Source organism: Neofelis nebulosa, chromosome 15, assembly GCF_028018385.1.
Source record: "Neofelis nebulosa isolate mNeoNeb1 chromosome 15, mNeoNeb1.pri, whole genome shotgun sequence".
NCBI classification, from domain to species: Eukaryota; Metazoa; Chordata; class Mammalia; order Carnivora; family Felidae; genus Neofelis; species Neofelis nebulosa.
Genome location: NC_080796.1, coordinates 33,647,023 through 33,890,815, shown reverse-complemented (window position 1 = coordinate 33,890,815; position 243,793 = coordinate 33,647,023). Strand labels below are relative to the sequence as shown.

Here is a 243,793-nt window from a genome sequence, read left to right as displayed (position 1 = left end):
GGGTTATCTAAATAGAACACTTATTGTTTTTATAGATTTGATAAATGCACTTTGTAAAAATTGAAAGCCATACAGAATAATACAAGGAGTAAACATCCCTTGAAATCTCTAACCCAGAGGTAACCACTCTGAACATCCTTCTTGATCCTGTCTCACTATTCAAACACGTGTATTTTATGTCAAGTTTTACATAGAGAAAATTTACATCCCCTTTCTTTCCTGTATAGTCAGTTTTCCTTTCTACACTGAATCATTTCCATCAGGATATATACATACTGTATTTCTCTGATCTTTAAAAAAAAAACCTCCATTATCCCATTCCAATTTACCTATCATCTTATTACTCCATTCCTATTTACAGAAATATTTCCTGAAATGATGACCATTTCTCACTGTATTGGCTTCCTTTCATCATAAACTCTTCTTCGTCTTTGCGGATTCTTCCCCATCTTCTGAACCTTTAAGTACTGGAATACCCCAGGGATCTGTCTTCAAACCTCTTCTCTTTTCTATCTACACTCACTTCCTGGGCAATCCCATGGAATCTCATGGCTTCAAACATCATCTTTATTTTGTTGACTCACAAATTTGTATCTCCATCCAGTGCCCCTCTGATGATCTTCAAATTCTAAGTTGCCTATTGGACATCTGACAGGCATCTTCAACATCTTACACTCAAACTCAACTCTTGAGTTTCACCCTGCACCTCAAACTTGCTCCTTCTGTAACATTCCCCAATCCCGTTCTTGTAATTGCTCAGGGAAAAGACCTTGGAGTCATCCTTGATACCTCTCTTTTGCTCGCATCTCACATCTAATCCACTAGTAAATCCTGTTGATTCTATTTTCAAAATATAGCCAATTTCCAGATTTCCTGCTCCAAACTACCATCATTTCTCTCTTGGATTATTCCAATATTGTCTTTCCAGTGTTCCCGTGTTGTGGGTTGGCTTGTGTCTCCCCATCTAATAATATCCCGCCAAAAGGCATGTTTAAATTCTAGCCCCCAGTACATATGAATGTGATCTTATTTGGAAGTTGGGTCTTTGCAGATGTGATCAAGTTATGATGAGGTCATACTCAATTAGGGTGGGCCCTAATCCAGTAAGACTGTTGTTCTTATAAGAAAACAGACACGAGGGAGGGAGACAGCCCTGCAAAGATTCAGACACACAGGAAGAACATCATTTGATGATGGAGGCACAGATTGGAGTCAAGCAGCTGCAAGCCAAGAAGTGAAAAGGATTGCCAGCCACAATAGAAGCCACTAGAAAGGCAAGGAACAGATCATCTGCTGGAGACTTTGGGAGAACGTAAACCTGCTGAAACCTTGACTTTGGACTTCAAGTCTCCCAAGCTGTGAGAGAATAAATTTCTGTTGCTTTAAGCCACGTAGTTTGTGGTACTTCCTTACGAAAGGGTAAACAAAATGTAGTATATTTTGTTGGCCACTAATGAATGGCATAAATGATTATTGTTTACCACTAACAAATGGTGTATTTATGTCTAGCAAGTGGTAGCAATGGAATATTACTCAGAATTAAAAGGAAATGCTGACATATACTACAACAGGGGTAAAGTTGAAAACATTTTGCTAAGTGAAATAAACCGAACACAAAAGGACAAATATTTTATGGTTCCACATATATGAGTTACCTAGAATAAACAAATTCATAAAGACAGAATGTAAAGTAGAGGTTATCAAGGACTGTCAGGGAGGGAGGACTGTTGGGGAGGGAGGAATGGGTATAGAATTTCTAGCTGGGATTATGATAAAGCTCTGGAAATACATGGTGATGATGGTTGTACAACACTGTGAATGTACTTAATGCCACTGAATTGTACCCTTAAAATATGGTTAAAATAAAAATTTTTATGTTCTGTGTATTTTACTACAGTTGTTAGAAATGCATAGAAAAAAAAAGGTGGTTATTCCCACATGTGAAGGGAAAAGGAAATACCAAAACCCAACACAAACCAAACCAAACAAAAACCAAAAACAAAACCCAAAAAACATAAAATCTCCAAAGCTTCAATTCACTCAGAGCCCAAGTCTTTACCGTGGCCTACAAGACCCTAAGGGATTTGGCTCCCAACTATCTGTTTGACCTGATGCTCCTCCCTGAAACATTCCTTCATCACACTGGCATCCTTCTATTTCTCCAACACACAGAACATTCTAGTCTCAGGGCCTTTGCACTTGCTGATACCTCTCCTTTGAATCTTACTTCCCCACCCGACTTCCATCTTCAACCCCTATCTACGTAGTTCTCTCTTTCCCTTCCTTCAGATCTCTGATTAAAAATTACCTTATCAGTAAGTCCCTTCCTGACTACTCTATATAAAATCATACAACAGTCTTTCTATACTTTACTCTGTTTTATTTTTCTCCCTAAATCTATCCTCATCTAACCTACTGCACACTGGTTAATTTGTTTATTGTCTATATCCTCCCATATGATAGCACATTCCATTAGGCGAAGGACTTTGTTTTATTCACTGCTCTATTTAGAACAGTGCCTAGAACAATGCCCAGTAAGTAGTAGCTGTTCAATAAATATTTTGCTGAATGAATGAATGAACATTTTATTTATTTTTTATTTTTTTATTTAAAATTTTTTTAATTATTTATTTGAGAGAGAGAGAGAGAGAGAGAGGGAATGTGAGCAGGGGAGGGGCAGAGAGAGAGGAGACACAGAATCTGAATCAGGTTCCAGGCTCTGAGCTATCAGCACAGAGCCCAACGCGGGGCTCAAACCCAGAAACTGTGAGATCATGACCTGAGCTGATGTCAGATGCTTAACCGACTGAGCCACCCAGGTGCCCCTATTTATTTTTTAAGTTTACTTATTTATTTATTTTGAGACAGAGAGAGAGAATGAATGGGGAAGGGGCAGAGAGAGAGGGAGAGAGAGGATCCCAAACAGTCTCTGCACCGTCAGTGCAGTGCCTGATGTGGGGCTCGAACTTACAAACCATGAGATCATGACCTGAGCTGAAACCAAGAGTCAAATGCTTAACTGACTGAGCCACACAGGCACCCCATGAATGAAAGAATATTTTAAATGCTCTTTTGTAACTTGTAAAATACCCTTCTTGCTCCTTAAAAAAATATTCATGGTGTATTTAACCAAAATTGTGTTAAAATAAAGTATTTCTAGAAATTACTGAGTCATTTGAAACTTCGTTTGTAAATTCTTTATGTTAGTTTTTTGTTTGTTTGTTTGTTTGTTTTGGTTTTTGTTTTTGATTTCTTGAGAGGGGTGTTTAGTACCTTGGCACTCATGTTCTAAATAAATATTTTTGAGGTGTAGAAACTTTTGGGAAATGATGTGGACCCTTCAGAAAAATATTCAAAAAACACGCCAGGTTTTACTTGTGATTTTATGGGGGTCATGAACCATCTGAAGTCCATCTATTGAACCCACAGTAGGTCTATAAGTCTATCATATTTTAAAAGTGCAATGGGTCACATATAATTTAGGGTCTGGGTTGTACTAAGAACATGGCCTTTATTCCTGTGACACCTTTGTTCATTCAGCTTCAATGGGAGGTGTAGCTCAAGATTTGATCCCTCTTCAGGTCAGATCCTTACCTTTCAGCATGATCACCAGTCTCCTTTGCTCAAGCAACAGTTTGACTTTATATTTATCACACATAATTCTAAGTTTTAGAACAGTTACTTTGTGGTAAGTATAACTGTTCCCAAACTTAGAATTAGATGTGATAAATATAAAGTGTTCAGACTCAGCACTTATGAATTTCTAGATAAATTGCTGAGTATACTATTAAGTTCTCACTCCAGGTTTTTCTATAACATGTACACAGAATAAATGCAACTTAAGATATATGAAAACAAAATGCTGTTCGCTGCTCAGACTTCTGCAGCCCTTCATGTCATCAGAGTCACTTTTTCTGAGGTTACCAGTGACTCTTTAATTGCTAAACCCAATTGGACTAGAAGTCGTTCTACTCAACTTCTCTGTAACATTGGACATTGTTGATCACTGCTGCCCTTATGAGACTTTCATCTTCTTTATGGCTTCTTTGATTATGGTGCTGCCCACTCTGGCCACACCCCAGCCTCCTTCTTTGTTTCATCTTCTTTATCAGACTAATATCAGGATGCTCCCTTGGACCCCTTTCCATTTCAGCGTATGCTCCCTCCATAGGCAGATTTATCAGGACTTACTTTTCACTTAAATATGAATGGCTCCCCCTAGTCTTCAGCTCTTCTGTTTCTTTTCAGAGCCCTAGATCATATTGCCAATTGGAGTACTGCATGTCTCATAGACTCCTAACTATTTAACACAACCAGGAATCCCCCAAACGCGCCCACCACTTCCATTCCTTATCTCAGTTCATGGCAACATCATCCATTTACTCATTAGAGTTAGAATCCCATGTTATACCTCCTTCTGTCCATTACTATGACGGGCAACAATAGCATAATGTAGTGGTCAAGAACAAGGACTCTGGAGCTGGATTGCCAGGGTTCAAACCCAGCTCTACCATTTACTAGCTAGGTGATTTTGAGCAAGATTCTTTTTTTTTTTTTTAATGCTTATTTATTTATTTTGAAAGAGAGAGAGAGAATCCCAAGCAAGCCCCAACGTGGGGCTCGAACTCACGAACCATTGAGATCAAAACCTGAACCAAAGTCGAGAATTGGAGCCCAACTGACTGAGCTACCTCGGCGCCCCTGAGCAAGATTCTTAAGTATTCTGTCTCAGTTTACTCATCTGTAAAATGAGTATAATGACAGTGGTTACCTCCTGGGGTCCTTGTGAGGACTAAATACCTTTGTATTTGTAAAGTATTTAAAATAGCATCTGGCACAGAGAAAGTGCTATATAGGTCCTTGTTAGTATATTGGTTTCTGATTTGTCCTCATTCTAGTCCACCCTTCATACTGCTGACCGAGGCTTTTTAGGGGCTGCTGATTATCGAATGGTCAACCAGTCATTGTGCTAAGCCCTTTATATGCAGATCTCATTTAATTCCCATAACCTGAGGTGTTATTATCCCCATTTGAGAGATGAAGAAACTGAGGCATTAGGAGCTAGTGTACTTTGCCTAAGGTCACACCTATTAAAAATGCCAGAGTTGGGGTGCCTGGGTGTCTCAGTTAAGTGTCTGACTCTTGGTTTCAGCTCAGGTCATGATCTCATGGTTAGTGAGGGCTCTGTGCAGACAGCACGGGGCCTGCTTGGGATTCTCTCTCAAAATAAATAAATAAACATCAAAAAAATACCAGAGTTGGTATTTTGATTTAGGTCTATTTCCTGATCTAGTGTTCTAAACTAGGAATCTACTACTGCTTTCCTAAGCCACAGCTAGTCACTTAACTGCTTCAGTATCTTCAAAGACCCACATCATGCCTCTGTGGTCATCATGTATTCCTTCACAGTCTTGTTCCAACTTAATTTTATTTCCTGCAACTTCCTTCCATGAAAATTGCCCTTTCATTCCTCTTCTGCCTCTCTCTTCCTTATTACCTCCCTTCTTTCTTTTCTTTGTTCCTCTAACATTTATGGAATACTTAAATGCTAGGTGCCGTGCTAAACTGGAGAAAACAAGAGAAATGAACAATTTGTCTTCAAGGAGCTCATAGTCTGACACAAATTACCATTGACTACACAGTGAGGGGATTGCTCCAGGGCGATGTGGGAGCCAGACTGTGGAAAGAAGGGAAGGGACCAGGGAGAGTTTCTCTGAAGCGTGGACATTTAGCTGCCTTAAAGGATATTCCAGTCAGACAACTTTTTGACCTTTTTTAACAATCTTGACTTCTCTTTGCTTTCTGCCTTTGAGATCTTTGGAGTGTCTTTCTCTCTGTCATAGTTGTTTGAATATATTTCAAACGCACCTTCTCTGGAATGTCATCCTTTCCTTCCCAGTCAGTTGCATGTTTGTTTCCTTGTACATACCTCAAATTCAGCATGTATCACACTAGAGTCTAGCTCTTGGTCTGTTTGCTTCTCTCTCTGACCAGACTGTGATGTCCTTGAAAAAAAAAAAAAAAGACAGTCTTACTAAATTTTTTTTGTTGTTGTTTTTCAGTGGGTTCCATTCCCATTGTAAGACTTGAATTCATGACCCCAAGATCAAGAGTTGCATGCTCTATCAACTGAGCCAGCCAGGCGCCCCTAGTTTTGAACTGTCCTTCATTCCCAAAGTGGCATGACCAGCATATCATAGTACTCAGTATAGTTTTGTTAAATGAAGACTTATTTGCCTATTTACAAAAGAAAGTGTAAGTGAGGGGCCCTTCTGATTCAGAATAAAGTTACTCAGGCTATTATTTATAGAATCTAGCACAGAGCTCTGCAGAAGGTACCTGTTCAATAAATATTAAGAATTTGATGTTTCTGGCGGTGAAACACCTGAAGAAATGCAGAATAAGGAAACATTAAATCTACTTCTGTAATAAATGAAGATTTTCATATCTAACTGAGTGCCGGAGCTCTGGATCAGGCATGAGAAATACTAACAATTGTTGGTTATAGAGCTAGTATTGAGGATTTCCATTCTTTCCTGGGTCAGGCCCTGGATCCAGAATCTTATGCACAGTGAAGACAACAAAGTATGGCGCTGTTGAGAGCAGGATGCATGGTCAACGGGAGTTGCTGCCAAGAATGTAGCATTCTAGTTCATACCGGGCTAAGAGCCCAGCATTCTATTTTGTACTTGCTCCTGGTTCCATCTTGCTAGGTGCATCATGCAGCCATTTTCTCTCTGTGGTTCTGTCTCTTTACTGGGGTCATAGTCTTCTCTTTACCTATCTGTTTCTCCTAGGAATGTTAACCTCCAGTAGAAGGGGATTGTTATGGTGGGGAGAGGAGTATGATGTTGAGGTGGGAGGAGTCTTCGCTCCTTTTTTTTTTTTTCCTTCTTAGCATGACTACCCTTTTACCAGTGGTTGAAACTTTTGTACTATAGTTAGAAAGACTCATAGCCTATGCCCATTTTGCATCATGTCTAATCTCTCTCCAGAGGAAATGATTGCAGAACGCCTACTGGCATGAGTCAAGAGGAAGGGAAAGGGGAAAGGAGAGAGAAACAAACAAACAAACAAACAAACAACCCAACAGCAAAGATTGATATCTTGGAATACTGTCCTGGTCACCGTAGTCCCTGGTCTCTTTGGGTCTCATCAAAATCGTGGGAATTAAAGGACAGCAGAGTACATGTAAGGGGTTTAGAACAGTGTTTGGAATGTACACAGTGAGTGCTTCATTAATGCTAGCTGTTATTATCCAAGGCTTCTTCACTCAGGGAAGAACTTTGGTTTCTGTCCCAAATCAGATCCTCTAGGACAAGCACTCCCACACTCAAAAGGAGCTCCAAACTCTGTGAGCGTTATATTCCCTATGCTTCCTTAGGACAGTTCAGGCTCCATGCTGATTGATTTTTGGTCTTCCTGGGGGTGAGGTTGCCACGGTACCCCTAGGGGATTCTCTTTCCTCCCAATATTGGTTTCCCTCTCAACCTCACTCGGAATCCCGAGTCACAGGGAAGTACAGGTAGTACTCCCAGGAAGTCACAGGTCCAGGTAGTACTCTTCTCTGGCTACATCCCTCCCCAGTAGTGGTTTGGGTTCAGGTGTTGTTATTGACCTTTCTGGTAGCCCTGGGACTAGATAATTGCATTGCAATTCATAAGCAGCGTGCAATTTTTGGCACTGACGTCTGTAATTAAATTCAACAAGCATTTATTGAGCACCTAGAGCATGTAAAATACAGTTCTTTTAAATACATTTGGTCCTTAACTATTTAGCCTGTTTTACTCACTCAATTTGGATTAATGTTGATCCATCCTTAAGAGTTTTATGAAGAACAAATATTAAAATGAAAAACTGCACAATTCTTTGCAAATACAAACGTCTTGTGTGAATTATTTTTTCTACGTGTTAATATTAATTGCAATAACAAAACTACCGCTTTCCAGGCAGGCGGTAGAGAGCAGCTGTAAGGCCAACGGGAGTCAGACGGAAGAGGTCAGGGGAGGTGCCTCCAGCACGTCCGGCCCAGAAGGGGAGGCGCCTCGAGGAATGTTCCCCCCCAAACCCCGCCCCCTATCCCTCCCTCTTCGTTGGTGCGGCGTAGGCGGTTACCATGGCGATGACGTCTAGAGGGCGGGACGGGGCGGGGCTATGGAGAGGAGGAGGAAGATGGCGGGAGGGCGGCTCTGAGGAGACCTCGGCGGCGGCGGAGGAGGAGAGAAGCGCAGCGCCGTGCCGCGCCGGGGCCCATGTGGGGAGGAGTCGGAGTCGCTGTTGCCGCCGCCGCCGCCGCCGCCGCCAGTAACTGCTGGACCGGAGTGGGAGTGAGGGGGAAACGGCAGGATGAAGTTCGCCGAGCACCTCTCCGCGCACATCACTCCCGAGTGGAGGAAGCAGTACATCCAGTATGAGGTACCGGCAGCAGCTGGGGTGTGGGAGGACTCGGAGGGGCCACCATCTCGCCAGTGCAGACCTCCGCTGCCGCCTTCCGCTCCTGCTGCCTCCCCGCGCCTGGGCGGACTTTGACCTGGTGCCGCGGGGAGCCACTGCGGCATCCCCGCCGCGGCTGCCCCGCTCTGGGCCCCGCTGACCTTCCCCTCCCCCGCAGCCCCGCTGCCGCCGGGGTAACGGATATGCAGGCGGCGGGCCGGGAGGGAGGGCACAGCTCCGCCGGGGCTGGGGAATAGTGGTGGGAGGGCGAGCCGCAGGTGGGGGAGTAGTGGTGGGAGGGCAGCCCGGGGTCGCGGCGGTTCCGCGCTAATCCCCTCCTCCCCACTCACTCTGACCTCTCGTCCCCACCCTGGGCGAGCGCCCCCTCGCCAAGGTTAGGTTTTGTTTCTCTCTGCTCACCTCTCACCAAGGAATCCTCTTCCGAGATAAGCCCCGTTAGCGATTTTCTTCATTCCACAGAGCCCTTCCGCTTTTCCCCACTTGCCCACTGTTGACAAAGGCTTTGTAACAGGGTTGAAATTTGATTTAAATGTATATCACATATGCAGTGGTTACTGTATGCAAACGTATTGTAATCATCTATTCTGTTTTGATAATAAGACGGTGACGGTCTTTTTACTGATTGCATGAAGTATACAAAGTAATCACATCTCTGGTTTTGACTGTCCTGTTGTTTTGGAATGGAGTGAAGGAGGAAGAGGAAGAAGGGAAGAGAAGAGAATAATTAAATTTTTCAGGTTTTCTTTTCTAAAATTTTGTTAGCCAGGGAGAAAAGTACTGTATTGTAAACAATGTACTTTTAAAACATACCTGTGTATTGTAGATATCATGGCCCCCTTCCCCCCTAATTGCTGTGATAACAGCTTGGAGGGTATTCAGTAGGTACTGATGAGGAACCTTACATTAATATAGGAACGAGTAAGGATAATGAACCCATGTATATTTTCAGAAGGCAAGATACCTAAAGAGCTTTTAAGCACTGCAATAGGTTATTCTCAGTAACTGGCAATTCAGCTCCTGGATAGAGAAAGAAAGACTTATCTGTAACCTCCAGGAATTCACATCTATGTATGTGCGGGAACAAAGAGTATAAAATCAATACGAACTCAAATATGTTAGCTACATTTTATGAATTAAAATGTTTTAGTTGTCTATGTCTATTTAAGTTCAGTGATAGGGTGTTTAGGCAATAGCACAAGTTTATTTTTCATAAAGCAGTTGTAATAATTGGGGAAGACAGGGAAAGAGGTGTAAGTAAACAGAACCTTGAAGATTGTAAAATAAATTCACCTTGTAACATACAGTATTTGATTATTGCCAGAAATGAAACACCCAGAATTATTAATGCTTTCTTTCACTTAATTTTCTTTAGTGTTTTGTGGCTACATTTTGTAAGAATAAAATAAGGGACTAGCTTTTCAGCCTGTGGAGTTTTTGATTTATTGTTTCCAATAACACTCGGTCAGTTTTAAAACCTTGGCTAGAGTCCAGATGATGGTTTTTATTGAAAGGAGGGCATTGGTCTTTCATCTTGTAGTAGTAATTTTCAGCACCACTGCCAGTTCTTCACAGAGGCATAGGAAAAGCATGCTGAAGCAACATCTTATACTTGTCATATAGTATGTATGGAATGCTCGATTTGGGCAAAAGTAATAGTGGCTAGTTGTATGCTGTGATTAATTTTAAGTATTACAGCACTTTCATAGAATTGTATTAATTTGGAGTAGCTGAGGCTGGAAGGGGAAACATAAGATTTAGTTTGAAAATGCAATTACCTCTTGATTTGTAATGTCAGCTTTGTGGCTGGAGTGACCACAGTAATTCTGGGACTCCTCATTCATATACTCCCTTTGGACACTAACCCCAATTGGGTTACTCTAGGTTGGTTACAGAGGGACAGAATTCCTGAGCACATGTGTGACTGAATTATCTTTCCTGGGGCAATTATAAGGTGTTAAAAAAATTTCATTTATTGTGGCTAATTGAAATTTTATTCTGCAGAGTCCCTACTACCTAACTCCTGTCCCAGATGAACTCATTGTTTGGTAGGCACAATTAAATAAGGGGCACTTTTCTTTGTGAATTGGAGCCATTAAAAAGATTTCTTTATAGGGTTGGGATTTGTGTTGCTATATTGTTTCTCAAGAGCTGGTGTTGTTCCTTCGAAAATATTTAAAGAGGCATAAATAAGAGTTTTCAGAGTCTGGGCATTTTGGCAACTTAAAAACTTTGGGGGAAAATGACATCCTAAAAGATGTTAGCTGTTGCTGGAGAAAAGAATCTTCTTATAATGCAGTAACACATAGTTTCTGATATATGAAGATTATGCTCATGAAACACTGTTCATGCAATAGACACTTGAATTTGTTTTTCAAGCACTAGTGGTGAAATTCTAGGGTATTACCCCTGATGTCTAGACTAGGGTGCTTTCTAGTGCTGTGGACCATGATGAACTGTTGAGCTTCTTTGGTTTTTATGTCATTTCACTACATTAAATTTTATTTGAGATAAGCAGAGCATTAGATAGAAACTGAAAATTTTGTTTTACATCTATAATTATGTGTATTATTGTGTACACAATAAATGCTAGTTATTGTATATGTTAGCTATGAGACCCTGGGGACAATCTTTTTATCTTTCCAGGGCTCTTTCCTTTTCCATAAGATAAGAATATATAGGGCCAGAGAGCTTTTCAAGGTCCATTGTGATTCATAGGTTTTTGTTTGTTTAAGAGAGACAGTGTGCCAGTGGGGAGGGGGGTAGAGGAAGAGGGACAGGGAGAGAGAGAGAGAGAAAATCTTAAGCTTAGAAAATCTCCATTCTTAGCACGGAACCTAATGCTGGATCATGACCTGAGCCAAAATCAAGAATGGGACCCTCAACTGACTGAGCCACTCAGGCACCCTGTTCATAGGTTTTTTTTTTTTTTAAGTTTATTTATTTTGAGAGAGAGAGAGAGAGAGAGAGAGGATCGCAGGCAGGCTCCCTGCTGCCAGCGCAGAGCCCAGTGTGGGGCTCGAACTCACAACCGTGAGATCATGACCTGAGTCAAGATCAAGAGTCAGATGCTTAATCAACTGAGCCGCTCAGGCGCCCCCATAGTTTTTTATTTAACTTTTAATGGTTTTTGCTTTTTGGAATGTTAAAATTGTTATTAGTGTTATTACTCATAAATAACCTAAAAATTATTAGAATTTCTAATTCAGAAATAAATTGTGGAGTTCATAAACTCAATCTTCGTAGGCAGAATAATAAAGCATAAAAGAGAGCAATAAGAAGAAACCATATAAAGAAAATCTGTTTGATCCACTTGTGAATAGCTTTTACAGAGAATAAACCACAAATGAGCAGAAACCATCCCTGTTTCCAGTAATCTATTTGAGTGTAAATCTTGGCATAGAAAATAGAACATCAATAAATCTTTATAAGAGCACTTTAAAAAAAATTTAGAATCAGTGATTGCAATTTTAGAGCTCTGTAATTGATTAATCAAAATTAACAGACCAGTTTCAACCACATAGACTAGTATGGCCATGTTAATATTTTACAGAATATTAGCAAAAGAAGCAAATATATTTCGTGCCTTCGGCTGCTGACTTGTGTTTTCATCCCTAGGGTCCTGTGCTGCTTTGGTTTCTCAGGAATTAGGAATGGTTTTTTCAGTGTATACTGGAATTGAGTAGGTTCCTAAAATAATGAGGTATCTAAATTTCAGGATTTTAGAGTTTCAGGGGAATTTGAACACTATCTACTTCCTCTTTTTTTCAGACAAAGAAACAAAGGTCCAGAGAGGTTAAGTCATCTGTCTAGGATCACATATAGATAGCTAGCCTCTTGAGCATAGATGTGTAAGCATTGGGAGTCAGGTCACCCTAGATGTGTGACCCTGATGAAATTACTTCCTCTTTCTGGGCTTTAGGTTCTTTGTAAGGTGAGAGAACTGGTCTTAATGGTTTCTAAACTCGCAGGGCTATATTTTCTGAGGACCCATCTAGCTTTAAATTTCTATTTTTTTTAATGGCTTAATTATATTTGATATATGAAGAAGATAGAACTTAAATTTAGGACTATTATTAAATTAAAGTTCTTTCAGAAAATTTTGATGAGATTTTAATTTGGGAGTGGAAAACTGACCCACTGAAACTTTTATTTAACTTAAATAAATAAAAGGGATAGTCATTGATTAATTTTTTTGCAGGATTTGGAAAAGGAAAGATTCTGCATAAACGGTACATCCCTATCTTCAATTGTAAGGAAACATTGCCCTGACATTATTGTGATTTTCATTTATAGAACTATCCCATGAGAACACTTGTGTTGCAGGCTTCAATTTCCCAAAGGTATTATGTTGATTAGTTAGGGTTAACTTGTCTTGCTAGAACTTGTTTGAAATTTCCAGTTTGGCCACCCGATGGGGCACAAACCACTTTTTCTTTCGGGCACTTCTGCAAATGAAAGTACGGTATAGTGTATTTAAGATAACACTTGTAAATGATTGTGTCCATAAGATGCCTGGCATTTACCAATGTTTCTTAAATGAGTGAATGAATGTTGTATAAGAGAGGAACCTATTACTATTCTTTATTATATTTGTATAATAAAGTGTGTTAGGATGAGTATCCTGGAAAGATTATACTTGTCCATCCATCCCTCAAGGTTGGTTTTGGATCAGCTTTTGGATGAAGGCCCAGATCATAAGAACCTAAGAATCTTATTTGACCTGGGGTGACCATGGAAAATTAGTCCTGGCTTCAAATCCAGTCCTAATCTGGAAAGTATTTGAGAGACTGACTGAGTTGTGCTGGCTAGGGGTTTTAAGTATATTCGTGCCATGGCCCCCAAAGGAGACTACCCAAAACTCCCATTGAGTAAGAGAAGATAATACTAGAACTGTTAGTTATATTCATTTTTATGCATAAGACAAAATTTTACTAATATTTAATAAATGGGTGAGTTTGATGGCCTTGTTTGGAGGTGTTCTGAGAAAAAGAGAAGGATTGCTAATAGGTTTCTTACTTGTGTGTTCACTTTAAGCAAATAGCAATTATTCTAGTTTATGGTTGTGTAGAATTTACAGATGTTACCTAGTTTCGACTAAACTAACTCTTATAAAATGGATAGGACTTAAAAAGACTCCTGTAGGGGTGCCTGGGTAGCTCAGTTGGTTAAGCCTCTGACTCTTGATTTTGGCTCAGATCGTGATCTCATGGTTCATGAGTTTAAGCTCCGCATCTGGCTCTGTGCTGAGAGCCTGGAGCCTGCTTGGGATCCTCTTTCTTCCTCTTCTTTCTGCCCCTACCTTACTTGCACTCTCTCTCTCTCTCTGTCTCTCTCTCTCTCTCTCTCAAAGTTAATAAATAAACTTGAAAAAAAAAAAAAGACTTCCGTAAAGAACCTCAACAGTAATACCACTAAAGCAAGCACATGTGAACAAAAAAGTGGCAGAGCTGACAATTCTACTTCTAGTACTAGCTTTTGGTAAGCCAAATTACAGACAAAAACAATCATACTTCTAATAGATCTGACAAGAAGTTTGCCCCCCCCCCCCAATTCAAAATAATTAGGATAATTCTTTGAAATAAGATTTTTTTCAAAACTTTATTTAGAGAGAGAGAGCACAGGAAGGACAGAGAGAGAGGGAGAGAAAGAGAATCCCAAGCAGGCTCCACACTATCAGTCCAGGGCCTGACTCAGGGCTCAATCTCACAAACTCTGAGATCATGACCTGAGCTGAAACCAGGAGTCCAACACTTGATCAGCTGAGCCACACAAGCACACGTGAAGTAAGTTCACTGTCTTCCATAGTGAACTTCACCATAAACATATATTATGTGTTAAGAATATTGAGCCTTTGTGGTTTGTTTTTCAATTTATAACCATTATAATTAAGTTTCATAATCAACTAATTCCTGAAGTTTAAGCTAGACCTTTGAAATACCATATCACAAAATGTTAAGCTTAGATTTTTAAAAATAATGAAGCTTTTCAGGTATGTTGTTTTCTAAAAGTATTGCTATTGATAATCTCTTAGGTTGAAAATATTTTTGTACTATTTATAAATGAAAGATAAAAATTGTTTATCATTATCTCATCTTTTAGAAACTATTTAGGGGCACCTGGGTGGCTCGGTGGATTGAGTGTCTGCCTTCAGCTCAGGTCATGATCTTGCCATTCCCGAGATTGAGCCCTGCGTCAGGCTCTTTGCTGACAGCTCAGAGCCTGGAGCCTGTTTCAGATTCTGTGTCTCCCTCTCTCTCTGCCCCTCCCTTGCTCACACTCTGTCTCTCTTTCTCTCAAAAATAAATGAATATTTAAAAAAATTTTTTTAAAGAAACTATTTAAAAAATTCTGTTTTATTATGTACACAGTTGTAGAAGGATATAATTTATCAATAAATATACATATACTGGAGGAGGTACATAGTAAGCTATTGTTTTTGTTTTTGATAGTGATATGATATTTAAAAAAGGTTTGGAAGACTTTGTTCAAGTTGTGCAGCTTAACCAAAGCTGGTTTGCGGATTGCCTGGTATTGAACTAGTCTTTGCAATTGAGAGCAGTGTCAAAATTCACTAGGGTTCTTACCCAGTTGTATTTGCCTTTTCACGTATTCCTTTTACCTAGTAAATGCTGAAAGAAGCCAAGTAGACAAAGCTCATGAACAAATGCCTTAAATTATCCATTCATTCCAACAGCTGTTTATAGGGGTTCTACTATTTGCTGTAGGCTGATAGATTTGTCCTGAAACTCAAGCTCTTTCATTATCTTAAAAATAGAAAAGATGGGGTGCCTGTGTGGCTCTGTTGTTAAACATCTCCCTCTTGATTTTGGCTTAGGTCACAATCTGACAGTTCATGAGATCGAGCTCCAAGTTAGGCTCTGTGCTGGCAGTGTGGAGCCTGCTTGGGTTTCTCTTTCTGCCTCTCTCTCTGCACCTCCCCCCCTCCCCCAGTAGATAAATATTTAAAAAAAAAATAGAAAAAACAATAGTATTTTTTGTTTTTGTTTCATTTTTAAATGTTTATTATTATTTTTTTTTTTTTGAGAGAGGGCATGTGCAAATGTGAGCAAATGGGAGCAGGGGGGCAGAGAGAGAGGGAGACACAGACTCTGAAGTAGGCTCCAGTCTCAGTGCTGTCATGACAGCACAGAGCCTGATGTGGGGCTTGAACTCAGGGACCATGTGATTATGACCTAGATAAAGTCAGATGCTTAACTGAACCACCCAGGCACCTCTTGTTTTGGCTTTGTATTTCAGTCAGCGCAGTGTTTCAGAATTAAAAATGGTATAGAAAGGAAAGATTGCAGATTGAGGACTTGGAACATTGTTATAAATTTGGGTCACTTGTAAATGGCTAAGAGACTTTCTCCTTAGCTTTTTGAACTTTTAAACTTTTTTTGTTATACCTTTCCATCTAATTTGTTTCTAGGAACAGATTTAGTTACCCATTCCCATCATCATGCAGGTATGGTGTCTATAGGGGCTGATCAGAAAATTCTTAAAAAGTTGTTCATTTATTAGAGGTCAAGGGAAAGTATAATTAACCTGCTGTAAGCATAACTTACAACTTCATCGTCTCTGTAACAAGAGGACAATATGTTAATTAAGCAAATATAGTCTCTTATTCATTGAGGGTGGCCTGCAATATTTACAAAGACTGAGGACTAAGAATGTGGAGATATAAGTCCTTAGACATAGTTCTGTCTGTTCATAAATGATGAGAGAACAAGAGATTGTTTTGAAAATTGAAGGGCTGTAATGTAATCATTCAGTAAAGTGGGACGTTTTTAGATTATTGTGCGACTTAGGCTAAATTGGTCAAGTTGTAATTCACAGAGTAATGCATGTGCTTTGTAGGCTTTTTCTGTACTTTAGAGCAGTGGTTCTTAAACTTTTTGGTCTTGGAACCATTTGAAACTCCTAAAAATTATTGAGGATTCTAGTGTCTACTGATACATGTTGTATTAGAAATTAAAACTGAGAAATGCTTAAAACACAGGAGTGTAACAAGCACACCTTCTACTAGAGACATGTTATCACACTTCATGCAGCCTCTGGGAAACTCCACTGTTCACTTGTGAAAGAACGAGAATGAAAAAAACAAGTGAAGTTTTGTAGTGTTATTAAAAAAAGAATTTGGATCTTTTGAGCTTCCTGAAAGGGTTCCTTCCTTCCTTCCTTCCTTCCTTCCTTCCTTCCTTCCTTCCTTCCTTTATTTCTTTCTCTCTCTCTTTCTCTCTCTTTCTTCCTCATTTTCTTTCTCTTTGCTTTTTTTTTTCTTTTCTTTTTTCCTTTTTAGAGAGAGAGAATGCATGTGTGCAAGCATACGAGCAGGGGAGGGGCATGGGAGAGGGAGAGAGAGAATCTTAAGCAGGCTCCACGCCCAGTGCGGAGCTGATCTTACCAGTGTGAGATCATGACCTGAGCTGAAATCAAAAGTTGGACGCTTAGCTGATGGAGCCACCTAGGCACCCCCCCCCTTTTTTTTTTTAAATTTTTTTCTAAGTTTATTTACTTAAGCAATCTCTACACCTAATAATGGGGCTCAAACTCATGACCCCAAGGCAAGAGTTGCATGGTCTTCTGAATGAGCCAGCCAGGCACCCCTCCCTGAAAGGGTTTCTGAGAGTTACTGCCTTAGAACACAGGACTCCTTTCAGAAGGTTCAAAGATGGCCTGAGAAAAAGTTCTCCCATTTTAGGAAGCACATAGGGGAATAGGGAATCTCTTGGGTGAGAATTCTCAGGTATTTCCCCCACTGCAAAGGATGTAAGGGGGGAAAAAGTTGGCTTCTTGGGGATTCCCAATTCCGTTCTCTTTTCTTTGAATTGAATTAGGTGATATGTGGTCTGCTTGTCATTAAGGAGAATGGAATTGACATTTATCGAGCAGTTAGGAACCCAGTGTCAGCTGCTTCACATAGAATAATCTCATTTAATCTTCACAATTTTGCAAGGTAGATGATTTATTATTTTTATTTTAGATTAATCATTTGTTCATGGCTACATACCTAGCAAGTAGCAGACCAAGTAGGATTTGAAATTGAATCTGTCATACATTAGAACTCTTGCTTTTTAAAAAAATTTTATTTGAGAGAGAGAGAGAGAGAGAGAGGGAGGGAGAGGGGCTAAGGGAGAGAGAGAGAGAAAATTTTAAGCATGGTGGAGTCTGACACAGGGCCTGATCCCATGACCCTTGGATCACGTCCTGAGCCGAAATCAAGAGTGGGACACTCAACTGACTGAGCCCCTCAGGCCCTCCTAGAGCTCTTGCTTTTATACAGGAATTGTAAGTAACAACAGATGTTATTTTTTGAGTGCTTACTGTATTAGGCACTATGTTAAGTACTTTAAAAACATTTTCTCTTTATTAGCAAGCCATTAAGGTAGGTTGTCAGCTCTGTTTATAGATTGGGGAAATTGAGTCTTAGAGCCATTGAGTAATTGATTATGTTGATACTGCTAATTGTGGATAGCCTTCTTTTAATTCTTATTACTACCTTTGGAAAAATAAATGAGTTCCTTTATTTATACATATATAGAGTTTGATGTGGTCTGACCTATTCTTTTTAACGTTTATTTATTTTTGAGACAGAGAGAGGACAGAGTATGAACGGGGGAGGGTCAGAGAGAGGGAGACACAGAATCGGAAGCAGGCTCCAGGCTCTGAGCTGTCAGCACAGAGCCCGACGCGGGGCTTGAACTCACGGACCGCAAGATCATGACCTGAGCTGAAGTCGGCCGTTTAACCGACTGAGCCACCCAGGCGCTCCTGGTCTGACCTATTCTTGAGCATCTGCTAAAGTAATGGCTGGTCTATTTTCAGTCCTAGGTCTCAGTCTGCATGTTTTGGAGGTAGTAGAGTGTGGTCTGGAGGCCAGAGTTAATTTATATTTTCCTCAAGATTATCAGGGTAACTATTATTAGATAGGCAGCTGGTAAATAGAGGACCTTATGAAGATGAGGCCATAAGAAAAAGATAAGATATTAGTAATAAGAGTAAAAAGAGGAAGATAAAGTGGGCATAGCTGTTGTATGCTGCAGTTGTGGCATTTGGCTTCCAGATGATAGATCATGGAATGTTATTATCCCCGTAACGAATTTCTGATATTATTTAGCCCAATTCCCTTTTTTACTTAATGGGAAATGAGGTTTAGAGAGGTTAAGTGATTCAGGGTTACATGACTTGGTTAGTGGCTGAGTTAACACAATTACCCTGATTCACTTTATTGCTTCTTATTTTGCCTTGTATGCTAGTATGTTCAAAATGCGTAGAGAACAAACTCTAAACCATACTGCCTAGCTCATATTCCAGCTCCACAGTTTACTAGATGAGAGACCTCAGGCAAGTCACTTAACCACTCTGTGCTTCAGTTTCCTCATCTGTAAAATAGGGATAATAATAGTAGTTCTAGGTCTTTGGGAGGATTAAAGGAGTTAAAATATAGAAAGTGCTTAGAACAATGCCTGGCACGTAGTAAGAGCTATATATTTGTTATAAAAATTATTTCTCCTCTAGAGAGCTCAGTGGTATTAATGTTGTATAAACTGAGCCTTAAAATTTGTCACTCTGGGCTTGCCCAATTCAAGTTTTCTTGGAAAATGGCTTTGTTGATTTTAGCCATTACTCCTGTATCTGTGATATTTATATCAATAATTAATGAATGAATTAATGTTAAATATTAATATTTATATTAAAAATGGTCCTTAACCTTTTTATATATAGTAAGAAAACCACCTAACAACAATTATGTGGTTTTGAAATAAATTCCCTGTTCACTTGTAAATTAGACATTATTTAAGCTATAGGCTGTATTTTTTTTTTTTTTTTAGTTGAGGTGAAATTCACATGTGTATTCTTAAGTATAACCAAATAGCTTGAGTGAATTGTTGGGAGTTTTTAGAGGATATCTACTTTTAGTTCTTTTCAGTTTTTTAATGAAAATTTAATTTCTAATACTAGAATTGGTTTTAGAGTTGAGAAAGACCTTCTCAACCTCTCTGTTTTATAGATGAATAAATTGAGGTAGAGAGGCCAAGATTATGTGGTCAGAGTCTTGAAACTAGCTGATAGGAGAGCCTGGGATAAGAACATTGGCTTCCTGCTCACCAATGTACATTGCTGAGGTGTATCACTGCTGTGTAAACATTTAATTTTTTTTTTAATTTTTGAGAGAGAGCATGAGCAGGGGAGGGGCAGAGGAAAAGGGAGAGAGAATCTCAAGCAGGCTTCACATGGGGGGTAATCTAGGCAGACAGAATAATACTAGGCAAAGGCATAAATTGGTGGAAGTATCTAAGCATATTAATGAAATCTGGTTTAGTGGCTATGTTGGAGAACTAATGGAGTGAGGTTGGAAGGGTGGACTGGGAGGGATCAAGGGGTGAAGGGATGAGTACCTTGCTGAGTTTAAACACTTCCTGGGTGTGAAACATCAAGGATTTTAAAGAAGAGGTTAGTGGAGAGGGATCAGTGCAAAGTGAAATGTATAATTTAGATCTTGGAAGATGTATTGGAGAGAATAAGACCAAAGACAGGAAAACCAAACAGTATAGCTGAAAATATTGAGGGCTTGAATAGTAGCTTAATTAATCAATTTTAGTGTGTATTTTTCCCATATTTTAATACCAAAATCAGGATATGTCTTATAATTAATGTTGTGTTATAGGTTAATTTGCAGATACATTTTTCATTTTTAGAAGCACATAAAATAATGGTGTATATTACTATTAATTACTATTAATGGTGTATATTACATCTTAGATTTGATAAAATTTGATAGTAATGATATATAATTTTACTTAATGCTTACTGTGTATATGTCAGGCAGAGTAATAGATACCTGTCAACATCAAGCATCTGGCAGTGTCTACCATGTTTAGCAACTTTTTAATTTTTTTAATTTTTGTTTTTAAGGGAGACAGTAAGCAAGTGTGGGAGGGGCAGAGAGAGGGAGAGAGAGAATTCTAAGCGGGCTCTGTGCATGAAGCTTGATCTCATGACCCTAAGATCATGACCTGAGCTGAAATCAAGAGTCAGATGCCTAACTGAATGAGCCACCCAAGCGCCCCTAGCAACTTCTTTTTTAAATTACTGAAAGTGACCAAAAGGCCATGGGATCTATCTGGGATGTCATTAAAGGTTGAGAAAGAAATTTATAAGAGCATGGTTGAAGAATGAATGCAGAAAATAAGAAAAGTTCATGTTTGTCCCCACAGAATGTGGCTAGAGCTCTAGAAATAAATTACTTTGATATCAATTTAGTGTTTTCTTATTCTTTTGTTTAGTCAGTGAATGCAGATTTAGTTCTTTTTTTAGTTTTAGGTAATAAACTCAAATGTGATCAGTGAGATATATTGAGATATATCTTTCTGTTGTTTTTCAAATGTTTTTATAATAGTAGATAACAAAAGTGTTAATAAGCAGGTTAGTTACCACTTCTAATCACAGATTTCATACATCTTTTTATAAACCTTTCTTTTTGAGTTGAATATATTTGTTTGAAATAGTTTTGAAATATAAGTACTTCAAATTATACTGCCATTAGATATTTGCTAGAGAGGGCTGCAAAATGTTTTCTCTAGAATTTGTTTGGTTAGTATCATGGACTTTGAACAGTTCTGTTCTTGATAGATGGAGAAATTAGAAAGTACATTGCTTTAGAGACCACTGAAATTGAAGTTATTATAATAATCCTGTGAGCTTGGGCAAGTCATTTAGCCTTTCCGTGTTACAGTATTCTCATCCTTAAATTGGACATGATAATAGTGCCTACTTTAGAGGATCATATGAAATTAACTGAATTAATAATTGGAAAGCACTTAGTACATATGTGTGGTAAGTAATAATACTACGTGTAGTAAGTGTTGTATGTATATTAGCCATTATTACATATCTATCTCTAGTGGTTTGAAACTAACAGTTGAGTAGTTTACTAGTTGATTTTATTCCTTTAATTTTTATGTATTTATTTATGTATTTATGTATTTATTTATGTATTTATGTATTTATTTGTGGGGGGGGGGCAGAGGGAGAGGGAGAGAAAGAATCTTAAGCAGGCTCCATGTCCAGTGCGGAGTCCCACCTGGGGTTCAATCTCACAACGATGAGATCATGACCTGAGCCGAAATCAAGAGCAGGTCACTCAACTGACTGGGCCATCCAAGTGCCCTCTAATTTATTTATTCTTGAGACAACTTGGGGAAGGGAATCAGTGAAACTCTAACTGGGAAAAAACAACTTAGATATTGCTTATTCATTTATTGGATAAATGGAAGATGAAAGAAGTTTACCTTTTTAAAAAAGCCTGATATTTCACAGAACACAAAGTTTTTGTTGTTACTTGTTGATGGTTATTGCTGAGATAAAAAGATTAATTTAAACATTTTTGACAGTTTCTTTAGTTTTTGGGATAGAAGAAAAACTGGGAAGAAAGCTGGTAACTTTTTTTTCTTTCACTCTTTTGTTATGAAGCCTTAGTAGAATTGATTTATAAACATACAGTATTAGAGAAAAAAAATATTTTAGGGAAAGAAATGATCAAATGCAGTATTTTGAAATTCTCCTTTAACCTTTGTTTCATTTTAGAGACTATTATTTAACATGGTGGGTTTTATGTAAGGAACACTTATTAATAAACCATTATTTAACCAGCTTTAATTACAATGATTTAAAATTTTTAATGATATCAGTGATTATTAATAATAATTTAATGCATATTTTGTGAACCTGCCATGCTAAACACAGAATATCCCATTAAAGTAACAACCTCCTTACAAATGGTGAAATTTGCAAACATACACAATATTTTAGTAGTTGGATCATTTTATTATCATTAATATTTGAAATTAAATAAAAATATCATTGGTAGGCATAAAGTAATACTATTAAACATTTTTTATTTTTTTCAACGTTTTTTTTTTTTTTTTTTTTTTTTTTTATTTTATTTTTGGGACAGACAGAGACAGAGCATGAACGGGGGAGGGGCAGAGAGAGAGGGAGACACAGAATCGGAAACAGGCTCCAGGCTCTGAGCCATCAGCCCAGAGCCTGATGCGGGGCTCGAACTCACGGACCGCGAGATCGTGACCTGGCTGAAGTCGGACGCTTAACCGACTGCGCCACCCAGGCGCCCCTATTAAACATTTTTTAATGCATCACTTTCTAGTGCTTAGCACAGTGATTTATTGTGTAGGTGCCTCAATATTCATTTTATAAGGAGTGAAGGAGGGAAGAATTCAATATAAAGTTTTAAACCTAGGGAAACTGGTAGAGGATAGCTACCTTTCGGAATGGTAAACTCATGAAATTAGATCTTAAATATGCTGATTTCATGTGTGAGATGTCTGTGTGTAGAGAAGGAGCTAGGATTTGAAAAATGGTATTAAGAGATAAGATTATTATAATTGAGATAGTAATTAAAGAATTCACTAAGGGAAAGTATGTAAGGCAAAAAAGTAAAGATGCAAACAGACGAAGTCTTGGAAAATACATTGTTACAAGACTGGAGATGTAGAGATAAATGGGTTATTAGCAGTGATATGCTCTGTGGACAGGTCAGTAAGAATGAGAATTAAGAATAGGCCTTGGGGGGGGGGTGCCTGGGTGGCTGAGTCAGTTAAAGTGCCCGACTTCTGCTCAGGTCAGGATCTTGTGGTTCAAGAGATTGAGCCCTGCGTCAGGCTCTGTGCTGACAGCTCAGAGCCTGGAGCCTGCTTCAGATTCTTATCTCCCTCTCTATCTGCCCCTCCCCTGCTCTCTTCCTCTCTCAAAAATAAATAAACATTAAAAAAGAAAAAGAATAGGCTTTGGATGTGACAAAGGGAGCTTATTGGTGGATTCTGAATATAAATTGTGTTTTGCAAACTATCTTCCAGGTTTTAAGAGGTTAAAGTCATTGAGACAACCTGTATATACTTACCATTTGAGAAATTTGGCTACTAAATTATGGAAAGAGCCTAAATGTCCATCAACTGACAAATAGGTAAAGAAGATGTGGTTTATATATACAATAGAATACTACTTGGCAATGAGAAAGAATGAAATTTGGCCATTTGTAGCAATGTAGACAGAACTGGAGGGTATTATGCTAAGTGAATAAGTGAAGTAAGTCAGTCAGAGAAAGACATACCATATGTTTTCACTCATATGTGGATCCTGAGAAACTTAACAGAAGACCGTGGGGGAGAGGAAGGGGGAAAAAGTTACAGAGAGGGAGGGAGGAAAACCATAAGAGACTCTTAAATACTGAGAACAAACTGAGGATTGATGGGGGGTGGGGAAGAGGGGAAAGTAGGTGATGGGCATTGAGGAGGGCACCTGTTGTGATGAGCACTGGGTGTTGTATGGAAACCAATTTGACAATAGATTATAATTAATATTAAAAAAAAAAAAGAAATTTGGCTACTAACAGAGTGAGGAAAATAACTTTGAGGACCAAGTAGGATAAAGCAAAATGTTCTTTGAGGATTTATGAAATCTGTTCATATATGAAGACAGTAGAGAAAGTAGCTTTAATTTTATCTAAATTTTTGGCTTAATTGCATTTCCCTCATTTATTGTCTGTGAGGCCTTTACAAAGTTTTTTCTCTGAACCTCAGTTTTCTTGTGTGTAATATGAGGATAGTACCTACCTTTCAAGGTTATTGTGAGAATTATATGTAATAATATATGAAAGTACCAGCAAGAGCCTGATCTATAGAAGATACTCTTCAGTAAAGTAGAGCTGTTAATTTCTATCATTATTAAAAATAAGCCACTGAAGTAACTTTTACTCATTTATTCAACGGACATTTTAGGGTGTTAGTACTTAATTTAAGAAGACTCTCTTTAAGTGTCATGAAATTTCTTGGAAACCAAATGATGGTAGCTGGACTTGTAGAATCCATTGCTTGATGGGGTGCCTGGGTAGCTCACTTGGTTAGGTTTCTGGCTTTTGTCAGTCAGGTCATGATCTCAGGGTTTGTGAGATTGAACCCTGCATGGGGCTCTGCGCTGACAGCACGGAGCCAGCTTGGGATTCTCTCTCTCTCTTTTTTTGCCCTGCCCCCCTTGCCCTCTCTCTCCTTCTCTCTCAAAATAAATAAATAAACTTAAAAATAAAAAAGAATTCGTTGCTTGAGAAACTACCTTTTGACAAAATGAATTACTGTGTTTCATAGATTCTAGGATGTACACTGCCTTGTTCACTATCCAACACCTTTGAAATTGGGATTCATCTTACAGATGTCATAGTTTAATTGGTAATGCTTTTCTTTCTTAATGATTCATAAAATAATGGTGTGTTTTAACAATTGATAATGTCTTAGACTCAATGAAATATGGTAGTATTTTATTAAGTACAAATGTATTTTGATTAGTAGTATTTTTTTTGTGGGAAATGTTATTCAGCCTCCAGAGAATACCCAATTTATTAAGGTTTTGTGGTACTGAAATTGAAGCTGTGAAGTGGTCTGAGACCGATAGATTAGAAACCATTTTGGGGGCACCTAGCTGGCTCACTTAGAAGAACATGCTACCCTTGATCTTGGGGTTTTGAGTTCAAGCCCCACATTGGGTGTAGAGATTACTTAAAAAAAAAGAAAGAAAGAAACCATGTTTATAATTTTTATAGACATTGGAAACAGTATTGCAGTATTGCAGAGCTTTTGGATTCCTTTTTGTTTTTGTTCAGTTAAACTGGCAAACTGTTACTAACAGCAAACGTGAGAATTTTATGTTGTGATAACTATTATTTTTGGGCAGAAATCTAACATGTTTTACCAACCTGTATAAAACTTACATGTTAAAGAGAGCTGGAAGCCAAAAGCATTAAGAACTTTTCTTGTGTCTAGTAAATAAAAATGGTTTGAATTTTGTGTAGAGATAAAAGATAATGAAAATTGAGAAAACTAAGGAAGGACTTTGCATTTTGATAGTTCATGAAACTAGAACTGCTATAAAAGCTCAAAAAAATAATAGCTAACACTTAAAAAAATTAACTGATGTGCTGCTTCGGACACTTAGGTTTTGTGTTACAAAGTCTGTGAAGTTTACCAGTATATTTTAAATTTGTACTGTGCTAGATGCTGTGGCCTATAAAAATTGAGGTGAGGTTGCTCTCTGCCCTCAGAATTTACAGCTGTTACCACAATAAATGTAAGAATGAGACATATAGATTTAATTAGTTAGAAGAGAGCATTTGTTATCAGCTTTATTTTATCATCAGAATAGCATCCTTAGACAAGGAAGATGCTGATTTATTCTGTCAGACCTGCTTCAGGTTAAAAGTGTGGCTGTATGCCTTCTCAAGGGTATTCAGTGTGAGTTAAATTACAATGTTGGTGGCTTTGATATATGGGAATGCAATTTTGCTTATTATTGCTAAATAAATCACTTGCTTGAAATTGTCATAAGTTTTCTTTCCATTATTTGGTATATGTATAGGGATAAGCATCTTAGCTACTTTGATCAAGATGAGCAGAAGATGTTGGTTATGATCTAATAACATGTACATTCTGTGATATAAAAATGTTTTTTGAATCTACCTCATGTATTGATTATCTATATAGCCCAAAACTTAGTAGCTTAAAACAATAATAAACATTTATCTCATGTTGTTTCTGTGTGTCCGGAGTTTGGAAGCAGGTTAACTGGGTTGTTCTGGCTCAGGGTATTGTGTGAAGTTGCAGTCAAGATGTCAGCTGGGGTTGCAGTTATCTCAAGGCTGGATTGGGGCTGGGGGATCCAATTCTAGGATAGCTAACTCTGGTGATTTGCAAATTTGTGCTTTTTTTCAGAAGGCCTCAGTTCTTTACCATTCAGAACTCACCATAGGGCAGCCTTTTTTTTTTTTTTTCTTTTTTTTTTAAAGTCTGGCTTCCCTCAGAGTAGATAATCCAAGAGAGAGTAAAATGAAAACCACATAGTCTTTTATGACTTAGCCCTGGAAACAGTATTCTGTCATTTATGCGATATTCTATTGTTTATATAGGTCAGCTGTATTTTGTATGGGAGGAGTTGCACAAGAACATTACTACCGGGAGGAAAGAATCCTTTGGAAGATTCATCTTTGGAAGAATCATCTCAGAGGCTAGGTCCCTCACTTGATATAAAAATCTAATGGTAGTAAAGTTTTAGAAATAAAAGAATATCAGAAAATTGAGTTGCCAAAATTGGAAGTAAATCTTAGAAAATAAGGTTTCATTTGAAATAGCGGGCTGTGTGTCTTTTTCTCAAGCATGGATTATAGAATGTACAAAACTTGGGTGGGATACTTTAGTAACCTGAGTTTCAGATCTCAGTGGTAAAATGAGAATCACGTTTACATTAAGGAGTTAAAGCTCTGTGTTTCATAAAATTAGAGTTAAAGTAGTGTGTTTAAAATATTCAAAATGATATGTGATAGTAGGCATTTAAATGTAACTATGATTGCTTTTATTATTGATCGATATTTGTGGCCATCATTTCCTCAGCTCTCATGTGTACTCAACCCAATCTAATCTAGCTTCTGCCTGATCACTCTTCTGAAACCATTGATTGATGGTCACAGGTGAGCTCCTGATCCTCAGATCTAATAACCTCCTCTTAGTCTTCTCTTTCTTTTTGATCTCTAAGCAGCTTTTTATTTTTCTTTCCTTTAACTTAAGGTTATATTTTTTTAAATCTTACCTATGGATAGTTTCAGATATAGGCTCTGAAGTAGAAAGAGTGTAGGCATTCCAGCATTAGCTATTTTTCTTTATAATTCAGTTGCAGCATTCCAATTAGATAGGTAGATGGATAGATAACATTCCAATTAGACAGAATAGACATCTATATTCACCATCCTGCTCAAGATACAGAAAAATTATGAGTATTATGCACCCTTCCTTGATTGTTGTTTTGCTTAGCTCAGATGTTTGTTTTCTTTTTAAGTTATTTTTCAGCTTTATTGAGACATAATCGACATAACACTGTGTAAGTTTAAGGTGTACAACATAATGATTTAATACATTGATATATTGTAAAATGATTATTTCCATAGCATTAACTAACACCTCTATCCCATCACATAATTACCATTTCTTTTTTGTGGTGAGAACATTTAAGGTCTACTCTCTTCACAACTTTCAAGTATCCAATAAAATATTATTAGCTATAATCACCATGCTGTACATTAGATCCTCAGAATTTATTAACCTTATAACTGGTAGTTTGTGCCTTTAACTGATATCCTCTCACCCTCCCCCCCCCCCCCCCCCGTCATAACCACTACTCTATTTGCTGTTTTTCTTTTTTTTTTTATCCATTCATCTGTTAACCCTTAGGTTGTTTCCATGCCTTATATTGTGAATAAGCATATATATTCATATATATATATATATATGATTTTTTTCTCACTGTCTTGTCTGCTGCTTTGTATTCCAAAAGATTATGTCCTTGGCCCACTTCTCACTTTCTGAGAAATTATATTTACCTACAGTTTAGGCAGTTTCTTTTTTATTTTAAGTAGGTTCCATGCCCAGCGTGGGGCTCAGACTCATGACCAAGAGTAGCATACTCTACCTCTACCGACTGAGCCAGCCAGGCACCCCAAGCTTAGGTAGTTTCCTGTCACCTTTATGTAGGTGATTCCCAGTTCTTAACCACTAGCTCTGACCTGTCTTTTAAATTGTATATCTCTGAGGTGCCTGGGTGGCTCAGTCAGTTAAGTGTCTGGCTCTTGATTTTGGCTCAGGTCATGATCTCAGGGTTTGTGGGATTGAGTCCTATGTCAGGCTCTGTGCTGACAGTGTGGAGCCTATTTGGGATTCTCTGTCTCCTCTTTCTCTACCCTTCCCCCCACTTGCTCTCTCTCTCTCTCTCTCTCTCTCTCTCTCTCAAAACAAATGAATAAACATTAAAAAAATAAACTGTAGATCTCTGTTTTCATCTGTCTGCTAACTATCTCAGTTTTTCTGTAGATACCAAAGTGGTTTGTCATCCAATCTCTTTTATCTTTTTTTGCTCATGGTTTTTTCTTTGGTGTTTTTCCAGGTCAGTTAATAGTGTCACTAATCATCCTTCTTTTTACCTGGGCTCAAAATCTTGAAGATCTTTAATTCCCTTAGTTCATGTTTAATGTTTCTTTTTTGCTTCTTGATTTTTGCTTCTTGGTGTCCTCCTCTTTCCCATATTTCACCTATTTTTTCGGCCCCCTATTGCGACTGCCTTAGACTTTCAATATGCTTTGCTCATTTTTTAAAACGTATTTAATATATTGTGTTATAATTTATTTATGTGACTTCTTGTTTGAGTCATCATTATTTTCTTTATGGCATAATGTACAGAGTAGACATCCAATAAACATTGAATGAATAAAGCATGGTAACTTCCTTAATGATGATATTAATAATCTATAAATATGGTGCACCTCTTTTATACAAGTACAAGCACGGTGGCTAATACCCATACTTTATAGTCATATGGGGACCAAGTGACACAGATAAATAATTAAAATATAAGGTGGAAATATTAAGTGCTATAAATGGTTTCAAATAGAGTACTACAGGATTTCAGAGGAGAGAGTGATGATTTCCAGCTGGAAAAATCAGGACAATGAATAAAAGAGGTTAAATTTGATCTAGACCTTGAAAAATGGTTAAGATTTGGAAGTTAGGTTTAGAAGATGTGGGTAGGGTGGGGGATTGTAGTAGAGAGAGTAGTTGTAAACAAAGGCAAAGATGGAAGAAATATTGAAGTTCCTAAAATGAGTAATAAGTAATTCATTTTGGCTTTAGGGTTAGATTGTGAAAGTGAAAGTGATTTTCTTCAGTTTGGAATATAAGCCTAGAAAGATAGTTTGAACCATCCTGGGTGCCTTAGAGGCCAGCAGAGGATTGTGGGCTTTATTTTATAACCATTGGGAAATCCTTGTAAGTTTTTAAGCAGGAGAATCAGACTGGTGCTTTGGGAATATTGATAAGGAAGCAGGAGTTGTAAGATGTTTTAGAGAGATGGAAATCTCTAAGTTGGTAAACCAGGTCAGAGTTCACTGTAATAGTGTAGGTAAAAGGATACAGGAGATATGTAAATGAGGTTGTGGTAGTGGCATTGAATGAACCAGATCATTAAACTCACGGGTGAAAAGAAGGAGAATATAGGAATGTTAACTCCACTAGGACAGGGATTTTTATTTTCCTCATGATGTATTCTAAGTGTTTAGAGCAGTGCCTGGCACATAGCAGGTACTCAATAAGTATTTGTTGAATGAGTGATAACTGAGATTGTGAATCTCTGTGATTTGGATACTGGCAATGACATTAAAAGAAATACAGAACATGAGAAGAGCATGTTTTGGGAAGAAATGAATTGAACTTTGGACATTCTGAGTTTGTGTTAGCAGACATGTGACTGAAGATACAGATTTGGGAGATATCTACATAGAAATAGTAAAAGCCATGTCAGTGAATATCAGAATATATTAGTGCAGTAACTTATAAATGTGAATATTCCAAATTAGTTCTTCCTATTTTATAATATATATTTTATACATTTAATAATTGAAATTATAATTTAATGTAACAACTTTTGCATAGTGAACTGCCTTTTGCTGATGGGGTGCTTTTAAATTCCATGAAAATTATGAGTCGTGCATAATCCTAATATACTGTAGATTTTGGATTAAGTATGTACAAAAGTACATTAATTTTAAACTTTAATATATTAGATTATAAGAATTTGTGTAAGTTTTTGTTGACTTTACAGATTATTTTTATCATCAAAAACAGAGTTAGGTTAGTTTATTTCTATTTGAGGATAGAAATGAAGATTCATTAGATGGTGATTCTTTGTATAGGACATATGAGAATGTTGGATGCCCTCTTGAGGTATATAACGTGATTTACAGAACTGTCCTTAACACTTTAATATCATGAAAACATGACTGACTTCTAGATGATGAGACAAAGAAACCATGTCATATGTACCTGACTTGCACATTACTCACAGACTACCCAGTATTTCTGGTGAAAAAAACTAAAAAGGGAATGCAAAAAGAGGAAGCAGAAACTGAAAAAGAAATCATTGTAGAATATTTCTGGGGTGCTATAAATCAGCTCATGATGTCTGTGTTTGTTTGTTTTTAAAGTAGGCTTCATGCCCAGCACAGAGTCCAACGTGGGGCTTGAACTCACCACCGGGATCAAGACCTGAGTTGAGATCAAGATTCCGATGCTTAACTGATTGGGCCAATTGGGCGCCCCTCATGATGTACATATTTTGAAGAATATATGAAAATTTTGTTATTCAGGAATTCCATTTAGAAAAATTTTTGGATTAAAAAAGTCTGATGTAAATTTTATCTAATTATTAAACACTGTTAACAGGGAATATGACTGTTTTAAAGGTTTATAACAAATAATCCCTTTCCCTTCCTCTTTAAATGCCTGTGTTTATTTTATTGCTTATTAATCAATAATTAAATTCCAATGTGCTGACTTTGAGTGAATATTGAAGCCAATGAGAACAACATAGGTTATTTAATTGATGGAGTTGATAATATTTGTAGTATATATTTGCGGTTAATGGTGAGTTGATAGGAAGTAGAAATTTTTCTAGTTTCTGATCTGAGTTTGTGGAAAGGCCTGTGAGATTGCCTGTGCTTTGGAGAGGAGATTAATGATGATCTACGGGTTATTAAAAATTAACAACATAAGAAATTTGTATTGGCAGTATTATTGAACACACGTTAGGTTTGAACTATACCCTATTTTGTGCAATAGATATATATCTTACAGAAAGTTTAAGTAATATAATTAGACCTTGTTTAAAGCTATGCAAACTGGGATTTCCATGTATTTTCTTAGGAGTCTGTAGGTTATGAGAATTAAAAATATAGTATGTTTATGACAGTGATTTTCTAAAAATATAATAGTATAGTTTAGATCATCTAGATGACCATCTTATAAACTGGTAAATGCCGGGAGTTGCAGTGCCTGTGTTTATGCTTGTTTGGTCATGTTGGCTCCAGGTAGAATACTGTACTACTACTACAAGACTGAGGCATATCTCAATACATAAATGATGTATTCATGTCCAAATAGTAGATGGCCAAATGATGCTACAGCCCACTGTATGATGTAAGTTTTGCAGTAGTTTGCAAAGGATTAACTAACATTGTTTCAGTATCTTTTATGTTCTAAGTGTTCTTCATTTATAATCATGAATTATAATTAATATAAGGATTTGTGTTTTAAGAGTTTTTAATTCTCATAATAGACCTGTGAGGTATGTGAGATTACTCTGTTTTGCAGATGAAGACACTGATATACAGAGAGGTTAATTTTCCCAAGGTTACACACCTCTTAAGTGATAGAGTTGGTTTTCATATGTTTCGTCTGACTCCATAGCTCCTAGTCACTGTATTATGCTCCCTCATAGTAGAGAGAGGTACTAGGAGCATTATATCACATCTAATAGTCGTATGGGTATTCCAAATTCAGAAGGACAGGTATAATGACAGCATTGTATTCATGTTGCCAGTTGAGATTTTGTTTTAGCAAACATATTTTTTTCCTGTCACATTAATGTTGTTGGTTGAATAGTATTGGTTTTGTTGTTGTGTTTGGATTTAATTTGTAAGATTTTACTGTTATATGAGTTCTTATAAGCACTAACAGAGTTTGGTTTTAATATATTTTATAACCTAACAAAAATAATTTAACAGATGACCTTAGAGATGCTGATATAAAAGATTGTTTTGAATCCTTTGGAAATCAAAGAAATCTCTTGTAATGCACATGAATGTGTATTGATTTTAGTGTACAAATTCGGAGTTGTATATAAAGTACTGGATTTCTTTAAAGTAAAACAGCATAAATTGAGGAAACTCTTTGAATATGTTGTTTTGTGTATTTGGATTCTGCTCCTAACCTAGGCAAATGCTCTCATATCATAGATAACAATCTATAGTTATAATTAATATAGACATTACTTTGTAGGCTCTTCCCCCTCGTAGTTCCTAATTGGGGCTATTCTCCTGTCACAGGAATAGAAAGGTATCCTGGTTTTTTTTAACGTTTATTTATTTTTGAGACAGAGAGAGACACAGAGTGTGAACAGGGGAGGGGCAGAGAGAGAGGGAGACACAGAATCTGAAACAGGCTCCAGGCTCCGAGCTGTCAGCACAGAGCCCGACGCGGGGCTCGAACTCACAGACCGTGAGATCATGACCTGAGCCGAAGTCGGACGCTTAACCGACTGAGCCACCCAGGCGCCCCAAAGGTATCCTGTTTATGGAGTTCTCTAGAGACTTATTACAATAAAAAACTTAGAAGGTCTCTTATTCAAGGGAAAACTGAAGTAGTAAGAAGCAAAAATAATTGTCTCTGATTTTACCCAGAATTGTTTTGATTGAAATGAAATTGTGACTCAGATTTACAATCAAAATGAAAGCTATCATCATTTTTCTCTTTATAAAATTTTAATTGTCTTTTAAAAACTTAATTTGGTAAGCTTTCCTTTTGCAAATTTAATTCATTTTCGTCACTAAGGTACTACTTGGTATGCATTTTCAGTGTGCTTTGTTCATGTTTAAAGTAATTTTCTCCAAAGAAGAAATACTTTTGAGTTCAAGAACTATTTATTGAACTTCTATGGTGTAGTAGCCACTATGCTAGTCGTTAATGGTTTATTTGCTTCCTGATAGCATCATTTAATTTTGGTATATATGCCTGTTATACTCCAGAAGTAGAAAAACTTCATTCAGATATTTGAGTCTCTAGTATTACCTGCTGTTATGATAGATTTAATTCCATAAGTATTCTCTGGCTGGATGTGTGTTCCTTACATTTTTCTAGTTAGAGAGTTACTTTGCTCTAAGCAATATATTAATTTACTCTCTTAAAATATCTGATGGAAGACTGTAACATAACCACCACTCTGCACTTGTGTAAGACTTTAATATAAAATTCTAATCCAAACTGGGGCACTTGGGTGGCTCAGTCGGTTAAGTGACTGACTTCGGCTCAGGTCTTGATCTCATAGTTTGTGAATTCGAGTCCTCCATCAGGCTCTGTGCTGACAGCTCAGAGCCTAGAGCCTGCTTCGGATTCTGTGTCTCCATCTCTGTCTATCCCTCCCCCACTCACGCTCTGTCTCTCCTTCAAAAATAAATAAGCATTAAAAAAAAATTAAAAAATCCTAGTCCACACTGACATAAAGTCTTTCTGATGTTTTTATTTTATTTTTTTTATTAAATTTTTTTTTCAACGTTTTTTATTTATTTTTGGGACAGAGAGAGACAGAGCATGAACGGGGGAGGGGCAGAGAGAGAGGGAGACACAGAATCGGAAACAGGCTCCAGGCTCCGAGCCATCAGCCCAGAGCCCGACGCGGGGCTCGAACTCACGGACCGCGAGATCGTGACCTGGCTGAAGTCGGACGCTCAACCGACTGCGCCACCCAGGCGCCCCTCTGATGTTTGATAAAATCTTCTGGACTAACTTCTTTTTTTAGGTTAGAAGTTAGTGGTTCCTGAGACATCTGAAATTGTAAAGAATATAATGAATTGATACAAATTTTTCTTAAAAGAAATTCCATACCTTTGTCATACTCAGGGCTTTTGTACACAAATAAGTTTAAGAATTAGTGGTCAGTAAAGATGAGGCTGAGCTTCAAATGCAATTTTAGAAAAGTTGTGGCCCAGTAATGAAGATTTTGTAAAAAAGGTTTTTGTTTACATGTTTTCTGTCACTACTTCTGACCAGTTCTTTCTTCTGACACCAACTGGGTATCTAGTAACTTAGTTCAATTCTGACACTAAATATCCAGACCCCATGGGCAAAGCCATAGTCCCACAAAACTACTCTCACTTGAGATACCAGCTATAAGTGGGGTACCCAGGATACCCATACTTCTGTCTGGCTGACTACAAATCTTTGGCCATTGGTGATTGAACTCAATCCCCAGCCATTCTCTCTTTCTCAGAGATTTGGGGGTGGTGCTGAAAGTTTTTGCCCTCTAATCACATTAATCAGGCTGTTGGCTTTTCTGGGGACCAGCCCCCATCCTGAAGCTATATCAGAGCCATTCCCCATTCCTCCCCCACCCCCCATGAGCTATCTCATTAGTACACAAAAGAATAGATTCCAAAGGTTTTCAGAGCTTTATGCCAGGAACCTGAAACAAACAGCAAATATTTTTTATTATACCACAATTACATTACTATTGTAACTCAAATTTTATATAGTAAATCTTACTGAATATTACAGATTTAAACATGTATGATGTTAAAATTTTTAAGTATAGGGGTGCCTGGGTGGCTCAGTCAGTTAAGTGTTCCAGTTTGGTTCAGGTCATAATCTCATAAACCCTGTGTCGGGCTCTGTGCTGACAGCTCAGAGCCTGGAGCCTGTTTCAGATTCTGTCTCCCTCTCTCTCTGCCTCTCCCCTGCTCATGCTTTGTCTCTCTGTCTCTTCCAAAAATAAGCATTAAAAAATTAAAAATTTGTAAGTATAATTTCCCTACAAAAATTTTTATAAAACATAGGTTAAAATTAACAAAAATGAATTAAAGTTGTTAATTTTCCTTGCTTCACTGGAAATCTTTTTTGCTGTATCTTGTCAGGCTTGGTTAGTAATAGAACTAACAGGTTGGTGACTGGTATAAAGCATATGGTAAATTCACCTGGGAAGAATACAATTTACTAGACTTGAATACAGAATGGGTCACCCTCAAGGTTTATTTCTTCTTTTGGGGGGGTTTATATGCTTTAGTGACTCTAGGGCAGTGGTTCTGGGCAGGGGGTCAAGGCATGTTGATTTTGTGTCCCATGGGACATTTGGCAGTGTCTGGAGACATTTTTGGTTGTCACAAAGCTTTGATGGAGACATTGCTATTGGTATCTAGATGAGTCTAATGGGTCTCTAGATGGCAGGGATAGTACTAAAAATCTTGTGCACAGAACTGTCTCCCTGCCCCCAACAAATTATCTGACTCCAAATGTCAATTGTTGAGGAATGCTGGAGGCCACTTTGGGTGACCACCAAAAGTTAGATTGCATTTGAAGCTTTGAAGCTTTGGAACTGGATAAAGCCACCTGTTTATGAATGGCTCGTCAGCACTGGAGCTTTATCCACTTGATTGATTCTACTATTTTGATAGTTATAGTGAAGTACTTTTCAGTCCTGGCCCAGACCACTGATTGGGAGACCAAACTGCAACTATCCAAATTACCTAAATATGGTTGGTAGTTAATTCACTGGTTTGGGAAAAAAAAATAAACCTGTAACTGATATGGAGGACTTTCCAAACCTCCACTGAAGAATATTTGTATCTAAGATAAAAAGAATTCTGGAGATTGTCTACATAGCAGTATGAATGTACTTGACACTAGTGAATTGTTCACTTGAAAATGATGCTGAATTTTATGTTACATTTATGTTACTATAATTTTAAAAAATTGTATCTAGTATTTTATATTTTCTTAAGCAGTGTTCCATGTATTTCTCAAGGACCATTGTTCTATCACCATTTTCTTGAAGTCAAGAGAGTTTATGATCTCTCAGGAGATTTTTCATTCTTTTCCAAATGGCCTTTAATTTTTAAAATGTATATATTAGCCATTTTCTTAAAGATTGGACAATACTGGATTAATATGAAAGTATAATATTTGGGTTTTAACTTTATTAAAGTTAATTGAAGTATTTTATTAAATTTTCAATTTAGGGAATCATGTAGTCATTATCTGGATATTGAAAAAGAGGTAACTGTTTAGCTTCAAATGCTTTTAGTGTAAAGATTACTTGTGATTTCATGAACTTTTCTTTTTTCTAATAGGCTTTCAAGGATATGCTGTATTCAGCTCAGGATCAGGCACCTTCTGTGGAGGGTAAGATGCATTAATCCCTGTTATAGTCACATAAAACCCCTTTTAAAGGGAAGATATTTTAAACTGAATAGTATAAAACTAATATATCCAGCCCTATTATATAGATCTTTTATGCTTTTTAAAAATGTATTTTATGATTACTTTATATTTCAATCAAACCTTTTTGTTTGTTTAGCTTACATTTATCCTATGATGGATCTCTTAGTATCTTCTTAAATCACCTTAGCATTGTGAATCACAGATACACAATCTGTTTGGTTTAAAGTCAAAATTTTTATTTGTGTCATTCCTGCTCCCTCCAGTGTATTTTATAGCAGCCTTTATGAGTCCTTAATCCGTAATTAGTCTGAGCAACATAGTTTTTACTTTCTATTTATGCCATGTCTTTAGATGTGGATTAGTAGAAAAAAACTACATATATGTGTGTGTAAGTGATATAAGAATGTATATGTATGCATGTGCGCAGCTCGGCTGCCATAAAATCACTGACCTAAGGACAATAGTTATCTCTCTCCAATTATCTTTATTGATCTTTTCTGTTACTTCAGCTTCTGCTCACCAGCTCATTCTTTATGGGTTTAACCTTTGATAGGTTTGGAGAGTTGTAATTTAAAGTTGTAAGAGTTCTTGTGTCATTAAATAACTGAACTAATTCAACAGTTTCTTGAGGGAGTGTTCCCTCTGAGGCTGAGTAATCTTTTAAGATTTTATACCACATTTTTCAGAAGAGATGTATGTAAAAAAGTATATGGCAAGCAATGAGAAAGAATGAGATCTGTCCATTTGTAGCAGCATGGATGGAACTGGAGAGTGTTATGCTAAGTGAAATAAGTCAGTCAGAGAAAGACAGATACCATATGTTTTCACTCATACGTGGATCCTCAGAAACTTAACAGAAGACCATGGGGAGGGGAAGGGGGAAAAAAGTTACAGACAGGGAAGGAGGCAAACCATAAGAGACTCTTAAATACTGAGAACAAACTGAGGGTTGATGGGAGGGTGGGGGAGAGGGGAAAGTGGGTGATGGGCATTGAGGAGGGCACCTGTTGGATGAGCACTTGGTGTTGTATGGAAACCAATTTGACAATAAATTATATATATAAAAACATAAGTAAATAAATATTTGAAAAAAAAGTATATGCCAAGAATAATCTAGAGTGTGTACAGATTAATATGTTTTATGAGATACCAAACTGAAATTCTATGAAGTCATTCTAGTGACAAACTTTTGGAGGCTCATTTTTACAACATGTGACAGATGCTGAAGTTGTTTAATAAAACTATAGATCTATAATTAAAAATCTCATTTCTTTAATGACATAGAAATTCACATCTTTCATCTCTAGCCATTCTGAATTCAAAATGTGCTTCCTTTTAACATCTTGAAATCTTACCAGGGTATTGGCACTTAGGTATTATTAGTTTTATAATATGTCACTGAATTTTGGATTATAATATATTTAATATATTTAATTTTCTAATGTTTAATGGAAAACACTGAAGATTTATCACAATGTTTAGTTCTCTATTGGGTTATTATTTCCTATTTTATGTGTCTTAAAGAGTACATCTCAAAGTATTTTAAGAATGTAATAAAAATGAAATTACATGGAAGTTTAACTGATTTCTTCATTCTGTTTAATTTGCTTTACTATTGGTTCTTTTAATTTTATTCCCAAGGTCATGCTACTTATCTTTAGTTCGCCTTTTCTTTTCTTTTCTTTTGTTTTCCTTTTCTTTTTAAGTTTTACCATCCATTTTGTAACAAACATATTTTGACAGGTATTGGAAGTTCTGGTGATCTTTATTTATCCCTTCATGGTGGCTCATGTTGCTCGTAATCTTCATACACTTTTAGCTGTTATTAGAGAAAAACTGAATTCTATGAAAGTATGCTAAAATGACAAATACTTACAGTTAAAAGAACTTTTTTTAATATCATCATCCAGAGGCATTAACTTCTTTGGATCCTGTTTTAAAGGGAGTATTGTAGGCTGATCATGCAGATGTCTGTGCTACTTTCACAAGGGAAATATTCCATACTGGTTTATTCTTTCTACTCACATTGAAACCATGTAATTTTTATTTTCTTAAAATGAATTTTTCTGTTTTGAGATACTTGAGAATTGAAGATATTGAAAAGTGGTTTAAAGAAATGCTGTTCTGTGTGGTATTGAGGTTAGAAAATGTTATTAAAGTTACTATCATTTTGTCTAATTTGATTCCAGTACTATATTAATTTACTATATTTATATGGTATTAATTTGAATGTTTGTTTTGTTGTTTGTTTATTTATTTAGAGAGAGAGAGCACATGCATGGCAGAGAGAGAATCCCAAGCTGTCAGTATGGAGCCCCATGTGAGGCTCAAATCTCACCAACCGTGAGATTATGACCTGAGCCAAAATCAAGGGTCAGACAAACCACCCAGGCACCTTCTTTGTTTTTTTTTTTTTTTCCTTTCCTTTTCCTTTTATTTTCCTTTTCCTTTTCCTTTTCCTTTCTCTTTCTCTTTCTCTTTCTCTTTCTCTTTCTCTTTCTCTTTCTCTTTCTCTTTCTCTTTTTTGAGAGAGAGAGAGAGAGAGAGAGAATGCAAGCAGGGGAGAGGGGCAGAGGGAGAGAGAGAGAATCTTAAGCAGGCTTCATGCTCAGTTTAGAGCCTGATGTGGAGCTCTATCCCACAACTCTGGGATCATGACCTGAGCTGAAATCTAGAGTTGGATGCTCAACTGACTGAGCCAACCAGGTACCCCCCAAATTTTAACATTTTTAAAGGCAAAAATGTTTGCTAGGACTTGATTATCTTTTTGAACATTGTCTTTTTCTTTTCATTCTCTTTGTTTTCTACACCTTAAGTTTTTAGTAGGCTTAAAACTTTTGGTACCAGTGAGCAAGTTTTTTTTGTTTTTTTTAATCTTAAAACTGAAGAATACAATAGTATACCATAAGTTGGTACTTCTCAAATCTGCTATATGTGTAATTCAGTTTACCACTGTTTGTTTGTCTTGTTTTATGAGTACTGATACTTGGTTCCCATCTCAGACCAATTAAAATAGGATCTGGTAGTGAAGCCCAGGCATTGGTGGTTTTACACTCTCCCGAGTGATTCTAATAATAACCAAAGTTGAGAACCCCTGCCATAAATCTTAAATAATTTTTGATCAATACTGTTAATGCTAATTTCTTTTAAATAGTAAGTAGGTTTATAGACTTCTTAAGTTCATTGATATTTTGATTATTCTATGAGAATATGGGAGTATTTTTTTGTTTAAAGCATCCAGAGGACATTGATATTTTTAAAAATGTTTATTGAATTGAATCTAAGTAATAGCTGTACTGATTACATATATGTTAAGTGGTAAAACATAACATCATTATTAAAATTAAACATTTTTGTTGACTTGTTATATTAGATGAGGTATAGTAAAATAAGTAGCTTCCTCACATTTCATGTTACTTTTGTTTAAGGTAGAATGGATTTATAATTATAGTCAAAGAACAGTGACTTGAATGGATTTTGTAAGAGTGAAGTGGTTTATTTGATGAAATGCTTAGAATATGAAAGTGTTAATAAGAAGTTGACCACAGACGCAGTTTTTTGTACTAGTGAATTATTTTCTTCCAACTTTGTAAGACATTTCAAGATAGTGCCTTTACTTTTCATTAATAAAGTGGGCTTTTTCCTCATTTAAAAATAAACCAACCAAACAAAATAATTTCTTTTTTTTTCATATTTTTAAGTAATTTTTTAAAAATTTACATCCAAGTTAGTTAGTATATAGTACAACAGTGATTTCAGGAGTAGATTCCTTAATGCCCCTTACCTATTTAGCCCATCCCCCCTCCCACAACCCCTCCAGTAAACCTCTGTTTATTCTACATATTTAAGAGTCTCTTATGTTTTGTCCCCTTCCCTGTTTTTATATTATTTTTGCTTCCCTTCCCTTATGTTCATCTGTTTTGTATCTTAATGTCCCCATATGGTGAACTCATATATTTTTGTCTTTCTCTGACTAATTTTGCTTAGCATAATACCCTCTAGCTCCATCCACATAGTTGCAAATGGCAAGATTTCATTCTTTTTGATTGCCAAGTAATACTCCATTGTGTGTGTGTGTGTGTGTGTGTGTGTGTGTGTGTGTGTGTGTGTGTGTATGCTACATCTTCTTTATCCATTCATCATCTATTGATGGACACTTGGGCTCTTTCCATACTTTGGCTGTTGTTGATAGTGCTACTATAAACATTGGGGTGCATGAGCCCCTTTGAAATAGCATACCTGTATCCCTTGGATAAATACCTAGCAGTGCAATTGCTGGGTCATAGGGTAGTTATATTTTTAATTTTTTGAGGAACCTCCATACTGTTTTCCAGAGTGGCTGCAACAGTTTGCATTCCCACCAGCAGTGCAAAAGAGATCCTCTTTCTCTGCATCCTTGCCAATATCTGTTGTTGCCTGAGTTGTTAATGTTAGCCATTCTGACAAGTGTGAGGTGGTATCTCATTGTGGTTTTGATTTGTATTTCCCTGATGATGAGTGATGTGGAGCATTTTTCATGTGTCGGTTGGCCATCTGGATGTCTTCTTTGGAGAAGTGTCTATTCATGTCTTTTGCCCATTTCTTCACTGGATTATTTGTTTTTTGGGTGTTGAGTTTGATAAGTTCTTTATAGACTTTCGATACTAACCCTTTAACTGATATTTTATTTGAAAATATCTTCTCCCTTTCTGTCCATTGTCATTTAGTTTTGCTGATTGTTTCCTTTGCTGTGCAGAAGCTTTTTATTTTGATGAGGTCCCAATGTTCATTTTTGCTTTTGTTTCCCTTGCTGCAGCCAAGGTCAGAGAGGTTTTTGCCTGCTTTCTCCTCGAGGATTTTGATGGCTTCCTGTCTTACATTTAGGTCTTTTATCCATTTTGAGTTTATTTTTCTGTATGGTGTAAGAAAGTGGTCCAGGTTCATTCTTCTGCATGTTGCTGTCCAGTTTTCCCAGCACCACTTGCTGAAGAGACTGTCTGTTCCATTGGATATTGTTTCCTGCTTTGTCAAAGATTAGTTGGCCATACATTTGTGGATCCATTTCTGGGTTCTCTATTCTGTCCCACTGATTTGAGTGTCTGTTTTTGTGCCAGTACCATACCGTCTTGATGATTACAGCTTTGTAATACAACTTGGAAGTCCGGGATTTTGATGCCTCCTGCTTTGGTTTTCTTTTTCAAGATTGCTTTGGCTATTCGGGGTCTTTCCTGGTTCCATACAAATTTTAAGATTGTTCTAGCTCTGTTAAGAATGCTGGTGTAATTTTGATACCGATTGCATTGAATATGTAGATTGCTTTGGGTAGTATTGACATTTTCATAAAAATATTTGTTCTTCCTGTGCAAGAACATGGAATATTTTCCCATTTTTTGTGTGTTTTCTTCAATTTCTTTCATAAGCTTTCTATAGTTTTCAGTTTATAGATTTTTCACCTCTTTGGTTAGATTTATTCCTAGGTATTTTATGGCTTTTGATGCAATTGTAAATGGGATTGATTCCTTGATTTCTCTTTCTGTTGCTTCATTATTGGTGTATAGGAATGCAACTGATTTCTGTGTGTTGATTTTATATCCTGCAACTTTGCTGAATTCATGGATCAGTCCTAGCAGTTTTTTGTTGGAATCTTTTGAGTTTTCCATGTAGAGTATCATGTCATCTGCGAAGAATTAAAGTTTGACCTCCTCATGGCTGATTTGGATGCCTTTTATTTCTTTGTGTTGTCTGATTGCTGAGGCTAAGACTTCTAACACTATGTTGAATAATAGTGGTGAGAGTGGACATCCCTGCCTTCTTCCTGACCTTAGGGAAAAAGATCTCAGTTTAACCCCCAAAATAATTTCAATGCATTAAGAAATCAAGACATGTTCACTTAAAGTTATTTTTTTTTACTCAAATAAGTAGATATGCAGATTTATGGTATTTTGCTTCATTCATCTTTTGAGAGTGAATTTCATGGATGATATATACATTGATTTTTGGAAAATAAAGGGTCTCTTTTTATTTAAAATAGATTTCTTATTGGGGCACCTGGGTGGCTCATTTGGTTAAGCATCTGACTCTTGGTTTCAGTTCAGGTCATGATCTAGCAGTTCATGAATTTGAGCCCCCCGTTGAGCTCTGTGCTGACAGTGTGGAGCCTGCTTGAGATTCTCTCTCTCCCTCCCTCTCTGCCCCTCCCCTGCTCTCTCTCTCTCTCTCTCTCTCTCTCTCTGTCTCTCTCTCTCTCTCTCTCAAAATAAATAAATAAAACAAGTTTTAAAATAGATGTCATGTAATTAGGAAATGCTCATATTCTGAAGTAATATACATTAAGAAAGCTTAAGGACTTATTTTCAAGCATTCCTTATCAACTTGTATTTAATCTACTCTTCTGTGTATTATTATCTACTCTTCTGTGTAATCTCTATTATTTTGATAAATATTTACATTTGGAAATATTATATGACTGAAAAAGTGACGAAATTCTATGTTAAAGTTTATGCATTTTATTGGTTTTTATTTTTTTTAATGTTTATTTTTGAGAGAGAAAGAGAGCATGAGCAGGGAAGGGGCAGAGAGAGAGGGGAACAGAGGATCCAAAGTGGGCCCTGCACTGACAACGGAGAGCCTAGTGTGGGGCTCAAAGTCACAAACCATTGAGATCATGACCTGAGCTGAAGTCAGACGCTTAATCGACTGAGCCATCTAGGCGCCCCTTATTGGTTTTTAAATAATGGCATAAATAATTAGAGGATTTTACTATTTAAAATTTTTTTTCTGCAGAAAGACTTGTAGAGCAGCATCGCGTGACAGTAGAATGAGAATATTAAAGTTATAGAATTGTGGATTTTTTTTAGTGTAGAGAACAGATACTCCGAATCCTTGGGATTAATCTTTAATGGAGTAGTATTTTAGGAATGTTTGGAAAGTGATGATAAAAACCTTTAAACTGTATTGTATTTTTACAGTTCCTGCTGCCAGTGAGGTTTTGGGTATTTGGGACAGATTAAATGAAACTGCCAACTCATGGTTCCCCATCAGTGAATTAGTGACACCTTCATAATCGGGATTGTTTTGAGACAAAATAATTTAGTATACATGTGAAAATCGACCTCTTAATTGCAATACCCATCTGACATAGTCAGATTTTCAATGATAGAGAACAAGTAGTAAATATAAATTGATACATTTTTTACTTTTTCTCTCATGCTCCCCCCCCCCCCCCCCAATTTGGTATCTCAGTGACTTTATGGAATTAATCTACTTGGGTAAATATTTATACCTTTTTTGGGGGAAACTTCCCTCTTCTCCAGGGCACATTAAAAATTCTTTCTTTCTTTCTTTCTTTCTTTCTTTCTTTCTTTCTTTCTTTCTTTCTTTGTTTATTTATTTATTTATTTTGAGAGAGAGCATGCCAGCGGTGGAGGGGCAGAGAGAGAGAGGAAGAGAGAGAGAATCCTGAGCAGGCTCCGCACTGTCAGTGCAGAGCCCAGTGTGGGGCTCAAACTCAGGAACTGTAAGATCATGACCTGAGCTGAAGTCAAGAGTCAAACACTTATTCAGTTGAGCCACCTAGGCATCCCCAGGGTACTTTTGATTTATATAATTTATATATGTACAAATTTATATACTGTTCATATAACTTATATGCCATATTAATCTGTTTTTACTCTGAATTAATTTCAAGTACAGTTTCAGACTTTGACATTCTCTTTTTAAAATTACTGTCTTTCCTTTAGAAGCATTAATGTTTTCTACTTTTTAATTGTGATGGCAAAATATGAAAACCTGATGGTAAACCTAGGTCACAGAAATAACAGATCATTGACATTTCTAACTGAAAGGGACTTTAAAATATCATTTTGCCTCACCCCCATTTTAGATTTGTGTGATCTGAGACCTGCTAATGTTGCATGGCTCAATAAGGACAATCAGGATTACAGATGCTGTATGTGCCGACAAAGGGAGAATTCCAGAGATTAAACTAATATTGAATATAAAAATGATTTTTTATATTCTTTTCATTTTTATTTAAAAGATGTCTTTGAATAAAATTTTTAATTGGATATTATTTTGATCCTCTGTATTTTAAAAGGTGTATGAAGTGTTGCCTTGAATAATACTGAACTGTTTGACTTGTTGGGAAAAAGCTATTTGTATCTTTCAAGAAATGTCTCTTTACTCATTTTTATTGTTGTTGTTACTCCACATGGTTCCCAGAAGTACTGGGGAAGATTTATAGAATTAGATGAAATATATTAGATAACAGTAGTTATAGAGGTTAGAATAAGGGGAGAATTAAGATAGAATAGTGAGGAGCACCTAGGTGGATCAGTTGGTTAAGCATCCAACTCTTGATTTTGGTCATGATTTCACATTTTGTGAATTCAAGCCCCATGTCAGGCTTGGGGCAGCATGGAGCCTGCTTAGGATTCTCTCTCTCTCTCTCTCTCTCTCTCTCTCTCTCTCTCTCTCTGTCTCTGTCTCTGTCTCTCTCTCTCCCCCTCTCTCCCTCTCTCTCTCTCTCCCTCTCTCCCTCTCTCCCCTTCTCCCCCTCTCCTCTCCCCCTCTCCCCCTCTCTCTCCCCCTCTCTCTCCCCCTCTCTCTCCCCCTCTCTCTCCCCCTCCCCCTCCCCCTCTCCCTCTCCCTCTCCCTTTCTCCCTCCCTCCCTCCCCCCTCCCTTGCTCATGCTCTCTCTGTCTCAAAATAAATAAACATTAAGAAAAAAAAGAATAGTGAGATAAAGCTCTAGTAAATTTAGTGTATAAACTAGATATTGTAAAGATCCTGGGATAGGAAAAGAACATCAGGTAAAAACTAAGGAAATCTGTGTACATTATAGATCTTAGTTTGTAATAATGTATCAGTAGTGGTTTATTAATTGTAACAAATGTACCATAGGCATGTAAGATATTAATGATGAAACTTGTGGGGTATATATGAGAACTTTCTGGACTATCTTTGTAACTTTTTTGTAAATCTGAAACTATTCTAAAAGCAAACATTATTTTAAAAAATAGATGGCATTAAGGTTTTATACAATTGCTAGAAGCTAATTCTTATCAGGGAATAGATGAGAGCATGATTAACTTCAGAATTCACATAAGTTAAATTTATATTAGTTTCTTAGAAAAAGTTCAGCTGTTACTGAACATGAGATTTGAGAGAAATTCTTTCTTTGGACCTTCATGAAGAGCATTTGGTGTATGTGATGAATAGTATCCCCAACAATAATTTTATAAAAAGTACGACAGTGGAGTTTCATAAGGCTCCTTCATACAGTGTGACAGTATAATGGAAACATTTATTACTTTAACCTACAAGGCCCTAAATAATCTGGTTCTGTGTTCATGACCTCACATTCTACCATTTTCCCCCTTGTTCACTAGGCTCTAGTCACATTGCCTTTCTTTCTGTACCTGAATCAGGCCAAGCTTTCTCTTTGAGTAAGGCTTTATTAGCTCTTGCCATGATGAGAATCATTTGATCATTCTGTAGCTGTGTTCTTTGAAGGACCTTCTGAATATTCAGTCTTATGTATCCACTCAGTCACTTAAATTATGTCAACCATTTTATTTATTTCTTTGCATAGTATTTGTCACTGGTTTTTTTCTTTTTAATTTTTTAATGTTTATTTTTGAGAGAGAGAGAGGGAGACACAGAACCCGAAGCAGGCTCCAGGCTCTGAGCTGTCAGCACACAGCCTGATGTGGGGCTTGAATTCACAAGCCATGAAATCATGACCTGAGCCTAAGTCTGATGCTTAACTGGCTGAGCCACCCAGGTGCCCCTCAGTTTCTGGTATCTTATGGCTCCCCCCCCCCCCCCCCCCCCGCAATGATTTATTAGCTTTTTTGAGACCAGTATAAGTCCCTTAACATCAGAGATTTTTTCTTTTTTTCCTGTTTTATACCAAGTATCTTAAATACCTTACATATTTATTGAGCACGTTAATGAGTAGGAATAAAAATGAATCCTTTTGCTCAATCTTCCTTGAAGCTAGAGTACTGTTTGTGGGGAAAAAAGGAGCAAAATAACGTAGCTTGCTTCTTGTTCTTATTTTTGTTTTTTAATTTTTAAACTTGATCTTTAGATGCAGAATTTTACCTCCTGGTTAGATGGCTAAGCATATTATTTATTGTTATTGTTTTATAATGCTAACACTGTAATTTCATAAGGTATAGTCTCAGGTGACAATGTAGCATTTCTTCAGAACCGGTAGAGAAGCAGATGATACAAGATCTTAGTTTAAACATTTTGTGTTTTTGTGGCATCTTGTTGTCTTGATGCCAAATGTAGAGTTTCATTTGATTGCTGAAAAATCATATTTTAAATTTTTTTTTTTTTTCAACGTTTATTTATTTTTGGGACAGAGAGAGACAGAGCATGAACGGGGGAGGGACAGAGAGAGAGGGAGACACAGAATCTGAAACAGGCTCCAGGCTCTGAGCCATCAGCCCAGAGCCTGACGCGGGGCTCGAACTCACGGACCGTGAGATCGTGACCTGGCTGAAGTCGGACGCTTAACCGACTGCGCCACCCAGGCGCCCCTGAAAAATCATATTTTATAAGCTGTTGAGTGACTGTGTATTTTTTTAAGACATTAAATTACTTTTTATGTTTTTACATGTTTGATATGCTTCCTTTGAAAAATACATGAAGTAGGCATAAATTTGAAAAATCATATATAAATTGTTGGAGATTTTTTTTTTCATATATGTTTACTAGGTAGAATATTTTATTTATTTATTAAATATAATTTGTTGTCAAGTTAGCTAATATATATTGTGTATAGTGTGCTCTTGGCTTTGGGAGTAGATTCCCGTGATTCATCGCTTGCATACAATATCCAATGCTCATCCCAACAAGTGCCCTCCTCAGTGCCTATCCCCTCTCCCCTCTCCCTTCTCCCCTGCCCCCCTCCCCATCAACCCTCAGTTTGTTCTCCGTGGAATACACTTTTTAGACTATTTGAATTAAAATGGAAAGACCTACTGAAAAAAATCTTTGTAAACAAAGGTTTCCCTTTTACATTTTGCCTGTTATATTCTTCTTGATGGGAAGAAGATATAGCTAATGTTAGCCTAATATAGCTCTCTCATTCAGTTGGCTTAATACAGCTATTGGATTTTCTGAGGTGGAATGAATAGATATAGTTAAGGACACAGGTCCCTGACCATTATTACACTAGTCTCTGCTATTCTGCCATTTCTTTAGTCTCCCCACCGCCTCCCCAATCTTGTAAACAGGTTTTGTTGGATCATTTTTGCTTAGGTTCCCTCTGCTTATTGAACTTGGTTAGCAGATGTGTTACAGTCTCCCTAAGCTCCTTAGAATTCAGCTCTTCGTGGCATTGAAGATGAAAGTATGCTTGTCAATTATTCATTCCGATTATATGCTTGAATGGACAGAGTCCACTTAGGCATCTTCTTCTACCTCACCTCTGTCCCAGGTCTTTGTTGTTTTAACAGATGTGAGCTTGCTTTTTAGTCCTAGAGGATGGAAGATTGAATTGCATTTCTAAAATTCATGAAGTAGTTTTTGCATGTATATAATTACTGTCAAATCTATGCATTCATAATATATTACTTTTCTCATGATATTTATAATCTTATATCTCCCCTCCCCCCAGTTTTCATTTTGTTATCCTGTATCATTATCTTCTTAAAAATTATTTACATGACTCTTCTGAACTAGAAATAAAATGATTTGATATTCATAATAGGGAGAGCTATATCTAATTTGCTACACTTTCAGGTGAGCAATGGCAGGAGAGTGTCCTTTCTAAGTTCCACTTGTCTATTAGTGTCGTTTAATCATTTATTATCAATTTTCAAAAATCTTTCTGCTTTTAGTGGGTTAATATTGCATGAGAGGACAGTATACCAGGGACTAGTAGAGAGTTTAACCCTAAAAATGAGACACTAGATTCATTTGTAGTCACTGCAACCTTGTTTTGAGAGCCATTGAGAAATACAGATGGCTAAGAGTGAAAGTTGAGACAAGAGTCAAGCCAACAAGATAATTGTCATCTCTTTAAGAGTAATGTATATTGGGGGGTACCTGGTGGCTCAGTCAATTAAGCGTCCAACTTTGGCTCAGGTTATGATTTCTCAGTTTTTGAGTTTGAGGCCTGTGTTGGGCTCTGTGCTGACAGCTCAAAGCTTGGAGCCTACTTCAGATTCTCTGTCTCCCTCTCTGTCTCTGCCACACACCCCCCCCCCCAACCCCCTAGGCCCTCTTGCACTCTGTCTCTCTCTCTCTCAAGAATAAACATTTAAAAAATGATAACAATTTTAATTCTCCATTAGCTTCTTTAAGAAAGGATGAAAAGATCTGATTGATATTCAAGCCATGTATTGAAGTTTGTTTGTTTCTTTCTTTCTTATTAAAAAAATTGATGTACAGTTGACACACACTACATTAGTTTCAGGTGTATAATGAAGTTATTTCTGAAGGGTGTTATTTCATGTTTGCAGTGGAAAATAATTTCATATTCATTTATATTGTGGAAATGGTAGCTTCTAGATAGTAAGTATTATTACCTTCAGAAATAATATTGTGTGTTCTTTAAAGGTGCCACTAACCTTAAACCAGTTCACTAATTGGAAAGATATGCTTCTGAATAGTAAACAGCATTATTCTTCAAGTTAATGAAATTCCTTCTTTTCTTTCACAGAAGGAGAATTAAATGTAGTTGGATGCTCATTGCTAGAAGATAAGATAATGATATAAGTAGGTGGTAAAATTACATGGCAAAAATGAGTATCAGCTTTGAGTAGCATACAGGTAGGAAGCTAGAAGAAATGAAGAAATGCTTGGGATGCAGGTTTATTATCCTTTCCACACCACAGAATAGAGTATTTTCAGTGTTTCAATTTTTCCTTTCCTTATAAAAATCAGTAACTTATAAAGATACTGTGTCATTTACTACACAGTGCTGTTTCTTTTTTTTTATGGTAAGTTTGAGGGAGGGTCATGAAGTAGAGAGGGGATAATTACAAAACATTAAATTATGAAACAAAAAAGCTCTGGGACTTCTTGGTATATACTCTCCATTAGAGAGGAGAAGGTAACACACCAGATGCATGAAACTGGTGATTTCAGATGGAGTTTCCACACTAGCTATTAGACATCTGGAACATTGTTAAAGCTTTCAGATGGCAGAGTTTAAAGTAAGATAAATTCTTCTTCATGCCTTTTTTTTCCTTTGGGCAGAGCCACTTTAACTGTTAAATGAAAGAATGCTACTGAGAAAGGTAGAAAGAAACATAAAGTTATCATCAGTGAGCAGTTTGCAGCAGTAGGTATACATCGTTGAATAAAAGAAACAAAAATTCCTGCCTTCAAAATGGAAAAGATGCTCAAACGTTATTTAGATTCACAATAACTTGCAATTATTGAGTCGGTATGAGGAAGGACTAGGTAGTCAATATTTGAAAGAGTAGATAATTCCTTGTATTAGTTTTCGGTGGTTGTTTTAACCACCACAAACTTATTGTGGCTTAAAATAAGAGAAATTTATTCTCTCACGGTTCTGGAGGTCAGAGTCTGAAATCAGGGTGTTGACAGAGCTACACTCCTAGAACTTTGGTGGGGAGAGTCTGCCTCTTCTAGCCTCTAGCGGTTGCCGGCTTCCTTGGCTGTGGCCACTTCACTCCAATCTCTGACTCTTCACTTTGTCTTCAACGTTGTCTCTTTATTCTCCTGGTATCTAAGGATATTTGTCATTGGATTTAAGGCTGCCTGGATAATTCAGGATGATTTCATCTCAGGATTATTAATTATATCTTAACCTTTTCCCAAATAAGATAACATCCCAGGTTCCAGGGATTTGACATGGATATCTTTTGGCTGGGGTTGGTGACGGTGGTACATCTTTGTCCTACTATACATATCCCCAAGTCTAAAATGAAAAAAATACATTGTAATGTCCTTACCAAATCGTGAACCATATCTGTAGGTCCAGATGAGGCATTTGCTTTTACATTCTGCTCTAACCACTTTGAAAGGAACTGTCGAATGATGTCAAAGAAAAATTCAGGTATGACATCCAGAAAGTGAAAAACTGGGCAATAGATAGATAGTTAGGCTTGAGTGTATAAAATAAAGAGTTTATCTGCCCTGTAACCAGAGTTACCTGCAAAGTATTCCAAACCATCCCTCCTAGGGATTTCTTTTATATTTCTAGTATCTGTCTTGGGGAAAACAAACAAGAAAAAAACCAAACGTCTTCCTAGCATACTAGTTAACAGTCCTCTTTTCCCTCCAAAATTTCTATTACAACAATTTTACAAGACATACAGATATAGGAATGTATACAGAATCCCATTTACCCATCACCCAGCTTTAGCCATTATCGATACAATGTCTAATCTTCTTTCATTCCCTTCTAATTAGTTCGAAGCAAATTTCAGAAATTATATCATTTTATCTGTAAATATTTTTAAAGGATAATCTCTGCCCCATTACCAAAATACAATTACCACATAAAAGTAGTAATAGTCATTTCTTAACGTTATTAAATATCTGACAGGATTTACATTTCCCTCATTATTTTATACCTTTTTTTTTTCTTTTCTTTTAAAGACTCATTTGTGGAATGTCTGGGTGGCTCAGTTTGTTAAGCATCAGATTCTTGATTTCAGCTTGGTCATGATCTCATGGTTCATGGAATTGGGCCCGCCTGGGGCTCATGCTGACAGCATGGAGCCTGTTTGGGATTCTTTCTCTCCTCTTCCACATCCCCTTCCCCCACCCCCCCCCCCCAACCCCCGCCCCCGTGTGCACGCATGCTCTCTCTCAAAATAAGTAAACATTTAAAAAAAGATTCACTTGTTTGAATAGTGACTCACATAAGATCCATCATATGATGCATTACAGATTGATTAATAAGTCCCTTAATTCTTCATTGTTTATGACAGCACCATCTGATATGGTAGACACATGTGGCTATTTAAATTTAAATTAAATTGGGAATGCAGACTGGTGTGGCCACCTTAGAAAACAATATGGAGGTACCTAAAAAAAATTAAACATAGCACTACCTTATGACCCAGCAATTGCACTACTAGGTATTTATCCAAAGGATACAAAAATGCTGATTCAAAGGGACATATGAATCCCAATGTTTATAGAAACACTGTCAACAATAGCCAAGTTATGGAAAGAGCCCAAATGTCCATCAGCTGATGAATGGATAAAGAAGATGTGGTGTATACACACACACACACACACATATACATGCAATGTATACAATACTATATACATATAATACACTAATATATACTATATATTATATACATACAGTATATATACTATATAATAATATAAAATATACATACTATATATATGTAATATACTAACATACAGTATACATACTGTATACTATAACACAATGTATATGAATACGGGCACTTGTTGGGATGAGCACTGGGTGTCATATGGAAACTGATTTGACAATAAGTTATATTTAAATAAATAAATAATTAATTAATTTAAATTAAAATTTAAATGGAATATTCTGATCCTTAATCACACTACCACCATATCAAGTACTCAGTAGCCCCATGAAGTTAGGGGCAACCTTACAGGACAGAATATTTGTCTCATTGAAGAAAGTTCTTTTGGTCAGAGTTGATCTATAGGTTTCCTCTCCACCTCTTTTATTTATCTTATATTTTCTGTTCTTCTTTAAAAATTTTTATTATTATTGTTATTGGCAGGACAAACTGGCTAGTTTGGTTTTCTTTGTCTCCCAGAGTCTGGATTTTACTGATTACATTCCTGTAGTGTACTTTAACATAGTTTCTATTCTTGTATCTCCTGCAAATTTATAGTTAAATCTAGAAGCTTGATTTAATTCAGATTAAAGGTTATGCATATATATTTTTTCCCAAGAACACTTTATAGGTGCTGGTGTGTACTTCTATTAGGGGGCACATCTAATATCAGATTGTTTCTGTCTTTGTAATGTTACAAGCTATTGATGGTCAATGCCTAGTCCTAGATTCATGAGTTCATTAAGGTTCATAAAATGGTGATATTCCAGCTTTCCTGTGTTTATTAGCCAGAATTCTGTAAAGGGAAACTTTCCTTTGTAAACTGGTTATCTTTAGCTATAGATACAGGAAAGGTAGGTCAATTGCCTAATTCTCATCCTTTATTTTCTAGTTTTGAAAATAATATTGGCTTTCTAACATTTTCCAAAGATGACCAGTGAAAAATTTTTAAGTGTGTTAATGAATTATTTTATTTAAACATACTTGGTGTGTTTTTGTCCAGTATAGTTTTTATCCTTATTATTGATCAGATTTTCAACTTTGGCCCAATGGGAGCCTCTTTAGGTGGTTTCCTCATTTATTTTGATATGACTGTCACAATCTTTGATAGCTTCTTTTCTATCTGATATGACAGAATTTTTCCACACTCATGATTTTCCAGCTTGGGACCTGGGATTATCTATTTTACAAAACCCTCTTATTAGTTCTTTTAGTGATAACCAAGGAGTCTTAATTTCTTTAGAAGCCACATACTGGGGCACTTCTTTCAAAGTGTCAATGCCATTGAGTTATTCATTGTTTTTAGGCTTTGTTTTTTAGCAGAAAGAAATACATGTAATGTTGCACATATATGTACATGCACATGTTTAAAATATATATATACGTGTATATATATACATATATATATACACACACACATATGTATGTATATAAGATAAAATACCTATTCTTTAAAGCTTAGATTCTTAGTATACTAAGAAAGTATCTACTCTAGCTGAAAAGGTGAAATGTGATGATTTTTTAGGAGTGAATAATACCGTTAGGCGTAGTAACCACATGTACAGCTCTTTGGGATTAGAGTGGAGTAGGGAATCTACCTATACTGATTAAATTTTCATTTTCTTCATTGAAGGTTAAGAGGTGAAACATAGTTTATCACCTATAAGGCGGAGTGCCAATTTGTGGTTCTTGATGAGAAATTGATCAGTTGTGATTGTTACAAGAGGTGTAATCAGTGAGATTAGAAAGGGAAATTGAATTTATATTGGTGTGTTATCATAATGCAATTAATTTTGCATGTACATATCTGAGGCACATAAATCTTGTTTGAGTTTGAAATGTCTACACTTTGAATCAGGCATTGCAAATGTAGTGTGATTAAATATATTTAAGAGTTTCTCTTGTTCCACAATTGCTGTGCAGTATGAAATATGTTCTTATTAGGCTGTTCACAGAGGAATCTTTTGGTTGCTATAATAAGAAGATGAAATAGCTAAATTTGTGCATTCCTTTTAGAAAGGATGGAACCAGGGGCGCCTGGGTGGCTCAGTCAGTTAAGCGTCTGACTTCAGCTCAGGTCACGATCTCGCGGTCCGTGAGTTCGAGCCCCGCGTCGGGCTCTGTGCTGACAGCTCAGAGCCAGGAGCCTGTTTCGGATTCTGTGTCTCCCTCTCTCTGACCCTCTCCCGTTCATGCTCTGTCTCTCTCTGTCTCAAAAATAAAACGTTAAAAAAAAAAATTATAGAAAGGATGGAACAGAATAAGAGGATTTATATTGTAAGATTTATTATTGTTATACTCTTATTTCTTCTGTATGGGATGTCTGTCATCTTGGTAGGAGGATGGATTGTTATCTTTTTAAAAGACTACAGCTAGTTTTTCTTCTTAAGGAAAAACATGATATAGTTCACTAATGACACAGTAACTAAATTAGGGTATTTACAGCGGAGAGAAATTTTTAACAGTATAAGAATAACACAGTATATTGGGTAGATATTCTCAGTAGCAGTTTATTCACAATGACCATAGCAGAATGTTCATAAATAATGTAGTAAAGAATGAGTAATGGAAGAGGTGAGATTTGAATTGGGTCTTGAAGCATAGTTACAGCTGCAGGAGAGGGCTGTTTAGGCACAGAGAAGCAACAGGACAAAACCAGAGGTGCAAGTACATAGGACATTCAGCGGAGATTCAGTAGAGCACTTTAAATGAAGCAAAGGTTATTAGAGGAGAATAGTGAGCTGTAAGGATGACACCAAATTTCTAAGGGGCTTAAATTTTTTTTAAAGTTGGACTCTAATTGGACCCAACATTGGGGCTATTAGTCTAATGCAGGTTAGAATTCAGAGGTCATTGTGAGTTCTTTGTTCCACGTGATCCACATTCAAAAACAGAGTCTTGGTGCTGTTCTGAATGGATTGCACAATTGGAAATACAGAGGAATGTTGGCTTTAAGTGGTACCATCCAATCTCCAGTTCTGCAAGTTTTATGTTTTTTGTGGTTGTGTCTTTCTTCATGTTGGGGTCCTCCAGCTGTCTGCCATTAACACTTAAGGCCACATGCTTGCTTCTTTAAGAGTATTGGGAAAAGCAGATTCATGATTTTTAGTTAGGTACATGACTCAGAATATGCACAGAAGCATTTTTTTTTTTTTTGGTGAAATTAACATAACATAAAATTAATGATTTTATTTTGTATTTTTTAATTTTTTTTTTTTTTTTTTAGTTTATTTTTTGAGAAAGAGAGCAAGGGAGAGGGGCAGAGAAAGGGAGAGAGAATCCCAAGCAGGCTCTGCACCGTCAGCACAGAGTCCAAGGTGGGGATTTTAAAGTATACTGAGATTAGTGGCATTTTGGTACATTCAGTTTTGTGCAACCATCACTTTTATCAAGACACAGCATTCTTTCTTTCTTTTTTTTTAAGTTTATTTATTGTGAGAAAGAGTGAGCAGGGGAGGGGCAGACAGGGAGAGAAAATTCCAAGCAGGCTGTCACTGTAAGCACAGAGCCAATATGGGGCTTGAACTTTTGAACTGTGAGATCATTACCTGAGCTGAAATCAAGAGTCAGAGGCTTAACTGAGGCACCCAGGAGTCCCCATTTTTTTTTATTTGTTTTTTTTAGTAATCTCTGAACCCAGCATGGGTTTTGAACTCATGTCCTGACAACAAGAGTTGTGTGCTCTTCGGACTGACCTAGCCAGGCACCCAAGACACAGAGAATTCTTAAGTGGAATTTACTTAAATGGAAAACCAGGTTTACAATAAAGTAATTTTTGGCATTATTTTGCTTGCTAATTTCTCAGTCTATGTCACTTGTAGAATTTTTTTTTTTTTTGAAACTTCCTTGCATTCATATTTAAGTTTCTAATCTTGGGAAATCTAAACAATTGCTAGAATGGTATTTTTCTTGTTTTGATAATAGTCAAAAAAAGAAGCAACAAGGTAAACACTTGAATAGATTTTTTTCGTTCACTTTTGACTAGAATGGAGTAGTAATTTAATTTATTTGTGGAATTCTTTTTTAGTTTAGAGCTGTCCATGGTGGTGTTTGGATTTGGGAGATTTATTTTTTTTTTTTAATTTTTTTTAATTTTTTTTTTTTTAATTTTTTTTCAACGTTTTTTATTTATTTTTGGGACAGAGAGAGACAGAGCATGAACGGGGGAGGGGCAGAGAGAGAGGGAGACACAGAATCGGAAACAGGCTCCAGGCTCCGAGCCATCAGCCCAGAGCCTGACGCGGGGCTCGAACTCACGGATCGCGAGATCGTGACCTGGCTGAAGTTGGACGCTTAACCGACTGCGCCACCCAGGCGCCCCTGGATTTGGGAGATTTAAACTTTTTAATGTGCCTACAGAACACTATCTGAATAAGGCCTGTGGGATACAGGAGGACCTCATTCTCTTCTCTTTAGGTTGTGTGTTACGACCCTAGAAGAGTGAGAGTTATGCTTCCTGATTTTAGTTATCTTTTTCTTCTTTTTACCTTAACTCTCCCAAAAATCTGCACAATGTTTATTTGTAATATCCCAGCAGAAGCAAAAGTTGTTTGTTGTAAACATAAATTCTAGACATTTGTAAAAAATATTTTAGAAGGATTTGAGCTTTTATTTCTTAGTAAGAAGAGATCTTTTGGGGTTCTGCTTTTGCTTGTGGATATCTTCAATCTATATACCAATTTTCTCTCAAAGAGGATGGCAGTGGTATCTCCAATTAGCATTTCTTATTTAGGTCCATAAGAACCCCTAGTGAGAAATTAGAATAAAACAATTATGTCAAATTAATTAGAAAAGCTAAGTAGACTGAGGTCACTATATTCAGTCAGTATTACACTGTTTTTAGATTAAGTAGACATGCAGCATAATTGAACACATATTACAAATATAAATTTTCTGAATTATCAGATGGATTTAATCACTAGCCAGTAATTTTTGTCTTCTGTTCTTGTGGACTTTCACATCATCTGTGATTTACAAGACTGGTTCTAAAGTATCTTCAATTTCCTGCTATTGTTTCATTTAATAAACACTTGGTGATTACTGTAGTATATGCATTTAAGGTAATGAAGAAGATTGGAAATAGTGGTGGTGGTTGTACAACATTGTAAGTGTACTTAATACTGCTAAATTGTACATGTAAAAATGGTTAAAATGGGAGATTTTATGTTATATAATTTTACTACCATAAAAATATAAGAAAAATCTTATCAGTAAATATACATGTCTGGAATGATTCTTTGTAGTTACGAATTTTTTTAGTTGAGATTTTATTACAGGGTAATTTTTCCTAGGATAATTGGCTACTTGAAGCCCAAGGTATTCAGAAGAACAGGAGAATGGAATTTGGTTATGAATTTTTTTTTTTAAGTTTATGTTTATTTTGAGAGAGAGAGAGAGAAAGTGCATGCATGGAGACACACACACACACACACACACACTACACACACACATTTGAGTGGGGGAAGCAGAGCGAGGGGGAAATTGAATTCTAAGCAGGCTTCACACTGTAAGCACAGAGTCCGACATGGGACTAAGCCAACCAAGCATGGTTATGAATTTTCTTAAATGTTTTTATGGATTATTATCATGCAATTAAAAATTATAAAGTTTCATAAATACAACATTTAATTTTCTGTGTTATAAAATTAAGCATTTTGTTGGTTTTTTCTAAAGATTATTAGTTACTTTGAAAGAGTGAGAACGAGTGGGGGAGGGGGAGAGAGAGAGAGAGAAAGAGAGAGAGAGAGAGAGAGAGAGAGAGAGAGAGAGAATCCCAAACAGGCTCTGCACTGTCAGCATGGAGCCTAATTCGGGGCTTGATTTCAGAAACCATGGGATCGTGACCTGAGCCAAAATCAAATAGTTGGACGCTCAACCAACAAAACCACCCATGCCACCCAAATATTTTGTTTTTATAAAAAATTTTTCTTCTAAATGAAATGAAGTCTACTCTGCATTTTTAAAAAGATACTCCTTGAATACCTATAGTCTTATAAGCATGTAAAATGATAAGAAAAGCAGTTTTTCTTTCTTATTCCTGATTAATATATATTTTTAACAGCTTTATTGAGGTATGACTGATACTTAAGAAACTGTATATATTTAAAATATACAATCTGATGTTATGGCATTTGTATACACTGATGAAATAATCACTATAATCAAGATAGTGAACATATCCATTACTCCCAAAAGTTTCGTCACATTTTTTCATAATCCCTCTTTCCCACCCCATCTAATTTTACTCTTCCTCCGTTAACTGGATCTTTCTTCCACCATTGATCAGTTTGCATTTCCTAACGTTTTATGTAAATATGTTTATTTATACAATGTCAACTGTCATTTATTAGGCTTTTTTCATTCCAAATTATTTTCAGATCCAAAGTGATTGTTCCATTTTACATTCCCACTTACAATGTATGAGCATTCCATTTTTCCCATGTCCTAACCAGTACTTGGTACTGTCAGTTTATTTAATGTTAGCCATTTTAGTAGGAATATAGTGATATCGCATTGTGGTTTTAATTTGCATTTCTCCAGTGACTGATGATAATTATTTTCCTTGTGTTTGTTTGCCATTTGTATAGCTTCTTTGGTGAAATGTCTGTTCAAATTTTTCACTCATTTAAAAAATTAGATTCCTTGTTTTCTTATTCCTGAGTTTTGAGAGTTCTTTTTATAGTCTGGATACCAGACCTTTATCAGAGGTAGACTTTGCAAAGATTTTCTCCCAGTCTGTAGCTTGTCTTTTCATGCCCTTAAACTTGTCTTCTCAAGAGTGGAAGTTTTAAAATTTCAATATAGTTTCATTTATAAATTTGTTTTTTATGATCATGCTTTTGGTCAGATCTAAGAATTCTTTGTGTAATTCATGGTGCTATGGTATGAATGTTTGTATTCCCCCTAAAGTCATATGTTGAAACCTAATCTTCAGTGTGATGGCTTTCGGAGGTGAGGCCTTTGAGAGGTATTAGTTTCTGAGAGTAGAGCCCTCATTAATGGAGTTAATGCCCTTATAAGAAAAGACTTAAGAGCGCTTGCTTTCTTTCTTTGTACTCTGCTGTGAAGATACATAAGAGGGCAGCTGACTGCTAGCCGGAAAGAATGTCTCCCCGGAACCTGAACACACTGGTACACTGATCTCAGACTTCCCAGCCTCCAGAACTATGAGAAATAAATTTTTGTTTAACACCTGGTCTATGGTGATTTGTTATAGCATTCTGAACTAAGACACAGGGGCACAAAGGTTTTCTTCTATGTTTTCATCTAAAGCATTGTTAGGTTTTGCATTTAGGTCTACAGTACATTTTGCATTAATTTTTTGTGTGTGATGTGATGTACGGAACAAAATTCACTTTTTGAGTACAGGTATCAGTTGTTTCAAAACCATCCTTTCTTTCTTTTTGTTCTTAATGTTTTTTCAGTTTTGAGAGCAGAGCATGAGTGGGAGAGGGGCACAGGAAGGGAGACACAGAATCCTAAGCAGGCTCCAGGCTCTGAGCTGTCAGCACAGAGCCTGATGCCGGACTCAAACTTCCAAATCGTGAGACCATGACTTGAGCTGAAGTTGGCCGCTTAACCGCTTAACCGACTGAGCCACCCAGGCGCCCCAACACCATCCTTTTCTTCACTGCATTGTTTTTGCGTATTTTAAAAAAGTCAGTTGTCTGTGTATGTATGGGTCTATTTTTTTATTACTGTAGGTTTTAATAAATTTGAAATCAGGTAGTGTTCTCTAGCTTTGTTCTTTTGCTTGTTTTGGCTATTGTAAGTCTTTTGCATTTCCATGTGAATTTTAGAATAAGGTATCCATTTCTACAAAAAGCCTACTGAGATTTTGATTGGGATTGTGTTGAATCTCTATACTGGGGACAATTGACATCTTAACTATAATCTTTAATCTTTAATTCTATAAATCTATAAAATTTAATCTTTAATTTTCAAGCCTATAGATAAGATATATCTTTTTATTTAGGTATTCTTCAGTTTCTTTCAACATGTTTTGTAGTTTTTAGTGTACAATTTTTTTTTTTCAACGTTTTTTTTTTTTTGTTTTTTTTTTATTTATTTTTGGGACAGAGAGAGACAGAGTATGAACGGGGGAGGGGCAGAGAGAGAGAGGGAGACACAGAATCGGAAACAGGCTCCAGGCTCTGAGCCATCAGCCCAGAGCCTGACGCGGGGCTCGAACTCACGGACCGCGAGATCGTGACCTGGCTGAAGTCGGACGCTTAACCGACTGCGCCACCCAGGCGCCCCACAATTTTTAACATCTTTAGTCAGATTTATTCTTAAGTATTTAACATTTTTTGACGCTGTTGTAATGGTATTTGCCTTTCCATTTCAATTTCCAATTATTCACCATTAGTAAATAGAAGTACAGTTGATTTTTGTATTTTGATCTTGTATTCTGCAACTTTGCTAAACTCACTTGTTCTGGGAACTTTTTTTGTAGATTCTGTCAGATTTTCTACACATACCGTCATGTCATCTTCTAATACAGTTTTACTTTTGCCTTTCCAATCTCGATATCTTTTATTTCTTTTTCTTGTCTGATTACACTGGACAGAATCTCTAACAGAATGTTGGATATAGAAGTGGTGAGAATGGACATCCTTTCTATCCTAATTTCCTAAGAGTTTTTATCAGGAGTAAGTAGTGTTGGATTTTTTGAGTGCTCTTTCCACATCTATTGATATGATCATATAGTTTTTCTGTTTTTAGTTTGTTAATATCATGAATTACATTGATTTTTAAATGTAAAATCAACTCTGTATTTTTGGCATAAATACTATTTCTAAGTTTGGGCTACTCTACCAGCATACTATAAACTGAGTGGTTTATACGTAATAGATACTTATTTCTCACAGTTCTGGAGGCTGGGAAGTCTAAGATCAATGAGCTGGCAGATTTGGTATCTGTTGAGGGTTCATTCCTTCACTAATACCCACCCTCTCACTGTAACTTTACATGGTAGGAGGTATGAGGGAATCTCTGTAGGGTCTCTTTTGTAAAGAACACTATTCTCATTAATGAGGGCTCAACTCTCAGGACCTGAGCAACCTTCCAAAAGCCCCATCTTGTAATAATACCACATAGAGCATTAGGATTCATATGAATTTTGGCAGGATACATATACTCCATATATAGCACTCTACTTTGTCATTGCATACTTTTAAAATATATTGCTGAATTAGATTTGCTAGAATTTTATTAAAATTTTTACATCTGTATTTGTTTATAGATGTCTTTTCTGGTAATATCTTTGCCTTGTTTTGGCATTACGGTAGTGTTGACCTCATAGGATGAATTGGGAAAAATTCTTTCCTCTTCAGTTTTCTGGAAGAGTTTGTATTAAATTGGTATTATTCTTCATTAAATGTTTGATAGAATTCAGCAATGAAGGCATCTAGGCCTAAAATTTTCTCTCTGGGAAGGTTTAAGTAGGGGTATTTAGATTATTTATTTCTTATTGAGTAAACTTTGGTAGCTGATGTCTTTCAAGTAATTTGTACATTTAATCTAAATTGTTGATTTACATAGTTGCCCATAATATTCTGTATTATTCTTTTACTAGCTGTAGCTATATTACTTCATTCATTACTGATATTTGCAATTGTGTCTTCCTTTTGTTACCTGATCAGTCTTGCCTAGAGGTTTGTTAATTTTATTGTTCTCAAAGAACCAGCTTTTATTTCAGTGATTTTTCTCTTCATTTGTTTCCTCTCTGACCTTTATTTCCTTTTTTATGCTTACTTTGAGTTTAATTTGCTCTTCTTTTTCTAGAATTTTGGGGTATAAGCTTTACTATTTTCTGTTGATCATCCATTTTAATTAGCGTTTTAATCAGTGTTTTTGTTAAGAACTACTGATAGTAGCATGCTATTGAAATCAACCACTTAATAAATTGGCAAGAATAGCTAGTCTTCTGGAGTATCAATTGAAATCCAAAGGACTGAGATGGTGACCTAAACATATCAAGATGGCTAATTAAGAAAAATCTCAAATCTTATACTCAGTACCAAAAAATCAGTTTGGAAAGTATGGGATAAGGGAGAGCAACTTTAGTGCGGTATTGGTTAAGAGTTGTTAGGATCCACGGTGCCTGGATACAAGGTATGGTTATTTGAATGTAATTTGGCTTCAGAAAATCTAATTTGATAAAAGCTTTTATTAATGTAAATTTAGTATTAAGAAAAAGGAAGATAATAATTGCACTCTTCTTTACTGAATAGACCATTTGTATTTAATTCTGAGCACCACACTGAAGGGTTTAGACACACTAGAACCTTTAGCCAGGGTAAACAGATTTATAGTGGATGAACCATGCCATAATGAATCTTGGAATTGTAGGATGTTAGAGTGTTTATGGATCTTAGAAATTGCCTTATTTTTCAATTTAGGAAACCAAAACCAGGGGCTATTGGTTTACTCAGTGTTACCCAGATAATCAGTGACAAGTGTTGAAGATTGGATTTTCAGTTTCTGGAGATCATTTCAGCATTGTTTCCACTGAACCATCTTGTCATCAAACTATAGTTCAGAAAGAAGAGGTCTTTGAAAGGTCTTGAAATCATCTATATGAGAAAAAAAAATCAGTGATCAACAAGAAAATGTTAGTGAGATTATTTTCATCTTAAAAGATTGAGCTATCCATGTGATTCCTAGTTCCTGGAGGTAGTCAGTGAAAGACTGGACTGGACGATCCTTCATGTGGAATGTTGTCAATGGATTCATGTATCAGATAAACTGGGCTGTATGAGCTCTAGAATTCTTTCTGTCTGAGTGTGTTTCTTCTTTTGGTGGTTGTCACAATCTCCATTATGAGCATTCATGCTACTCAAATTCCCCTAATACTAAGTATTACTGCCATCAGCTTGGAATTCCCAAGAGTGACTTGTAAAAGGCACTCTTTTCAGTTCTACTGCAGAAATACCTATTCCTGTCCACATTAGGGTCATTTTCTTCTTTTTTTTTTTTTCCTGGATGTCAGGAAGGATCTTTGGCTGGTTTCCCTACTTAGAGTTTTATAAGAAGAAACAGGTTTTCTCTGTTTAGAAGATGACTTCTTCTAGAGTATTTTTCTGCCCCAGCCCTGTTTCCCAAGTTGGAGCCTGAATTTCATTGTTCCTTATATGTATTTGTGTGCTAAAATGAGTACTCTCTAATGGTAATATGTCTAGTGGCATATATGAGAAATATAAACTTAGACTCATAGATGTAAGTAATAAGAGATTTCAGAGATTATTTGGTTCATGTTTCATAAAGAATATTCTGTGGTATGTTGAATGATTTATGAGCAAGTGTTCTGTGACCAAATAAGTTTGGGAAACAGTTTGTAAAACAAAAATAGGATTTTATACTATGGTTTATTAATATTATTATTATTGTTTTTAACTCTAGGGCATTCCCTACTTATTATTTATTATACATTGTGAATCTCAGAGCAAGGGGGATACAGTAGTTAATGTTTCACAAATTTATTTAAGTGGAACCATTTTTTCTTTTTAAGGACTAAAGTTCTGTGAAGCACTTTGGGAAAAGCTGACTTTGTCCATTCCCCTTAATTTAGAAGATGAGGCAACAGAAACCTAGAGAGACGAACCAAATTCATAGTGACCCCAGGGTCACTAGTTAGTGATTGAGTAAGAAATTACAGTTCTGGGGCGCCTGGGTGGCGCAGTCGGTTAAGCGTCCGACTTCAGCCAGGTCACGATCTCGCGGTCCGTGAGTTCGAGCCCCGCGTCGGGCTCTGGGCTGATGGCTCGGAGCCTGGAGCCTGTTTCCGATTCTGTGTCTCCCTCTCTCTCTGCCCCTCCCCCGTTCATGCTCTGTCTCTGTCTGTCCCAAAAATAAATAAAAAACATTAAAAAAATTAAAAAAAAAAAAAAAAAAAAAAAAAGAAATTACAGTTCTTCTGATCAGTTTTGGACCTCTTACAAGTAAAAAGATAATATACCTTCTTTTTATATTTGACATGTTTCTCATTCAATTACTTTTTCCTTAACTCTTACCCACTCTTTTTCTCTCTCCCCAACTTTTTTGTTCTTTTATTTGTCCTCTGTCATTCTTTTACATGGTTAAGACATTTGACATTGTGGTTTTAGGTGGCTTCTCAAATTATTTTTTTCCTCTTGGAATTAATCTTTCATTTCTGTTGGCTGGAACCTAAATATATTATTTTTCAAAAGCAGATTCCATTGTGCAATTTTTATAAAACATCCTGAGAATTGTAGAAATCTTCAAATGGGTGAGAACAATTATCATTTTCTTTCTTCTAACAGTACAGAATGATATGATTCTAAGGTTGCTTTCATTCTGACATCTAATGTAGGCTTACTGTGGAAGTTTTGGTTGATTACTAAGGTAAGTAGGAATATGAAGAATTTGGGAGCATGGATTGTTTTGAGGAGTTAAGGTTGGACTGGAGGGTTCACTTTACTGATGTGAAGGTAGCCCTGTTTAAAGTTAGTTACCTTGGGGGTGCCTAAGAGGTGCAGTCAGTTCAGTGTCCCCTGTCGATTTCGGCTTAGGTCATTATCTCACTGTTAGTGAGTTTAAGCCTCTTGTTGGGCTCTGCGCTGGCAGTGTGGAGCCTGCTTGCAATTCTCTCTCTCTCCCTCTCTCTTTGCCCTTCCCTCACTTGCTCACTCTCTCTCTCTCTGTCTGTTTCAAAAATAGGTAAGTAAACTTAAAAAAAAAGTTGGTGACCTCGGGAGGCTGTTTTTTCTCCTGGCCATTTGCAATGAGAAGGATGAAATAAAATGTACTTTGTTTTGCTAAGATATTATCACTGATGTATGTAGAAATAGTTTTGGTATGAATTATTGAAACAATTTTTATTTATGGGTATTCTAAATTTCACTTGTTTAGTTTTAACTTTGTGGTGAAATACAAGTACCTATACCCCTAAGAGTTCCAACTTTGTAGGTGTGGGACACTGGATAGGTTGAAATGCCTTTTGTAGTTACTTTTTAATGTAATTAAGTCTTTGACAAGTAATTAAAGTTTGGGGTGTATTTCATAATGCTCTATAGTAGTTTCTCAGTATCTTTAGCCTGCAGGCACTGTATGACTTGGTTTGTGTGAGAATTTTCCTAACAGTATTCAGTGAATGGTGTTAAATTCATAGGATATTGTTGAAGAGTGAGCCAGTGTTTGGAAGAAAACGAGTTAAAATTAGTTTGAATTGTGAGGCAGTACTGTTAGTGCTGTTAATGGATTAACAACTATTAAAGAGTAAAACACTTTGTTCCATAGGTCTGAATAAAAACTCTCTTGATAAAATTAAGTCAATTTGCAACTTTTTGCAGAACTTATTTTACCTTACAAATGAAGTTGCCAGTTATGATTTTATACCTCGTTCTTTTCTTTTTAAACAAGTTTTTATTTATTATTTATTATTTTTGTTTTTAAATTGTTATTTAAATTCTAGTCAGTGTAATATTAGTTTCAGGTGTACAGTATAGTGATTCTTATGCCTTGTTAACACATGTTTCTGTTTATATAAAAGTAATTGTACTGTACTTTAGCTTAGTTACCTCAACCCTTGCTTCTCTTCTGTCATTTAAACTGAATGTAGTTAATATCTCAGGGATTATAGAATAGGAATTCAGATTATTTGTTTACTTGCATAAATGTTTCATAGTGGTTGTAAGATTTGGGTAAATATTCTGTGTAGCACAAATTTTCTGTAACAAATGATTTCTTTTTTGTTTTTAAGTTTATTTATTTTGAGAGAGAGAGAGAGACAAATAGAGAGGGAGGAGGGGCAAAGAAAGAGGGAAAGAAAATCCCATACAGGCTGCGTGCTGTCATAGCAAAGCCTGACACAGGGCACAATCCTAGGAACTGTGAGATCATGACCCGAGCCAAAATCAAGAGTCGGATGCTTAACCTACTGAGCCACCCAGGCGCTCCTGTTACAAGTGATTTCTTAATAGTTTTTTCAAATTAAACCTCATTTTGTTTTATAGCATTGATTTTATGACAGTTTTTTAGTTTCTAAGACTTTTAAACCCTCCCTTCTCAATCACCTTTACTAGCTGCTGTTGGTTGCTATAGCTTGTTTTTTAAATAGTCTTTCTCTTTCTTCTACTTTTCTTCACTTGCTAATTGAATTCTAGTTTTTTTCAGGTTTTGAGTTGCTTTGTTCCAGGGAAATTGAACCCTTCCCAGCCTCAGGGGAATTGCATTTGGTTTAAGCCAGAGGTTCTTAAAATGTGGACCCTAGTGGGTCTTTGAGATCTTTTCTGGGAGTATGTGATGTATAAACTGTTTTCATCATTATTTGCTAAGATGTTACTAATTAAAAAGAAAATCTCATTCTATCATGAGTGCATAGTGGAATTTTTCCAGAGACTATATGATGTGAGATACTCAACGGACAAGAAAGAGAAGACAGGTATTAGAGAGATTTACAAAATTATAATAAAACACTGACATTTTTTTCATTAAGTTTTTTACCTTTTGGAAAAGTTATCTTTAGTTAATATGTTATTTTCATTTTAAGCAAATTGATAAATACATATTGTAAGCATTTCTCAAACTTCTTTCTATTATGGTAAATTGTGATACATATTATTCCTATAAACGAAGCTTTTTGAGGGTCTTTAATAATTTTTAAGAGTGTACAAGAGGTCATGAGATAAAAAGTTTTAAAATGACTGGTTTAGGACACTGTTTAGCAGTAAGCATGTGACTGCTTTGCCAAATAAAACCTGAGGTGAGGATTTCTGGAGTATGGATGTCTATGTAGATTTCCTTGCTTTTATAAGAAGAAACCCAAGAGAAGAAATAAATCCTTTCCTGCATAGACATTTGTTGTGTTGATATTATTCCTGAAACTGCTGCAGCCATCTTCTACAAGGGGAACAGCTGGCATGCTGAGGGTGGCTGAGCAAAAAGGTGGAAAGTCTGAATCTTTGATGTTGATCCAAAGTTAATGAACCCTGGAATTGCCCTATTTCCAGACTTCCTGTTATGTGAGATAATAAATTTCTTTCTTGTTTAAACCATTTTTATTTAGGTCTTATGTTATTTGCAGCTAAAAAAAAGACCATTTTAACTGAAACACCTTCATTCTGACCTCACAAATTCATGAATATTTTTATTTATAGTGATTGTTTTTACCTGAGACCTATTTATTTGTCTTCAAAGATAGGAATAGGGATGCTGATGTCTGGATAACAATTACTTTTGTTTTTTTGATTTTGTGCATCTTAGTTCTGTGGTTTTAGAATGCCCTTTGTCTTGAAATGTAACTAGCAAACTCATACTCCCAGCTGAATGTCATGTCCTTTTCTAATCTTTGTCTTCTCATGAAACTTTTATGTATGGTTTTCTTACAGTACTGATCCTATCATCATCATCATAATAATTGTTTTTTTTTTTTTTTTTTTAATTTTTTTTTCAACGTTTTTTATTTATTTTTGGGACAGAGAGAGACAGAGCATGAACGGGGGAGGGGCAGAGAGAGAGGGAGACACAGAATCGGAAACAGGCTCCAGGCTCCGAGCCATCGGCCCAGAGCCTGACGCGGGGCTCGAACTCACGGACCGCGAGATCGTGACCTGGCTGAAGTCGGACGCTTAACCGACTGCGCCACCCAGGCGCCCCTATAATAATTGTTATTTTTAAAGATTTTTAAAACTTGTCATTTGCAAATATTTTTCCCATTCAGGAGATTGCCTATTCATTTTGTTTATGGTTTTCTTTGCTGTGCAAAAGTTTTTTTTTTTATTTTAGTATAGTCCCAGTGGTTTATTTTTGCGTTTGTTTCCTTTGCCTGAGAAGACCTATCCATAAATTTGTTGTTAAGGTTCATGTCTAAGAGATTACTTCCTGTTTTCTGTTCGTTTTATGGTTTCTGGTTCGTATTTAGGTCTTTAATCCATTTTAGGTTTATTTTTGTGTATGGAGACAGAAAGTGGTCCAGTTTTATTCTTTTGCATGTAGCCCAGCACCATTTATTAAAGAGACTGTCTTTGCCCTATTCTGTATTCTTGCCCCCTTTGTCTTAGATTGATTGATCATATAAGTGTGGGTTTAATTCTAGGCTATCTTGTTCTGTTGATCTATGTGTCTTTTTATGTACCAATACTATACTATTTTAATTACTGTACCTTTGTAGTGTATCTTGTAATCTGGGATTGTGATACCTCTAGCTTTGTTCTTCTTTCTCAAGATTAATTTGGCTATTTGGGACCTTTTTTGATTCCATACAAATTTTTAGGATTATACTGTTTCTGTGAAAAATGCTGCTGGTATTTTGATAGGGATTGCATTGAATCTGTAGATTGCTTTGGGTAGTATGGACATTTTAACAATATTGATACTTCCAGTCCACGATCATGGAATATCTTTCTATTTGTGCCGTCTTCAGTTTCTTTCATCAGTGTTTATGGTTCTCCGAACACAGATCTTTCACCTCTTTGGTTAAGTTTATTCCTAAGAATTTTTGTGTGTATGTGTAATTATAAATGAGATTGTTTTCTTAATTTCTGGTTCTGCTGCTTTGTTGTTAGTGTATAGAAACACAACAGATTTCTGTGTATTCATTTTGTATCTTGCAACTTGGCTGAATTCATTTATTAGTTCTAGTAGTTTTTTGGTGGAGTCTTTAGGGCTTTCTATATACAATATCACATCATCTGCAAATAGTGACAGTTTTACTTCTTCCTTACCTATTTGGGTGTCTTTTATTTCTTTTTGTTGTATTACTGCTTTGGCTAGGGCTTCCAATAAAAGTGGTGGGAATGGATATCCTTGTCTTGTTCCTGATCTTAAAGAAAAAGCCATTGAGTATGTTGTTAGCTGTAGGTTTTTCACATAAGACCTTTATTATGTTGAGGTATGTTCCTTTTAAATGCACTTTATTGAGAGTTTTTATCGTGAATTGATGTTGAATTTTGTTAAATGCTTTTTTGCATCTGTTGCGACGATCACGTTTTTTATCCTTCATTTTGTTAATGTGATGTATCATGCTGATTGATTTACAGAGATGGAATCACCTTTGCATCCCTGGAATAAATCCCGCTTGATTATGGTGAATGATTCTTTTACTATATTACTGAATTTGGTTTATTAATATTTTGTTGAGGGTTTTAACATTTGTGTTCATTAGGGATATTGACCTGGAGTTTTCTTTTTTTGTAGTGTCTTCATCTAATTTTGGCATCAGGGTAAGGCTGGCCTTGTATAATGAATTTGGGGCTTTTCTTCCTCTTCTCTTTCTTGGAATAGTTTGAGGAGAATCAGTATTAACTCTTCTTTAAATGTTTGGTAAATTCATCTGTGAAATCATCTGGTCCTGGACTTCTGTTTATTTAAAGTTTTGTGATTACTGATTGAATTTCATTGTCTAGTAATTAGTTTATATAGATTTTCTATTTCTTCCTGATTCAGTTTTGGAAGATTGTATATTTCTGGGAATTTATCCATTTTTGCTAGGTTGTCTAATATAATTAATTTTTTTACTTGAAATTTTTTATTAATCATCTATGAATTTAAAGTAGGGCTTTATTTTATTCAACTTTATATTGCTTCATTATGTGGCTTCCAATGCACAGTAGATAGATCATTATAGAAAATATTTGAGGCAGAGATCCACTCATCTTGAGGCTACCCAAGAAAAGCCTGGTAAACCACAGCTTGATCTGCCTCAGAAGCCCATCAGGGTGCCCTACACCAGCTTCCTGGCTGGAAGGACTGTGGCTCAAAGGGAACCAGAGGCCTGGCCTTGCAGGTGTGAGAGCTTGATGGGGTAGTCTCAATATCAAACTTCAAAACAATTTCATCAAAACAGGTTATTCAAAACAAGTTCAAATCACAATTTGGTGCAAAACCACTTTCAAAACACTAGTTTGCAATAACAAGTTAGTACACAAGTGGAGACCAAATTAAATGGGTGGATTAAAAATGCATTTTGGAAGTAAACAAGACTGTTGGTGGGTTTTTTCTTGACTGTTGGACCAGAAATCAAGTATCATACACATCAAGTGAATGCTCCAGTTAGCTACCAGAGGGTTTTGATATCAAAATTGCAAGATTGCAAAGATCAAGATTGCAAAGATCACATACATGTTGAGTTTTTACTACAAATGGATTTTAAAGATGAAAATTCATTTCCGTTTTGGGTTTTGGATGGCCCTCAAGCATGTGAAGGGAAGCTCAATACCACAGAGGTCTATGGAGCTGCTCCCTCATAGAAATGAAGCTAATCTCTGCCTGCCTGCCTGCCTGCCTGCCTGCCTTCCTTCCTTCCTCTCCTTCCCTCTCTCTGTTTCTCTCTCCCTTTTTCTTTCTTTTCTTTCTTTTCTTTCTTTCTTTCTTTCTTTCTTTTCTTTCTTTTCTTTCTTTCTTTCTTTCTTTCTTTCTTTCTTTCTTTCTTTCTTTCTTTCTTTCTTTCTTTCTTTCTTTCCCTTTCAAGTTGGTTTACTTATTTTTGAGAGAGATAGAGTACACGTGGGCAGAGAGAAAGAGGAAGAGAGAGAGAATCCCAAGCAGGCTCTGCACTATCAGTGCAGAGCCCGACATGGGACTCGAACCCACAAACTGTGAGATCATGACCTGAGCCAAAATCAAGAGTCAGGTGCTTAACTGACTGAGACACCCCGGCACCCCTCTGACTTTATCCACTCTTGTTTATATACCCTTTTCCCTGTTTTCACAAAGCTTTGTACTCTGTGTTATATTCTGTCTTGTAAATGAACCTGAAGCTTCTTCACACTGAGTTGCAAATGACCTGAATGTAATTTAGATTTTAACACAAAACTCAGAGTTTAAAAAAAAGTCATGGAATTGTAACAGTGACATTTCAGATTTTATCTAAGAGTTAATTATCTTCTCCAGATCATATATCAATTTGCATATATAAAGTACAGTTTGATCATCTATAAGGCCAAGGTCAGAATTTGGTCTTCTGTTCCTCTATACCCTTTTCTCTATTGCATACTTTGGTTTGCTTGCTAATTAGGGAGGCCTTTATGACCAGTTACTATGGGCATTTCCCATATTGCTCCCAGACTGTAGAATCAGGAAAGATAATTAACCATGCAGCTCTGGAGCCAGGCTTCATACAGTCTTCTAGTCAGTGAGTTCAGCAGGTGGCCAGTCAACAGTTAGTTATTAAACACCTTTTAATGAGCTAGGTGCTGAACTGGTGCATTCCTGCTTCTGATAATAGTTATGAAGCAGGAGAGGACTGAAAAGGAAAGAAGGAATTTTGGTTTTTGCTGAACATGTCTTGCCATAATCCATAAAGTGGCCATTTTGTTTTGTTTTGTTTTAGCTGAGTTGACACTATGGACAACTCTAGACAGGGCTAACCTTGCTGAAATTAATAGATTTCCAGCCTCTAATAGTGACCAGTTAGTATATGCAGCTGTCTAACACCTGAATGTTTGAAATCATCACACGAGACTGGAAAATCTTTTCTTTGTTTCAGCAACTAGAAAGATCTGTGTAATGTGCATAGCTGTACGATAGTGATAACTCAGAATTCTATCAGAGAACTCACAAGCTTGTCTAATTACCATGCTATAGCTCATCAAAAGATGCTTTAAGATTAATGCAAGAGACAGTAATACATAATGCATCTTACAGGGCTGAGGGCTAGAAAGAATATGGGGATAGTGACCCTTTAAAGACTTTTAAAAAAATTTTAGAGAGTGAGCACGTGATTGGGGATGAGGGGCAGAGGGGGAGAGAGAGAATCTTAAGCAAGCTCCACACTCAATGCAGAGCCCAATGCAGGGCCTGATCTATGGCCCTGGGATGGAGGCTGATGCAGGGCTCGATCCCATGACCCTAGGTCATGACCTGAGCCAAAATCAAGAGTCAGATGCTCAACCGACTGAGCCATCAAGGTGCCCCAACCTTTTAAAGACTTTGAATGTCTAAAATATCTTTTAGTTCACCACTCTCGAGTTTGATTGGTTTGATTAGGCATTAAATTCTTTTTTGGAAATTATTTACACCTTAGAATTCTGCTGCTAAAAGTCAGATGTTTTCTTTCCTATTCCAGTGAATATGAATTTTCTCTTAGTTTGTCAGTCTCACTCTGCCCCTCTCTCATCGTCATCATTTTTCTAGCTCTGGTGTTATGAAAATTAATGATAATGTATCTCAATGTATTTTTCCCCCATTTTTAAATTGAGGTATAGTTGGCACACAATGTTGTATTAGTTTCAGGTGTACTAAGTAGTGATTCAGAAACTCTGTACATTACTGTGTACACTCCAAGTATAACTACCATGTGTCACCATACAATGCTGTTGCAGTACCAAACAAACAAACAAAAAAGGACATGTTTGAATAAAATTGTAGGGTACTGTTGGGCAGCTGACTTGGTTACATCTCACTGAACCAATTAGGTTAATCCTTAAAAACGGAGAAGGAGATGTGAGTGGTTAGCCAGTGATAGACCAACATTATAGAGGAAGATGTAGGGAGATCTGGGCAGATGTGAGCACACATAATTTTATAAACATAATCAAAATTATGAAAGAGGATAAAATGGCATGGAGAAAATTTGTGGACTGGTAGATGAGAGAATAGTAGGAGGGAGGCACTAAGTGAAATGAGCAGTATTAACAGTTTTGTTTAAGCAATAGGAATAAAGAGAATGAGTCAGTTTTGGGAAAAGTCAAATAAATTTGGCTTTATCATGTATATAACTGATAGTTCTTTATTTGTTAAATTTTAAAATAGTTTAGGGATCTTGGGTGGCTTAGTTGGTGGAACATGCAACTCTTGATCTCCAAGTTGTGAGTTCAAGCCCCACATTGGGTATAGAGCTTACCTGAAAAAAAAAATAGTTGAAAGTTAAACAATCTCATTTTTAAAATGTTTATTTTTCTCCTCTGATAGATTGGGTCTGGCAGCAGTGGAACTTAAACTTCATTATGTCTCCTTTGCTTTGAGGATTTAATAAATTTATCAATTGGTTAATTTCGTTGATCAGCAAAGCCCCTGATGGATGTAGAAGGCCTTTCATTCAGAGGCTAGTATTACACTTGACCTCCCAAAGTTTTTGTTAAGAGTAGAATCAGATTCTGTTTAGCCTCAGAAGCTCGGAATGTCTTTAAAAAGAGATGTGAGGGGGCGCCTGGGTAGCTCAGTCAGGTAAGCGTCCGACTTCGGCTCAGGTCATGATCTCATGGTTCATGAGTTCGAGCCCCGCATCGACAGCCCAGAGCGTGGAGCCTGCTTCGGATTCTGTGTCTCCCTCTCTCTGCCCCTCCCGAGCTCACACTCTGTCTGTCTGTCTGTCTGTCTGTCTGTCTCTCTCACAAAGATAAATAAATATTTAAAAAATAAGTAAATAAAAAGATGTGAGACAATAAGGTGCAAAAGACGAAATTTATAAGGAGACTTACCTGTTATTAGGTAATGAGGTTGCTCCACAAATAAGATAAGGATGCAAAGGAGAACACTACAGTTCTAATTTATTGTTAGAGTTACTTCTATGGTCATTAATCCTATTTTTAGATCTGTTATATATCTCCTGAATATCACACTGAAGAAGTAATTCTCTTTTTTTTTTAATGTTTATTTTTGAGAGAGAGTGTGTGAATGGGGGAGATGCAGAGAGAAGGGGGACAGAGGCTCCAAAGTGGCCTCTCTACTGACAGTAGCAAGCCCAGTGTAGGGCTTGACTTCACAAACCCTGAGAGCATGACCTGAGCTGAAGTCTGACGCTCAACTGACTGAGCTACCCAGGCGCTTCAAGAAGTAATTCTTTTCAATAAAGTCTCAGAAATAAGTATGGAGACACTGGTGGAATCAGTAGCTGTAGGTGTTTGTTGATCCTCTATCTATTGAGAAAGTTACCTTTTCTGTTCCTATTTTACTGAGAGATTTTATGAACAATGGATGTTGGTGTTTGTCAAATGCTTTTTCTGCCTCCATTGAGATAACTGTATATTTTTTCTTCTTTATTTTGTTAATATGGTAAATTACATTGACTCATTTATTTATTTATTTATTTATTTATTTTTTTTTTTTTTTCTTCAACGTTTTTTATTTATTTTTGGGACAGAGAGAGACAGAGCATGAACGGGGGAGGGGCAGAGAGAGGGAGACACAGAATTGGAAACAGGCTCCAGGCTCCGAGCTGTCAGCACAGAGCCCGACGCGGGGCTCGAACTCACGGACCGCGAGATCGTGACCTGGCTGAAGTCGGCCGCTTAACCGACTGCGCCACCCAGGCGCCCCAAGACTCATTTTTTGAATGTCAAACCTAACCTCGTATTCCTGGGATAAATCCCACTTGGTCATGACACTATTATTATTATTATTATTATTATTATTATTATTAATTATTTTATATATTCCTGATTAGAGTTGCTAAAATTTAGTGAAGGATTTTTGTGTCTTTGTTCATGAGGTATATTGGTCAGCAGTTTTCCTTTTTTGGAATGTAATGATGGTCTCATAGAATGAGTTGAGACTTATGTTCCTCTATTTGATAAAAAGTGCTATAGTTTTATGAGAAGGTTTTCTTTTTTTTTCTTTTTTCTTTTTTTTTTTTACTAGAAGTTTAATATACTTCATGAGTAAGGTTTGGTAATTTTTGTCTTTCAAGGAATTTGAATATTACCTCTAAAATTGTCAGGTTTATTTGCAAAAGGCATTTGTGATACTCCCTTCTTATTTTTTGATGATTCCAAGATCTGTAACATAGGTTGTCTTTCATTTCAGTTTTGGAAAATTGTATATTATCTTTTTTTCTGATCAGTATGAATGAAAGTCAATTTTATTGATCTCTTCAAAGCACTGTTTTGGTTTCATTTCTTTATTGTTTGCCTTGAGTTGTATTTTATTGATTTCTGCTTTTTAAAAATTATTATTTTTTATTTCCTTTTCCCTCTTTGGGTTAACTTACTATTCTTTTTTTCATTTTTAATGTTTATTTATTTTTGAGAGAGATAGAGTGTAAGCCGGGGAGGGGCAGAGAGAGAGGGAGACACAGAATCCAAAGCAGGCTCCAGGCTCTGAGCTGTCAGCACAGAACCTGACATGGGGCTTGAACTCACAAACTGAGAGATCATGACCTGAGCCGAAGTCAGATGCTTAACTCACTGAGCCACCGAGGTGCCACCCCTTTTATATTTTTATTTTTTTGTTTGTTTCTTTTCTTCATTTCTTAAAGTGCAAGCATTTGTCACTGTTAAAAACCTTATTGCTTTATTTGGCTCCCAGCTGCAGTTCTTTGCACAGGCAAAGTCCAGATTCTTGGCTTCATGCCACAGCATCAAATAAGCCAGTGTGCAAGGCTCAACAGCTACAGAAGGTCAATTCACCTCTCTAAGGTTCTTCTCTCTCTGGAATTGAGTCTTTTACCTCTAGTGTATGTTCTTTCAGCAGCTACTTGCTACTTTCAAACAGATCACTTAGGTATATTATTCAGTATTCCAGTTGTTGAATGTGTGTGCTATTTGGCTTCTAGTTACTCCCTGTTTCCTGGAACTGGACCTTATTTAAATGTATTATTTTTGAGTGTTCAGTAATTTGCTCATCTTCTAGGAGTGCATATTGGTTCACAAAAGCAAGTCATGCTAAATTCACCTAATTTTCTTTTAAAGTTGGTTTTCCTAATTGGTTAGGAGAATGACATAGGCAAAACATTTCAGGAAGACAGTTTTTTAACTTGTCATGCCACACGAGTGGACAGGAGGAAAAATGTGAGATGGATGGTAATATAGTTAGGGGGATTTGTGGCTGATTAAACAACTTCTAACAGAGTATTGACAGATTTGTGCCAGCTGAAAGGGAAAGTTTTAGTTTATTATTTTTAGTAATTATTTTAATGAAGACAAGGCATGGTTTAAATTTTTTTCATGAAGCAATTAAAAAAATTTGTCTCTTTTGACAGAAGACACATTAAAAAAAAAGATCTTGATGAGTTAAAAAAATTTTTTTTATGGGGGTGTGTCATTCAGAACCACCTGGAGATTGTTAAAAATATACAAATGCTTGGATTCCAGTCTGTACACTCTGCATCAGAATCTTTGGGGTAGGAAGGGCTGAAAAATGTATTTTCAGAACAGGATTCTAAAGATTGTGATGGAAACTTCCAGTTAAGAGTGATGAGTTGCAATTAGTGGTGTGCTGGAGCTGCCTCATGTGGCCTTATGATAAATGTCTGCATCTTTTCCCAGTCCCTTGTTTGGTGTTAGTTAGTAGCTTGAAATTGACCGTGATGGGTGTATTTATATTATAGATATTGGTAAAAGCTACAAAATCAGCCTGCCATATTAGAGAACATTTATCAGCACACCACTGTTAGATATATTAGGATGGGATAAATGATAACTTTAAAAAACCTGTAGAATGGGAGAATGATAACATGATTATAGTTAATATAAAAAATATCTAGGGACTTACCTGTTTCTTTGGTCTGAACCAGTAGTAAGATACAGCTTTCAAAAAAGGTTAATGCTCTGTATTAAGTTGTATAGAACAAGAAAGGTGATAATACTGTGTGAAGCACTAATCAGATCTTTTTCTGGAGTAATGTGAATGGTCATAGGTACCATGTTCTTAAAAGGATATTGAATTTTTCTTCATAGCTCTGATAATGAAGAAGAATAAGAATTTTATATGACTACATAAGGTAAAAATTTGGTAGGTAGGTATGGAGCAGCAAATTTTGCTTGTTAGAACTTTCAAATAATCAAAATTGCCCTAAAATTTGTTTCACAAATTCAAACAAATAAATTTAAAAATCTAATTGGCTTCATTAAATGATTTATGAATTGGGCGGTACTCCATCTACTCCATATAGCAAGTAGAGAGTCATTCTAAGGAGTTGTATAAAATGGAAGATTTTTAAAGATGGAGGGTGGGGGGTGAAGAAAGTGATTAGCAAAAGAAAATAATTGTTTCAGGGGAGATTAGGGTAAAAGCAGTATCTTATTCAGATTACCTCATTTTTCTTTGGGGGACAGAGAGTATCCAGGTAACATTGATGAGGATCCATTGGCACTGATGGAAAGAATAATTTCCTGACTGACCTTTTAAGTCCTCTTATCTAGGGAGGTTGAAACTGCAATTAGATGGAGTATTAAGCCCTGGTTTGGGAACTTGGTCTAAGTGACAACACCTTGGGCTTGTGGTTTTCCCCTCCTTCCCTCCCTCCCTCCCTCCCTCCCTCCCTTCCTTCCTTCCTTCCTTCCTTCCTTCCTTCCTTCCTTCTGAGAGAGAGAGCGAGTGTGTGCATGCACAAGTGGGAGAAGCAGAGAGAGAAAGGGAGAGAGAATCCCAAGCAGACTTTGCACTATCATTGGGGAGCCAGATGCAGGGCTTGATCCCAGGAACCCTGAGATCATGACCCGAGCCAAAATCAAGAGTTGGATGCTTAACTGACTGAGCCACCCAGGGCACCCCTGGCTTTCTTTGTTTAACAAGTTAAATTGATTGAGATATAGTAAATACTGGAATTGGTTGTCAGATGGTTACTACACAGGGATATTGGAGGGAAATTTTGTATTTGAGAGGAAGCTGGACTAGATCAGTGATTCCTAACCCTGGTTGTACATTAGAACCATCTGGAGGAACATTCAAAACAAAAACAAAAGCATTTCAATGTACAGGATGAATCTTAAACTGACTAAATCAGAATCTTGGAACTTGGGCATCTGTATATTTTAAAGCCCTTTGGCTTACTATACTGTACAGCTAAGTGTGAGAATCACTGGATTATATAAACTATAATATATTTTCCAAATTAATTTTATAAACATAATTCTGATCATTGGATGGTAACACTTTGTTTTCCTGGAACAGATTTTGAATAATCTGCATTTGTAAAATACTTAGAAAACCTGGCATATATAGCTACCAAGGAAATGCATAGACATTGCTTTATTGAATCTAAGAACAGAGGTTCTAATTCTGGAAATCCAAATTAAACATTTGTATGATAATTTCATAATAATTAGCAGTATAGTAATTGATTTAAAGTCCCAATATGTTTAAATCAAAATGCATTAAAAATTTTTTAAACAATAAAAAATTTACAAATATATTTATAGTTTTATTTTTTGTGGTTAAAATGTGATGATGATATTGGCAAAGTGTTAATAATTGTTGAAGCTGAACATTAGACATATTGGGGCTTATTCTTCTGTCTACTTTCTGTTTCATTAATTTTGAAATTTCAATAAATTGTTTTAAAAAAACCCCAGCTTATGTAGTCTTTTAACACATTGAAAAGCAATGTGTTGCTGGTGTGTCCTGAAAACATAATGAATTAGAATGTAATATTTTCCTCTTTTGAAATTGGTTCTTTATTTTAGTGGCTTTAGTCTTTTTAGGAAAAAAGAAATTATTGGTAAATTATATTGGATGCTTGGAGCAGAGACCCTTGGAAGCTCACGAAACTCTACAAAATTCTGTCAATGAGGATATTAGTATCTGAAGTAAGAGTGTAGATTATATTTTCTAATACTGTGCAGAGTGAGACATTTTCCCCTATGGCCAGAAAGACCCCTGGTGTTCAGAGCTGTGCCATTGATACTAATATATGATTAATAATCATTGTGCTGGGGCGCCTGGGTGGCTCAGTCAGTTGAGCGACCGACTTCGGCTCAGGTCATGATCTCACGGTTTGTGAGTTCGAGCCCCCCCCGCCCCCCCGTCAGGCTCTGTGCTGACAGCTCAGAGCCTGGAGCCTGCTTCAGATTCTGTGTCTCCCTCTCTCTCTGCCCCTGCCCCACTCATGCTCTCTCTCTGTCTCAGAAATAAATAAACATTAAAAAAAAATTTTTTTTTAAATCGTGCTAATTCCTGGTTCTTTTTCATGTATTATTCAACTGTAGGGATCATGCCTTTAAGTAATGAGTTGATGATACAATCTTTGTTCCCCTGGGTAGAGGTGGTGTGAGGGGAAGCTTCCTTCCCTTCTGTCTTCCCTGAGTTCCTTTCTTTCTTCCTTCCTGCTCTCCTTTCTCCTTTTCTCTTGTGTGCCCACTGCCTCTCTGTCTCTCTTAGTCTTTTCTCCTTTCACTTGTCCCTTCCTGGTCCTGATAGCCATGTCCTTCTTGCCTTTTTCTCACCAACAGTTTCTCCTTGTGTCTCTGATTCACTCTTTCCCTTTTTATCTCTCCCTGCCTTTCTTCTTATTTTAGGGAGAGAGCATATGTGTGTGTATGCATGAGTCGAGTGGGGAGGGGCAGAGAGAGAGAATCTTAAGCAGGCTTCATGCTTAGTGTGGAGCCCTACATGGGGCTTGATCCCATGACCCTGAAATCATGATCTGAGCTGAAATCAAGAGTTGGCCACTCAACCGACTGAGCCACCCAGGCGCTCTCCCTGTCTTTCTAATGGTGTCTCACCCTTGTCTGACCCTCTCTCCTTGTAATTGTTCATCTGTTTCTGTGTGTCTCTCTCTCCCTACTTCACTGTGTCTCTGTTCCTGACCACCAGTCAACCTGTTTCTCCCCCTTTGCCTTTTTTTTTTTCTCTCTCCCTGTCTGTCCATTTGTCTCCTTCATTTTGTCTCTCCTTCTTTGTCTTTCTGTCTCTCCTTGACCATCTGTCTCTGTTTCTTCCTGTCTTTGTCTTTTTCTTGTTCTCTAGGTAATATTCTGTTAAAAACTCTCTTTGCCGCTCACTCTTCCTCTCTCATACCTTGTGTCTGTACCCTACTCCCTTTTCTCTCCCTTACTAATTGTCTGTTATGTGTTCAGTCTCTGTTAGTAACCTTTTACTCATTCTTTCACAGAGTTATTGCTGATTTCTACTGTACTTGAGATGCCCAAACTGTGCACAAGAGATGCTCGGGAGTGCCGTAGGAAACCAACAGGATTTACATTACATTTTTGAGGGAAATGTATCCGTTGGAAAGTGCTTAAACCACCAGTTACAGTTACTTCACAATTTTACTACATTCCTTTTGATGTTATATATTTGTGAAGGTGGATTTTCAGTGGTTTTGAGGTAACATACAAGTACTGTATGAAAATCACTGAAATCAGGAATTGCCCATGGTGGTGTCCAGTGTGATTTCAGTGATTTTAGAATTTACATGGTGCTCAAGAGGACCTAAATACTTAAGTTATTTGGATCTAACTATTTAGTAAATGGAAGTATTAGGTATTTCTTCTGGCCTGGAGTCACCATGAAAAAACTACTGGGACAAATTGTGGTGTGATTCAGGTAGATTCTGAAACTATGTCCCCAAGTGGATACAAACTGAGGTATATTATGTGACCCATGGTAATGTTAGGGGTGAGATGGAGTCTGTATTGTGTGAATGAAGGTCTTGGTCTTTGGATTCTCCACTACAACATTTTTGTGGGGATCTGTGCTCAAATAAAGATAAACCAGAAGGAAAGTAGCAAGCACAAAGCAGTTTATTACAGCCAAGGTACACTCTTAAGGTGGTAGAGCAGGCAGGTTTCTCAAGGTCAAAGTGGCCCCTAGGTTGTTTTCGAATTGGATGTTATTGGGTCTCTCTGGTCTAGGAGGAGCTGTGGAGTACAGTAGGGTGGTCTCTAATGGAGGCTGCTTCCAATCGTTTGGGCAGCTTCTCCCACAGGTTGGGAGGGGGAAATTTTGAGTACAAAGTTTGTACTGGAACTATCATGGCAGCCTTTCTCAATGTGGGAATCTGGGGGTGTGGGGTGGGCTGTATCCCATAAAGCAAATGCACTGTAATGACTCTAGTGGTTACCCTGTGGCAAAGGTAGGAGAGGAGAGTGTATGTTCTATACCTGTGGCTCTTGATCTGTCAGACCCAAAGTCTTAGAAGCCATAAGGTCAGGATGTTGAGCTCCTGGGCTTATATCCTGTAGCTTTTTATATCATAGTCCTTGCCTCTAGCTCATGTCTGTATCATTCCCCTTCAAGGACTTGGGACTCTACCTCGGGGCATTCCTTCCACTGCTCTTGTCTAGCTTCTACCTAACAGTTATAATGGGAACTTGGTAAAAGCATAAATTCCTTGTGTGAGGAACACTTCAAGTTAGAGGTGAGTATAATTTCTGAATATAGTTCCTGAGTAGGAAAAATTCATTTCTTCTGTATGTCTTTCCTTTACTACTCACTTAGAACACTTCATTTCTTTCTTTTTTTTTTTTTTTTATGTTTATTATTTGAGAGAGAGAGAGAGACAGACAGACAGACAGAGAGCAAGCAGGGGAGGGGCAGAGAGAGAGGGAGACACAGAATCAGAAGCAGGCTCCAGGCTCTGAGCTGTCAGCACAGAGCCTGATGTGGGGCTTGAACCCACAGACTGCGAGATCATGACCTGAGCTGAAGTCGGCCGCCCAACTGACTAAGCCACCAAGGCGCCCCAGAACACTTCATTTCTGACTCTTCTTCTGGTTACCAAATGTGTAAGTTTTCTTCTTCCACCAAGCAATTCTCTGTGACACCATCTGGGTGTCCCATAATTTCATTCAATTTTGACACTACTACCTGGAGTTAATGTTAGATCCCACAAGTTAAGCGCTAAGGCCCACTTCAGATGCCAGTCACAAGTCCCAGGTTGTCACCTGCACTTCTGACTGACTGGCTATAAATCAAGTTTCCCATGACCTGTTTCTTGGGTTCAGTAATTTGCTAGAATGGCTTACAGAACTGAAGGAAATGCTCACTTAATGTTTATTGGTTTATTATAAAAGAATATGATAAAGGATATAGATCGCCATCCAGATGAAAGATACACACAGGACAAAGTATGTGGGAAGGGCTATAGAGCTTCCATGCCCTCTCCAGGCACATTACTCTCCCAGCAACCTGGAAGCTCCCTGAACCTTGTACCTTGGGATTTTTATGGAAGCCTCATTACATAGGTGTGATCAGTCATTAACTCAATTTCTGACCCCTCTCTTCTTCCTGGAGGATAGGGGATAGAGCCGAAAGTTCCAAGCTTCTAATTATGGCTTGGTCTTTCTGGTGACCAGCCCCCTTCTAGGAGCCCACTAAACATTTTCTCACCAGAACAAAAGATGCTCCTATCACCCAGGAGACTCCATGGGATTTAGGAGCTCTGTATCAGGAACCAGGGTCAAAGACCAAACAATTGAACAAAAGATCTTCCTAGCGTTTTTATTACTTAGGTTTAGGAGATTAGAAGGGTTTTAGGAACTCAGAATTTTGTGCTAGGAATTGGGGACAGGGACTGAAATGTGTATTTTATCTATTATTTCACAGTTCCCTAAATGTATCCTTTAAAATTTTTTCTATTGACTTAGAACTTTATTGTTTTGTTTTATTTTATTTTATTTTATTTTATTTTATTTTATTTTATTTATATTTTAGAGAGAGAGAGGGAGAGAGAGTGTGAGCAGGGGAGAGGGGCAGAGGGAGAGAGAAAATCTCAGGCAGGCTCTACACTCAGCACAGAGCCTGATCCCACAACCCCAAGACCATGAGCCTGAATCAAGAGTTGGATGTTCAACCAACTGAGCCAGCCAGATGCCCCTTAGAGTAGAACTTTAATAATTCTATGACCTTAAACACTCTTGGTTCTTACAGTATATCTTTTTTGCGTTGTATATGTGATTTATTACATTCTATGTCCACAGATTTACAGCCGCTTTTCCCCGGTAAATGTCCTGGTATATAAACCATCAGGTGTAGGTCTCCTTGGATTAGCTCTAATCAGACCCAAATCTAGGGATGCCGAGTGCCTGGGTAAATATGGAATACGTATGTTGTAATACCTTCTATCTTCTTGATTATATTGTTAGACTCATTCTTCAGGTGACTCTACCAACTTACATAATTTGCTTTTATGGCTGTCAGCCTGAGCATATCTGTATTGTATTTATAACAGATTTTTTAGTTTTATACCTGAAATATTTGTATAAGGATAAAAGGTTTCTAGTGGAAATCTACTCTGTCAGGTTTTGTTAAGTTTTTGTAAATTCACATCAATAATCATTTGTTTGGCTTTACAATGGCTTTCTGTGTCTAATTAACTATATAATTTTTATATAATTTGTGCTTTTATAATGGCAGATATTTAATATTTGCATTTTTCTAGAGACTGATAAATATTACACTTTTTAACACTGAAGATTATAAAATGCATTCTTGAATTATTAACTCAAATGCAAATTGCTTTTATCACATCCTCAGCAGAACTTTAGAACCTTTAACTTCATCCTTTGCCCTCCACTTTTTATATATTGTTGCACATTTTAGTACTACATATATTACATGTATTTTAAATTCTGCAAATAATTACAAATATTTTTACAGTTAATAGTCATTAACCCCACATTTATTTACTCCATATTTGCCCTTTCTGGTATTCTTCATCCTTATCTGCATTTCTGTTTTTCCATTTGAGATCATTTTCCTTTCCCTTTTTTTAAATGTTTTTTTTTTTTTTTATTTTGAGAGAGAGAGAGAGAGAGAGAGAGAGAGAGAGAGAGAGAATGTGTGAGTATGAACAGGGAAGGGGCAGAGAGAGGGAGAGAGAGTCTGAGTCAGGCTCTGCACTGTCAGCACAGAGCCTTACATGGGGTTTTGTCCCACATACTGTGAGATCATGACCTGTGCTGAAATCAAGAGTCAGTGCTTAACCGAGTTAGTCACTGGCACCCCTGATTTTCTTTTTTGTAAAAGACTGCCTTTAGTATTTCTTTTACTGCAGATCTATCTGCTGGCAGAGAATTCTGCCACAGTTTGTTTGTCAAAAAACTTCATTTCACCATTCTTTTTCAAGGATTTTTTTTTCCCTGGGAATATACTGCCAGGTTGACAGTTTTTCTTTCAGCACTTAAAAGATTCCATTCCATTGCTTTCTGGCTTCAGTATTTTCTAATGGAAAGGCAGCTGCCTTTTTGAAGTAATATATTTTGAAGGTAATATTAGCCTCTTTTCCTATGGATGCTTTTAAGTTTTTCCCCCCTCTGTTGTTGATTTCCAGCAGTTCTACTGGAATGAGCTTAGGTGTGGTTTTCTTTGTGTTTATTCAGCTTGAAGTTTGCTGAACTTATTGAATCTGTGAATTTTTTTGTTGGTTTGTGAAGCGTCCTCAGCCACTATCTGTTCAAATATTGTTTCTCCCCATTCTCTCCATCTCCAGTCTCTGAAGCAGAGACTCTAACTACATGTGTACATGTATACTAGCCCTTCTGCATCCCTCACACATCTCTAGCACTTTTTTCTGTATTTCCATTTTCTCTTAACATGTTTTGATGCTTTCTATTGAACTGTCTTCCAGTATACTTATCTTAGCTTCTGCCTTATCTAATCTGCTATTAAATCCACCTTCTGAATTCTTAATTTCATTTTCATTATTGTATTTTTCAGTTGTGTAATATCGATTTCATTTGTTTCTATATTTTTTCTCATGATTTTTTATCTTTTTATCTATTATATCCATTTCTTCCAATATTTTCTTAAAATATTAGTCATAGAGGGGCGCCTGGGTGGCGCAGTCGGTTAAGCGTCCGACTTCAGCCAGGTCACGATCTCGCGGTCCGTGAGTTCGAGCCCCGCGTCAGGCTCTGGGCTGATGGCTCAGAGCCTGGAGCCTGTTTCCGATTCTGTGTCTCCCTCTCTCTCTGCCCCTCCCCCGTTCATGCTCTGTCTCTCTCTGTCCCAAAAATAAATAAAAAAACGTTGAAAAAAAAATTAAAAAAAAAATATTAGTCATAGATATTTTTCAAGTCCTTTTTTTTTTTTTTAAATCCAATAATCTGAATGATCTGTGAGTCTCCTCTATTGCCTGGCTTTTTTCCTCTTGGTTACCATGTTTTCTTGCCTATTTTCATTGTATGTAGAACGCTATATTAAAAAAGCTCAGAGACTTCAGATGATGTCTTCCTTGACTAGAGATGATTTCCTCTTTTCTCTTAGGCTGATAGGTCAGTGGCTGAGTATTTCAGTCCAGTCAGAGATTGAGCTTGGCTGGGGCTTCAATACAGTTTTAGTAGTTTCATTAAAACTCTTGTTGTCCTTGCTCCTAAATTCTGGCTTTTAGGTGGTTTGATTGAGAGCCTGGCAGATCTCTGTCACTTCAGTGCTGAAATGCTACAGGAAATCAGTTCTGTTTTTCAGTGGTTCTCAGCCCATTTTCCAGCCTCTTGCCCTATGTACCTTCAAAACCTGGCAAATGTCTTGAGAAGGAAGCATACTGATCAGTTGTGTACTTGAGGCAGAGCCCCTTTCTGCCAGGTTTTTGTGTATGCTCAAGTTTGTGAGCTCATATAACCACTAAAAGCTAGTGGGTTCTGCTCCCCACCCCACCTTCAGAGATTCTCTATCTAGGCCAAGCCCAGTCCATAGCCCATGCCCTGAATCAGAAATTGACTCAGTCTGGAAACAAAAAAGCAACTGGTGATGGATGATTAACTCTACTCTGAATAGTTCTCCTCTGTCTCGAAGTCTTTGTGGCTTCCGTAGTGCTCTGATACTTCTATAAACAAGATTTTAAAATTTATCCAGCCTTTTTTAGTTGTTGCAGTATGTTTGCATTGACCGACTTCATTCTTCTCAAAAGTAGAAGTCTGTAAGCATTTTTATTAAATTAAAAGGGTGCTGTAATAACCATTAAAAAATAAGCTCCTTTCCTGGATATAATTTAGATGAACCATTTCTTCTCACAAGGAATACTTTTTGACCTTACTCCGACAATATCACTTTTATTCCTCCAGCTATAGAATACATTTTGAAGGAAATTTCCTTTGTTTACTGATAGCAGAGGTAACGTAGGCAGAAAAAGCAACAGAAGCAACATAAGACATTTTACAAAAGAGCTGTTGGACAGATCTGATGAGAGAAGACAAGTAAGAGGGAGTTGAAGATTGTGGTCACTATAAAGTAAATATTTTTGAAGTCAAAATACTCTACAGGATCAAAAGTTCCTAGTAAGGCACATAGTATCTATCCTTTAGATGTTTATATTTTAATTGGGAGATATAAGATTAGGACCGTGTACATTTTAAGTGCCATTTAAGAAAAGGATATGCAACAAGGAAGTTTATTGTTAGAGAAGGTGATAGGGAGAAACAATAAACTCGTCTGACTGAAAGGTTAGAAAATTGTATTTTTTAATACTAGTACTTTCTTAATAGTTAAACCATTTTATTAATCTTTGATTTTTTTCAGCAATATTGATTGAGTACCTGTACTGTGCAAGAGGGTAAAGTTGTAAACAAGATAGATATAGACCCTGTGATTGTAGAGTTTATAGTCTAATAATATAGAGAAGCATCATGCAAGTTCTCAACCTTGTTTTTAACAAGTAATCTGAAGAAGTGCAGGGTTCTTTGTGAGTTTATAGTAGGAGATTTGATGAGCTGGGGGTGGATAATTTGAGAGGGTTTCCTTGAGGAAGTGATCTTTGAATTGAGGTATGTAGAGGAATTAACTGGGCAAGGGGTATAATTGAGGAACTTTTTTTTATACATTGTAGGACTGGGTTCAGAGATATATCCCAGTTGTGAGTATACCTGAGAATGCAGTCTAGCTTCCTCCCACAAAAGTCTCTGCTATGAAATATAATAAAAGAATCAATTTACATTATTCTTACACACTACAAAAATGTGTACATTTCTTATGTAGAGTATATTACATTATCTATCAGTGTAGTAGGCAGTCTTGTGAGACATAGAAATTATGACTTTTTTAAGGTGTTCAGGAAATTCCTTAATAGCTGGAAAAACAATGTGAAAATTTGACTTTAGCAATTTATTCATTTATCGGATGCATAATGTATATCACAAATTTGATACAATCTATTACAAAAATTAAAATTTATTGCAATCTACACAAAATGACTTTAATATATACAGCTATCAGTTGATTAGCCATCAAAATAAGCATAGATTTCACTGGAGTTTTAAAAATTTATTTTGGTTTTAGCTCTACCTTGTAGAAACTTTCCTTAATATGTTTAGATAATTAAATTTACTTACATTTTTTGTTTTCTTTGGAATAGCAAGTGAAGCAGTTATGAACTTTTCCCATGATTTTCTACAGAAATCATAAAGTAAATATTTAGAAATCAAGATTAACCTATTCAGTCAGCATTCTAGTGTAAATTCTGTTTACTTTTTTTTTTTTTTTTTTGGTGCAAAAAGGTGATTTTATTAAAGCAGGGGACGGGACCCACGGGCAGGAAGAGCTGCACTGGGGTCCTGACGGGTAACTCATTATATACCCTCAGGTTGGGAGGGGATCAGGGATAGAGTAAGTCTCTAAGGAATTTTGGAGCAAAGTCTCCAGGACCTTGAGGGGCTAGCTGTTTAATAAAACCTCAGTCATGAGACCCTTCAGATGTAAAGGGGGTGGGGAGCATAAGTTTGGAGCATGATTGCCAGCATATATCCTGGAACAGTTGGGATAAAGGAAGTAGATTTATAGGATCCTCAAGGGTGGGACAAGGTTAAGCCAGGGTTCTCTTTTGCCTCTAGCAAAGTGTCATCCTTGAGGCAGCTGAGCTCCTAGAGGGAGGTCACTCTGCTGGTCCATCGGTCACAAGGCCTTGTCAATGGGCTATAGGCAGTAAGGGAATTTAAATTTTCATTTGCCTTAGTTTCCCATATTACCATGGCAAGCACCTAAACCCCTTTCCTTTGTTCTTGGGTAGCCAGGAGTATCCAGGGAATATCATACAGATCCCACCTTGGGGCAGGGGGTGGGGTGCTAGCTTGTGCCTTTGCCCCTCAGCCTGCCTCAAGCTTCCTCATCATATCCCCTCTGAACAATTTTGACCCTTAAATCTTTAAGGTTGTTGAAGGTAGAAAGTGTCATCTTTTGTAGCTTCTTCCTGCTGAGTAGGGGCGTAGAGCTGTCTCTACCTATATGGGTCAATATTTGTCAATCAGGGAAGGTATGGAGGAGTTACGACAAGTAGAGGCAGCTGAATCCGACAGTGGACAGTAAGGTGGTATCTCTGTGGGTTAAGGATTTTGTGTCGTCAAGAAGTCATTGTAGTGATGGAATCTCAGCACCCAGCAAAAAGACATGGGAGAAAACAGCAAAACATAATTAGAATAACAAGAAAGAAACCCCAATAAAAGTCCTTTGGTAGTTGACAAAAATCCTCCAGTCCAAGAGTTTAATAACCAATCACTAAGGGAAAGAGAGGAATTGTTTAAAGCGCTAATTTGAGTATTCATGTCAGTTAGAAATCCAGAAATATTTCTGTGGTAATCTGGATACACAGCATTTGTATACACAGCTTTTTGCTAGAGCAAATTACAAACCCAGTGTCCACCAGTGCTGCCAGTGAGATTTTTAGATGTCAGGCTTGAAGCATCCTCAGATGGGACTGGGAACGGGCAGCAGGAATCAGATTGGTCTTTTTGGTTTGTAACTCAGATATCTGTGATGATCCTTTTGAATGGCTCATGTGAGAAGGAATTGTTAGTAGAAATTGGGAAAGGAGAATGAAAAAGAAAGTTTGCAACCATCATAAGAGAAGTTTGAGGTCTTCCACAGATTCACAGGAATAAGAAGGCACATTAGTTTGCTCGCTGATTTCCTGTAAAGGGGGTACAGGTTTTATTTAGATACAGGAGTGCATGAAGAGTGCCTCTCTAACTTTATTGCATTGGGAGTAATATGACCCAGTAGGGGCCTTTTCATTTTGGAGTTAGTCCCCTGCTGTAAAGTACTTTTAATCCTTTAAATAAACCAGGTCTTTTGGGTTTATATAGGGTGTGTTTCTAGTAAGTGTCAGATCAGATTTAGGAAGGATATGATGTACATATTTAGAGATTTATGAATTAACCCGACCTCAAGTGAATAATAAAGTACTATAGTCTTTATCTATTGAAAGATCTACAGTGAAAAAGTCTTTGCATATAATTGTTGGAGAAATCTATCCCATTTTCCAGTTGTTTAAATAATATACCCATGGGGTCCTGTTACTATCCCCATAAAATGACAAGCAAGAAGATTGTCCATACCTATGCTATTGTGACAGTTTTTCTGAGGTTTACCTCAAGTTGTCTAATTTAGGCAAACATTTAAAGACAACTAGAATTTAACATCCATAAATGTGCATTATTGCAACATAGTTTTTCTCTCTAAAGACCCTCATTTCCAGAGATAGCCAAATCAAGATTAATTTGCATATAAAACAAATCTAGTTTTAACAAACTTGGCCTAATTCTTTACGTAAGTTCAGCAAGAATAGTGACTGATCATATAGATCTTTTTAAAAGTTTGCTTTGCTGGAACTTTTTATAAGAAATTAGGTTGAACTTTTAGTAGCCTCTCCAGGCCAGAAGCCAAGCCAAGTACTTCCGTCACACATGCTGGAATTGGGCAAATCCCTCTTCCCAAGATCCTCCAAGTAGTACATTTAATAAATATTTTCTCTTTTAATACTTCTGTTAATGTACAGCAGAAAAAAAAATAATACAAGCACATCATGATTTCACCAAGAGTTGTGTATTTTTTTTTCTTTACAGATATGTTCCAGACATTCTTAATAGCTTTAATCTGGCTTATCCTCTTTTGACATAATAAAGCTAAAATTATGACACAGAAATAAGAATTTTATGATTATTGTATTTCCTTAGCTAAGCATATGAGACACTTTAAAAGACTTAATATATTGATATGAAATAACACAAACAAGAAAAATATTACCCTTTGTTTTCAAATGCTTGTTTATAATTATTATCCCTTTTGAAACAGGAGGGATATTATATGTAAGAAGGAAAAAAACAGTGTAATTCTGTAATTCTTACAGAGTTTTAACTCTTTTTCATATTAAGTATTTTGTTAAGACACATTGCAATTTTACTAAGAATTGGACAGACTTTTATTCCCCTAGCTCAGTGACTGCAACACTTTCCTCATGGTGCGACGTATATCAGTGACATACCAGAAATTGTTTCTTAGATTTCTGTAATTCTTTACTAATGTGACTTAGTTATCATTTTTTCCTCTTTGAGTTACACACAGTGTTCATATATGGACTACAGAGAACAGCTTAACGCTGTATCAGAAATGAATGTATCAACATAAGAAAGCTGCTTCTTACGTTGTAGTTAGCCAAAGGATGGTAGGACTTAAAAAGTTTCCTAAGTACATTCTGGATTTCTTCACCAACACTAATGTCATGGTTTTCATTAAAATCTTTAACTGTACTAAGTCTAACAACTATTATGTGATAGATTAGGGAGGGAAAAGTTTTTGGGGGATGAGGCCCATTTTGAGACATGGTCTACATATTTCACAGAGGTTTACAGTTTCCTCTAGCAGTGGGGGATCATCTGTTCTTGATTTCTTTACCTTTAGAAAGGCACATTTTTGTTAGCAACATTTTATCTTGGCGATAGAAGTTATAAGGCCAGGAAGCCAATAAAATGAGGGCTGTCAGAAGACTAGGGGAAACATTTTTTTTTTCTTTTAAATTAAAGACTTGGTACACTGAATAGAAAGTAACACTGGTCAAAATAATTTGGTCTTTACATGAGATCCTCTGTTAGGAAATCTTAACTGGTGTCCTTGCTGATACTTAAAATCTTAAATTGTATTTTAACTTTTTAACTCCATGTGCTTTGTACACCTAAAATTATTTTCTCTTTGAGGGAAGATTTTTTTTTTAAACCAAGAAATCAAATGATTTTGATTATTTGAATTAGGATACACAGTTTAAATTGTTCCTGCTTCATTTTTTCTGTTGTCTACAGCAAATGGTTTGTGTGTATATATGTGTGCACAATGTACTTTTCAAAACAGTGGTTCTCAGGTGACTATTAAAGTTTTGACTCTTGCTTTATTTTGGATCAGGGTAGTATGATGGGATATGATGACACAGGTATTGTGGCTTAAAAATTAACACTTGTTCCCTACTAAATGGAAGAAACCTATTCTGGCCACAATATTAGTTATTTTTCTCCCTTTTTATTTGAAAAACTTACTTTTCATAGATATTAGAAATAAAGAGCCCTTGTGAAGAGTTCAGGTGTAGTGTAATTCTATTTCCAAATGAATAAAATAATGTAAGTGTTCTAATACTGCGTAAGAAATCATTTTCAAATACATTTTAGGTGTCAGACTGTATCATCTACTTCATTATACTGTATAGTCTATTGTAATAGTTTAATATAGTATGGGAATGTTGATTGATGAATGAAAAAGTCTGTTAATACTCTAAGACTGCACTTAGAACAATGTGTAGTTAAATCTCTGGGAAATTGCAAAAAACCGAATTTCTTTAATTTTCTGAACATTATTGGCTATATTAGTATTAGTAGTGCCAGTTTTGTAACAGATCAATGCAAGTTTCTGTGGCTTAACTTAATGAAGGTTTAATTCTCATTCATACAAAATCCAATGTGGATATGCCTGATCAGGCTATTCTCCTAGATAAGTTTCTTCTAAAAGGGGATTTAAGGATTCAGGCTTCTTCTATCATGTATTTCTGTCATTTTCAACCTGTGACCTCTAAGGTCACCACAGAAACGGAAAGAGTATAGGATATTGTGTGGGAGATTTTAATTGCCCAGACCTAGAAGTGGAATATATCACTCCCATCTGCATTCTGTTGGCCACAACTCTGTTATGTGGCCCCACCTAATTGCACAGGAACTGGAAAGTATTGTTTATTTGTGTGCCAAGCAGAAGAGGAGTTACAATTATATTGGTAAGCACTAACATTCTTTTCCACACTGATATTTACTAAACTTGTTTATTTGTTAGAGTTGTGGTATTCAGTAAGCATTTATTGCATGCTGTCTTATATGGAATATAGCTTTCTTTAAATGGAGATACGAAAAAATCAAAGAACCTCACATTTTTTTGAATATTAAAATATACAGTGAATGAAAAACGCAGTTTTGAAAGGTACAAAATAATACAGTTCAGATGTAATATATGTTAGCAGATTAAAAATTGTTATAATGAATTGAATGCAGTCAGGGAAAAGTGTGTTAATACCTGTTTTAAACTGATTTTAAGGGTGATATTAATTGAAAGAGGAGAGCATAGAATTTTTCATTGAAGAAGGATGAAATCTAATGGGAAGTTAGCAGATAGACTTGCAAGAACAGGGATTATATAAGAGAATCTGAAAGATAAGATTGGAAGGTAGGTTATGGTTCTGTCTAGTGGATCAAATGTTTGAATTTGATATTTAATAAATATTGATTTGTTTATTTCTTGGAGATTAGAGCCAAAATGTGATTTATGAAAAATAAGTGGTTCTGACAGAAGAAAAGAGAGCAGAGAAGGCTAGGAGATAGGAGAAGAGCTGCTTTTTTAAATATGATAATAATGTTTATTAGATTATCTTTCAAGAAATATTAAGAGGAAAACAAACTTAGTTATCTAAACCAAACCAAAGCATAGTATCTTAGAGAATAAATTTCATTGATGAGGAATGACAAATATAATCATATAATGATATAGGATAGAACTGCTGAAGACTTTCAAGTTGCATTGTGGAAACATTTATTTTCTTTTTTATTTGAGAGAGAGTGAGAAAGAGAGAGAGTGAGTGTGTGTGTGAGCAGGGGAAAGGGGCAGAGGGAGAGAGAGAATCTCAAGCAGGCTCCACGCTCTACATTCACCCTGGCATGGAGCTCGGTCCCATGACCCTGGGATCATGACCCAAGCCAAAAATCAAGCATTGGACACTCAACTGATTGAGTCACCTAGGCGCCCTAAAACTTTTTCTTTTTTTTTGGTAGAGGTACAACATAAAAGACTGGAGGAAATAAATTATGGTGATTATCTATCATCCAATAAGAGAAATTTGAAAACTGTTAGCATAAAGTAACATTTATAAATTGAGAGAGCAATTTGAGGTACAATTTTGTGTGTAGGACATGAAAATGAATATTATAATTTAACATTATTAGACCAGTGATTTTCAGAATGAGCTCCCTTGAACCAATAGCATCAGTATCACCTAGGCTTGGACCTTACCTCACACCTACTGAATTCAAGGGATGGATCTGGACATCTGTGTTCTTAACAAACTCTTCAAGGGATTCTGATACATGCTAAAGTTTGAAAAAACACAGACTTAGAATGTTATAGTCTTTTTTTGTACCAGCCAGCAAATAAAATTCTATATATGTTCTTCTATTCAGGAGTTATGCCCTTAGAATGTCTTAATCAGTTACACTATCCATATCAGAATGTTTAAAAGGTAGAATTGATCAGAGAGTAAAATCAGAGCATGTGGTTGTTAGATGTCATTAGAATTTACAGGGTGATTTCTGTATTTTGTACTGACGCTGGAGGAAATCCAGGTTATAAGATTTCAACATTTAGATAAATTTATCTTCCTATTTTTTCTTTTTGATACCATTTGTTAACATTTAGCCAGAGTGTTGAATTTGACAGACTGAGGGTAGGCTTAGTTAGTTGTTAGTAATTGGTTTGGAATACCACTTGACATAGTATCAAAGTAGGTCTTTGAGAGAGGGGAGGAAAGAAGTTCTGCCTAGCTTGGGTTTCAGCAGGGACTGAAAGTATCATTCTTCCACTGGTTATGTGGGTCATAGTTTGAAAGTCATTGTCCCAATATAGGTAAAATATGTCCTAAGACACAGTAGTGGGTTTAGATTTTTTTATATACAATGAGCATTTAAACAAATGTTTGAAGGAGAGAGTTAGACCTTAAATTAAATTGTTACTTTATTTTATATATTCAGTTATACATTTTAATTTTATTTAGAACTCTCATTTTCAGAATGGACTAAATGAAACTAGAAATTAGTTGACTGGCGCCTGGGTGGCTCAGTCGGTTAAGTGTCTGACTTTGGCTGAGGTCATGATCTTGCAATTCGTGGGTTCAAACCCCGTATTGGGCTCTGTGCTGACAGCTCAGAGCCTGGAGCCTGCTTTGGATTCTGTGTCTCCCTCTCTCTCTGCCCTTCCCCCACTCATGCTCGCCCTCTCTCTAAAAAATAAATAAAACATTAAAAAAAAATCTTTAAAAAGAAATTAGTTGACAAATTGGCCTATGGAATAAAATGATCTGATGTGTAATGTAACTTAGTTGAACAAAAGTGTAATTTTATTTTGTTTTTAACTGATAAGTTAATTTGTGATTATTAACCTGTGATTTGACTGTTCTTTTGAAAAATACTACCTAAGAAAGTAAAATGTTTGACCATCAGAACAGTGGTCCCAAAATAGAGTTCAGACTGTTTTTCAACCTGACACAGTTGTTTCTCTTGCTTTGCTCTCCTCCTGAAACGATGTTTCCATTTTGGGGATGCGAAGAGCTATGATTATTTATAGACTAGTGTGTTTTGGACAGGTGGTGTGTTTACACAGGTCAGTGGAATTATCAAATATCCCCCAAGACCTCTACATTTCGATTTATCATCGCTCTTTGTATTTAAAATTACAAAATACTTGTGTTGGGTAGATGGAGAACATTCTCTTTAATTTTATATTTTAATGCAGCAGATGTCCTCTATTTTTTAGGGTTTTTCCCACAGTTTTGGAATGATAGAGTTACTGGTAAGCTCTATAGCTTTGTCACTGAAAAATTTTAAAGAGTTTTTTGTATCTTCTTAAAGACCATGCAATTTATACGTATCTCCCCCTTTTTTAGTTTCTGCTTTATATTTGACAGGAGATTTTAGGGAGTCAGACTCTGTAAGAGCCTAAAGCATTCATAAGTTATTGAAGCTATTTATATTATATAATTCCAAAATTATAGTAAAGTCATAAAGTAACTGTTGGCAATACTACATAACAAAAACTTCACAAGTTAAAACAACTGAAGTTTAGCATGTGCACATATTTTTAGCTCTAAAACCATTGCTTTATTAATTCTGTAAGTGACCGGAGAGTAAATACTCTAACTATTGTACTAGGGCCAGTTTGCCACAAAAGGCACCAAATTCTTTCAGTCAACCTATATGTGATAGTTGTCTTCTCTAGTATGAGTTCACTTACTTCCTTGTAGTAGGCTGGAACTACTTTCATTTTATTCCTTTTTAAGAGCCCCTGCCTCTTAAGAACCTACTCCTCCCATCTGCTTAGAGATTAAATGATATAATATAGTCCTTTTCAGAAAGATGTTAATAGTAAAATGATCTCTCCTCCTTTTTTCCTCTTACCTGTCTTCAATTCCTCTGGAATCTCCTCTTTGTTCTATATTCATGAAGCCTTGGTCATCTAATGTCATCTTCAGTTTTCTGTATTACACTGAATTAACAACTTCTCATAAGATCATCCTGATACTTTATCAACTAGGAGTAGTAGTTAGCTTGCCTTGAGACATTTGGCTATTTCATGATCTTATATCACGTGGTTAAAAACCTCTTTCTATCTGGATATTGTGTGTGACTGTTTGTATTCATCAGTCTTTTCTGTTCTAACAGTTCTGATTTTACTCTTCCTTCTACAAACAAAGATGGAAAGAAGAAAAGTGGGTTCTCTCCTGAATACATTAACACATAGTTTAATAAAAAACCAGGATCATGTGCCAAATCCTGGAGGTGAGAGGTGGTCAAAAAAATAAGCCATGATCCATAGGAGGAGGAAGAAGATTCTTAACTAATTCAGTGAGATAAATGTTACAAGGAAAAAGAGAACCAAGTGCTGTGAGAGTAAGAAGGTGACATTTGGCCTTGAGGAAGTTTGGGAAGAGATGAGTGAATATCTAGGAGAGTGGGCCTTTTAGCAGGATCTTGAAGCAGGGCTAATTTATCCTCTAGGCACTGTGAGCACAGTACCTAGAGCCCACAGTTCTCTTAGGAGCCTGCAGAAAAGTTTCAATTTTAATTTATTTTAAAATCAAAAGAAGAGGGGCGCCTGGGTGGCGCAGTCGGTTAAGCGTCCGACTTCAGCCAGGTCACGATCTCGCGGTCCGTGAGTTCGAGCCCCGCGTCAGGCTCTGGGCCGATGGCTCGGAGCCTGGAGCCTGTTTCCGATTCTGTGTCTCCCTCTCTCTCTGCCCCTCCCCCGTTCATGCTCTGTCTCTCTCTGTCCCAAAAATAAATAAAAAACGTTGAAAAAAAAAATTTAAAAAAAAAATAAAATCAAAAGAAGAATGAATATAGGAATAATGAATATGTAATAATGAACCCAACCCGGATTATATTCATCTTTCTACTAATGCAGATATAAAATGTAATTTTCAATATTTTTAAAAATAGAGGTAGTGGCTTACCAAGGTGAAAGTACCTGGGACTTGCAAAAACCAAAATGCAGCATACTTTGAAGGGGAAAGTAAGCATTTGTGGGTGCTAGGGACTGGGATTGGCAAAATTTTGAGTAAGAAGCTTATAATTAAATCACAGATTCACTTTAAAGAGCTTAAATAAATGTGGTTTCTTTTACACATGCTGCTGCTGCTAGTTGAAGTATTATGATAACGAGACAAATAAACAGTACTTAACTAAATACCACTTGATTTGCTAAACCCCAAATAAAGACTAAATAGTGAATGAAATAATCATTATGTTGAGAGGCAGTATCTACTTTAATATTCCTTAGTTATTATCAATTTAATATCAACTTTTCAAAAAAATGATAAGATGTATACTTCACTGATAACAGAATTCACTGGTAACAGAAATGTCGCTAAAATGTGGTGGTGTGAAAATTACATCTTTGATTCTTAGAAGTGCTGTAATTTTTTGGTTTTGCAAATCCATTGCCATACAGGTCATATTTCAACATAAAATAAATCTCCCTGGTGAGATAAGGACTGACCATTTCAGACCTTGATTTTATTCACCATTATAAAATGTAACCTATAGGTGTAGGTTAGTTGTAATTACTCCTATTTTATAGATGAGAGAAACAGTCAAAGAAAGATTTGGAGTATTTTTCCCATGGTCAGACATTTAATAAGAAAGTGGTGGGGCCAGGATTTCAAGTTGGGTAATCTTGATTCCAGTACACTTCTAAGTTGCCAAATTCAGTTTCGGGTAAATTAAATCCAAGGTCTTTGGGGACAGGTAATGGGCAGATGTTCAGCATGGTGTATAAGTCTAGATCTCAATATAGGCCAGAGATAAAGATTTTGATGTTTTCCTCATATAGGTGGTAGATTTTAGTAGGAAGAACCAACCCTGAAGATTAGTATTTTGGAAACCAAGATGAGAGATATGGTGTCAAGAAATATGAATGGTCAGTATCGTGAAATGCAGCAGAGGATTCTTAGAACATATGGACTGAAAAGGGTCTGTCTTAGCAACAATAAGGATGTCATTGGTGAATTGCAAAAAGAAGTATTTAATCAGGGGTGCCTGAGTGGCTCAGTGGGTTAAGCATCAACTCTTAATGTCAGTTCAGGTCATGATCTTATGGTTCACGATTTTGACTCCTGCTTTGGGCTCTGTACTAACAGTGCAGAGCCTGCTTGGGATTCTCTCTCCCTCTCCTCCTCCACCCTCCCCTGTTCTTGCTCTCTCAAAATAAATAAATAAACAAAAAATTATTTAATCAGCAGTGCCCCTCTCTGTTAGAAGGGAAGTTGAAGCACAAAGAAGATAAACCTTAGAATGTGACCTTTACTGGAAAGTTGTAACTTTTATTTATTTGGTTTTTGTAGATGTTACTAGTTAAGGGTCTTGAGATCCTCGTTGGTAATGAGCCAGTGAGGAATGACAGAGATGCAATTTAGGTCCCTTGATTACTCATAAGAGAGATTTGATCTCAATATGTTTTTAGTGTGACTTTATTGAATAATGTCTGTTGAATTGCAAAAACCCACTTGAATTCAGAAATACATATTGTCAGACAGAATGTATCTGTTCTGTATTTAATAGTCCAAGTCTATTTGAAAAGTGATCAAATAGTGTCTTTTTAAATAATTTGAAACAGATTTGGGTATTACATTGTGGCTCTCTAGACATTTAACTTGTTTAAACTTAAGAAAAATTGATTTCCAATTAACACCAGATTTCATAAGAAAGAAAATATTAGCTAAATAATTAATTTTTTGAAATGGTATGTATTGCAAACAAAAATAGGCAGCATCTGTTAATTCAGTTGGGTAGACAAGATTGAGCTTGGGCCTTTAAATTTTTAAATATTGTTCAGAATTTTTATTTCAAACATCTTTTAAGGGTATTTAGTGCTAATACTATGTCTAACCAAAGCTTGAAGTCTTTGATTTCTCTATAGTTATTAAATATTTTATTGACTGATCAAGTGGTGAGAGCTGGTCAGCTGACATTCTCTTCACTTGAACTCCCTCTTAATGATTACCTTCATCTACAATATAATGATATTAATTACATTAATTTATATTAGTTAACTGTTAATAACTGAGGCATTGCAGTTTTAAAAATTGTTTATAAATAAGGTAGTAAAGAATAAATTATTGTCAGAATAGTTTAATTTTAATTTTAATTTTTTTTTTTTTTAATTTTAGGGAGAGAGAGCCCAAGTTAGGGAGAGGGGCAGGAGAGAAAGAATCCTAAGTAGGCTCAGCATAGAGCCTAATGCGAGGCTTGATCCCACGACCCTGGGATCATGATTTGAACCAAAATCAAGAACTGGATGCTCAACTGACTGAGCCACCCAGGCACCCCTGTTCAGGATAGTTTTAGTGTATGTTCCATTGTATTCTTATTAGGTGAAATTTTGTAATTCACACTATTGTAAGATGTTTCAGAGGATTTTGAAGGTCTTCTAGTTTCACCTCCCGTCCCTTGCATGAATCCCTTTTGCATTATGACTGAGATGCTCATGCAGTCTTCACATTTCCAGGGATAGATCATTACCTCTCAAGATATACAGGAACTAGTCAGTCATGTGTGCCTACCATATACTAGACATAGCAATGAACGAAATAGACACTTGCCCTATCCTCATGGAGTCTATAACTCAACAGTGAGTTTGAATAAGTAATTAAAAGTATGTAAGCATTGTGAAGAAGAAATACAGAGTGCTATAGACTAATATGACAAGGGAATTTAACAAAATCTGAGAGGATCAGAGAATGTTGTCTAAGGTATTAAAGTTTTAACGCTAACATTTGGAGGATAAATTAGCTAGGATAAAGGTGGGGAAGTTTTTCAAGTCGAGGGAAGAACCTTTATCAGGATCTAGAGTTGAGAGCATGGCACATTCAAGGAACCCGAAGTAACTATAGTGACAGGGCATTCTCCTCACCTCTGCAAGAACCTAGCATGTCTCTTATGTATTGGGGACTAAAGAAACATATTTTTATTTTAAGGATTTTCAGATTTGGAAAGTCAGCATTAGCAATAGTGAAGTACTTCCCTTAAGTGACTATAAGAATCAGACATTAACGAAATAAGAACAGGATGTTAAGAAAACCTCTCACAGGGGCGCCTGGGTGGCGCAGTCGGTTAAGCGTCCGACTTCAGCCAGGTCACGATCTCGCGGTCCGTGAGTTCGAGCCCCGCGTCAGGCTCTGGGCTGATGGCTCGGAGCCTGGAGCCTGTTTCCGCTTCTGTGTCTCCCTCTCTCTCTGCCCCTCCCCCGTTCATGCTCTGTCTCTCTCTGTCCCAAAAAAAAAAAAAAAAAAAAAGTTGGAAAAAAAAAGAAAACCTCTCACAAATAACTGGGGTCCAGGGGGAGTAGAGACCGAAAGGAGATATGAGATATTATGCAAGTAAGGGCAACCGGTTGTAAACATGGGTGTTAATCACTAATACACTTACAGGCTGCTAAGACTGGAGGAAATTCAGCTTATAACCTAAAATGGCATTTTATAAAACAAATGATTTGATAAAAATTATATTCTTCCTTTTTGTTTCATGTCTCTCCTTGCTGGGAAATGGCCTCTTGCAATCATGATAATATAAATTGATACTGTTATTTGATTGTTGACATTTTAAATTTTATTTTTTAAGTTAACATACAGTAAGGATGGGGCACCTGGGTGGCTCAGTCAGTTAAGCATCCGACTTCGGCTCAGGTCACGATCTCACAGTTTGTGGGTTCGAGCACTGCGTCGGGCTCTGTGCTGACAGCTTGGAGCCTGGAGCCTGCTTCAGATTCTGTGTCTCCCTCTCTCTCTGTCCCTTCCCCTCCCTGTTTGTGCTCTCCTTCCCTCTTTCAAAAATAAGTAAACATTAAAACATACAGTAAGGTTTACTTTTTGGGGGTGTATAGTTCTATGAATTTTAACATACGTATCAATCTGTATAGTCACCACCACAATCAGGGTACAGTGTAGTTCTGTCACCCCAGAATCCTTGAGCTGTCTCTTTGCAGTCCCACTCTCTTCCTACACATAACCCCTGTTTCCCATCTCTATAGTTTTGTTTTTTTTGTCTTTTTCCCATCTATATAGTGTATTCTACATAAATAGAATAATATGTATGTAACTTTTTGATACTGGCTTCTTTCATACAGTGTAAGTCCTGTAAGATTCATGCAAGTTGTTACTTTAACAATAACTCATTCCTTTTATTACAGGTTTTTGTGTGAATATAAGTTTTTTATTTCTCTAGATACTCAGGAGTGGGATTGCTGGGTCATTTGTTAAGTCTGTGTTTAGCTTCGTAAGAAACTGCCCAACTGTTTTCCAGAGCGGCTCTTTTGTATTTCCATTGGCAACAAAGGAGTTCCATTTGTTCTGCATCCTCACCAACACTTGATATGGTATTTTTTTTATTTTAGCCATTCTAATATGTGTATAAATAAATGGTATCTCGTTGTAGTTCTTTTTTAGAGTCTTCATTATAATTTACAGAACACAAAATTACGCAAAGTGAACAATTTTGATGTTTTTAGGTATTCAGAGTTGTGCAAGCATCACCACAATCTTAAGTTCAGAACATTTTCATCACTGTGGTTTTTATTTTGCATTTCTCTCGTGGCTAATGGTATTGAGCATCTTTTCATTTGCCATCTCTGTTTCCTAGTCTTCTGTCCATTTTTTATTTGTGCTGTTTGTATCCTTCCTGTTGAGTGCTGAAAGTTCCTTATGTATTCTGAATATAAGTCCTTTGTTGATTATGTGCACTGCAGATACTTCTCTCAGTCTGTAGCTTGTCTTGTCATTCTTTTAACAGTGTTCTTTTGCATAGCAAAAGTTTTTAAGTTTGGTGAAGTCCAATTTTTCAGTTTTTTCACTTTGGTATCATCTCTAGGAACTCTGTGCCTAACTTCTGGTCACAAAGATTTTCTCCTTTATTTTCTTCTAAAAGTTTTGCAGTTTTACATTTAGTTCTGTCATCTCATTTGAGTTAATTTTTATAGAAGGTGTGAGCTTTAGACCAGTTCATTTTCTTACATATGGATGTTCACTTGTTCTAATATAATTTGCTGGAAGACTCTACTTTCTCTTTTGAATTGTCTTTGCACCTTTGTCAAGAATCAATGGGCCATATTTTTGAGGGTCTATTTCTGGACTCTGTCCTGTTTTGTCGCGTTATGTTGCTGTTTGTCCTTTTACCAATACCGTACTATGGACAATGTCTTACAATCAGATACTGTGCTTTCTCTGACTTTATTGTTCTTCTTCAGAAATTTAATGGTTTTTCTAGTTCTTTTGCTTTTCCATATAAAGTTTAGACTCAGTTTATCTATATGTACAAAAAAAATCCCCCTGGCATATTGATTTGGAAGTGTGTTAAGTCTATGGATCAATTTAGGGAAAGTTGACCCCTTTACTGTTTAGTGTTCCGATCTATGACCTGTGGTAAGTCTCTCTATTTAGGTCTTTTTTTTATATATTTCATCAATGGTTTATAGTTTTAAAGCTACAGATCTATGTATATTTTGTTATATTTATACTTGATTGTTTCCTTTTGGGTTTTGTTGTTGTTTATTTATTTATTTTGGGAGAGTGAGAGAATGAGCTCGAGTGGGGGGAGGGGCAGAGAGAGAATCCCAAGAAGGTTCTGTGCTGTCAGCATGGAGCTTGATCTCATGAACTGTGAGACCATGACCTGAGCTGAAATCCTTCCCTACCTTAGTGTTTTAGCCTCTGCAAGTCCCTGTTCTTACCATTGTCATTGCCACCACTACCACAGAATTTCTTAGGGTCTAGGGTGGAAGAAAATGGATAAAAGAAAAAAAAGAGAGATTCTCTCCACTGAGTGCTAAGAGATCCCTTTTCTTTTCCTCAAGTCGGATTTACAGGCTGTTTGAAGCTCAGTCTGTCTGCGCTGATGGCCACTTTTGGGTTTGGGGGTGTCATTGAGTCTAGGCCAATGGATATCAATAAGGAAAAAATTGCCAAACTGATGGCTGCTTTGCTGCTACTTCAAATTCTGTTTTTTTCCAGCAAACTGTCTGATCCTATTTACTTTTCAGAGCCTTCAAATAACTGCTGCATGCGTTCTGTTTAGGTTTTACAGATGAATTCAGTGGGAGAGACAGATGGCATATGCTTACATCTTACTCAAAACCAAAACCTTGATTGCTTGTTTTTTTTAATAGGACGCTTAAAAAACTATTTTCTTCCCCTCTAAACAAACAAAAACTAGATCTTGCTAGAACCGAGCTATTCTTTAATACATTTCTTTGGGTAAGCTTCATTAACCCCTGAAAGGGGAATTTTTTTGGGAGGGGTGGTGAGGGACATGAGTACAGGAATTACTTAAAAATTTGTTGCCTTATGGGGAGCCTGGGTGGCTCAGTTGGTTGAGTGTCCGACTTCGACTCAGGTCGTGATCTCATGGTTTGTGAGTTCGAGTGCCACATCAGGCTCTGTGCTGACAGCTCAGAGCCTGCAGCCTGCTTCAGATTCTGTGTCACCCTCTCTCTCTACCCCTCCCCTGCTCACACTCTGTGTTTCTCTCTCAAAAATAAATAAACATTAAAAAAAATTTTTAAAAATGTGTTGCATTGTATATAACATGCCCATCTTTCGAACTGACTTTAAATTACTTTTATGTAGCATGATTGAAATCAGCTTCATGATTTTTATAGTTCACTTAAATTGAAATCTAATTGTATTATTTTTATGACAAGTGATCCTTTGTTCTTAATTATGAATAATCAGTACATGCTTATTTAATATTTGCAACAACTCTGTCTTCACTTACAACCTATTTAGTAGATAGATCTGATCAAGGAATCTAAATATTATATAATTACATTGCCTGAATCCAAAACTTAGAAATTGGTATACTTTTTTTTTTTTTTTTTAAGAATACTAGTAATTGTAACACTTTTGCCTCAGTGGATTATTGTAGCTGCCTATGAACAACTTTTATCTTCACCGGCTATCAGGATAAGCACTGGTTTTCAGAAAATGTTAAAAATTATCCCATAAAAAAAAAGTAAGAGCTATTGTTGAAAGCTCTTATCCATTCATTTGGTAGTGGATTGTTTCTTTTTACTTTTTAGCCCATACAGATCAACCCATTATTTAATAATGAAGTTTGTCTTCATTGTTAGAATTTTAGGGTTCTTAAGTATAGGGATTATTTATTGTTTCTTTAGCACTTACTGTCATTCAGTAGATAATGAATAAGTTATCTTAAATTTGGATAGTGAAGTTTTTTTTTTAATAAGTTAATAGGGAAGGCTTTATTGCTAATTAAATATGAGACATTACAGAAATATTATTCTGACTTTGAAATCTGCAGGGCAGAAACAATGAGATAATGTGTGTATGGAGTAAACACATGTACACAGAAAAATAGAGATGTTATAGCCATTAAGAGATAAGACTGGCCAATCCCACGGTTGCTGTGGCTTTCTACTTCCCAAGGAGCACATCTCTGTTAAGATTTCTGTGGGTGGGTCCCTGGCTTTTTGACCAAAACCCTGTGTCCATGCAGCAAACTCTCCCTTATGTAAAGTGATTAGAGTGTCTGTTCTTTGAAATCAAAAAGCACAATAGAAACAGGTTTCTGCTTAAACATTTGCAAAGAAAAACATCCTTATATGAATTTTAATGAGGTTTGGTATAAATTATATCTTTGATAACCTAGTATGATACAGCACAAATTTAGAGTCAGTCATATACCACCTTGAATTGGAGAGTTACTGTTTACCTGCTATGTGATCCTAAACAAATCACTGCTAAGTTTTAGTTCCCTTGTTTGTGAAACATTTACATGAGATCCAGCTAGTAGTGTACTGGAACTGGCTTGCACCCCTTCATAAGAGCCAGTTGTTAAAACTTTAGAGATCTTATGAGCTGATTGTTAAACACAGCCATCATTAAAAATTAAATGATACAAACTTTAAATTATGTTAAAAGCAAAAATAATGCTGAACCGGTCACGTCCTAATTATTTGGCTACCTTGTACAATATGTCTATTATGTCTGTATGGTGAAATACCATATAATGATGTGCTGTTGCATACCTCTTCCCAACTCTGTGTTCAGTGCATTTACATTGGTACCTTGAAATCTGCATGATAGTATTTATACCACAGAAATTGGTATTATTTTATTTTTTTGATTTATTTATTTATGAAAAATACTGATTTATTGTTTTGATGGTTGTCTAGATGTAAGAAAGTGATAGAAAAATACCAATAAAGCAGATTAAACTTAAAAGTTTGTTGGGTCTGTTGCTTGTTATTGTTAGTAACTCAGAAGTTGATGAAATATTGTAAACTACAGGCATACCTCGTTTTATTGCACTTCATTTTATTGAGCTTCACAGATACTGTGTTTTTTACAAATTGAAGCTTTGTGGTGACCCTGAATCCAGTAATTTTATTGGCACTATTTTTTTCCAGTAGCATTTGCTCACTTCATGTTTCTGTGTCACATCTTGATAATTTTTGTGATATTTTGAACTTTTTCATTATTATGTTTGAATTACTGCAATTTCATGATAAAACTTTAATGGATGAAGAGTTACTTCTCATGGATGAGCAAAGACAGTGGTTTCTTGAGATGGAATCTACTCCTGGTGAAGATGCTATGAATTTTGTTGAAATGACAAAAAAAAAAGGGGGGGGGTTAGAATATTACATAAACATAGTTGATAAAAAACAGTGGCAAAGTTTGGGAAGATTGACTCCAATTTTGAAAGTCCTCCTGTGGGTAAAATGCATCATATGCTACAGAAGAATCATTTGTTAAAGGAAGGGTCAATCAATGCAGCAAACTTCACTGTTGTCTTCTTATTTTAAGGATTGTCTGAGTCTGGGTGGCTCAGTCGGTTAAGCATTGGACTTTGCCTCAGGTCATGATCTCAGGGTTGGTGGGTTTGAGCCCTGTGTCAGGTTCTGTGCTGACAGCTCAGAGCCTGGAGCCTGCTTCTGATTCTGTGTCTCCCTCTCTCTCTCTGTCCCTCCCCCACTCACGCTCTGTCTCTCAAAAATAAACAAACATTAAAAAAAAAAAAAAAAAAAGAATTGTCTGAGCTGGCTGGGAGGTGGTGGTTGGGCAGCCAGCAGGGTGTGGTGGAAGCCACTGCTTCCTGGCTGCATTCCTGGCCAGTGATACCCCCAGAGAGGGCAACCTCTTGGCACTCATTGGGCACACCAACAGCCTCACCACGCCTGCATTCCTCGCCATGGCCATCACCTCCAACCTAGGGGTGGTGGCCCCTCCAAGAAACTAGTGATCAAAAATTTCTGAGACAGACCTAAATTGCCTGATAGCTGTGCTCAGAATACCCGGCAGAAGCATCATGAGGTAGTGAAAGCCATACAGCGTGATACCTCCATCAGATGCAACCTGGAAGAGCTCTACCAGGATGTTGAAAATACCTGTTCTCAGAAAGTTTCTCCAACGCTCTACAAACAGCTGCGCGAGGTCTGTGAAGATCATGTCCAAGCACAGATCCTTCAGTTTGGAGAAGCCTAGATAGTGTTTTATTTTTAAAGAAGATTAACGTGTGCTGGCAAGATCATTGCAGACAAATGATCATTATCAGAAGTATTTTCCTGTTTTTGGATTGCATTTTTGTATTTCTGAGTTCCCCACTTCCTTCTGTCTGGAATATGGGGTTGGAACTTTTTAGAAAGCAGATCATTAGTGATAAAGATGCATCTGAGTAAAAGTATTGATGGAAATTTGCTATTAATTTAATGAGAAAGGAACATTGAAGCAGTGGATTGAAATTTACTGAGAACTCAGCTGAGTATGCTCTCTGACCTTCAGGTATATTAAGATCCATTTGAAATTTTTGGCAGAAACTAATTGTTTATATGATGCAGAAAGCCACAGATTAATGCAAGAAAGAGAGATTCCAGAATATCTTAACCATGTCAGTAAGTGTTTAGAGGAAGAAGGAGACCAAGTAATCATGTATTTAGACCACAGCACACAGAAACCACTGATTGCTTATGTGGAGAAACAGCTATTAGGAGTACATTTAACAGCAATTCTGCAGAAAGGGCTTGACCACCTGCTTGATGAGAACAGAGTGCCTGACCTCATTCAGATGTACCAGCTGTTCAGCCACATGAAGGGCGGGCAGCAAATCCTGCCGCCGCACTGGAGCAAGTACATCCAGACTTTTGGGACAACAGTTGTCATCAGTCCCGAAAAAGACATAGACCTAGACATAGACAGGAACTGATGGATTTTAAGGATCTGATGGGCAATGTGATAGAAGTGTGTTTTCAGAGAAATGAGAAGTTCTTCAACTTGATGAAGGACTCCTTTGAAACATTTATCAATAAGAGGCCAAATAAGCCTGCAGAATTGATAGCAAAGCTTGTTGGTTCAAAATTAAGAGTGAGTGTTAAAGCAGCAATAGATGAAGAGCTGGAGAGGATTCTTAACAAGGTCATGATAATATTCACGTTCATTCAAATGCTTTGAAGCATTTTATGAAAAAGATTCAGCAAAAAAGACTCCTTGTGGGGAAAAGTGCCTCAGTAGATGCTGAAAAATCTATGTTGTCAAAACTAAAGCATGAGCGTGATAATTGCTTTCACCAGCAAGCTAGAAGGCATATTCAAGGACATGGAGGTCTCCAAGGACCTCATGGTTCATTTCAAGCAGTATGGTGCACAATAAAAATGACCCATGCTCTATAGGTCTAACAGTGAATGTACTTGTGATAGGATCCTGGGCAATACACTAATCTATGGAAGTGCATTTAACTCCAGAAATGGTTAAACTTCAGGAAATATTTAAGACATTTTATCTCGGAAAGCACAATGGTTGAAAACTTCAGTGACAAACTAAATTGGGGCGCTTTTTTTTAAAGTTTATTTATTTATTTTGAGAGAAAAATGAGGAGGAGCAGAAAGAGAATCCCGAGCAGGCTCCCCATTGTCATCACAGAACCCAATGTGGGGCTTGATCTCACAAACTGTGAGATCATGACCTGAGTCAAAACCAAGAGTCGGATGCATAACCAACTGAGCCACTTAGACACCCCAGGTCATGCTGTTTTAAAAGCAGAGTTTAAGGAAGAAAAGGAGTTCCATGTGTCCCTCTTCCACATGCTGGTGGTTCTCATGTTCCATGAAGGGGATCCATTCACCCTTGAAGAAATAAAAAAATGTCCACAGGGTTAGAAGACAGTGAACTGAGAAGAGCTTTAGAGTCCTTGGCCTGTGGCAAAGCACAAGTTCTGGTTAAAAGTCCCAAAAGGAAGGAGGTGAAAGATGGGGACGCATTCATGTTCACTGGGGAGTTCAGGGTTTTTCTAATAAAGATCAACCAGATCCAGATGAAGGAGACCATTGAAGGACAAGTCAGCACCACTTGAGAGAGTGTTTCAGACAGTATCAGTGTGTTACAGACAGTATCAGGGTGATGCTGCTATTGTCAGAATAATGAAGATGAGAAAGACTTTTTTTAAACATTTTTTTGTTTATTTATATTTGAGAGAGAGAGCGAGCGAGAGAGTGACAGACAGACAGACAGAGCACAAGTGCGGGAGGGGCAGAGAGAGAAGGAGACACAGAATCCAAAGCAGGCTCCAGGCTCTGAGCTGTCCACACAGAGCCTGACACGGGCCTTGAACCCGTGAACTGCAAGATCATGACTTGAGCTGAAGTCAGATGCTCAACTGACTGAGCCAACCAGGTACCTCAAGAAAGACTCTTAGTCATAATCTTCTGGGTTCTGAATTGTATAATCAGCTGAAATTTCCAGTAAAGCCTGGAGATAGGAAAAAGAATTGAATCTCTTACAGAGGCTGTATGGAGAGAAACAAAGACAATTCTAATCAGGACCACTACATGGCCTGATGTGTTGGCCAGCTGTTTTCTCTCAGTGAGACAATAGAATATAACTTCAGAGCAGTGAAGCACTTCTGTGCTTTTTCCAGGACTTCTGATATTAAACGAGCATGGAGACTTTTGGATTCGAAAGAAGAGATGATTCTTGGATCACTCTTCACAAAGCTTAAGGGTTTGCAAATGGCACATGTGCCTTTCCCTCCAGTTCTTCCTCTTACTCTTTTTGGCGTTTAAATAGTTTCTGTCGCTCTGTGCAGAATGACTTTGAGATTGGACAAGAAAATATTGGTTAAAAGAGGCTCCTTTGTAAGGTGTCGCTCTTGTGGCAGAACACTGAAGGTTTGGTTTGGCATGTGTGTGTGATTATGAATGTATAGTTAAAAGACCCTCCATGGGCTGCAGAGATGACTGGATAATTAAGGTCTTGATATTGTGAAGCAGAGGTTATTTTGTCAAAAGATTAAGAGAGTTTTGTTGGCATCTGATTTCACATTGTGTGTGTATGGGTGAAGTTGAACACAGGATAATGATGATGTCTTGATTTCAGCTCAGGTCATGATCTCATGGTTTATGGTATTGAGCCCCATGGTGGGCTCTGCACGGACAGCAGGGAGCCTACTTGGGATTCTCTCTCCCTCTCTGCCCCTGCCCCTCCCCCTGATCATGTGTGCGTGCTCTCTCTCTCTCTCTCTCTCTCAAAATAATTAAGCATTTAAAAAAAAAAACTTTAAATCTCCTATAAAACTTTTTACAATGGTTATAGCACAGTTAACAATAGTCGTCCCTGTTCATGGCTGTTAAAACAAACTAAACTTTATTAGAGCAACAGTACAAATGCTGCAGTTAAAAAATTCAAATAGCAGTTACCGCAATGCAAAAAACAGGGGCTGCTAGATGCAATCTTAGAAGACTGAACACAGACACACTCTTCCCAAACCCCTTAACAGAAAATTCACAAACAGCTCAGAGAAAGTCAAACAGAGATGCTCATGGGTTCACCGCAGCAAGTACAACATAACCCAGGGCTCTCTCAGTAGACATGAGAAATCTCACCATGAAACCTCACTCGAAACAGTCCGTCATAAGAGTTTAAAGCATATGGAAGATAAAGGAAATAAAGGGATGTCAGTATTTAGTTTTCATAAGTGATTAGCCAGGTTTTGACACTATTTCTTCTTAATGCTTGCCAACGAAGGGCTCTTGTTTCCAACCTAAGTGTCCATCAACTAAGAGAACCTGCCTTCAGGATTTTGTTGGCACCTGATTTCATGTTGTGTGTGTATAGGTGAGGCTGAGCACAAATGATGAAGTTAGTACTTTAACTGTAACAAAGAGACTTTTCTAGAAACATTTAAAAGTACTTTATATTTTACATAAAAGCATGTTTCATTTTTGATTAAAAGCTACCAAACGAATTTTGATCCAGGTATCCATGTTTAAAGTAGTGTTTTCTGGGATGTACCACCTATGTAATTTGATTTTGTGCTAAATTATTAAAAGTTTCTCCCTTTTTTGATTTTACCTTCCCCAGCTCCCAAATTTATTACCAGCCTCTGCCTATGGGTCCTGTCCCCATGCTTTAATAAAATCACCTTTTTTGCACCAGAAAAAAAAAAAAAAGTTTCTCCCTTTTTGAAACGTGTGTTTAAAATATGACATCTTATGGGTTTCAGTATGGAAATCCTCACCCTTTAAGTATTGTCATCATTTCTATATGTGTAAATTTTCATTTGCAAGTTCTGTAATATGTGGTCTATAAAAGACTAAATAGATTTCTACCTCTTAAATTTTACATTTATTGTCTCTAGAAAATCTCTCTAGAGAGTGTTAATATTGTAATTGAATAGATAAACTTACTCTGAATAAAATTAGTTTAATTGGCCTAAAAAAAAATTTGCCTGAGCATCCCAACCTTCAGCAACTACCATCCTGATCAGTCAGCAACCATCAACACTGAGGCAAGATCCTCTATCGGCAAAAAGATACCATTTGCTGAAAGCTCAACTTATGTTTAACATTTTTTAGCATATATTTTTAATTAATTAATTTATCTTTGAGAGAGAGCGCTCAAGTGGGGGAAGGGCAGAGAGAGAGAGAGAGAGAGAGAGAGGCACAGAATCCGAAGCAGGCTCCAGGCTCTGAGCTCAGCCAAAGTTGGACACTTAACCGACTAAGCCACCCAGGTTCCCCAGCATATAAAGTACTTTAAAAAATGTTTATTTATTTTAAGAGAGACAGAAGGAGCGTGAGCAGGGGCGGGGTGGGGAGAGAGAGAAGGAGAATGAAAATCTCAAGCAAGCTCCATGCTCAGCTCAAAGCCCAACGCGTGGCTCGATCTCAACAACCAGGAGATCATGACCTGAGCCAAAATCGAGAGTCAGACGCTTAACTAATTGAGCCACCTAGGTGCCCCATAAAGTATTTTTTAATTAAGATGTATGTATATTGCGTTTTTTAAAGACATTATGCTATTGCACATTTAGTGGACTACAGTGTAGTATAAACATAACTTTTTAAATTTTTTAATGTTTATTTTAGAGAAAGCGCACTTGCGAGAGTGGGGGAGGGGCAAAGGGAGACACAGAATCCAAAGCAGGCTCTAGGCTCTGTGCAGACATCTGAACTTGAACTCATGAGCGAAAGATCATGACCTGAGCCGAAGTCAGACACTTATTTGACTGAGCCACCCAGGCACCCCTAAACATAACTTTTATATGCACTGGGAAAGCAAAACATTCATTTGACTCACTTTTTTGCAGTATTTGTTTTATTGCAGTGGTCTGGATCCAAACCATCAATATCTCCAAGGTATGCATGTGTTATCTAATTCAGCAAAGAAGTTGCTGATATCATTGATGAACGAATGAGGTTATGACATACATCATTGTTGTTTCACGTTCCTTTTATTCTTTAAGTGAAAATATCAAATAACATTTAGATTGGAATTACACTCCATCAGTTGCAACCCTCGGTTGGCTTCTCATGAGTTTGGCGAAATCAGAAGAGCATTCTGTGAGAGTAAGCTGGCTTTATGAAATTTACAATAAAGACTATTGTATATTTTATTATAATTTTTAAATTATTTCCTATAGCCTTCAGTATTTATAACAAACACACATTTCATGCACACACACACACACACACACACACACCCAAGGGCTGATTGTTAAACATTCAGCAGAACACCTCTGTGTCTTGCACAGAACGGCATTCATTAAATACTCCTTTCTCCTCTCCTTTTCTCCCCCTTGGCCTTTTTAAAGAAAATAAAAATATCTACCATATTTAATGTAATCAGGGTTGGTGAAAGAAAAAACTCTTAACACTGGCTTTAACTTCAAGGCTGTTATATTCTTTAGTATTGTCACTTTCATCCTTATATTAAAAACAGATCTTAGTTAAAAAGGACAAATGAAGATTTGAGGGAATAGTATATTCTTTTGAATTCCATTGCTGGGAGCTCTCATGTCTAAAAATACCAATACTCAGTTCTGTTTCAAAGAGGGACATTATAGGCATAACAAATATAATATTAAATATTGGAAAGCTCCTGTGAACCATAATACTTGTCAAAATTTTCTTGAAAATGTTTTTCCAAGAAATAGGAGTAATTTAAATTTTTCCTTTTATTTTGAAACTTTTTGTTCTTTTTCCCCTTTGTCCCCAATCCAGTTTAATAAGGAAATGATCTTATTTTTCTTAAATTTTTTTTTTAACATTTATTTATTTTTGAGATAGAGAGAGACAGAGCATGAACGGTTTTTTTTTTTTTTTTTTTTTTTTTGGAAATGATCTTATTTTTAAAAAACAACAACACATTTTGACACTGGTTACAGTCACAAGCTGATTTTCTTTCATTCCAAAGATATATTATGGATTCTTTAACAGCATTATATTTTCTGTCATTTTGATTTTTCTTCTCATTTCTAATCTAGAATAAAACATTTTTTTAAAGCTTCTGTTTGACAGGGTTTTTTTCTTACGCATTCAGAGTATACTCACTTCCCCTACCTTCATCTATATTAAATAAAAGAAAAGCCAGCTGTATTTCTGTGGTGCATAGCTGATTGCTTTCCAGCTCCCAAAGGAGAGGAACTAATTGCTAAACATAGAGAAAATGAAACAGTGAGATACCTTTCTATGTGGATTTAATAGTTACTAATCAGGGAAAAGTAAGCCTTTACACGTTCTAATCCTATTACTTCCAGAAGAATAACATAGAGTAATAGTGTTTCCTTCTCATGTATGTTTGCAAATATATACAGGAAGGATTGAATTATGTTGGCATCTTTGTAGAAAACCAAGTGACCATACATATGCCGACCTCTTTCTGTGCTCTGTGTTATACTCCACAGGGTTTATCCTTATGCCCGTGTAACACTTATTTTCATTACTATTGCTTCATAGTAAGTCTTGAAATTGGACAGTGTAAATCTTCAGTTTTTTTCTTCATTTTCAATATTGTTTGGCTATTCTAGGTTTATTGCATTTCCAAATACATTTTAAAATCCTGTCAAATTTTGTAAAAACAAACAAAACCCCAAAGAGACCCTGCTGGGATTTTGATTGGGACTGCATTAAAGCCATAGATCATTTTGGTGAGAATTGACACATTAACAATGTTGAACATTGTAGTTCATGAACATGTAGTATTTCTCCACTTATTTAAGTCTTGTTTACTTTGTCTTTTTTAACATTTTTAGTTTTCCAAATAGTTTCTCTTTTCCACGCTTTCATGTACAGATCTTGCACATATTTGCTCAGTCTGTCCCTAAGCATTTCATACTTTCGATGCTATCATAGATGATACTATTCTAGAATTTTATTTCCTAATTATTGCTAGAATGTTGAAATACAATTGAATTTTGTATATTGTCCTTATAATCCAAAACCTCATTAACTTATTAGTAATAGCACTGCTTTTGTAGATTTCTGAGGATATAGTACATACACATTATGTTGTCTGTGATTAAAAACTATTATTTTTTTTTATTTCTGATCCATATGCCTATATTTTTTATAATTGTTAACCCACAAGTTACAGGCATACCTTATTCATTTATGTATTTTTTGTCTGATCATTAGTAACTTCCTTAATTTGAGATCATTATGACCAAATTTTCAAGCTGTTAGTAAATAGAGGAACTCTTTGGTATAGCTTTTCTAATAAGGCCTGTCATTCAAAAGATGCCTTTCATATCAGTACCTAATAAATAATACTTGGAATGGAATGTATTAGAAAATGTAAGTTTCTAATTTTTACAGAAAACTGAAGCTATTTCTTTGAAGCTTCTTTTAATCCATATCTTTTATCTGCCGCTGTTTAAAAATTTAAGACATATTTTATATTAGTAGATTTACTTTGTAAGGAAAGCAAGATTTACTTATAAAACAGCCAAACCTGCTGATAGCATTTTGAAATTTTGTGTATTCTTCCATAATATTATAGTTATTGTATTGATGTACAATAACATTGTACAACAATGTATTGATGTTTTATACATTTCCTAGAAAATTAAATATAGGTTACTTTCAGAGGTAGAATAATTTAAATGAACCAATAGTTCAATTTGCAGTGGCAGACCCTCTTTCCTGTAAAATAGAAAAAGCAGATGGCAGTAATCACTGAAATAAATTTCATCAGCATGTCTATAATTTTAAATGTATAAGGGTTGTTGAGCTCATCTTTCATATAGACTGTTGAAATTTGTTTCCATCATGGAGGAAGGAGAAAGGAAGAGTTAATGTCTAAGGGGAATAAATGTGTCGCCCATAAGTCTGGGGATATGAGCTGGGATCCTTATAAATATAGAAAGCAATGTAATGATAGTATCGTCTGTGACACTTAGTAATGGAAAAAGAGGAAGGAGATAGTATGAGTATGAGAGAAAATAAGATTGAACCTTCAAGTGAAAGTTGAACGTTTATTGTATTAATTAATACTTACTTGCAGACTTGAATGCTAACCTTGGCTGGCAGAAGATGCAGTGGATGGAAAAGGAACTTTGGTTATAAATAAGATCAGAAGAAACGTGACAAAATAAAGGATAGTAGTTAGGTTAGATGACTGAATTTTTTAAAGGATTATTTAGTCTCACTCTCTCATGTAAATTATATGGCTAAATTTGGTGGTTCATTTGGCATGGTTTCATTGTAGATGTTAAAATTATTTGGATAGGAAGTTTGCCATAAAGCATTAGATAATATTGGTATCTCCCTATTCTTACCTTTATCTTTTCTGAGAGCTTGCCCTTGAACACACATGTGCTCGCTCGCTCTCTCTCTCTCTCTCTCTCTCTCAAAATAAATAAATAAACATTAAAAAAATAGGAAAGAAAAAAAGCCCAGGATAATTATGTAGAAAGGACACTGTGTTAGTAGTGGAATCTGAATTTGAATCGTAACTCAGCCAGTTGGTTGACTTTCGGCAAATCACTTTGAGCCTAACTTTGCTCTGTACAAAATGGTAATGGCATTCTGGCAATTCAGGACTCTAGCATAATGTAGATAGATACTCAACAAATCATAGTTACGACTCTTTTGGAAAAAAGAAAAAAAGAATAATTAGAAAGTACTTGTTAAGGTAATCATCTTTATAAAGTCAGTGCTGAAAATATTAGAATTGTCACTTCAGTGGCATTGCTAATGAATAATCCAAGAGGAACTAATTTTCCTCTTTTTTGGTAGTAATGCAATATTTTATCAATTATATATCATCTTATACTGTTCTCAGTGGGATGTAGGTCTATAAAATCAACACACTGTATTTTGGCTGAGAGTAGGAAATGTCTTCCACTTTTAGTGTAGTCTTAGCACAGTGCTAAATGCACATTCCTATAAATGGTTGACACATGGGTGAATATGTATTTTAAGTTGCACTTTTATTTCTTCAGCTTTCACAACTATTGTTCTTATAGTTCTCTTACAGTACGGTTTCCCACCACTAAAACCCGTATGTCCTCAAACATGTCTAACTTTCGTTAGAGCCTTTGTATTTTCTATTACACTTGTCCTCACGTTTTTGCCAGGCTAGCTCCTCCTTGTCATTCAGATTTCAACTCAAATGCCACCTCTTCACAGACATGTTCTCAAACCACTCATTCTAATGTCACCTTCCCTGCACTTGTTACAGTATCATATTACCTGGTTTCATTTTCTTCATAGCCATTAAAACAATCTGAAAGTACCTTAGTTTACTTAATGTCTTGTTTATCCTTCCTATAGAATATGAGTTCCATAAGGAGAGTAGAGTCCTGGGTCCTACTGTGTCTTATACTGTATAAATGACCCCTTGTGGAAAAGTTAGCATCATTTACTTTGATTAATAGTTTTCTTTGCCTGTGTCCAATATGTTTGTTTTATTCCTGCTAATTGACATGTCTATGAGAGCTCATTTCCGTTCTCTCTAGTTTTGTGTATGTTTGAAATTTTCCACAGTATAATGTTTTATAAAGGATGAAACTGCTTTATATTGCAGAAAAGTACTTACTGATGTGGAACCAAAGTCTGCCTGTATTCTTCTCTTTTCTTATATTTTAAAATAACTTTGTAACAGTGGGCTCTTCTCCTTCAAAATTTTTCATGTCTCCTTTTTTAAAAAACAAACAAACATTTTTTGTTTTCTCTTCCTCTCTCTTCCCCTTCTCTCTCCCCATTACTCTCCTGCACCTAGTAATTTACTCCAAAAGCCCAGTGTACAGTATTAGAACCTGAATGGGATGAGGAAGGCACCTGCATGGGTGGGAGTGGGTCACTGCAGTCATGTTGGTTACACACAGAGGCTTGATCAAATAACTAAATATGTTGAAGGTAATAGGAGCCAGACTTCTTTTAGGGGAGGAAATTACAGATATGGAGAAGGATAAAGCTAGAATAAACTGTATGGTGTTGGGCTGGCATTGGAGATATTACGATGAGCTCATAGTTTTCAACATACATAGGCTGATGTCGTACATGGGTATGTATGCATACATGCATTAGTTTTGTGTACTAAGAGGGAATGGGAATCAAAACTCCAATAACAATGAGCACACTGAGTATCCAGATGTTAGTTTCTAAATATAATTAGTTCACATGATTTGAAACATGTAACACATGATTTGAAAACATGAGTTTGTTCCAATACAATTACTGTATTAGGGAACAGATAGACCCCAACATGAATTTTGTGTTTATTTATGTGTAGTTTCACCCTTACGAAACACTAGGTAAACTCAGAATTTTATACCCAACTAAACCAAGCTCTGTAGAAAGACACAAAAAACACACATGTGCACACCTCAAACATTTACCATTTACCTTATTTTACCACTTGTGTTATGTGCCATACCCATTCACATCTGGTGTAAACTTTTCCCTGATTTTATATGGCTAGCCCTCTTCACTTCACAATAATTCATAAACGCCTTTCAGACAACCATTTCTACAAGCAAACTTAAGATCTTTTTAAGGTACAGTGCCATGTTTACTGTGGTATATGTGTATTTCTTATTTAACATATGTAAAACTATGTTACTGTTTTTATTAGGTTTTTTTTTCAAAAATGTTTATTTATTTCCTTAGCATGAGAGGGACAGAGAGAGAGGAAAGAGAGAATCCCAAGCAGGCTTCACGTGGTCAGTGCAGAGCCAGACTGGGGCTCAATCTCACGAACTGTGAGATCCTGACCTGAGCCAAAATCAAGAGTCGGATGCTCAACTGACTGAGCCACCTAGCTCTCCTAAAAAGTATTTTTTTAAATAAAAGTATTCTGTATCCCAGAATTTAAGAATGAAATCAACAAATTCTAGGCAAAAGAGGGAATTCCAAAATTCTTATTCCAAATGAGCTTACTCTTAGGATTGGAAATTAAGATGTAAACATCTGGATAGTTAAATAACTACATCAGTTTAAATAAAGGGTTTGAATAACATGATACACAAAATCAAAAGAGTTGTGCTAAGGTTGTAAACGAACAACTGCTGAAGTATTATTTATATTTATATTATATTTAATTATATTATCTGTATTGCTAAGCTTTTTATTTATTTACTTAGAGAGCAAGTGGGGGGAAGGGCAGAGAGAGAGAGGGAGAGAGAGAGAATCCCAAGCAGGCTCTGCGCTGCTAGCGTGGAGCCTGACACAGGCCTGGATTTCATGAACCGTGAGATCATGACCTGAGCTGAAATCCAGAGTCAAGACGATTAACCACCTGACCCACCCAGGTGCCCCTATTTTGCTGAATTTTAATAGCCAGTTCTGAACTTACTAAATTATATGTTTCATTTTAATGTTTTAAAACTAATGCACTAACCAAAAATATTGCATCAGGGCATGATTTAATAGTTGCCTAAATTATACCTTTTGCAGAATCTTAATAAAGAAATATTATGTTTATAGAAACTTAAAGAATGTATCTTCTCCAGTACATGTTTTTAGTGTATCACCAAAAATTGTTCTTGTATTTCCCCATTAAAATAAAATATGGCAATTTCATAAGCTGAGACATATTAGAAAATCTGTTTTTTATTCAAGCAAATAGCCAACATTGTATAATTTCTTCTTTTTATTTCTTCAAGCCATCAGCAATGTTTTTTACATGTTTTCCAGTAGTATATGATGAAAAGTAATTGTGTTTTTGTTTCCATATATTTTGTGTGCGTCATTCTAGCATTTTTCTTTCCATGGCAGAAGGAATCCATTTCCTCAGTGGTATGTGGCTCTTTGTAGCTATGAAGAAGTTACAAAAGCAGTTTCTAAACATTTTTCATTATGCTTTCTAAAATTTTATCAAATACTTGGAATATCTTTGGACTTTAAGTCATTGCTGACAAATTCATAAAGGTTTATCTCCATGTTTTAGATACTTAGTTGTTAAATGCCCTGTTAATCCTGATAGCTTCATACTGTCATTAGCTAGAAAGTACACATCACAATAAATACGTAAGACAGATTTTGTTGTTGATGATAATGGATATATTTCAGATAGCCTTATTACTATTTTTTGAATTTCATTAGTCAAATTTGTCAGATCTGGATTAGATCATTTCTAATTTTGCTTCAAAGTGTGACTGATTGTGACCTTATATTAGGAATGTAAGCGCTTGCTCCACTTTTTTCATGTTGTTTGCTTGTGATTATGTTGTTAAGATATTCTGTCGATGGCTTTGCTTTTTTTTTTTGCAGTGCTGTTTTTTGATATATCAATTAGGTTTTTCAATACAAAATATATATAGATTGTGTAAAAATGCAAAATATACAAAAGTGTATAGTGAAAGTCTTCCTTCCATCTGTTTTCCCTCGCTATGTGGCTGGGTGTCCCTAAGGCATTACTGCACAAGTTTCTTAGAATTTTTTTCATTTGTTTTACACAATATTTTGCAACTTATTTTCTTTTTTTATTAAAAATTTTTTTTTTACATTTATTTTTGAGAGAAAGCATGTGAGCAGGGGAGGGACAGAGAGATTGGGGGATACAGAATCTGAAGCAGGCTCCAGGGTCTGAGCTGCAGCACAAGAGCCGACGTGGGGCTCAAACTCACAGACTGTGAGATCATGGCCTGAACTGTGAGATCATGACCTGAGCTGAAGTCGGACGCTTATCCGACTGAGCTACCCAGGGGCCCATATTTTGGAGATTATTCTGTAAGTATTCCAACCGCTCCTTTGTTTAAAAAAATGCTGCATGGTATTACATTATACAAGTTTCCTGTTATTTATTTAGTCTTATTATAATGGGCATTTAGGCTCTTTTCAGTCTTTTGATACTACAAACAATGCTGTAATGACTATTTTACATATGTTGTTTTATACTTGTGTAGGTATCTCTAGGATAATTTGCTAGAAATGAAAATTGTTAAATTGCCATCCATAGAGTTGTTTTTTAATGCTCTTAACAGGAATGTATGGGTGCTGCTTTCCTTCACTCCTTCATTAACACATACTGGCAGAGTTTGTCTTTGCTCACTAGGTATATAAAGAATGGGTTAATTATCAGAGGGACACCTGGATGGCTCTGTTGGTTAAGCATTCAACTCTTGATTTTGGCTCAGGTCATGATCTCATGTCATGGGTTTGAGCCCTGCATTGGGCTCTGCGCTGATAGCCTGGGGTCTACTTGGGCTTTTCACTCCCTCTCTCTCTGCCCCTCTTCAGCTCTTCTCTCTCTCTCTCTCTCTCTCTCTCTCTCTCTCTCTCTCTCTCAAATAAATAAGCTTAAAAAATTATTAGAGAAGCTCTTCATATGTTAAGGGAATTAGGTCTTTGTTATATGAGTTATGTATACTTTTGTCCAATTTGTGGTTTAGGTTTTGACTTGTGATGATGTTTGTATCATTTAGAAAATGATTTTGTTTTTAGGTAGTTGCATTTATAGAACTTTTATGATTTGAGACACTTAAAACTTCTGTATTTTCTTCTAGCATTTCTGTAGTTTCACTTTTTATGGTTACTCTTTGATCTATTTAGAATTTATTTTGGTATAAGGTGTGAAGGAGAGATCCAACTTCTTTCTTTCTTTCCCAGTTGGTAATTCACTTTATTTGATTGAATGCTAGCAGGAATATTTTCAGTCTGCTTATGCATTTTGTGAGGGTAATTTGACATTTTATAACATAGTCCACAAACTTTTTTACTAAGGTACTTACTAAACCTCAGCATGGACTTGAATGAATGAACCAGGATTTTTTTTGTTTGTTTTTGTTTTTATTTTTGTTGTTGTTGAATTCTCTGTGTTGTAGAATTCCCACTTTCTCTTAGAATACCTCACATACTGAAAGTAAACATGACTGTCAGACAGACTATGGACCAAGTAAGGGTACTAACTATTTATTTGCAGTTTACATATTAGTAAAGCTTAATTTTTGTTTGAATAAAATGTACAAATAGATAATCTAATATTTTCTTGCCCACCCCATGTGATTACTTTGCACAATTTCAGTCATCCTACTTTAGAGACCAGTGATCTAAGCTATGATTATTGTAAGTTCTAAAAAGGGGTATGTAGCATAAATGTGCTTTTAAAAAAAAATACATTTTTGTGAGTGACTGAGTATTTTTTCTGTTAAATGTTGTAATGGGAATCCATGGCATTAACATGACATTGGTCATGCTTCTATTCTAGGTTTTTAACATAGGCATCTCTAAGATGAGCTTTATACCTGGGAATATCTTAGGTATTTTGAACTCTAAAATTATTTCAGTGATAACAGAATGCATTGTAGAGAAACAGCTTTCAGGGAGATTTTTAACTAGCCAAAGAATGTGCAGTCTGTGGAGAGATAGGCAAACAACTGGACAGCACAATATACTCAAGATAATAGATAAATAGATCACTGCATTGGTATAGTCCTTTCTCTTTCCATTGCTTTATTGCTTCTGTCTAGGAATAGTGGAAAGAATTAGACCTTGTACAAGCACTCAGCTGGTAAGTAGCAGAGCTAGGATTTGAACCTAGGCAGTCTGGCCTCAAAACCATTTTTTTGCAGCCACAATGTATATAATCCATCAAATTCTAAATGATCTTTACATTTGCATCAGCTCCAGCTAGTCTAATCTCCTAACATATACTGTGCTGATTTCATTATTCAGTTCCAGGTCCTTTTGCAAAGTGTGTCTCTTAATTTTTAATCTCTCTCTCTCTCTCTCTCTTTAGTGTTTACTCATCTATTTTGAGAGAGAGAGAGTGCACAAGAGCGAGAGGGGAAGGGGCAGAGAGAGAGAGAATCCTGAGCAGGCCCGCTGTCAGCGCAGAGCCCAGTGTGGGGCTCGAACTCACAAAAACCGTGAGATAGTGACCTGAGCCGAAATCCAGAGCTGGATTAGCCTAACCAACTGAGCCACCCAGGCATCCCTATATCTCTTCTGTTCTCTGTAACTTCTAGATTTTTCCTCAACTTCAAAAATTCGGATCAAGTGCCACCTGATACTGCTTTCAAATATATGCCCCCTTTTCCGAACTTTTAACGTAAAATAGTACTGCGAGTTTTACCATTTCATCATTTTTTTATGGCGTTATCATACAATCTTCAAGGAGATAATAAACCCTTGAAATCTAAAAGAAAATAGAAAAAAATGAGAAAACAAAATATCCCTGAGGTACAGAGAGTTTAACTCACTGTGGTTGTATAGTTTTACCATTAATGGAACTGAGAGAACTTAAATTTTCTGTCTCCAGGTTCACAGTCCTTGTCATCATGCCCTTCTGCCTGTATTTAGTAGGTTGCAATTTAATATTTTTATCTTAATATCTGGGAAGATTGCATTTGTTGGTACTGTAGACATATCCTAATGCTATGAGATCAATAAGGCAAAAATTTGAATTTTGAGAAAACATTATATAGGTATATAACAGATGTTTTCTGTACAACTTGGTGCTAATGGAAAGGAATGAAATTAAAATTTGGAGGAATGAGGATAGTTTCGGTAAATTGTATTACTTTTCTGATGTCGTTAAGGAAAGGAACACTGAATCTAGTGTATAGCTAACATGCAGTAGGCATGTGTTGGGTATGTTTAATTGTCAAATATAATTCTAAGTAGGAGGTAAACTTTTACATTTGTGGCTCAGGCTTGAGATGTAAACTTAAAGGAATGGGATATAATTTCAAAAAAATTTTAAAGAAATTGTCATTGTACTTATAAGTGAATTACTGTTAAGTATTTCTAGCAGTTTTTTAAAACCTTTCAGTGAAATTGTAATTCGAAAGTAAATTATGGTAAATAAGGCTTACACGGGTTAAAACTACAAAAACATTTGTTCCAGAGGGAGGAAGTGCTTTCAGGGGGAAAAAATCATCAATAAGTAAGGTTTTATTTTGTGTTCTTACATTACATGTTTATATTCTTTTGCCCTTTATTTCTTATTTTGGAGTGGAAAAAAATTGAAGCAGTGAGCAGTGAACTACAAATTTATTATTTCATAATTCCCTTTAACAGAAGTTTTATTCATAACCCTGTTTAATACAGGTTTTATTTGTTATCAAATAAATTTGCCTCCACAAATGGTGACCAAAGAGTCATGATGCCATATATAGTTTTTGAGGCTGAAGCTACAAATGCTCAACTCAAAAGGGAAAAAAAGCAAATTTTATTTTTGTATTTTTTGGTATTTATTTATCTATTTATCTATGTATCTTTCTATCTGTTTGAGAGAGAGAAAGCACCAGCAGGGGCAGAGAGAGAGGAGAGAGCAAGAATTCTAAACAGTCTTCTTCCTTACTGTCAGTGCAGAGCCCGATGTGGGGCTCGAACTCACCAATTGTGAGATCATGACCTGAGCCAAAGTCGGACGCTTAACTGACAGAGCCACCCAGGCGCCCAAAAAAAGCAAATTTTAAGGAATTTCTCTTGTTCCTTTTCTTGGTCCTTCCATTCCTCATTTAACCAAATTCTTGTTAGAAACTACAAATCAGGAGCGCCTGGGTGGCCCAGTGGGTTGGGCGACCAACTTAGCTCAGGTCATGATCTCACAGCTTAGGTTCCAGCCCCACCTTGGGCTCTGTGCTGACAGCTCGGAGCCTGGAGCCTGCTTTGGATTCTGTCTCCCTCTCTCTGCCCCTCCCCTGCTCACATACTGTCTCTCTCTGTCTCTCTCAAAAATAAATATTTTTTTTAAAATTAAAAAAAAACTACGAATCAGTTTTTGGATTTAAGAGAAAGAAGGGAATCTTACTAATTGAGTTCCAAACAGATAATTTCTCTTTGTTTTTTTTCAAAAAAGAAAGAAATTTTTGTATCTTTGTATTAAACTTTGAAATACAGCATTAAAAAAATTGAATTGCTGACAGTTTTAAAGCAGTATAAGTAGAAGAGCTTTAATAATTAGAAAAAGCTCCCACCCACTCAGTTCACTCATTCAAATTCAATAGGAAATTGAATTTAGATATCATAGGGATGACTGGTTAGAAAATAATTGAAATTTTGTTCATGAAATGGTAATGGGAATTAATTGTAGTTTTCAAGAGAAAATGGACTGTTCAAAGATGGATCTAAGGGTGCATGGATGACTCGGTTGAGCATCCAACCATAGCTCAGGTCACGATCTCACAGTTCGTGGATTTGAGCCCTGCGTCAGGCTGTGTGCTGACAGCTTAGAGCCTGGAGACTGCTTTGGATTCTGTGTCTCCCTCTCTCTCTGCCCCTCCCTCTCTCATGCTCTGTCTCTCTCTGCCTCTCAAAAGTAAATAAAAAACATTAAAAAAATTTTTTTAAATATTTAGTCATTTTCATAGTGTAAGAATTGTAAAAATATGTAAAATGATAATTCTTGTAGTGCATTTGTTTGTTGCAGATTTCTATAGAATATTAACCAGGTATAAGTTGCCTGTAGGCTTCTCATTGTATATAGTATTTGGTGATCTTTTAATATAATAATTTCCAAATAGTCATAGGAGATAGTGAACTAGAAAAATCGGTATGTGTCTGGCATTGTTACGGTTCTCCCCTTCTTTTCAGGAAATATAGGCATTTGGGTTATGATAAAATTTGATTTGGGTTAATTCCTTACTTTTGATTAGTACTTTCATATTCACCAACTCATTGAGAACACTGAGACAGGTTATTGTAGCAGTTAAAAGTTTAGGCCTGAGACCTGGGCTCTAATCCTAGCTCTGCCACTAACTTCCTTTGTGTCCATGGACAGTTTCCTTCTTTAGCCTTATTTCTCCGTTTTAAAACTGAGAATAAAAATGTTACCTGCCCTGTGGTTGTAAATGTTAAGAGAGATAATCCACACAGCTTATTATAGAACATAGTAAGTATTCAGTAATTGCTAGCTATAATTTGGTTCTCTTTTAAATGTTTTTCAAAGTTCCCTTTTAAAACTGTAAATATTCCATAATCTTTGACTTTTTCTTAAGTCAGATTTATGAATAAAAAATGCAAGGGTAAAATTGTTCTAGCATGGCTTAAAGTAGCAAAAGTTTGAAAAAATAATGTAAATTCCAAGTAATATGAAAACAAAATAAATTCCAGAACATTCACATGAGAGAACACTATCAAGCCCTTAAAATCATGATATTAAGAGGATATATAGTAATGTTATGTACTCTTAACAGAATGTTACATAAAAATATAAACATTGCACACATAGATAATGATCCCAATTCTGTACAGCACATGCACATACATATCTGTTCATGGAGAAGATATTTCAAAATAGTGGCTGGGATAGTGATGAATGGTAAGAGTACTGATAATCTTGCATAACAAAGACTAAGTAATTACTCTTACCACAAGAAACTTTCATTTTTTTAATTTTTATTTAAACTTAATGAGTGGAGGTATGGCCTAAAATTCAGTTTTGCTGTGGAGTTTATTTAGTTTGAATGCTGTGTAAACACTGGAGATGTACATTATGTCCTGTTCATAGCTTTCTAGGAGGATCTGCTTCATCCGTAGAAGATTTATAGGGCTGTTTCTGGACTTTATGTGCCAGAAATAAATGGTCAGAATTGATGCTTCTGTGTGAAACCCTCAAGCCCCATAATTCTGTTAAACCTTTTTGGGGAATGCACCTGAATTAAGATCGAAGACGTGATTAAGATTACATTTATGCAGTTCTTTAGGACTTCGAGAAGGCAGAACATGTAGAGGGTTTTGTGTAACAAAATCATCAGGTATTTTAGTCTGCAGGATTTATGTATGCTACCCTTTAACAAAGTTAAATAGAAACTATTAAATGTGAGTCTGAGGAGCACATAAACTTTGGTATAAGAATTAAAGGCTTCTTATTCTACTAAATCTATTCCAGCTTATTTAGATATTTCAGATTCCTTCCTTTAGTAACTAGAGCCATTTCTCAGTGTTCTTTAGGCTCTAAGCTGTTGTTGGTAATGTTTCTCAGGATCTTTCCCAAATAAAAGGACTTTACTTCTCTTTATGTGAATAAAAATTCTACCACTAAAGATTTCAATAAGTTCAGAAAAAAAAGCAATGCTTTTCACTGGCTAACATTCAATAAGTTCAGTCAATTGCAGTCCACTTGCACTAATTTGTTCCAGGCATCCTGGAACAGGAAAGACTTGCTCTTGTATGCCCTTCTCTTCAGAAATTTTAGCATTCTGGAAGTAGTGAGTCTTAATTTTCTTTAAGGGAAATAAATCAATTTAAGTATTTAAAAAAAAATGCAGATGTGTCCTAGGATTTTATATCTAGTTTCAGGAGGAATTCCTTATAGTTGATCTGGAACTTATGGTTAAGAATGCCAGTTTTTAGGGTGTCTTTGATTTTCTTTTGTGTCTATTTTTATGTCTTGGGAACTCTTTGAATAGTGTTTTTCCTTTTATAAAGGAGAATTCCCACCCTGTTCCTTCTTAGAAATATTGTATTATTTATATTTGAATACTTATTTTCCTTAATTTGATGGTTTTTAAATGTTAAACCTAAGGTCTGATTTCTTTGTGAAAGAGTCAGTGAGGTGCTAATGCACATTCAGAGTTAAACACTGAGGATGTGGCGTTGTAACCCTGTAACAAAAAGCATATCCTTCTGTCTCTCAAAGGAGCATATCATTACTTTGACAATTGACAAAGCAAAGGTAGGATTAAACACCTCTTACTCTCAAATTAAGTGAAATATTTATTGAAATAATTATGATCTCTCCTAGTATTTATTGAATAACAAGTATTTTGCCTACACCAGGCCGCTCGGAGAAATATAGGAGCCAAGGTGTGTACAAAGTTTAGTGACCTTGGCATAAGACACAGAAGAGAGCTGAAAGATGTTTAGATGAATTGAGTTTAAATAACTAAGTCACCTGAAGAGAACTGCATTTATGCTAAGGAGTATGCATTTGTTTTAAGATCTAAATTGTATGATAAAGTTGCCTAAACATAGAATTTAAGCTTATACTGTCTTGTCTTCCCTAAACATGTGCTATGTTTCACCTGGTGACAGATATCCTAAATGTGGGTAGAACTTTTTCACCCCCTGGATTTATGATGTGTCCTATTTTAAGTGTACAAGTGCATCAGGCCATATTATTTCCCTCCTTACTCTTTTACAAATCTCACAGTAAGCCCCTTCATCTGCCTCCTGTCTCTATCTTTAGCTTCATTTTAGATTACTTTCACTTGGTATGGTTCAGCAGTACTGGATATTTTTCTCAAGTCAGCCATGCTCTCAAACACTCACATACTTCCTCCTGCCCCATATCCCTCAGTTCCTTCTTTATATCTCAGTTGAAGTGTCTTTTGTCAGGAAGACTTGCTTGACCACTATACACAGGCTTAGTTCCTGTTATCATGCCCCCTTAGCATCCTGTGCTTTCTTTTTTATTATGTGCATTGCTCTTATAATTACTTGCTTAGTTATCTGTTTTCTCTCAAAGGGATTGTGTTAGCACTCTTGATCAGTGCATGCCTGGTCAATAGCACAGTGCCTGGCACATAACAGGTATTTTAGAAAATATTTGTTGAATATATAATATTAATATTTAAGATTTGTTATTAGACTCATACATTAAGTAGCTTGAGAAATGGTATCACAATTAAATCATTCTTTTGTCTAGGTTTAAATTGTTTTTAATTTTTAAATTTGTTTGCCTTCAAACCTTAGACAATTTAATCTTTTTTTATGTTGAAATAATTTTAACCTTAAAAGTTGCAAGAATAGTAGTTTATCTATGCTCTTTAGCCAGTTTTCTTCACTGTTGACATCTCACTTAACCATAGCAGTTAGTAGAAACAGGAACTTAACATGTTGGTACAATATTATTTACTAAACTATAGACCTTATTAGAATTTTACCAGGTTTTCTCTTTGTGTCTTTTTCTGTACAAGGATCCAAGATGAAATCCCACATCGCATTGAGTTACTTATCTGTTTATTCTCCTTCAATCTGTGACAATTCCTTAGTCATGACTTTGACACTTTGTTGAATACCGGACTTTGATGAGTTTTTTGTACAATATCTTTTAAGTTTTTTTTGGTCTGATGTTTTTTCATTCGTAGATTCAGGTTATGCCTTTTTGTCAAGAATACCACAGAAATGATGTGCCCTTCACAATGCATTATTTCAGGTGGTACATGATGTTGATATGTCTTATTGGTAATGTTTACCTTGATTACTTGCTTAAAGGGTGTCTGCCTAGATTCTGCACTGTGAAGTTACTATTTCTCCCTTTGTATGGGCAAATATCTTCTTGCTCCTCAAATTTTTGTGTACTGATTAAGCATCCATAGGTTTATCTTAATCTGCATCAGTTAAATACTGTGGTGGTTTGCCTAATGGTGATTTTACATTCCTCTCATTCCTTCTTTTTTTTTTTTTTTAAATGATTGTCTATTTTTGAGAGACAGAAACAGAGCACAAGCAGGGGAGGGGCAAAGAGAGAGGGAGACACAGAATCCAAAGCAGGCTCCAGGCTCTGAGCTGTCAGCACAGAGCCTAACATGGGGCTCGAACTCACAAACTGCGAGATCATGACCTAAGCTAAAGTCGGACGCTTAACTGAGTGAACCACTCAGGCGCCCTTTTTAAGTCTTCTTTTAAAAAGTTTTATTTATTTATTTTGAGAGAGAAAGCATGTGTGTGCATGCACATATATGGGGATGGGCAAAGAGAGGGAGGGAGGGAGAGAGAGAGAGAGAGAGAGAGAGAGAGAGAGAGAGAATTCCAAGCAGGCTCCATGCCATCAGCGCAGAGCCTGACACAGGGCTTGATCCCACAACCATAGGATCATGACCTGAGCTGAAATCAAGAGTCGAATGCTTAACCAGCTGAGCCACCCAGGAGTCCCTCATTCCTTCTACTTTTACTAATTAGATTTCTTCTGTAAGGGAGAGCTGTCTTTTCCCCCACATTTATTTACTTATTCAGTTAATTATTTGGATCAATATGGACCTGTGGACAGTTGTTTTATTCTATGGATTATAATACAATATTATCCTTTATTTTATTCCTTTGGACTTTGGAAGCTTCTTCAGGCTGGGGCTGGCTCTTATGTCATTTTGACATACCCCCATCCTTTTGTGAGAATTTATTTTCAGGTATTAAAGATATTCGAGGTTCATCTCATATTTTCCCTGCCCCAGCCCTGGAATCAATCTCTTTTCCTAAGAGCCCTGACTCCTTTTATTGGAGATGATATTTAAAAATCAAGGTCTGGGGGCGCCTGGGTGGCTCAGTCGGTTGGGCGGCCGACTTCAGCTCAGGTCATGATCTCGCGGTCTGTGAGTTCGAGCCCCGCGTCGGGCTCTGTTCTGACAGCTCAGAGCCTGGAGCCTGTTTCGGATTCTGTGTCTCCCTCTCTCTCTGACCCTCCCCCGTTCATGCTCTGTCTCTCTCTGTCTCAAAAATAAATGTTTAAAAAAAAAAAAAATCAAGGTCTGAGCTCTAGGTGTGCTCATTGTTAGAGTAACATTTTTCCTACATTCTGATAGTGGATAGAGCCAGGGTGTGTGTGTGTTAACCCTTGCATAAACACGCTATCTATTTCTGTGTTTCTTTATCTACATATATTTAACAACCATTAATTCAAACAGATATCTCTGATTCCACTCAACACGTAAAGTTCGTTGTAGCTTTTCTTCTTTTTTAGCTCCCCAAGGCGCAATTCTCTAGTACTCCTTCTTCTCTTCTGTGCCTGAAATTTACCTGACACTCCTTGTCCCAGGAGATATAGACTGTTTATAGTCAATTAATATTCTCGGGGTTGTTATGATTAGTAATGTTTCTGAGAAGAGTTATTTAAGAGGCTAAGTGTAAGGGAAACAAGGGAGATAATGTGAATATGAATGTTGGGGGTAAGGGAAGAGGTGGTTTTGGAGTACTTAGAAAATGTTCAGGCAGAAGAACAGCTTGTGTTAAGATCCAAAGGTAAGAAAAGTATGGCTGATCCAGGAAAGTGAATATAGTTCAGGATAGCTATATTGGTTGAGACATAGAGCTTGTAGTTTTCATGTCATTGTGGTTAGAAAAGATGCTTGATATGATTTCACCCTTCTTAAATTTATTCAGACTTGTTTGGTGACCTAACATATGATGTATCCTGGAGAATGTTTCATGTGTACTTAAGAAGAGTGTGTATTTTGCTATTGTTAGATAGAATGTTCTGTAAATGTCTGTTAGGCTCATCTGGTTAAACTTGTAGTTTAAGTCCAGTGTTTGCTTATTGATATTCTGTATGGATTATCTGCATTGCTGAAACTGGGTTATTGAACCCATTGAACCATTGAACCATTATTGTGTTTCTGTGTCTTCCTTAGATGTGGGGAATCAACCCCTTCTCTCCTCTGGGAGAAGCTGGGAGTTGGGAGTTCCCTCCCAATTGTCTGGCACTTTGCTAGGGGAGTGGGGTTTATGGTGAGAGTGCGTCTCAGTCTTTCCTGATCATTTCACTAAGGGTGATGTGGGCATTTTCTCTTTCGTCTGATATTTAAGAGTCCTCAGCTAGTTTCTGGATTTTTTTTTTTCCAGAAAGGAGTTGCTCTGTAAGTTAGTTGTACAGGTGAATTCAGGAGCCTCCTATGTCACCATCTCAATCCATGTATTGTTTTAAGAGGGATGCAGCTACAGAGTATGCTTTAGTTGCTTAGGTGGTAAGTTTGTCTATATGTAATTAGGAGCCAAAACTGTTATTTTTGGGATAAGAAATTGTTGTTGTTTTTTTTTTTTTACTTGAATTGAAAGTGTTCTTTTTTTCCTCGAGAAAATAGGAACTTTGCCACCTGTCCAAATCTCCTATTTAAAATATGCAAAATCACTGAACATTTTTAAAAATTTCATTTTAGTAGTCACTTGTTCATTTCCTAAATTTCAATACTTTATATACTTTTCCTTTGGTCTCATATTTCTCAGTATGATTCTGGGATGCATTTTGTTAATTATCTATTAATGATTGGAAGAGTCTCTTTATTGGTTGTTGCTTTCTGGCCTAATTTGAAGAATACTGAATAGTCCCAAAATACAGAGGAGGAGGGAAGCATATGAAACCCTGACTTTTAGGGAATTTGAGCTAAGAACTTATATGTATATATTTTAAAATTTTTTTTTTTCAACGTTTATTTTATTTTTTTGGGACAGAGAGAGACAGAGCATGAACGGGGGAGGGACAGAGAGAGAGGGAGACACAGAATTGGAAACAGGCTCCAGGCTCTGAGCCATCAGCCCAGAGCCTGACGCGGGGCTCGAACTCACGGACCGTGAGATCGTGACCTGGCTGAAGTCGGACGCTTAACCGACTGCGCCACCCAGGCGCCCCTATGTATATATTTTAGTTGTTATGTTGCTTTGATATCAGAATAAAATTTGGGAATATAGAAGAAATTTTTCAATAATTTATGGAGCTTAAGGAATTAACAAAGAATAAAACATACCTTAATTTTTCGGTACTTTTTTTGTTAGAAACCTGTTTCCTCACTTTTTATATCTGATTGGAATATTGATGTTACATTCATCATAAATGCATTCTATCTTTAGCTGCGTGCCTGGCACTTTAGAGAGAAATGAGATAGTTACATAATTATAGTTCTTTGAAAGCTTTATTCCTGGAATAAGTAACCAGAGTGGTTTTACTTCTTATGGTTCATTCTTGTACTCATCTTTGCAAGAAGAAAAAAAAAAGAAAAAACTGAAAATTCAGTTAAACTAATACTATTCGTCTTGGGTAATCAGATATTTTATATTTCTTTGTTTATAGTAACTCCATTCTTAATAATATTTATGACCTGTTGCTTTGCAGAAGTGAAAAAGAACTGTGATTAGTAATAATTCAGCTGAAGGTGGATTTAACTAGATAAATTTAATTAGTAAGTGGATTTAAATAATGTCAGTCACTTTCCAATTATATGAAGTAAATAATTAGGTTATCAGAATTAGCAAGTGGAAACCATTCAGTAAAGAATAAGTAATTCTCTCGGAAATATCATCTGTATACAAATTAGTATTTTGTCATAATGATTCGATGAAGAACAGTGCTGGAAGAAAGTCCTTTATTTATTGTCTTTCAAGGGAATTCATTTCCAAATCTCCCATCCATACTAAATCCTGAAATTGATTTGCCTTAGTAGTTGCCAGCAGCCAAGCAGTTCCTTTTCAAATGGTCTTGCCCTGATTTTTTAAAAGAAAGCTTTGTCTTTTGCTAAATCTGAATTTTGTTACAATGCTTTACCTGTGTAGCCCCCAAAGGAATAGTCTGAGATACTCAAATTCTTGGTGTAGATGCTAAGAATGTGAGTAACAGGGTAATAAATCCTGGGGTGCCTGGGTGGCTCAGTCAGTTAAGTGTCTGACTCTTGATATCGGCTCAGGTCATGATCTCAAGGTTCATGAATTCAAGCCCTGCCTCAGGCTCTGAGCTGACAATGTGGAACCTGCTTGGGATTCTCTCTTTCTCCTTTTCTCACTGCCCCTCTCCCGCTCTATCTCTCTCTCAAAATAAATAAACTTTTTTTAAAAAACAAGGTAACAAATCCTTTTGTTTTACAGGGTAACAAATCCTTTTGAAGTAAAATTGTTTTCATTGTTTGTTGTCAGTGAATTGGAAAGAAGACTTAATTGTCAGCTTGTGTATTATTAAAATTAATTTTTAACAAAAAATCCCTATGCAGTTATTGGAAGACACTTGTAAGGAGTTCAGAAAATTCACATTGCTACAATAAACTTTCAGTCTGATCTTATTTATGTGAAAAGTATTTCTCAGCAGTTATATCTATAAGATGAAAAATAGTGATATCAGTGTTTCTTAATTGTCTCATTCTACAATATTCTTAAATTGTACCAATGTGATATTCATCATGCTAGCAATAATGTAACATTTATCAGTGGGTATATGAGCTAATTGGGAGGAAAGCTCTATTTAAATTTAAAAATTAAGTTTATTTTCCAATTCCCAGTAACATTTTACTTATGTTTAATACTTTCAAAATTTATTACATATTTATATTGTGTTGATGTAGTATGTTCTAATAATTCTAATGATAACCCAGTCCAGAAGAAATTTTAATATTTAGAGCTTTATGGTTAGGAAAGTTTTTGTATTTAAATTGTAATTTATATATATACTTAATGGCTAGGAAGTATGATAGGATGATCAATAAATGACTTTCAAACCTAAAAATATATTAGAATAAATTCTGTAATATGAGTAGAGTAGAAATGCAAATTCAAGAAAACAAAATGGGAAAAAAACCCCAAAATGATATAAAATTTCCAACTGTTAAAGAAGAGCTTGTTGTGTGTATATTTAATAATGAATGATAGTAGTTACCATATTGTGATGGCATTTAAATTCCATTAGCCACATTAGAAACAGTGTCATTTTGTTTTAAACTGTAAATAATTACAGTGCACCAAAAATTACATTTAAACTATTTAAATGTGTACAGAATCTTTTGTCATAACTTAAATATATGTAAGAAAGTTTTCCAAAATTCTTTTAGAGGTTACAGGGACAAAACACATTTGAAAACACTAGCATATAATACCTGCTTTACTATTGAGTTACGCTCATGTTAGAATTACCACTATTTCATTTATTATTTTTTTATTTTTTTTGCCTAGCAGACATTAGGTAAATATTCATTGAGGTGATAAATACTTTTGATTGTATCAGAGTTAGTGCCAATAATTTCATCTCAATTACATGTCACTGTCTGAATTAAAAGAATTTTTTGTTGTTCTACCATGACTATTTTAAAAGCACTTTTAATTAACCTCATCTGATGGAACCTCAAAATAGATCATAAGGTTTTGCTTAGGACCCTTCAGTGTAGTTGGGTTTTGCAGAAAATAGCAGCTTTAATTATGGAATAGGAAATTTGGAACTGCAGGGGGACCTAGAGATTGCCTAATGAAATGCTCTCATTTGTCAAAGAGAAAACAAGAGCCAGAGATTCACTTACTCAAGGTAATGCAGGTAATTGACAATAGAACCATATCCAATATGTCACTAAAACCATATTGATTTCAATATTGTCTCTTGAATTTCTCCACTTCTTATCTCCAGTGGCTTCACCCTAGTTAAGGCTATCATGGTAACTATTGTGCTACATCTGAGTAGTCTACCATATCCCATTATTTACAAAGCGTATCTGATCACAATTATTCCTCTGCTTAAAATTCTTCAAAGATGTCTCGTTGGTCATAGGAAAAAGGCTAGCCCTTTATTTTTCAAGATCCTAACCAATCAGATCCCTGCTTGCCTGTTTGGCCTTAACTGCCACCATTGTTGTCCTTGCCCCCTGGATTCCATCCAGTCACATATTCTTTAGTTTCTCAAATGTACTATGCCTCCTTCCACAGCATCTATATGCTTAGAGCACTTAAGCTCTATCTAAATGCCTACTTATTCTTCAGATTTCATCTGAGGTGACACTTCTTCAGAAACTCCCACACCTCCCTTCCCTCAACTCCTTGCAGACTAGATAGATCCCACTGCTATTTTTTCTCATGTTTACATTTTCTTCAAAACCCATATTACGTTTTGTGTATTTGTGTGATTATTTGATTAAAGTCTGTTTCCTCAGGTAGAGTGTAATCTCTGAGGGTGGAGTCTACATGCATTTTGCTTATTATTGTATCCCTGGTGCCTGCCTGGTACATACAAGGGACTTAATACTTGTTGAATGAATGACTCCCAGTTCTATTTCTACTACACCAGTGATTTTAGAGTAACATTTTTATTTTTGAAATCTTCTTAGCCATATGCTTTATATAATTCACCCATCTGTTGATGAAGTAGCATTTGAGAAAAAATAGAATTTCAAGTTATTTATTCCTAATTTGTAAATCACACTTAAAAAAAAACACCTTTTCTCCTTAAAAACATGAAATCAGTAGTGCTAAATATTCCTCCTATATGTGATGGAACCCAGTCACATGTTAATTTTTATTCATCAGCTCTTTCATTTATGAGTAGTTTTTGAGAGGCTAAGAAGTCATAGCAACTATTGGATATGGAATATAATAAAAATATAAAGAGGTGATATTAAAGTTAGTGCCTCTCCAACTAGTGTTCCACAGAGTAATGTTCTTGGAAGTTTTGCTAGATACTCTACACCCCCTTTCTCATCTTTCCCTTGCCATTCCCCCTCCACCCCAAAGAAAGATTATATTCTTATAAATAACTTTGAGAAACACAATATACTATATCTCCTTCTCATAGAATAATAACAATGCTTATTAGCATAGTAATGCTTCTTTACCCTTAAAGTAGAGTTTTCCAGCTGTGGCACTGTTGACACTTTGGACTGGATAATTCTTTGTTGAGAAGGAGGGGAGAGAGAGGATGAAGTCCTGGCCCTTGTAGGATGTTTAGCAGCATCCCTGTCCTCTATCCATTATATTCTAGCAATACCCTTCCTGTTGTGACAACCCAAAATGTCTCCAGACGTTGCCAAATAACTCCTGGGAGGCAAAACCATCCCCAGTTGAGAACTATTACCTTAAAGAGATCAGTTGACTTCTGTTTGCACTCATACTTCCCAAACTTACTTGAATTCCTTGGAATTCTTCTCCATTCATCTCATACCTAATGTCCTGGGGAAATGCTATTTTAAATAATCATTTAGTGAAAGTAAACTAATTCTACTTTTTAGATTCCTGCTTAAAACCCTTCAATATTTTCCATTGCACTTAGAATAAAATTCAAACTCTATGACATGGCCTTCCCACGTGTAAAGGCCTTTGCCTACCGCCCTAATCTTAACCTCCTATCACTACCTGCTGTTCAGTTCCATAGTAACCTGCCTTTCAGGTTCTCAAGCACCCCAGCTCCTTTCCTAATCTGTTATTGCCACTCTTGGGAACTATTTTGCTCTTGCTCTTGTTCTTTCTCGTCCTTTAGGTTCAGGTTTCAGATTAAATGTCATCTCCTAAGATGAGATCTTTGCTGACCATCTCTTACCCTGCCTGAAGGATAGCTAAACATCCCAATACCTACCTCCCTTCTTATACCCTGTTGCCTTCACAGCACTTTTCAGTTTGTAATTCTTTTTTTTATTTGTGTGAGTTTCTTTCTGCCTCAGTCACTTGAATGCACAGTCTTTAAGGGACAGGAGTCACATCCATCTTGTTCATCATTACTTATATATCCCCATCATTTAGCACAGAGCCTAGCATCTAATAGGCACAATCATTATTTGTTGAATAAGTAAATGAATGTTTTAGTTTATCAGTGCATTTGGAGCTAAAATGTATTTTATTGAGATATAATTCAGATACTACAAAATTTACCCTTTAAAAGTATATAATTTAGTAATTTCTAATACATTCACAAATTTCTACAACTGTCCCTAGTGTCTAATTCCAGAACATTTCATCACTCCTCATCCCCTCCTCCTCCCCCCCACAGCCCATGCCAACCACTAATCTACTTTCTGCTTCTGTGAATTTGTCTGCTCTGGACATTTCATATAAATGGAATGTGTGGTTTTTAGTGCCTGGCTTCTTCCCTTTGCATAACGTTTTCAAGATTTATCCATGCTGTAGCATGTAATAGTACTTCATTCATTCTTATGGCTGAATAATACTCCATTATATGGGTAGACCATATTTGGTTTATACATTAATCAGTTGATATATTGACACTTGGATTGTTTTCACTTTTTGGCTATTACAAATAATGCTGCTGTAGACATTTGTGTATAAGTTTTTGTGTAAACATGTTTTCGCTTCCCTTGGGTATGTATCTAGAAGTGGAATTGCTAGATCATATGGTAATTGTATATTTAGTTTTTTGAGGAACTGCCAAACTGTTTTCCAAAGTGCTTGCACCATTTTGACATTCCCACCAGCAATGTATGAAGGTGCTAATGTCTCTTCATTCGTGTCAGTATTCGTTATGGTCTGTTTGTCTGTCTCTCTCTTTTTTAATCATAGCCATCCTAGTGGATATGAAGTGGCATTGTGGTTTTGATTTGCATTTCCCTAATGATTGTTGATGTTGAAATGTTTTCATATGCCATTGGCCATTTGTATATTTTTCTGGAGAAATATTTATTCAGATCCTTTGCCCATTTTTTAATTGGGTTATCTGTCTTTTTATTGTTGAATCCTAAGAGTTCTTTATATATTCTGGATACTAGACCTTATCTGATATGTGGTTTGTAGATATTTTCTCCCATTCTGTGGGGGTTCTTTTACTTTCTTCATAGTGTTCTTTCAAACACGTAAGTTTTTAATTTTGATGAAGTCCAATTTATCAACTTTTTCTTTCATCCCTACTGCTTTTTGTGTCATATCTAAGAAACCATTGTGTCATCTAAGGTCATGAAGATTTATGCCTGTTTTCTTTTGAAAGTTTTATAGTTTTAGCTTTTACATTTAAGTCTTTGATTCATTTAGCTGTTTCATATATGGCATGAGGTTGGGATGCAACTTAATTCTTTTGTGCATGAATACCAATTATTGGAGTTTCATTTTTTTTAGTGTTTATTTTTTTGAGAGAGAAAGAAAGAGAGGGAGTATGTGACTGGGGGAGAGGCAGAGAGAGAGAGAGGGAGAGAGAATCCCAAGCAGGCTCCACCCTGTTAGGGCAGAGCCTGATGCAGGGCTCGATCTCATAAACCATGAGATCATGACATGAGCCAAATTCAAGAGTCAGACGCTTAATCAACTGAGCCACCCATGTGCCCCTGGAGTTTCATTTTTTAAAACTTAATAAATACATCATAATTTTTTGCAAACATTATTAACATCATTTCAACATTAGCAGTTTCAAAAAATAATGTATGAAGCACATACTGTCTACCAGACATTATGTTGGACATAAGATCTAAAAAGATAAAAAAAAAAAAAAGATCCCTCCCTTCAGTATCATAGAGCTGGAAATTAAGAACATGGAAAGTTGTAATAAAAAGTTGAATGGGGGGCGCCTGGGTGGCTCAGTCGATTAAGCAGCCGACTTCGGCTCAGGTCATGATCTCACGGTCCGTGAGTTCGAGCCCCGCGTGGGGCTCTGTGCTGACAGCTCAGAGCCTGGAGCCTGTTTCAGATTCTGTGTCTCCCTCTCTCTGACCCTCCCCTGTTCATGCTCTGTCTCTCCCTGTCTCAAAAATAAATAAAACGTTAAAAAAAAAAATTAAAAAAAAAAGTTGAATGGAACATATAAGATATTTGAAGAAATTAATAATGGTTTTAAGAAGTAGATTTTTGAGAGACTGCATGTGAAAGTAGAATGACAAGTCTCGTATAAAAAGAAAAATATTCCTGACAGTTGCAGCAAAAAGCACTTGATGGTGGTTGCTATGCAGTCGGGATGTTTTACCTTGATTAGTACTCTTAGAGTCATTTGCTATTAATTTCCTAATTTGGGGGTGGATCAGAAAAAAATTTTCTGTCATCTCCAAATTTGAGGTAAAATTTTGACCATAATAGAATGACAAAGAAATCTGTCCCTCATTTTCTCTCCCTGTCTCTTTAGTATAGCTGACTTAATATTTATTTAATTCAGAGCAAAGGGTTCTCTACAGCAGTGTTCTCTGAATCATTCTTGACCAGTTCTGGATTTTTTTCACCCCTTTGTCTTCAAGGGATTTTTCCTGTTGATGCTAATCTTAGAATTGTTGATATGTGTTGTTAAGATTTGTAGTTATTTATGCTACCTTTTTTAAAAGTAGGCTTAATCTTTTGAGATTAATTACTGAATTAAGGACATGTTAAATCATTGTATTAGTGTGCTTGGGCTGTCATAACAGAATACCATAGACTGTGTGGCTTAATCAGTAGAACTTTATTATCTCACAGTTTTGGAGGATTAAAATGCAAGATCAGGTGCAAGCTCTTCTAGTATGGCTCGCAGAGGGCCTTTTCTGGCTACTTTTCACCTGCCTTTCCTCGGTGTCCACATACAGGGGTATTTCTGATGTCTCTTTCTCTTCTAATAAGGACACCAGCCCTTTTGGAATAAGGCCATCCTTATGATGTCATTTCATCTTAATTAACCTCTTCAGAGGCCCTGCCTCTGAATACAGTCACATCGAGGAGGTACCTGGGTGGCTCAGTTGGTTAAGTGTCTGACTCTTGATTTTGGCTCGGGTCAGGATCTCACAGTTTGTGAGTTCGAGCCCTACGTTGGGCTCTGTGCTGACAGTGTGGAGCCTGCTTGGGATTCTTTTGTTTTCTGCCCTTCCCCTGCTTGTGCGCTCTCTCTCAAAATAAATAAACTTTAAATACAATCACATTGGGGATTAGGGATTCAACATTTAAATTTTAGGAGAGGGTGGCTGCACAGTTCAGTGCATAACATTTCAGCAACAAATAGATGTCACTTTTATATTCTTTATTTTATAATAAGAAAATATAGTGAGTTTCTGTAAAATTGACATTGTTACTGGAGGGGGAAAAAAACCTCGTGTTATCTAGGTTCTCTACACCTGTATTTTCTCAACTCTAAAACGGGAAACTGGCTAGTTGATTTCTGAACGCTAAAATTCTGTTTCTTCAGTTTAGGATTATTAATTTCTAACATTATTCAGCAGATAGGTTATAGGAAGCATAATAGAAATTGATATTCTAGAAATCAGCATTCCACCAACTTCTCATAACTGAGGTGAAGGGCTTAATCATCCTGTTTTCATCTAAATTCTGATACAGTTAACTTTTTTTCAACTAGCTGTGCTGGTTAGATTTTACTATGTATAATTTAAAGATTTGTATGCCGCATGTTACTTTTTTTCCTTCCAGTTAATAATACTCTTTATGCAATGTAATTTATTTATCATTCGTGGCTACATCTCATTGTAATGAATTCAAGCAATACAATGAATATAGATAGCGAAATGTGAGATTCCCTTTCATACCTTCTCCTCTTTCAAATGAAATAACCACAATTAACAGTTTGTTATGCATTCTTCCAGTCTTCTTTCTATGAATGTACATATGAATATTGATTTATGCACATATTTTTTCATAAATGAGATCATGCTGTATATATTCTCTTATTTAAATTTTTCATCAGCAGTGTCTTACAATTTTCATACATAACCAGGATGTATGTCTATCTTTTTTAAATGGCTGCATAGTGTTATATGATATTATAATTTATCTGTTCCCCTTTTGTTGGATGTTACTTTGTTTTATTACTATTAAAAACAGTGTTGCATGAACATCCCTGTGCACACATCCTTTTGTGCAGAGATTCCTTTAGAATGCATTTCTTACATGTGGGATTGAACACACTGAAAATTTTGATGGCCCTTCCTAAATGGATTTGCAAATTTACATTCTCACCAACAGGGAGCAAGAGTTCATTTACCTTTACCATTGCTGAAAAAATACTTTAAAATTTATTCCATTATGGTTTAAAAATTATATTTCATTATTTTGAAGTAACATCTGATAGCTGGGCTGTTAAGCATCCTTTCTTTTGTTCATTGGCCATTTGTATTTTTCTATGGATTCCTTTAATGTACCCATTTTTCTTATGGAATATCTTGTAATACTGATTTGTAAGAAATTTTTAAAGTCTATTTTGCATGTGAATCCTTTATTTTAAATGTTGCAGATACATTTTCCCTGTCTTTTAACTTTGCTTCTGGTATCTTGTAGAATGGAGATTTTTCATTATGTGAGAATGTCAATCATTCTCTTTATGGCCTGTTTTGTGTAGTGTGTAGGGTAACTTTCCCCATGTAGGGTTATTTAATTTTTTCTGCTATTTTCTAATATTGTTTCTTTAACTCCATTTGGAGTTTATTTAAATGGATGGCTCAACCCTGTTTTTATATAGTCCATTCTTTCCTCACTGATTTGATGCTCCCTTTATCTTAATCTTAAATCTCTGTGTACAAGTTTCCCCCAAAATAGACTGTTCCTATGAAACCTTTCATAAGCCAAAATGATGTATAGTGAAGATACTGTTACCATTAATTTATATAGAAACAATTTTTAGTGTTCCCAGGCCCCCAAAATACCCTCTCTTATGCTTTTCTGATACCTTAGGATATACTTTGGTCACAGATGCACAAAATAAATCAAGATAAGGCACAGATGCTCACTGACATGGTTCAAAGCTATGGTGGCTTGATGCTGAGATACTGAGTGCAGTTCTCGGGGAAGGTGCTTTGTGGGGTCACTCTCACTGCCCAGGGTGCTGGCTGCCTTTGTAATGGCCTGCTGCAAAACAAATGCTGAAAACTTTAAAAAACATTTTTTTGTAAAAGCAGAAATCCTCTTCAGGTTTCTTTTCAGTTAGCAAAAACAGGTACTGATGTTATGTCTTTTTATGTAAAAGTAAAGTGGTGTAACTTGAACTTTCAAAAAGGGAAAGTATGTGTATATGCAAATCTATTTTTTTGTATAATTCTTCCCTCTTTTTGCTATTACTTTTCTCTCTTTTTTGCTATTACTTTTTAGTGTTGCTGTAAGCTTGTCTTACCCTCTTGTAATTTGTGGGCATTAAGTTATATGGGAACCAGAAATCTACATAAGAGACTGCTGGTATTTTAGATAAAACACTCTCTAGTTGAGGAAATGAAGAATTCATATGAGATTGATTCATGAGTAGAATGTTACATACTTTAATACATAAAATTTATTATGTTTTAGTTTCTCAGAGGCTTATTTAGGTTTTTTGGTTTCTTTGTTCTTGGTAATATTTCAAATAGTTGATGTTGCTGAATATGCAACCTCTATATAAATATTAGTATGTTAAAATTATTTTTAAAACAAGCTATATTTAAATCGCTTTGGTGAGCAACTTTATTTCCATCATCTCATGTTAATGTGTGTTAATGAAAGCTCTCTGTTAATAGGGAAACAAAGTAAGTATGACCAAGCCCATATTTTGGTTTTAGGTTTTCTTTCCTAACAATACAATGAAGAATAAAATAAAAATGAAAAGCAAATAGGTAATTAACTCTTATTTTAAATCAGCTACAGCTAGAAGTTATTATAAGAGTAGCATCTGTTACCATGGATCATCTCTAACTCAAGGTCACCTTGAAAGAAAGCTTTGACCTGCTTTATACTTTGAAAAAATAATTCTCAGTGGCCTTGGGCAGCTATAGCCTTTAGTGTACCTGAATTATTGAGCTTACATGAGGAAGTTAAGAGTGGCCATCCTTTCTTCCCTGCAAAATCAGTAGAATCCTGCATTATCTATTAAGTTCTAAAGCATAAGAAATAAAGAAGTAGATATACAAATAAAACTCAAGGTTTTGTGTAGTGGTATTTTTTTTCACATTTGCGTTACTCAAATTAAATGAATAGATTTGACATGCTTATTAGAACTTCATTTTTTTTTAATTAAAAAAATTTCTTAATGTTTATTTTTGAGAGAGACAGCATGCGAGAGGGGCAGAGAAAGAGGGAGACACAGAATCTGAAGCAGTCTCCAGGGTCTGAGCTGTCAGCACAGAGCCTGATGCACAGTTTGAACTCAAGAACTGCAAGACCATGACTTGAGTTGAAGTCGGATGCTTAACTGACTGAACCACTCTGGCACCCCTACAACTTCACTTTAAACTTTTGTTTTTGTTTAAAGTATCTCTGATACAAAGATAGTATATATGTAGGTGTTGCATATTACTCAAGGAAATACCATTTTCTCTTATTCCTGGATAGTTGAATTGTTTAAGGGTTTTGGGGATTGCACTAAGATTTGAAACCTCTGAGGGACATAAAAGAATCTATACTTTTTCCTAGACATTTTAAGCTTAGGATGCCCGAGAGATCCAGAAATAGGATAGTTCTGTATTATAATTAGCATCTGGAGTCTAGTCAAATCTCACTTGGGCAAGAAACATACCCATTTAGGCTTGGGGAGGTGGGTTTCCTGAAGCTACATATGTCTGTACTTACGATATTCAGTAAATTAATAGCTATATGATAGAACTCACAAAGTGGATCCAGCCTGCAGAGACATATATTGATTGGCCTATACTGTGTTTTTAAAATATCTAGATTTATGACTTCTCCTGAAAATTGGAAGATCTGACAACCTTAACCACCTATTGCCACAGGGCAGCAACTAGCTAGATGGACATATGCTCTCACTTGCCAGAATGCATACCACTCCTTATCCTGAAGATGTCTGTTGCCATTTATCACTATACTTGCACAGTCACCCATTTGCTCAACCCACTTATGTTCATACCCAGCATCTGTAGCCTTAAAATATCTAATTTATAACCATCAGTCTACATTTTTCTATGCTGGTGCAGCTAAGTGAAAATGAGTTGATAGCAATTTAATATAGTAGGAACAATTGATTCATTTTTTTTTCCAGGAACATATTACATATTCATGTCTTCATTTTTGTTCCTTTTTTTTTTTTTTTTTTAATTTTTTTTTCAACGTTTTTTATTTATTTTTGGGACAGAGAGAGACAGAGCATGAACGGGGGAGGGACAGAGAGAGAGGGAGACACAGAATCGGAAACAGGCTCCAGGCTCCGAGCCATCAGCCCAGAGCCTGACGCGGGGCTCGAACTCACAGACCGCGAGATCGTGACCTGGCTGAAGTCGGACGCTTAACCGACTGCGCCACCCAGGCGCCCCTGTTCCTTTTTTTATTCCCTGAAATATTTACTTTTGCTGAATCCTATTCATTTTCAACTCCCAACACCTTGACTCTTCCTTGATCACCTCTGTCTCCAGTAGTGTCTTCCTGTCCCCAAGTCTTAGACACTTATTTTCTCCACCACTGTAAATTTATCATAGTGGAGATTTAGAGTCTCATCCAGTTAAAAAATGGCTGCATTCCTATAAAGAGGCCTTTTAGTAGTCTTTTCTTAATATGGTTCACAATTCATTGTTGTCATTTTGAATACTAAGAAAGTAGTAAGTTTAAATTTTATTTCCCTGATGTATTTTTTTAAGTTTATTTATGTTTTAAAGTTTATTTATTTATTTTGAGAGAGACGGAGACAGCGCAAGTGGGGAAGGAGCAGAGAGAGAGGGAGAGAGAAAGAATCCCAAGCAGGCTCCATAGTGCCAGCGTGGAGCCTGATGCGGGGTTCAAACTCATGAAACTGTGAGACCATGACCTGAGCCAAAACCAAGAGAGACAGAGCTTATACAAGTGGGGGAGGGGCAGAGAGAGAGAGGGAGAAAGAATCCCAAGCAGACTCTGTTCCCTGCTAGGGCAGAGCCCAACTCGGGGCTCAATCCCAGGGACCTTGGGATCATAGCCTGCGCTGAAATCAAGAGTCAGACGCTTAACCGACTGAGCCACCCAGGTGCCTGGTTTTTGTTTTGGTTTTTGTGTTTGTGTTTTCCCAATAGGCTTCGCGCCCAACATGGAGTCCAGTGAGGGGCTTAAACTCATGACCCTGAGATCAAGATATGAGCTGAAATCAAGAGTCAGATGCTTAGCCCACTGAGCTACCCAGGCACCCTTTCCCTAGCTTTCTTAATTGACCTTTGGTCGTTAAATTTAAATGTTTTCCTTGCTTTCAGTTACAGATGAGGACACAGTAAAGAGGTATTTTGCCAAGTTTGAAGAAAAATTTTTCCAAACCTGTGAAAAGGAACTTGCCAAAATCAACACATTTTATTCAGGTGAGTAGTTTTTTGGTACAACATACAATAGAATTTCTGCTGTTACGGAAAGAGAAACTCTGCATGTCATTGTTTATTTAACCTTCTGATCATTATTTTAAAATGGTGGCTTGTTTTCCTTCCTATACTGCATTTAGGGATGTTTTCTATAGCTAAGGTAGGAATGCATCTGGTGCTTCAGTATTTAAGCCTAATATGGTCATTGCCTAGATTCTTTTGCAGTTGCAAGGATTTGGGAACCTCCTTGTGAACCAGTACTTTGTAGAGCTTCACTCAAGTCCAGGCTAAAGCTTTAAAGACTCAGAAATTTGATTTTATCATCTCAAAGCTAAATTACAGCTAAATAAGCTAAATAAGCAGTTCCTGCTTATTAATTACATTTCTTTTGTCTTTCCATTGTATGGAATACTCATTTCTATCTCTCTAGAGCATTGTCTCCAGAGTGGCATCTACAAGATGCTATTGGAGTTGAGGAGGAAATACTAGAACTTCTATTTATTTATATCTGACACTTTAAAATTCTGTTTTTTATATATGTTTACTCCCCTAGTCCTTTAACTTCTGTTTTTCTGTCTCACAGAGCTCAAGTTTCTTGACTCCTTCATCTATTCCAGTTGACAAGACCCCTCCCAGAATTACTTCCCTCTCTGTTAGTCATCTTAACCGTTTTGTCCCTTGTGCTTTTTAAATCCTTTTACCCTCATTGCTTTGTACTGCTTCTGCCTAGCAAAATTCCAACTGTGAACCAATCCAGCCTTTCCTTCTCCATGCCTATTCCCTGGGTGCTTAGGATAGCTGGGGGAAAAAATCACATACCAGAACAAGTTTGAACCAGTGTAAATTCACTGTTACATTCTTAACTGTGTCTTCAAAGCTACCCACAGGTCCTAATCAGTGCCCTTTTCCATGCTCCAAAATATTTTTCTGGACCCAACTCCATTGTCTTGAATTTTCTGACCCCACCATCTTCTCCATCATGCTCATTATACTATACTCCTTCCTTACAAATAAAAATAAAGGCCTTCAGCTCCTGTTGGTGTATAATACTTATGCAGATCTAGGCCACCCCTCCCCCAAAATACTTGTTCACATTCTTACCCTGATTTATTTCCCTCCAATCTTTTTAGAAAAGATATCCCTCTTTAGTCCATGGCAAATCTCTGCAACTACTGATTAAATTTTAGCTCCTCAAGACCTTGCGCCAGTAATTATTTCTTCTAAGAATTAGTAAATAAACGCATCGTTGATTTTCCTTTTAACTGGTTTAATCTCTTTAGCAAGTCACTGCCTTTTAGCAAAAAAGAAACAAAAAAGGAAGCAAATGCCTTAGTTCTCCTCACCTCTCCCTTATGGCTAGACTTCCTAGGCAAAGAGAGCAGTTTATGCAGAGACACAGAGCCATCAAAGGGCATAGCATGTCCTTTGCACTACACTGTAAGTACCTAGAATGCAGAGACAAAATGGCAATATTATTTGAAACTGTGCAGTGGATAGATTTTCAGCAAGGGGAAAATGTACAGAACAATTGCAATGTGCAAGAACAGAGATAATTTCCATAATTAGGAGTAGGAGTGAAAGAGGAACTAGCAGTGTAGACAGAGAAGGAGAGGGCAGCCATGTAATGAAGAATGAGGAAGAGGAAGCTAAGAGGAAGGCATTTGCAGGGGAAAGAGTGTTTAGACTGAGAAAAGGCTATAGGATATGACCTATGCCTGTAAATGAAAAATATAAAGGTCAAGTTTATTAGCTTTTTTTTTTCCTGTGATTTTTTTTTGGAAAGATCTCTGAGCCCAGTTCTATGTGGATTATTGAGATCACAAAGAGTAGATAATGCTTGTTGGTATAGAAAGAAAAAAAAATATCTACTGTTAATAAGAGATATATATACTGCATGTTAAGTTGTAGTAAAAACTGTATACACATGTGACCCATCATACCTAGTCAGATATGTGTATTTTATGTATGTTTGTATGCATCTATATATGTGTGTATATGCAGTATATTTAAATAATTAGTATTTTTTCATGGAATAATATCCTTACTATGTGTAGTATATATTGTTTTCTATAATTATTTCTCTTTGACTTATAATATGCCAATTTATGATCCACACAATTGCTTTTATGACTCCATATTGAGTTATAACCCTAGTTTGAAAAATGGTATCTTAAATTTCATTATTTTTCAAAAATAATTTTAGGCTTTCTACTATTGAAAGTTTGGAGGCTGTGATTAAATGACTTCCTTTTTCCTAGTGTGTTGGCAGGACCAGTAGGGCATGTCTCTTGATGTCACCACAGAGGAGGTACAAATTGATAGTCTTCAGACTGACTTTTTGCCAGGTCAGGAAGTGATGGGTAATATGAAGACATGATTGACAGAAATAGAATTTGGCTCTTGTTCTAGACAGTATCATTTTCCTCCTTATTTAGCCACCTGCTCTGTGGCAGATTATCTTATAGACAGCAATCCTCAGAGACTAGGACACAGAAAAACTATAAATAACTAAAATAACAGGGATGAGTTTAGTGTATAAACCTACCTCCACCACTTATATCTCACAGATTATTTAATGGTCAGCTAATAATGGTCACTTTCAAGTGAGATATAGTCTTGACTGAAGCTTTTAAGTACCCCCCAAAAAATGCTATAAAAGCCAAACAAAACATAGAATGAATACTACTAAAATGTACATATTTATTTTCATACCAGTTCTGTTACCTACCAGTTATGTTTTGGATTTCTGAACCTTACTATTTTTTTAGAAGAAGTTTACCATTTAACCTTCTTAGGCCTCTATGTACCTTGTAAGATGAGCAAATTCATTCCCAGTCCTCTAGGGTTCCACATGTAATGAGTTAGAAACAATTGACAATAGTTTGATGTCAGTCATGTAAGTCATTGTATTGCTCTTTATTTTATTTATATTAATATATAAAATCTTTTAGACCGTGGGAGGAGAGGGAAGTTTTTTTAAAGGAAGGCTCCTTTTTGGTAATAACATTACTAATTACTGAAGTCTCCTAGGTCTCTTTTAGTACTAAAAATGACATCAATTCTAGAGGCGATAGTGTCAGAGATCTTTTTTTGTGGTGATCAGTAATATCCTTTTCCATTGGTAATATTAATGACTTCATGTTACAATACCTTTCTCTTTGAACCAGTTTGCTTTCTCTCTCCATTCAAAATACTTACCTTCCAAGCCATGTTTTTATGTGCCTACATAAAAACAAAATGTTAGAATGTGTCTGTTGCTTTTAATATTCCATTATTAAAACAGGCAAGCCTTTTTAAAAAATGTTTATTTATTTTGAGAGAGAGTGCTATAAGACCCGGGGGGGGGGGGGGGCGGTGAGGGGGAGGAGAGAGAGAGAGAGCATCCCAAGCAGGCTCCGCCTGTCGGCTCAGAGGTCAACACAGGGCTTGAACTCACGAAACCATGAAATCATGACCTGAGCCGAAATCAAGTCAGACACTTAACCTACTGAGCTACCCAGGCGCCCCAGTTGGAATGTTTTAAATAGCTAAGGGCTTCTTCCTTTGTTTCTAAACAGTCTGTTTTTTCTGACCTGTCCTAATTTTTTGGCTTCAACTATTCTGAATTCACAGCAATTTTATGAGCTTTTCTGTTCTTTACCAAAAAAGAGGGAGGGAGGTGGGAAAGGTAGGAGGGAAGGAATGAAATTACAGTAGTGTTATTCAGAAGTATGAAAATTATGGCATTAGAAACAGATTTATTTCTTGGCTATAGAATATTTTCAGGCTTCATATATATGCAAGACCAATTGGATAATAGTTACTCAGAACTATTCCTATTACAGTTATTCCTGTAATCCTATTAGGTCTATTTTTCTTTATTCTTACTGAATTTGAAGCATTGTATATTATTATGCCACTGAATGTGTGTAATAAAACATAAGTATGTCTTTCACTGAAATAGTAAATATTCATTTTACAAGTGATCATATGTATCTAGTACCCACATAGCTAAATTATGGCTTAATGACTGATATGTGTGTATGTGTTTGCTTGCATATGTGTAAAGACATGGATTAAGTATATATTAATTAGCGTGATCATGGGTCTGTGATATTGTTTAAAATTCCCATTGTCCTATTATTTTTTCCTACATCATGATTCTCTTGAGTTCATTTCAACAGAATCATTTACTTCAGAGCTATTAAAGAATGGGGAGGTGGGGAGAAGTTGGAAATTATTTATGTACTATCCACATATCCACTGTCCTTCTCTTCTGTCATATCATTTCTTTCTTTCTAAGACTGAGAAGATGGGCAATGTCCATGGTCATGAAGTAACACAGTTGCCGGATGGCATCTTAATAAAAAAGCCGATTGTCATCAAAAGTAATGTTTTTTTTAAACTGTGGGTTGCAACTCTAGACATGGGTCAGGGAATTAAAATACGAGGGGTCATCTCGGGTATTTAAAAAATATATATGGGCACCTGGGTAGCTCAGTCCGTTAAGCATCTGACTCTTGATTTCACCTCAGGTCATGATCTCATGGTTTCGTGAGTTCAAGCCCTGCATCGGACTCAGCGCTGGCAGCGTGGAACCTGCTTGGGATTCTCACTCTCCCTCTCTCTCTGCCCCTCCACCACTCATGCTGTCTCTGTCTCTCTGAAAATAAATAAACTTTAAAATAAAAATTAAAAAATACATGAGAAGAAATAGTAGAATGGAATAGTAGAATAGCTGTTGTGTGTATTGGTCAACTGTACTATTTCTTTTATGTACAATATGATACTTGGTATTTTCAAATTTTGCAAAGTACTGTGGAAAGTGACATGAAGAACCATTGATTTTGCTTAGAGGAAAAGAGAGGGATTGAGGAAAAGCCTACACAAGAAGTAAAATTTAAATTGCATCCTTGAAAATGCGTAGGCATCTCCACATGCTCTTGGAGTAGCATAGTGAGGATAACAGTCGGAGAGGAGTTGGAGTGCAGTGTTCCAGGGAAACACCTATCCAGATGCATTGTGAAATCAAAGTACATGACATATTTGGGATTGAGGAGTATAACAGATAGTCTGCTGAGGCTGGAGTTGTTTTACCCACACATGGAAATTTTAGACTTCAGTATTTGAGGTGTAACAATCTCAGGTAATAAGAATTCCAGATAAAAGCACAAAAATGTCATGTAATATAACAATTAACTACCCTGAATCATCTAGGATGGGTCAGCCGTCTTACAAATTTTGTATTTCAAATAATACTGACATCCATAAATTGAATTAGCAAGATCATAACATTGCAAGATAAGTATACAAAAAAATCAAAGTATTCTAAAACACTAACGTTGTTTTATCAACAATTATTCTTGAGTTGCATAACTATAATAGCTTTGTTATTAAGATAGTTTATAGTTCTGAAATAACTTTTCTCTAAAAGTAAAATATATATAAATCTGGTGAAAACTAAAAAAAATACCTTGTTGGGGTCCCTGGGTAGCTCAGTCCATTGAGCGTCCAACTCTTGATTTCACCTCAAGTCATGATCTCATGGTTCGCGAAATCAAGCCCACATTGGACTCTGCTCTGACAGCTCAGATGTACTCTGTACTCTCTATCTTTCAAAATAAATAAATAAATAAATAAATAAATAAATAAATAAATAAATAAATAAAAATAAGATCTCGTTAACCCTAATGTCCCTAATGTCTTTAAGGGACATATAGGTGCTTTGAAAGTTTTGAATGGTTATTGGAAATTTTTATCAAATATTTTATTATCTGAGAGCTTATGGCATTAAGCATGTATTCTTAAAATAATCTGTTCTCATTCAGTCACTGGATTTACTGGAATGTGTAGAGATTGGAATTTATTGCCAAGATAGGCTATTTTTATCAGTATTTATAAAATTACTTAGAAATATTCATTTTTATTTCTTAAGTATATTTGTAGAGTTTAATTCATAGGCCAAAGTACATTTTTGTGTACATATATACCTTTTCCCAAATTCTGTGCTGTCCCATATATTTGAACTTTTTGGCGCCCTGACTCTAGAAAACTGTGGTGTCATTGAAAAATAGATTTGGACACTTGTCAAAAGCAGTGTTTCTCATCCTTTTTAAACCTATTGATAAGTATTAAACCCTTTTTCTAAGTATAACACTGTAACTATGGTAATATTGAATTCTTTTTTGAAATATGCTTTATACTCCCCTACTTCCAAACAAGGATTTTCCTTTATGTGCTCTTCCATTTCCCCTTAAGGAAGAGAATCACTGGTTCAAAAACTGCAAAATACCCCTGGCATTTATTATTCCTCTATTTCTCTATAGGCACTTGGATTACTAGAGAGTTTTTCCTACATAGTCATTCATTCACTCAGTCAACAAACATTGATTGAGCCTACTGTATGCAAGCTCTTATAATATAAAGATGATGATAATAGTCCACACAAAAATTTATATGTGAATATTAATAGCATAATTTATATAGTAAAAAAATAGAAACAATTGTCCATCAACATGCATATTTAAACAAAATGTGGTATATCCACCCAACAAAATATAATTCACAATAAAAAGAACAAACTCCTGTGGATGAACATCAAAGTCATTATGTTAAGAATCCAGACAGATGCAAAAGACAACACATCGTATGATTCCTTTATAAAAGTAAAGGAATTTCCTTCAGAAAAGGCAAGTTTATAGAAACAGAAAGCAGATCAGTGGTTACTTGGGGCTAGGGGTGGGAATGAGGAATGACAGCCAGTGGCCATGACAGAAGTGTATGGGATGTTGGAAATGTTCTAAAATTGAATGGTGTTGATGATTGTGCAACTCCACAGATTTACTAAAAATCACCAAACTGTGCTTACCATCGGTGAATTCTATGCTGTGTAAAGTATATCTGAAAAAGCTATTAGAAAATTGCTCACCATTAAAACATGAAGATTTTTTTTGCTCTCAAGAGAGAAGCATTGGCCTTAGAGAGCTCACGGTTAATGAAACAAACATATAAACAAAGAATTATATGTTCAGTGTGCTTTGTATGCATGTTTGTGGTCTAATGAGAGCCCTGTAGAGGGAGTTTCAAGTTGTAGCTGAGAGTTGTTAGGCAAGAAAGACTTTATGTAGAAAATAATATTTGAGGTTAGCCTTGTAAAATGAGTGAGGAGTTTGCCAGATGGGGAGGCATTTGTTTCATGACATTGCTGGCATGCAGGAAGTAACAGTTCTTCTTTCTTTCCATTTTTTGGACTACTTTCATTTTTAATATCCATATGATGAACGATGTAAATAATTACAAAATTTATGTATTGACATTTGTGGCTAAGGATGGTAAACAGATAGCAAATTCGTATATCAGTCTTTTAACAGTAAAAGTTGATCATTCATATACTTACGATTTTCTGGCTTTTGGGTCTTACAAGTTACCTAAGATTTTTAATCAGCAAAGTAATTTATAGTTGACCTTGTCTCACATTCTTTCATTATATATTGTGTATGTATTTGTGTATACTGTTTTTTCATATGGCTTTTAACTGGTTATGGCATAAATATTTAAGTTGTTAATAAAACAGAAGTGTTATATGTATCTTTTGATCTAGAAGCATCACGAAAAAATTACTGAATCATTAAGTGCACAGTGAACCAAGAAAGAACCAAAAAGTTCTATATTGTTTTTGATCAGAAGGATAATAAGATAAACAACTTTGCAGTGGAAATGCTTGGCTTTAATAAGAAATTTGAGATTCATTTTGCCTTTTCAGTTGGAGATTTGAAAATAGGTAAATAGTTCTTTTTCTTACAATATGGATGATTAGGAAGAAATCCTGAAAACCTCTCAACTACAAAACAGTAAGATGCAGCATAAAATATGCAAAATTAATTAGATACAAAATAAAACAATATGCTTAGCATGGCTAAAGACATAGAAGAATATCAAAACCATGAACAAAGAAGAAACGATCAAAATTGACTTTTTAAAATAACCAATTAGGACTTTTAATAATTAAAATATAATCACTGAAATTAATATCTTAACCAGTTAAACCTGTAAATTAGGTAGAGATTAAGAGAGAATTTATAGGAGCGCCTGGATGGCTCAGTCAGTTAAGCGTCCGACTTCAGCTCAGGTCATTATCTCACTGCTTATGAGTTCGAGCCCCCTGTCAGGCTGTGTGCTGACAGCTCAGAGCTTGAAGCCTGCTTCAGATTCTGTGACTCCCTCTCTCTCTGCCCTTCCCCTGGTCATGCTCTCTCTCTGCCTCTTAAAAAATAAATAAATGTTAAAAAAATTAAAAAAAAGAGAATTTATACACTCGAACATAGAGCTGAAGCAATTACCCAGAATGCAACAAAAAGAGGAAAATACAAACTATGTAAAAGAGCGTGAAGTCAAGAGGCCATAGTTTGTATCTATGATTTTGCCTTGTCCACTACCCTTTGCCTTCAGCCAGAAGCCCAACTGACTAGGGTTCTTTAGTGGATAGAATGACCCAGACTTCAATTCCTAATGGGTCTGAATCGTCAATAATTCTTTTCTTTGATGTCTGTGGCCTCCCATTAATTTTTATTACTTGTCATGGGAATACTAGGATATATTCCAAAGAGTCTCCTGGGTTATGGACACAATCCTCCCTGCTCCTATTGTGTATCAACAATTCACTTTCCCCTTGGTCATTGGGATCAATCACTAATCAGTAAACAACTTCTTTGCCTACTGGTTCAGTAGTATGATGAGCCCCAAATGGCCAGGTGTTTCTCATCTTCCAATTCAGTGTAACTGTTGTTGTATTCCTCTGAAAGAAGCATTTCTTCTTGAGAACTAACCAATAGACAGAGCTCAAGTTGCAGACTGGGAAGCAAAAATTGGGTGAGTGAATTTTTAGTATAGTAGTGAAAGGAGCCACTCCCACTTCCATTCCTTGATTCGTAGACTCTGTATTTTGACTGTGTTTGCGAAAACACCAATATAATTGTCTTAATGCTATAAGGCAGAACCCTATTCTTCAAGAGTTTTGTCTCTCATTTTAAGTCTTTCTTTGAGCTAGCAATTTCTGGGTATGTGGTAGGACCATTATATTCCATGGATATGCTTATTGTTTTACTACCTTTGCTGTGAAATGAGTTTTTTGATCAGAAACAAAGCTGTGTAGTATACCATGAAAATGGATAAGACATTCCAGGTAATAGTGGTGCTAGCCAGAAATGTTATGAGCAGGGAAGGCACAACCATATCAAGAATACATTTATTCCAGAGAGGACAGATCTGCCCCCTGCATCCAGTTGCATTCAACCTGCCACTAGGTGGCTGACCAGTACTTATGGGGAATGATGCCATTTCTGGGGCTCAGACAATGCTGGCATCTGCTGCCAGATAAGAAGCTGTATTATTAGGTGCATAGCTGCATACCAGGTGCTAGAGGCTGTGTTGATTTGTTCCAGTGATGATACCACATCTAGAATGACAGCTGACATTGGAATGAGCACTTGATTACATTTGCTGTGATCCACAGTCATTCTTCAAGATCCATACAACTTCTGCACAGACTAAATAGATGAATTAAATGGGGAACGATAGATATCAACATCCCTGTATCTTTCAAGTCTCTGGTTGTGGCACTAAGCTCTGGAGTTCCCTTAGGAATGTGTTTTTGCTTCTTGATTATTATCTTGATAGGGAGAAGTTCTTGGAACTTCCACTAGTCCTTCCGACAATAATGGCCCTTATCCCTGGGTCAGAGTCAATGTGAGATTTGTACAAGTGGCCTGATGTTTCTATTCCAGTTATACATTCTAGAACTGAGAAAGTAATCATAGTGTGAGTTCATGGACCATCTGGGTCCACTGTGAGTTAAACCTGAACACTATAAATCTCCATTTGAGTGCTGGACCAAGTGGCATTTGGAGTCTCTAGAAATTTGCATCAGTCCAGAGATAGCATAATTCTAAGGAGGCCTCTGAGATTCCATCCTCCTCATGTATTTTCTATCTTTTCCCAGTTATTCAGTCAAACATCTATGTAGGTGTTGCTCTGAAGGGATTTTGCAGCTGTATTCAGGGTCCCAAATCAGTTGACTAAGAACGGGAGATTATTGGGGCACCTGGGTGGTTCAGTTGGTTAACTGTGCGACTTTAGCTCAGGTCATGATCTTGTGGTTCGTGAGTTTGAGCCCCATGTTGGGCTCTGTGCTGACAGCTTGGAGTCTGGAGCCTGCTTCAGATTCTATGTCTCCCTCCCTCTCTGCCCCTCCTCTGCTTACACGTATGTGCACGCACTATCTCAAAATAAATCAACATTAAAAAAAAAAAATGGGAGATTATCCCAAGGAAGCCTGACTACTCACATAAGCGATTAAAAGAGACTGAGGTATTCCTGAGGAGAGAGATTCAAATCATGAATATTCACGAGGTTGTACAACCATCACCATTATATAATTCCAGAACATGTTCATCATCCCCGAAAGACCCCATGCCCATTAGCAGTCATTCCCCATTCTTCCAACCCCCTAGACCCTAGCAATCACTAATCTGTATCTGGGTTTGCCTGTTCTGGACATTTCATATAAATGGAATAAGATAACATGTAGCATTTTGTGTCTGGTTTCTTTAACTTACCATTGTTTCTTCAAGTTTCATTCATGTTGTAGCATGTATCAGTACTTCATTCTTTTTTATGACTAAATAATATTTCCTGTGTGTGTGTGTGTGTGTGTGTGTGTGTGTGTGTGTGTGTGTGTTACACTTATCCTTTCATTGGTTAATGGACATTTAGGGTTTTTTTTTTTTTTACTATTTTTCCAGGTTTTTTTTTTTTACTATTGTGAATACATATTCATGTATATGTACAAGTTTTTGTGTGAATGTATGTTTTCAGTTCTCTTGGGTATATACCTAGGAGTGAAATTGCTGCATCTTAAGGTAACTAACTCTGTGTTTCACTTTTCGAGAGTGGATGAACTGTTTTCCAGATTATAATGTGGCTGTACCATTTTGCATTCTCACTTTTCATGGCTTTTTAAATTCTGTATCTTCATCTGTAAAAACAAAGGGTACACTTGAGGTTTTACAGGGAGGGAAACGTGGGATAGAATGATAGGATGAAATGTTACACCAAAACATTTTTTTCCTATCCAGTTCTAAATATTACATGTAACATTTTTTTCCCTAGAAATTTTAGGGAAACAAACTGGAATAAATACTAAAAATTCAGAAGTCAGTGAGAACTTTACCAGGTTTTTTATCTTGATGTTTTGAAATTCTTTTTTCTTTCTTTCTTTCTTTTTTTTTTTTTTTTTTAACAGAGAAGCTTGCGGAGGCTCAGCGCAGGTTTGCTACACTTCAGAATGAGCTTCAGTCATCACTGGATGCACAGAAAGAGAGCACTGGCGTTACTACACTGCGACAACGCAGAAAGCCAGTCTTCCACTTGTCCCACGAGGAACGTGTCCAACATAGGAATATTAAAGACCTTAAACTGGCCTTCAGCGAGTTCTACCTCAGTCTTATCCTGCTGCAGAACTATCAGGTACTTCAGTTTTTACCCTGGAAAATGGAATCTTCAGATAATTGAGAAATTTGGAATTAACCATGAACTATACTAATGGGCCAATCCAAAAAGGGAAATCTTTAGCATGTCATTATTTTTTAGGTTCTTAATGTGATTTCAGTTGTTCTTATTGGCTAAAAACCACATATCAAAGGTAGCAAAATAGTGTAACAAGGTTTCTATTTTGGGGGCGCCTGGGTGGCTTAGTTAACCGTCTGACTTCGGCTCAGGTCATGATCTCATGATTCGTGCTTTCGAGCCTCACATCAGGCTCTGTGCTGACAGCTCGGAGCCTGGAGCCTGCTTCAAATTCTGTCTCCCTCTCTCTCTGCCCCTCCCCCGCTCCCACTCTGCGCGCCCTCTCTCTCTCTCTCTCTCTCTCACTCACTCTTTCTCAAAAATAAACATCAAAAAAATTTGTGAAAAGATTTCTGTTTTTGAAGATCAGTTTTTGAAAACTTTTTGTACAACATTCACTATATTCACTCACAGTTTGCTTCCTAATGGCTTGCTTCCTGTTTTTAGAGGCATCTGTGGTAGTGGTGAATAGAAATAAGAAATTGTGTATGTTTACCCAACCACCGCTGGCTATGTAAGAGCTTTATATTCCTCCAAACCTATAGCAAAATTTCCACAAAGGCAATTAGACAGTTAACTTTCCTGAAACTAACACTAATAATATTATAAAAGATACTGACTTTTCAATTTACAACTAACAATCCTTCCAATTTTATTATCCGCAGACTGCAATATGACTCTGTGATAAAAAAAATCTTTATGGAATTACTGAATCACTATATTGTACACCTGAGACTAATGTAACACTGTATATTAACTACATTAGAATTAAAATAAAGGTTTTTTTTTTTTTAAGTAGAAAAGAATTCTTGTGAGAGAAGAGAAATTAGGTCACAGCAAATATATATAGAGACTGAATATCTATGCAATTAGGATATATGACTATTTTTAAAATCCAATCTGTAAAGCCTTACTACCATGTACATTAAATTATGGAAATTGAAGGCATTTATTAATTTCTAATTCTTTACAGATTTGTTTACATAGTTGACTCTATAACAGATTTATAGAAAAACAGATGATTTGTTCAATAATAAACATTTCAGTAGGCAAAAGCTTCTCTAATCTCTAAATTTAGTGACTTTACGTACTATTCTTTTTCCATTTTATTGTGATTAGTACTAATCTGTGGTTAGAATCATCACAGGATGGGGGCGCCTGGGTGGCGCAGTCGGTTAAGCGTCCGACTTCAGCCAGGTCACGATCTCACGGTCCGTGAGTTCGAGCCCCACGTCAGGCTCTGGGCTGATGGCTCAGAGCCTGGAGCCTGTTTCCGATTCTGTGTCTCCCTCTCTCTCTGTCCCTCCCCCGTTCATGCTATGTCTCTCTCTGTCCCAAAAATAAATAAAAAACGTTGGGGAAAAAAAAAAAAAAAAGAATCATCACAGGATGAAAACTCAAGATTATACAACAAAAGTATTCTAGGGGTAAATTGGGAGTTTTAAAATAAGAAGACATTATAGTCTCATATCTGCAGTAATCTAAGCTGTTAATGCATGTACTTATTTCCATCTCTTTCATAATTCTGTGTTCTTTGATAATTTAATATTTTATCATTCAAAGAAGAATAGTAAAGCATATCATGAGAAATTATTTTCCTTTGAAATTTATCTATAGCATTATAATTTATATTTAAAAAGAAACAAAAATGTATTCTTTCTTATAATGCTGTAAAACATTAACGTTTCATGTTTCATTGATTATGCTTGTGTGTTACAGGGAAATACCCCTCTTAAATTTTGTTTTACTAACTTTCTCAGCAGCTTTTGTGTGGGGTCATTATAAAAAGCTCCTTGGGGCGCCTGGATGGCTCAGCTGGTTAAGCTCAGGTCATAAACTCATGGTTTGTGAGTTTGAGCCCCGCAATGGGCTCTGTGCGGACAGCCCAGAGTCTGGATCCTACTTTGGATTCTGTGTCTCCCTATTTCTCTGTGCCCTCCCCCACTCATGCTCCCTCATTCTCTCTCTCTCCCCCCCCCCCCATCAAAAACAAATAAACATTAAAAAAAAAAGTTTGGGAAGACAAAAATAATCATTAATTATAAAAGTTCTGATCCATTCTCTGTTCTTTGAGGCTGGCTATTCTGTAAGAATATATTTATATTGAGAGTGAGGAGAAAGGAAAATTGAAAGCAGTCTTTAATTCATGGTGTATGCACCCCAAGGAAAGTTTAAGATGATTTATTAAAGTATGAGAAAAAAAATTATATACAAACTAGGAAGCATGCAAAGGCTAATTTGGAGTCAGTATTCAATTTTTTTACTGATAGGACTATGTGATCAACAAATTTGGAAGCCTCTGGTTTAAAGAACCGTGAAAAGCCGGTTTCTTGCTTTTTCTTGCATGTTGATCAAAAAAACAATTTGAGAATGTAGAAAAGTATACTATTTTGATATTGTGGAAATGGAGAAAGAGTGCAAGCTCTCACCCACCATCAGTGAAACCCTATGTATGTGATCACTTCTACTGACTCTCTTCACACTCCCATCCCCAAACTGAGAATGGATGGAAGTAAAATGAAAGTTAAAAGAAATAGATGATTTTCCATTTTTCATGCTTGTTCATAAATGGTTGCACATTAGAGGTAAAATACATAGCTATGCCAGTCCTTCGGAAAACAAAACTAAGAAATGTAGTCAATGTATGATAAATCCAAACGTTTTTCTGACAGTCTTCTTTTGATCATGAAACAAAATAATACGAACTAGCCTTTTTGAGAATATTGTACATAAGAAAATGGAAATAAAGATGTTTTGAGTTTAAGACTTTTATTAATTTACTTGAAATAGAAATACTAGGATTCATAGTTCAATGTTTCTTTTATTACTGATGGTACTACCATTACTGATGATACTACCTTGAAATAAACAGATGGAATAAGAAAGAAGAGTCTTATCTTTTTAGTAGTAAATGCTTGTATGAAAACATTGCCGTTTCTCTCAGTCCTCAGTCCTCAGTCAGCTCATCAATGCATAGTGCTTATTGTTTTCCTTTTATGGTGGTGGAAATTACAGTAGTTTTTCTCGTTTCTTTCTGTAGAATCTGAATTTTACAGGGTTTCGAAAAATCCTCAAAAAGCATGACAAGATCCTGGAAACATCTCGTGGAGCAGATTGGCGAGTGGCTCATGTAGAAGTGGCGCCTTTTTATACGTGCAAGAAAATCAACCAGCTCATCTCTGAAACTGAGGTATAGTAATTTCATTTGTGTGCCATATATTTTCAATAAAATTAATGTCTTATTTTTAATGAAATAATTCCTCATCTCTGTTCCCTTTTTGTAATTACTTGCTGGCTTTGAATATAATAATCTTATTCATGATTTTTTTGTTTTGCTTTTTATTCAGTATATAGTCACCAAGAGGTTATCAGAATACCATATGTATAAATGGTTCAGAATTATTTATGTATTACTCAAAGTTAGTATAACCTGTGTCAAAATTTAATGTGTCTTTCTAGGCTGTAGTGACTAATGAACTTGAAGATGGTGACAGACAAAAAGCTATGAAGCGTTTACGTGTTCCCCCTTTGGGAGCTGCTCAGGTTCGTATTTTCTTCCAGTTGTCTGGCCAGTTGGTTTTGTCTGTTTAGTAATCAACATAATCTATTTAGCTGGTAAAATTCTAGTTTCATTACTTAAAAAAATATATGTCAGCCAAAGTTTAAAAGTAGTTGTTACTATTGTTATTTCATTTTTAAAATATTAAATGCCACATCTCACTTCATGATGAATTATAATGTCTTCTCACCTTTCTCTTCTTATTCTGTGCTCCTTCTCTTGTTTATTTATATTGACATCCTAACTTCTGGGTCTCCTTAAATGATTAAGATGAGGTTTTTATTTCGTGATATGTGGTGGAGGATTCAGGTATGCTCGGGTACTGCATATCTTCATCCAAAATGCCAAGGTTCTAAAAAAATTTCCAAAAAAAATTTATTAAATGATGTCTACACAGTAGTTATACCAAAACATTTAAATGATATATTCTGTGTCATAAAACCAGTTTCAATAAACTTAAAAGGATTTAAGTCATAGAGCATATGTTCTCTGACCACAGTGGAATGGAAATCCATAACAAAAAAAGCTTCCTTACCCTAATAAAAGGCAAAAACCTACAACTAATATTATACTTAATGATGAAACACTGTATGCCTTCTCCCTAACTAGGGACAAAAAAGGAGATTCAATCTAACCACTTTTATTCAAAATTGTACTAGAGATTCTAGCCAGTGCAGGAGGGTAGGGAAAAGAAATAAAAGGCATTCAGATTTAAACAAAGAACTAAAACTGGTGGGGTTTTTGCTGATGACATGATAACCTGTGTAGAAAAATGCAGTGAGTTATTAGAATAGCTACTAGAACTAATAAGTGAGTTTAGCATGGTTGCAGAATATTAGATGAACATATAAAATAAATTGCATATATTTGTGTATATATATATATATAATCAAGAATAATTAGGAATCAAATTTTTAAATGCTGTTTATAATTAAAATAGAAATATATAGGGATAAATCTGACACAAGATGTACAGCATCTTTACATTGAAAACTAAAACATTGCTAAGAGAAATAAAGAAGACAAATGCATGAGAGATATACCATTTTCATGGGTTAGAAAACCCAGTATTTCTAAGGTATCATTTCTTCCTGAATAGATCCATAGATAAAACACAATCCAGCTCAAAATCTCAATAGGTCTTTATATTTATTATGTATGTATAACTGGTTAGCAAATGTAAAAATTTATATGGAAATACAAAGGACCAAGAATAACCATAAAAACTTGAGAACAACTAAGTTGAAAGATTGAGACTACTTCCTATCAAACTTATTAAAACTACTGTAATCAGAACAGTGTGGTATTAGTGTCAAGATAGGCAAGTAGATGAATGAAACTGAATAAAATGTCCAAAAATAGACCAATGAATACATGGACAAATGATTTTCTTTTTTTTTTAATTAAATTTTTTTTTCTTTATTTTTTAGGGAGGGAGAGTGTGTGAGTAGGGGAGAGGGGCAGAGGGGGAGAGAGAGAGAGAGAATGAGAATCTTAAGTAGGTACCATGCTCAGTGTGGAGCCCGACACAGGGCTCAATCCCATGACCCTGGGATCATGACCTAAGCTGAAATCGATGCTCAACCTACTGAGCCACCCAGGCGCCCCTGTGCACTAATTTTCAATAAAGATGTAAAGACAGATGTAAAGATTTAAGTACAACTAATTTTTAATAAAGATGTAAGGACAGTTCAGCTTAGAAAGGATAGTCTTTTCAATAAATGACACTGGAGCAATTGGCTTCCAACTGCAAAAGAAAAACATTAGAACTCCACATCATATACAAAAATTAATTTTAAGTATACCTAAATGAAACCAAAAACTACACATTTTTGAAGAAGATACAGGAAAACATCCTGATGGCTGGTTTATGCAGAGATCTAACAAATAAAACCAAAAGCACTTCATCAAAATTTAAGACTTCTCTTCAGAAGACAATATTAAGAGAATGAAAAGAAAAGCAACAGACTAAGAGAAAATATTTACAAAATATATCTGACAGAGGATTTGTATTCAAAACGTGTAAAGAACTCCAGTACTCAAATATAAGAAAACAAACGATGTAAACTAAAAGTGGGCAAGAAATCTGACCAAACACACAAAGATGGATAAGTAGCAAGTAAACGTAAATGGATGTTCAATATCATCAGTCATAGGGAAATACAAATTAAAACCATAATGAGATAATATATACTTATTAGAATGATGACACACTAAATGTTGGAGGAACAAAAGCTCTGACATCTCATATGCTGCTATTGGAATATCAAATAATACAACCATATTGGAAAACAATTTGGCAGTTTCTTAAAAATTAAACCTTCATCTACCATATAATCTACCCATTACACTCATAGGTATTTACCCAAGGCAGATTGCAAGCATATTTTCATATAAAGATGTGTATACAAGGGGCTCCTGCTTGCCTCAGTTGGTAGAGCATTCAGCTCTTGATCTTGGAGTCATGAGTTTGGGTGTTGAGCTTACTTTTAAATACATACATACATACATACATACATACATAAAATCCTTTTTTTAAAAAAAAGATGTGCACACAAATGTTTTGTAGCAGCTTTATTCATAATAGCCTAAAACTGGAAACAACTCATATCTTTCAATTAGATGAATGGATAAACAATTATGGTATATCCATACAATGGCATACTACTCAGCAATAAAAAGGAATAAACATTGATATATGGAACAGTATGGATGCATCTCAAAATAATTACACTGAGTGAAAGAAGCCAGACCAAAAGAGAGTACATACTCTATATGGTTTTGTTTACCTGAAACTCTGGAAAATGCAAACTATTATATAATGACAGAAAGGTCCATGATTGTCTAGGGGTAGGATGGGTGTGGTGAGAGGAAAAGTGTTACAGAAGGGCGTGAGGAATCTCTTGGCCGGGGGGGGGGGGGGGGTGCAGGTGATACATATGTTCATTGTCTTGATTATGGTGATAGTTTCATAAGTGTTTACTTATATCAGAACATCAAATTAGATACTTTAAATGTGTATGCTTTAATATATATCAGTTATTTCAGTAAAACTATTAATAATAAAATTAATCTCAAAAAATTAAGGTGTTTCTGAATGCATGAAGAGTTGGTAAAGCTAAAAAAAAAAAAACACGTAAATGGTTATCTTTGGCGAGGGGGGAAGGTTTATGGATCTGGAAGGGTTAGAGATGTCAAAGTTAATAGAAATGTTCTGTTTCTAAAGATGAGTGATAGGTATAGGCACACTTTATTATTCAGTTCCTTAACAGTTCAAATACATTTTATGTGTTCTTTCCTATATGATAAATTACACAATTTTTAAACTAAAGAAAAAAATTTTTAAATACAAATGACAGTCTTCCCTCTGGATGCTTTCAGTCTTAAACTAACAATTGCAGATACCTGTTACTCATTAATAATATGTAAGTCGGAGGGAGTCTCAATTTTTTTTTCATTTAAAGGTTTTTAGAAAACATTTAAACCATCTTAAATATAATATCACCTTAAAAACCAGCAGAATCTCTTTATAACACTCATTGCAAATATTTAAATCCACAATATTTTCTCTTTCCTGTGTTTCTCATCCCTTTACTTTTAAAATATCAGGTACTTTCTTTTATATTAGAAAGCAGTTGATATAAATCTGCATTAAAATGGAGAAAAATATTCTTTAACCTTTATACTCTGGAGATTCAGATATACCAGTCTCTTGAGAATCTCTAGCATGTCTTTATTTATTTATTTTTTTTAAAACACAGAACTAAATTTTTTTTTTAATGTTTATTTATTTTTGAGAGAGACAGAGACAGAATGTGAGTGGGTTAGGGGCAGAGAGAGAGGGAGACACAGAAGCAGAAGCAGGCTCCAGACTCTGAGCTGTCAGCACAGAGCCCAACACGGGGCTCGAACTCACGAGCTGTGAGATCATGACCTGAGCTGAAGTCAGACGCTTAACCGACTGAGCCACCCAGGCGCCCCTCTAGCAGGTCTTTAAAAATTCACTTTAGGGGCACCTGGGTAGCTCATTTGCTTAAGCCTCTGACTTCAGCTCAGGTCACGATCTTGCAGTTCATGAGTTTGAGCCCCACATCAGGCTCACTGCTGTCAGCGTGGAACCTGCTTCAGATCCTGTCTCTCTTCCTCTCTCTCTGTCTCTGTCTCTGTCTCTTGTTGTCTGCCCCTCCCCCACTCACACTCTCCCTCTGTCTTTCAAAAATAAACATTAAAATAAATAAATAAAAATTCACTTTAAATTATCCCAGTATTAATAGTGTAAGTAGTATAGAAAATAGTTGTTGTTAATCTTGTCACTGTCTCCATGGTTCCTTCTACCAATTACGTGAACTCTAAGTAAAGAGTGACTTATGAAATTTAAAGATGTATACATTGTAAAAATTAAATTGCACTCAGGTTTCTCCTATAAGGAAAACTCAGTGTATGTATACTTTGACGTCTATGATTATAATCTTGTTTATTTAGTAATTCAGATTTCTGTAAAAGAATTTGAATAACTGGCTACTCTGTTTTCATATTATAGGAGGATGAAGGATGTTTCTCTGGTTCTGATTTATAAAAATTCAGTTCATAAAATATTTTTGTTTTCATGGTAGAGCTTTGGGATTCATAGTACTAATTTATTAGATCATATGCTGAATGTATGCAGTATTTTGCCCTATACCTGGCATGCTGTTTTTCTGTCTACAGCCTGCACCAGCATGGACTACTTTTAGAGTTGGCCTGTTTTGTGGAATATTCATTGTACTGAATATTACCCTTGTGCTTGCCGGTAAGTCATTTAAAATTTTAAGCTAAATTATTCTTACTAATATGCCCATGTTATATTCTGTCCTTCTGTCAAAGCTGGTATCAAACTAACAAAGCTGCTTCTGAAAGAGAAATCTGTCAGGGTTGTTTTTTGTTCTTATAAATGACTGGGGAGATGGGGCAGTGTTTGGTCATTTGTTTAGTTTGCTTTTCCTTTTGGACATATTTCCTTTTAAAACATTACTAGTTTATGACTTTTGTTCTCCATGTTTTCTAGTTTTTATGTACAATTTCTTCATACATTTTCAGAGTTCAGTTATCAAGAACTGCAACTCCCTTGTTCACAGATGAGAGTAAATAAGATTACAAAATTTGTGCACTAAAGTTTATTTACTTTGCTTCTTGGAGTCTTTCTCACATCCTTTCCAGAACATATTTACAATTACTCCATATAATTTTAAGAAACTGGGTTGTATAATTTCCTATCCTCTAAAAGTTACGAATTAGAAAGAGGTAGAAGGGATTGCTGGAAGCAAGTGCACTCCCAACATCTAGAAATGATATAACAGCAAGGGAGGCATTATCTTACTAAACCTCCCAACAGAATTTGACATGGCCCTCAGCTGCATTTGACATTGTGAATCATCCCTTCTTGAAACTCTTCACTTGGTTTTGCTGGGAAACCACCCTCTGCAGCTTTTCTTGTTAAACTTTGCTGGAAGTTCTTTCCAGTCTGCTTTGCTAACTATTCTTTTCTTTGTGACATCCAAATGTTGGGCAGTACTGCTGGACTAAATCCTCAAATTCTCTCTCTGTCGACATTCAATTCCTACCCAGGCAATTTATTCAGGCTTATGGCCATAAATATTACCTGTATGGCAGTGACTCTCAAGTATGTCTACTCTCTCCTCTGATATCTAATTGACTATTTGGATAGTAATAGGCATTTCAAACTTACATGGACAAAAATATTTTTTACCCCCAAATACACTTTCTTTTCTATATATCATCATTTTTTTTTTTATCAGATTCTCAGGCCAAAAACCTTTAGCCTCTCTTTTCTCTCATACCTTATCTCCAATCCACCAGCAAAGCCTGTTGCTCTATCTTTAACAGTGTGTGTGTAAAGTACAGTTGACACAGAGTGTCAGATGTTTCAAATGTACAACATAGTGATTCAACCAGTTTCCATTATGCTGTGCTTGCCACAGTGTAGCTATTATCTGTCACCATACAACACTTTTGTAATACCTTTCATCCCTGTGACTTGTTCATTCTGTAACTAGAAGCCTGTACTTTCCACCCCCTTCGCCCATTTTGAATCTGACCACTTCCACCAATGCCATCCTTGTATAAACAGCCGTGTCCTGTTAGTGTACCACACCAGCCTTCTGAACTGGCCTCACTGCACTCACTGCAGCCACTCTTGCCTCCTCATAGCCACCAATATCTTTTCTTTCTTTTTTTTTTTTTTTTTAATGTAAGTTAGATCATATTGCTGTCCTCCTCAACATCTCTTTATGGCTTCTCTTACAATAAAGTTGAACCTTCTTTCTATAGACTAAAAGACCCTATAGGGTCTTGCCCCTATGGGCTTTCTGACTATACCCTGTCATCCTCCCCACACTTGGTCTCACTGTGTTTCCAAGTACATTTATGGTGTTCCTTGAATATCATCCCATCTATGAACCCTTGCAATTGCCTAAGAGGCTTTTTCCCTAAGATGTCTGTGTGGCTTACTTCTTCACTTCATTCATACAGTCTCTGTTCAAATGCCACTTCTTCACTGAGTCCTTCCTTAATCACCCTACCCTAAAATAGCCTGTTCTGTCTCCTCAGCCCACATTAGTTTTTTTCAGAGCACTTTTAAGTACATGACATAATATTACATATTTATGTTTCTTTTATCTGTTTTCCCACTGGAATGTAAGTTCCTTGATACCTGGACTTTTGTCTCCTGTTCACCATTGTATCTCTAGCACCTAGAATACTGCCTGGGTCATAGAAGGAGCTCAGAAAATACTGGTGGAAGAGGCGACTGGATGGCTCAGTTGGTTAAGCATCCAGTTTGAGCTCAGGTCATGATCTCGCAGTTCGTGGGTTCCAGCCCCGCGTCAGGCTCTGTGCTGACAGCTCAGAGCCTGGAGTCTGCTTCAAATTCTGTGTCTCCCTCTCTCTGCCCCTCCTCTACTTGTCCTCTGTGTGTCTCTCTCTCTGTCTCAAAAATAAATAAACATTAAAAAAATAAACAAAATATTGGTGGAAATTGGAATGGATGAAAGAGGACAGAGATGGAATTAAATGATAAACCAAAAACACACAAACAGCAAAAAAGACACAAATCTCAAAGGTTCTTGCATTCAAGGACTTTTAGTTTGTTTGTTTTTTTTTTTAATTTTTTTTTTTCAACGTTTATTTTATTTTTTGGGACAGAGAGAGACAGAGCATGAACGGGGGAGGGACAGAGAGAGAGAGGGAGACACAGAATCGGAAACAGGCTCCAGGCTCTGAGCCATCAGCCCAGAGCCTGACGCGGGGCTCGAACTCAGGGACCGTGAGATCGTGCCCTGGCTGAAGTCGGACGCTTAACCGACTGCGCCACTCAGGCGCCCCAAGGACTTTTACTTTAAGGGCACATAGTCATGGTATACCTCAAGAGTCTGTGTTCTTATGCTTATAATGATAACTTGAATCATTAATAAAGGATTAAATTTTGCTCAGGAAAGTCTACAAAGAAACTTAGAAATAGATGGTATTGTGGAGTGCCTGGGTGGCTCAGTCAGTTAAGCATCCAACTCTTGATTTCGGCTTAGGTCTTGGTCTCATGGTTCAGTTCATGAGATCGAGCCCCGTGTCAGGCTCTGTACTGACAGCACAGAGCCTGCTGGCCATTCTCTCTCTCTCTCTCTCTCTCTCTCTCTCTCTGTCTCTCTCTCCCTCTTTCTCTATACCCCTCCTCCGCACACCGCACATGCTGTCTCTCTCAAAATAAATAAACGTAAAAAATACGATGGTTTTGTATAAATATCCATTATATTCTGTTTTCAGTGTTTAGTAATCATAATAGTGCCTGAACATGAAAGTTTCTATCACTGTCACAGTTACTATTCTCAATTGCAGGGACTGTGTATTTTCATTTTTCGTATTTTAGGTTCCTAACACAGTACAACACATATAGCAAATGTTTAAGAAAAAATTTACCAAAGTTGTTTCTCCTCATTAACATTCTTAATTAAGATTGTCAATTATATATTATGAAATTATAACCCAAGTTGTAATGACTCTTAGCATATGAACTTGACCTATTGACAGTGTGTTTTCATTTGTGTTTTTAGAATTCTCCTTCCTACCAACTACTGAAAATTACATCTAATAATTATGGCCCACTATAAGCTCATGATTTAATATTGGTGTAATTTATTATCATATTTTAATCTAGTTCTGTTTCTTTAGGTGAGTGCAGTCTTCTTATATAGACTGCATGGGAGTATTGTAATAAAAAACCTAACCCTAGATTATCAAGCTAGTTGTTAAGGAAGGAACACTGACTTGTCTTCAAAAGGCCTAGCCTGTATCTCAGTCTCAACACTACTGTTTGTTAATTGTTTTGGTTTAAGGATATCATTTAACTTCTTTTCATTTTTTTAAATGTTTATTCATTTTTTGAAAGAAAGACAGAGAGAACAGAGCATGAGTGGGAGAGGGGCAGAGAGAGAAGGAGACACAAAGTCTGAAGCAGGCTCGAGGCTCCGAGCTGTCAGCACAGAGCCCATTGAGGGGCTTAAACCCATGAACCATGAGATCATGACCCGAGCTGAAGTCAGAAGCTCAACTAACTGAACCACCCAGGCGCCTCTCATTTAACTTCTTTTAAATAATTTCCTTATTTGTTCAGTGACTGTACTACCTTAAATTCACAGGGTTATTTTAGAACTCATTCACTCAACAGGTAAATTTTATGTATCTCATAATTAAGCTTGATGCAAGCCTTAAGAGATATAAGAAAATCCCTTTCCTTATGAAGTTTTTTATGCCAGGGAGATTAAGACATATATTAAAACAATAATAATATACTACAAGATGGAAAATGTTAAATGTTCTAAGCAGGTCAAAGGAACAAAGTAATTACTTTTAAATGAAAGCATCAGGGAAGACTTTATGAAGGAGATGGCATTTATGCTGGATGTGATGGAATGAAGGGCATTCCAAGAGGAGACAGAGGAGTAGAGATTTCGTTGGTGGGGGAAGAGGGTGGGGCATAGGAGGAGGGACTGGGTTATGAAGAAGAGAAATGAGAAAATCACCTAGTGTGAAGGAGATAGCTTGAGACCACTTCATGGACATCAGCTAAGAAGTGTAAGTAACACATGTTTATATAGTTGTGAAGCACTACACCAATATAAATTATATGGAGTATATCATGGGAGTTGTTCTTTCTAAGAAAACCTCAGTCATTTATGTGTGAAATTTTTTCTTTTATTTCCAAGATGAGTGTGGTGATGTTGTCATCATCATCATAATTAAATAATAAGAAAAAATAACCTTCATTTTTTTCATGTGAGTGAGTTGAAAAGAAAATTTTTTTTAATTCAGCGACAAACTCAGGTTTTGTTTTCTTTTGTAAATATAGACTGTTTTATGAGACAGCCTCATTTGTTTTTTAATATGTGTGGTTTCTGCATTATGTTCTCTCACCTCACAACTCTTCTTTGTTTGATCTTTGTGTGTGTGGTCGGTGGGGGGGAGGCAGGGTAAGTGCACAGCCAGCTGTCTGTGCTTATTTATGTCCCAGCGGGTACTTGAAAGATAACACAGAGAGAGAAGCACAGCAGTAGTAATGCATGTACAAGCACGATTCTTTTTCATTCACATCAAAAAATAATGTGTGTAATTGCTGTAGTTTCTCCAAGGGATTTGATCTGATACTTATTATTTGTCTGAAATTCACATATTTCAGATAACTTAGTTTTGAGAAGATGAGAAGTTACCTGATTAGATTTTTAAAAAATTGTTCTCTTACAGATTTCTAGTAACTGTTATTTAATTTGATACAATAACAATATATTGTATTTCATTTTTTTGGTTTGACAGAGATAGGAATTTGACTATTTAAATGTGTTTAAGTGTCACGATGTGTTTATAGAAGGGTGTGAAATAGCCACTCATACACTAATAGTAAAAGTATTAATTCAGTGTCTTTGGAGGATAATTTGGCAGTATATGTAAATTTTTAAATACAGTCACTTTGGTTAAGCAATTTTATTTCGAGAAATTTATCTTACAAACATACTTGAACAGGATGCCAAGGACATATATGAAAGGAGGGTATTCCTTGCCATTTTGTTTGTAGTAACAGTGTCCTAGAAACCACTCAAATGTACATCAGTTGGGAATTATTTAATAAGCTAAATGATGTTATTTACCTCTGTGCAATGAAATACTGTGAAGCTATTCAAGTGAATGAGTGAAAATGGGTATAGTATTTTGGAGTGCTAGATGTGTAGTTAATGTGTATTGTACTGCTGAAAACATGCATATACATGGATTTGCTTGGGTACCTGGTTTCATTTCTTTTGGATGTATACCTAGGAGTGGAATCACTTAGTTATGTTGTAATTCTATGTTTAATCTTCTGAGGTACCGCCAAATTGTTTTGCATAGAGGCTGCATAATTTTTCATTTTCACCAGAAATTTATGAGGGTTCCATTTTCTTTATGCCCTTATCAGTGTTTATGGTTTTCCTTTTTATTTATTTATTTTTTTTAATTATAGCCATCCTAGGGGCGCGTGGGTGGCCCAAATCGGTTGGGCGTCTGACTTCTGTTCAGGTCATGATCTCACGGTTTGGGAGTTGGAGCCCCGCATTGGGCTCTGTGCTGACAGCTCAGAGTCTGGAGCCCACTTTGGATTCTGTGTCTCCCTCTCTCTCTGCCCCTCCCCTGCTCACGCTCTGTCTCTCTCTCTGTCTCTCAAAAATAGATGGTAAAAAAAGTTAAAAAATTATAGCCATCCCAGTGGGTGTGAAGTAGTATCTTGTTAATATTTTGATTTGCATTTCCCTAATGATTTTGAGCATCTTTTCATGTGCTGGTTGGATATTTGTATATTCCTTTGGAAAAATGTCTACCCAAGTCCTTTGCTCATTTTTTGAGTTGTCTTCTTATTTTAAGTTACAAGAGTTCTTTATATATTCTGGGTACTCGATCCTTACCAAGATACATGATTTGCAAATATTATCTCCCATTGTATAGGTTGTCTTTCACCTTCTTCATAATGTCCTTTGATGCAAAAAAGTTTTGATAAAGCCTGATTTTTCTATTTTTTTTCTTTCTTTGAATTAACTTTTGTACATGGTTTGAGATAGGGGTTCAGCTTCATTCTTTTGCATGTGGACATTCAGTCATCCCAGCACCATTTGTTGAAGAAAATATTCTTTTCCATTGAATGATTTTGGCACTCTTGTTGAAAACTAGTTGGCCATACGTATATAGATTTATATCTGAACTCCCAATTCTGTCTGTATGTCTGTTTTTATGCCAGTACCACACTGCTTTTTAGTAATTTTTTAAACCACAAAATGTGAGTCCTCCAACTTTGCTCTTCTTTTTTCAGTGTTGTTATAGCTATCTGGAGGCTGTTGCAATCCCATGTGAATTTGAGGAATGACTTTTCTATTTATATATGCAAAAAAACGCAAAAAACAAAAAACTAGAATTTTGATAGGGATTGTATTTAATCTCCAAAACACTTTGGCATTGCCATTTTTTTTTTATTTTTATTTTATTTTATTTTTTTTAAATTTTTTTTTTTTCAACATTTTTAATTTATTTTGGGACAGAGAGAGACAGAGCATGAACGGGGGAGGGGCAGAGAGAGAGGGAGACACAGAATCGGAAACAGGCTCCAGGCTCCGAGCCATCAGCCCAGAGCCTGACGCGGGGCTCGAACTCACGGACCGTGAGATCGTGACCTGGTTGAAGTCGGACGCTTAACCGACTGCGCCACCCAGGCGCCCCTGGCATTGCCATTTTAACAACATCAAGTCTTGTAAGTCCATGTACATGAGATTCCTTTTAGCAATGTTTGTAGTTTTTATTGTACAAGTCTTTCACCTCTTGAGTAAATTAATTCCTAGGTGTTTTATTCTTTTGGGTGCTATTGTAATTGGAATTGTTTTCTTAATTTCATTTCAGGGTGTTCATTGCTGATGTATACAAAGACAACTAAATTTTGTGTGTTGATCTTACAGTGTGCGACTTGGTTGAATTTATTAGCTCTCGTAGTTTTATTGTGCATTCTTTGAGACTTAGGATTATTATTTTTGTTTCCTGGCTGTTGTATCTATGGTTTTTGCTTAAGAATCAGGATCTAAATCCATATAGAGTTTTTTATTTATAATCTGCTGACTAACCTTGCTATCATGCTTGGTCCTTTGTAGTCCCTTTATGTAAGAGCTGGAGTAGCCCTTTAATATTATTAATTGGTCTTGTCACTTATGTATAAAACCTTTCATTGGCTTCATATATTAAAGTAAAAGTTTAAGTCTTGACAAGATACTATAAAGGTCCTACCTGATCTTCTCTTGGCTAACTCTTTATGACTTTACCTCTCATTTATTTCAATTATAGTGGCCTTGGCCTTCTTCCTGTTCTTGGAGCACTGGGCTCATACCTATCTTAGGGCCTTTTGTACTTACTATTTGGAGCCTTATTCTTCCATATACTCACATGATTCATTCTCTGTTTCCTTAAGATCTCTACAAATGTCATCTCCTGAGAGGTCCTCTTCACCACCCTACCTAAAATAGCACCTAATAACATCATTCTTCATCCCCTTACCCTACTTTTTTTTTCTTCAAAACCTTTATGACAGTATGACATTATACAGAATAGAAGTTTCCTGAAGACATATATTTTGTCTGTTGTTTATTACTGAATCTCCAGTTCTTTGAGTGGTGTTAGGTATAAAAGGCATCTAATAAATTTTTGTGAAACTAATGAACAAAATGAGGTTTCCTCAAGCAAAAGGAAAAAGAAACTGATATATACTGAATACTTGTTATTGTTTTAGGCATGTAATATATGTTGATCACATTTAATCTTATTTACAAACTTATGAGAATAGATATTATCCCCATTTTCCAGCAAGGAAATGCAGACTTGGAAAAATAAAATAATTGCCTTAGAATAGCTAGAATTTTAAGTCTGGTCTTTAGTATTTGACTCCAAAACAAAGGTTTTCACTACCCTGTTATTTTTAAATTATTAAATGCTATGTACTGTAGGAATACAAAGATAACTAATAAATGGTTATTTAAATTAAGTATAAGCCAGTATATAACTACATTTCAAGTGAGTCTAATAAATTTTATAGTTATATGGAAAATTGAGAAATCATTAGCCAAACTGAAATGTTTGGCACAGACTAGGCTCAAAGCGAAACACTGATTCAATAAATGTATGAATAGATAAGGATTTGGCTCTGAAATATTAAGTAAAATTTGAATTGGTACAAAGAGCAAGACCATTTTAGGTACAGGGGACAATATAAGCAAGTGTGAAAAAGCAAACTTGTGAAAAGACTAATAAAATTTATCAGGAGATAAGAATTAATGTTTAGGAGCCCTGTGAGATAAGTTTGGGAAAGTGAGTTGGAGATCCGACTGATAGAGAACTTGAATTCCAAGACCATGTTTGAATTTACAGTAACTGGAAGGCTATAGGGTAATAGTGGCACTACACATTTGTATGGGCATATGGACAACAGAATGTAGTGGTTAAGAGTGTGAGCTTTGGAGCAAAACTCTCTGAGTTAAAACTCTGGCTCTGCCCTCTACTAGCTTGGTAATCCTAAACAAATTACTTAACTTCTCTGTGCTCTAATTTCCTCACCAGCCAAATGGAGATAATAGTTTTTAACTCACGGAACCATTGTGAGGATTATATGAATTTTTATATATAAAAATTAAAAATAAATTTAAAAATAAAAAAGGGGGCGGCTGGGTGCCTCAGTCAGTTAAGCATCCAGCTCTTGATTTTGTCTCGGGTCATGATCTTATTATGGTCATGAGATTGAGCTCCACATCTGGCTCTGTACTGAGTGTGGAGCCTGCTTAAGATTCTCTCTCTTCTTCTCCCTCTACCCCTCCTTTTTTTGCTCTCTCAAACAAACAAGTAAAATGAATTATTATATGTCAAAATATAATAGAAAACAGTCCTGGGGCGCCTGGGTGGCTCAGTCAGTTGAGCATCTGACTTCAGCTCAGGTCACGATCTCGCTGTCTGTGAGTTTGAGCCCCACGTCGGGCTCTGGGCTCAGAGCCTGGAGCCTGCTTCCAATTCTGTGTCTCCCTCTCTCTCTGCCCCTCCCCCGTTCATGCTGTGTCTCTCTCTGTCTCAAAAATAAATAAACGTTAAAAAAAAAAAATTTTTTTTTAAATAATAGAAAACAGTCCTTAGCACATAGTAAGCATTCTGTAAATATTAACTGTTATCATTTATATGACATTTCAGTTTTCACTTGCTTTTATTTTCAATCGCTTTCATGTATAACATTTCTTTTAATCTTCACGGCAACTCTGCGAGGTAGGTAATACTATAACCAGTTTAATGACTGAACAAAGCCAAGGAAGTTATGTCATTCCATATGTGATTCTCTGTATTTCTGTGATTCTCTGTATTTCTAAGAAACTAATGGAACAACGGACTAACATGCCCAAAGTAAAGTTTTAGGGAAATCATTCTGGTGAAATTTTGCAGAATGAAATGATGAAGGGAAAGAACCTGGAAACAAGTTTATCATGCTCTTGAGATAATCTAAGCTTAGGTTTTATTTATAAAAACTTTTTATGCCAAGGACTGTGTCATCAAGAATTACGAGGAAAGACAATTAAATGAGACATTATGAATTTTCTAACTAACTAATTGATATTTTTTCAGCTGTATTTAAACTTGAAACAGATAGAAATATATGGCCCTTGATAAGAATCTATCGGGGTGGCTTTCTTCTGATTGAATTCCTTTTTCTACTGGGCATCAACACATATGGTTGGAGACAGGCTGGAGTGAATCATGTGCTCATCTTTGAACTTAATCCAAGAAGCAATTTGTCTCATCAACATCTTTTTGAGGTAATCAAAGCAAGACATAAAGTCCCACAAATATAGTTCACGTTAGCTATATCGCTGGTTTAGTGGGTGCTGAAATCCATCTTTTACTTGAGGAAGATTATTGACTTAACATCTAAACATTTATCTTACCTTTGTTTTATTGAAGATATTTCTGAGTAATGGAAAAAATAAAAATAACAATTTTTCTCTTTTCTTTTCTTTCCCATCCTTTATCAGATTGCTGGATTCCTCGGGATATTGTGGTGCCTAAGCCTTCTGGCATGCTTCTTTGCTCCACTTAGTGTCATCCCCACATATGTGTATCCACTTGTCCTTTATGGATTTATGTTTTTCTTTCTTATCAACCCCACCAAAACTTTCTATTACAAATCCCGGTTTTGGCTGCTTAAACTGCTGGTAAGTCCAGAAACTTGTCTACCATTTTTAGAGTGGTGTATTATTGGCTTTGTCCAGGAGGAACCAAGGCTGCTGTTGCACAACTCCAGAAGGCATGGTTCACTTTGTAATCTATGTGAGTGGTGCTCTAGCTCCAAGGGTAAAGAATATAGTGTAATTGGTACACCTCATGTTGTATAGTGCAGTGGCCCTGGGAGAAATACTTATTCATGCAGTTTTTTTCCTCCTAAAAGGGAGTATGAAGTGTCCAGATATTGAAATTATTTTGCAAATTAATAATAAATAATTCGTGATCTATTTAAGTGCCTTATTATTTAGTACAGATTACTTAGCCAGCTGTGATAACATGTAGAACTCTGTGAATTTCTTTTTTTTCCTTTTTAAAAAGTGGTAAAACTATTATTTTCCTGTCAAATTGATAGAAATAGTCAACCAAACATTTTTATTTTTACGAAAGATTCATTCTCTAAAATCAGTAAGCATATTTTACCAGATTACCAGGTTTAATTTGAGAAACTGACTTTGATTCTTGTTTATAATACATTCCATTTCTTCTTCCACTTTACCTATTTCTTAATCTCAAAATCTCTCAATTTAAACATTAGGATATAGAATCTCTTGCAAAAATAGTTGCTGTATTTTTTGTAATGGTGTAAAGATAGCTTGGGGAAGGGACTTCTCTTAACTCCTGAATTAAACCAGCTCTGTTTTGAAAATTAATTGGTAATGTTCTCCTGTAATTATTTCTTAGGTTATGAATTACAACTAACAGTAAAGTGAAGATTAGTGATTAAATTGACCAATCTCTACACATACTTTCAGAATTCCTATAATAATTGCCTTACTCTTTTTTCATACCTTAGAAAAGTATACTGCCTTGAAAACTGGAGTATTCTTTTTCCTTTTGTATATCCCTTACGGTTAGCAGAACTTTTTTCTTTGTTGTTGCTGTTCTTAGCAGTACATTCCCTATATATAGCATTATTTAAATTTTTTGAATCTGAAGATATAAAATATGCTCTTCCTATTAAAAAACATAGTAAGTAAGCATACAACAAGTAAAAAGCCACTTATATTCCAGTACAGGTAAGTATTTATAGCAATCAGGAAAAGAAAATGGCCTAGATCTCCTTCATGTTTTTTTCCCCAAAGTTGATTGTTATTTATTTGTATTTCTTATTTCTTCTGGTAGGATTTTTACCACAAATTGAGAATATCCCTATTTTCCTCTAATTTCATTAAATACTAATAAGTAAGAGAGCAAATCATTCCTGTTATGTATAGTACCACTAGGCCAAACTATAGGCCTAAGTGTAGAACTTAGATGTACAAGAGTATTTTGAAAAGTCTTAAGTATGTAATCACCTTTAACACATTTTATCATCTAGAACACATGATTTTTAAAGGATTTTTTGTAAGACAGAAGAAATACTTGAACATTTTTTTCTCTCTTGAAATTCATACTAAAAATAAATCATTTCCCGTTAGTACAACAAAATTAGATTACCTTTTTTATCTTGAGATTATTTGTCATTTTATTGCTAGATTTTGTGGAGTTTTAAAACTTATTTGCACAAAAATGTAGTATTCTTCTGGTTATAAGGAAATAATGTTAAGATTATAAATACCTATTATTTCCTGCCTCAATTATTGTAAAATATCTATAAAGTTATTTTGAAATGAGGTTTCAAAGACTCAGATGTTAATACGATTGCATCATTGCAATAACGGAATGATATCGTTGTGTGTTAAGTGAACATTTCCCCAGTGCATCCTTCTCTGTTTAAATAGTTAGCTATGATTGATGCATGACCAGTTACTCTTATTAGCAAAATGATTCCCCATTGAGTAGACATTTATTAATGCATTTGCTGTATGTTAATAAATGAGGATTTATGGATGGAATAGGTTGGCAATGATGATGTAATAAGGAATAAGAATAATAAGTGTGCTATAAGAATCAGTGAAATGCAGAAAGAAGCATTGTGGTTTGTTATATTTATAATAATAATTGTATACAGGAAAATCTTACACATATAAAGCATTTTAACATTAAGTGACCTGTTGACTTATTTTAATTCAAATCTTACTGAAAAAATTTACCCTGAGACTTATTTCTAGTGTTAAAAATATTTTGTTTCTCTGATACAGCTTTTTTAATAGCCTCATCATTAAGTAAAAGTACATTTCCTTCTTCAATTTTTAAAAAATGGAAAAGAACATGTATCATTTGGCCATAGTGGTACGCACTGGATGCTGTTTATATCCATATTTAAATTTGAATGTATGGAATTTATATGCTATACACCTCCTTCAAAAAAGCTAAAAAAAATTTTATTAGAAATTTATTTAGGGGTGCCTGGATGGCTCAGTCAGTTAAGCGTCTGACTCTTGATTTTACAGTGTGTGGCTTCAACTTTGGGCTCTGCACTGTCAGAGTGGAACCTGCTTGGGATTCTCTCTCTTCTTTCCCTCCTCACTGTCCCTCTCAAATTAAATAAACTTAAAAAATTTTTTTAAAGAAATTTATTTTGATACTTAAATGTCAAATTAGGTACAGTTTATTTGTATTATTAGGTCATAAATCTCTGTAGATCTATATTTGCCCTAATTGGAGGTCCAATTGGGAAACATAAGCACTGCCTCAGATTTTCTAAACAAAAATACCAATCAATTCTTCTAGAAGACTACTTAAAGTTTTAAAATTAAAGTCCTTTCCTATATAATTGGGGAATTGATTTTTTCAATATTTTCTTTGGTTTTATAGTAAAATTTTTACATATGTCTCTACTATGATTACAGAGAGATAGTCTCTTTTAATAATGCACTGTTCTGGACATTTTGTATGTGTTCATTTATTCCATCCTTTTAATAACCATGAGGTTGGAGCTGCTATTAATCCACATTGTATAAATGAGGAAACCCAAGTTCAGAGGAGTTAAATACACAGCCAGTAAGTAATGGAGATGAAATGTGAGCCCAGGCAGTCTGATCCCATAATCTGTACTCCTGACCACTACCATTTAACAATTAAACCTGGTAGTCACTTTATTTAAGATACTTAACTTTGATCTAGTAGTTCAAACTAATAAATATATTTTATATAAAAATTCAAAGAGTGTGATTATTCACAAGCCTCTAAAAGCAGAAATTAAACTTCATCTTCTTTTTTATCGGCATTAACTTAGAAAATGATGTTAGTTAATATCCGTTCTAATAACTTATTAATGGCTTTTTTGTGTATGTGAGTAAAACATCAGATATTTTGAATTGTCTGTAGCTTTCTTAATACTGTTACTCAGTGAGTCATTGTCATTTTAAGCAAAATCACAACAATGTAGAAGTTGAAAGACCTTAGCCACAATAAGAAAAGAAAGAATTCTCACTCAAGAAGGGGAATTCAGATAAATTTAAGATGAATTTGACTATGTGTAAACATCAGGGAATTCAGTATGAACTCAGCCCTACCCTGTCTCTGATGCAGCTACTCCCTCCCTCCCTTCTTTGTATTTCTAGGGTATTTTGCATGTTTATCTGTAATAGCACTTACTACACAGTGCTGCCGCTATTTCCTTAGGTATATATTTGCTCAACCAGACTGTGGGTCTTTGACAGAAAAAACTGTTTTATCTCTGTACTTCCACAGTGCCTGACATGTGTTAAATGCTGAATGACTATAATTATATTCCTTCCTTTATTAGTTGTATTATACCAACATTTACTACTCCCTCCTCTTCCTTTTTCCATCTGCTCTCTTCTATAAATTTTCCCTTCCTTCCAGTTTCTATTTTCATGCCACTCCCTTTCGTAGTCCCATTTCCCTCTTTTCTTATTTAATGCATTCTCTTCCTCCTCTGCTCATATGGAGGTTTACTCTCTTAGCTAGCTTTTGAGGCTGAATTTGGCAGATTATGAGAGTAATAGTAGTCTGTCTCATGTCCATGAGAAATAAGAAAATTGCCCTCGGCTATAATTTTCACAAAAGTCCACGACTAGAGATTGAGTTAGACTTCCTGATCCTTTTGGTGTTATGTTCTAAACTCTTGTTTGTCTCTTTGAATTTTTAAAGTCCACTCTGCACCCCACAGTTTCTTAAAATACTATATAAACTGGCATCAGAACCTTTTCATGAATAAATGACTAACATCTCAACCACTAAGCCCCCAGTTCTCACTCCGCCCCCACCCCCTACCAAAAAGAGTTTGCTGTATCTAGACCTTATGGTTGCAAACAATATAGCTTGTCTCTCAGGCTTATTGCAAACTTATGAAAGAGCAAGAGACTGATCACAAAACTGAGCCATGGCCTCAAAATATATCCGCTCTAGAAAATATCACAAAGCCTGTACTAGGTCCTGCAGATACCTGATCTAACGTCCAAAGCCCCAACGCAATACCTGTCATAGATACTTGATATCTAGGATGGATTCATCATGTAGCCATTTATCTCCCTCAAATAATAAAGAGAAGTGTTTAGAGGTAGAATAGAAAGAACCAGCCAAGTCTGAGGGGAGAGAGCCATTATTTTTCATGCTGAATATGTCTGCTAAATGAATATAGCTAGATGGCAGGCGAGCTATAGATTTAGACTCATTTTCTCAAAACTGCTGCTTAGTCAAAATTCCTTGTTTTAGGAGTTCATTTTTAGCTTTTAAGATAGAAAGGGTCTGTCAAGGCGAGGATTAAAGCTGCCTTAATTCCATCTTCAATTTTCTCAGGGCATCTCAAGGCATTCTGCACTATTGGAGCCTGTTTCTGATGATTACATTAGTATCTATCCATCTTCTCTCTGCAATGGCAGGAGATTTCCCTTTACAGTGGTAAACAGTCTTCCACAGAATAGGTCAGGATGAGTTTGTTGTAGGTCCTCTGTAAAATGGGGATATGAATAGTGCCAAGCTCATAGAATTGTTGCAGTTAGTGGACTATGAAAAAAGCATTTTGAGAAAAATATGCAGCATGGATTAGTGCTCAGTACATTTAATCTGAATTCATTTAACATTATTTTTATAATAGTGGGGTATGAGCTTATTTTTGTGGCATCATTTCAAGACAAATACAATTATTACCATGGCATTAGTGAAATGAAAGTGACTTCAGTGAGAGAACGGGCAGGCATGCTTCAGGTGTTGCACATCCTTCCCTCCCTGTCCCTTGTAGGCAAAGAAGAGCTTTCTATTCAGGTAGCAAAGCTCTCATCCCAGTTAAGAAGGAGGATATTCCAGAAATTATTATAGAGCATGCGTCTCTAGCACAATTTACCCCAGAGCCCTAACACTACACATCCTCTCAGTGCTTCTCCCTTCTGCTACTCTCTGCTTTCAGCTTCAACTCTTTCCACCCTCTCTGCTTTCTGTTTTCTAACTGTAGCTATTCCTGTCTTCACCCCACTTAAATTTCCTTTCTTAGTTATCTGTTCAACTCATTCAGTTCACTACTAATTCTCAACCTAGCCACTGTTGCCAGGTCCCTGTGTTTGTGATTGGCTCATTGGTTTCCATTTTATCAGCTAAAGTAATCATGCTGCATGGTCAGACAAGAATTAGAGAAATTTAATATGAACTTTCTTGTTTCTGTGTTTTTTTATTTTTTTTCTTTCTCCCAGTTTCGAGTATTTACAGCCCCCTTCCATAAAGTAGGCTTTGCTGATTTCTGGCTGGCCGATCAGCTGAACAGCCTGTCAGTGATATTGATGGACCTGGAATATATGATCTGCTTCTACAGTTTTGAGCTCAGATGGGATGAAAGTGGGGGCCTGTTGCCAAATAATTCAGAAGGTAGGGTATGAATGTGCATCCATACCTCTGAACTGCCAGTGTAAACCAAGAAATATTGGGAATGATAACTAAGAAATGTAAGATCACGGTGAAAACTCATCCAATAATACAAACTTAATTAAATGTACTTGGCACTCTTTTAGCAATCTCTTTATCTGATACAATTTGGCTCTTAAATTAAATGTTAGGATTTCAGTCATCCATTTGCCAAGAGATTTGCAACTTACACTTAAGGAATTCTAAAACTTAGAAAAAAAAGAAAAGTAAAAATTTCTAGTATATTGGTAGTTATATCACAAATGCTTTAGTGCCAACAGTTTCCATCACAGTATTGCTTTATAATGATCAAAAATACTTGAGTATTTAGACTTAGATCAAGGGCTTTGAGAAAGTCATTGTAGATCGTTTTTAATTCTTACTGAGGATCTTGGGGTGTTTTTTTCTGGTTCTTTTTCCCAGTCTTGGTGTATGCCAGGAGTTCGAGTTATTAAGGAATTTTGCCTTAATGACAAAGACCAAATTTAGACAGATTATGTAACATCTGACCAGCAAAAAGCTAATGAAGCCAGTGGCAACACATATTCATTGATTGCTAGCAGACCACAACTTTGTTGTAGGTTGATCCCACTATAATGCATTCCCAGAATTTGAAGAAAAATGTATTTACCAACTTCATTCTTCTCATTTAAAAATATAAACTCTGCTCTTCATTAAAAAGTAGGCTAATGAGGTACATTTTCTACCTATTGTGATATAGCAGTTTGGAGTTCATGAAATTAACTAGAGTCACTAGTGGCATTTGTATGTTTTCCAAGTATTTCAAATTACAGAGTAACTTTTCTTTCCTTTGATTACTGTACTCATCTTCTAATTTTCTTACAGTTTTACCACATTCCAAAGAAAACGATTCCAGAACAGGTTGTCAGAAATCTGGGAGGGCAGATTTTCCCCCATAGGTCCACCCTATATATTTACCTTCCTTTTTTGGCTTTCATCGCTCATGAAAAGTTTGAGAATATAGTAGTTACAAAGAAGAAAGTGATTCAGAAACAAGGCTCCTTGCTTTTATGGACTTGAGAGTGGTTACAATATATAACAAAATGATGTGAACAAGTTACTTGTCTTTTGTTTCTTTTTTAATAATAATTCTTCTTCTTTGAAATCCGCACAGAACCAGAAGTTTGCCACAAATATTCGTATGGTGTGCGGGCCATCGTTCAGTGCATTCCTGCTTGGCTTCGCTTCATCCAGTGCCTGCGCCGCTACCGAGACACAAAAAGGGCCTTTCCTCATTTAGTTAATGCTGGGAAATACTCAACAACTTTCTTCACGGTGACGTTCGCAGCCCTTTACAGCACTCACAAAGGTATTCTACGATTGACTGTGAAGAGATTTTTCAAAACCTGGGTTTTTACTACTGACATCTGTTTCTTACTCTGGTTCCCTTTCCATTTATCATGCTCTTTTTTTCCACTGAAGTTCCAGTCCCCTCAGCTATACCATTTTGTTCTTGAACACAATTTGAGTCTCATTCCAGCATTTAATAACAAGTACCATCAAAAAGTCATCCAGAATAGGAAGGATTTAGTGATATGTGAAATCCTGAATTATGTTCAGTGTGTTCTATCTTAGACACCTTGGGCTTTCCTTTGTTGTTGGTTTTTTGTTTTGTTTTGTTTTGTTTCTGTTTTTTTAGCCTTCTTGTTCATTAATGAGGTTGGGAAATGCTAGGTGAAAAAGATTCCCTCTGGCAATCATGTATATTTTTAATCGCTTTCCTTCACCAAGTAGTAAGGATTGTTTCCAGCCCATTTAACTGCAAATTGAGTTCTCTGATCTCTCTAGTTTCTTATCTCCATAGCAACCAGTTATTACTTGAGACTGCTCTTCTGTTGGGAGGAGAAAAAAGCTTTTAGGTTCTGAGCCACATGCAGTCAGTCCTTTTGAATTTTTAACCTTTTTCCAAGAACTGTCAATCAAAGATCTTGCTTCCTTTTACTAAAATTCATTCCATCTTTGTCTTTTTAAATCAGTATCAGCCCACACCTTAGAGGCTGGGTGGTAAAGAAATGTTACTTATTGAAATTATTGTAATTATTTTTAAATACTTAAGTAAATTTTTTTCAGTGACTTTTTTCTTAATTGAGACACTGTATTTTAGGAGCCTGAGCTAGTACCTCTTAGCTACTTATCTAAAAAGTATGCCTGATGGTCTTGAAAGGTTGGAGCAGTGGTTTTTTTGTGAGGCTTGCAATTTGGTCCAGTAGAACACTTTATAACATACTTCCACTTTTAGCAGTAGATTCTGCAATTACAGTAATATTGATAATGCAGCCAATAATTTTATCACTATGTAGGCACTCTTGTTAAATGATATAATTTAACTAAGTGCCTCAGTGAAAGAAACACATCCTCAAAGCTCCCGTAATTTTAACTCTTGCTGAGGAATGCTGTTCTTTAGTCTGGGCATGCATCATGATTCACAAGGTTGTGATTAGAGAATTTATAAGTCAGGCAATGGATTTGATACATGGTACCCTATGCCTTAAGAACCCTTTACTTTTCTCGCATCCTGGGTAACAGTGGTTTGGGGTTGAATATTTTAGGACATAACATATCTTTAACTATACTGGTACTCTTCAGTATGAAGCTGAAAATCTGAATTCCTCAAACCTGCACTGGCTTCACTTTTAATAACCTAAAGCTAGAAGCAGTGGTTTGGATGGTATTGTGGTCGTCAGACTTTCTCTTTCTTTTTTTTTTTTTTTTTTTTGGCTCATGTATCCCTTTAAAGAATTTTTAAAACTATATTATTATCATTTTTATTTTATTATTTTAAACTATTATTTAAACTGTATTTTCTGACATTTTAAAATTTACATCTGAAATTTTTCATCTTAAGGTTAAATAATTTTTAAAAATGTAGTTTACAGTGTATTTATAATTTTTTTTTAATGTTTATTTATTTTGAGAGAGAGAGAGATAGAGCATGAGTGGGGAGGGGCAGAGAGAGAGGGAAACGCAGAATATGAAGAAGCCTCCAGCCTCGCTTCTAAGCTGTCAGCACAGAGTCGGGTGCAGGGCTTGAACTCATGAACTGCAAGATCATGACCTGAGCCTAAGGTCATTCAACCGACTGAGCCACCCAGGTGCCCCCCCCCCCCCCGCCTTATTTTTTTTTTTTACAGTGTATTTTAAATATTCACATTTTAAAACAAAACTGCTAAAATGTTTCTACTAAATGTGTCCAAGTAATCTAAATACAAAAGCATGATACTCACCATGATTTGTATTTTTATGTTTTAATGACTTTTGTCTGATACATATATATGTAAATTGAAATTAAGTTATTACCTATTACTAGAAGATGCTAAGAGATTTTTCTGTGTTGTAATTATAACTGGCCAAAGTAATGTTACAGATATGTTATAAATTTTAATAATTATCACATAGACATTTCTTATTGAGATAAATCTATATTACTTATTCTGTTCCATTTTGCAGTTTTTGTATAGGGAAGCTCTGAGAAACCTTGTTAAATAGCTGTATACATGAGGGTAGAAGTTTAATTGTTGGAGCATCGCTAAGTTTTCTAGACAGATCCTCAGTTATATACCAAAAAATATGCACAGTAGTCCATCATCAGTAATTATTTTTGTTAATCTATCAGGTTTTCTTATTGAATGCAAAAAGTTAAAAATAAACTGAAGGAAGTAAAATATTAAACATAAACTAAATGAAAAAAGGATTTGTTAACCGTTAGAATCATTCTCTTTTTTTATGGACAGTCAGTATCTTATGACATTGTTTAAATGGTGTTGTTTTTTAATCTTGGTAGTGCAGATTACACTCATCTAGTTTATAGAGATTATCTGCCATATCCCCTAATTGGAAAACCAGTCACCCAAATTAGAAAAAGTTTTGACTTAAATTAACATGTTTATAGACACCCCTGTGTAAACATCTCAATTCGAATTCTGAGTTGGGTAGGTAGATGAATGGGTAACTGGGTGCATAGATAGGCAGATAGAATAAACATGCATTCAGTAAACATTACTGAGAATATTCTGTGTATCAGTTGTGCTAGGCACTAAAAATGGAGCAACAAACAAAGTAACGTTCTAGCCCTTAAAAATTTATGATCTAGTAGGGGAAGTAGGTAAAAAGGCATTAATTGGTTGCACAACAGTGTGAATATGCTTAAAACTTTTGTACGGTATGCTTAGAAGTAGTTAAGATGGTAAATTTTGTGCTATGTGTTTTGACCACAATAGGAAAAAAAGACATTAAAATAAGCGGGGGACCATAATAGCCTACAGACAGCATAAGTCCCAATCCGGCCCCCAGTAGAGACTTCCCAGAGGTAATAGTTAAGCTATTTTATTGTTTATGTGAAGGAGAATTCCAGTTATCCCATTATGTGTTTTGCCCAAGGCTGTGTAATTTGTGAGTGGTGGAAGTGTTGCTGTTTCCCACTTCTGTTCTTCTTTCGCCCAGGGCTTCCTCTTGTCCCCTCAGGCAGAACCACACCTTTTAAGTGGAGATAATAGTATCTATTCTGTTTACTTTACAAATTTGTTGTAATGATTAAATAAGGTGTAGTGTACATGGAATCACCTTATAAACTCTAACGTGCTACACAAATGGAATTTATCATTAAATGAAATACAATTCTCTTTGCTGTCTGGAGCTGGCATATGTGTGTCTTTCTTTATGGAAAATCTTTCTAAGAGAAACCCTTGTGATCCCTTCGGTAGGGGCGTTATAATGGACAAGTACCAATTAGGAATGTGTTTGGCTTCTTGTTCATGTAACACAGATGTTCACTCACTGAACTTGATTCAAGTCCCACAGTCAAATTTTTAAAAACCAAGCATTTTTTTTAGAGAGACCATTGGTTATATATCTTATCATAGCCATAAAATTAAAAAAAAAAAAAACCTTTGTATTGTTGATACATAATATTAAATATTTATATCACTAATTTTCTTTTTACCAAAAAGCATAAAACAGGAAAATTTGGCATTTAGTGATGATCAAAAGTAGAATTTGCTTTCTGTTGTTTTGTTGGACAATATTCCAAGAGGAAAAGTATCAGAAAACATACACTTTAAAAATAATCATTGAGCCAAAAGGATAGATTTTGTATGGTTAATGGGGTAGATCTTTTTCTATTGAATTTGTAAGTATTACCGTAAAGGATAAATTTTATGAGGAGAGGAAGGTGTAGAAGACGGTGAGGTATCCCTGTTCAGACTCAAGGATATGAGTCTTTTCAGAGAACTAGCCTACAAGAGTTACCATAGTAACTGCATTATTGGGGGTATTTTCAAGATTTTTTCAAAGGTTAGGTCTTAAGATGAATGAAGGCACAAGTGTTTCTTCTGTACCTAGAGTCATTTTTTTAAAGGTGAGGGAGGGGCTTAGACCTGTTTTAGGGAGACTACTTATTATATTTCAGCTAGCTGTCACTTGGTATAATAAGAAGGAAACACATTTTAAACATTCAGTGTATTTTATTTTCCATCATTAATTTTAGACACAAAGGAATTTAGCTAGCAGCCAATCTCCATATTTTAAGAAATCACATTTCATTACAAGCCTAAATTTAAAGCCAACTCCTACAAGTTTTTTTGTTGGAATTAGGATTGGAGGAGACAAGAAAGTGTTTTAAATGTTTTTTGTATGTCCTTGAGGTTTCTTGGCTTTAGCAAGAAAAAGCCTGTGGGAGGTACAATAATAGAAAAAGCCATTGTGTGATTTCTGACCCGTTGATGGGGAGAGAGCGCACTTCATTAGACTTTCTGTTTTTCATTTACAGTTTCCAACATTCTAAAATATTCATAAATTCTTAGTGGATTTTGCTCTTTTGCTCTTCTCTGAATATACAGAAGAAAAAAAAACCTTACTTTAAAAATACTTCATATTTTACTTTAGACTTTTTATTAGCATTTGCTAACAAGCATTTGCTATTAGATTTTTAAAAATACTTACTTATGTTTGTTTGCTTGGTTGTTTTGCAGTACCAGTTCCCATCCAGATCCCTTCTTGTTTAACATTCTGTAAGGGGTGCTGTGCCCCCTAATGAGGATTCCTCAGCAGTAGTTCAGTGCCTTCAGAGCAAATAAGCATTTCATTGTTTTGAGTGGGCACACATAGTCCTGAAGTGCTTCCTCTCTGGGGTATGGCCAATATGTAACTGTTTTTACCCTGAATAATAGGCTGCTTTGCCAGACTTTCCAAATTTTAGTCTTGTTATAATAGAAACACCAATTTTTTAAAAATTCTCTAGGGAAACTTTTGTTTCATTAACTTAAAAAAAATTTTTTTTAATTTTTTTTTTTTTTTTTTTTTTGAGAGAGAGAAAGAGTGCAAGCTGGGGAGGAGCAAAGAGAAGGGGAGACAGAATCTGAAGCCGACTCTAGGCTCCAAGCTTCAGCACAAAGCCTAATGGGGGCCTCAAACTCACAAACTGGGAGATCATGACCTGAGCTGAAGTTGGACGCTCAACCAACCGAGCCACTCAGGCACCCCTCATTAACTTTTTTTTTTAAACACACACACAAAATTTTTAAAAACAATGCATTTAGGGTACCTGGGTGGCTCAGTCAGTCAAGTGTCCAACTTGGTTTCAGCTCAGGTCATGATCTCGCGGTTTTGTGGATTCAAGCCCCACATCAGGCTCTGCACCAGTAGCACAGAGCCTGCTTGGGATTCTCTCTCTCTCCCTCTCTTTCTGCCCCTCCCCCATTTGTGCTGTGTCTCTCTCTCTCAAAAAATAAATAAAAACTAAAAAAAAAATTAAAAAGAAAACAATGCATTTGAATAAATGCTTTCACTTTTTTTTTTTTTTTTTAATGTTTGTTTATTCTTGAGACAGAGACAGAGAGTGAACAGGGGAGGGGCAGAGAGAGAAGGATACATAGAATCTGAAACAGGCTCCAGGCTCTGAGCTGTCAGCACAGAGCCTGACGCGGGGCTTGAACCCACGAATTGTGAGATCATGACCTGAGCCGAAGTCAGATGCTTAACCGACTGAGCCACCCAGGCGCCCCTAAATGCTTTCACTTTTGACTTACTATTGAAATAGCTCAAATCTTTAACCCTTTTGAAATTTGATATATTTGGCTGTAATTCCTCTAGCCTAACTAATGCAGACAAGAAATACATTTTTTTAAAGGATTCATTATTTGTCAATATTGGCTTAAATTCTGCCAGTGCTAAAATCAAATGTGGTATTGTTTGTTTCTGATTATTAATTTGACTTTAGAAATATTTCTTGAGTAGCTTTTATCTACTTGGCATGGTGCTAATTTTAAATGGTTTTATAAATATTATACCAACAATCCCATTTATATTTCACCTTAAATTGGTTTGCTTTAAAAGTATTAATTACAGCTTTGAATAAATTACATTTCCTTTGTATCTTCTTTGTCATGTAAAAAAAAAAAAAAAAACTTAAAAAAATAATACATATCCTTATACCCTGAGATCATTTTTGTCGTCTTTTCGGTAGTCACCTACACCTTCTGTAGTCTACCATACAACTGGTAGATATAGTTTGTTAGCATTTCTGTATAAATTATGTTGTTTTGAAATACTCAAGCACAGAGTTTAAAGTTTAGAAATAACCTGTGTATTTCTTAGAAACAGGGAGAGAACTCTGTGATGCTTAAATTTAAGAAGTTGAACAGTATGAATTCAACTTATGGAACAATTTTACCTAATGGGAAAGGAATTTAAAGACAATTGCTTGCAAACAGAATTTTAAATTTTCATTTCAATTATATATAATTGTACATGAGAATATTGGTGGAAAGTATACACATCAATGAAAGTTATTGTGTCTAGATATTTTCAGCAGAAAGAAAAGAATAGGAAAAAATGAATAGGCAAATATAAGGGCTTAAGTAGTAGATTATAGATGAATGAATCTCTTTGCTTCAGAGTTTTATAGTATAATACAGTAAGTATACTAATCAGCTATTGATACATCATAATTTGCCCCAGAACTCAGTAGCTTAAAACAGCAGTAATTTATTCTCATTTATGCATCTGTGGGTCAGCTGGGAATTGGTGGAACTAGGCTGGACGTGGCTGGGTAGCTGTTTTAGGCAACTGTTCCTGCTGGGCTTTTGACTTTTCCCTACATGTTTGGTTTTTGTCTGTTACACGTGTTTCACCGTGGAGCACCAACTAAAGGGACAGTAGTTACCCCAAGGAAACTCTTCCCATGGTACTAGCAGAAACAGTTTCTACTGCATACACATTTTAAGCATCTGCTTTCTTCATAGCTGCTAACCTCCTACTGGCTTAAGCAAGTCACATGTCTAGGCCCAAAGGAAGTCTGCCCATCCTGAAGCAATTATTAAACCCAACATCAATGGGGTAAGAATCATGAGAGAAGAGTGTTGGGGAGAATGAATACTTTTAAACTGTAACCTAATCTGACACAAAACAAATCAATTTTAACTAATTTTTTAATTGGAAAAGGATATAAACAGATAATTTTGTAGGGTAATTAAACATGGCTAATAAACATATGAAAATGTTCTCCTTTACTGATTGCAAAAGAAATGAAAATTGAAATATTTAATCAAAGAAGTGATGATGCTTATTGCTATCAAGGATGTGGAGAGATGAACACTCATTCTGTTGATAGAGTATAAATTGGTAAGCAATTTGGTAATCCTACCAGGAGTCTTAAAATCATTCATACTTTTTGAACTAGTAAGTCCCTTTCCATAACTTTTTCTAAGGAAATAATTAGAGAAGTGGCTAGAAGTTAACTTATGTTTACAGCATTATAAAGAACTGAAATAATCTAATAAATGTCCATCAATAGGAATATAATATGGTATGTAGAATATTATATAGTAGCTTGTCAAAAGTAATGCAAAGCACCTACAAACAGTAGATGAAGAATAGTGATATTATTAAAAGGTAATATTTATTGAATATTTCCATGGGCCAAACACTCTTTTAAGCACTTAACATGTATTAACTCATTTAATCCTCACAGCAGCCCTGTGAGGTATTAGAATCAGAGCTGGATGTAATTAAAGTGGCAAAAGCACATTTTATTCAGGAAGTTTTGAAGTAGAGGAAAAGAGATCTCAGTAGAGAGGTAGGCTCAATTCTGAATATAGAACAGACAAATGGGGATTTATAGCCAAGAAGAAGGGTCAGTGGTTGGAAAATTACTACAAGGAAACATCAGGGTTGAGGGACGATTCTGGTTAAACTGACTTGACAGGAGGATTCTTGCTAAAGGAAGACCAGAGTGATTAGATGAAGGGTAGAGGATAAAGAATTTTGATATCTAGAATGATCAGATATTGAGGATAAGGGGTTCTCTCTAAAATGGCTTAGTGAGATTCTTGCTACAACTAGGTGACATAGGCTTGACAAGAACAGACACCAAGTTTGAGGCCTAGAGAGCTTGGAGGAGCCTAACTAGATTTAGGTTAGGGAGTGCATCTTTGTCAGAGGTAAGCACTTGTCATTTTACAGGTGAAGAAATTGAAAACAGAGAGACTAAGTTACTTGCCAAAGTCATACATCTGTAAAGTGGAAGAACCCAGGTTATGAATCTTAATAAAACAGTGTAGCCCCAAAAATCAAGTAGCTGTTCAGTGACAAAGCTAGAATTCATACCCAGTGATTATTTTTACTCTGTCATACTGCCTTCTAAGTTTATAGAATGCTCTGAGCTCTTCTCAAATGTTAAACTTGTGGTAAGCAAAGAAAGATCAGATAGAACGGTGTGGTATTCCTACACGTTTCAAATAAATTTGTTTGAGAAAGCACAAAGCTACACTGGGAGAGAATAATTCAAGGAGTACTTTTAAGAGGATAGGCCCATTTTCTGATCCTTTCATCCTAATGGCCACCACATTCATGGAAAGCCAAAGACGTTGCCAGGAACAGGAGTCAAAGACATTTATTAGTAAGAGCAAAGTGGAGTCAGCCCAAATATGTAAGTAATTTCTCTGCCAGATAATTGAAAGTCATTCTTGAATTGGAAGGAAGCAAATACTAACATACTAGTGTTGTTTCAAGTGATAAGAAAATGTTTTAATATGAATAATTAGAGTTGTAGTCTTTGTTAGGGTTTTCAAATTCACTTAAGAAATACCTGAAGGGTGCCTGGGTGGCTCAGTCAGATGAGTGTCTGACTCTTGATTTTGGCTCAGGTCATGATTTTGGCTCAGGTCATGATCCCAGGATCATGGGATCAAGCCCTGTGTTGCTCTCTGCGCTGAGCATGGAGGCTGCTTAAGATTCTCTCCCCCTCTCTCTGCCCCTCTCTCCCTCCCTGTCTCTGTCCCTCTCCTCTCTCTCTTTCTCTCTCTCTCTCTCCCTTTTTCTCTCCCTCTCTCTCCCTCTTTCTCTCTCTTGCTCTCTGTCCTCCCCTCATCTTCCCTGCCCCTCTCTCTTGCTCATGCTGTGCTCTCTCAAATAATAATAAAAAAAAAAAAAAGGCAAAGAAATACCTGTGGTAAAAATTAGGTATTTGTTAAAGCTGGCTATTTTCTTTTTTAATTTTTTTGAATGTTTATTTATTTTTGAGAGAGAGATAGAGCACAAGCAGGGGAGGAGCAGAGGGAGAAGGAGACACAGAATCTGAATCTGAGCTGTCAGCACACAGCCTGATGCGGGGCTTGAACCCATAAACAGCAAGATCGTGACCTGAGCTGAAGTCGGATGCTCAACCGACTGAGCCACCCAGGCGCCCAAAGCTGGCTATTTTCTTGATATATATTGTTAAATAAGGAATGTTGCCAGCATGCTTCTTAGAATGTTGTGAACAAAATAGGAAAAGAAAGACTACTGGGGCGCCTGGGTGGCTCAGTCGGTTAAGCATCCGACTGCAACTCAGGTCATGATGTCTCAGCTTGTGAGTTGAAGCCCTGCGTCGGGCTCTGTGCTAACATCTCAGAGCCTGGAGCCTGCTTCGGACTCTGTGTCTCCCTCTCTCTCTGCCCCTCCCCTGCTCGCTTTCTGTCTCTCTTTCAAAAATAAATAAACATTAAAAAAAAAATTTTTTTTAAAGAAAAGACTACTGAGGTAATGCTTAGTTTCATTGGTACTTTGAGGTATAAGATACAGTTTTCATGGAAATTTTTAAAGGAATTTTTCTTATATTGAAAGCAGTATTTTCTTCACATATTAAAAAAAAATAGGGCTGCTACTTAATAGGAGGGAAGATGAAGCATCTACCTAGTGTTTAACTATCACATGGATGTGTTTCCTCATGTAGTATTCTCAAGACTGCCTGTAAATACTTTTTAGTTGCTTCTGAATAATAACCGTAGGCATAATTTCTTTTAAAGCAGAATTGTATCGCTTGAAACTATTTTGTCTCTACCCTCCTTAAAGGAAATGAACATCTACCAAACAAAGTGGAATACTGAAGCCTACTCAGTTTCATAGCTGGTGTAGAAAATACTGAATTACTGAGGAAATATGAACTGAAAGTCTAGGATCTGTTGTATAATCTTCTTTCCTTCTCAGTTATGAATACATAAACAGTCCATGACTTAAGATGGCTCAATTTAAAGATTTTTTGACTTCCTGATGATGTGAGAATGATATTCCTTCAGTAGAAACCATACTTGATGTTTTGAATTTTAATATTTTCCCAGGCTAGCAATGTGCAGTATGATACTCTTCATGATGCTGGGCTGTGGCAGCGGCCACAGCTCTCAGTCAGCCACGCAGTCACAGGGGTAAACAACCAACACATGGAACTGTTCTGTTTCTCACTTTCAGTAGAGTGTTCAGTCAGTCACATGAGATATCCAACACTGTGTTATAAAATAGGCTTTGTGTTAGATGGTTTTGCCCAACTGTAGGCTAATGCAAGTGTTCTGAACACAGTAGATTAGGTATATTGAACCCATTCTTGACTTGATATTTTCAACTTCTCATGGGTTTATTGTAAATAGAGGAAGATCTATCTGACTAAGTATACTTCCTTCCTCGAGAACTGAAAAAACTTGATATCTGAAATCAGTGTTTTTTAATCTTTCATTAAACCTTCTGTTGCAGAAAGTGCAGTGTCTCCACCTCGAGAGCTATATCCATCTCTGCTCAATTTAATCAAGTCTTCTGACAGTAGGAATTTCAAAAGCACCATCTTAGTGAAAGGCACTATATTGTGCTGAGGGAGAGAATGTAGGCTTTACAGCTAAGTGGACTAAGACTAGGTTAACTTAGTCACTTGCTAATTATGTCACCCGGAGAAAGTGACTTAACTTCTTAGAGTTAGAGGTTATAAAATTGAGATAGGGGTGCCTGGGTGGCTCAGTCGATTGAGCTTCCAACTTCAGCTCAGGTCATGATCTCACGGTCTGTGAGATCGAGCCCTGCGTCGGGCTCTGTGCTGACAGCTCAGAGCCTGGAGCCTCCTTCAGATTCTGTGTCTCCCTCTCTCTCTGACCCTCTCCCATTCATGCTCTGTCTCTGTCTGTCTCAAAAATAAATAAACATTAAAAAAATTTTTTTTAATTGAGATAATAATTCCTGCCTCAAATTTATTATGAGGATTAAATTGTGTAAATATAGCATAATTGATGGTAGTTGGTTATTGGTATCCTTTCCATGCTCTGTGATGAAAGTGTGAAAAAATTCACATGTAAAATATTAGGAAAGGGATTGCAACTACAGACATGGAGGAATTCAAAATAATTATGAGTAGATATCTGGATAAAATGCACAGTTTATTTTTAGGAAATTATAAATTAGCAAAATAAATGCAGGAAAACATAAAAAATATAAATTATAGATTAAGGACAGCTTTCCTTATTCCTGTGGTTCTTGCTGAAGTGTCAGACCCAAATGTTTTCACAAGTGAAACCTTTCAAAACTTTGAGGAACAGTTTGTGCCATTTAAAGTGTTTCAAAACTTAGAAAAAGAAAGCATCTTTTTTCTTTTAAAAACCTGCATAATTCAGAGAAAGATATTCCTCAGTAAAACTATATAACCCAGTCTTACTCATGAATATACCTACAAAGATTCCAAATAAAACATTAGGAGCTAGAACCCACTGGAATATTAAAACAATAATATACCATGACTGAGATACTTTAGGGATAGTTTACCATGTCACCAGACTGGAGGAGAACAGCCATGTGATCATCTCAGCAAATGCCAAGGAGACCCTGACTAATTAAGAAATATATATATACGTATATATATACACATATATATATATACATATACGTATATATATATATACAAATATATATATACGTATATATATATATATACATATATACACATGTATATATGTATATATATAATTTGTAAGGATCCATCTTAAATATAGAAGTACTATATTTTTATACACAGACACAGCTATCATGACTAAAGGTGAAATATTATAAACATTCTCATGGCACCTGGGTAGCTCAGTCGGTTAAGCGTCCAACTGTTGGTTTCTGCCCAGGTCATGATCTCACAGTTCGTGAGTTCGAGCCCTACATTGGGCTCTGCTCACAGCATGGAGCCTGTTTGGGATTCTGTCTCTCCCTCTCTTTGCCTCTCCTGCTTGCTCTCTCTGTCTCTCTCTCTCAAAATAAAATAAACTTAAAAAAAATTGTTTTGATAAATAAAATCTGGACTAACAAAGATATCTGTCATCATCACTATTATTTAACATTCTTCTATTACTCTTATGCAAGAAAATGAAAGAATATTAAAAATTTCTAAAGCAGGAATAAAAATTAAATGTCAAAATTTATAAATAGTGATTGTCCAATGTTATCACTTTATTTTCCTTTTTATGAAATTTTTATGATGAATGTATAATCTTTTTATAAACAGGAAAAACAGTTGTTTTCATTTAAAAAAATTTAAAAGGCCTGCTGGAAGCCTAGGCCTCTGGGCCTGAGAGGGGCCCTGCGACTGGGAGCCGGAGGTGGGGGTGGTTGGCATCCAAGGGAGTATAGTGAGTGTCATAGGGCAGGGACGCCCCGAGTCCCCGAGATAGCCCCCAATGAGTTCGCGGTATCTTCCTTATATGATCAGGCCCCATTGCTGGCATCACCACTAACCCAGAGCCTGAGAAGATTATGAAAATGTGTCTGGCAAAGTGGGGCTAGGGACCGGGACCAGGAGATTAGGGGCAGCAGGTAGGCTGGAGATGAGGGAGCTTTAGGGAGGCCTCTGCAGCTGTAACTGTGAGACCTGGTCAATGATGACGTGACCACTGCGCAATCTGAGTTCTAGGAACCTGGTGATGGAATGTGCTGAGAGCGGACTGAGACTGGGCAAAAAGATATTAATAATAATTTTAAAAAATTAAAAGGCCTGAACTATATTTCTGAAGCTCTTTTAGCTCCTTATTTTTTTTTTAAGTTTATTTGTTAATTTTGAGAGAGAGAGCATGAGCAGGGGAGGGACAGACAGAGCTAGAATCCCAAGCAGGTTCCATACTGTCAACGCAAAGGCTGACCAAGGGCTTGATCTCATGAACCTTGAGAGATCATGATCTGAGCCGAAATCAAGAGTCGGAGGCTTAACCGCTGAGCCACCAAGGCACCCTGCTTTTAGCCCCTTATATTTTATTATTCTAATAGAGCTATTTGCCAGTACATAGCTTCTTGGCACTCATTATTTCATTTTGAATCTGGTATCAACCCTGAAAGGAAGTAAAACATTTATTATATTTTTTTAAAGCTAGGAAGGTTAAATTGCCTGACCCAGGTCACATGGCAGCAGTAGCAAAACCAGAATTCTCTTTCTCTGAATATACTCCTTTTTATACACTAAAAAGTTATATTTCCAACAAGGCAGCATGATGTATTGCTGTGATTCTCAAACTTTAGTATGTATATGAATCACCATAGATTGTTACTTAAAAATGCTTTATTCTCAGGCCCAATTCAGTTATTTTTAGTAGGATTAGGATGATGACTCCAAAATTTGCCTTTTTAACATGTGCCTCATGTTGTTTCTGCTGACCACACTTAAGTAAATACTAGTAGAATTTAAAGAATAGAGATTATAAATGGATATGGTGTTGAGGAAATATGGAAACTACTGAGTTTGGATATTGCTTCCTCCTACTGTACTGTTTAGGAGATCTTGGACAGCCAAGCAATGAATGGCAGGGAAGCAATAGAACGTATTAAATGAGAACATGGGCTTTGGATCAGTACCTTGGACATGTTACCTGATAACAGCAGTCCCCGTTTCATAAAAAGGCTCTAAGGAAATAGGTGTAAAGTTCCTTAGGGAGGAATGAGAAAGCAGGGCAGAGACAGACCAAAAGTGTTATTACTCTAATGGAAGTCTCAACAACAACCCAAAAAACTCCAGAAAGTATCAGGGATTCTTTACTGAGAAAAAGATTTTATGTTTTTCCATCAGCTTTTATTCTGCTTAAAGTAATTAGAGACTGTTTAAACTTTTTATTTTTAATTAAATCTCAAAGCGTATTGATGACTACAATTGATTAGATGGTTCCTAGAATAAGTATTTGAATAGATGTTTCAGAAGTACTGGTAAAGTTTGAAATAATATAGGTTTTGCTCCTAACATTTAATTAGACAGAAAAGGTAATTTGAAAGAAAAGGTATTTGAAAGAAAAGAAATGAAGGTTTCTATAAAAAGGCATTACAGTCTTGGACTGTTTCACTCTGAGACTAAGAATTGTTTCAGATGGCATTTTTAGATCTGATATGTTATACTAGTATAGAATGTTGGCAAGTTGTATGGAAAATGGTGGAAAAGATTTTGGCATTCCCTCTCTCTCTAGGCATGCCTCATATTATATATATTCTCACTTCTTTTTAAATCTGTTAATTAGCCATAATGTAGAATATATATTGTTATTATTTTTTACATTTCTAGATTCCATTTTTGTGATCTATATTCTTTATTCAACTCTAATTACTGTACCCTACTATTATTGCTGCTAAAACCTTATCCAATCTTATTTCCATTTTTAATTGACTGTAACTTTAGCTTGTGTTTATGACTTGATTTTTTCCAGTTCAATTAAGAAAAAAATTCCTACTCATATGAATGTACTACCTGAAGCTTTCTTACAGCTTCATAAAATAAGCACTTGAGACCTTGTCAGAAGTTTATAGGATCATGGGGAACCTGGGTGGCTCAGTCGGTTGGACATCTGACTTCAGCTCAGGTCATGATCTCCCGGTTCATGAGTTCGAGCCCCACATTGAGCTCACTGCTGTCAGCCTGTCATCACAAAACCTGCTTCCCATCCTCTTTCCTCCTCCCTCTGCCCCTCCCCCACTTGTGCTCACCCTAAAATAAGTATTTTTTTAAAAAGTTTGTAGGATCCTTATATTGCCTCTTTTTTTTTTTTTTTTTTGAAAGCCAGAGAGAGTAGGGACAGAGAAAGAATCTCAAGCAGGCTCCACAGAGCCCAACACGGGGCTTGTCATGACCTGAGCTAAAATCAAGAGTTGTATGCTCAACTGACTGAGGCACCCAGGTGCCCCAGGATCCTTATATTTCTTTGTAAAGTGATTATGGTTGATAACATTCCATTTACTTAATAAATGAAACTGTGTCTCTTCGTAGGAGAAAAGGCAGAAACACATAATTTTATCCACTCCAGAAATATTGTTATTTGGTTGTACTACTAAATGAGTTTGGAAAGGCAGCAATCAATCTTAATCACTGAAGAGATCCTTTTATTACTGACAAGCCAATAAATAAGAATTATAACAAATAGTAAATTGAATATAAATACAACTTAGTAGTTGAATTGCCTTCTTGTTTACTTCTGTCACATCTATTTTATTCAACAAACATTTATAAAACACCTAGAGTGTTTTAGACTGTGTTTGATGCTAGACATGTATAGATGAACACGACATATCTTTTTTTTTTTTTTTTTTCTTTTCAACGTTTTTTATTTATTTTTGGGACAGAGAGAGACAGAGCATGAACGGGGGAGGGGCAGAGAGAGAGGGAGACACAGAATCGGAAACAGGCTCCAGGCTCCAAGCCATCAGCCCAGAGCCTGACGCGGGGCTCGAACTCACGGACCGCGAGATCGTGACCTGGCTGAAGTCGGACGCTTAATCGACTGCGCCACCCAGCCGCCCCGAACACGACATATCTTTTAAGACTCCTTCTGGAGCTCCTAGTTTCATAAGGGAGAACAACAAAATAGAACGTAAATTATCAGTATTATGTAATGTACTGAGGTGGTTCACAAGAGGGAATGGTTAACTCAGTAAGCGTTTTAGAGAAACAGCCAAGTTATATTTTTTAATTAAACTTTTTATTTTGAGATAATTATAGATTCACATGTAGTTGTTAGAAATAATAGAGAGCTCAGGGAGCCTGGGTGGCTCAGTCGGTTAAGCATCTGACTTTAGCTCAGGTCATGATCTCACGGTTTGTGAGTTCAAGCCCCACATTGTTGGGCTCTCTTGCTGACAGCTCAGAGCCTGGAGCCTGCTTTGGATTCTCTGTCTCCCTCCCACTCTCTCCGTCTTCCCAGGGCTCCCCTGCTTGTGCTCTGCCTCTCTCTCAAATATAAATAAACATTTAAAAAATGTTTTTAAAAATAGTAGCCCATGTACCCTTCATACAGGTTCTCCAATGATATTACAAAAGTATGTACAATATCACAATCAGGATATTGACATTGATACAGACTAGTACAGAAAGTTTCTATCACCACAAGGATCCCTCATATTACCTTTTTGTCTTCTGTCCTACCCCCACTTTCTCCCATCCCCCTAGCAATCCATTTAATAATTTTATCATTTCAAGAGTGTTAATATAAATGGGATCATATAGTCCTTTTGAGATCTGCTTTTTTGCACTTAGCATAATTCTCTGGAGATTCATCCAGGTTGTTGCACAAATCAAACTTGTTCCTTTTTATTGCTAAGTAGTGTTTTGTGATGTGAATATACCATAGTTTAACCATTCACCCACTGAATGACATTTATGTTGTTTCTAAGTTAGTTCAGGCTGTTATGGACATAGCTGCTATAAACATCCATATACAGGTTTTGATGAACATAAATTGTCATATCTCTGTGATTAATCCCCAAGCGTGTGGTAGCTGCATGTTTAAGAAAAACTACCAAACTGTTTTCAGAATGGTTGTACCATTTTACATTCTCATCAGCAATGTATGAGTGGTCTGGTTTCTCTGCATCCCTGCCAGCCTTTGTTGATGCCACTTTTTAAAATTTTAGCCGTTCTGATAGGTGTGCAATGATATCTTATTGTGGTTTTAATTCTGTTGCACATCTTTTCATAGGCTTATTTGGTATGTATATCCTCTTCTGTAAACTGTCTCTTCATGTCTTTTGCCCATTTTTGAATTGGATTGTTTGGTTCTTTATTGAATTATTAGAGTTCTTTATATTTCAGATACTAGCACTTTGTTAGATAACATTTACAAGGATTTTCTTTCTAGTATTTTTAATGATTAATGGGACTGAGTTTTTAGTAGAGTTTTAGATTTGCAGAATAATTGAGCAGATAGTACATAGAGTTCCCTATACCCGCCCCACCCCGTCCCATCTCATTGTCATACAGTTACCTCGGTCATTAACATCGTGTATTACATTAAGATTAACTTTTTATGTTGTAGAGTTTTGCAGGTTTTGAAAAATGCATAATGATACATATCTACTGTAACAGTTTCACATGGAATAGTTTCATTATCCTAAACATCCACTTTGTTTCACCCATTCATCTCTTTCTTTCCTCCTTCTTCCCCCTGAGCAACCACTCATCTTTTTACTATGTCTACAAATGTGCCTTTTCCAAAATGTCCTGTTGTTGGAGCCATACAGTGTGTAGCCTTTTCAGATGATTCCTTTCACTTAGCAGTAGGCATCTAAGGTTCTTCTGATGTCTTTTTGTGTCTTGATAGTTCATTTCTTTTTATCGCTAAATAATGTTCTGTTGTACCACTTTTGTTCATTCATTTGCCTGCTAAAAGGCATCTTAGTTGCTTCCAGTTTTTCATAATTATGAATGAATCTGCTGTAAATGTGTGCTGGTTTTTGTGTGGTCATAATTTTTCAACTTAACCTAGGTGTACAATTATGATAAGGCTATGTTTAGTTTTTTGTAAGAAACTGCCAAACTGTCTCCCAAACTGGCTGTACCATATTGCTTCCTATCAGCAGTGCGTGAGAGTTCTTGTTGCCTGCACCATGTCAACATTTGGTAGTCAATTTTTGGGGTTTTAGCCAGTCAGTTAGGTGCATAGTGGTATCTCATTGCTGTTCTACTTTGTAATTTCCTTTTTTTTTTTTTTTTTTAACTATTTTTGAGAGAGAGAGAATGTGAGCAGGGGAAGGGAGGGATGGAGAGAGAGGGAGACACAGATTCCAAATCAGGCTCTAGGCTCTGAGCTGTCAGCACAGAGTCTGATGTGGGTCTTGAGCTCACATACTGTGAGATCGTGACCTGAGCTGAAGTCGGACGCTCAACCGACTAAGCCACCCAGGTGCCCATCTACTCTGTAATTTCCTAATGACATCTGATGTTGAACATCTTCTCATTTACTTATTTGTTATATGTGTATCTTCTTTGGTCAGGTGTTTGTTCAGACCTCTCCGCCATTTTTTAATTGGGTTATTTGTTTCATTATAGTTGAACTTTAAGAATTCTTCGTATATTTTGGATACAAGTCACTGGGTAGTATCTGCAGATATTTTTTCCCAGTCTGCAGCCTGTCTTTTCATCCTCTTTTTTTTTATTTTTTTTTTTTTAAATTTTTTTTTTCAACGTTTTTTATTTATTTTTGGGACAGAGAGAGACATAGCATGAACGGGGGAGGGGCAGAGAGAGAGGGAGACACAGAACCAGAAACAGGCTCCAGGCTCCGAGCCATCAGCCCAGAGCCTGACGCGGGGCTCGAACTCACGGACAGCCAGATCGTGACCTGGCTGAAGTCGGACGCTTAACCGACTGCGCCACCCAGGCGCCCCTCATCCTCTTAACATGGTCTTACACAAATCAAAAGTTTTTAATTTCTATGAAGTTAAGCTTATCAGTTTTTCCTTTACAGATCATGCCTTCGGTTTCAAGTCCAGGAACTCTTTGCTTAGCCCTAGATCCTATAGGTTTTCTGTGGTTTTTTTCCTCAGAGTTTTATGTCTTATTTGCAAGTTTGTGATCCATTTTGAGTAAATTTTTACGTAAGGTGTATGACAGATTGAGGTTCGTATTTTTGCCTATGGATGTCTAATTGCCCCAGCACCTTTTATTCAAAGGGCTATTTTTCCTACATCAAATTGCTTGTGTGCCTTTGTCAAAAATTATTTGGGCATATTTGTGTGAGTCTATTTCTGAGCTCTCTATTCTGTTCTGTTGATCTATGTATAAGTGTAAGGGGTACAGTGTGTTACTTTGATGCATTTATATATTGTAATATGATTGCTGATACAGCATGATCACATATAATTATAGTACGATATTATTGTCTGTTATTAGTTCCATGGTTAAATTTATAAGTATTTTATTTTATTGTTTTAATGCCATTATGGGTGGGTTGATTTTCCTTATTTCTTTTTCAGATGTTTCATCATTAGTGTAAAGAAATGCAATTGATTTGTATATGTTGATTTTGTATCCTGCTGATTTATTGAAATCATTGATGAATTCCAACTGTTTTTTGACTGTTGGGAGTTTTTTTTTCTTTTTTTTAAGTTTATTTATTTATTTTTGAGAGAGAGAGAGAGAGAGAGCACACGAATGGGGAGAGAGGTAGAGGAAAAGAGAATCCCACAGGGATTCAATCCGGGGCTCAATCCCACAACCCTGTGATCATGACCTGAGCTGATATCAAGAGTTGGATGCTTAACTGACTGAGCCACCCACGCACTTCTCCTGGATTTTCTGTATAGAGGATCATATCATCAGCAAATAATGACAGTTTTACTTCTTCCTTTCTAATTTTGGATGCCTTTTATTTCTTTGTCTTGCCTAATTGCTCTAGCTAAGACTTTGAGTACTGTATTGAATAGGAGTGGTCAGAGTGGACATCCTTGCCTTGTTCCTGATCTTAGGGGAAACACTTTCAGTTTTTCTCCATTGAATGTAATGTTAGCTGTGGGTTATGTTGTATATGGCCCTTATTATATTGAAGTCTGTTATCTTCTATACCCAGTCTGTTAAAGAGTTTTTGTCATGAAAGGATGTTATATTTTGCTTTTTCTGCATCTGTTGAGATGATGTGATTTTTATCTTTCATTTATTGATATGTATATTATGTTAATGATTTGTATATGTTGAACCATCCTTACAAGCCAGAAATAAATCTCACTTGGTAATGGTATATAATCCTTTTAATGTGTTTGTGAATTCAGTTTGCTAATATTTTGTTGACAATTTTTCATCTATTCATCAAGGATATTGGTCTATAGTTTTCTTGTGGTGTCCTTATCTAATTTTGATATCAAAATAATGCTGGCTTCTTAGAATGAGTGTGGAAGTGTCTTCTCCTAGATGTTTTTGAAGTTTGAGGAGCATTGGTATTAATTCTTTGAATGTTTGGTAGAATTCTCCAGTGAAGCTCTCTGGTCCTGGAGTTGTCTGTGTTGGGAGTTTTTGATTACTCATTTAGCCCCTTTCCCTTTTATTAGTCTGTTCAGATTTTCTATTTCTTCCTGATTCAGTCTTGGCAGGTTGTATGTTTCTAGGCATGTTTCTGCATTATGTAATTTGTTGGCATAAAATTGTTCATAGTAGTCTCTTATGAGTCTGTATTTTTATAGTATCTGGTGTAAGGTCTCCTCTTTCATTTCTAGTTTATCTGAGTCCTCTTTTTTTCTTAGTATAACTAAAGGTTTGTCAATTTTGTTTATTTTTTGAAAGCCGGCTTTTAGTTTTATTGATCCTTTGTATTGTTTTTCCGGTCTTTATTTCATTCATTTCTGCTCTGATTTCTTATTATTCCCTTCCTTTGAACTAACTTTGGGCATAATTTCCCCTTTTTTTTCCTAGTTCCCTGAGGTATAAATTTAGATGAGATCTAAATTTATTTGAGATCTTTCTAATTTTTTAGTATATGCATTTGTTACAAATGTTCCTCCCCAAACTGCTTTTTGCTTTAACCCACAATATTTGATATGTTGTATTTTCATTTTCAGTTGAGATAATTTTTTTTCCCTTTTGATTTCTTTTTTGACCCAGTAGTTGTTTAGAAGTGTGTTACTTATTTTTAGATATTGTTACTTACCTCTTGTTGATTTCTAGTTTCATACCATTGAGGTCAGAGAAGAAAATTGGCATGATTTTGGTCTTCTTAAATTTGCTATGATTTGGGAGTGCCTGGGTGGCTCAGTTGGTTGATCTTCCCTGTCTGAACACTGTCTTAAAGGAACTCTACCTGTCTGTCCTATTACCATTTTCTTTTTTCTTTATGTCACTTTTCACTGTGTGAATTACCTTATTTATTCGTATATCTGATAATTGTCTATGCCCATTAAGTAGTAAGCTTCATGGGGGCAGGAAATTTGTTCATTAATGAATAAGATTTACTACCATGTGCATGTAGTAGGTGCTCACTCACTGGATGGATGGGTGGATGGATGGCAGGTTTCTACACTGTTTGACATGGCTCTCTCTCTCTGCCTCATAAACCTATTTAACTCAAGATTGTTAACTTTCAAGACTCCACTCAAGTAGTACCTCCTTCAGGAAGTTTTTCCTGGCTGTTACCCCTCCTGAAAGCCTGGTTTATTGATTGATTTCCTCCACTACGCACAGTTCTACATTTGTACTTACATGCTGTGTTTTTATTTTATAACTTTTTTCTTTTACACTTAAGCCCTTAATAGTTCTTCACTATATACATCCCCATTCTCTAAGATATACCTGGAACCCAGTAGACATTCACCATATGTTTGTTGAATATAGGAATAAATTTGTCTTTTGAGTTAATCTTATAACTATATAGTAAACAATGCAGCTTATAGTAGACATTTAAACATTTGTTGCATGAAAAAATGAATTCCTCTGTACTGTTTTTTATTACAAAAACAATGTAGCAATATTAAAGACTTGTTTAAGTTTTCTCTAAAATATCACTACCCTAATAGCAACTATTTTCCTTAGCCCACTTTTTTCTTTTTCTTCTTAATTATACAAGTAAAACATGGATGTGTATATATCACTATAAAAATAGAATTCAGATAATTCAGAAATGCTTGAAAGTGACTCCCCTTAATAATCTTCCTTTATCAGGGATAGACACCTCTGTCTTTTTCTACAAACATAATTTTATATACAGAATGAAGTAATATATGTATAGTATTTAAATTCTGTTTTTCACAGACCATACAAATGTTTTTAATATTACTTCATGGTTTTATAGAACTGCCTTTTCATTTTAGAATTGAGATGGACATAGAGAAAGCTGACTAGTACAAAAAAGTTCCTTGGATAAAGATTCCTATGTCTAGTTTCCTCATTTATCCGTAGACCTAATGATTTCCTTTTTTTTTCTTTAATTTTTTTAATGTTTATTTATTTTTGAGAGACAGAACATGAGCAGGGGAGGGCACAGAGAGATGAGGACACAGATTCCAAAGCAGGCTCCAGGCTCTGAGCTGTCAGCACAGAGCCCAACATGGGGCTTGAACTCATGAGCTGTGAGATCATGACCTGGGCCCAAGCCGGACGCTTAACTGACTAAGCTACCCAGGCACCCCTAATGATTTCCATTTTTGTCTCAATCATTTTAAGATTGTGGATTCTCTATAATCGCAGAGTTGGAAAGAGGCAGAGTCTGGATTCAGACCCAGATTTTCTCACTTCAAATCCAGTTATCTTTCCACTTACTATCTCTCGAAATTTAAGCTTTCTTAACTATAAAACAGGAATAATAATGTCTTTCTTGCCTGTTGTGAGGATAAATATGATAATCACCTAAGAAGGTATAATACATGTGACCTCACATTTTAACTAAAACAGGGGAGCCTGGGTGGCTCAGTCAGTTGAGCATCCAACTCTTGATTTTAGATCAGGTTATGATTCCAGGGTTGTGTGATTGAGCCCCATGTCGGGCTCTGAGCTGAGCGTGGAACCTGCTTAAGATATTCTCTCTCTCTCTCTCTCTCTCTCTCTCTCTCTCTCCCTGTCTCCCTCCCTCCCTCCCTCCCTCTCCCCCCCTCCCTCCCTCTCCCCCCCAACTCTCTCTCTCCCCCCCTCCCTTTCCCTCTCCCTTGCTCACACACTCACTGTGTCTCTAAAATTAAAAAGAAACATACATACACACTAAAGATCAAGGAAGTATTATATCTATTAATTTTTAGAGAACCATATTAATCTTACATTTTAGCGTTTTGATGTTTTAGGTTATGGGACTAAAACTGGATTTGCTAGATGCCAAACTCATTCAGCTTGCCTGTGTAGGTTTGGGTTTTGAAAACAGTGTCCAGTCTATTTTGTTTTTTTATTTAATTTCAGATTAAAAACCAGTAAACTGTTATCAGAGTAGAAAGATTTTGGTTGAAAAGAACACCATTCACTTTCTGTTAACACAGTCCCACTTTTTTCATTTTTTAAAATACCTTCCCTGAAAAAAAAAAAATACAATAAAACCAAATGTCTTTCCTGAAACGTGGTTCAGGATGATTTTCATATGTAATTTTCCTGGTTTCTCTCTCAGCACTTTTCCTAACATGTTATTTTGTTTTATCCCTTTTATGATAATGATGGGTACAAAACCCTAAGAAGCTTGTTTTTATTTGTTTTAGATTCAGTAGATACCATTGCTATAAATATTTCCAGCATGAATTATGCTTCTAACATGGTGGGTGTATAATAGAAGCTCAGGGTAGAATAGCAATGACTTGATTTTCTGTGATTCTGAACATCACTAAAGTGGGCTACCAGAGTTAGCCAAGAGAGAATTAGATGTAATTGCTTGCCTAAAGTGATAATATCTTTCTAGTGCATTCCCTGAATACCAATAAAGGCAGATGATTTCAGGGAAAAGCACTCCTCATTTGGGAGATGGGAAAGATCAAATAAGGGTAATAATTAAAAAGAGACCAAAGTGTAACACATGTAGACTAGGTATATGCTAATCATTATTTGAAGAAGTAAAGTAAAACATTTCTTATTCCAAAATAATCTGTTGGAATACCTGCCTTTTAAAAAGTGAGTAAGGCCTTGTGTGTGTTTCACAGAAATTTCATGGAAATAATATGAGCATAGAAAGGAAAGAAGCACTTGACCCATTATATCATTTTAAGAATTACACTCTAAGAATAGGACTTGTGTTTAAAAGCTAAGACATTAAAAAAACTAGCACATTGATTTTTATTTCATTATTAATTCTTTTCTTTTGAACTCCCCCCCACATAATCTCCTTTTATATAATAATTTGAATTTGATGATTTCTTTAGTAATTAGAAAAGAAAATCAGCTTTCAATAAAAACTTGATGTTACCTGAACTTGCTTGAGAAATACTAATTTTTTACCTCTTGATGAATATCTGTTTATTCTCATTTCATTACTTTTACTAGAAAACAGAAATATAGTTTATTGTGAAAATGAAATGAGAATATATATAAAGTGCCTGGCACATAGTAAGCATTCACTTTTTAATTTTAATTTATTTTAATTTTTTTAATGTTTATTCATTTTTGGAGAGAGAGGTGGAGACAAGGCACGAGTGGGGGAGGGACACAGAGAGAGGGAGACACAGGGTAGGAAGCAGGCTCTGTGCTGACAGCTCAGAGCCTGACGCAGGGCTCAAACCCACGAACCACGAGATCATGACCTGAGCCGAAGTCGGATGCTTAACTGACTGAGCCACCCAGGAGCCCCTTAAATTTCTTTTTTTTTTTTTTTTAATTTTTAATTTAAAAAAAAAATTGTTTTTGAATTTATTTATTTTTGAGAGACAGAAAGAGACAGAGCATGAGCGGGGGAGGGGCAGAGAGAGAGGGAGACACAGAATCCGAAACAGGCTCCAGGCTCTGAGCCATCAGCAGGGAGCCTGACACAGGGCTCAAACCCACAAACCATGAGACCATGACCTGAGCCGAAGTTGGACGCTTAACCAATTGAGCCACCAGGCGCCCAAGCATTCACTTTTTAAAGAAAGAGTTGCAGATACAATTTACAGTTAAGTTGCTTGTCTTTCTCTCTTTGTGTTGATCTTGTTTTGAAAATATAGAAACAGTGTGAACTTTTTTAAAGTGCTGAATTTGCTTTATTCTTTGCAAACCTTAGTAGATTAAGTTATAAAAATTTTTAATGCAATCTTGATGTTGATTTCTGAATAGTACTTAGCTAGACTCTGTCTATAGAATGAAATAATAAACATGTCAGAACACATCCAACTAAACTAGATAAGTAAATATTAGGCCTTTTATATTGATAATTTATGTGGCACAATGTTGTAGTATAAATATTCAACACAATTCAACACAATTGGTGAAGAAGAGTTGTTGTGGAAATAGTTTAAACCTGGGGCAACTGGGTGTCTCAGTTGTTTAAGTGTCTGACTTCTGCTTAGGTTATGATCTTCTGTTCACGAGTTCGAGCCCCACGTCGGGCTCTGTGCTGACAGCTCAGAGCCTGGAAGCCTGCTTCAAAATCTGTGTCTCCCTCTCTTTCTGCCCCTCCCCTGCTTGCACTCTGTCACTCTCTCTCTCAAAAATCTATAAACATTAAAAAGAAATTTAAAAAAAAGAAATACTTTAAACCTGAAAATGTGTTTATGTCTAAGCTTGACTGTTCATTAGTATCACTGTGGACCATTTAAAAAATACTGGTTTCTGGGTCCAGAAGAAGCTAAACAGTGTTGTGCCAGCTCTTAGGTAGGAGTAGGGATAAGAGGTACTGATTTGTAGTGTTTGTTGATTTCCATGGTGTAAATACTTCCACCATAGCCAGGTTAAGCTACTAAGATAACATTGAATGTTGGGAAAAGATGTATACCAGCACAGCATTATATAATATTCCCATTATACAGATAAAATAAACATACATAATCCAAAAAAAGATAAAAGCAAAATTTAGTAAATTAATTAGGAAGTAATGAATTTTGAGTTTTTATTACCTTTGTTTTTAATAGAACTGATTGTAAGTTTATGTAATTTAATTTTTAATAATAACTTTAACAATCAGCTTAGTTTTGAAAATATAACAGTCAGTTCTTATGAGCTGGTATGAACTGATTAACACTAGAACTCTAACATATCTGTATTTTTAAAATCAGCTGTAATTCTGATGCAGGCAACCTGCCAGCTTATTTTTTTTAAATACAGATCTGATCTTAAGTGCCAAGAGAGCATTCCATAGTCAGACCCCAAGTGTCTTTTCCTGTCTCATTTTATTTATGTTTTAAGCCTCTTTTTTTTATTATTATTATTTATTTACTTATTTTGAAAGAGAGAGAGAGAGAATCCTAAGCAGGGTCTGTGCTGTCGGCACTGAGCCCAATGTGGGGCTCCGTCTCACAAACGGTGAGATCATGAACTGAGCCGAAATCAAGAGTCAGATGCTTCACCAACTGAGCCACCCAGATGCCCCTCCAGCCTCATTTTAAATCAGACCCCTTATCTTATATCCTCCATATTTCACCCACACTATATTTAGATTACTTGCAGCTCCTCAAACACACCTTGTACTTTCCCACCCTTAGGACTGTTCATTATCTTCCTTTAGCTTTGAATGTCCTTGCCTCATCTGCCTGACTTTTGTAACACTGTTTATTCTTCTACAAATAACTCAAATGCTACTTCCCCTTATTTCCTGCTGTTGGAAACATTCCTGTTCTCCTTGATGTTCCCCTAGTGCTTTGTTTATACTTCATTTTGAGCTCAAGTTTATCAATAACAAATGGCTATTTTCACTCACTGTAATATAAATTTCTAAAGGGTGCCTTTGAATCATACTGTACTCAATTAATACTTTAATACCTAAAAATGATTAATAAAAACTTGTTTCAGTAGGAAGAATTTTAATTAATTTTTTTTAAGTTTATTTATTTTTTTAGTAATCTCTACACCCAGTATGGGGCTTGAATTCACAACCTGGAGATCAGGAGTCACATACTCTTCCAATTCAGCCAGCGAGGCACCCTTTAATTTATTGTAATAGGAAGGATTATGGTTAGGGCATGATACATCCTTATTTTCTATGCCTTTCGGAAACTAACCAAAATTTTTAACTTTTTTGAATTAGATGTTTCATACCTCTTTTTCCTGATAATTGAGGACTATGTTAGTAGTTGTATACCTATATCCTGCACCTAGAGAACACAAATAACATCATGATGACTCTCAAAACTTAGCAAAGAATTTCCTTAGAGAATATATGAAGCACTTAAGAGTGAAAAATACTAAATTATATAAGTACATACACAAATTATTTTTATTCTGATTTAGTGTACTTTATAGTGTTCCCAGCATTTTGTATCTATAAACAACCTCTAAAGAAGCAAAAATATCATGCTTTGTGAATGAGAGAAATTTGCTTTTATATATGTCCTTAAGGATAAATTCCTGATCAGTCTGTTGCTTTCTGGCATTTTATCTAGAATTAAAATTATCTAGTTGCCTTCACAGTAAGTATTGACAAGATCTAAGTGTACCAAGGAAATGTTCTAAAATAAAAACAATGTAAGAATTTGTTGAAACACATGTGATACATTTCTTATTAGTGAGGTTTCATAATTTTTTCTCATCTTTGACCCTAACCTGCCACCTGATGGCAAAAATTAAAATGACATCTTTTGTAATATTCAAAACTTCCATTGCAGTTATTTGGATTTTTATGTATCCAGCATACAGCCTCCAAAAATGCACATCTGTACAAATTATATGTACTTGATAAATGCTTGGTGGTTACTTTGTACTTCAGGAGAATCAGATTTACTATTTAACTTCTATTAGTGTCCCTAACCAGGGATATTTATATAAAATCTTACTTCCTTTATGGAGCTGTATAAAGAAAGAATCTGCTTTTTAAATGAGTTTTATTTAATGAAAAATTTTACTTTAATCTAGTAATTTTCTCTTTTACTTTTCCATTTTCTTTAGAACGAGGTCACTCAGACACCATGGTATTCTTTTACCTTTGGATTGTGTTTTGTATCATCAGTTCCTGCTATACCCTCATCTGGGATCTGAAGATGGACTGGGGTCTCTTTGATAAGAATGCTGGAGAAAACACCTTTCTCCGGGAAGAGATTGTATACCCCCAAAAAGTATGTACAAAAGTGTTTGTATTTGTTTTTAAAAAAAACCCCAAAAACTCAAGTGTATCACCAGCTAAACCCTATTATGGTACATACCTAATCCCAACCTAATATACTTAGAAAAAAAACAACTAATTACCAAAAAATACTAATGCATTCTGTCAACAAAAATGTCAGGTTTTTACCAACTGCTGGGCACTATAGAAAATAAAAACAAAGTAAAGTTCTGGTTCTCCAAGAGGCCATAACCTATGTTAAACAGGTAAGTAGACAAATTGCACTATAATGTGGTAAAGTCTAGAACAGAGGAATAAATAACTTAACAAAATTTGTGACCTAATTTTGACATGTAGTTCCCTTTATCTCAGATACCCTCTTCCCTCCCCTTTGTCTGCCTTGCAAACTCTTGCTCCTCCTTTTTCATTTTATTTATTTTTAATTGAAGTTATCATTGACAGAGTGTTACATTAGTTTCATGTGTACAACACAGTGATTCAACAACCCTGTATGTTATGCTATGCTCACAAGTGTAGCTACCATCCTTCACCATGTAGCACTGTTATAATCCTGTTGACTGTATCCTGGGATCTATGCTGTACCTTTCATCCTAGTGACCTATTTACTCCCTATCTGGAAGCTTGTATCCTTCCACTCCCCTTCACCCATTTTGTCCATTCCTTTACCTCCCATCGCTCCGGCAACTACAAGGTTGTTCTGTGTATTTATGGGTCTGTTTATGCTTTTTGTTTATTAATTTGTTTTTTAGAGTCCCCATGAGTGAAATCATATGGTATTTGTCTTGCTCTTCTGACTTATTTCACTTAGCATAGTACCTTCAGGTCCATCCATATTGTTGTAAATGACAGTATCTCATCCTTTTTATAGCTGAGTAATAAGTAGTCCTGTGTGTGTGTGTGTGTGCGTGTGTGTGTGTGTGTGTGTATACATCTTTATCCATCCATCATCAGTGGATACTTGGGTTATTTCCATATCTTGGCTGTTGTAAATAATTCTTCAGTAAAACAAAGGAATACAGATATCTTTTTGTATTAGTGTTTTTGTTTTCTTTGGGTAAATACCCAGTAATGGAATTACTGAATCATATGGTATTTCTGTTTCTTTTTCTCCATACTGTTTTCCTCAGTGGTTGCACCAATTGCATTGCCACCAACAGTGCACAAGAGTTTCTTTTTCTCCACATCCTCTCCTGTTCCTCCTTTTAAAAAGTCAGCTTAAGTGTTACTGTCTCTAAAAAGACTATTTTTCCAAGCATATTTAGTCATTTGTCCTAATCCCATTTTACCCTCTACAAATTTCTGTTACAACAATTATCACATTGTATTCCAGTTATCTGCTTAGGTATTCATATCCCTCACTGCCCAACATAGTTCCTGGCATATAGTAGACTTAATATTTGTGGAGTCAGTGAATAAAGACTTGACTGAATGAGCAAGGCTTTGAAAGCACAAAGGAAAGGAAGTGCCTGACTCCTTCAGTGCATCAAGAAGACTGCTCTTTTCATTTACTTCAGCTGGTTTTTGTTAATGTGGAGTGCAATTGTAGTCTGGAAATATATGGATAATTCCTTAGGAATTATTTTAGGATTTTGTCTGTATTTGGGTAGGAGGACCTGAATTAAAAAGTCAAAGACCAAGAGTATCTTTACTCAAATACTGAAAGAAATAAAACAGTGAACTAGAAACCCTGGTAAGTGAATTCTGATCCCAGGTCTCTCACTAACTAGCTACATAACTTTAGGCAACTATACTGCAGTGTATTCTCTTCTATTAGATTATTTCTTGATCCTTTCCCAGTTCTAAAATTCTGTGATGGGGGGGGGGGGGGGAATGTATAGATTGGGTTACTAATACTTCATACTATGTCAAAATGTCATCACTACCTCAAAACTGTACTTTGAAAAGTGTGTAAAAATGTAATATTCAGTTGGTGAGTAGGGAAGGCTGTTTTCACATGTGACGACTGAAGATGGATGGTAGGAGAGTGGGTACAAAGAATGAGTAGGGTAACTTCACATAAGCAAATGAAGACAGAAAGGAGGATATTCATTAACACTGATCTTTTTTATGTAAGCTATAGCAATAATTCCAATGTGCAAATTTAGAATATATGGCCTAGGTACTAGACATATCTTTGTAAATCTCGTTTGAAGAAAAAATCAGGGGACACCTGGCTGGCTCAGTCGGTGGGGCATGTGATTCTTGATCTTGGTGTTATAGGTTCGAGCCCCATGTTGGGTGTAGAGATTACTTAAAAAAAAAAAAAATCTTCAAAAAAAAAAAAAGGAAGGAAGAAAAGAAATCAGTAATGTTAATAAGGGCAAGTCAGAGAGCAGACATGAGCTTAGGTTAATGATGGCACTTTTGTGCTCACCAGATGCATATGCCTTATTGCTGCTTGTGTTCTTGTCTTACTGAGCCATATGATACATTTACTTCTTGTGCTGATTGCTTAGATGAACTGTTTGTGTCTTTATATAAATGTTAATCCATGCCTCCTTTTAAATAGTTCTAATTTATTTGTTTCTATGTAATAAAATTAGTGAATAGAGTTTTTCAATCAGTTTCCTTACTGCATATTTTCATGACCCTAGAAAATAAAGTATATGCTTTCCTCCATTATAATTTGCAAATTTATAAGAAAAATGTTCTGCTGGATCACCACATTCCTTTCCATTTTAAAAAGACAAATATTGGAATAAGATTCATTCTCCTTGAAAAGGGAAAAGAAACTTTTGGTGGAGTCCAGTGTAGCTTCATTTAAAACTTAAGAACACAGTTATATGAATCTTGAAATCAGTTCCTAGGGATTAACAATGCGTATTAGTGAGCACCACATCCAGGTCCAGAAAGTATCTTTGTTATCTCCATATTAAAACTTTTCTTTGTCTCATGACCTCATGTTAAGTTATTCCTCCCAAAAGACTTCCATGTTTTTGGTAACATGAGCCCCCACATAGTCAACTGTAGATCAGTTTAAGATGGACTCTTAAAGTAACATGAAATTGTAGCTCTTTATTGAGGCCTAATAATGAATTCACTGGATGTGAATTTATCAAAAAACTGCATTATTGCTACATTGGTGGATGGGGAAAGGAACAGAGAGAAATGTAAATATGTTTAAATCTTCATAAGATTTATGATAATAAGCAGTGGATAACATCTACAATTGATTAACCAGGATATAGCAATATATACACATTATTTAGAAATATGGAGGATAAATCCTCGGACAGATAGCTACAAATTTTGAAATTGTCTGTAGAGAATGAGAGGAGAGGATGGCAAGGGGACTGCTTTTTTTTTTTTTGTTAATAGCCTTCTAACATGACTAGTATTCCTGTGTTAATTTTTTAAAAAAATAAATGCTATGGTGTCATATAGCAGTTACTAGAGCAGTTCTAGTTTCCAGTTTTTATTTTTTTATTTAAAAAAAAAATTTTTTTAATGTTTATTTTTGAGACAGAGAGAGACAGAGCATGAATGGGGGAGGGGCAGAGAGAGAGGGAGACACAGAATCGGAAGCAGGCTCCAGGCTCTGAGCCATCAGCCCAGAGCCTGACGCAGGGCTCGAACTCACGAACCGTGAGATCACGACCTGAGCTGAAGTCGGACGCTCAACCGACTGAGCCACCCAGGTGCCCCTAGTTTCCAGTTTTTAAATGCATATATTTAAAGAGCTGATTATCCAGAGATTAAGAATGAGCAAATCCATGAATTATAGTTCTAGTCTATTGGCAGTTTGTATACTTAAAACTTTTGTATAGCTAAAATTGGATGCCTAGATACTAGGTACTAGCACTTGAAAAAAATTATTGAATGCTGTCTTTCTCATGTAAAAATAGAACATTCCTTAAATTCAACCATGTATATGATATCCAAGTTTCATTTTATTTAATGACGTCAAAAAACAAGGCAAAAAACTTCCTTCAAATGCAGAGTGAAGCAATTTGAGAATAAAAGTACAAATGACAGTTAATGAATCTGCTAATCTTTTTGCTATTGAGTCATTATTAGTATATGATGTACACTTTATAATCTCAGTCAGATCAAGGATCTCATCTGGCTTATATTTCTAGGGTCTAAAAGAGAGCGTGGTATACAATATGAGAATAAAATGTATTTGTTAAGTGATTAATGAAATGCAGTAAAACTTCATTTTGAATATTGTACTATTTATGAGAAAAATTAAATTGGTGAGATCTTCTAAAACAGTAAAATAAAAATAAAACCATTTTTCCTCTTTAATCTGTGCTTGTTGATGGGACATGTGAGTCTTGGTGCTATGACAGGTATGCTTATTTGTGAGAAACATAATGGTAAGTGTACTCAATTTGCTTATTGTTCCTCAGGCCTATTACTACTGTGCCATCATAGAGGATGTGATTCTGCGCTTTGCTTGGACTATCCAAATCTCAATTACCTCCATGACATTGTTGCCTCATTCTGGGGACATCATTGCTACTGTCTTTGCTCCTCTTGAGGTTTTCCGGTAAGCAAACTACCAAAAAGTCTATCAAAGTTTTTTCCCCTAGGGGCGCCTGGGTGGCTCGGTCGGTTAAGCGTCCGACTTCGGCTCAGGTCATGATCTCACGGTCCGTGGGTTCGAGCCCCGCGTCGGGCTCTGTGTTGACAGCTCAGAGCCTGGAGCCTGCTTCCGATTCTGTGTCTCCCTCTCTCTGTGACCCTCCCCCGTTCATGCTCTGTCTCTCTCTGTCTCAAAAATAAATAAACGTTTAAAAAAAAAATTTTTTTTTTAAAAATAAAAAAATAAAAGTTTTTTCCCCTAAAAAAAACCCCCAATACTTACAAATTAGAATTCATTAAAACATATACTTGAAAGGCTTAAATTTTCTAACTTTTCTCAAAGTTCTTATTAGCCTCAGAGTTGGGAAATCCTACTTGAAGATCTAAAAGATTAATTCTTGGAAAGTTAAAATAATTACTAATGATGGTTTTTAAGCTTTTTTAGAATTGGGCTCCATTGGAAGGTTCATGAGTGGAAATTGGGAGGTAAAAAGTCTTAAAACGGGTGCCTGCCTGGTTCAGTTGGTTGAGTATCTGACTCTTGATTTTGGCTCAGGTCATGATCCCAGGGTCGTGGGATTGAGTCCTATGTCTGGCTCCACACTGAGCATGGAGCCTGTCTAAAATTCCCTCTCTCTAACCCTCTGTCCCTCTCCCCCACTTGTGCTCTCTCTCTCTCTCTCTCTTTTTCTCTTAAAAAAAATGTCTTAGAAATTAAAATAAAAATCTTTTGAGAATCATTATTTGCAATTTGGCATTCTGGGTTATTTAGGAGGCAGCCTTCTCACTGGAAATAATAAAAATTCCAGAGGAATTGTTTTTTAAACCTTCCTAAAAACATCGGTAATCTAACAAGATAGCCCAAAATCTAAGTAAAAGCAGATACCCTAAAGGTAAGCAAAGCACTAAAGCTAATTTTACACTAAGTATATTTGCCAAACCTAGCAATTTTGTATGCACCTAATAACATAGCCTAAAAATGTGTTAAAAAAAAAAAAAAAAAAAAAAAAGCTGACATTGGTAAAAAATAGAAGTAGGTGAATTTACAATTTTAGGGGAAGATTTTAACATACTTTTCTCAGTAATAGTTTAATTAGCCAACTTGACCTAATTGACATATATGGAGCACTGCATTCAACTACTAAATACACATTCTTTTATTTGCATGTAGAACATTTACCAAAATTAATCGCATGCTAGGCCGTAAAGTAAGTTTCAACAAATTTCAGAGGACTGAAATCACAAAAAGATAACTGAAAATTCCCAAATGTATAGAAATCAAGCAATATATGACTAAATAACCCAGGGGTCAAAGTTGAAATTGTAATGGAAATTTTAAAATATTTTAAACATAATGAAACTGATAATGTGACAGAAGAAAATGCAGATAAAGCCATGCTTAGAAGGCAATGTATAGCTTTAAGTGTATACATTGGAAAAATATACAGCTTCAAGAAGACTTTTTTTTTTTATGAAGTTTATTGTCAAATTGGTTTCCATACAACACTCAGTGCTCATCCCAAAAGGTGCCCTCCTTAATACCCATCACCCACCCACCCCTCCCTCCCACCCCCCATCAACCCTCAGTTTGTTCTCAGTTTTTAAAGTCTCTTATGCTTTGGCTTCAAGAAGATTTTAAAACAGCAAATCAAACCTGAACGAAAGTAGAAGGAAGGAAACCTAAAGAACAGAAATTAATGGAATAGAAAACAAAGTCGAGAAAATTAACAAGCCAAAGTTAGTTCTTTAAAAAGACGAATAAAATTGATAAATGTCTAAACATGACTTTTTTCTTAATGTTTCTTTTTATTTTGAGAGAGAGAGAGTGCCAGCAGGGTAGGGGCAAAGAGGGAGAGATAGAATCCCAAGCAGGGTCCACACTGTCAACACAGAGCCCAAAGTGGGGCTTGATCCCACAAACTATGAAGTCATGACCTGAGCCAAAACCAAGAGTCGGACACTCAACCGACTTAGCTACCCAGGCACCCCTAAACATGAATGATTAAGCAAAAAAGGAAAGAACGCACAAATTACAAATAACAAAAATCCTCAAGATATATTTTATGCCAGTAAGTTAAAAAATTTACATGGAGGAGTACCTGGGTGGCTCAGTTGGTTAGGCGTCCGACTCTGTCTCAGGTCATGATCTCTCAGTTCGTGGGTTTGAGTCCCATGTCAGGCTCTCTGCCAACAGCTCAGAACGTGGAGCCTGCTTCAGATTCTGTGTCTCCCTCTGTCTCTCTCAAAAATAATAAATAAACCTTAAAAATTGACATGGAATGGACAAATTCCTTGAGAAGCACTGTTTATCAAAACCAATAAAATAGAAAATTTGATAGGCTTGTATCTATTAAAGAAATTATATTCATATTAAACTTCTTCTCATGAGGAAAATGGTAGGCCCAAGGAATTCCTCCAGAAATATGAGGAAATGTTACCAGTTTTACACAAAACTCTTCCAGAGAAAAGAGGCGATAAAAGGAACACTTCCCAGTTCCATTTTGTCCAACCAGCATGGCTTTGATCTCTAAACCTAGGAGGACATTCCAAGGAAGACCAGTCTGTCTCTTGTAAAGAAATGCAAAACTCCTGAAGAAAATATTAGCTAGTGAATCCAACAGTATATAAAAAGCATAGTACATCATAGCATAGTACATCACAAGTTAGTTTCATTCTAGGAATGTGAGATTTAATATTCAAAAATCACTAACATTTAAAAATTAATCTGTGTTAACTCACCACATTAACAGAATAAAGGGAGAAAAATCTTCAGATGTGTAGAAAACAATACTGAGAAAAGTCAATATTTGTTCATAAATAATTTAAAGATTATCTACAAAAAACATAAATAAGGCCATATTTAATGGGAAGACACTGTAAGCTCTCCCTTGAGATCAGGAATGAGATTATTATGCCTGTTGTTACTTGTTTTTAACATCATACTGAAAATATAGGTAGTGCATTGGGGAGACAGTATAAGAATTAAAAAGGAAAAAATAAAACTAATTACTCACCCATGACATGATTGCATATGCAGAAAATTCAAAAGAATTTACACAAAACCTTTAAACTAAGCATAGCTATGTCCCTGAATATAAGGTTAATATAAATAAAAATGTAATGCCCTAACAAACAGTCCTAAACAACTAGAAAATGAAATTTTAACAAACATACCACCGTGAGTTGCATCAGAATATATCAAATACCTAGGAATAAATTTAATGAATGATTATGTGTATGAAAATTGACAAGCCAGTTCTATAATTTACATGGAAACAGTAAGGATCAAGAATAGCCAAGACTAGGGGGCACTTGGGTGACTCAGTTGGTTGAGCATCCAACCTCAGCTCAGGTCATGATCTCGCGGTTCATGAGTTTGAGCCCCACGTCAGGCTCTCTACTGACAACTCAGAGCCTGGAGCCTGCTTCAGATTCTGTTTTTCCCTCTCTCTCTGCCCCTCCCCTGCTCATGTTCTGTCTCTCTGTCTCTCAAAAATGAATAAACATTAAAAAAAAAAAAAAAAAGAGTAGCCAAGACTATGCTGAAAAGAGAAAAGTTATAGGACTTATACTCTCAAATATCAAGACTTCCTATATAGCCACTGTAATTAAAACAGTGTCTAGTGTTAGTGACAGAATAGACAAATAGTCCACTGGAACAGAATAGGGAGTCCTGAAACAGTTCCACACATACATCGACATTACCTGATTTATGACAAAAGTGACTAAATAATAGTGGAGAAAAAGAGGTTCTTTAGTAAGTGATATTGAATCAACTGAGCTGGCTATCCATATGGGGGGAAAATGAATCTTGACTCTCACCACATACTGTATACAAAATCTATTCCATTGCAGAACTAAATATGAAAGGTATGGGGCACCTGGGTGGCTCAGTCAGATTAAGCATTTGACTTTGACTCAGGTCGTGATCTCACAGTTTGTGAGTTCAAGCCCTGACATTGGGCTCTCCCTTGTCAGCAACAGAGCCCACTTTGGGTGCTCTGTCTCTCTCTCTCTCTTTCTCTCTCTCTCTCTCTCTCTCTCTCTCTCTCTCTCTCTCTCTGCCTCCTGTCTCTCTCTCAAAAATAAGTAAACATTAGAAATAAATGAATGAGTGAATGAATAAGAAAGATAAATCAATAAGAAAGGTAAATCAATAAACTCTCTAGAACATAGGACGGCACCATAAAGGCAGCTTTGGGGGTGTGATAATGTTAGATTTTTTAAATTTCTGAGTGGTAATTATAAAGTGTGATCACTTTATAATAACCAGGTTGCACACTTAATAATTTGCACACTTTTGTATATCTATAGTATACTTGAATTAAAATGCTAATTTTTTTTTAAAAAAAGCAGGATTATCGTCAAATCCTTTTAAAAAAAAGGATTATCGTCAAAGAAGTGGCAGTTTAACAGCTGACTTCTCAAAAGTAACAATGAAAACCAGAAGTCATTAAAATGATATTTTCCGAAGCCCCTGGGTGGCTCAGTTAAGCACCTGACTCTTGAGCTCAGCTCAGGTCTTGATCCCAGGGTCATAAGTAAAAGCCCCACATTGGGCTCCATGCTGGTTATGGAGCCTACTTAAAGAAAGTATAAAATGATATTTTCAGTGTGCTGAAAGAAAACAATTACCTACCTAGAACTCTTTATCCACTGAAAATACCTCTCACAAGTGAAAGTGAAATAAAGATATTTTCAGACGTGTATAGCATTCCTCTGAGTCAGGATAGGCACATCTATCAGGGTGGTCTGATAAAATAAGACAGTGTCTGGAAACTGCTTGCTGCTGTCAGTACTTTCTCCAAACCATGTGTCAACCCCTCTTCTTCACTTTCCCAAATCTCTAGGTCTAGGACCTGAAACTCTCCATCACTACAAGACCTACTCCCTTCCCAGTTCTTTCTCTTCCACATATGATGCTGCTTTATAAATTGAAAAAAAAAATTTTTTTATAGATAAAAAAAAAAATTCCTTTTTGAGGTTCTTATTTCATTTTTCCTTTAAAATTATCTGCTTAATAATAGACTCAGATGTTCTATCACCCATTTAAAACAAAAGCAAGGAGCCTCCTTTGAATCTACTTTCCTCCTCCAATTCATGCCCATTTCTGTCTCCTTTACAACAAAACTCTTCAAACGATGTCTGTACTTGCTGTCTCCACTCTCACACTCCTCCCCCATTCTCCCTTTAATTCAACTCATCTTTTTTCCCAATACTCAAACTAAATTGCTTGTGTTAATAATCTTGTGTTAATAATAACAGTAATAATAACAATAGCAGCAAACATGTATTGCCCACTATGTGCCTGGCACTGTTCTGAGCCCTTTATGTGTATCAGCTTATTGACTCCTCAGAACAATCTTCTGAGGTAGATACTGTTACTGTCCCACGTTACTCATGACACTGAAGCATAGGTTAAGTAACTCATCCAAGTTCATTACACCTAGGAAATGATGGAGTCATGATTCGAATCTAGACAGTCTTTCAGAATCTATGCTCTTGTATCATACTGCCTCTTTGTTTTGCTAAATCCAGTGTCTGTTCTTGGTACTGACCTTACTTTACTTTTTTCACGTCATTTCTCAGAAGCCAAATTCCTATGTCTCCCTGGCTATTCCTTCTTAACTCCTTTACTGGTTCTTCTTCCTCTTCCCAAATTATGAATGTTGGGAGTGTTCCAGGGTTGAATCCTCTGCCCTCTTCTTTCCTCCACTTACATTATTCTTAATCCCATGACTTGAAATAACTGTCTTTATGCAGTCTCCAGCCCTAGACTCTGCCTTGAACTGCAGACACATAGCCATCCCACTGCTGTATTTTCCCCTTGGAATTTTCCTTTTGTCTATGTCATTCTTATTCCCTCCCCACCACACCATCTTTTCCTGTTTTAATATTCTAGCCTTTAATTCCTTGTTTTTGTTTCTTGAATGGACACTTGATACACTGGGAGGTTTACAGGTTACAACAGTATGTTCAAATTTTATAAGTAATTTACCTACCTACCCTATTTTGCTAAGGCGATTTGTGTGGAACTTCTTCCGCCTGGAGAATGAACATCTGAATAACTGTGGTGAATTCCGTGCCGTGCGGGACATTTCTGTGGCTCCTCTGAATGCAGATGACCAGACACTCCTAGAACAGATGATGGACCAGGATGATGGGGTACGAAACCGCCAGAAAAACCGTCCGTGGAAGTATAGCCAGAGCATATCCCTGCGCCGGCCTCGCCTCGCTTCTCAGTATGTATGGCTTCCGCTTTTCTGAAACGAATTTCCTTCAGGTGTTAGTACTGGTTAACAGTTAAGCTAAGATGGTATCAGGTTGAACCACGTGAATTTACTGGCATTCAACCATTTTAATTCCTCTGCATTATCTTTCATCAAAAAATTGAAATGAATATGGCCCCTGCTTACAGAGTGGTTATGATGGGATTTAGACCAGTTTCCTCACAGAAAGAGCTCTTATATATGAATAGCTTATATAAATATAAGCCATTGTGTTTATTTTCTTACTAAATACCCACAGCAGTATTTTTATAAGTCATTAACTTTGTATGATCCTAAAAGGAACCATAATGTAGAATATATTGTGGCTGCATTTGGAATCTAGAGATTTCACAGTGGATGGGAATGATGTTGAGCATGAGCAGTTTTCTAAAGGATAAGAGAGTGCTTGACTAGGCCAGAGGCACAGGATGAAGACATAAGGGTAGAAATGAGGGGCAGAGGGAAAAGCCATGTGACTGGAACTAGAGTAAGAAAATTTAGCCGAATAGATGAAGTATAATTGTAAAAGGCTGGAAAAAACAAGCTTGATCCTGTAGGCAGGAAGGAGTCAGAGAATTTTTTTCATGAAAGAATGACAGGAAAGTAGTATTTTCATGAGTTTTAATGGCACTGTTCAAAATATGTTGGGAAAGGGGACACTAAAGGCCAGAATACCAACTGGAAGGCCACTGCAGTATTCTTACATATCAGACATTGAGGACTTGGGTCAGGATGCTTTACAGTAGGACTAAAAATAATAGAAGGAGATGTTTTAGAGGAAGTAAAAAAAAAAAAAAAAAAATAGGAGGTGGTAATAGTAACCCATAGGTAGAAGGGGGCAGAGTACAAATTGCTCAGGCTTCAAATAGAATTTGGAAGTTCTCTGAAGAAGACAAAGTACAGAAAAGAAGGGCAGAAAACAGGAAGCTAAGCCTGAGGAAACACGGGCAAGAGAAAAAAGAAGTAAAGGATTGGGAAAGGAATGGCCAGGGAGGTGAGTGGGAAGAACATCAAAACAAAGCATGATGCGATTATAGTGAGGAAGTAGAGTTTGAAGCAGGAGGAGGGGCACTAGGGGTTGGTAGGTGGGGTCAGCAGGGTAAGTGCTGAAAAGAACTGGAGGACTAGGCAGTTGTCTCATTGAGCTACTAAGTGTGGATGGCTGATCCTTATTAGTCACCAGCAGAGGGCAGTCTAAACATATGTTATTTGTGCTTCAGAAACCAGGAAGCTTTTTGGCACTAGATTACTACGTTCAGTTTCAGGTGTTAAGTGGAAAAACACTGAGATATTAGATTGCAACCAGAAGAAGATGTTTAAAACAATGGAACAGAGGGGCACTTGGGTGGCACACTCGGTTAAGCATCCACTCTTGTTTTCAGTTCAGGTTATGATCTCCTGGTTCGTGAGATCAGGTTCCTCACTGACTGTGGAGCTTGCTTAGGATTCTGTCTCCCCCTGTGTCCCTCCTCCCACTTATGCTCTCTCGCTCTCCCTAAAATAAATACAAACTTAAAAAAACAATGGAACAGGTTATGTGCAATGGAGAGAATCTAAAATAAATTCTGAATTTGAGTACAGACTTTGTGACTCACGCAACCTTTAGCACACTCTTTACCTTTTTGAACGTCAGTTTTCCACCTCTGTCAAGTGGGAGTAATAATACCCACTTCACAAAGTACCACTTGTACCTCATAGGACTTATGAATTTAAAAGTATCTTAACATTATCTTATCCCACTTTTCATCTAGTAGAAGAATCTCTTCTAATGCCTCCTGATGCGATGGTCATCATATGCTGATTGACAGTTGTCAATGATAATGAAGTTTATATAGATGGGGCACCTGATTTTATTATTGGATGGTTATTATGGCTAATAGTTTATGTTGGGCTGAAATATGCTTCACAGTAACTTCAACCAGTTGATGCTAGTTCTAACATAACTTTCTAACATAACTTCCTCCCTCTTCTACATTATACTTAGTCAACTTTTTGGAGACAAATGTCATGCCTCTCCTTAGGTCTTCTCTTTTGCTGGCTTACTCACCTTGTTTCGTGTGTACCTCAAATGGCAGTATTTCTATCAACCTCATCATAATTTGTTTAATACTTTGCTGATGTTTATTTCATCCATTTTCTCACTTGATATTGACACTATCTCCATGAGGTAAAAGTACTATTATATAAATAGGTATTATTATTCCTGCTTTACAGAGATGAAAATTAACACTCCAAAAGTTACATCATACAGAGTCAATACTCAAACTCAGGTCTTTTCCTTTTATTTTTATTCAAGTATAAACATACAGTGTTATATTAGTTTCAGGTGTACAATATAGTGATTCAGCATTTCCATGCATTACTCAGCACTCATCACAATAAGTGTACTCTTTTTTTTTTTTAATTTTTAACATTTATTTTATTTTTGAGACAGAGAGAGACAGAGCATGAACGGGGGAGGGCCAGAGAGAGAGGGAGACACAGAATCGGAAACAGGCTCTGGGCTCTGAGCCATCAGCCCAGAGCCCGACGCGGGGCTCGAACTCACGGACAGTGAGATCGTGACCTGAGCTGAAGTCGGACGCTTAACCGACTGAGCCACCCAGGCGCCCCAATAAGTGTACTCTTAATCCCCTTTATCTATCTCACCCCTCCTTCCACCCACCTCCTCTCTGGCAATCAGCAGTTTGTTCTCTATATGTAAGAGTCTGGTTTTTTTGTTTGTGTTCTTTTTTTTTTTTTTAACATTGTTCACTTGTTTTGTTTCTTAAATTCCATATGTGAGTGAAATCATATGGTATTTGTCTTTCTCTGATTTATTTCACTTAGCATCATACCCTCTAGGTCCATCCATGTTGTTGCAAATGGTAAGATTTCATTATTTTTTTATGGCTGATCAACTCAGATCTTCTCATTTTGGATAATTTCTCTCTCTGTTGCACATGACCTGCCCTTTTTCTTTTTACCTTCCTCTGGTTGCAGTCTATTTTCTTAATGTTTTTCCAATAATACCTGAAACTGAATATGAAACTCCAAGAGCAGTCCATCTGGTGCAGTATATAATGCCCTTTCACAGTGTATTTTTTTTAATGTTTGTTTATTTTTTGAGAAAGAGCAGAGAGAGAGAGCAGGCGGGGGAGAGAGAGAGAAAGGAGACACAGAATCTGAAGCAGGCTCCAGGCTCGGAGCTGTCAGCATAGAGCCCAATGTGGGGCTCGAACTCATGAACTGTGAGATTGTGACCTGAACTGAAGTCAGACACTTAACCTAGTGAGCCACCCAGGCGCCCCTACAATGTGTTTTTAATGGTGGTAAGATTAGAAATGTATCCAATACCATGACATGTTTGTATTTTAATAATGGACTATGTGCTTTTTTTCCCCCTAGATCCAAGGCTCGTGACACTAAGGTATTGATAGAAGACACAGATGATGAAGCTAACACTTGAAGCCTCTGGTCTAGTTTAACATCTTTGGTTTTCCTACTCTACAACTCTTTCTTCGACCAACGCAACCTCTAGTACCTTTCCAGCCGAAAACAGGAGAAGACACATAACACATTTTCCGAGCTCTTCCAGATCGGATCCTATGGACTCCAAACAAGCTCACTGTGTTTCTTTTCTTTTCTTCTGGTTTAATTTTCATTTTCTATTTTTAAAACAAATATTTACTTCATTTTGCCAATCAGAGGACATTTTAAGGAACAAAAACATAGTATCTTATGGATCGTTTACAATCACAAGGACACAGATACCTACCAGGATGAAGAACAGGCATTGCAAGGACCCTCTGATGGGACGGTACCGAGATACCTCGGCTTCCGCTTGGCCCGGTTTTGACTGGTTGAAACCGGACATTGGTTTTTAACTTTTTTGTCCGTTTATGTGGAGAATTTTTTCCTTTCCTTCATACCCAGCGCAAAAGCACTGGCTGCACTTGCAGGGAAAGTGCAACTTAGAGCAGTACCTTCATTCACGAAGCTACTTTTTAATTTGATGTAACTTTTCTTATTTTGGGGAGGGTTGCTGGGTGGGTGGGAAATATGATGTATTTGTTGCATATAGTTTTCTCATTATTTATGAAACTTAACCATAAAAGAATGATATAACTCCTGTGCAATGAAGGTGGTAACAGTGAAAGAAGACAGGGGAAACTAATGTTGGACCGCATTTGAGGGTTTAGTCCGCAATACCTCTTTCACGAGATAACTTGCACCACTTTGACTTTGATTTTTCTTTCTTTTTTTTTTTTTTTTTTAATTTTAAGCCAAAGTTTTATTACTGAGTTTTTAAGTTGCTGCTGCTTTAGAATCCTGAGCATGTCTCTCCTAACAAAGCATCTATATACTTCCACACAACTGGTTGACATTTTTTAAGAGGTCTGATACTTTTTTGTTTAAGGAACAGATGTGGAATATATTTGCCCATACTCCAACCATAACAACTGAAGTTATGCCTTACTAAGCTTCAGCATTTAGGGTAATTGAAACCTTTCCTAACTCTGAGTTAGAAGATAAAGCTATTTCAGAGACTGCCTACACTTTTGTTGGATATTTTTTCATCTGGACTCACTACTTTAGCCAAAATTTGATCAAATTGAAAGTCTGTCTTGGGGAAACCGTATATTTGAGAGCAAAGAACAAATAATCCTTCCTCTTTCACATTACATTAATAAAACAGACCTTGGCAGCCATTTCTCCCAGCAGTTTTAAAGGATAAATATTGTATTTCATGCCCTCCTGTGAGAGAAAGCCTGCTTTTAAGATTTTGGGGGTCTAAACTTGGGTCATAAACAAAAAATACATTTCTTAGACATTTCAGGCTCTCATGGTTTGTGCACAATGCCCATTTTTACTTCCTTGTCTAATTTCTTTCCTGTTTTCCTAAATCATCCAAATAAGCCCCAACCTTAAAGGATTTTACTTTCCTAAATGTGGTTGGCACTAAATTGAGCATTTTGTTATCTATCAAAATTAATATAAATTCCAGGAAGAAGTGAAGTGTGTTTTAATCCTCCCATCCGGCTAGATCCAGTTGAAGATTCCAGCATCAACATCAGTGGATTCGTGAAAGTAAATTACTTCTGTCGTTTTGACGAGAGACAAACGAGCTGTTATCACTTCCTTAGTCTTAAACACGTGGGTGTTACCCATTAATAAGCCCCTTTTGTCATCTGCCCTTCTGCCATGTATTGTAGGTCTTCACTCATACCTGTCGTGATCCAGTAGGTTATATTCAAGTCAACTGTTACTGCCAAAATTCCATCCACTATTTGTTAACTGACAAATAGTTCGTTTCCAAAGGAGTTTATTCCAGATTTATTCTGATAAACTTCCAAATTTTTTCCCTTTCCAAATTGAGATTTTTTTCTGAAAAATCATACAAATTTTTGGCTTTTGTTGTTTTTTTATGTTTTGCCAAGCAATGTTTGTTGGCCCAAAAACTGAAGCGGAATAGTTTAATTACCTCTCTCTCTCTTTTTTTTTTTTTTTTTTTTTTTTAGTTTAAATAAATTGAATCATCATAATCAGTGGTAACAATTTAGTGACCCATAATAGATTAAAGGTTGCATTATTTATACTTGGGATTTTTTTTTTTTCTATTTTGTTTTTGTACTTTAAAACTATGGGGGAAATATCACTGGTCTGTCGAGAAATAACAGTAATTATTACTGAGTTAGATAAGTCCAGTGGACCAGTCATTTCTTGTATAAATAAAACTGGTGGTACTAATTAATGTGTATCCAGAGCAATTTGAATTGTCAACTTCATTTTCTATTATTAGTAAAACTATATAATGACACACATGAAGTCTTGCAGTTGACTTTTGGTATTTGAACTCCCCAGTGTTTTTATTTCAGTGTATCCTATGGCCAATTTGGTCTTTTTTCAACTGTTACGATCCTAGGCCCTAATCAGTATTATTTTTTCATAGACAATACAATGTTAGAATTCTTTTCTGATATGTTTGTCCTATAAGCATAGTCTATTCAAGAATGATAAGATTTCTGTAACTTTCAGCTTACCATGACAGATGCTCAAATAAGTATTGAAACACACAGCTTCATTTTCCTCCTAAAGCTGTAAAGAGAAAAGAGGGCTATTCCTCATCAAGAGGAAGAGTTTGGGAGACAGAATATACATTTAAATTTTTTTCTTTGAAAAAAAAGGCAACGTACATTTTTCTCTTCTAAATTTAAATGCCCTAGCAGTTGCCAATGCTGTGTCCTACCTAATATTTTATTGGAGGCGTCTGTACACTGAAACTCTTAGAACTCTTAGGAAATTAATATCACAGGCTCATTTTAAAGGAACAGCAATCTAACCAAAGGTAAAACTTTATCTGATTTTAGGTTTGGAAATTCTAGTTTTATTTTTATTTGAGAATCAATTTATGTCATCAGTTTAAATACTCCCCAAAGGAATGAAAAGGAAGTATAAATAAAAGAATAAAGTTCGTTGACATGTGTAAAGAAATTGGAAGACCCAGAAAAAATGGCTTATTTTCTACTCATAAGTATGCACCTATACTTAAGCCTACCTATGCCATTAGAATGGAATGAATAGTTGATGGTTTCATGCCATACAGAGAGACAATAAAATGATCAAAAATTAAGTCATTGTTAATTGGGTTATAATGGTAATTTTTAAATTTGGAAAGAAGTTGAAAACCCATAAGCAACTTACTTTCCTAGTATCTCATTTTTCTTAAGAAAGCTGCTTAACTTCAGATTCAGCAGCAATGATGTGAGAGAATGCCTGACACCTCATCAGTAACCTATATGGACCCTTAAAGAAGGACCTAGTCCCTAGGATCCATAACTCCCCCAAATTTTCAACATGAGAGTTTTAAGATTTTAACAGATTTTACCGGAAGTAAGTTGTGGATATATGGTATCCTTTCACCATGGTTTGGTCAAAGTACATTCATGATAATGAGAAAACAGTTCATCCTTTCTTAACAAGTGAAGTAAAACAAGTTAAGAGTAAAAAAAAGTGACATCACTGAGTTGTACAAGCATCAGATTAACAGACATTTAGTTGAAGAAAAATAAAATAATTGTGGAGATAGCAGAGAGGAGCAGGAAGATGTTGGATCCTGGCAGCAAGAAGCAGGACAGTTAGGAAAGTGTGTGAGCTCAGTGGCATTGGTGATGCCTCGCTGTTTCTCCTCTCAGTGGTTATGTTGCTGGTAGAGACCTGCCTTTATTTTCCCATCATTTTTCATTATTTTGCATTATTCAAGAAATGGTTCTTTATGCCCAAATGCAATTTTCTAAGCAATAACTGAAAATTTATTAGTCTAAGGAAAATAATTTAGAAAATAACCATATCCATGGCATTATTTTATTCAAAAACCTATTATTCTCTGAAGTGATTAAGCTTTGATAAACAGATTTCAGATTGTGATTCTCCTTAATTTGCATGAAAGTTGCCTGTCTTGGAAAATAAGTACTTCTTGCTATATAGCATATTTAAATTTTTTAAATTAAGATTGCTTCTCGGATTAAAAAAAAAAAAATGTTCAATCTATGGCCTTTTCAACTACAAAATCGTCAGTTTTCTCAAACCTAATAAAAAAAGCCAGCATCATTACATATAAGATCTGTAGTCACTAGGTTAAGACAATACAAATTAAGGTAGAACTTGAGAAAATGGTGAAGAAGAATCAAATTTACCAGCTTAGTTCATTTTATGATGCATCTAAATTTTATTTCTTGATTATGATGATTAGGAGAGTAAGAGTTAAAATGAGATTTTATAAATTACTTAACACATTTCTGCATTTCAGGTGTCCATCTTGGTAGTAAATCTTAAAAGCTAACTTTCTGCCTTATGTTTTCAATCTATATATACAGTGTCAGAGCACTGATAATGTGGGATAGAATTGATTATATTAGAGCATAAGACATTTGTAATGGTCAGTGCTACAAACCAATAATTTAACTGGCATTAAACCACATCTACTCACCAAACATGAAAAAGTTAATCTCATTAGATTGGGAAGAGCTTAATTTAAGTGATGAGAGGTTTGCCTGGGATTGGAGATGAGCCTGCTGACTGGTACAGTTCATAATGGCCTTTCTTACATGAGTTGGCAAAACTATGATAGCTGAGTTGCCCCTTAAGAATCTTCCAGAATATACTTGCATACTTATGGTGGAAGAGGAAGTGAGAGGGACAAGATGAGAGTTTCCCCTGAAGTGAAGAGAAACATTATACTAATTTTCATCTAAAGTATGTTTCCTTGTGGCAGACCTTTGGTTTATTTTATTAGTATATCAAAGCCACCTTCAGTTTTTTATGGTGCCATCAACCTAAGGAGGACAATCAAATAACCAATTGTTTGCCTTGGATTTAGTGTGTCTGCTAATTACAGTCTCATCTTGTATACCTTCAAACCAGTTACTTGACTAAACTTCCACCATATTACCTTAGTTCTATGCCCTTTCCTCTGTACAACCGCAAATCAGAGGGGAGACTTAGTACCAGAAAGGTGTGGACTTCTAAGAAAAAGCAAGGATTCCATCTCACTACCGAAACTTCCTGAAGTTCCTACCCAAATGTCCCTGATTGACCTGTGGCAACACCAGCATGGTGGGAATAGGGAGAAAGATTGTAAGGAATCCTGAAAGAATCCTGTAATTGGTCATGACATTGTTATTCTTTTGAACTGTAAAGTAAAATTGTGAGCCACTCACATTTGCAAAAAAAAGCGGAATTCAAGCTTTATCACATTGTTAAGATTAATTTCTTGCTATATTCTGGATTAGCACAGAAGCTTGTATCAAGACTATTTAGGAGGGGAATAGGGTGTAAAATGTATCTGTCTTTTCAAACCCTCTCCCTCTAGTCATGTTTCCTTCACCCCCTACCACATTGTGTTGGTCAAATGATACTATCTATGAAACCCTGAGCTATAGTTGTCAAAAGTAACTGGAATGTGATTAGTTCTCTGTGGGTGCTTCTTTCCCTCTTTTTTCGCCCTTGCTTTCTTTCTTACTCTCTCCACTCTGGTAAATGGAAAAGGTGACGTCAAAGAATTGATGCTTGCTTGGACTCATGTTGTATCTGTGACTATGCTATTAGCTGTCTCCTTTTTCCTTATATGGGTAGAATTCTTACGACGTGTGGAGTTCCCTTCTTGATAAGTAGGTTAAATGCACAATGTGGTACTGTTTTATAGTTTCTAGATGGTTGTATAAAGCAAAAAGTTAATGTGGTTTTGTGTTTTTAAAAGAAAATAAGTGATTGGTTACAAACTCTGTCCTTTTTTCATTATTACAAGCTCTGTTTTCCAACAGTTTGCTGACTCCTTTGTCATTGGTGAATGGCTTGTGTGATTGTGTTTTTCTCTCTGGGTTTCTTGGATTCCTGAACATGATTCTTCTAACTTGGACTAACTTGTAGGAGGGTTTAGGGCAAACAGACTTCAAGGGTGAAAAAATTTTTAACTCTTACTAAATTAAAAAATAATCTTAAGTGGCCTTTTTTCTTTAGATAATATTAGGCATCTAATGGATTGATGCAACAGGTCTTTTTTTTAATATACACAGAATCTCAAGTATTAGGTGAAATGATATGTTGTATTTTGGAGAGCTGGACTCCTGTTACCACTACATATCCATGTAGAGAGGAGACAGTAGCTGTAGGGCAATGAGATTGGATGGGTTTTCTAAGTGTCATTGATGCCTACAGAAGGATAATAAACAGCTGAGGGCAAGTACCAGACAATTGAAAGCCAAATGTGGAAACAGAGGACCTCTTTAGTTGCATACAAAGTTCATTTCGTACAGTGGAAGACAAAGAGAAAAGAAGAGAAAATGAAGACCAAGCCAGAACTTAATAGAGTAACAGAATTTCAGACAGTTACACAACCAAGGCAGCTCTGTTATGCAAGGTCAGTGTCCTCACTGGGAAAATGGGGCACATCAGATGCAACATCTAGTTGGATCCCTCCCCCCACGCCTGCAAAGATTTTGATTCCACAACCCCCTAGGAAAAGTCTGAGTCTATAGACCTATTAATCCATAATCCTTACTAGCACACCCCATCCCCTCTCCATGATGGGAGACAGTAAAGAGGCTTCTCTTGTGCAAGACAGCACATGCACCCCTGAGGATTCTTATAACTCAGCTGGAGACATGCTGGGCCAGCTAAGGGAGGATAGGGACTATACACTAAAGGAGCCATAAGACAGTCTACAGATATTGATAGGAGTTGGAGGAGATCCTGAGGCTGCTTGAAGAGAGGAGCCAGAATATAAGATTGAATAGAGAAGAGTTTTTAAATTGGAAATGCTCCCCAAGATACAGAATTTAACTCCCTAGCAAAGATTCCAGGAGTTGGTGCCAACTTGCTACTAGCATGGCTCCTAGAAACATGGAAAAAGTGATGGCCCGTGTTATTGAGCAGAATTAAAATTCCAGAATTGCCTTGGCAGACAGGGTAGGGCTAAAAGCTCAGGAAAGGGGGTGCTCTGGATACACTATGGCTGGAAGCCCAAGAGGACAGGCCATGGACAAAGGTCCTAAGGGGTATGCTGTTCAGAGGTGCACTAGCATCACTAAAAATTCAGAGTTGACTCTTATGTGAAGGTACCACCACAGAGCAATGTTGTTTGATAGCAGTGGGGATGATAAGACTCTGAAACATTAGAGCCAGATGGCAGCACAAAACCATCCAAAGCCAGGAAGTCACAATTACTGTCATCACTGGCAAGGTCAGAGTGGCAGCCGACAGGGTCAGAACCATAGAAAGTTAAGAGAATGATTACTAGAACAGTGTCCCTAGAAGCAATATGGGTGGGCAGTCACCCAGCTTGTACTACTCAGCTTATACTAGCAGAAGAAATAAACAATGGACAACTACAAAGCTGAGGGCAGTTGCCCCAGTAAAAGTTCACAATCCCTTGCCCGATTTCTGAACCTGAGCCAGTTTTCAGACCCACAACTGCTGACAGAAGAGGTGGCTGGGTCCATAGGAGGAAAAATGCTGCAATATCATGGCAAGTACACACAATAATGATTGGTAACTGTGCATTAGGGAAAAGGAAATAGACATTTGATGACAGTTGGGCATAGGGCCTGAGTTGTTATTGATGGCCCAAGACCTGAATCATCATGGCCTCCATGTTACAGTGGGTCTGATGATAGTGGCCAGATAATAAATGTAGTCCTGACCAATGTCCAGTTTATAGAGATCCACAGCATCCATGGTCAGTCTGCCAATATATAACTGGAATGACCTATTTGCAGTTGGCCCAACCCCCGCTTTGCATACTTGGTCGGCAAAATAACATCATACTGGGAAAGGCCAAGTGGAAGTGTCTTAAATTAACCTTCCACCCCAGACATATAAAAATGTAAAGTCATATTGTGGGGAGTGGAGAATAGAGATTTATTGCCATATTCTATTCATCAATTCCTCTCAATCCTTATTATTTTGACCAGTCTGGTCTCTGAAAGAACCAGATGGAATAGGAAGGGCCACTAGACTATCACAATTTCAGATATAATAACCCCAATTGCAGGCTAGTGCCTGCATTAGACCAGATCAATATCACCTCAAGTATATAGTATACAGCCATTGATTTGATGACGGTATTCTTTTCTCTTTCAATCAGAACAAAAGATCAGAAAGAATTCCCATTTCCATGGAAGTAATATACATTACAGTTTTACTCCAGGGCCATATTAAGTTCAAACATATTGGTACCATCTGGACACCCACGGAACGTCACATTTATCTATTACATCAGTAATATTATATTGACAGGGTCAGATGGGCAAGAGGTGGCTAGCTCACTGGAGACCTTTATAAGACATGTGTGTTTCAGAGAGTTGAAGCTAAACCCTGAGATGATTCAGGAGCTGTAACATGTTCAGGAGTCCAAGAATCAGGTCTAGTAACCAGGACATGTGTAAAACAAAAGTCAAATTATTACATCTTGTACCTCAGCATGAAGATGGAAACATGCCTGGTAAGCCTCTTCAAGTTCTTGAGTCAGCATATTCAATACCTAGAGATACCGTTTTGATTCACGGCACCTTGTGACATAGAAGGCAGCCAACTTTGAGTCCCAGAGCAGAAAAGGCCTCTGCAACCAGCCCATGCTACCATGCAGGTAATCCCGCTCCTTGGGCCATATGATCTGACAGACCTCATGGGATTAGAGTGAGGAAAGACATCATGTGGAGTTTGTGACAAGCTCCAATGAGAGAATCACAATGCAAGTTCCCAAGGCTCCCAGCAAGGCCATGCCATCTGTAGTGAAGAATTGTATGCCTTTGGAAAACAACTCCAAACGTGCTAGGGGGCCGTAGTAGAAAAAGTCAACACTAATTTTGTCCCTAAAACTGCCCATCAAATGCAGCACCCTATAAGACCCCGTGAGACTGACCCAGGGATGATCCATCATAAAGTGGAAGTGGTACCTCCAGGATTGAGCACGAGCAGGATGAGAGGACACAAGCAGGCTGTGCTAGCAGGTAATTCAGACTCCCTGTCATCTACCATGATTGCCCAAGAGTTCCTCTTTCAGGGCACATCTATAACAGTATGAGGGATCCTGTAAGACTGACTGAAAGGAGGGAAAAACGCGAGTTGTTTCATGGCTGGGTCAAGTCCATGTGTGAAAGCTGAAATTGGATAGCAGCTGTACTACAGGCTCACACAGGGGTAGCACTGAAAGACAGGAATGAGAGAAAATCCTCCCAATGCTCAGAGCTTTGAATATTGCACTTGGTCATCCACTTGGTGTAGAAAAGAGAAGTGCCCCAAGGTTAGAATATATAGTGGCAAATGGCTTGGCTAACTGATGAGGAAAAACAGGAAAATTAGGGATAAGGGGTCCGGGGTAGGGGTATGTGGATGGACTTGTAGAAGTGGGCTTGAGGGGGGCACCTGGGTGGCTCAGTCGGTTAAGCATTCCACTTTGGCTCAGGTCATGATCTCACGGTTTGTGAGTTTGAGCCCTGCATCAGGTTCTGTGCTGACAGTTCAGAGCCTGGAGCCTGCTTCAGATTCTGTGTGTGTGTGTGTCTCTCTCTGCCCCTCCCTGCTCATGCTCTCTCTGTCTTTCTCAAAAATGAATAAACTTCAAAAAAAAAATTTAGAAGTGGACTTAAAGTAGGAACAACTCTGTATCACATGATTATATCCCCAGAGAGCATCCGCCATTGATGAGGAAGAGGACAAGCAATTAGATGACTCAGCCCACCGACCTCAACCAGCCTCTCTCATCGGCCACTCCAGTGTTGGCACAATGGAAATATGAACAAAGTGTCGGAGCAGAGATGAAGGCTATCCACGGGCCAATGGCACAGACTCTCACTTACCAAAGATAATTTGGCTACTGCTGCCTCTGGAGATATCCCGCCTACTGCAGTGAGCAACACCAAGTCCCCAGTATGATGCCATATTGGTTGCTCTTCCTCAAGAGACAAACCCGTCACTTGGCAACAAGTTGACCGCATTGAGCCCTTTCCATCCTGGAAAGGTCAGAAGTCTGTTCTTTGTTCTCAGCACATGTACATATTCAGGTCATGGATTCCTGACCACAGAGTCTCAAATAGCACCACCATGTGAAGGCTTACAGAATGTTCAATCCACTGGCACGGGATTCCATATAATATCGCCTCAGACTAGAAGACCAACTTAACAGCATAGAAGTTATGTGAAAGAGCTCATGACCATGGGATTCACTTTATCGTAGCATACAATTCATCACCTAGAAGCTGCCAGCCTGACCTAGCTAAAGTGCCATATCAGAGGTAACATTCTGTGAGTATGTGTGTCACCCTCCAGAATTCAGGATATGCACTGAGTCAAAAACCTATATATGGTACTGTGCCCACAAAAAGGACACAAGGGTCTGAGTACCAAGGAGTAGCTGCACTTACCATCCTATTTATTAATCCACTTTCTGCTTTCTTTCCCCCTAACTCTGAGCTCTGCAGGCTTTGCAGTCCCGCTGAATCGTGAGCTTCCTATGTCCAAGCACTAGCAGGCAAGAGTAACCTTGTCAATAGTGTAACTGACCTGCTCATCAGGAAGAGGAAGGGCTGCTATTACACGATGTGGGCAGAGAAGAATCTGTTTGGCACCCAGGTGTAGAAAAGATGTTTTTGTTTCAGTGGACGCTATGCATCATTTATAGCATACTTTTCCAGATTATCAGATTCTGGTCATGTTCCATGTCTTCAAGCTCTTTTTCAACTCTTTGTAAATTGTAGGTAATTATACGTAAATGCTGTCTCGTCTGGTAGTGATTTTGATTGACTTCCCCCGTTGGAAAAAAAAAAATTGGTCTCTACTTGCAATTCATCCCAACATTCCTTAATGCCAAGTATGCCTGTGCTCTTTTGACTTTCTTGAATACACACATATAATAATACACATATAATTCATTCATCTTTGTGGCTGAGAGTCCTGATTTTTTTTTCTAAAAATAAAATTATCTTTTAACGTATGTGACTTGGGCACATCTGGTACTCTCTTGCCCAATGGTGGCTGTAAATAGAGAGCTATAGAAACCTCAGCTTACAAAGGGGCTCGCGCCCCTAGAGATGAGGTCTGGGTCCTATCAGACTAGCTTCTGAAGCCAGGAGGACTGGTAACTGATGATGAAAGGCATCCATAATGGATGAGCATCACTTGTGACCCAGAATCCCACTGCACCATTTGGGGCTGGCTCATCCTACTAATTTCTCTCTTCTGAGTTTCTTCTCAGGAAGAAAAGCTCACCAGAATCCTGAAAAAACTGCTGTCTGAACATGTATGGAAAAGCAAACTGAATGGCACAAAGAGTGAACTATGGTGGACACAGAAATGCACTGCCCAGACCTCTCTCCAAGAAAGGACCTGTTTCGCAGATGTGGGCACAGGTCTGGGGGCTACGGGAAACAGTGTCTGAGCTGACAGCTCCTTCAAGGTCTGCCTCAGCGGCAGACAGCTGCCTCACCCAAAACCATGCCCTTCCTGGGGCAACCCACACACGTTCAGTGACTAGACAAATCCACATGGAGTGAGTGTACTTTATACCGGGCACATAAAAGCACAGCCATCTTGTCCCCACACACGACACTCTGAGCTACCGCATTCGCTCCAGAGTTCCATGCTGGGTTGGCCAAGGTTTTGTCAGCCCTGCACTGCAGTTCAACTTCTCCCTGTCCCCATCCTCCTTCTCCCCCTTCATTTCACAGCTGCAGATCTCTAACAAACACCATCCAGCCCCAACCCCCTCTCACTGCCTTCTTTTGGAAACCCACCCTGAAGTGCTAGTCCTTTGCTTCTAATCCATCTTGCCTCTACCCTCTGGAACGTCGTTTGGTTTGTTTTTTTTAAACACTCATCCAACCGTGTCATTTCATCAGTGACTCAAAATCATCAGTGACTTATCAAACCAGGGTATTTGTTCCTCTAGGTATGCCAGGAGATATGAGAAGTCAAAAATTGTACTCTCCCGTAATTTTAAACGTTACCTACGATCAGTTCTATGCATTGTAGGACACGAGGCCCGTTGGAAACTTACCTCCATCTGTTAGGCCACCCTCATCTCTGTCTGTTCTCAAAATGGAACCTCTAGGAAGGCATGTGTCTCTGTCTCTGTGCGTGAGGCTGATTCTCCAGAGAACTCTCCCCTCCTGCTCTTTACCTGCCCAGGCAGTGCCAGCGAGCACTACTTCTCACTTACTCCTTCAAGAAGATTAACGTGCCCCCATTATTATTCCCCATTAGAACGCTTCCTTTTTTTTTTTTTTTTTTTTACTTTTTTTAATTGAAGTACAGTCAACATACAATGTTACATGAGTTTCAAGTGCATTAACATAGTGACTGGACACCTCTCTACATTATGCTATCCTCATCACAAGTGTAGCTACCATCTGGCACCACACGACGCCATTGTCATTGACTGGATTCCTTATGCTGTACCTTTCATCGCCATGACTTATTAATGCCGTGACTGGAAGCCTATACCTCCCACTCTCCTTCACCCATTTTGCCCATCTCCCTACCCCCTTTTCTCTGGCAACTATCAGTGTGCTCTCTGTATTTATGGGTCTGTTTCTGCTTTTTTTGGGTTCATTCATTTGCTTTGTTTTCTAGATTCCACATAGAAGTAAAATCGTATGGTATTTTTCTTTCTCTGTCTGACTTTTGCACTTAGCATTTTACCCTCTAGGTCCATCCATGTTGTTGCAAATGGCAAGATCTCATCCTTTTTTATGGCTGAGCGATAGAACACTCCTTATCTTTACTAAATCCGATAACTTTGGGGCGCCCGGGTGGCTCAGTCTGTTGAGCGTCCAACTTTGGCTCCGGTCATGATTTTGCAGTTCGTGAGTTTGAGCCCCGCGTCGGGCTCTGTGCTGGCCGCTCAGAGCCTGGAGCCTGCTCCAGATTCTGTGTTTTCCTCTCTCTCTCTGCCCCTTCCTCACTCATGCTCTGTCTCTCTCTGTCTCTCAAAAATGAATAAACGTTAAAAAAAATTTTTTAAATAAAAAAATAAATCTGGTAACTTTTCAGTCTTCCCACCACTTCAACACCCCCACCCCCCTTCATGCTAGACTGTTCTCAAGGGCTAGAATGATATTTTTCTGTCTTTGGTGTCCAGCCATAATGCCTAGCTTACATTAGGAAAGATTAATTGAATAAATAAGTTGGACAAATTCATCAAAAGATAACTTTTTGTGTATGAATGCTAATAGCTTTATTCATAATTGCCAAAAACTGAAAACAAGAAAATATCCATCTATAGGTAAATGAATAAACAAATTGGGTATATAATCTTAGTCTGGTAAGGCTACCCCAACAAAATATTACACACTGTGTAGCTTAAACCACAGAAATTTATTTTTTATTGTTCTAGAGTCCAAGATCAAGGTATCAGCAGATTTGGTTACTCCAGAGGCCTCTCTCCTTGACTTGCTGATGACTATCTTCTCACTGTGTCCTCACATGGCCCTTTCTCTGTGGATGTGTCAAAAGATAGTTTTTAAAAGAGAGTGTAATCATGCCTCTCCTATAGCTATAAAATGGACACATGTCAGAAATTTTATTTAGGTCATTAATTAATGAGAGAACCAGTAAAATGTTACAACCTACTTAAAAGAGAATCCAAAACACGGGCAAACATATAGACATCTGGAACGTTGAGGAAAAACTTATAAATAAATGCAAAATCAGCAATATTTGGCTGGTCAGTATTCATGGGGTAATTTCTCTAAACGCAACTGGCACTTCTATGGATAAAAATCATTTGTACTACTATCCAATTTTCTACAACTTATAGAATTCTAAAGTAACTTAGATAATCTGGAAGGAGGCGCTAGATGGTCCCCCCAATAATCTTTTTGGTCCATGTCAGCATCTTTCACGTTTTCCCCTATAGTTTAATTAATGGCTAACCCCTCCACCCCAAATTATACATTTATTTATCAAGCCATGTGACACAACTTTTTACAAGCCACACAACAAAATGCTCTAGTCTCAAAAACCCTAGAGAAAAATCCTTTTCAGCTTTAGCCAGTTAGCTAAAGCCTGCAGCCTGGTTGAGGTCCTGGGGCAAATGGAATCCCCTTCAGCTGGCCTTGTTTCCTCTAAATCTTCACAGAAATGGCCCAACACTTAGTAAGAGATATCATCTCAATATCAATATTAGCAAGGGAAAGACTTTTTGTCTTAGATGCTCCATATCAAAGAGTGAGAAAAAGCTAACCATCTTTTTGGTGATGTGTAGGGATCTACCAAACATGATTTTCACCACTGCTTTCCTGGGGAAGAAAGAAAACTCGTGGGCCCAGCTCCCAAGGCTGGTGCCGAAATGGAGCTGGATGTTGGGGGAGAAATGTCGGGGGAGGGACCCAAGGGAGAGAAGGGAGAATAGGAATCCAGAGGGGTGATTCTGAGTGAACAGCATCTTTTTTTTTTTTTATGTTTATTTATTTTTGAGAGAAACACAGAGTATAAGCAAGGGAGGGGCGGAGAGAGAGGGAGATACAGAATCCGAAGCAGGCTCCAGGCTCTGAGCCATCAGCACAGAGCTGGACATGAGACTCAAACCCACGAACAGTAGTGAGATCATGACCTGAGCCGAAATCAATGCTTAACCGACTGAGCCACCCAGATGCCCCTTAAGTGAACAGCATCTTGAAGGGAAAAGTAAACAGCAATGAACTGTACAGACTACGTCTGTAGACATGGCTGCTTATGAAGAGGTGATGCGGGGCTCAATGGGAGCAGGACTTCGCACATATAAAATCAGAGCTTTCAAGGGCTTGAAAACCCCCAGACACTGGCCCTGCCAGAGGCTTTCTAAGAAGTTGCACAGAATCCACTTGGGCCTGATCTCCGAGCCTACTTGACTCAGAGCTCTGCTTCCCTTAGCTCACTACAGATGGTACTTGACACCCTGTCTTGGCCCACTGACACCCTTTCCCAGGATGCTCTGAAAAGGGCCACTGTATCGCTTCTCGGCCTTTTGGCTAAGATCAAGTGAAAAGGGCCACTGTGTCACAGCCGTTCCATACCTTAAACACACACCTCCACACACAAGCCGAGACCTCTCCCAGGAGCTCCTTGAGGACACCCTAACGTCCCCGCTGTCCCACCCACCCCTTTGCTCCCTACCATAGCACTTTTAAATTGGTTTGGGGCCCCAACCTCTTGAGTCAGGAGCACCTTACCTTTTCATTACCAGCTGATCTCTTTATTACTTTTACAGATACTAAGTTTGTTAAAAAAAAAAAAAAATCTGTCCAACAAACCTACCATATTTATTGCATAATAATCCTTTTCCCCCTGACAACCAATGCTGCCATACTGACTTGATACAATACCAGTCAAAAGCAAAGACACTTCTCATGGTAAATGTATAATTTCCATTAGACCTCTTTAAATATTAGAAATAGCTTATGCTTTTCTCCCCATTAGGTGTCTGAGGACCCCAGGTTGGGAACTTCTGAGGGCTAATGCTGTATGGGTGCCAATCAAGTCTCCCTAGCTCTCCCTTTTCACAGATGGGCAAACTGAGGCTGTTAGTTTTAAGGTGCATTGACATAATCAAATTGACAAAGAATCAGAGTATAAATTGGGTTGTTGTTTTTTTTTTTTTAAAGTCTCCCCTTTTTGGTCTCTAACTCATAGTACTAGGTTTTCTAAAATAAAATAAAATAAAATAAAATAAAATAAAATAAAATAAAATAGAGCTGGGAGGGGCTGCTCCTTGGCCCTGAGGGAGGCTTCTCTGCTTGCAGTGTGGACCTTTCTGTGGGATCTTGGAAAGTGCTGTACAGCAGCTGCCTGCTCCCCCCAACCCCCGGGGTGGAGAGGCCTGGCCGATCCTGGTGAGAAGAAACCTAAGAGGCCATCTGGTCAGGTGGTCCCAAAGTGGACATCCCAGGATGTCGATTGTTATTTTGAGGGAAACAGCTTCTATGGTCAATTACTTTTGAGGAAGGCAGGGTGAAACAAAGGCAAACTTATTTAGTCTGTTTTTGTTTTGTTTTGTTGTTAGTTCAAAACTTCCCTGAACCTCTGAAATGCCTTTGGGCCTAATGACCTGCCAGGAAAATGAGATAGCCTATATTACTACCCAAGCTTATGGGACCTGATTTCTCTTTGTCATAGGAGACATACAATGATAAATACAGAGTCTTTGCCCTCATAAAGCTTACATTCTTGAAGGCGAGATGGACAATAAGAAAGAGAGTTGCTGAATGAAATCTTGCCATTTGCAATTACGTGGATGGAACTGGAGGGTATCATGCTAAGTGAAATAATTCAGTCAGAGAAAGACAAACATCATATGACTTCACTCATATGAGGAATTTAAGATACAAAACAGATGAACATAAGGGAAGGGAAGCAAAAATAATATACAAACAGGAGGGGGACAAAACAAAAAAGACTTAAATACAGAGAATAAACAGAGGGTTGCTGGAGGGGCTGTTGGGGGGGGGATGGGCTAAATGGGCAAGGGGCATTAAGGAGGGCACTTGTTGGGATGAGCACTGGGTATTGTATGTAGGGGATGAATCACTGGAATCTACTCCTGAAATCATGATTGCACTATATGCTAACTAACTTGGATGTAAACTAAATATATATATAATATATAATATATAATATATAATATATAATATATAATATATAATATAATATATATATAATATGTAATATATATATATTATTATATATTTTAATAAAGTTACTGAATAAAATAATTATTGACTATAATATCTAACCTCCACCTAGGAATAGGGATCTGACTCAGAGGGGTGAGGTATATTTCGCTGACTCCTTATCTCTACCCCACTGTGGAGTACTGTTTACCCAGTTCTATCTCCCTGATGCCCGGGAAACTCATCCTGTTCCCTGCAAGGGACAATACCACCAATCAGGGAAGATGCTTACTGACCCAGTAAACTTAAAACAAGAAGAGCCACTTCCTTTATTTGATGGCTTACAGAAGGAAGACAGTGATAAGTGGTCCTCTAAAATTAAATGGCAGAGAGAATGTTGATTGATACTCTCAGGGAGGAAAGTTATTCCTCTAAATGCTTTTTATAACATTATAATGACTCCTTTTCTGCCTATGTAAAAAGCCTGAAAATATCAAAAAGTATAAATTACCCAGGCCCCCAAACTCAGAGATGAATATTTTGATGTATTTTCTGTCTTATTTTGTATACAGATAGAGACGTACAAATGTAGATTTCACATACATGTTTTATATACTTAAAATCAAACTGTAGATTGTTTCATATCCTGCTTCTTTGCTTAACGCTATTATTACATGAGCATGTTCCTTTTTAAAAAATTTTTACTTATTTTTTGCATGAGCATATTCCTATTACACACATTTCAAAATAGGGCTTACTTCTAATGGCTACATAATGCTCTATCTTTTGAAGATATCATAATTTCCATTTTAGTTGGACATTTGGGTTGTTCTAATATTTTGCTCTATAAATAATGCCAAATGAACTTCCTTTTATCAAATCTTTGTCCTCATTTTTTAGTTCCTTAACACAGATCTTAAGAAAGACAGGGGCACCTGGGTGACCCAGTCGGTTAAGCATTCAGCTTTTGATTTTGGCTCAGGTCATGATCTCATGGTTCAGGAAATCAAACGCCTGTCCGACTCTTTGCTGACAGCACAGCAAAGATTCTCTCTCTCTCCCTCTCTCTCTGCCCCTCCCCTGCTCCTGCTGTCTCTGTCTCTCTCTCTCAAAAGAAATAAATAAACCTTAAAAAAAAAAAAAAAAGAAAGAAAGAAAAACATTGCTTTGTCCAGAGCTGTTAGCATACTTCAGACCCCTGTTTCATAATGCCACATTGTCTTTAAAAGTGCTGTATCCCCACAAGCAGTATATGAGAAAGCTCATCTAACTGTATTCTCCCCAATGTTCAGTATTAACATTGAAACATGTTTTGCTATTTTAAAGTGTTAAAATGATAACTTTGGGATAGTTTGTTTTCATTTCTCTGTTTTCTAATGATTTTAAACATACCATTTTATGGTTATTAACTGTTTATAGTCCCTCTTCTATAAACTGTTTATGTACTTTGCTCATTTTTCTTTTCTTTATTTTGTTTTACTTTTTTTAAGTTTATTTATTTATTTTGACCGAGAGAGTGCGTGAGCAGGGAAGGGGCAGAAAGAGAGGGGGAGAGAGAGAATCCCAAGCCGGCTCCTCACTGTCAGTGCAGAGCCCAATGTGGGGCTAGAATTCACAAACTGTGAGATCATGACCTGAGCCGAAATCAAGACTCTGAAGCTTAACTGACTGAGCCACCCAAGGGTCCCTTTCCTCTGCTCTTTAATGTAGTGGTATCACATTGTGATTTAATTGACACTCGTCTAATGACTAATAATTTTGAGCACCTATTCACATGTTTGTTGATTATTGAATATCCTCCTTGTGAAATGCCTGTTCAAGTCTTTGGTCCATTTTAAAAATTGGTTTCTGTCTTTCCTTGATTTTAAGAAGTTCAGGTATATAGTGGCCATATATAGATATTGCAAACATCTTCTCCAAGTCTGTGGTTTGCCTTTTCAGTATCTTAAAGATGATTTTTGACAGAGATTCTTAATTTTGACAAAGTCCAATTTATCACTTCTGTCTGAAAATTAGTACTATTTGTGCCCCCGAGGGAAGATTTTCCTGACCCACACCATAAAGATATTGTCCTGTTTTCTCCTAGAAGCTTGATTGTTTTGGCTTCCGTATTTTGTTCTATAATCAATCTCAAATTACTTTTTGTGAATGGTATGAGGTAGGGGTCAAGGGGTCAAGGTTTATTTCCTTTCTGATATGGATGTACAATTGACCTCGCATTGATAATTGAAAAGATTATCCTCTCTTGCAATGCACTGCTGTAGAGCCTTGGTTGTACATCAGGAGACTGCGCCTGTGTGAGTCTGTTTCTGGACACTCTGTTCTATTTGTCTATACTTTTACCAATACCACATTGTCTGAATTGGAGTCATTTTATTGTAAGTCTTGAGATCTACTAGCATAAGTCCTCCAGCACTGTTCTTTTTAAGAATTGTCTTAACAATTTTATATCCTTTACATGTCCATATAAACTTTAGAATCAGCTTGTCAATTGATACCAAAAAGAAAATCTGTTGTAATACAGATCAGAATGCATTGAGTACTGTTATGAGTTGAGCTGTGTCCCCTAAAATTTATACGTGGAAGTCTTAACTCTCAATACCTCAGAATGTGCCCTTGTTTGGAAATAGGACCGTTGCTAGATGTAATTAGTTAAGATGAGGTCATACCAGAGTAGGATGAGTCCCTAATACAATATGACTATGTCCTTATACGAACAGGAGATTCAGACACAGACCCTCATACAGTGAGAATACCACGTGAAGACTCAAGTTGTATTGCCACAAGCCAACTACCAGAAGCTAGAAGAGAAGCCTGAACCTAGAGCCTTCAGATGGATCATGGCCCTGCTGAGACCTTGATTTTGGACTTCGGGCTTCCAGAACTGTGAGACAATACATTTTTGTTGTGTAAGCCACCCAGTTTGGGGCACTTCATTACCACAGCCCTACTGAACTATAAAACGAATACTTAGATCAATCCTGGAGGAACTGACATCTTAACGACAGTAAGCTTTCTGATCAATGAACGTGGCATATTCCTCCACTTATTCACATTTCTTTAATTTCTCCCGGTAACGTTTTGTAGTTTTCAATGTAAAGTCTTCCCAATGATCTTTGTCAGATTTTATTCCTAGGCATTTGATGATTGATGCTTTTGCTCATGGTATTTTTTATGAATCTCACTTTCTACCTGTTGCTAAGTGCATAGAAATACAATAGATTTTTATATATTGATTCTGTAGCCAGAAGCCTTGCTGAATTTACTTCTAAATGTTGAGAGTTTCTTTTGGATTGTTTTGTAATCATGCAATTGGCAAGTAATTTTGTCTCATTATTCATGCTTTCTTTTCTTTTTCTAGCTGTATTGCACCAGATAGGGATTCCATTACAACACTGAAGAGGAGTGCTGGTACTAGATGTCCTTTCCTTGTTCCCAAACTCAGGAGAAGTGTTCAACATTTTGCTACTGAGTATCATCCTGGTTATATATTTTTTGTACATGCCCTTTATTAGATGAAGAAAGTTTAGGATCTGTTTTTATACTATGTGCGTAAATATACTGTGTGTATACCATGTACATATACGACATACATACTACATATATATATATATATACTATATATATATATATACTATACTATATATATATATATATATATATATATACTATATTCATTCTGTTACATTGCTCTGTTTATTTTGGCATCAGTCCATCTCTATATTAATTATTATAAACTTACAGTATAATTTTGTATTTTGTAGAGTAAGCTTCCTCTCATTTCTTTTTTTTCTTTCCTTCTCTTTCTTGTATACATTTTTTTCTCTTAAATATTCTTGCCTATATATGGACTCTTGGCTGAAATTATATTTAACTCTTTAGATACAAGGAAAATTTTCATCTTCATAATATACAATAAGTATCAGGAACATGGAGTAAATATTTCCCCATTTACCCAGGTCTTCTTTCACATAGATGGTAAAGAGGGTTTTTTTTCATATATAGATTCTATATTTGTAAAAAATTATGTTGTATGTACATTATATATATTTTAAATTATGGCATGTGTTGTATGCACATTATATATATGCTACATATTACATACATTATATATATTATATGGTGTGTGTGTATACATGTGTATATATATATATATATGCATATATATATATATATATATAATGTACATTGTAAACATCCATATATTCACCACCCAACTCAAAAAAGCATTACCTCTGCCTTTGAAACCCTTCATACCCTTCTCTCCAATTGTCATCTGACATTTTTTTCCCACACTGAGGCCATTATATTATTATCTGTTTTAATAATTCTCTTGTTTTCCACTAGTTTGACCGCCTATGTAGGGTATGTGTCTCTAAAGAATTTTCTGCTTAATGCCATCTGTTTCTTTTTTGACTTGTTGCTCAACAACCTGTAAGAATCAGCCACGTTCTATGTAGCTATCATGTGTTCATTTTTATTGATATCTCA

General features: G+C 36.5%; 1 protein-coding gene, 2 non-coding genes and 1 pseudogene across 5 annotated transcripts; all 4 read left to right on the top strand.

Moving 5' to 3' along the window:
- The first annotated feature begins 8,140 nt into the window (after positions 1-8,140).
- On the top strand, positions 8,141-228,480 carry XPR1 (xenotropic and polytropic retrovirus receptor 1). 3 transcript variants are annotated; one of them, XM_058701264.1, is made up of 17 exons: positions 24,601-24,695; positions 26,907-26,983; positions 30,545-30,663; positions 36,233-36,284; positions 142,852-142,953; positions 154,229-154,452; positions 157,592-157,741; positions 158,011-158,094; positions 162,818-162,899; positions 172,817-173,007; positions 173,224-173,403; positions 179,008-179,179; positions 180,351-180,545; positions 208,209-208,375; positions 212,736-212,875; positions 218,931-219,152; positions 222,567-228,480. In XM_058701264.1, exons 4-17 carry the CDS (start codon positions 36,245-36,247, stop codon positions 222,625-222,627), a joined length of 2,010 nt encoding a protein of 669 aa, XP_058557247.1. In that variant the 5' UTR covers positions 24,601-24,695; positions 26,907-26,983; positions 30,545-30,663; positions 36,233-36,244; the 3' UTR covers positions 222,628-228,480. The 3 variants fall into 3 exon arrangements, with proteins under 3 accessions (XP_058557245.1, XP_058557247.1, XP_058557246.1); XM_058701263.1 differs by having other exon boundaries at positions 30,542-30,663; XM_058701262.1 differs by lacking the exons at positions 24,601-24,695; positions 26,907-26,983; positions 30,545-30,663 and adding an exon at positions 8,141-8,415.
- On the top strand, positions 104,960-111,231 carry LOC131496080 (cullin-4A-like; annotated as a pseudogene).
- On the top strand, positions 193,157-193,298 carry LOC131496674 (small Cajal body-specific RNA 17). Its single transcript, XR_009254611.1, has one exon. It is a non-coding gene; the product is annotated as a small Cajal body-specific RNA 17 (non-coding RNA).
- Positions 193,375-193,455, top strand: LOC131496663 (small Cajal body-specific RNA 18). The gene has a single exon (XR_009254601.1). It is a non-coding gene; the product is annotated as a small Cajal body-specific RNA 18 (non-coding RNA).
- Positions 228,481-243,793: the final 15,313 nt, after the last annotated feature.

What these genes read in the sequence shown, in the direction of transcription:
- XPR1 (XM_058701262.1), top strand. Translation starts at nt 8,347, where the DNA reads ATGAAGTTCGCCGAGCACCTCTCCGCGCACATCACTCCCGAGTGGAGG. An exon ending in AGCAGTACATCCAGTATGAG is followed by an intron (nt 8,416 to 36,232) that starts GTACCGGCAGCA and finishes TTTTTCTAATAG; the next exon opens with GCTTTCAAGGATATGCTGTA. An exon ending in GTTGCCAAATAATTCAGAAG is followed by an intron (nt 179,180 to 180,350) that starts GTAGGGTATGAA and finishes AAATCCGCACAG; the next exon opens with AACCAGAAGTTTGCCACAAA.